The 286,268-nt window shown below is 41.4% G+C and overlaps 16 protein-coding genes, 2 long non-coding RNA genes and 1 other non-coding gene across 30 annotated transcripts in view; 8 read left to right on the forward strand and 11 right to left on the reverse strand.

The window, feature by feature from the left end:
• Positions 1-2,333: 2,333 nt before the first annotated feature.
• pomp (proteasome maturation protein) lies at positions 2,334-4,884 on the reverse strand. Its single transcript, XM_030397535.1, has 6 exons — positions 4,749-4,884; positions 4,337-4,434; positions 3,252-3,312; positions 2,987-3,088; positions 2,779-2,872; positions 2,334-2,684 (listed from the first exon to the last, which is right to left on the reverse strand). The coding sequence occupies exons 1-6, from the start codon at positions 4,824-4,826 to the stop codon at positions 2,617-2,619; spliced, it is 501 nt and encodes a 166-aa protein (XP_030253395.1). The 5' UTR covers positions 4,827-4,884; the 3' UTR covers positions 2,334-2,616.
• Positions 4,885-5,029: 145 nt separating this feature from the next.
• Positions 5,030-5,101, forward strand: trnac-gca (transfer RNA cysteine (anticodon GCA)). Its single transcript has one exon. It is a non-coding gene; the product is annotated as a tRNA-Cys (tRNA).
• Positions 5,102-5,756: 655 nt separating this feature from the next.
• On the reverse strand, positions 5,757-6,775 carry LOC115570471 (cytidine deaminase-like; the record flags this gene model as incomplete). Its single annotated transcript, XM_030399079.1, has 4 exons — positions 5,757-5,988; positions 6,106-6,163; positions 6,344-6,455; positions 6,676-6,775. Coding segments are annotated over 4 exons (405 nt in total), but the record flags the coding sequence as incomplete, so codon positions are not given.
• Positions 6,776-7,673: 898 nt separating this feature from the next.
• c19h11orf65 (chromosome 19 C11orf65 homolog) lies at positions 7,674-11,965 on the reverse strand. Of its 2 annotated transcripts, XM_030397818.1 has the most exons (9): positions 11,851-11,963; positions 11,025-11,085; positions 10,850-10,942; positions 10,696-10,749; positions 10,387-10,593; positions 10,049-10,179; positions 8,209-8,382; positions 8,040-8,095; positions 7,674-7,838 (listed from the first exon to the last, which is right to left on the reverse strand). In XM_030397818.1, the coding sequence occupies exons 1-9, from the start codon at positions 11,853-11,855 to the stop codon at positions 7,705-7,707; spliced, it is 915 nt and encodes a 304-aa protein (XP_030253678.1). In that variant the 5' UTR covers positions 11,856-11,963; the 3' UTR covers positions 7,674-7,704. The 2 variants fall into 2 exon arrangements, with proteins under 2 accessions (XP_030253678.1, XP_030253679.1); XM_030397819.1 differs by lacking the exons at positions 10,696-10,749; positions 10,850-10,942 and having other exon boundaries at positions 11,851-11,965.
• An 81,686-nt stretch (positions 11,966-93,651) lies between these two features.
• LOC115570383 (receptor activity-modifying protein 3) lies at positions 93,652-128,139 on the reverse strand. Its single transcript, XM_030398925.1, has 4 exons — positions 127,732-128,139; positions 105,160-105,189; positions 104,105-104,264; positions 93,652-95,542 (listed from the first exon to the last, which is right to left on the reverse strand). Exons 1-4 carry the CDS (start codon positions 127,781-127,783, stop codon positions 95,287-95,289), a joined length of 498 nt encoding a protein of 165 aa, XP_030254785.1. The 5' UTR covers positions 127,784-128,139; the 3' UTR covers positions 93,652-95,286.
• Positions 128,140-130,205: 2,066 nt separating this feature from the next.
• Positions 130,206-167,787, forward strand: LOC115569854 (mucin-17). Of its 3 annotated transcripts, XM_030398023.1 has the most exons (5): positions 130,206-130,552; positions 135,426-135,535; positions 135,642-135,807; positions 138,570-138,615; positions 139,262-145,431. In XM_030398023.1, exons 1-5 carry the CDS (start codon positions 130,446-130,448, stop codon positions 144,584-144,586), a joined length of 5,754 nt encoding a protein of 1,917 aa, XP_030253883.1. In that variant the 5' UTR covers positions 130,206-130,445; the 3' UTR covers positions 144,587-145,431. The 3 variants fall into 3 exon arrangements, with proteins under 3 accessions (XP_030253883.1, XP_030253885.1, XP_030253886.1); XM_030398025.1 differs by lacking the exons at positions 138,570-138,615; positions 139,262-145,431 and adding an exon at positions 165,679-165,767 and having other exon boundaries at positions 130,207-130,552; XM_030398026.1 differs by lacking the exons at positions 138,570-138,615; positions 139,262-145,431 and adding an exon at positions 166,573-167,787 and having other exon boundaries at positions 130,209-130,552.
• On the reverse strand, positions 147,818-160,044 carry LOC115569853 (myosin-6-like). Its single transcript, XM_030398022.1, has 37 exons — positions 159,844-160,044; positions 159,575-159,718; positions 159,337-159,493; positions 159,222-159,249; positions 159,016-159,121; positions 158,826-158,918; positions 158,683-158,746; positions 158,494-158,592; positions 158,305-158,408; positions 157,892-158,030; positions 157,651-157,769; positions 157,402-157,551; positions 156,453-156,623; positions 156,055-156,364; positions 155,876-155,952; positions 155,592-155,797; positions 154,664-154,787; positions 154,435-154,571; positions 154,083-154,338; positions 153,759-154,001; positions 153,184-153,360; positions 152,957-153,102; positions 152,773-152,863; positions 152,288-152,677; positions 151,350-151,476; positions 150,997-151,115; positions 150,714-150,910; positions 150,350-150,533; positions 150,077-150,242; positions 149,855-149,979; positions 149,431-149,739; positions 149,072-149,275; positions 148,676-148,972; positions 148,471-148,575; positions 148,290-148,385; positions 148,043-148,177; positions 147,818-147,947 (listed from the first exon to the last, which is right to left on the reverse strand). Exons 1-37 carry the CDS (start codon positions 160,042-160,044, stop codon positions 147,927-147,929), a joined length of 5,817 nt encoding a protein of 1,938 aa, XP_030253882.1. The 3' UTR covers positions 147,818-147,926.
• A 1,101-nt stretch (positions 167,788-168,888) lies between the features above and the next one.
• On the forward strand, positions 168,889-173,677 carry LOC115569856 (vascular cell adhesion protein 1-like). The gene is made up of 7 exons (XM_030398028.1): positions 168,889-170,354; positions 170,606-170,989; positions 171,457-171,762; positions 171,877-172,122; positions 172,507-172,585; positions 172,962-172,998; positions 173,280-173,677. The coding sequence occupies exons 2-7, from the start codon at positions 170,662-170,664 to the stop codon at positions 173,355-173,357; spliced, it is 1,074 nt and encodes a 357-aa protein (XP_030253888.1). The 5' UTR covers positions 168,889-170,354; positions 170,606-170,661; the 3' UTR covers positions 173,358-173,677.
• A 6,132-nt stretch (positions 173,678-179,809) lies between these two features.
• Positions 179,810-190,723, forward strand: LOC115569857 (vascular cell adhesion protein 1-like). Its single transcript, XM_030398029.1, has 10 exons — positions 179,810-179,832; positions 180,137-180,212; positions 180,375-180,758; positions 181,549-181,854; positions 181,969-182,208; positions 187,803-188,108; positions 188,223-188,468; positions 188,958-189,045; positions 189,488-189,524; positions 190,052-190,723. Exons 2-10 carry the CDS (start codon positions 180,137-180,139, stop codon positions 190,061-190,063), a joined length of 1,695 nt encoding a protein of 564 aa, XP_030253889.1. The 5' UTR covers positions 179,810-179,832; the 3' UTR covers positions 190,064-190,723.
• Positions 190,724-192,104: 1,381 nt separating this feature from the next.
• Positions 192,105-199,637, forward strand: LOC115569858 (uncharacterized). The gene is made up of 3 exons (XR_003981632.1): positions 192,105-192,137; positions 192,532-192,614; positions 199,504-199,637. It is a non-coding gene; the product is annotated as an uncharacterized LOC115569858 (long non-coding RNA).
• On the reverse strand, positions 193,137-204,725 carry LOC115569852 (myosin-6-like). The gene is made up of 37 exons (XM_030398021.1): positions 204,525-204,725; positions 204,261-204,404; positions 202,664-202,820; positions 202,549-202,576; positions 202,343-202,448; positions 202,158-202,250; positions 201,727-201,790; positions 201,542-201,640; positions 201,368-201,471; positions 201,122-201,260; positions 200,910-201,028; positions 200,636-200,785; positions 200,386-200,556; positions 199,988-200,297; positions 199,804-199,883; positions 199,492-199,697; positions 199,269-199,392; positions 199,059-199,195; positions 198,496-198,751; positions 198,169-198,411; positions 197,910-198,086; positions 197,677-197,822; positions 197,115-197,205; positions 196,631-197,020; positions 196,376-196,502; positions 196,179-196,297; positions 195,896-196,092; positions 195,532-195,715; positions 195,275-195,440; positions 195,045-195,169; positions 194,656-194,964; positions 194,357-194,560; positions 193,961-194,257; positions 193,783-193,887; positions 193,598-193,693; positions 193,379-193,513; positions 193,137-193,261 (listed from the first exon to the last, which is right to left on the reverse strand). Exons 1-37 carry the CDS (start codon positions 204,723-204,725, stop codon positions 193,241-193,243), a joined length of 5,820 nt encoding a protein of 1,939 aa, XP_030253881.1. The 3' UTR covers positions 193,137-193,240.
• Positions 204,726-209,321: 4,596 nt separating this feature from the next.
• On the reverse strand, positions 209,322-227,859 carry slc22a17 (solute carrier family 22 member 17). The gene is made up of 10 exons (XM_030398027.1): positions 227,286-227,859; positions 224,990-225,541; positions 218,985-219,088; positions 217,064-217,218; positions 216,164-216,329; positions 215,434-215,558; positions 213,989-214,094; positions 213,595-213,818; positions 212,772-212,883; positions 209,322-211,953 (listed from the first exon to the last, which is right to left on the reverse strand). Exons 2-10 carry the CDS (start codon positions 225,461-225,463, stop codon positions 211,677-211,679), a joined length of 1,743 nt encoding a protein of 580 aa, XP_030253887.1. The 5' UTR covers positions 225,464-225,541; positions 227,286-227,859; the 3' UTR covers positions 209,322-211,676.
• A 5,340-nt stretch (positions 227,860-233,199) lies between these two features.
• On the reverse strand, positions 233,200-237,318 carry cebp1 (CCAAT/enhancer binding protein (C/EBP) 1). The gene is made up of 3 exons (XM_030397840.1): positions 237,046-237,318; positions 235,476-235,775; positions 233,200-235,359 (listed from the first exon to the last, which is right to left on the reverse strand). Exons 1-3 carry the CDS (start codon positions 237,046-237,048, stop codon positions 235,054-235,056), a joined length of 609 nt encoding a protein of 202 aa, XP_030253700.1. The 5' UTR covers positions 237,049-237,318; the 3' UTR covers positions 233,200-235,053.
• Positions 237,319-237,379: 61 nt separating this feature from the next.
• On the forward strand, positions 237,380-242,352 carry ngdn (neuroguidin, EIF4E binding protein). 2 transcript variants are annotated; one of them, XM_030397839.1, is made up of 11 exons: positions 237,380-237,438; positions 237,715-237,774; positions 238,026-238,097; positions 239,460-239,597; positions 239,693-239,777; positions 239,953-240,005; positions 240,206-240,317; positions 240,563-240,737; positions 240,975-241,128; positions 241,765-241,825; positions 242,156-242,352. In XM_030397839.1, the coding sequence occupies exons 1-11, from the start codon at positions 237,418-237,420 to the stop codon at positions 242,173-242,175; spliced, it is 951 nt and encodes a 316-aa protein (XP_030253699.1). In that variant the 5' UTR covers positions 237,380-237,417; the 3' UTR covers positions 242,176-242,352. The 2 variants fall into 2 exon arrangements, with proteins under 2 accessions (XP_030253699.1, XP_030253698.1); XM_030397838.1 differs by lacking the exon at positions 237,380-237,438 and adding an exon at positions 237,548-237,601.
• A 965-nt stretch (positions 242,353-243,317) lies between these two features.
• On the reverse strand, positions 243,318-256,610 carry pabpn1 (poly(A) binding protein, nuclear 1). 3 transcript variants are annotated; one of them, XM_030397841.1, is made up of 7 exons: positions 256,118-256,610; positions 253,571-253,679; positions 252,866-252,933; positions 251,356-251,462; positions 250,652-250,739; positions 249,523-249,674; positions 243,318-243,987 (listed from the first exon to the last, which is right to left on the reverse strand). In XM_030397841.1, the coding sequence occupies exons 1-7, from the start codon at positions 256,250-256,252 to the stop codon at positions 243,792-243,794; spliced, it is 855 nt and encodes a 284-aa protein (XP_030253701.1). In that variant the 5' UTR covers positions 256,253-256,610; the 3' UTR covers positions 243,318-243,791. The 3 variants fall into 3 exon arrangements, with proteins under 3 accessions (XP_030253701.1, XP_030253704.1, XP_030253702.1); XM_030397844.1 differs by lacking the exon at positions 256,118-256,610 and adding an exon at positions 255,697-255,857; XM_030397842.1 differs by lacking the exon at positions 243,318-243,987 and adding an exon at positions 244,267-245,164.
• A 392-nt stretch (positions 256,611-257,002) lies between these two features.
• zfhx2 (zinc finger homeobox 2) lies at positions 257,003-271,586 on the reverse strand. Of its 6 annotated transcripts, none has more exons than XM_030397956.1 (5): positions 271,440-271,586; positions 269,137-269,304; positions 267,775-267,835; positions 261,371-265,596; positions 257,003-260,145 (listed from the first exon to the last, which is right to left on the reverse strand). In XM_030397956.1, the coding sequence occupies exons 1-5, from the start codon at positions 271,443-271,445 to the stop codon at positions 259,720-259,722; spliced, it is 4,887 nt and encodes a 1,628-aa protein (XP_030253816.1). In that variant the 5' UTR covers positions 271,446-271,586; the 3' UTR covers positions 257,003-259,719. The 6 variants fall into 6 exon arrangements, with proteins under 6 accessions (XP_030253816.1, XP_030253819.1, XP_030253815.1 ...); XM_030397959.1 differs by lacking the exon at positions 271,440-271,586 and adding an exon at positions 271,080-271,391; XM_030397955.1 differs by lacking the exon at positions 271,440-271,586 and adding an exon at positions 270,868-270,961 and having other exon boundaries at positions 269,146-269,304.
• A 581-nt stretch (positions 271,587-272,167) lies between these two features.
• thtpa (thiamine triphosphatase) lies at positions 272,168-275,243 on the forward strand. The gene is made up of 4 exons (XM_030397960.1): positions 272,168-272,324; positions 273,814-273,883; positions 274,192-274,683; positions 274,820-275,243. The coding sequence occupies exons 2-4, from the start codon at positions 273,814-273,816 to the stop codon at positions 274,918-274,920; spliced, it is 663 nt and encodes a 220-aa protein (XP_030253820.1). The 5' UTR covers positions 272,168-272,324; the 3' UTR covers positions 274,921-275,243.
• A 779-nt stretch (positions 275,244-276,022) lies between these two features.
• On the reverse strand, positions 276,023-280,419 carry LOC115569668 (uncharacterized). The gene is made up of 2 exons (XR_003981596.1): positions 280,246-280,419; positions 276,023-276,485 (listed from the first exon to the last, which is right to left on the reverse strand). It is a non-coding gene; the product is annotated as an uncharacterized LOC115569668 (long non-coding RNA).
• dcaf11 (ddb1 and cul4 associated factor 11) overlaps positions 279,942-286,268 on the forward strand; it is a 15,533-nt gene continuing 9,206 nt past the window's right edge. Inside the window, exons 1-7 of the mRNA XM_030397692.1 lie at positions 279,942-280,173; positions 280,576-280,819; positions 282,594-282,721; positions 283,928-284,046; positions 284,337-284,401; positions 284,621-284,721; positions 284,896-285,042. Coding sequence (XP_030253552.1) covers positions 280,590-280,819; positions 282,594-282,721; positions 283,928-284,046; positions 284,337-284,401; positions 284,621-284,721; positions 284,896-285,042 — 790 coding nt within the window. The 5' untranslated portion in view covers positions 279,942-280,173; positions 280,576-280,589. The remainder of the gene's footprint in view (positions 280,174-280,575; positions 280,820-282,593; positions 282,722-283,927; positions 284,047-284,336; positions 284,402-284,620; positions 284,722-284,895; positions 285,043-286,268) is intronic.

Genomic DNA, 286,268 nt, shown 5'->3' on the forward strand with positions numbered 1-286,268 from the left:
ACAACAGACCAGGCTCCTTACCTGTAATTGCTGAAGTCACATTGTGGCGCAACACAACAGAGTTGAGTTAAGAAAATACAATCTTAGGAACCCCTGACACTTTACACCCGTCACATAGTATGTGTATCTCCCCCAGGCTGTCGACTGACGTGATCAAAGTAGCTCTCAAGTGTAAGTTGTTTATGTTGATACACACTGATTCACCGTTTCCCAGAGTGTATTGTATGAATTTTGAATCACCGGGGAAGCTTCACATAATATTCCCCCGAAACGAGAAGCAAAACAAATCTAATCGCAGCGGTTGAAGCTCCCTTATAGACGTGCTATTTCATCAAATGTGGCAGAGCTGCATCAGAGTGCACTCTGTCCTGAAATACATCCGTTACTGCTTCATCATTAAAACCAAGCACTGGAGCCAAACTGTATCTGCTCTCTGTTATTGTATTTCAGTCTTACATTTTCTCTCTTCATTTTTGGCATTTCTTTAACTTTGAGTTGCCTCCTTCTTTGGAATATGATATATCCAAATTGACCCATGTCGCAGCAGGATAATAGGCGACATAAACATGACCTGTGGGGTTGCCAGCTGTATTAAATGAAAACAAATAAGACATAATCACCTCAATGAAGATAGTTGTTGTGATATTTTGTGTGAGAGAGAAAAATTCATAATTCATAAAAGCGACATTTGATTATTTGTCTGATTAAATGCTTCATGTAACATCGAAAAATGCAGAGGATTTTTAAATGGCCATTTATAAATGCAGCTTTAGAGCTCTTGCTTTATGTGTTTATAGTTGCAGTAAATTATTTTTGTCGTAACTAATTCTTTACAGCGAATGGGACACAACAAGTTCCGGTATAAACTCGATGCGTCGCGCATGCGTAAAATAGCTCGCCATGGTTTATAACCGAAGTGTGTTAGACGGATTTCTCTCTCGACACTCAAATCCTCTTTGGTCGCCACGGTCAGCCTCGGAATTGCTTCGTTATCGTCAAGTAGAGGCGACTCCCCGTAGTTTTTACATTTAGACCACAGTTTCGATGCGAGTGTGTTCATTTAATTGTGTTATAAATACCAAATACTTGCTGCTAATAAGTAGATACGCTTTGTTTAAACGTAACTACTTCCGCATGACGTATTTTCCCATCATGCTCTGCAGCCGAGGATGTGTTTTAAATTTGACGTATTCAGGCTTATAGCTAGCACCAAATCTGTTGTGTTGCTAGAAACATTACTTACAAATGTTTACATATTTCAAATTTGTTTGTAAGAAAACATGTGTTAAACATTCCACCATGTGCTAGAGAGATTTACGGTTGCATTGGTATAAATACAAGCTGGAAGCTTCAACTCCCTCGGTTGGTCCGATGGCGGTGAGATTTCAATTGATTGCTACAGTGAGTTACAGAACCTCTACGTTTCTTCTCTCCCCTCCCTCACCGCCGACCTTGACCAGCCTTTTGACCGTTTTATCTTCGGCTTTTAATGATTTTACCAGAAATTATGATGAAAATAATACGCGAAAAATACAATTTTAGCTTTGAATCCAAATGGCATTAATGCCAGTGTAAATCTTGGAACCCATCAGATTTCCTCTGATACTGATATCTGTTTCGAGATTATTGTAGTATACTGTAGTATATGTGATGCAGTATAGATTTATTCTCATTGCAACTCAAATTTCTTCACAGTAGCATCATTTTAAATACACTTATCAAACAATATAGTTGATTTACCAAGTTTATCACTCATAACAAATGATTGATTGACTGAATGATTGTTGGCAGAAAACTCCATTCTTGTCATTTTCTTTGCCTTCTAGCAGCTCCTTATTGCAGTAGTGCAAAAACTGAGTCACTTTTACTTCATCGCTTTCATGGAAGTAATCTGTTAAAGCATGATAGCCTATTACTGAATACAGATCTTAGTGTAACACACATTCCTATAATGCTACTCTTGGATTGTTGCAGTGAAGCATTAGTGGCATCAACACAGTAGAAGAGCTACATAAAAAAAACACCAAACTCTGACAAACATTAGCTCTATGAAGACATTACACCGAATTCTGTGACCTTATTAATCACTGCGCTTTAATGACACATAATTATTTAATATTAAATTAATTTCATTATTTTGAAATGAATGAAAATTAAACAAAATAATGAAATTAATATTAAATAATTATGTGGCATTAAAGTGCATTAAATAAGTATTTTGTCATGACTGAAATTGACAGCTATTCTTGATGCCATTTGACATGTTTTCTAATGCTAAACACATGAGGATAGGAGCAGCAGTACAATTAAATAAAGCATCAAATGAACACACATCATGAGGAAGGTTATGAAGTTTATTAGAAATACCAACCAGACTGGAATCATACAAAAGCAGCACTGATGCTCGTCTAAATGTCCATTTAACTCTCCAGATCTACGTCATTTACAGGGTAATCCCGCCCCACACGACCCCATCACTCCCGTCTTTCCCAAAACAAGTCTGACTTCCAATTTGATTTGATGATTTATGTTTTTAAGCCAATAAACACATGTAATTCAGACGAATAACAATTCTAAATCTATGAGTAGATGTGCATGTGTGTGTCCCATCTTCTTTCACAACATTCCCAGTTTGTACTCCACCATCATGTGTGGCTCGCCCATCATTTCACTCTGGGCTGGATCTGCAAGGTAACAGGACACAGACGTAGTGTGGCGGTTAGATATTACATTCAGACAGTTGTGACTGTGTAAAAGGTGAAGGGATTAAAGGCTTACCGTTGAGGATGTCGTCAAAGCCGATGGCCTCGTCGCTGCCTCGCAGAGTGTCCAGAGCCAGGTTTGAACTCTGTAAGAACGGCAGACGCTGGATCTGGAAGGAGGAGCGTCAGGAGTTAAGATAGAGAAACACGACTTGAAAATGAAGTGAAAAGGGTGAGAATGGTTATTGGGTGTGGGGATTTGGGTTAGAAAGACATGCAGTTACCTGTCTAGCTGCCCTGTACTCCATCTGCAGTTTGAGAGGAGCATGAAGACCCTGAATGTTTCTGAGAGTGGAGAAATTCATCTTGTCCTTGTTCAGCTGGAACTGCAAACCACAGAAACAGTAACGGGGACAAAAAGGATTATTTCCGCATATCCACACACTGTCCACTCTGATTTAGGTGGGGTTATGCAGAAACTAGGCTAATGATCTGCTTCAACCAAATATGGTTGAACTTGGTTCATCTCTTACAAATCAGATTACTCACATTTTTTTCTGACAGCTCCAGCGAGTGGCTTGGTAGGAGCTCATTCTTTACACTGGAAAAGCTGGTTGGGGACAGAAGAAATGCAACAAGGAGGTGAAAAGGAGCATCATTTACATCTGTAAAAATCTATGACAGGGGCTGTCCAAGTTTTCATGACTGAGGGCCAATTTAGAGAGCTAGATGGGCACTTAATATGAAGCATGCCTGTCTGAGGGAAACACTTGCCAGAAACGGCTGTCACACAAACTACACCGAGTCATTACAAGTAAACATTCAGGCTAATTAGTTGTGTCTGTAAAAATACTTTCTACATGTTGCTCTCTCTTATGCAGAGAGTCACTCTCAAACCAAATATTTAGTAGTTTTATTATTGACCAGGTAATTAGGAATTTGTAACATCGCACAGCATATACTGTGTGTAGTGTATATGTATACAGCATTGCCTGAACAATACATTTTCAGGCTGATAACTTTATAAACACTGATCAACCAAGAGATCTGAGGAGCCGTATATTTTGCAGATGATTTGAGACTTACCGTAAACATATTTATGTTTCTTTTTGTCCTGCAATTTCCTGGGAAGCAGTGGTATATATTTTCTATATGGATTGATTATACTTTATTTGTTAAAAAAGGAGCCCTGTATAGTTTTGGGGAAGAAATAAACAAACTCTATTTTTCTGACTTAATAAACAAACTGACCTTAAAAGACACTGTTTTACTGTGTTTATGTGTGGCGGACCCTGCCACCTTTCTAGCTCCAAACAGTGTTCTGGTGACCTTATTCTCCTCTGAGAACAGATTATTACAAATAAATATTATCTCATTAATAATGTAAATATTAAAAGTCTCAGTTTGAATGTCTAATCTTAAACTACCTAGTTCCTCCTTAAAAGTAATCCAAGTAACACTGAAAACAGATATTGAAATATAATTATTCATTAAATCATGTTGGGACTAGTGTATGTGCCAATTTACAACAAAAACCTTATAGTGATTTTTTTAGACAGACACAAAACTGTCTGTCAGAAATCTCATTGGTTACATATATATCGTTAATTCAGATTGATGTTTGTGCGTCTTACCCGCTACGCAGAGAGTCCTGCACTCCATAAGCTCCGTGTGGACACAAGCCTGCCACAGGGACACTGTCTTTGAGCTGAGAGCGGAGTCCTCGAGTATCCTGTGACAAACACAAACCACACACGTCCACCGTTTACAACTGCTGATATTTCGTTTACAGACGCAGAGAGCTTAAATAACCTCTTCAACCTTCTGCGAGCAAGTTTAGGAGCATCATGGCTAAGCGCTAACTAGCATTAGCTCGAGTGACTAATCAAATTCGCGACTACTGGATTTCCGAGGACATAAAGGCAAAAGACAAATGTACAAGGAAGTGAACTGACTTTGCGTTTAAATACAGGAAACACTGTCGTGCTCACCACTGTGGTTTGGACATGATAAATTGTAATAAAAAAGAGAAGACCGCTTCCATACCATATTGATTCCGTTTCTTGCACTTTCCTTTCGATACACTGCAACATCCGGTTGAGACGCGTTTTCATGACGACACATCCGGTGTAAACCGGTAATGTGTATAATTTGGTATTTAAAAACACGACACAGTGGCACACATCCGATCACTGTATGTGTGGTTGGTTCGATTTTTACAACTTTGTTGTGGACATCACAACGCCGACTGAACTTTCACGTTATAATAACACAAACTCTGGTCATGGTTAACTTTGTAGAGTGGACCTGCTGCGATGTTAACATATGGGGGTATAGCTCAGTGGTAGAGCATTTGACTGCAGATCAAGAGGTCCCCGGTTCAAATCCGGGTGCCCCCTCTTTTCAAGAATATGATGCAGAAGGTATATTGTATATTGACAAAACTTTAAATGCTTTAACGTCCAAATCTCCACGATTTTAGTATATTGTCTCATACAGCTCGCATGCTTGACAGTAGTTCTACATAGTTTTAAAACACAGACTCATGACCAACAATTTTAACATTTGTTTAAATGGTGAGATTTTCTTGTATAGAAATATATATAACTGTGTATATATATATATATATATATATGTATATATATATATATATATATATATATATATATATGTATATATATATATACACACACACACACACACACACACACACACACATACATATATATATATATATATATATATATATATATATATATATATATAGATATAGATATAAAACTATATGCGTGTGTGTGTTATATATGTTTGTGTAAATCCTCTTTTTTTAAAAGCATGGTTTCTTACTGGTTTAAATTATATTATAACCACTGGCAAGTGGCAATTCAGTTGTACTAGAGTGAGTTGGGCTAGTCTATGATCCCCCCACATATTTGTCAGCATGCAAATGTTGTTAAAACTTTCTAAATAAGAAACAGAAAATGGTTACACTTTTTTCAGGTTGGAATATATTTATTTTATTTAATGAGTATAATAATCCAACATAGTGTCATATACAACTTTTGAAGACACAAGCTTAAAACACAGGATTGAGAGAAAACACAGGCTGAAGTTATGAGTGAAATCAATCAATCAGATCCTTGTGTCCCGTTCAGTTTCTCTTTGGAGAGTCCATCTCCTGTTTCCTCAGGTACTCGGCACCCCATGAGAGAGGGAGCAGCTCCTCCAGTGTCATCATGGTGTAGGATCCATCCACCTTGGTCATGAAGACGGGGATATCTCCAAACTGAGAGGAGAGCAGTGATATTTCAAAGATTGAAAAAGAAATTGCTCTGCTATAAATTCAAAATAAGTCAGCTTTATGATTGCTTTTAATGCTGGATAACGTCTGGAGCTGCATGACCTCTCTGATGACCTGTCGGCAGGCTCCACAAGGAGGGATCACCCGGTCCTCAAGATCACTGCAGAGAGAAATTAGATGAATCAAAGTCTGGTCTCTCTCTCGGCAGCAAATGTCACATACATGCCGCTTTATTAAAGATGTCTCTGGGAAAGTAGAATTCAAATCAGACAAGTGCGAATCATCACAATCACAAAAACACATTAAGCCCAAAATAAAAACACGTATATATTAATAGTACCTGGAAACAGCAATAGCCTTTAATTTCCTGTGACCCTCAGAAACAGCCTTGTTTATAGCAGTCCTCTCTGCACACAGGCTGAGGTAGAAGCATGCATTCTCAACATTGCAACCTGTCAAGAAACAAAGAAACAAGGGTCACCTTTTACAGATTTCAACAGTCAACAGTTTGTTACGCTGGAATGCACAAAATCAACAAGACATCTGTCCACAAAAGCGACAACCCACACACAAAAGGGACATTTCTCACTTCTAAACATAACAAATACCTGCTGTAAATGTCGCTATCACTCATGCGACTTTTTCAAAATGGCAAAAAAGGTCATGTTGTACCTGAGAAGATCTGCCCATCCTCTGTCAGCAGGGCTGATCCCACCCTGAGCTCACTGTAAGGGCAAGAAGAGAACTCTTTGGCCTTGTGGGACTCCTGAATGAGAGATTCGAATCAGTCGTCTGCAGCTCCAGTCTTCAGGTTTGCCATTTCAGCCGCTTAGATTCAGTCCTGTAAAAAATCCACTACTCACTGTACAGTATGCTCAGGCAAAATCATTCACTTCTAATCAAATAGGTAAGTTGCTCAAGAAAATGTTATCTAGAGACAAAGACAGGTACAATCTAATAAACGTACTCTGACCTGTTTGGCTGTGGGAGGAGGGATGTCAGCTGTCGTTCCTCTGTGCTTTATGTTGAGATCCCTCTTCTTTAAGTAGCTCCCTTCCTCAAAATTACCGTCCGTTTGCATGAGGGATTTGGCTAACAGTCGTGCAAAAGATTCAAATTTCACCTGAAGCAAATTAATCTTTTTCTTTATTTTGCTTTTCAACTACAATGACCTCCCAGCCCCCTGAAGCAGGTCAAGCTAAGATGTAAACACATTTTAAACTGATGCTTCAAATTGAAATTGAAGCGTCGCCTGAGAAATGGGTGAACTGCTCCAGATGATGACACGGCCATTAAGTGTAATTTAGTCTGCAGGCATTCTGCACACGCTGCGACAGACGTCTGAAGCGTTTACATCTAGTTTACCTACCACATTTAAGGACACAGGCCCTTTTTTGAAAATCCATTTCGAATGCACACACGTTCCCTCTGCTCCGGTCTATGTATTTGGCTGGCAAATGGGCAGAACATTCAAATGACACCCTCTGATATTCACAGGAACTGTTTGAAATGTAAATCAGCTCTGTGGGTGCAGCCAGTTGTCTCCAGATATAACCAGCTGGATCAGGTTCATTGCCAAATAGATTCATTACTTAGATTATAGATTTTGTTTGACTTTGGGTAACAGAAGTTATTTCACTCAAAGACGAGATAAGACATTTGCACCGGGATGGTTTTAACATTAATTATTTTATTATGTTCTTAATAACTGTCTCCATCAGCAGCATCATCACAATCATCATCATCATCATCATCGGCAGCAGCAGCAGCAGCAGCAGCAGCAGCAGCAGCAGCATACTCATGTGGATCTAACACGGACGGATGTGAATGAACATCTGGAAGAGGAAGAGAGACGGACGAGAGAAAGTGAGGAAGAGAGGGACAGAGGGATAGGGCTGAAAACAGAATGCTCAACATTTTGTATCACAGCAGATGAGAAATACGCGGATGGGAACACAGCATTGTTGGTCCCAAAGCTGAACAGCAGATGGCGGCACAGCACACGCCATGAAGCAACGAACGGGGAGCATTCTCACCTATGCTCCTCTCAGAGGAGTGGCTGCACGCCAGACATCTCCACTCCTCCATGTAACTGCACAGGCAAAAGAGCAAAGTATAAACAAAACCCCAAATGACACACATTCAATTATTGTCACCCACATTGCAGCGTCATGAATCAGAATGTCTTGACTTTGTGGATCTTACTCCTCAAAGTTGAGAGTGTTGGTCCAGGCCAGGAGCTCTTCCAGCTCCCAGTCCTTCGGTGTCTCATCGTCTCCCTTCTCCTCAGTGACGCCCGTCCCTTCCTGTGCTGAGTTCTCCACCAGCGTCGCCATGTATCGGTGCTCTGGGTCAGTCTGCAGACGTCCCCGGTTATACCTGAATGTAAGGGACGGAGGGCATTTGGCCATGTCACAGAAAAGTATTTTCCACATTTTTTGATTGAAAAGAGCAGAAAGGGACTTTAATGTCCATGTGAAGGTTTGGCAGACTTGCAGTGTGTTAACAATTAAGCCTTTGTTTTTTCTCACAGAGTCTGCAGCGTCCACACTATTCCAATTCAAAGACGTGGCGCCACACCAGGCATGACTCATACAATCAACTGCTGTCAGGCTGTTTCGTCAGGTGTGTTCCGGAAAACCTGCAGCCACACGACCCTTTATTAGATAGTTTAGACAGGCCCGGGAGGCAAACTGGTGCTCTGAGTTACACCCTATATTAGTGCTAACACGCTAATGTGTTAAATCATCCGCCTGATTGAGTGCGTCATGGTTCGGGTTTTTTTGGTTTAGTCATTTCATGTTTTATTTTGGCGGTTCATCCTTTTGTTTTCATCTTCTGCTTCCACCCTTTTTTTTGACTGTCCCATTAGTTTCACCTGCCTCTCATTAGGCTCCCCTCCCTTGTGTGTTCCCCTCTGTGTAACTCCTCATGTTCTCTGGCCTCGTGCTTTTGGTTTCCTGCCTGTGTTCTCAGAGTTTCGGGGTTGTAATTGGTTTCGATTCTTTTTGGTATTGTCCCAGTCGGTTTTTGTTGCTTGGGTTTCGGGATTCTTGTGTCCAACCTTTCAAAAATTGTCCCGGTTGGGGGAAAGAAAGCAGATTTGTGCGCCAGTTTTCCAGCTGCATCTCATCTCTTTAACCAGGCTTCTAAAAACACTAAGCCCTGCAACTTCAGCTACCAGATACTGATGCAACACTTTGGCTCAATTTATTTCCAGTCTTGCTATTTTTGTTGTTGTTGTTGCCTGTTTTCCAGGACTCCTCCTATCCTCCGTTTCCCTAGTAGTCCCGTCTGTTCCAACTCCGGTCCCTCTTTCCTGCCCATCAATTGTTCCGACCTGATGATGGTGCTAGTTGAAAAGTTGGGGCGGATTATCGAACATGAACGTCTGCGCCAGAGTTCACGACGATCCATAGAATACTTGTTGAGATATTTCACTTGAGAACATCGTTTTCAGACTCAAACTGGCTCTAGAGGGAAGTCAGGGGATCTCGTGACGATCCATCCAGTAGCTGTGATATAACGGCCTGTCCAACATCCCTACGATCTAAAAACAACACTCACTGCATGATAAAAATGTTTTCAACCCATTCCCCAAGCTGTGATTTCTAATTTAGTAAAAGCTAGAATCCTAAATGAAACATGCCCTTGGTCATTTGTACAGTTGTGTCTATTAATCATAGTCCATTATTTGATATCTGCGTACTAAAGACGCAAGATTCTGAATTTCAAAGCTACGTCCCCTTGGGCCACAGGTATTAAGGACCTTTAATACACAATCAGAACAGCAGCGTGTTGTTAATCAACCTGCCGTTTTCTAAAGGTCAACAGGAGGCTTCCTTTCAGAGAGGCCGGCGCTTTTCGCACTGTGAATGGAGTTAAATAATAATACACGCTTGATTAGACACAAACGGGGTCTAGAATTTGCCGTTGCCCTCCGATGCTAATTTTAGGCCACAGTCGTCCAGCAGAAGACTAGTTTTCAGGGTCGGTCAAACACATGGCTCTCAATTTTGGGCCGCCCGTGCCTCCTCAAACTCACATCTGCGTCAGCCATTCCATTTTCCTCCTCTTCCTCCACTCGTCTACATCCCGTTGCCGCTGCAACGTGGAATAGTGGAAGTCTTTTTTCTTGTTGGCGCCGACCTCCGTGGGGTCAGCCGTGGGTACCACCTGTCAGAGAGAAGAAGAAGAAGAAGAAGAAGAAGAAGAAGAAGAAGAAGAAGAAGCGCATGAACAAAGACTTCATAACATCTGCGCGTGTCATCTGAATCGAATAAGGTGTCTGAGAGCATTACGTTTCAAAACAATGTGTTTAATGTGGCTGTTTTATCTGTTTAATATAAGGGCATCAGACTCTTAGGTGACAGGCTTCTTCACCTTGCAGCAAAAGAGCCTCCAGCTGTTGTTCTCCATACGCCGGTACCATCCTGATCGATCCTCCTGCCCAACAGGCAGGCCTCTTTTAGACTGCGGGGCTGCAGGCTTCTTCAGGCCTTTGGTGTAATTCCTTGGGCTGCTGGCACACACGTCAGTGATGGGCCGATGGGTGAAGATCTTGTAGTAAATGCTGGGCGGAAAAGTAATCTGAAGGCAAAGTTAAAGTTAAGATGTTCAGAGTTACATCTGCAGTATTATATGCGTGCAGTTGCTGGGTAAATTAGCGACGTTCCTCCGTTCGGCTCTCACCCCTCCAAGTCGAAACCTGATGAAAACCCCCGCAGCGGCATCCAGCAACTCTGCCTGGCGTGGGAAAATCAAATTTGACCATTTATTTCCCATCATACAGCATATTTACATGTATGTCTATTTCCTTTTTCAATGAGAGCATGGTTTCTGTCACCTCTCGGGGATTGACAGTTTTGAGAATCCTCTGTGGATCCTGCTGGTTGCAGTGGCTGATGCGATATTTTAAGTACTTGAAGACCTGTCTGTACTGCAGTTTGGGTAGAAAAATGGGTTTTTAGTCGATGCCCGTTTACTTTGAGTCATGTGTGTACAAGAGCTGCAGCGCTCACCACATATCTTATCCAGGCCCTCTGAATTCTTCTGGCTGCTATCTGCTGTTCGTCCTGCAGACTTGGAGGTGTGCGAGGAAACGAGAGGAGGGGAGAAGGTAACAGTTACTTACTTGAGATAATAATACACATTAATGCACCAATTTGTGCGCGCCACTCATTGCTTATCATTGCTTAGGTGCAATATATATGATTTTTAGTTAGTTACATTCAAAAATGAACGGACATTGCCGACAGAATGTGAATAAGTCAAAGTTTTGACGTTATGTCAAAGACTGTGAATTTTGTTGAGGAGATATCTGCTGAAGTTAGCATGCTAACCAGCTAGCCCCCAGTCCTGAGCACCTCTGTTACTCCCAGCAATGGCTGCTGCGACATTCTCAAATGATGCACGTTTCGGTGTGTGCACTCTCGCTGACGTGAGTTCAGTGTGTTGGTCTTTTCGTAGTGTGACGTCAGTTTACAGGTCAGTGCGTCACACCTTACAAATCACACCACCCTCGTGGCTCCAGCTCGCCACACGTTGATGTAGAATTGGTGTACAGGTGTATTCAACGGGCCGCCACCTCGACCTCGTCTCGCTGAAGTTGCCAAATGGTGGGGCCGAATTCGGCAAATGCTATCCTCCTCACACCCTCCCAACCCACACTCACTCACTCACCAGGCAGTTTTCACACTCAAAATCATTCGCTTTACTTTTCAAGTTACTGGCCTTCTCATAATGCATCCGTAGAAAATGCATTTTTAAATTCAAACTTTCATCTGGCTCTGCCTTCAGCTGAGTCTGTGTGTCCATAATCCGGCAGTTGCATAAACAATACATTACCTCATAACGTCCTCTGTCTGTAAATGTAGGGTTAATCTAACGTTAACTGTCAGATTGTCCTTTTTTCTTCGGTAACCTGGCAACAAAGCACGCCTTATCTGTTACTTTCAAAACAAAAGTGATCACCGACAACGGTGGTCAAGTTCATAAAATGTGTGTACAGTTCAGTGTGAAAAGTGAACAAAAGAAACAAGACAGAAACAAATAAAATTCTTTACTCACCTCGTGATATTCATGTCAATATCTGCATGTCTCAGCAGGCTGTACATAATGATAGGTCCAAAAGTGTGCTTTTATTTTGAAGACAAAACTAGTAGTAGATTCAGACCTTACACACTGAACTCTGCTGGCACAAACCAATGCAAAACAACAAAATTAATCATATTAAGCAGTTATTTAATAAGAAAAATTGAAGGGAAGGCATGCCTGCTTTATATTCAGTGCAGGTCAGGATGAATGTGAAGACATTTTACCCATCGGCCTTTAGATGGAGCTCTTTCACAAGTAAACGCAGCTTTTCTTTTGTCTCTCCACCACTCACACTTTACACTACTCTTGAGCATGCCCATGCATGCACCACACACCCCAAATCACTATGATCTTTGTAAATCTGTAATGAATAATGTTTTTCCCTTTAAACGCCCTGAGTTGAGCAGCCAGGCCTTCTGTCCCCCAATCCACGGTAAATTACTCTGTCGGACAGTGTCATCAGCAGGGTGTGTGAGGCCTCTCTCTGGGCATGAGCAAAGGCAGCAAATCCGACAGGTTGATGTGGTTAAAGCATCTGACTGTAGTTAAAAATATATATATACACTTGAGGAGTAAGAAAACACTCAAAAGCACATGATAACATATGTGCACAGGTACACAGCGACCTGAAGCCTGTGATTACAAACATGAGCCACAGTCATGGTTTAGTATTCACAATTTTAATGTAGCGAAAATGAACTAATTGTACAATCATTTCAGCACACAGTGGCTCTTATAGTAGAGGAAATAAAGACCAATCTATGCCAGATCTGCAGTGTTTCTTGGCATTGTTAAGCCTATACTTTTTTATAAGGCCAGTCATGAACTTGTCACCATTTAAGCATGAGCCAATCCGGCTTCAGCTGAATCCAATCATGCTCAAAAACAAAACATTCCCTTCCAATTTCTGCCCTCTCAGCTGTGACAGTTTCAGACTGAACATTTAATTCAAAGGCAGAGTGAACCCGCAATAAGAGTTAAGCAAACTCTCTGTATTTCTTAAGCCGCTAAATGCAAAAACATACATCGAAGTGGCTCACAGGTAGCCCGGCCGATCATCCTGTTTGCGCTCCAGGCAAGCCGTGCTCGTAATCCTGGACCGAAACAGTTACTGATATGACTTGCTAACAAGACTGATGTCCATTATGCAAATATCCACAGAATGCATTTCCTCTCTAAAGCCTACGGGCATCTAACAGAAATCAATTCCCATTTATTCAAAGCTGAAATCTCCTCCTCTTCCAGTCTGTTTATTTTTCTCCGAGGGGAGGGCTCTGTCTTCTTGACTCCTAACAAGGACAGCCTGGTTTCCACACTTCTAGCACACAGAGAAAAATATATATGGGCTCGTACTCCTGATACACAGCTTTTGGACATTACTGTAAATGTATTTAGATTTTTGAATATTTTGCAGATATTTGGCTACACCATCTGGTTAAAGGTGCATTATGTAGCATTAATTTAATTAAATCAAGTTTTATCCAATATCAGACTCTAGCCCAGTATCACCACAGCTGCTTCACAGTCACACACCAGGGCAAGACAATGATGTAGATGGAATAATAATCTCCACTTCGCTGTGTAAGAATAATAGATTTTTTTAAGATTTGCATCAAATTGCATACCAGCCACCTCAATATGGCTGTTGTTGTTTTTTCATCAAGATCATGTGTTATTTTATAAGAAAATAATAATAATAATTAAAAAAAAGTTCCCTCTCACTTTGTTAAAGAAAGTAAGAAAAAAATCCTGGAACTGTCCCTTTATCTGGATACACACCAAAAGTTAATGGGGTCTGTTCTGGGCCAAGACCTGTTCTCTGTCCAAGTAGAAAACCATCTGGTAGTTTGTACGTAATCCTGCTGACAAACCAACAAACAATTTGACAATTACCCAGAATTATTATTGTCATTATATTAAAGATGTTGTTGTATTGTGTTTATAACATTTTATTAATTCAAATTATTAATTATATTATTAGATATTTACTGAAGTTAGCATGCTAACCAGCTAGCCCCAGGTCTGTAAACCTCTTTCTCCAAAGCTCCTGTGCTAGCGGTGTACACCACCAACACTCATCTGGTTTTCCGGCTAGTGGCATGGCTAACTGAGCTAACAAGCTAACAGCAGCTTAAATCATGAATGTATAAATGGAATATGGTTCGCAGCAGTTAGCAGTTTCTCTTGTGAAGTGCTGCTCAGGTTTGTTGAGAGCATGAATTCAACAGGTGACCAATTCTCATCTATTGCACCCTTTTAATACAGGTTTTGACTGATGATTTCTGAAGTGAAGACGGGGAAAAGACAAAAGAGCCCACAAAATAATCCTTTTTCCGAATGTGAGATTCGAATCAGTTTCATTAAATGAGCCTGGGAGCTTGGTTTGGCATCGCAGGGTTTCCTGTTGATACAGCTGACATTTCTGTGCGAATTGCCTGCGTGATTATCACAAAACTAATTTGCTGACGGCTTTGTATTTTCATCAGTTTGGAGTTTGGCTTCCGAAAGGCGACAGTGAGCCAGACGACAAACATCCAGCGCTGAAGGAGCACATGGGTGCGAGTCACAGATCCCCCTCGAAAAGAAAAAGATGATATACGAGCGGATGGGGGAGGAGGTGTCTTGCGGTCTGCACACACTGAATCCAAAGTGCTGCTTGATCCATCTCAGTGCCTCATTGTTGGCTCGTCGCAGAATGAAAATGTATGCGAGGAATGAAAAAATCAGAGATTCGTATGGATTTACAGCTGAACCTTACCTGTCACACTCGCTAATGAGAAGACAGGAGAATGTGTGGCGTCCTTGTACAACAAGACACAAGGACATGTTATATATTCACACCATCACCATGGATGTTCCCATTGTCACATCAACCCTGCATTTTAACTAGGTGTGTCCAATTTAGACCTGCCTGTGCGTCAGCGAGTGAATTCTCTCCTTCTCGCTCCTCGTCAGCCACACACTGGAGCTGTGTGATTTCCTCCATTAGTTTCTGATTGTCATGAGCAATTATGTGCAGGTGTAAATGGCTTTTACCGCAGGGGCCGGGGGAGAGAAGGCAGACGTGTTGATGTTCTCCTTCAAATGGAAATGATTTGTCTTTCCAGACACTCATCAATATGGGAACAACAAAAAGAAAATACAATCAACATCTTTCTTTTTACAGAGCGCACACAGTCCACAGAGAACTGAATTCTTTCACAGATATCGCAGAATGTGCTTCAACAGTATTCCTCTTCCAGGGGCAGTCCTCGGGGCAGATTGTTCCTCCTGCAGGGCATCTCGGGAATGTTCCATTCACAAAGAGGGGTTGAACCGCCTTGAACTGCAGGAGGCAGTAAAAGACTGATGCAACGCAAAGCCAGAGTTTGAAAACATCTGGGGAAACGCAACAGTATTACAGGGCGATTTCAAATCATATAGACTAAAAGCACTGGTCAATCAGGGTACAGTGTGTGGACAATAATGCCATGATGCACCCATTTAATCTAGCAGCACCCATTTTCTTTCATTCTTATGTTATTGGTGATCTATGTGGACAGTAACACCAAAAAGCAAAGGCAGAGAGATAGCGGTGCTGATCTAGGAGATCACGTTCGTGGTTCGAGTCCCATTCACGAAGTTAAGGATTCACGATGATAGTGAAATGAATGAGGAGGTCGTATCAAAAGAAATGTAGCTTTTATTGTAACATGAAATGGATCAGTCCCTCCCAGCCAGCAGTATGTGGAGGTTGTGGTTGTCAGGGGTTGTGTGGAAATCTCACGTAAATCAAACATCAAAATTGTGATTTGGTAAAACTGTACTCATCCATATTTGTATTAAGAAGGAAAAAAAAACAACAAGAAACATAATCAGTGGTGTGAGGCTGATATTTAGCGTACTTATCACTAAAAAAATAACAGTTAAATTGGGAGGCTGGTGTACAGATCATGAAGCTGCTTGAGGAGATAGTACGAGTGCAGACTTGGGCAAACCATCATTAAAACAATAAAATAAAAACAGAGACTAACCCTGAAGGCCCAGACACACCACACATTTGCCAAAGAACTGGTGGCGACATCGACAATTCCAGGATGACTACGGCCTTGGTCAAACTTCCTGCCCGACTCCGTTTTTTTGGCATATCCAGCAGCGATGGGAATTCCAGCTCTTTCGAGGGAGCCAGATCATTTGGCTCGAGCTCAGCAATATAAGCCAGCTCTCTCAGCTCCCCAACGGCCCTTCATTTGATTTCCTTTCATAATTCAGCCAAATGCTTTGACCTGTGATTGGAATGTGTGCACATATTGTGGTGTTACTGGCAGTAAAGTGCTTACAATCCATCCCCAAGCTACATAAAAATATAAACATGTACATCTAGAGGGGACGCCCAGTGTCAGCTGCTTGGACAACAAACAAATGCCTCTTCAGGGAAAATCAAAAAATGCCTCTGCAGGGGATACTCAGACTGAAATGTGCTTCTGCAAGCTCTCAGGTCCCCAGTGGAATCAAATCAGAATGACTTAAATTATTCAGTTAAATCAGACTAAACCGTCTAATTTTCGTGGCGCAAATAATGATGTAAAATCATCTACACAAAGGCAGCAAATCAGAAATCACGTCTGCACATATGTGCTGGAGGTGTCATTTATATTGAACATGTTCTATATGTTTGTGATAGGCGCGATAAATAAATAAAACTGAAAAGCAATTGCGCATAGAAATTTCCAAAGTCCTGTATCCTGGCTTCCAGAAAAAAAATGAAGGAGCCGGCTCATATTGCCAACTCATTGATAACTGACATGTCACCAATATTCAGACAGAAACGCGTAGTAGATACAGAGATTGACTGGCGTGACGGAGGAGACTTGACATTGTTTGATCGCTCTCCATTTCTCTTGCTTCTGTCCACAGCATACCACAGCAATCCGTGCTGATAGGCTGGTAATATCTGGTCCCACAAGTCCAACAGTCCGTCTTAGAGATCTGAAACAATCTCCAGTTTATATCCAGTAACATCAAGCTTGAAACCCATTCATACTGTATATATTAGGGACTTGACAGTGGTGTGTGAGCTCATCTGATAGGACCGGGTTATGTCAGACATAAAAGGTTGGATTGTGGAGCCTCGAAGTAAATCAATAAAGGTACTTAAATATCATCCTTCATACATCTTGTTATTCACTCTGTGTCATACTCAGTCGGTTATTGATTTTATCTAGAGTGGCTGCAGGACTGATCTGATCACCCAGCTTACCTACTTCATTCATGCAGACAAATTCGCAAAGGAGGCTCAGACAGAGTAGCCGGGTTGGCCTTCGAATGTTCAGCTGAGCGTCTCGTTTTTCACAAGCAGGATCCAAAGTCAAAATCATGAGCAGCACACTCACTGTGGGTACAAGCAGCGTGTCAATACAGCGGAGCGCTCTGACTCAGTGCCCCGCGCAGCTGGTGATGGAGCTGTGACGTACAGTGTGAGTAATTCTACCGCTGTTTCATCAGCCCCGAAGTGTGAGAGAAATCCACAATGGCTGCGCCGGTATTGAACCATGACACTTCACGGGGCTTATACATGGGGATATATCTACGAGGCATACCCATACAAACAAACCTCACACAAACGGACATGAGACACCGCTGGTCCACCTCCTCCAAGATCATGGAGGAGGTTGGAGGTTTATTTATTATTGAAGTGTCCAGAGCAAAGCCTGCAGTCAGCTCTGAATTACAAACCGACTAGAAAAAGCAGTTACTCCCTTAACGCCACAATGGCAGAATTCACACTTCCTCCAGGCCTGTCGTACAAGTCGTATACAGACAGTCTGCCTCCTTCGCAGGGGAAAAAGCATTAATTTGTCTCAAAATCGTAATATCTTAATCTGATAATCTGATTATCTTAATCTTATTTATTTCAGCTTGTCCGCCAACTGCCTCAGGGTCTGTTTATCAGTATCATCTCTGCACACAACAGTGTGACCCTGTGGTTCTTTTTCTGGAATGCCCCCAAAACCCCCATATGTCTCAATCATTACCAATGCCAGAGGAATTGCAGGGAAACACTGTTAGCAGCGTACCTGAGAACAAGAAGATCACCACTGATGCATTAAGGATGAGGAGTGCATCAACACATGTGTCTGTACTGGGCTCGGTGGGATTAACTGTGGGCAGGCATGTTCAGATGACACCTTCATGAATTAACAATGGACATTTTGAATATGTATTATGAATCCGTGTGTGTGTGGTTGTACAGTGCATGTACCGTACATAAGCATAACACAGATAGCTTGTTCCAAACGTACTGTGTCGCCCTGTTGTAAAGCTCTGGATCAGCATCAGCATGACAACATCCAACTCTTCGTCACTCATCGACTGTTTTGGTTGGTAAAAATGCTAAAGTGACCTATTGTACTTGATAACTGATTATGTCTGCTTTTGCACATATATGCAATAAATAGATGTTTAAAGGGTAACCTGCATGCTTTGGGCTGAGCAGCAGTTTTCTTCAGTCTAATGCATTAATGTTAATGTCTAATGTCATAATGTAACCATCTATCTTCTCATGCTTTTTGTATGGTCAAGACTAAGACACTTGGCTTGGCTCAGGGGTAGAGGTCGCCGGTTCGGTTCCCCTTGTCTGCATGTTGAAGTGTCCTTGGGCAAGATACTAAACCCCATATTGCCTCTGATGTGCTGGTCGGAACCTTGCATGGCAGCCACCACCATCAGTGTATGAATGCACGTATGAATTACTGTAAGTGGTTTTGGAAAAAAGCGTCTGCCCTAAAAAATATTGAAATAAAAATGAATTGTGCTCACTGGCTCCAGGGATTTGCAGGAGAGTTTGGTTTAAACGTTGGTATATCCAGCAAAAAAAAAAAAAAAAAAAGGGAAGTGCAGTCAACGATCCGGCGCCTGTAAAGGACCACTACCTAAGACATGCTTGTCTCGTGCCGGTCCAAACCCTGAAGCCCGGACCGGCCTCTGCGCTCTGCACAAAGCACTTTGCTGCGTGTCATCCCCTCTCTCTCCCTCTCTTTGGCTGCACTTTCAAATGGAGGCTAAATTTGTTTTTGAAAACAAATCTCAAACTTGTCTCGTTAATATGTCTATATTTTATTCATTTATCTAATCATCATCTGATCTCCATGTCCCTGCTGCGCTGCGACAACAATAGACGCTATGTCGGATGCCTAATCAGAAAACAAAGACTGCACTTCAAATTGAAAAGTGCTGCTGGAGAAATGGAGAGATTTTTGAATGAGGTACTTGACGCGAATCTTCAAATGCTTATGACATGGATTTATTTGATGACCGGCACATTGCACAGTTCAGATGATCTTTGGTGAGGGTATTTTTGCATCGGTGCAGAACGATTAATGAAATGAATTACAGGCCGCGACTACGGTCTGAAATCACTGATGTAATCACTCCGCTATCCCTCACCCATCTTCCAAAAGGTGAGATCTCTGATACTTACCAGAAATCCAAAGGAGAATACGCAAATGAGGTTCATTCATTAATTTCACAAATTTGCAATTTGGTATTCCAAACACGCGATCTCTCTTACTAAACTAACTCAAAAAAGAGCATATGCCATTCATATTCTGGACTTGGTGACCAAGATCCAACTTAATGAGCTGGTTCAGAGTTTAAAATCACATTCCAGAAAGTGTGCTTTCAGTCACAGATAACATCGAATTACAATAATACAATATTGCACATGATTCACTAATGACTCCAAGTTTGATACCCATGGTAATATATTCCAGAGGCTGGATGGAAGTCCCCTAGTCCTTCCGGATGAAGCATCCATATTACTATCAATTCCAAATAGTTCATTTAAATCTCCAATACTTCTGAGAAATGTGTCGATAGCCTGTTTAAATGTTTTGCCCTTTGTGTCTGTCTTGTGGATTGTCTGCATGGACTGTAGAGACACATACATTCACATTCTCTATACAAATCCTCTTCACTACCTGTAGTACTTAATTGTCGTAGTGTAATAATTTTAATTCATGTGGGTTTAATTGTCTTTCACGGCATTCAAATTCTTGTTCTCTCAATCCGAACCAGGCCCTCTCCTCACCACAGCAAAACTCCTTCTCCATAGCTCCAACAAACTCCAACCACACCCGGGTTTATGGTATATTTTCTCAAATATCCATTGCTTTATTATGATACCAAATGACCAATTAAATAGAAACAGAGAGACCAATCCTATGGAACACACTTGATATTGATTTTTTCTGATCTCTAAATTAGCAAAATAACTGGAGAAACTATTCATAGATCCACTGCAGTTACGACCACTATTAAGCTCATGTCGAATAAATGCACAATATGAAGGGGATAGTGTGTAACACTAAAGCTCAGGTATGTGATTTGTACAGGGTAAAAATCTACAGAGCAACAACATACACACAGTGCTGACATTTCATTCTTTTATCAGAAAGTTTGCTTTACAGTGCTTATCTAGGATCTGTGCTTAATTATTTATTTCTAGCCTGTTGTGATGGAGATGAAAACCCCTGCCATGCTGGGCCGACGTGCCGGGTCAAACCGAGCCAACACGTGTTTGAAAAAGCCCCATCACTTTTCAGCTTCCGCACCTAGATGATGTAATGTTGCATTAACAGAGACTTTCAATTTCTCCTCTGTGGTAGTAAACGATCAATACGGTTGTCTGCTGCTCAGTTCTTGTATGTGGTTATGGCTTGTATTCTCTTTGAGTTGAGTTGGAAGTTTATTTAAACTTTCCAAATATTGAAAGTTACATTTGTCCAATTTGCATCAAATTCGGCACAGCGCCTCCTTGGGTCCCCAACAATGAACTCATGAAGTATGACGTAAATCAAACGAACCATTTATTGATGTATGATTAACAAACAGAGAGAAGGAAAGAAAGACAGACAGACAGAGACTTCATGCTAAAACTAAAGAGATGTTCGGTCAGGTGCTTATTCCACTTGTTATGGACAAATCAGAGATTCCCAAAGGTCCTGGTGTGATCAGGGATTTCTCAGGGTCCAGGTCACAGATCATCAGAAGCTATTGGGTGCACCTGTGGTGCTGACTGGCTGCAATCAGTCAGCTGGGAGACTATATAAAGGGGCTGCAGTTCCCCTGATCAGTTGGTTGTGTGTTTTCAGGGACTCAACACCAGCAGTTGGCCCGCTGCGTGCTCTGTTTGGGTGAAGATCTGGGACGAGTGTGTTTGACATTTCTTTCTTTTGGCCAGTTTCTATACGTTTAGTTTCCCACCTGATCAGTGACTCCCGCTTCACCTCTGATTTTTGGGTCCAAAAAGAGACCAGTCTGCCGTCTGAAGTGCCACTCCAATGAGGCTGTCTTGGACTTTAACTTAGTATTTTAAGATTCTAACCCTAACCCATGGAAGGACAGCGCTCATGCCGTTGCTGACAGCTGTAACAAAAACCGACACGGAAAACAGGAAAACGGCGATGACACAGACAATGATCCATCAGATATCTCAGAATAAGAGGAACAAAGACAGTGAGCAGGCTTCGGATAAGAGTTGAAAGAGCACAGGAGGCAGGAAGAAACCTGCCCTTCACAAAGTACTGAGGGGCATTTCCAAGAAAAAAGAAAGTCTGCTGTAATTGAAGAAGTCCGATAAAGATTCGAATGTACAGTCACAAAGAGGATGAAAACAGTCCTTTTAACAAGGACTCCTCAGAGGATGACACATAATAACAAAGAGCGGCACGAAAAAAGAGACAAAGAGAGCGACGGGAAGGCGGAAATGTCAGAAGATGAAGACGGCAAAAGTGCAGCAAGACAGTAAAATGAAGAGGCAGAAGGGCAACAAAAAGAAAATGGGAAAGAAAAGAAGGCAGAAAGAAAGCAAGAGGAAGCCCAAAGTCAGGACAGTTAGTTTTTAGTGATTGGTTTGTTGGTGAGTGAGTTATTTAGTGCTGGGAAAGCTATGGACAGTAAAGAAGAGGGGGGAGACATTCAATTTGACCTGTACGCCTAGGAGGAGGACAGGAAATGACACCAGAAAAGAGAGAAAGTATCACGTTACATGCAAAATTTTGCTAGCATGCAGTTGCCTGTGGCTGCGTGCCAACAGAAGGTAGACCTACAGTTGTGTCAGTGCACATGTGTAGCTAGCTAATTCAGTATAGCGAGATAGCAGAGAGGACAGCGTTAACCACATGGAAATATTCCCATTATTTTGTGCGCCCGGTGGAAATAAGTATTTGTCAGCAAGCGCTCTGAGAGCCTGTGTTTTGTTTTTATTTAAACAGCTGTACGCCTGACATCACCAGCCTCGATCCTCCAGCAGCAGAAACAATATGTGTATCTCTCGCTTTTAAAATGTGCATTTGCGCACGAGGAACTGCAGATGTAGATGTTAATTAATGATCTGTGTCAGTCTGCACATCAAAAGTTCACACACTCTGATGTCAAGATTATATGATCAGAGTGTGCGCGTGTGACCACTTATTTGTTGGTCTATGGTGCACTCGCTTTCTGCTGCCCTCAAAATAGCAGTGCACCATCAATGTGCCTGACCACCCCTCATTTAAAGACCACCCGGCCCAGGGGGGCACTGGTGGGCGCAAGTACATTGGAATTTTAATTAGGGAGAAGGAATAGGTGTCATTCTAATCATAATAATGTGGTAATTATAATTTTTTTCCTCTGCTAAAACCATGACAGACACACATTAGAGATTTGTTTTGGTATGCCTTCATAAATGTGTCGATAGGCTCGTTTAATATGAGTAATACTGCTATATTACAGGAGCTTTAAGGAAATCCGTTTCAGGCGCAGTAAATATACTCCAGATTTTCATATTTATGTGCTTTCCTATTTTCAGTGGCACATGTTCAATCAAACCTGCCAGGAGCAGCTGGTACAAGGTGTTTGTGGGATAAGCACAGGTTGTTTTTTTTTTGCATGGAGAAGTAATGCATGCATTAAATATAGGACTGTGACAATTACAGCGAAGCCATAGGTTGACATTTTCTTTAAGAATGGAGGTTCAGCAACGCCACCGTTAAGTTTGCAGACGACACCACAGTAGTGGGACTCAATTCTGAGGGGGATGAGTCTGCCTACAGGGCTGAGGTGGAGCAGCTGACTGGGTGGTGCAGGGACAATACCTTTTTTTAAATTTTTTATCTATGCTGTAATAATAATATGGCATTTCCAAGGAGCAACCCTAGTTTCGCGCCTCCTTCTGATCTTTACAGGAAAGAAATGTACCATTCTACGAAAGGAAACAAAAACCGTATGTAGAGCGTCGACAGCGTGCACGTTTGTTTTACATTACCATTCTTCATACTTTCAAAAGTTACGTGACTTTCAACTTGAACCTCGTACATCAACCTACACACATTAAAAGAAGTATGCGTGTTCACAAAGGCAGAGAGGATCACACACACAGGCGCACAGTGAGAAGTCATTGAGGAGATGCGGACTAAATTGACTTTCATCGATTCGGTGACCCACCGTGACGCTCGGCTCCAGATGCTGCGGGCGATAGAGGGATTGCTTTTTGCGCCGTGTGTTGAATCATCATTACACACCAGCAGTGAATGAGCTCAGCTCGTGTCGGACCTGGTAAGTCTTGATCTTGTACTTACAGTTGCACTAGATCTTTTTTTCTTTTTCTTTAAGAAATGTAAAAAATGACAATGTTTGTAGCTGACGTCATCATCCAATTAACCCGAGAGGCCCAAGGTTTGGGATTGCAGGGGACTCCCTCAGTGGCAGGCTGTACATCACAGTGACAAGAACGTGATGAGTAGCCGCTGTGGTACTGACCTTTAAGAACGTAGCAGAGATGCAGAGAATGGACGCTATGAGTGCACCTAAATCAATAAGTGGGACAATAGACAAAGCTCCTTCCAATAAAGCTAATAATAGACGCGGGGGGGCGGAGGACATGGTGTTGGTGAGCTCATATTTTGTTTGCTCTTTTTATCTTGTGTTTGCTCTTCGTCTTTATCTTTTCCGCTGCTCCTCTGATATCTCTCAAACTTTGCTCATCGCTCCACTTCCTTGTTTGTCTTCATCCTCCTGACTTACTCATCGCCTGAAAGAAGCCGCGCCGGGTGGCTCTGTGGGTGTGAGGCAGTATGCAGCTCTTTCTTTGTCTCCCTTTCTTTCAATTACCTTTTTCTTTTCTCTTCATCGTTTTCAAAGAATATGATTCCACAGGTCCTCTTAAGTGTCTGTCAATCTGTATCCACTGTACCTACGCTTCCCCCATCTGCCCGTGAGCTCCCTGCCGGGTTGTTATCTCTCTCCTTTGCCTGTTATCCAGCTCAGTGTCGGCCTATTTCCCGTCTCTCTCTGTCTCTCTCTGACCCGCCTGGTGACCCAATCATCCTGGTTTTCATCGCAGATGGGTTTCCATTTGCTGAAAAGGAGAATGTGCCGTTCCGCAGTGACCCGCGCTCCTCGAGAATGACGACGATTATCCTCCGAGACCCGCAAGGAAAACCACTGGAAGCAGGACGGACGGTGGTTTAAAGCCACTGAGAAATTCTTTTGTTTTTTTTTAATCCATATTTTCACTCTTCTGACGTACAGTAATTTAGCTCGGGATGAATAAAGTCCCATCTTATCTCATCCTATCTGCTGGGTGCACATTTAGCATGTATATAGAGTTTGCAAAAATTGGTGGATAAAACACAAGAGTGTGTGCGTGTGTGAGAACATTCTCATCAGGCAGAGGTGTGTGCAATCAGGAAGAACGAAGTTTGAAAATTCCCCACGTGAACACCGACTAGGGGCTGATTGCACGACCGCGTAGTCGAACGCTCGCACTCGTGCGCACAAAAGCGAACATCATCACAACGAGAGACGGAGACTGCTGCCTTTTTTCTGTCTCGTTATTTTAATTCGTTTAAGCCGAAGCCCAACAGGATTTGAAAGGCTTCATTAGGCAGAAACCTTCCTGTTTTCCAGCAGGATGTAATTGAATGTAAACAAATATCCGGCCGTAAACGAAGCAGTCGCCAGGGTTCTTCGTTACCACTTCCCTTAATAGTTACAGCAATTCATTATGTTATTGAATGACTCACTGCTCGTATGAAAGGAGTTATATGTTGAGGTGAAACGCTGATTCAGTTTAATGTGAAATGGGACTCTTTAATATCCCTTTATTTTAGTGGTTTCAACACTATGAAGAAGCAGGATTATTGTCATTGCCAGCAGGCATGGACTGGCCATCTGGCGTACCGGGCAATGACCGGTGGGCCGACGCACATTTTTGGGCCAGGCTGTCATAATTTAATCAAAATGTTTTATTATAAATCAATTTTATTGACTGCGACGGCCCACTGGTTGATTTTCTAGAAGGAAATTGGGCTAATCCAATGAAATCTCCTCAGCCCTCCTCTTTTTTTTTCTAAGTGCACAATTTAGAGGGGGCGGCCCATTGGTCCATCTTTAATATAGACAGTGGACTGTCAGGATCAGGATATAGTACGACAGCGGCCCCAGCCCTCCCTGCGCTGTCTCCTGTAACTTCTGCTAGTTTCAAAGTGTTGAGCGCGAGGACTGACAACATGGAGCAATTAAAGAGAAAGAAAAGTTGCGTGCTAAGAGAAGAATCTCACTGTAGATGCTGCAAAATGTGCTAAAATCACAGACTTGTTCACTAGAGGAGCTGCTGTAGCCTCCACGTCCTCTGAGACAGCAGTGAACCAGTAACAGCAGGTTGAAGGTGAAGACAGCAGCAGCGGACAGCAGAGGAGCAGCCAGAGATGCTGACTGACAGGGACAGTGTAGTACAGCCGGTAAGCAGGTAGTAACGTTAATACAGGGACTGTGAGGTGATGGAGGTAACGGTAGCTCTATTACATGTAGAGTTCTCAACGGGTCGGGCTGGCCCGACAAACCCGACCGGACCCGCGAGCTCAGGTCCGGTCGAATTAACGTGGGGGGGGGGGGGGGGGGTGGCTGACAATTCATGCCGGTGTGTCGTGCTGCGTCGGGTTCGGGCTTAAAAACACTCGGGTTGTAATTCAGACCCGTTGAGAACTCTAATTACATGAGAATGATGAGCAATGGCGATTGATAAGTATCATTATTAATTGGTGTTGCATAATTCCCAAAATCTTGCAGCCACGGCAACTTATTCTGATAAAATAGCAAACAGTCAAGGCTGAGAAGTGTTGATGAGCAGCAAGTGTCCATTTTAGGCTACATCATGGCATTTTAGATATTTGGGTTAAAGGTGTGTTGAAAGGCTGCATAGTAATGTTGCAACCCTCTACTCTGTGGTTAAACATGTTTTAAAAAACAGATTTTAACTGCTAAATGAGAAGTAAAAGCTTTGAAATTTGAGCACAGAAGTAAGTGTAAAGCATGTATAAAAGTATTATTAGCAAAAGGTATGCCCACATTAAATAAGAATAAGACAGTGTCAAATGCTTTTAAGACATAGTTGCTTTGCATGATTTCATAAAGCAGCCCTGTTTTTAGCCTGATATAACAATGTTATAGCTCTTTAAACGAGGGAGCTCCTTTTAACCTGAAGAATTAGAATTGAGCTGCTATATCAGGGCAATACAGAAAATACATATTAGAGATGATTTCAATAAAAAGGATAAAATAATCAATTGAACTACATAGAGCAGACAAAAGTGGTGGAGTTAACACTAAACCTATGAGATTTTGGATGTTGATGATACATTATGCATGAAATAGAGAAGGAGGAGGTAGAACTATGTGTTGAGTAAATTTACTTATTTGCTTTCAACAATGGTTATTTGATAGACTTCTAAAGTAATGATAAACTGTACATTTCTAATAAGCCTAAAGGCAAAAAGTTAGGTTTTTTTTCCCGCTTGTGCTCCGCTAATTATGAGAGGCCGGTCTAAGCCAAAAATGCCAGGGCCGATTTTTTTGTCCCAGTCCACCCCTGATTGCCAGTGTCTGTTTTAATGAGCTGTTATGTACATTATTAGCTCCGTGTGTACAGCGTTCAGTACGGTTTCAGTACAGTTTCCCTCCCTTCCCCTCCCACCACAAAGTCAGTCGAAGCAGCAAACAAGCAATAAACAAACTCACACTGGCCCAAGAATAGCAGGTTGCAGATGCTTTGACTGGATGTCGACAGGGCGAGTGTTTGTTGGCTGAGCCTGAGCGTCAGATTTGTGCTTATTCTTTAAGATGGGTGGAAATTTGTTTCCTTCAGGGCCAGCACAAAGGAAGCCAATCCCAAGCTTGAGGATGAATAATAACGGTGTGTTTTATTGCGGCCCCCGAAAAAGGAAACGGAGAGATCACAGCATCATTAGCTGCAGAACAGCATTTCCCAGGCTGGAGGAGATTTACTTGCTTGCTGTCGAGGACTGGAGCTTTAACAAATATTTGAGCGAAAAACCTTCAAGTGGCTGGAAGACAGCGAGCTGATTTCCCCAGGTCACCCGAAGACTACCGAGAGGCTGCTGTCACAACAGCTTCACAGTTTCCTCTAATGAACACATTTCTCCCCCAAATCTGAAAGCTTCCTAAACAGAACTGTGCTCATGGCAGCGGCAGACCGAACAGAACAGAATTTGCAGGAAGTTGCTGAAAACCGACAGAGCACAGTGAATTGGAGCAGTAGCTAAATAACTGACTGCGCCCCTCTGTGAGTGTGTGCTTGTCACCCCTGACACCATGCCATGCTGATTATGTTCACACAAACGTGTGCAAATTTATTGGAAACCCAGTAAATTTGAACTGAATTGAAATTTGAGCGGCTTTATATCAAACAAAATTGCTCTGTGACATCTGTGAGTAAAAAGTCAGAAAGCATTATTCTACCTTTTGTGAGCCATCCTCAGTTTATCAGTCTCTTGTTGGTTTATCTCAACCAGAAGAAGGTTCCCACTCAGGTATGTTAGGGCATTAATTTCTCTGCCATCTGAAACACGATTCTCTGCCATCTGTTAAAGCCAATTTTGCATCGTTTGGTGTTCATCAACTATGAATTAGCGCAACATTTTGTACAAATATTCATGGTCCTCAGAGGATGAATGTCTAAATACTCTGCTTTTTTTTCTTGAGCACCACCTTGGTATTGGAGATGTGAGTAAAATGTCTTTTGCGAATTGCAAAGGCTGAATGGAATTGCAATTCAATTTGTTTCTGACTTCCATGGTCCTCTGAGGACGGATTTAAATCAGTGCAGAGATCCATTAAACACAGTATGTAATTTCCTCTGCTAGGGCTCTCACAATGAAAAGGAAAGAAAAGAAGCAAGAAGTGTGGCATTGTTAAACAACCACCATGCTAATGAAAATCTATCAGACATCTTAACAGATAGTCAATATATTGTTTTTTTTGTTGTTTTTTTCACTGACTTCTCCTCACCTCATCACTCTCTGAACTTCTTCCACACGTTATAGTAACCAGTGAACAAATGAAACATTTGAACATTGTTCAATGGGATAACACAAAGTGTATAGGTTGTATTATATGTATATCATTTATCAATAGTTAAAAACACAAAAGGCATTACTTTAGTTTGCCTTTCATATGTATTTTGTGATTTATGCCAAGCATAGCAATAGGTTCATGTGAGTACACTATGGAGAGCTAAAGTCCTTCCGGTGGACCTCATGGGACCTTATTTTGAAAAAGAATTGAACAGTAGTCAATGGAGAGAGACAAGTACATAATAAAGATAAAAATATCATATCGTGTAGTTTTATGTTAAACCGCTCAGTGAACTACATCGTCTCGCTCTGTTGCCTTTCAAATTAGGTATTTTCACAGTCTTATATTTCATGACAAACCACGACTTTACTGACGTGGAAAATCGTCTTTTAAATTGACACACATCTTGTGTGTACCTCGTTCCGTGACTTCAGCACTATCACCTGTATCTGTGTACTTGGGATGGGCGGGGCTTAAACCAGGGGTGGGTGGGGCTTACCAAGATTTGGGTGGACTGGAAGATGCCATGTTTATTATTCATTAGAAAGCCATGTACATACAGTAACAGCCTCAGAATTGTCTTGATCACAACAGTAAGATAACTTTTTAAAACGTATAGTAACAAAGTACAAATACTGACACATTATACTTGTAAAACTTGAAACTTGTAGAAAAGGAAATAATTTGTACCGCATACTTGTTTCAGCTACTTGCTCAATACCATTTAGCATGCTTACTCATAAAACAAAGATGGTGAACACGGCACCTTTTGGCACTAATTGTGAGCATGTTAGCATGCTGTTGTTAGCAGTCTGCTCAAAGTACAGCTGCGCCTCAGTACAGCCTCACGGAGCAACGAACACGGCTGTAGACTTTTAACCTCACAACACTGGACCCATTGTGTGTGTGTGTGTGTGTGTGTGTGTGTGTGTGTGTGTGTGTGTGTGTGTGTGTGTTTGGGTGTTTGGGTTTGTATGAGCCATGAGAGAGAAAACAGGTGCTTCCTCCTTTTGCAGATTTTCTCCACTGACCTTTCCCCCTTAAGAAAATGACTTCACATGTACGTGATATCAATAGCACATATTTTTTTCTTCTTATCATTAATTTTAGAAGCTCATGGCTTCCCCCATTGTTCGTGTTTGACACACTTGTTCACAGCTGGTCATGAGAGGTTTGATAATGCCTGAAAAAGCAGAGGCAGCATCAGTCGGTGTTATTCTTGGGTTGTTTTGTGCTATTTTAACATGGCCTTAACTGGGACAATAAGCAATGTTTTGTTTCCCTCTGTGGTCGTTACGAAGGTTTGAATAGAGACGCTGATTGTATCGCACTTTTCCCACTGTGATAATTGTTGAATCAGTGCAAGTAGCAACATAAGCGGCGGCTTGTGGTGTTCAGGACAAACAGGAATGATCCTTCATCACATGCAATCAGCAGAAACACCTGCACACCCTTCATTTGAGATAAATAACACTAGTCTAAATTGGATCCTGTGTACAAGACTGGTGTATCCGTCCTCCTGTAAAGATCAATAACACCTCTGTAACATCTTCTAGATTAGCTTTGGACTGATCTGTCCCATTAGAACGGCTCTATCGGCTTAAATAAATGTTAGAAAGCAAGAAAAGTGCACATTATTATTTCAGAAAATGAAGAATCTGGAGCTGGACTGCGGCATGGGTCATCATGGACGTTGAGCTCTCCTCCCTGCAGCCATCACTCTTGACACAGATACAGCAGGAGTTTCCACAGGATGGGTGACTCAGTGGTGGCACGTGCAGGACTGCCGTATTTGGAAAGCCTGTTAATGGCTTTTCCAGTCTGCCCAGAACTTCCCAAAGAGTTCCAGCCAGTGCAGAGAGGTTTGCTCAGGCTGTAGATGAAGGCAGGAAGACGGGTCTGAGCTGCAGAAGCCTGTATTAAAGGAAACAGGAACAAATCTGTGTACAGCTCCAGGTGCTGCTGCCACGATAATATGTTATAGTCGGTAGTCTGACTAACTTTTCTCCTAACAAAGTTCACAGACTGAGCCATATCCGCTATATGAAGGAAGAGGAAACTTTTTAAGTGGTAGTAAGCAATTTATGACCTCTATAGGATCCAGCAGGATGACAAATAACTTTAATGGATTCATAAACAATGCAAATAAATGATAAATGCTGTGTTGTCGCCATGAGTCAGAGGCGTATGCAGTCCTATACAATTAAATGGGATGATAGATTTTTAGTTCAAATCCATCTAGATATATCACAAGTTTTTAACCAAATTCTGAGGAAATCTACCAAAAAAAATGCAAATTATTGCTTATTTCAATTCACTCTGAGGGGATTTGTGACTATGAGTGGCACAACATTTGATCCATTGTTAATCTAGTAACATCGGCCCCAGCTGAGAACAGCTTTAAGTATTGGAAAGTCAGTGATTATTAGGTCATGGCCCCCCTGATGATAATGTTGGCTCTATGGTAATGACTACCCCTCCTACTTGCTAACACCCACTGCCACATCGCGAATGCCCCGCCCCCTTGGTGAGTGTCGGCCCTCCCTTCATGAGTCGCATATAATGCCTGTGAGTAAACAGTACTGTACGCATAATATTCCTGAATCTGATATATTACATTAACAAAATTATTATTTACTGTTAATCAAAAATGAATATAAGATGAAAAATAAGAAATGCAAAGCCAGCCAGCCTCCAAGACCGTCCCCGCCTCTTGGTGGCCACCCCAAGATCTTCTGTTCCCCCCTGTGAAAAAGAAAGAAATAATAGAAAAAGTATGGAAAGCTCAAGGAAGAATTTCAAGAAAGGGTTGAGGAAATGTGAATTCTCAGGTTGATGTAGCCTCATTAAACTGGGGCAGGACTAATAAATGATTTCTCTCAGAACTTCAAAGAGACTCGGAGAGGTCTTTATTAAGCTACCTGTACGTGAGGCGGGCCTCCTCATCCTGCAAACACTCACAGAACTCAGAATACGCAAAGTTAACTTTAGCAGTTAATCACCAGGGAGTCAAAAGATTAATTCTTCATGCATCCCTCCAAGGTGGATTTGTAATACTTGAATCGAGTGCTTGAATAGCTGATTTCACTTGAAAGTGAACCTCGTAGTGGTAAGTACAATCAGGCTGGGATGGTGCTGTCATTAGTCCTGTTATTTTGACAGAGAGAATCCATTAGCAAGGCGTTTGTTTGATGGTTAGCAGACAGCGAACAATGGACTTCACAGGAAAATATTCACAGCTTGGATTCATTTTATGAAAATTTTATGATTCCTTTCATCAGTGGATTCTTATGGAGTATAAATTAACGAAGCATGGACAATGAGGAAGTCATCAAGTTTTTCTGTCTCTTTTGATTATCATGCGGGCAAATCGGACTGAATTACTCTTCAGCTCTTCTGCTCTCCTGACCACAAATCCTATTAGAAATTGATTATTTACTTTGTTGCTGCTTTAAACAGTATATTACTGCTAACTAGCACTAAACAATTCATCCTCTGGTAACCATGAATGTTTGTAACAAATGTTGTGCCAATCCATTTAGTAGATGTGGTGGTGTTTCATAGGATAAATGAAAACCTGACCGGCAGGTGGCACCACTGACATCATTGTGACAAATCCTCTGGGGGGCATGCGTATCTGAGCCAGATTTAACCCTCCTATGATGTTCCGGTCAAATCTGACCGATTTACAACTTCATAATATCCTAAACCTTTTATTTTTCTTCTGATTCTCTCGAGGCTTTATGATATCCTCCACACTAGGCATTTGAACATATAAAATTTCTGATCAGCACTTTCAACTAATTTTGAGTCATCTAATCAATTTTGTAACACCCATGGTGTTCCCGGTCAAAATTGACCGGCATATGAAATGAATGGGTAATACTAGATTATGTTCATTCCTTAGATGGAAAACATCCCCATGTACACCCACACATCTACATCCACAACCACAAACATCGTCCCACCCTCACACACACACACACACACACACACACACACACACACACACACACACAGACACATATACAGTATATATTCCCCCACGTGTACCACACATTCCAGACTGAAGAATTAGATGTCATTTATGGGAAACTGTCTCTTTCTCGCGCTTATATGCCCACCTGGGAGCCACACACACTCTCCAGACCTAACAATGTATCATACCTGTTCAAAGGCCCAATATATACCGATTTACACATTTCAAACTCAACAATTAGGTGTTTGTTATTGGAAACGATCTCTTTCCCATGCTTATGTGCCCATCCCTACACGTGAACCACACTTTACAGAATAGACTATCTTCTCATAGACAACCTATATAAAACTTTATTCGTGCCTTTCTGTCATTTCACTCTGTGACCACTATGAGTAGGAAATGTACTGTAATAGAGGCTCTGGACTGATTTTTTGAATCAGATGAAGACGAGATCGAAGTTTTACTGGATATAGAGGAAGATGTCTCAGTAATGGAAGACAACATCCATCCTGATTTTGATCCAGACCTTTATGAGACTGACCAGTCAACAGATGAAGAGGCTCCAGAGGAAGAGGCACATGGAGAAGAGGCACAAGAAGAAGAGGCACCTGAGGTGACATTACAGTCCAAGGGTGGCAACTTGCTCTGGTATTCTTCCTCCCAGGACAGAGGAGGCAGAGCAAGAGTGGAAAACATTGTAAGGATGACGTCATGGTCAACATGATACGTAATATCTCGTGTGGATGACATCAAGTCCAGCTTCCAACTCTTTTTACCAGAGTCCATGGAGGGAATTGTACTGGACATGACAAACCTGGGGGGGGAAGTGTGTGTTTGGGGACTCATGGAGAGAGTTGGACCAGGTAGACCTCCAAGAGAGTATAAATAAAACAAGTTAGCTACAAATGTGATGCCTATGTTTGCAAGGCACACTCCAACCTGATTGTACAATGCCACTCCTGTGTCCTATTCCAAGGCTGGTGAGCGTTCCTCCAGTTTATGTTTTCAATTTCGAGGGCTAGACAATGGGTGGGGGTATTTCACACTGAGAAAAACAGCTATTGATGGATTTACAAAAGAAGACGGAAATGTTATCAAAATGCACCCAGAAGCATACATTTTGGGTTGAGACAGAGGCGCGCACACACACACACACACACACACACACACACACACAGATGACTATTCATGTTGATTTTCTGATGTTCTGAGAATTTGGTCTTCGTTTTGATTATTATTATAATTTTCAGTGTCTATTCTTTATATATTTACTGCAGTTATGCATGTTCACAACTAGTTGGAAACATTGTTTACAGCATTAAAGGGTGTTAAATAACATTTGGTAAATGATTATGTTCTAATTATGTTTTTTGTGGTAATTTAAGAGCAGTTAAACCTGACCGGTCAAATTTGACCGGGAACACCAAAGTAAGGGGGGAGAAACGAACATAATACAAGGGTTAATTGCAATCCATTCAAAAGTTGTTCAGATACTGACGATGCTATCCCCGGAGTTTAAAATGCCAGTAGCCACTGAGAAAGTAAAGAAATAAAAACCGGTTCAAAGTGAACTGTACTGTAGCAATTCTGTCGGGAATAAAAGGGAAGAAGGAGGACACTCAAATGAGGTTATAACTGCTAATTAGTTCCTCATAAATCTATGTGTCCATGTGTGTTTGCCCTGTGATTGCACATCTATCTGCTCCTTCGTTCATATCAGCCAATATAATGAGAGTAACTGGAGATGAAATAGACAATCGATGTGTGGAGGCACATTCCAATCTGTCTGCACATCCATTTTAGTTGAAAACTATAAGGGCAGCCTTGAAGGAAGTGCATCTTTTTCACCCTGTAGTTCGTTATCTCTATAGACCATGGACTTAACCTTTCGTTAAAGTGTGGAGGCAGAAGTGCTGCAGAGTTAGAAACAGACGCCTCTGCCAATAAACTTGTCAGCATAAATATTCTTCCTTCTCTCAAGTCCTCATACTGAATATGACCTTCTGATCTCCATCCAGGAATGCATCAGTGTATAGCCATGGATGGCCTCTCAGTATATTGTTCTTGTTTCATGCTCCTCTGTCGGATACATTTTACTCGTTTTTAACACAATTCATGCACTGAAATATCACTAACAGCTATACTGTTAACACTTGGTTTGTCTGCACACTTTGTGATCCACAATTGCAAACAGTTGTATAATATGTTTAAGGTCAGGTTAGAAAAGTGCAGAATAAAAGTATGTATATTCCTTAAAAACACCATTATGGTAGCATTCACACTAGCCTTAGCTGTGATAATGTTAGTTAGCTTTAGCAACATTGGCTAGTGCAACAAACCGTCAACCGCTTGAAGATCAGCAGATGATTCGAACAACAGTGGTGTTCTTACCTGAATGCAACTGTAGGAGGGAGTTATGCCAGATTAATTGGCTGTTATCAAAAACACCTCTGAGGGTATGGATCAGAGAGTAAAGAAAATGGGTGGAAAGATAGATGGAGTATATTAAAGTCACATATATTACCACATTTGTGATAATTCATCACAAAAAAAACCTCATCGCTGTTAAAAATGACAAATAGTTAAAACCAGCCTACCATCTCTATGGCCGACCTTTCCTCAGCAAACCTTTTCTCTGCCTGATGCTTTGGAAACAACACAAAAACAAATAGTATGCTGCCGAGGCTTTAGTCAATAGTAAATTCATCTATTCTGCTCTGCTGTAAATATGGTTCAGAGATACAGCAGGTGAGGGTAGTGGGATTATTGATGTCTGTCCTGCTGAAGAGGCTCCTGCAGACCTCAGGTTGAAAATGTGGACTGCAGTCGAATCAGAAGAGGAAGAAGGTGCAGGCAGCAGTGCTACTGTTAATAGACCTAATACTTGTGAGACTCAGTTGACTGAAGACAGAAATTCACAAACACAGCTATTAATAACAGTAGAGTATAATACTGACTGCAATGTCATAAAACAATGTGATTTTGAGAAGAATTGAGTTACTAAATTTTGTGCAATTGGAAAGATCGTCACCTATGATGTTACCGATCATGCACAAAAATAATATGTTTGGTATTTACATGGTTAATATTTTCATATATATTTAATTTTGATACATTTGGAGCGAACATCACTTTGTCCATTTGCTAGGGCACAATCCCTCTCTCGTGATCTCATGGGGAAGCAGACGTAAACAAAATGGAGATTGCAATGGAGAACAACTTGCTTTCGTAACGCTTTGTGGTGAGAAAACAAACAAAACAAAGCAGAGCATTAAACAAGTCAGGATGAGTGGGGAGAACTGGCGACGAGATTTTTAGTTTCTGTCAGCAGTAGTGGCCTCTTGGGCTACAGTGTTTACCTTTGCTTGGCAGCACAGTCAGCTGCTCAGGGATGCTTCCCTCAGTAGTTGTTGTGCAGTTCAGGAGGCTTAAGACTGGATCTGTAGAACCCTCACGGTACCAAATGATTTTTTCTAAACAGCATGTTTTGAACAGGCGATGCACTAGTCGGGCCAATGAGAAACATAGTAGCGTAGTTCATCCTTTGCCCTCCAGTGTAGAGTAAATCATTGGAATTAAGACGATTCATGTTATCACAAGGAAGACTGACCTTTCAGAAATATAAATTTTAAATCATAATGGCCTGAATCTTACAAAAAACCCCATTCAGTTCAATCCCAAAATTGATCCCTTTGACAGTCAGTGCCATGGTACTGCAGTTTGCTACCTATCCACACCAAACATTATGTTAGTGTATACTGTCTGCAATCTTGGCTTAAGTTACCATTAAAACTTGATCGATACATGCTAATGTGGATATTATACATATACATGATGTTGTCTTCAATGAATCTGTCTCCCCGCTGTACTGCCATACTCGAGTCAGTGTATTTCTGAACAACTGGGGAAATGCATTAGCTTGCTCTCTCACATCCTTCCTCGACATCAAACACAGCTCTCCTGTCCTCCTCCCTTGTATTGATTTCAAAGTTATATTGTCTGGTAGCTGGAACGTGTTCACCGATGTACACAGTTCGACGCGGGCTTCCCAAGTGTGCTACTCAATTACCTTCAGCAGCCGCGTTATGAATCCTTTATGAGAATCTCTCTTCAATGACGCACGACAGAAATACCTGTTTTCTGCAATCCACATCAGCAGGTAGGAGGGAGAATTACCTGTCACACTTGACCAGTATAAAACGATAAGGCCTCATCAAATCCCCTATAAGTCCTAGCCCTCTAGTGCAACAGATCATTTGTGCAGAGAGGTCTCCTCTCTTTGATGGGTTTTCAATCCACTAGATTCATGCCAAAATAATCCTGTATAGACCAAAAAAAACCAAACCTATCTGCAGATATTTGTTATCCCTAGCCAGGAGTCATAGAACAGTCTACCATCTGTACGATAAAGAGCTTTGTAAATGTCAGTTTTTTCCAGGCATATTAGTTGAATGTGTAGCAGGTGGTCGAATGTGTCACTTGTTCACCACCTTTACATCGTCGCTGAAATCAGTGACAGCTGGACGTGACCTGTGTGGAGTATGAAGATTTAAAAATTACACAGGTGGGCTTATCATGCTTAACACACGCAGAATAAATGTATTTCTGACAGCTAGAGGACAGTACATTGAGCTACTAATACACACAACAACACTAACCTGCCGTGCAGGCGTAACACCTTCATGGGTATGAGGATCTTACACATTCTCACACCCAGACAACTGAATACGTCGATTCTAGGTGACTCCAAACATGGCATGACTGTTGCTGCGTAGTTTGGTGAGGTTATAGAATATCTATGATCCTTATGTAAGTTCAGTTGCGTTAGGCATGTGACATGCCTTAAATCTAATTAAAATAACTTAATATTTCACTTTTGCGCTGGACATGAACACTAGTCTCCTGGGTGAAAGTCCAGTTCTTGACTTCCACCCTATGTGAACTTCACCCTACTACTTCACCTGAGATCCTCCTTTGCTGCTGTAGTAATTTGTACGGCCAGCAGAGGTCGCTGCTTAAGAACAAACAAAAATATTGGTTGTTATAAGCTGCATATACAGTTGAACTATATTGTCGTTTTTTCCTGATGAGGACATTCTGTCTGTGTAAACGTTGACACATAAATTAGATTCAATGGAATTGCAGCCAATATCAAATTGTCTCGTAAAAGAAAAGATATATCTGTGCGGTATAAGTTAACTCCATCCTGCTAACTGATAGTTAGCTAGCTTTAGTGCTCTTCAATGAATCTATATTGTATAACTATATTGTATATCTCGTGAATAATACATCAGGTAGGATTAAAAGGCCTTGAGAAAACAGAATCAGAGCTTTGAGAGCCGCTGTGCATGCTAGCACTAGCAGGTTCCGGGCTTGGTAGCATGATTAACCACTGGCTTGAAAGGTATCGCAGTGTAGCAGGTATAGCAGCAGCAAAGACGCATAGATGAATTTTGTTACAACACTCTGGTGTGACAGAGCCTTTACAGTCATAGCTGCCAGTCAATAATTCTTCTATTATATCAGACCCTGCACTACCCTTTAGACTTCGCCTATTTGCGTCCTTGCTTCTATTCCTGCATCTGACCAAATAAACAATGCTCGCTCTACTGGCGAGTTCTGCGTCTGAGCCGGCACCAATTTGTCACACACATTACAGAGCCTGTAAATGAATCCCCCCCCCTGGCTAAACCACCCCCCCTTTTCTCCATCCCTCTCTCCAAAGATTTGGCAAGTCTTGAAAAACACCCACCAAAAATATGAGCTTGTGTGTGCATTTGTGATTTGAGACTGACTGCCAAAGAATTAGAATGAGAAAGACTAAGAAATAAGCACCACATCTTTTGAAGTTATGTTCTAATTATCAGTTCTTTTGATTTTTGATTCTTGCTTATGAATGCGAGGAAGCCAACTTAAGGACACAGAAATTAATGGTCTTTCACCAAGACTGTCTAACTTTTCTAAAAAAAAAAACTAAATGTATGCCATCAGGATAACTTGAAAGATGCTCTAATCATTTCGCTTAAATCATGGTATTTTTTCAGTTGACATAAAGCAGTCTCCCGTTCAGACAAGGGAAGGATCGTTGTCAGTGTGGATGAATTTAGCTATAAATTGTCCTCTCTGCAGCATGTCAGCTCAGTAAACGTCTAAATCATTGATTATTTGTCTCAGAGGATAAAAAAGAAAATCGATCTATCTTGAGAGCTAATCGATAATAACTGCTGTAATTAAATTCAAAGCCATTTGAGTGGACAACTTTCCTGGGGGGCAAACATGGAATCTGCTGAACACCAGAAGCTTGTTTTAAAAAACTAAAAACATTTGTAAATGTAATGGAGGAGTGGAGTTATAAAGGCGTATTGGTGGACATCCTCCATCCAGTTGACATCTTGTAACCACTCGGATTTGGATTTGGATGCCACGTGCCCCGGTTTGTTTGTCTAAAATCTCAAGCTTTGAAAATTGGAAATGACAAGGGAGCAGTCTTGTACGACTGCAGTCCAGACAGCAGGGAAATGGCTGTCATCACTCATAACCAGAAGGAGAGGAAGCTATTGACTAACTGTGTCAATAGAGAATAACTGCCGTTGGAAAGATGGGATGAAAAATAAGGAGTGACAGTACTTTCCTGTTCACTGTGCATACAAACAAGCTACTATTACAGAACATTAATGTATGTACTACAAGACAAAGTGCATAGAAACAAAAAAATCTCCTCCATTTTCCTCTGACATCCACTCAAGGTGGGAGGGTTGAATTCTGGGATGTTATGATGTTGTATTTCAGGTTAGAAGTCATCATCATCAGGGAATCTGACATATCTTTATCATTTCACCACTTCACGAGTAATCAGCAACTGAAAAGATTAAAGATGGTGAAATCTCGATGGACATCAGGCCATATTTCAAGGTGAGACACAACATATTTGATAATCCATCAGCTAACATTAGCATTCAAGCACTTCCGAGCTAACTTAGCGTTTAATTAGATCCCGGTGTTTTCATATCCAGACTTCAATAAATGTGTCAAAGCAGTGTGGGGATATTTTATAACAAATTATTGTATCGTGTTGCCCTATCACACAGTAACGTTAGCTAGTGGTTAGCAGTGGTTGACTGCTAACGTTAGCTGGTGTCTTACAGGAGCTAATGGCTTATCAAATAAATATGTCGCCTATAAACAAGGAAGCGGTGAACATTTGAGCTTCCCACCCTGAGTGTGAGGTCAAAGAAAAATGGGCCGCCATGTGAATATGGTCTATGTTTATCCACAGACAGCTCAAGACAGTTTTTCTCCATGAACAGACACTCTACATGTCGTTCTGCCATCAGCCTGGAAGTGTGACCTAAGACAGCATCTTGGCGAGTTGTAATTTTACTGTCAACCATGCAGGGCTGAGCTGTTGTACAGCTGCAGCTGTTTGGGTTTGAAATTATTATGTTCAGTTGGCTTTTCACATGTTGACACCGGTGCATGCATGTTCTCTGCATCATACGACAAGGCATTGTATACAATCTGCTGATGTAGCCAATGTATAATTCCTGTTCTGTCTAGAAAAGGGAGGACATTTTGTGATGCGTTTCACCAGGTTATTTCATGCCAGAGAAGTTTCATCAATAATGAATGGCTGTGTCTGTAGAGTGTGATATGATTATATGAAATCGTCGTTGTGATTAAGTTCCGCAGGCTACTCGTCAACCTAAACATTAATGCATTCAAGATGATGATGATTCAGGATGATTAATGTGGGCAAAACAGACAGCTGAGCATTCAAATCTCCATTTTATTTTCCCCAAACTGCTGATCCAGCTCTTTTATAACAGGGCTGTGGTGGATAATGCATGCCGGGAGCTACTGTGTTATCTTGGGCATCTGAAATAACCTGGTTTCCCATCAACCTGCCCTCTGCGCATGAGGGCTGAAGACCTCTGGTTTGTTGGTTGATTGGTTGGTCGATACACTAAATTCTCATCAGCTGGACAATCACTGTTGTTACTTATATCAGGAGAAAATGAACTATCCATCAGCTCTGCTTGTTCAGCTTCAGTGTTACTTTTGACAGGTCACCAATCAGACAGTGCTGTGGGCAAGACACTGAGCAGGACTGCAGAGTGGAGATTATAGAAAGGAGGCATTTTCTAATATGTATTCATCAAGATATTGTCCATCGAGCTACTGATTACCTGACCAAGATTGTCTTTGGCTGAATACAGCAATACTGCAGATTAATTTGAATAATTGACGGTGGCATATAAAGGAGCAAACTAAAACAAAAAGTATCCTAGTATCCTAATATATTATTGCTCTGTCACACCATAGGAAATTAAAGACCTTAGGTGAAGCTGAAGACAAAGATAACAGGAAGTCCTATTGTGCAGAGTTTAGATGTTCTTAATTGTTCACAGTATTGTGGAATGTTATGTTAATTGGTGCAGTTCCCCTTTAAATGGGCGGCATCTCCATGTGGGATTGGGCGGGCCGACACTTTTATGGTTCAAGGTTGACCTTAAGTCTGAACATTGTTCTCTTACTGACGAGCCGCTGCAGACCAAATGATAGAAGATCACAGTTGATAAAGACGTTGAAAGACTCATGTGAGCCGCCTTTAGTTATGACTGTGCACGTGAAAGCAATGACCTTAAAGCTGCTGTGAGATTTTTTTTTATCAGAATAAATGATAAATAGCTCTGTAGAGTGTTTGGTCAGTAACCCATGTCTCTCCTCCCCTTGCTAATACAGTAGAAGATGAAATAAATGTTACGGTATCCCTTCCTACTTTATCCAATCAGGACAGAGAACTCCATAAAGAGGCGTTCCTGTCTGCTTGTCAACCCGTGGAGTAGGATCGTCTGGTTATGTCTGGCAGTTGTATGACGTAGAGAGTAAGAGCAAGTTCTTTACAGACTGTTTCTGCCCCTGGTGTTGTCTGATGAAGGTTCTGGGCTTCACTTAACATTTAAATGTTTGCCATTGTTAGAGATGGCACCATAACCAACATTATCTGGAGACCTTCCAAATAGATAGCACATACACTGCGCTGACTCCGTTTTCTTTTTTGGTGATTCAAAATGAAGAGGCAAAAAAACCCACTTTTCTCTTTACTGCAGTCGTCAGCAGTACTCATCACATTCACGTTTAAGTTAGCCAAGAGGCCGAATGTTATCAGTGCATAACGCTGCACCGTATCATCATCTGCTCGAGCCACTTTGCATCGCGGAGAGCTCATTTTGAATGATGCACATCGATCATGTGGAGTGAGCCCATCCACTGTCTGCACCCTCTCTCTCTCTCTCTCTCATGTCTGTCCCTCCCCCCACGGTCCCCCCTCTCATTCCAGTAATTACCTTTCCACCCACTCTTCTATTCCCCTCTCAGTCCTCCCCTTTGTCTTCGTGTCTTTCATGGATTTGTGGCGCATCAGTCCTCTGATCTCCCCCGCTGCTTCCACCACCTTACCTCTTATTTCCTCCTGTACTTCTTCCATGTCTCCTCTCGGCTTCCCATGTCCCTGATCCCTCCCCTCCGAGGCTTCGTGTTATTGACTGAGTAATGTGCAGCAGCAGTTGCGATGGATCCAGCAAGAATCCCTTTAATCCAATTACTTCTCCACACAATATTCTCTGAGGACAACACCATCAGATCTATCAGTGGGAAATAACGCGAATGCAGATGGGCAGCAATGCAGGCCGTTTTGAGATAACCTGACATGACCTGTTACAGTGGTTGCTGGAGAGAATGGTATGTATACACTAGTTTCCCTGCAGACAAATGGTGCTGTAGTTACACAACGCACGGGAGGTGAAATAAAAAATGATTCCCATCGCGATAAGCATCATTGTTGATGCCTCTGGGCAGCCCGCGTGCATTAATCACCAGACATTTGCATTGTGTTCCAGAGCCGAGGTGGTTCGAGGCTGCCTGCTGCATAATAGTTTAGATTGCCAGGCATCTGTCATAATAATGTGGAACTTCGGTGAATGTCAAACTCCCACAGGTGATTGCTCTCCAGGGGCTGGTGTGCGTTGCCGCGCTTCAGTCACACAAAGGAGGTGATTATAATAAAACTAGCATTTTCTCACTGCCAGCTGTCAAATGCTGCTGCCTGGTCAGTGTTAAGCTTCAAGCCACAACGCTCTGCCTCCCCCTCTGGCATCAGTTTTACACGTGAAGAAGTCTGTGGGAAAGTTAGCAATAGTGAATACGTATGCAACATCTGGACTTTCAAAATATAGCTTGCTGACAAAACGGTTCACATAAACTGAACCTCTTTTAGGACTGTAATCAACGTTATCCAATAGCTGTGGTTTAGTTAGGTTCAGGCTCCAAAATGACTTTTTTCGTTTGGGCACAAAAACTACTTGGTTTAATGCTAGCATGGCCACGAACTCCTGTACTGTTACAAACTAAAGTTAATTCCAACATCCACATTTTTATAATCAAAATTATTTCTGGCTCCCGCTTTAAGGAAAAAGCAATGCAAATTATTTTTCATGTCTGCAAATGCTGAGTTGTCAGGCTGTATCACTGTTTATATATGCAATACATTCATCATTATTCCACAACAGCATTGTATTCCTGTTGAGGCACATTACTGTGCGAGCACAAGATGAAGCAGTGGCGATTGTTAAAGCTGTGGTAAATGAGAGACGTAACACATCCGAGAGCAGCCGACACATGGGCTTACTGCGAAAGGTTTCTGTAAGAGAGCTAATTAGCATATACCTCTAACTTAACTTGATGGACAAGGTAGAAAATAGGCAAATATGCATGAGTAGGGACAACAAATGTAGCTGGTTGGTTTTGTCTTTATCATTTTTAAATTGTGATTGCCGTGCGGCTTCATGTTTTCAAGCGGTATGTGCAATGCATACATTTGTCTTTGTTTTTCAGACCCTATATTCTTGTTATGACCAGTGTAACTACAGCATCATTAACAGGTGTTATGATGAAAAGGCTGATCAGGTACTGGAAGCTCAGTGTGAGGGCAGCACCCTGACCGAGAGACATGTTGTGGAACATGTGCTGCTCATAAACATGCGTGACCTTCCGTGTCTTTTTCCTGCTCCAGAATGAACACTGCCACAGCTCCACACATCTCTGCTTATTATCACGTCCAGCTGGACATAATTGCATTACGGTTTTTCTCGAGCAGGGTGATGTGAGGCGGGCGGCTTCGACTGACCTCTTTCAATCTCCCCCGACATATTGAACCCACCTGCACCTGTGGCCAGCTTGTTATCCACCTGAGCAGCGTGAAGATGATGGATTTCAAGCTTTGCCTAATCCTGAGTGATGGGCATGGCCGGAAAAGAGAGAACATTAGGAGACGAAAATAACATCCGAGGAAGACGGGTTTCTTAGGACTGGGCCTGAGATTTGTGCGGCGGCCAGCAAAATAAATTAAACAGATCGATGGTCAGCAGGATGAATGAGAACACGGACTTGGCTGCAGGTCCCACAGATCTCCCACCCTCTTGTTGTCTGTCAGCTGACATGTTATTATTTCGCAACTGTATGATCAGTGTTGATAAATGAGATGACATTGTGACTGTAGTTTCCCCACCAGTAAACACACCGACGCCTGAGTATTACAGTGCAGTGTCTCTTGGCGCAATAGGTGAAGCAGACCTGCCAGACAGTGGAGCAGGGGGAGCCGGCCTGTTTGCTCCTCTAAAGAGCCTAGAGACAGTCTTGTAGTGACGAGCAACAGAAGATTGGGAGAGCGTGTGTTGATAGGTGTGTTAGGTGTCAAACACAGTCAAAAATCACATTACTGTTGTATAATGTATGGATATACGATAATTATATATTTATCTGTTGTAATTTTTTTACAGCCAGAGTGATTTGTTGTTAGGAGGAAAGGCCTCTGAAAAACAGCAGAAACAGCTCCCCATGGGAGGTTTGAAAATCCTTTGATAGTCACACTAATGAAATTAATCAAAGTCGGTGAGGAGCTCCCTGAGGCAGGGTGAGGCATCACAGGTTTAATAGACTGTTGATTAACATGTTCCCACACCACAACGGCTAGATCTTTTTTTTTTCTTTTTTTTTTACCAGGTTGTGAAATACAACTGGACAATCTTATATAATCTATGTGTATCATACATCCAACTTTGAAAGCTTTATTATACTCAGTTTTTGTCCAGCCCCATTTATGACAAGGTCATTTATGCAAATAGAGAACATAAATGTGTTGGTTTAAGGTCAGTTAAGCAGTTAAGCATCATCATGTGTAAATTCTCTTATCTTATCATATGTTTTTTTGTTGATAATGATTTCAGTGAAACAACAAATACATGTAACTGACATGCCCTGTTATTATATGAAAACACAATTACTGTAATTGGTCTCACACAGAGCACAGGGTCAGTGTGTGCTGGTTCAATGAAGTATAGATTGGGAACACGTGTTTCTTCCTGTTGCATAGTCTCAGCTGCTTCCTTGTGTAGTCGGGGCTTTTTAATAGGCTCCTTATGACAGTTTCCACAAAGCCCAGGTTGCAGTTTGTTTCAAATTTATTATTTCTTCAAAGCCTTTGGGAGCTTTTTTAGCTGGTTTCCAGATTTAATTTTATCGAGGCTGTAATAGTACTCCGAATGTTCCCTAAGGCAAGACAAGGCTGCGCTGAGGTTGAATCACATTAAAGGTCCAATTTGTAATAAAGTTGATTTTTGAGTCTCATTCCCAACTCCTCAAACACTGATGCTTTTGGATGGTAGATTGGGTCGACTGCCATCCCAAAGCTGCAGTTTGTGACAAGTTGGGAATTCTTCTTACGAATTGGACCTTTAACAACATCTCTCTAATGTGATACTGTCATCAAAGTACTCCCTTTGGGAATTTTCACTGATTGTCAAAACACAGTAGTGACTTCCAGTGAACAAAATGGTCTGGATTTGCTGTCAACATAACAAAATTTGTTTCCATTCATACGCTTGTGTCAACTTACCAGCGTGCCAAATGGGGTCAGGTGTGCGTAGAGATGCAGTGGGGAGAGGCAGGACTGATAACAACTCACCTGTCTGTTCAGACTACATTAACAGAATTTAGTATGACCTCTGCAATCCAAATGCTCAATTTGATTTTCTTGGTGACAGAATGGGTACCCTAAAAAAGGCAGAGCAGCTTATTAACAGCTGCTACAAAGCAGCAATTTAATCACATGCTAGGTCGTGACAAATACAACATTTCAACAATCATTAATTTATCATTTTTCAACACAGCATTGTATAAGAAAATTATTGTTGTAGTCCCTAAATGCCACAAAAAAAAAAATATGTAAATGGATGAATAAAAAAGATGTATCTTTTAGATGCTCTGTAGTCCGGTGGTATGGCAGCAAATACTTCCTGTGCGTGGTGTGGTTGGTAGATGACCGATGCTCAGTACACCTTCATGGACCACTTTGGCTGCATATTGGTAAAAAAAAAAAAAAACTCAGAAGAGATAAGACGTAACAAAAAGGTTATTATGAGAATCAGCGAAATGAAGTTTGCACAGGGTGCTTCAAAGAAGACTGGATGCACTATGCCATTCTGCTGTCTGACTTTTTGCAAAGCTTGCGAAGCATAACAGCTTTGCACATTGCTAATAAACCATTCAGGCTAACACAGCCTGTTATGACACCCCAACCTAATGATGTCTAACAATAGAGCTGATCTGTTCGCCTTGTACAAAGACTGAGGGGAAAATAACTGAACCTTTTAGGACCGGACAGTGTTTTAGCCTTTGTATTATCACTCGAACAAAAGGAGCAATTATTTCACAGTGAATGGTTCAGGAAAATAGCGCAAAAGAAACTCAAAGAACAGCACAGAGAATTAAAGTGTTATCTAACAATTCTGACTCAAGGCAGTGAAAGGAAGTGACATCAGTTGTTATGTTAAGATAAACACTGACTGCCTCCAACTACATTTTAAAGGCCTTTCTAATGAGGATGACATATGAAGGCACTATGACAAATAAGCTTGATTGTTTCCTCGGCATTTTAGTAATGGGGCTAAAATAGAGCTGGAGATGAGTAGATGTGAGAGGAAAAAAACAAGGACTGGCAAACGTTATGCTGTTGTAGGAGATCATTCTGAGTAGAATATGCATTTTCTATCCCTTGGAAAATTTAATCTATAGTGGCGGTCCTAGCTTGCATGATGCCCTATGCAAACCTCATCTTCAATATCACTGGAGTAACTGCTAACTGCTGCTGATTGTAGCTGAACTTCACGAGTTTGGTTAGCTGTGCCGCTAGTGGTCCAGACCAGGAGCTCACGGTGGTAGTATGAGCAAAGAAGCGCTGGGGCTAGCTTTGTTGGCATGCTAACTTCAGTAGATGTGTCTGCAGCACGATTTGTAGACGTCTTTGACATTACAATAAAAACTCCTATTTCTTCACATTCTGTTTTGTTTAAGAATAAAAAAAACTGTGTTTTTTAAAATGGCTAAAAATATGACTATTTTTTTTAAACAGTAAACACATGCAGTGTTTCTGTACAATTTGTCAGTCTCCATTCATATCATTACTATTAAATTATCATTTATAAGAGCTTCAGGACGTTTAGAAGATTTGTAGATGTTAAGAAAAGGACAAAGAGTCAGCGAGGAGGAATTAAGGATGACAGAGAGGCCTTGCACAGCTAGCAGCATTGTCGGCTTGTCAAAACTCTGCACATCACACTTCTCTGTGCATAACAGAGACTGCTGCACTCCCCCCATTAAGAGATTGCAATAGTCTCCACTAAGAGCGTGTGGACGATTTGACTTCATTTTACTCCTTGTCAAAGGAGAAAGATAAAAGCTGAAGATAATCACAGTCCAATTAAAGAAAGCAAACTTACACGAGATAAAAAGGATGGGAAGGAGAACTAACACTGCCTTGAAATGATATCGATCCAAAACCGAACATGTTTGTCAGTGAGGTGATATTTTACAGCATTATTTAAAAGGCGCTCTAGTTTATGTTCGTCTGAATGCATACAATCAAAATCGACTTCTCTCAGTCTGACATTGGGTACCTTAATGTACCTCAATGTACTTACCTAACCAACGCCATTGTAGGTTCTCAGAATCCATCTTGCTGAACACCCTTGGGTACATGTTGGATCATTTGTCACAGCGGGATTCATAAATCCTACTCTGCTGGGGGTTAATAGATGAATAATGCAAGCTGTGTTGAGAAAAATGTTATAGGCGGTGTACAGGAGGATGAATGGGTATTGGAAAACTGATGGAGAAAGGTTGGTTTGATGGCAGCCTTTATGTCATCGCACCACTGCCCCTCCTGCTGCTCACACTTTCTGTGCTCCTTCTAGCTCTCAATTTTCCTTTCACAATTTATCTCTGGAACATATTTTCCTCAGAACTTTATTTCCTATTGCCTGCCTCACATTTTTCTCTTTTTTCCGTGTTTGTTTTCATCTTTTGCCTCACCTGGTAACTTTCTGTGAAGCACAAAACAGCTTGCACCATGTCAGCACGGACGAGGTTCCAGTGCATGTTTTAATTGTCTCTAATCTGCAGTCTCTCAAACGTACAATGTCAAACTTCTGACTTCTGATCTTTATCTTCACTCCTGTTCATCAACCTGACTGCAACAGTGATCCATGACTCACTGTTACCTCGAGCAAACGTGGATTTCCCTGGGTTTGAACATTTTTGGAAACATTTGGGAGAATGAAAGTACACAACTCAACAAAATATATGACAAAGGTTCCTACATATTATATCTCTAAAAATCAAATACTGCATCCAAGAAACAAACTGCTCCTTGTGTTGCAGAAGTTGGTCAATTACTGTGTGGAATAAACTACTCTGGAAATGTCAGAACACAGTGACGCAACATCGATACACTACATTTTGTCAAAGTGTGCTCTTTATTGTCTATGAAATATACGTGCATGGGAAACAAATAGATGCATTTCTTTTCCATCACCCATTGCAAACATGCGTAGACAGGTTTCATGAATGTAGGCTGAAAACATTGGTGGTAATCAACCTAAACGGTGTCTCGGTCCCTCTCTGCAGGCACATTCCCACTTCCTCGAACCCCATTCATTGCCATTCTCTTTGCATCCAGATGCCCTCAGACTTTTCTCCATTCTCCCATCTGTCCTGCAATCACCTCAGTCTTCTCATCTAAGCTCCACCACTCATCCACCCACCTGCACCTTAATGCCTTATCAGCCTCTTGCCGCATATACAGGCTCAGATCCATTACTCCTCTCCTTGATTGTTAAAGTCGGCTTGTCACCCATGCCTTAGCTTTCTGTTGTGTGGCGCCCCTTGACCCTGCATCCCGATTCCTGTTTACCTGCCAGCTTTAAACCTCAACCTGATCTTTTGGGACTTTTAATTTTCTGCCTGCTCTGCTGGATTTGTTTGCCTGTTTGGGCTGCCTTTGTGGCTCTGACCCTCTCTGACTATTCCTTAAACCTTTGGACTGCTATCCATAAATCCCTAAACTGTATTGGTCTGCCCTGTTGTCTGGCGTTTGGGTCTTTTTCTCTGTTTCCCTGCTCACAGCAGCCGTGACAAATTGCTTCAATGCCCTCAAAATGAGTTCAACTTTGAGGGCAACAGATTTTTCAGGCCAAGAGCAAAACACAATACAAGAAGTTCAAAAGACACGGGTCAAGCACTGCACTACACAGCACAAAAGGACAATACAAAAAAGTGGAAAAAGACAGTCACTGGACTGTGCAGAGGACAATGCAAGGTTGAACAGACATTGTCAAACACATTTCAAAGTCCATTGTAGTCTAGCGCCATGATTTTTTTGCAAGGCCCGCCTTTTGTAGATGACAATATTTTCAGCACAACAGCATTCACTGCTTTCAAGAGGTTTTTGTAAAAAAAAAAAATGCCTCTCTGCACAAAAACAACAATTTTACCAGCTCCCTGGGAAAACAGAAAAGGAAAGCAAAACGGATCTTGCAAGACACACAAGGTCACAGCTGATGCTCGACTTTTTCGTTGCTAGAGAAATTTAGCCGTTAATATGGCATGTTTTAATGATTTAAAGGGCAATAAAACACAACACAAACAGCTGTGATCAGCCATGATTTGTCCTTCCTGCCCTCTTACATTTGGTGCAGGAAATTATATCTATTTCTTCCACCATTCGGTGCTCCTAACGGTGTGCGTCTGTGGAGCCGGGCTGCGTGCCTGGGGCCAAGTGTGACATTGACGAGTGGTTGTGACTCTGTGACATGCGCTGAACGTTTGGGAATGTTTGAACTTTAATGTGCACCCAAAACTGCCAGAATAAACACCAAGAGACTGATCCAAGAGACGGGTGCATGCGCATAGTGACGTGTCTCAGTGTTTTTCTGGGTCTTTATTAAAAATGTTGATAATGTAAATGATTTCTTAGGTGATTTAAAATGCACAGATTTACACTGCAGTCGGAAAGTGTTTTGCTGGAGGGGCATGCTCCCACCATATGTTGCAAGGATGGCTGTTTTTCTTTTTTTTATTCTAAGAGGAGATAGATGCTTATTTTTGTGGTGCTGCTGGCCTCAGCTGCAGGACATGTCCACCATCACTATTTTCTATTAACCTGGCGCAGGGATGTCTGCTTCGTCTTTAACATCTTGGACTTCCATTAACTGCTGTCAAGCCAAAGCGAGGGCTGTTGCTGGAGTACGGTACTTTTAAATCCCTAGCCACATATATTCTCTTATTCCTTGCAGAAATGTCACTTTGGAGTCCTGTCAGTCCATGCTGAATCATGCCTCATTCATTTAGCTTTGGATGACAGCGTTACACTTATGTTTAGTTTAAGATATGACTACTTCCTGAGTATTGTTTGTAGTTAGCAGCTATGTTACATACAACAAATTACAGAAAGCTGGGATTTGTATTTACAACTGGCGTTGCACTAAATTGTATAAAATGCATAGAAATTGCATAAAATGCCAATATCTACATAATGTTGCTTTTATTATTTTAATACAAAAGGGTCTCCTTGTGGCAATTTGTTGCACTTTAAATGCATTATTCACTTTTATTGGACACGTGTGCAGATTGTAAAGTGACGTGATAAATGAGACCTTCACCGTCTCTCTGGGTTGCCTACAAGCCTGTGGACCATTTGTTGATGTTTTTTTATTTTTTATTATTTAGTGATGCGAGACATAACAATCGGGACAAGACAGGACACAACAGGGCCGATTAAGAGGCGTGACAAGCACATTATGTGAGGACATACGAACACTGAGGACAGAGAGGGGTGAAATAGAAAAAAGTGCGTGTGTGTGTGTGAAGAGGTGTGTGTGTGTGTGTTGGGGAGAATTTAGAGGCAGCTGGGAAGTGAATATAGGAAAGCAATAGATACATAATAAATAAATACAATAAATACATAATATGTAATAAAAGAGAGAGATTTTAAAATAAAATGCTTTCTTTTTTCCTGTCCCCCCATTTTTTTTTATCTCTGCTCCAGGATGTGACTTTATTCATGTTCTAGAAGGCCTCATCTCAGTGTCTCTCTCCGCTATGCTAACAGAGATCTACAGTGGTAAACAATCGTGTAGAAATGGAGTCTGCTAACAGTATGACCGGCTTCAGACTCCCTGAAGACAAGTCAACATCCTTTTCTGCCCTAACTGAAAACATGTTTCACTAAAGTTAAATTAGCTGCAGAGTAATGAGGGGTAATGTTAGTGGAGCGTGACGTAACAGTAGGGGGGTATAAATACATGACTGTAATGAATGAATGAAGACATACACATGCTCCTTTCCGCTTCACATTCAGCCATGCGTATCACTTCCACGACATGTGTGTGTTTGGTCACGCGTGTCACGGGGTCAATCCAAAAGCCGGCAGGTGCATCAGCAGAGGTAAACTTTGACTCATTAGTTTACCTCCCTCCACACACAAACACACACACACACACACACACACACAAACACACACACACACACACACACATGCTATGCCTTTAACAGCGGAAGCTGGGGCCGCGGTCGCTGCCAGTATAAACTAAGACTCATTACTGTACCTTCCCATCAGCACACGTCTGACCGGAGATGAATGAGAGAGGTCGGTCCGGTGCAAGGAAGCCATTTACAGTTACACACAGGTCAGCGGGTTTCTGACCCCGTCCGTCTGCGCCACCGCACGAGAGCTGTGACGCGACAAGACGCCGCCTTGATGGAGCCGTCAAAGTGGGTAGGGACTTAAGGAAGGATTCCGTGTTTGGCTTTGCGTGACGCTTTCTTGAGGACTTTGCCTCAGCAGGACAATGGAGAGTAACAAAGAAGAAGCAGAAAGCTTTCAGCAGTGGAGAAGACTGAAAGAGGCGCACTGGTCCCGCTATTATTTAAATCAAAATCTATACAGGAAATGATTTGTTCAAGAGTTTCCCATGTGAACGCTCGCAGCATCTAGTTGCATTTCAAGTAAAATAGGTTTGAAGATTTTTCTATTTCATTTTGTTACCTTGTTGGACCAAGTCGTGGGCTGGGGCTAACAGTTTAGCATGCTAACTTCAGCGGACGTCTCCGCAACACAGCTGTTTCTTCACACTGTTGATAATGTAATGTATTCCCACCATATCTTACATATTGCCCCTTTAAATAATTTCTTTAGAAGCAACGAGGAGGAAGCTGGTCAGGTCAGAGACTACAAGGAATTGCTACCGTGGCTTCTATACCTCCTTTAAGGACAAGAGAAGGCTGTTTGACAGGATGGCACTGACCTGCTCTGAGGAATCACTGGGCTCTGATGGCATTTGATCCTCCCACCCACACACACACACAGTGTAGGCTGAGGCCACAGGTGTTAGCTGCTCATAAAAAGACTCGGAGCACAACCCTATGTGTAATGTCACTGAGCTGGTGGATACGTAATTGCACAATGAAAAATGGTGGCCCACACAGACGCAGGCTCGCTGCCATTTGAGGTGAGGCGTTCAGACGGAGCAGCCAGGGAGACAAGGCGATAAGTCAGACGAAGAGACCGTACACACAGGAGGTTAGAAAAGTCTTTGACTGGTATCTACACCTGTCTGCCATCTTCTGCCTCTCTCCTCACTCTGTGTATCCAGCACATCTTGCCAGGAGGCAAGAAAAGCACAGAAAGAAAAACGGGGTCAACAAACTCGGCCTGTCACATCGGCCGCGCTGTGATGGAGAACAGCAATTTGAGTCGCCGCATAAATGTGAGAATTAGCATCTCGAACTCAAAGGCTTTTCTGTCTCCTCAAGGCCTCCATTACTCCTCTCTGTATTGAAATAAAACAAACCCACAGATTTACACTGCAGAGATGTATGTCTCTCATAACGCACGGCGCAGACACAACGATGACAAATATCACAGCACCGCCGCCGCAATCCGCACGTCTGCAGCGGCGTCCATTAGGCAGCATTCTGTAATCTATCTCTTCCACTAAAGCTACAGTGTGTTTCAGTAATCAGGGGACGTGTCTGGCTGTCGGGGAGCAGCGGAGCATCACGTCACTTGTCAAAGGAAAATTCTCCTTATTTATTTTTTTTTTTTTTACGCCGCACAAACGCAAACACAGACACAAACTCCACGTCTGGTCCTCCAGCGAGAGGCAGCGAGCAGGAGATTGCTGTCGTTTGTTTTGTTTTCTCCCCGTAGAGCGCCGCTAGCAGCGAGGTTGTCCGGAGGGAGAACATTTAATTAGAACAAGAGTTTTTCACATGAGATCAAAGGAGTAGACAGATGTTTGGATTTGTCCTTTTTTTAACCGCGATGTTTAGATCTAAATAAGTTTGTCGCCGTGTTGTTCCTGCGTGGTGACTTGACATTTTTGAATATAGTCGATATTTACATTATATTTCACATTTGGTATTAAGTACTGCCTTCTAATACGTACTGGTACCTTATTGTCTGGTGATTTTGTAGCTTTCATTAGGCAAACGACCAAAAGGAGATAAACTACGGTAGCTACAGAGATCTCAGTGACGCTTATTGCTACCGTTAGATCTACATGTTGGTTCGTGAAGATCGATCTACCTGCGATTGGAACGATACAGTTCCAATCGGTATAACGGTATAGTTTCAGTTTCTCTTGTCTACACTGGGCCCAGACATTTGTATTTCATCAACGAGTAGCGCTGTCTAAACACGTTCTACTAGGCTCTCTCCTGGCTTCTCCACTGCTGTTTTCCTGTTTTCCTGTTCCTGTTGTGCACCCCATCCGCTAGTGTAATCCGACACACGCCGGTGATGGCTGAACGAAAGAGGAGCATCATTTGACCCTGTCTTACAGCACCACATACTTGTTTAAAAAAAAAAAAAAAAAAAAGCAAGAAAAAGAGAGCTCTACTGCAGCAAAGAAGGGAGGAGGAGGAGGAGGAGGAGGAGGGAAATACCTCATCAGTGCTCAGAGCCCCCAGACAGTCTTTTCAGAGGCAAGGAATACCCAGGCATATACAGTGAAATGAATATCTTAGTCAAACTCATTAAATACGGCACACTATATTCAGACATCCACATAAAATATTCAGCCCGTTGTAACTTGTTTTCTAAATGAATTCCAGTATGTTAATCAATCTGAAAAAAAAACCATATACCTTAAACCTGAAACATGCCTATAGGAATTCTTTACGCTACATGTAGACTATCATAGGCTAGAGACCTGATTAGATTGCTATATCACCTAGGTGATTCCCCAAGAGGCTTTACTTTTGCCATTTGCCTTTAATTAATTTCTCCTGCATTTTCAAAGCATCATCATCGCAAATCATTTGTGAGTGACTGCTCTCGGGCCACACTTATGCTTATCACCAATAGTTTACGACACGATTACTTGACAGAACATTAAAGAATTTCTCAGTCATACTTTGGACCCCCAAACTGCATCAGTCCTCACCAGAGTTTAATCACTATCGTTAAGCGTGCACACAACTCCTCACACATAAATAGCTACATTTATAAAGGAACAAACAACAACAACACAAATGTATGTTTATTATTACTGTTATAGTTTGTATTAAGATGCTTTGGCAAGGTTGTATTGTATGCAGTCATGCCAGTAAAGCCACTTGAACTGAATTAAAGGAACAGCTTTCCGGTCAAAGCTTCGGCTACTGCTGTGTTTCCCAGCAATAACAACAATGAACACCATTAATCATAATGAGCACTCCATTTTACAGTAATTCACATTTGAACATTGTAATTTCCTGAGGGTTATTATGAAATTTTACTAAATGGCAATTAATGTTACAGCAATATTGGCACTGATACCCCATTGAACCCACTTTACTCTCCTGTTATGTTAATCAAAAACAAAAATAAAAACATATCCCCCTTATTTGTTATTTGATTTATCTTACTTTCTGGGTCTAAAGATACCTACTGTTTCTGACAACACACACCTATACGTGACACACGCATGCAGCCACGCATACACATAAAACACAACTCCTGGGAACCTCAACCAGTGGCTTCCAGTCAACTTCCTGTTTCCCAAGAGATGGAACAGGCAAACAAACTGTGTGTGTATATTGTGCTAATGTGTATATTTGGTTCTTTTTCTGTGTGTGTGTGTGTGCGTGTGTGTTTTCATGATGCAGGCCAATGCTCTTTTGTCAGAGGCTGAGTTAGTTCAGGGTAGGTTTGGGGGAAACAGAGCAGATGACTGCAATGCTGAGTGAAGGCAGATATAGAAAAGGAAAGCGGGAAGTTAATTAGAATGTTTTGTAAATTTCATCTTGACGCGTCTAATAAAGCTGAGAACGGAGGCCAGTTCGTCCTATCTGCCCAAAAAAGATAACCCATAATGAGTCTGCGGAATTGTTATTTGTCGCAAAGAATGAGGCAGCAGATCGTCCTTTCCTCTCCTCGCTCTTCAAGAAGCTCACTGCAGAGTGCTTTAAAATAACCAGTAGAAGTGCCTCTTGGTGCGTTTACACAAAAATGACACTGATATAAAGCTGCATGGCTGCAGAAACCATGAAGCAGGGGTTGCGGACCAAAACAGTGCACCACCCTCTTTGAGACCCTGTAAATCCACCGCTGAAGCTGGCATGTATAGTTCTCCAAACACAGGAAGTGTGACATTGAAAAACGTAAACACATCACTTTGAAAGCATTGCTTCAGTAGAGAAAATGTCACTTTATGTAACTCCTGCATAATGACGTACTTAAAGCTTCTGTGAGAATGTAATTTACGGGCAGAGGTGAAATGAATAAACCTGACATGGAAAAACATATGTGAAGTCAATGCTCACAACCCGGTCATCAGAATAAACGTCGGCAGTGTACATTTCTGCAAACCACACATGAAACTGTGAAACATTGTGCTTATTGTCTGGTTACCTTGCACAGTCGCCTCAAACACGGCTGAAAAAATAAGTCAAGTCATTAGACATATCCAGTGGTTTCGTTCAAACCTGCTGCCTCTGATCCTTCTTGCGATCCAAAGCTCCGATGCTCCAGATTGCTAATGCTAGCAGCAGTTAGCGGCTACTTTTGTGATACGTTGCCCCCAGTATGAATTTGACACGTGGCCAATACTGTATCTTTAAAGTTGACAACATGTAAACGATGTCACATTTGAAAGTAAAAAGTGTGTGTAACTTAAAATTGCACCTAGTTACTTTCTACCACTGGCTATATTATTTGCCCATGTTGTGGGAAATTGCTTTGGCCGCTGTCCTGTAAGACGCTTGATTTGAAAACTTTTTTTTTTTTTGGAAGATCTTCCAATGACTATGAATTTCTTGACTGACTTTTATAACTTCTAAGACGTTCACACCAAAGTGTCATATGAACTCCAGCATTTAAATTCCTCACCACGGGGCGTTCTCAGTGGCTATGCATGCGACGGTGCATACCAGCTACTAATGTCACCGTGAATTTAAAAATCTGATCTACTTTGTTAAAACTCGTCCTTCCTTTAATACTTTCCCAGAACTCTCTCCGTTTTCTCAGTGAGTGATGTCTCACTAAACAAGAATGCGGTGTATAATCCGAGCGGAGGATTTGTTTAATACGAAACATGTTTGACGCTCGTCCTTGTCATAACACTCGAGTCCCTCGACCAGGAAACAGTTAATATCGAGTAGCAACGCGCAGTACATTGGCTCTGAGAGAGTTCAGTGATCTGGAGGAACTCAGTGATGGAGTGTGTGGGGTAGTGTGTGTGAGACCTTTGGGGTTTCACTGTCTTCAGTATAATGACATGCAAGACTGTGAAGCCTCTGTACGTGTGTGCTTCTTGCCTCAGCACTAACAACAGATCTCACAGCAGCAGTATTATTTATCACCCTTTATTAATACAGTCAGACCTGCCACTGTTCAGTGTGTTTAATACATTTTTCATCAACATGTCTCGCTGAAGGAAAGTACATTAGGTTCAGAATGACAGATAGTCAGCGTGACTCAGCCGAACCTCAAGCTCCAGCCACCTCTCTCATTAATCTGTGTTTTACATTTGGAACCCCTAAATATGAAACGTACAGAGGTGTGATGAGGATGGTGGCTTTATCTAAGTTGAAGGTTGGAACCTGACTGGCTGAACTTCTAAAAACAGATAACAACATTTGGGTGGTAGAGTTTATCAACTAATGAATAAAAATGAACAGTCCATGAAATCAGAATGACCTTCCCACACTCACAAAACAAAGGAGAAGCTGTGTGTGGCAGTGACAAACACATTTATCACATCAGAGCAAAAACTTTCTTTTGACAACTTATTTTTTTATCCATCATACAAGACATAACATAAGCGATTTTTTCCAGCGAAGGTCATAGATGAGTATCAACAAAAGTACAAAAGCATCTCTAATAGTATGTTCCTTGAGTTAGGAGTTAATTACACATTTGTCCTTCTCATACTGAGAATGTCAGGACCAGCTAGCACTGGAATAAAAGAACGTTGCCGTGTCTTTGTCTTCATGCCTCCTACATGTGGATCTACAGAAGCTGTGAATGGCCGTGTTTGCAATTACCTTTCAGTGCAGTTGAGTTTAGTTCAAAAGTTTAATGGTTTTGTTGATCTCCAAATGAATGAGGAGATTATCAAGCCTTGATTAGGAGACAATAGGCCATTTCCCTTCATCAGATGTGATGTTTATCAGAGATAAGCAGTGTCATGCCAGCAGGCACGGAGGACGTCTTGACTACTAGAGCAATTGATTTGGCAGAATGAGCAGTAACCATTAAGAATAAACAGATGTGACTGTACCTTAATCTCCTTCTATTTTTTTTTTTTTGGGGGGGGCCTTTTCATGAATTTTCATGTCTCGCAGCGAAGGGGCCACAGGTCACATTTGAACCCCGGGCTGCTACAGCGAGGACACAGCCTGTGTACATGAGCACATGCTCTACCATCGAGAATTATTTTTCTTGTAGCCTGCTAATCAGAAACACATTTGCTTTGAGCTGACCACTGCATGTAAGCCTATCCCTGACAATAACTCATTGTAACGTAAATATCCTCATATCAGATCACTCGAGGTAACATTCTTGAAACAAATGGTAAGAATTCATAAGATAATCATATGGTTTGCTTTGATAGACTTCTCGTGATAAATTATTGTGGTAAAACAGTAAAACAGGCTGTTTTGTCAAGGTTAATGTTAAATGACCTGTTATAAGAAGAAAACAGCTTTGTTATGAAAAACTAAAATATGATTAAAAAAATCAAATTTAATAAGATAAATAGAAATAAAATATCCGACAAAATGATTAACTGGTGATCTCAAGACGATGGCATTTGAAAAATAACTGCTAGCACGGCCGATCTTGGCTGCCATATGAACCATCAGCTGGTGAGGATGGGGACTTTATACCATGTGACGGGCAGCTTCAGCCTCAATGTTAATGTATGTAGCTATCAAAAGCAACCTTGAGACCTCTTTACATACTTTTCTTATTGGAACATGACAGCTAAGAAAACATTACAGTCAGCCGGAGACAGCATTTTCAACCAGATCATGAAGCTAGCGTTAGCGTCACCCTCTTCGTTGCTGAGTCTTTTCATTATATGAAAAAACATCCAATCCTTCCGATAACAGTAGTAGACAGAGTCCTCAGTCTTACAAGTGACAATGTGCTGTTATCTTTCATTCTCTACATGTCAACATTGCTGTGACCTTTTATGCTTATGCAAACGCGTCTACTGGATGATAAATGTCACCAGCCGGTGGTGCAGATTTACGGACACGTCATCGGTTCTGGTGCTGCTGGCAGATCAGCTTCACCGTCGAGCTTGCTTGTTATTAAACTTTTCTACCATAAGTTCACTCAAGATTAATTGGAAAATCATTTGCATATCAAGGAGACAGACTTTACAGGGCTGAAAGAGAAGGACAACTTTCTCAGATAGGAAAATGGTGACGGTGTCGGATGTGGCAGCTACTATCTCCTCCCTGTGGCTCTGCTTATTATATTATACTACAGTGAATTCATTATGATGAGATGATAATGAGCTAATATAGATTCCAGCTCCCTGTGTATATATATAAAACTGATGGATGGGCTAATGACTGACATCATCGGCAGTCAAACTGATTAATGTTGTAAAATTATGGCTCCAGATCATTTCTACATTAGTGCTGTAGGTGAATTATTATGTGAAAAGTTGATGCTAAAGCAGTATGCGTTCCTGGTACACCAGTGGCTTGAACACCATCGACACCCTCGATTTTCACTAAAGCATGAGCTCAAGAGCACGAGTCATGTTTCATGTATTTCCAGTCCATCACACAGCTAAGACCACATTTATTTCCAGGTAAATCTGCCTTTAATGTCTAGGAAACTCTACTGAGTCCAACATGGTGCTTGATAATAAAGATAATCCTGATAATGAAGAGAGTCCTGAAAAACAATGTAATCAGACAGACCTACTGTCTATTGCAGTGTTGTACGTGTGTTATGATGATCATGATCGTTTCACACTTTAGAGCATCTTTAACATTGGCAAATGTCTTTTTTAAACCATAGGCTACGGACTGACAGTAGATTCTTTGTGACTTAGACTTAAGCGCTGGGCTGAAGAGTGATGACAAGCGACTCATAAATATGTATGTGCCGTGAGTGTGATCGCAGCATGTAATATTTCCTGAGAGTCCACATGGCCTGCATTTGACCCGTTCGTTAATTGCATCCACAACGACTGCAGATGTTTTTAGATACTCGTTCATTGACAGCCACGCGACTAAGGGTAAACCCAGTATGTCAGCAGTTCAACATGAAGCACACACTAACCAATCAGCCTGATGAGACTGTCATTGTGTGACCGTTTCATGTACATTCCACAGTGGTTCGGTGTAGTCTCCTGCTCACTTGAACAAAAGTGTTGTTTTTGTGTGGGCTGCTACAATTAAGGGTGTTCGTCTGGGGGTTATGAGTGCTGATCCTCACTCCCTTTGTCTTCTCGGGGTTAAACTACGGTCAGTGCGGTTAATAGCACTGCAGCTATGATGTAGTTGCACTTTTCAAGTGTTAAGTTGCTACAGCGGAGAGCTCCTGAAAGCGCTGTTGACTGGCACAGTTTCATACTTTCACAATAGAGTTAGAGGAGCACAATAGACCAGCGTCAGACTGGTAACTGTCTTAAGGTCATATGCAGTATCAAGCAGTCAGTTTGATTATGTATGATATTATAGGAGACACTTTAATCAGAAGGGAAAGATCTTCATTGGTTAATTTCATAGTTATTTTTAAAGTTATTAAAGGATAATTAGAGTAAGAGTTTGTATTATCAAAATTATGAGTTTTAATTCTTTTCTCCAAAACTACATAGTGCCCCTTTAAAGTCTTAGAGGAGAATTTGGAATACATCAAGAATCTGCAGTTAACATACAATACTGCATACAAACAATACATGCACAGACTGTCACTAGTCCACATGCACACAATACCTACAGTACATACCAACCCGATCACCAGAGTGAATGTTTGTCACGTACGCTTCTATAAACCAAGGAAAAGTTGAAACTTCACATTTCTGTATGTTCTAACTTTACATTTCTTCAGGCTCTAATGATAAGTCACTGGTGAGTCTTGTGATGATGCTGTGCTTATGCTCTGGTTTGGTAAAAGGTGCATGTAGTTTTGGGAAATAATTTTAATCAGCAGATAAAATCTCCATCTTTTTTATACCTATACAAACTAAATAAACAAACTCTCTTTGTTTTCATGAAACATGTTGGCTTTTTTAAATGATTTTTTTGACTCATCCAATAAATTGAGAACTTTTTAAAATAATTTCTTTCCTTGTTGGATACTTTTTCTGGTAATTTGAGTGCCATGATACACTTGCTGGCTTGGAGTGTATTTCCACTTCTTTATAGCTCTTTATTGAGTATTATTGTATAAAATTCTGAAAGACAAATGTACTTACAGAGACAATGCAATGAAGAGATCTTGTGATTGACTAGTCTTGCATGTTCATGGCTCGTGTTAGTCATTAGCTCATACGCTAGTACTTTAAGTAAGTTTGGTGCTGAAACTATCATCAGCCACAGCAAGTAGGTGCGATACCAAGTTTCAGAACCCATTATGTAAACTTTTTGTCTTGCTCCACAGTGTTTTATTTTATCCACTATAATAAAACATGCTGATACATTTTCCGCTCTCTTTTTCTAACATTGGTAAAAATATCCAATATGATCAATCCAACAGACCGTCACACTGCAGCAGTGTCCAGACAGCGGGACAGTGGGTTCAGCTCTGACTCAGTAGGGAAACTACAGAAACTGGTGGGATGGTAAATGCATCAAAGACAGACTCTCGCAGACAGTGGATAGGGATTAAAACAGGATGTCATAGTCATCTTCAGTGTTGGTCACGTTAATTTTAAATAGTAATTAGTTATAGTTATTAGTTACTTCTCCCAAAAAGTAACTGAGTTAGTAACGGAATTACTCCAATATAAAAGTAATTATTTACCAGGAAAAGTAACTCTTGCGTTACTTTCTTTTCTTCCCCTTTTGAGCTCGGCATTGATTTTAATGTAATCTGCATCTATGTATTTAGAAAATGTCTTTCTGCATGGCGGACCGGCACCTGCTCTCCCTGGTCTGGGTCAGCTGTTGATAACGGGAGCATGTTCTCAACAACATACCTGTCTATCATTGCATTCAGTTCAGTTTGTGTCGCAAGTTTTAGTGAAGCTGGAGCAGAAACATCCAGCTTTAGCTGCTCGGACAGCTCCGTGTCCTTCTGTGTTAGCGGAGCTCACGTTAGCCACACCTGCTATCATCATCAACAGTGTCAACAACAGAGTTTTTGGCCACTAGTGTTGTAGAAGCGCGTGCAGTTGAGTGATGCTTCATTAGATTAGAGTTGCTTAAACCGGACGTGGACAAAAGAGGTTAAAGTAGTGTCTGTACTTCTACTTTGAAAACGTAAACTTTCCCTCTGGACTCGCCATTTCTGCAGCTCACCTCTGCTAGTTTGTGTGTGCGAGGCTGTGTGGATTGTGTGTAAACCGAACACAGCCTCTGATTGGCTTACGAACTCTCACTTTACCTTAGAGAGCCAATCATCACCTCTGCCCCGCCCCTCCCTCCTGCCTCCCCAGAGAAAAATAAAGCAGCCCTGCTGCTCCGGTGGCTGAGAGCCGAGTCGGATGACAACAGCTTCAATGAGAAACTTTAATTTGTAACGCGCCACATTTTATAGTCGGTAACGGTAACAGCGTTGTAACAACTGGAAAAGTAATTCATTAGATTACTCCGTTACTAAAAAAATTACGCCATAAGTAACGCCGTTATACTTAAATGCTGTTACTCCCAACACTGGTCATCTTTTACAAATAAGTTCCATGTAGACATCAGCATGTTAACCAGTGACTACTAATAGTCATTTTGAAAAACATATTTATGACAAGTTATAACATGCAAAACTTCTTTATGTTGCATTTGAACATTTCTATAGGTTCAATATTTAACTTGACATTGTGACAATGCACTTCATATCGGCTAGGTTTACCAACACCTCTTGGTTAGGGTTAGGAAAAGATCATGTTTTGCCTTAAAACAGCCATTTTGGTCACAACAAGTGCAGCTGGAGATGTCATAGCTTGTTGTTGTAAATATCTGGTTTTGTCAGAGTATAGGCTGTTATTGCCCTGAGGTCTCCTTAAGAATATCCGGTGGTTCCACAATTACAAACTGTGATCACTGGCTTGGCAGCTTTCTCTCCAGTAGCAAAACCATCATGGCCTTCACCTCGCAATATCAAAGTCCTATCATAAACATGAAATGTGAATATGATATCCCTCTCAGTAACTCCTGCTCCTCCACAGCCTTGGTCAACCAAAGCGTGCCTCAAGGCTCTGTGCTTGGACCCATCCTTTTTGTCATCTACATGCTTGTTCAGAACATCTGCCAACATGGTCTTAGTTTCCACTCCTCCGCCAATGACACAGCTCTATCTCAGCACCAGACCATCCGCTCTCTGACTCCATGGCAGAAACCCCATCCAAGCTTTCATAACATCCCGTTTGGACTCCAATAAGTCCAAACATCAGCCGCCAGGGTTCTCATTTGCACCCTGGCAGCACATCACCCCAACCCTCCTCCACCTTCACTTGCTCCAAATTAAGTTCCATATCAACTACAAAATCCTTCTCCTCATCTACAAATCCCTTCATGCCCTCACTCCTCAGTACCCTTTCCGACCTCCTTCACCTATACACCCCATCATGGAACCTCCTCAGACACTGGCCCGTTCTCAATTCCCCTCACCAGACCCCATACCTTCAGAGACAGAACCTTTTATTGTCGCAGCCCCAATGCTCTGGAATGCTCTCCCTGCTGATCTGAAACACCTCAAACACCATCTGTTCACTACAGCTTACAACTATTCCTAATTCTGCATCCTCAGCAGACACTTATCTTGTTTCCTATCTCAATTTGTTTGGTTTGTTTGTCTGTTTGTGTAGTGTTCATTCGACTGTGTAAAGCATCCTTGAACCTTATGAAAGGCGCTATATAAATCAAAGATATGTCATTATTATCGTTGGCCATCGACCACCATCCACTTCGCTGTGAGCGTGCTGGCCTTGTGTCTCCTCCTTCCACAATCTACATACTTCTTGTGAATCCAGTTTATTTGCATTAGCCGGCCACTGGCAGACATTACTCTCTGATATCTAAATCAATAAACAGCTCTAGAACAGAAGTATTCAGTGGGTCAGAGCAGAACCATTACTCACATTTACAAGTATATGCACGCAGAAACACACAGAAATACACTTTGTTTTCTGTCTTTCCATGAGGGCTGGAGACCCCGCTGTGTTGTTTGGAGCAGGAACACATCTGCTGGTTTGGTGCTGAAACTATCTTCAGCCACAACAAGTTGAACAAACAGTACAAAGGTTCTCCGCACCGCAGGCCGAGTGCGTGAGAGAACGCGTAGTCCCACATGCCCGGAAACTATCCATCTCTCTATCTGTAGTAGACAATATAATCAAGAGAAGGGGGGAGTTCAAATGGTAAACGTGTCGTGTCCTAGATATAAGCAGCTGCTGAGCCCTTTAAAGGTCAGATTTTCCTTTTAGCCTTTAAGGACAAAGAAAATAGAGCATATGCAATTTCTACTGTACTACTCGTTATACCGTGAAAGGCATAATCAATCTATAGCCTGAGTTTTTTTAACCAAATGTGTATGCAGCCCCATTTGTCAGATGCAGCAGAAAGGATACTACTTGTGCTCTGCTTTGCTTTTGAGATAAACTATCCATTTTTTGCTTTTGTCTTTAATTCAACAGAGCAAATGAAATGCCTTATCATCCTCCTTTAGGTGACCTTCAGTCCCTCCCAGTTATTTCCTTCTGAGTGTGAGTAAAATCCTAACAAAGAATCAAACCCAGTGGGACACAAAGTCTTTCCAACAATACACCTGGCTCACATCCCAACATTAGGAAGCAGACGATATACCCTTCCAAGAAAAAGTCAATGCATTATTGATGTTCAGTGAATATCAACCAAAATGCAACAACATCCTGAGTAATATGAGTGAAAGTCTTTTGTTTTCCAAAACGAGAGCTCCGCAGGTCAGACCGTAGAACAATGTACTGTTCATTTGAAAAGTAATCAGCAACAAATAATTAATATCTAGCCCAAGGGACGGATACAAATATATATACCAGGACTAAGTACAAAGAGGCAACCTGAACAAGGATCTTATTAGAATACAGCTGGCATGATTAGGTTGTTGTTTTTTCTTTTATGTGGCAACAAGAAAAAACAAGACTCGCAAAAGTGTCTGAAAGCTCATGTAATTAGCTCCCCAGTTGTCTGGCCCAATTAAATCAACCTGGGCTGACTCACACACGGGCAGACACACACACAAACACACACACACAATACGGATACACTATGGCAGTTTATTGATATTGACCAACTGGTGTGTCTGGTTATTATGTCTCACACACTGTGGCAGCTGACAGCAGCTCAGTGAGTAAACAGTATCTTAATGCAGTAGCACTAAAAGCTCATGTAACTCCAGTCACCTTGTGGACATAGTGTTTGGTGAAGATTGGCAGTGTTTGACGTGTTTGTCAGCTCTTGAAAAATCATCTCATGAAAAAACTTTGCTGTCAGTCAACAAGAAAACTTGTTTATGCATCAGCTTAGGCTGAATATTAGGTACATGGTTCTGGTTTTCAGTTTAGATGTTTCCTGTTTTATTTTGTAGGGTTCCTCCTCATGTGTCTTGTTGCAATGTACACTTCCTGTCTTAATGTATTTTCTCGCCTCTTTTAACTGCCCTATTAGTTTCACCTGTCCCTTATTAGTCTTCCCTCTTCATTGCATTTAAGTCTGTCTTTTTTCCCTCCATCTTTGTCAGATTGTCTGTTGTGTTACCTGGGTGTCCCTGTGTTTGTTCCAGGTGCTTTTTGTTATTCTGCCTGTGTCCCCCTGAGCTTCATGCTGGTTTGTACTTCATTAAGTTTGGTGTTTTGTCACAGCTTGTTTTTGTCAGTTTTGTTTCTGGCCCTTGATTTTTTTCTGACTTGGGTTATCAAACCTTGCCTTTTGCTTCTGTCTTGCTGCATTTGTGTCCTTTTTGCAGAAACACACAAGACAAACAAAGCAATGGTATTGGATCCATCTTCAGTATCGGCACATACCCAAGCCAAATTAGGAGGGAAAAGATTGCAATCTTACTGTGTCTACTCACACCAAATGTATAATGCAAATAAGCAATACCATGGAAAATGAAGAACCTGTGACTTGACATTGCTGCAGTCAAACTGCAATCAGAAAACAAAAGGTATGTGAGTATGGGGACATGAAATTGTCATGAAAAACACATTAAACCCAACTGGTGCTTCAATAACACCTTGGTATAAATCAGTGAAAACAAACAAAGTCTATTAAAATGAACCAAAAAAAAGAGGACGGACACGATTTGTATGTTTTTAGTGTTTATCTGCTAAGACACAGTTGTAATCCAGGGTGAGCATTCTCACAGATACCAATTTTGTCAAACTAAATGATGAACGACTCTCAGGCAGCAGTGGAGGACATCTGCTGTCACAGAGCTACAGCAGCATTAGACTGATAGCACTGCTCCCATCTAATCTAAATGCTACACAGCTGACAGCATAAGAGTGTTTCTGGGGTTATCGAGTGGTTTCCTCCCATCGCTACTGGTCACTTGACACGCCAGGAACACTTGACTTGAGTGATATCTTGTCGAACAAAATAACTGCGGCTCTCTAGGCCAAATATGGCTGGCGTCGCTTGCACTCCCCTGAACCTGGACCTTTCCCCTAGTTTGTCACGTTCTCAGCAACCCTCACAACTGATTAAAGCTGAGCTGACAGCTTTTACTACACAGTGGTTGAGAACTTAAAAGGACCATCGACCAGTAAGCTTCCTCTCCACTTCACAATCATAGCAGCACCCGGTTCAGCTCTCCAAATTCTTTTCTCTTTTGTCTTTTTCTGGACCAATGCATCCTCTTTTTTGGTGAGAGGCAGACAAAAGCAGCAATTTAGAGTTATGACTGTGATTTCTTTGACAAAATAACAACAATAGTGGAGTTTACTATGTTAGAGCAGACCAACACTGTAACCCTCCAACCTCTGTCATCCTGAGCAGGAACACGTGAATTTCCGCAGAACGATTCCTTTTTTACTGCAGGTGAAAAATGAGATAATTAATCGTACAATGTGTTTGTGGGTTGGGAAAATTTCAGCAAACCTCTTGAGGATAATTTTTTTGTCATATCATTTGAGCTGACTTTCTCTTTAATTATCTTGAGAATTGTGCAATAAAGTAAGTCTCATTTTGTCATGGTTGGAGTGATGCAAAACTGACAGGACAAACATGGAAATGGACAGGAAATTATGAATGGCATAATTTTAACTGCCGTTCATATATTTATACATATTTGGCTATGTCACATTCAACCAAGATTTCAAAGAGTCATGATATGTTGACATGACAATTGCAATGTCTCAAACTATTGCTGCAATCCACATCTTTGATCCTCTTTGGCAGCTGGACCGGCGGCGTTTGCAAATGAATTGTGTATAACTTTCTGAGCCGTCTTGGAGTGCCAGCTGGAAAGAGTTAGGTCAGACGCAATTAAAACTGCAGCAGTGGAATGTGCAAATAGTAAGAGAAGCCGAAGAGCACAGGGGAGAAAAAAACTCTCAGGTCCAGGAGAAGACACACCAGGAAGACGTGGAAAACAACTCCAAGGAGGTCGAACACTTCATTTGCTTTCCAGCTCCCTTCCTCCAAAGAAAACATAAGCTGTGCGCTGAGGTAAGTGGATCTAAGGGGAGAGTCAACTTGGAGATCCATGAGGAGAGACTGACTTTTATACTCACTCAGTTCCAAGAAAAAAAAAGTCTCACCAATAGAGCCATGAGAGAGAGCTGATGGAGAGGGAGATATGTTCCCCCCACAGCTGGTCGATGCTCAGGCCATCGTCGACTCTTCAGTGAAGGAGGTTGAGGATTTGAACTCACAGCTCATGATGTTCAATGAGACACTGTGCAAATCTGACCTTGAGCGGCAAACTTCCATCAGCCACGACCTTCAAGTCAAATTGGACAAAGAGAAGGCAGAGAGCGAGGATCTGAAGTCACAGCTCCCAAGCAGAGACTGAGGCGATGGCATCTCCCTGAAAAAAAGCCAGAAGATCTGCTGGAGACTGAGCCCTCCGCTGGAATCAGGAGAAATCCCCCCTGCTGAGGGAGATTGGAAAAATCCAGAGCTTCCTTTGTGGCTCAGCTGGAGTAGCAGCAACAAGAGAATAACACTCTCGTGACCGCTCTGAACCAGGCTGAGCCAACGCGATGAGTGGCAGGAGGTAAAGTCATCCATCCTCCAGGCCACAGAGGGTCTCCAGAAGACTCTGGAGGAAAAGAGGCAGGAGTGGGAGGAGAGAGAGCATCATGGAGTCCCAGCTGGAGGATCTTGAGAGCCAGATAAAAAAAAAAAGAAAGAAAGAAAATGTGGTACAAAAATCTTTTCTAGTCCCAGATCCACCCTCAGGAACAGAGAACAGAGAACAAAAACATGCATTTGGTCTCATGTTCTTGTGAGGATCACTCAGATCAAACAGTCTGGATCAGGCAGCTGTTTGAGGGTCAGGACTACTTTTCACCTGGGAAGTGAAGCCAAAGTGTTTCCACTGTGTTTCCTGTGTAAAGAAGTGAGACTAGGGATGTCACGATTACAGTTTTCCTTAGTACGATAATTGTCAGAGAATTTATCACGATATTACGATAATCACGATTATTATGTGTTGATTGATTTTACAACTCTATTCATATGTAAAATCACATGAACACTCCTTGAAGGTCTTAAAGTTTCCTTTATTGCTATCTTTTGATGCCAACATCACAATAATATATAGCAACAAAGTCAAGTAACCAATATTTGTATTTGTATATTTAAGTATCTTTTTATATAGGACCAATCATTAATCCCCCAGGAGAATTGTTTAAATTATTAAAGTCATCGATTGTCATCTATACCAGATGTTTACGTTTATTTTTAATTGTTTTAATCATTTGTCTAATTTTATGTGGCCACATATGAAACTTATCTATTATTTATGTTAATTTATTTTATGTTTAAATCACAACGACATAAACAAATTAGTAAAACATGAAACGGACTGGAAGCACAAGTGTACAACCACTGGATCAAGCTGGAAGCACAAGCCCAACGTTTATGCACAGATGGGAGAAAGCAAAAGGAGGTAAGCTAAATGTTCACTGACTGAGTGAGGACCTTGACGACATGGCGTTTTCGTCTACACGTCACTGCACACTGACAGTGAGACTGTCCGACAAAAAAACAAAAAGCGATCGACCTCACGCTGCACTGAAAGGCGAACCCGTGTCGCACAATTAATTGCAAATGACACGTTAACATTTAATTTCCTACTTATTCAATGCAACGTTAGGAAAACATTGACGTATTTTAATGTTACTGTGTATTTACCTTTATTTTGGCATACAAAGTCGGGTGGTTGTCCCGCAGGTGGTGAATCATATTAGATGTGTTTCCTCCTGTGACTGCAATGATTTACATGCTGGCAAGCCGTCCTCTTAAACAACACCCTGATCGTTCTTCCTGTATCCAAAATATTCCCACACGGCTGATTTAACACGCTTGGTCGGGGGGAATAACTCTTCTGCCATTTTCCCCACAGGTACGCTTCTCTTCTGCAACTTGCAGGGACCAAAACAAAGCAACACACGTGGGCAACCGGCGGCAACACTTCGGTGTTGCGTAACTTTGTTTTTGTTCCGTTTGAGTTGCCCTTAACTATGGTTCCGGCATAATATTTTCTGACGGTATTCAGTAAACATTACGATCAATTAATCGTAGCGCTTAATACCGCAATTAATTGTGAAATCGAGTAATCGTGACATCCCTAAGTGAGACTTGTCCTCACAAATACATAAATACAAATGCATGAACGGAGTCTAGCTCAATAAACATGCATTTGTTTTTATATACTCGTGACGATCGCTCAGATCGAACAGTGTGAGCATTGAAAATAAAATAATAGCATAGCTTTTCATAGTTTTTCATTCAGTTGTAGCTGTGAATTTAAAGTTTGCTGTAAAGCCTTAACTACACAGAGCCAATGATTTTACTTTTGATACCTGAAGTACATTAAGCAGATAATACCCTATCATTTTTGTAAGGTTGGGAATGCAGGACTTTTACTTGTAATGAAGTGCTATATTGTTGTATTAGTACTCAGCCTAGATAAATAAAGGATCTGAGTACTTGTTCCACCACTGATCTACTGATGCATCAACTAATGAAAATCATTTATTATTTTAAAGGCATCACAAATATATGAAAAGCAAACATGGTTAATGTGATTTTCTAAACACTAATTACCATAATTATGTTTGTTCTTTCACATGATTTGCATATATTTAATGGCATTTATTAATGCTTCAGATTACATGTTGTACGTACTGGGTACCTATAGGCAAACTTGCATCTTGGTGGGACCTAGAACTTAATTACTCTGTAAGTACTTTTTCATAATTGCCCTGTTGGCCAATGTGTTGACAAACACACTGCATTTTTTGTTTTGGAAAGTCAAAAAAGATGGCACGACACTCCAATCTATGTGCAGTACAACACAACTGCCTTGCCGTTGCCTGCTTAGCTGTGATTGGTCAATTGCTGCTGCGGTAGAAGGTTTTGGCGGACAGTCAGCAGCATTAATCATTATGACTGATCCACAAAATCACATTTTCTCATATAATCAAGCCCCTGCTTTTGTTTAAACCACGGATAAATCACTCATTAACAGTGTCGCACCTCCTGAAACGTTCCCAACACTTTCACAATGGAACATCACTTCACTGTCATCAATTGCAGCATGTTCAACCGCAGGCACTAACAGCTCAAAAGATCACTCACACATGCACACACACTCACACACACACACACACACATTCTGAGACCCCTGTGATAGACTGGTGACCTGTCCAGGCTGTAAATCCGTCTCGCCCAAAGCATGCTGGGATTGACTTCAGCTTTCCGTGACCCTGAGCAGGATAAGCGGATATAGAAAATGGATGGATAGTTGAAGAGAATATAAACATAGCAGCCGTCGTTATATACAGCGCGCGCACACACACACACATACATATGCACACACTGCTCCATCATAAAATAAAGAAGGCTTCGGGCATTTCTGGACTGAAAATGGAATCAGGTTAAGTGGTGCTTGGCCCAACATGACAACTGAGACTATTCAGGATTTGAGGCTTTGCTCTGTGTGTGTGTGTGTGTGTGTGTGTGTGTGTGTGTGTGTGTGTGTGTGTGTGTGTGTGTGTATTCGACTATGTAGCATACTGTGCAGACTTATATGTTCTACTCCAATCCCACATACAAGCGCAAATTGTTCTGTTTGTTTATCTCCTTGGTCTGCTGAAACGGAAATCTTACTGTATACCTATTGATCTCCTCTCTGAGTATTTCATCAGCCTGGTGTTTGTTGTCAAGTCTCAAGGGTGTCTTCAGTCGTCCGTACTCCCCCACATAAGTGCTTCTTCGCTGGCAACATTTCCAAGGAAGCCGCTTTAAAAGGTTTGGGAACCACAAAGGCACACAAACATGGTGTAATGGTTGATCAGGAAGTAAATATACAGTACAGGATCATAATAACACACACAGACACAAGAATGCATCATGTTTATTTATTCATTATCTTTGTTTGAATTACACATGGTGTGCGGAACCTGTGTATCTAAAAAACAATTCAAAGGAAGTCAGTAATATTTCTTGCACTCAATATTAAAGAAGCCCTCTGATGTCTGTTTTTTATTTTGGATGGAGGTTGTTATAAAATTTGAATCTCTTTCATATCCTGGATGGGTCACCTCCTATTTTTGCATTGAAGCCATGGCTTGTATTGCATTGAAATGTAGATATACTGCATGCAGCAGTGCCTATTAAAGAATATAAGCTTTGGCACATGTTGATATGTGATATGAAAGGTGAGAGGTAAAGAGTGGGGCTGATTTTATTTAAGTTTGGGAAAATGTACCTTTTTTGTTAAGTTTAGCGATAAACCAATATTGAATGTGGGTATATAAGATGGTTATGCCATCCTTATCATAAAAACACACATTTTGACGTGAAAAACATGGTTGACGTGAAAGCAGCATAATCATGTCACATAGTTATTATAAGCTAAACCGCAATGTTTTCCTAAACCTAAGCATGTAGTTCTATTGCCTACACTTCAACTATGCTCCAACAGTCGTGTAGTTTCGGAAACGGTGATGCACTGTTTGTTGCTTAGGGAGTCGCTGGCAATCGACTTGTTCGGTCATTGAGGTATGAGGATATGTTGACATTTGTTGATTTGGCTGATAAGGGCTAATAAATTATGTACAATCAAGGCCACCACAGATTCGGCAGATCTAGAAGAAGAGCTGTAATGCTCAGTTCCACGTTCCACCTGACACAAATGCTAAATGGTTGCAAGCACACAAAGTAAGATGGAAATTGACATTTTTGAAGGCAGGCAGGGATTTTGAACCACCAAGGAACCACACAGGCAGAGGAAGAGTTCTGACACAGATTTCCTTGCAGTGACAGACTTGTCATAACTCATTAGTTGATCATGGTGACCAAGGCCAGGGGCACATCAACCTGAATGAGGGAGCTCATGTAAATGGTTGTGGTGCAAAAGGGACCTCTAAAAGGTAATCCTGAGTGACTTCAGCCAGTGGAAAATCCTGAAAAACTGGGTGACATGAGATGTTTTTGGCTGGCTGATGACCAGACATGCAGCTGCGTTTTGGCTAGTTTTCAGAGTCTTTAACTGGCAGCCTTGCCAAAAGGGCGCCATCTGTGGCAGCCGAAGAAGTTCAACCTGGCAAAGACGATGATGGTGCACTTCTACACTGCCATCATCAAGTCCATCCTCACCTCCTCCATCACCGTCTGGTACGCTGCTGCCACTGCGAAGGATAAGAGCAGACTGCAGCGTGTCATAACTTCTGCTGGGAAGGTGATTGGCTGCAACCTTCCATCCCTTCAGGACCTACACAGCTCCAGGGCTCTGAGGCGTGAAGGTAGGATTGTGACCCCTCCCATCCTGGTCACAGACTTTTTAACACTCTCCCCTCCCCTCTCATCAGGACCAAAACCTTTTCGGCAATAAATCTGTTTCTGATTCTGATTCTGATTCTGATTCTGATCGTGGTCAGGGCATGAGACTGCAAGTGATGATACAAGGAGTTGAGGCGGGCAATACTTGATCTTGCTTTGTCTTACCGCCTTCATTAGGTATACATCTGTCATCAAAAGGAACCAGACAGTCTGAAGATGTTCACATTCAAGAATAGTAGTCATCTCGAGCCATGATCGATGGGTCCAAGGAACAGGGCTGGAGAACATTGTTACATTATTATAGGAACTTCATTTATTTCTAAAGAGTAAGCAGCTCCATGCCTCTTAGAGTCACTCTTAAATCTAAAGTTCTGACAGACTGTGACAGGTTTTTAGACTCTAATTCCTGAGAAAGACCACCTACTGTATATAAAAAGGTCCCAGGCAATTTTGTACCATGAAACCATCACAATAATAGACTCTGACTCCCAGTGATTGAGGACATCGGTCAAAGCTATTTCTTCTCAGAGCTCAAAGGGCAACTAGGGACCTTCATCTTCAGTTCAGGAGGCAAAACAATACCATGCAAGGGGGCTGTTAAACCACTTATTCCGAAAATACATTTCCAACATGCTGCTGAGAGCCACTCGCTCTGTAGAGTTCTCATTTATGATTGAGTACAAAACCAATCTCCACCTAGTAATCGCCTCTCAAGTTTCAATATGTCCTGAACACACAGCTGCCATTAATCACACACACACACCTCTGAGCTCTCATTCAAACCTAATTCCAACAGAGTTAAAGGTCTTATAGATCATTGTTCGGGTGCTGGGGGGTACAGAGAAAACATTTGGCAATCACAGGAAAAGAGAACTTCAGAGAAAAGAAGAGAAAAGTTGAGAAGAAGACAAAAGAGAAAAAAGTAAGACTGAAAAAAGTCTGTGGTCATTTCAACAAGCTGCTGCTGATACAACTGAGCAGGTTGATTATTATGTAGGGGTCTTCGCAGGTGAATCTTGAAACCTTGATGATGTGTCATACTGTTGGCATGACATGCACATGCAAAAGCTCTGATGAGATACATCTGTTTCCAGTCTTACGTGTAGAAGTAAAAGTGTAACGTTCAATCTGACGTCGCTCTCATTGTCAGACTGTTGCATTTTGCCTCCTCCGAGCCCCTCAACCTGAAAAACATGTTAATAACATTGAACACTGACAAAGAAACAAAAAAGTTTGGTAACAGACCTGCTTAAAGAATCAGACTAGGCTAAGGCTGATACTCAAAGGCTACTCTATAGCTATGGCAATGGCGGTGCATGAAGATGCAGTGGTCTGTAGCTCCTCCAAATATGCTAATTGTTTTCTTTTTTTTCCTGTCATTTGTGGGTGTTTTGGAAAAGAGTAGCAGACTTTACTTAACGTAAATTTATAGCAATAATCTAAAGTTGTAGCTAGGTTATATAATCGTAGGTTCAGCCACCCAGAAGTATATACAGTTATTAAAATAAGTTCTTCCTTTACCTGCTGCAGTCCTGAAGTTATGAGCACATTACTGAATCAATAGTTTTGATTTGAGAATATACGATATCCTGCTTTTTCCTTCCTGTTCAATCATTGATTCTCCGGCCATATTACTTAACAGGTCCGAGCACGGACCGGTCACGGAGCTGTTAGGGCCCCGTCATGAAAGAACAGGAAGTTTTAAGAGGCTTCATCTGTACCATCATGAATAGTTGTTTGATTTATAACGATTGCTAGCCTGTTAATTATAACATATTTTTTGATACATCATTACATTGCTACAACATGAAATGAACATGCATAAACCCAGCTGCATGAGAAATCTAGATTAGGGAAGCACCAGACAGGCGCTGTGAACCCCCAAGGACGACCCATGGGGGTCCATTGTCTTCCTCTAATTTAGTCAGCGACAGGCAGGATGCAGGCCAGTGGTCAACCCAAACTGCATTATCTGTGTGTATACACAACAAATCTCCACAGGACCTTTAGCCCAAACACAAGATAAATCCAAACATCCTTCCCGAGAACTGCGATACAGTAAAAAGAGAGAGAGGCTTGAAGCTGAGAAAGGAGCTATGAGTCCTGCACATGCCTGTGCATGTTACCTAAAACTGTAATAATCAGAAATAGTGGAGTGTGTGGTGCATAGCTGTACATAGCTGGGATAATGACACTGTCAGTCTCTCTTTCATTCTTTTAGTGAGGCTGTATAACATTATGCTGGCAGAGCGTCAGTGCAAGGCCATGTGAGAATTCAAATCTCACTGATTAAAGTGACGAAGAGGGCAAGATGTAGTGGCTTCCTGTTGAGTACCTTTCACTTAGTCTACTTCAGTTCAGTCAGACTGAGCTTAGGGAAAGTGAGGTTGACCTACTATTCAAGGAGTAAGTGACAAGTTACATAATAGGAGGGATCCACATTGAATACAGCATCCGGTAACATAGCCTCAAAGCAATCTGTAGGCTATTTTCTATCATATCTGTTCCCACTGTTGAAGTAGAATCAGACTATATGAAACATCAGGTAATACAGTTTCTTTGTTACTGCAGATAAGTAGTGTGCCAGCTGGATAGCTGAACAAGGTAACCAGAGAGCCAGTTTGGGTGATAAGTCCCTGCATCCACATTCAGCTCTTGTGATCTTTGACCCAGGAATTTGTGGCTTTGACTAATATCAAGCCTTGACGGCGATGACCTTTGGGGGAACAGAGAGTCCTAAATAGAGGAAGCTGTCACACCATCTTATCCACCCAGTTTCATTGACCTTCCTCTGTCGGAGTGTTTACCGCTCCACAACAGAGACATGGTTTACACGCTGCACTCCGAGACTAAAACTCCATTATACAAATACTTATTTCAATAACCTGCGGGAACTTCTTTTACTGTTAGTGACCAAGCTAAGCTAATGAGCTAATGAGTTTGCAAACTGGCTATCAGCAAACCTGCGCCATTTTCCATCATTTTATTAAATGAATGGGTGTACAACAAATCTCAGAGCATAGTAAACAGTACAGGGAAAAAATTGGACAGTTTGCTGTAATTGAAAAGTGCTAGCTAGCATGTTAGTGGTTAGCCTGAGAGCAATATTGTGAAGATGCACTTTATTCCACTGTTCCGATCTCTGGTGGATGAAACAAAAACAAAACTGCTTAAATATGTTGGTAAGTGATCATCTTTTCGTTTTTGGGATGCTTTTGTTAGCTCGCTAGCTGCGTTAGCTCCAGCAGCTCATACATTGTCCAAGACCAAACTGGCTGAGGCTACTTCCAGTCCTGCCTGCATTTTCCACATCATGCAAGCACATTCTGCTTGGCCAATTTTAGTGTGACGGAAGCATCAGGAGCAGAAAAAAAGCAAGTGGCTCCAAAGAAAGTATGACAGGGAGGGACATGGTATTAGCTTACTGATTGAAGAGGAACAAATAATGAGTTTCCCTTTGTGTTTCTCACGGAGGGAAGCATGAACATTTATGAAAGGACAAGAGTCAAGGAGTAGCATGAAGGAGGAAAAAAATAATTCATTGGCCTCTCTTTTTTTGTACTAGCTTTACCAAACTTCCTGCCTGCCAAAAATGGTCACTGGTGTTTCCTAAAATTCCATGTAAGATTAATGATGAAGTTGACATAATCACGTGTCAGCTCTTCAGAACAATAGTTTTAACTGTGTTTTAAACCCGAGCATTGAGCATCCCAGAATAAAAGTCCACCTCCGCAGCAGGCAAAGTCGTCATTTTTAATAAGAAACATCCTGGTGAAGAAAAGCTTTGGGATGTTTGTCAGGACAAGCATAAAAAGTTAGTAATAATATTTGTGTGACCTTGTACTAAAGACAGAGAAAAGACAACTCCAGCAGTGTGAACTCAGAGTGTTTACCATTCACTCTGAGCTTGTTGAGTTTAAAATGATAAATGAACATTAAAGCCACGATAAAAGATGAACACGACTGTGTCACAGACACAAGGTCAGTAGCAGTTTTGACCCTCAGGCCGGAGAATCTGCGTCATGCCTTGTGACAATCGTTACTCACTTGGATGAAGGAAGCCAATCAACATGCTGGCAGACAGGAGCTGTGTTTATCTTATTGCAGTATATTGTTGGCCCCCAGCTGTATTTTTCCACTCTTATTTCCTGTTCCCAACAACAAGATAATGAGGATTTTATGTTGCGCAGTCTGCAGTGACTGAGGTCTATTATGATGTGGAAGGCGAAGCAAGGTCAAGACAAATCTTTCCATCTTGTGTCGCTGAAAACAGTTGTCAGGCCGCTGTCATGGAGTTAAGCCAATACCATACGCACAAATTATGGCGCTTATAGACAGATATTTCTAAGTTTCTCAGAAACAAACTTTTCAGCTCTGTGCAGCTGGCTTTGCAGCATCAAACGCGTCTGCAAGTCACAGCTCATTGTTTATACATGTCCGCAAATTTAAATTTTTAAAAGAAGCTAAAAACTGCTCCACAGCGGCATGAAAGACAAGATAAGAAAGATTAAAGGAGCTTCTGAGAGCTGATAAATCGTTCTGTTGGCAGCAGAAAGTGGATTCCTGGAAGCATGCGGTGATGCCATCACACTTCCTGAAGCTCGGGACATTTGAGATTGTTTAGAAGCGCTGGAACGTGACATTAGTGTTCACACCTCACAACCACCTCTCAGATGCTAAAATGTGACTCATAAAAAGGATTTTATGTTGTTATTTATGACACTGATGTATTCATATTCTAGACGTCAATCACACTATCACAGTAACACAAACCACAAGACTGAGTAAGTCTAACAGCACCAGCTGTTGCGGAAGGAGACATTAACAGAGTCCATTTATATAATTTGCCATTTTTCACTCTTCTGGTTTATCTGAATGTGACCGGCTAAAAATGCTTTCCTTTGACCAAATAGCAGAATATTTAAACAGTGTTCATATTTCAACAGTTTTCTATTTACACATTGGTTTATATCTTGTATTGTAGTTATTGTAAGATGTACCAGTGGCTTCTGTTTATGAAGCTCGGTGTACAGAAGGAATCTGGAGGCACAGAAAGGTTGTGGTGCAATCAAGATTAAAACTTGTATCTGAGAATAATTAATTCTGCAGATGGGTGGGTGGCAGTTATTCCAGGACAGTGGTGGTAGCTACAGAAGTTACAGATATCACGATTCCATCCTTTAAACCATTATTTCTTTCCAGTCTGCGGTCTTGTTACACTGCCTCAAACTGTGTTGGCTCAATAATTCAAACTGCTGGCCTGTTTTCACACTCTGTCAGAGGGAAATGTAGTAGTGGTGTTTCTTTGCCATGAGCACTTCTAAGCCATTTAGCTTTCAGGAAATAGAAAATGGGGACACGGCATCCTGATTTCGAATTGGGGATTTCTTTGTCAAGTATCAGCCGGTTATGATTGAGACTGAAGCAATGGTGAGCTGTGACACGTGGATGAATTAGGTTACTTTACACGGAAGAGTCTTAAACGTGTAGTGGACTGCATTGCATGTATACATATATACAGTATATGCAACTTGTCGCGTCAGTTTTGCACATGAATGGTTACACATACAAACAGCTCACATAATATATTTTGACTTTTGGCCTGCTACTGATGTTGTGAAATGGTTGTGGTTTTGTTAGGTTTAGGCACAAATGATTTGGTTGGGTGGAGAATGAAGGTGTAAAGACAGAGGATGTTGTCCACTGTACAGATGGCAGAGCCCACAGAGGCGACGTGATCGTGATTTTGGACTATGTAAATAAAATTGATTTGATTTGATCTGAACAGTTTTGGCACAAATCTACTTGGTTAGGTTGAGAAAATGTCATACAGGCTATATATATATGTGGCATTGGGAGTGATATATGAGCATGTGGTGAAAAGTCTGATTCCTGCAACTCCACACACATTAACACACACACTGTGACCATGGCAGCGTCTCTCTCCCGTGGGTTCACGATGCTCCCAGCCTCATGACAGATTCTTTCAGTATCACATCAAAATGTTTCCTCTCTCCGCTGGATCTTGTGCAAAAACCACACAGCCCACCTCCTTGTGTCCCGCGTTTCGCTGATTCCATTGGGATGGCGGGCAGTCACCATGGCAACTTAAAGCACACAGTGATTACTGACTGGCTGACCCATTTCTGTCTGGGGTGAGCGGTCTCAGCCACCGGTGTAACCCCCAGTGCTCGATTGCACCACGTAAAATGCACCATTTAAGATTTCTATTCAGGTGCGGGTGCTCAAAATGTTAAAATGATTTAAATGGAATAAAAAAGAGATTTATAAGGAGTATTCAGGAGTGCTGCACGTCCTTCGTGAGAAAAAATGTATAACTTCAGCTGCTCGCTTGCTTTACAGTGTGTTCTTCCGGAATTAAGGTACTCCTTTTTGTTTTCAGTCTAATTCATAATAATGAACTCCTGACCTTTACAAAATACATGTGATCCCAGTTCCATTTTATGTTCAGTTTGATTTGATAATAATGAACTCCTGATCTTTACAAAATGCATGTGATCCCCCTTCAACCATAATATCACATCTGTTTTAAAAAATAAAATAAAATCTAGTATAATAAATGATTAGACATCTGCTTATTCATTTCAACCACTACTTACAGATATGGAGGGTTAAAGCTATAGTGCATTCAGACGTGTTCTAATAAAAGCCCCACTGAAATATAAAACTGACACAGCCTGTAAGAAACACACACTTTAAAATCACATTAGCAGTAGTTTTATGCATACAGAAACAGAGGCACAACATCTCAGTGTTTTTCCATGCAAACACAACAACATCATGCAACATGAAAACAGATCCTGTGGAAATGTACCGAGTTTGTACTGGTCTTTGAGACACCCTCAAGGGACAGTTTCACCTTCCACTGCTTCACCTTCCGTGACACTCGGCTGTATCGCCTCTCCTCTGTGTTGATGGTTCAATATAAAGACTTGACAGCTATGAGGGCATGCTGCCTGGGGGAGGCGAAGGGGTCTGCAGGTACAAACGAACACCAGTGCATACTTCAGCCGACAGCCTACCTGCTCCCATGTGCATTCATGGCACGTTGTTTTCACCAAGTAGACTTTCTGTTTTTGTGTGTGTGTCTGTGAGCTGTAGCAGGTCAGCACAACCTATCCTGTGTATGTAACACATTGTGTGCATAGCAGACTGACTGCCAGAGCAGCCCTGAAAGCCTTTAAAGGATACTAGATGAAAAACCCACAGGCAGCTGCTGACATGTTGATTCTGACTCATGGTGGCATTAATATGTGCAAACACACAAACACACACTTTGCATCAAGCCTTTTAAAGTGGTGTGTGCACACCACTTTGTTACAGAGGCAATGTACAGTACTGGCTGACAATGGCAACCAGACCTATGTTATAAAATGTGTTGAATAGTGTAGTTACATTATTCCAAAAGTTTCAATAAGTTGCAATATTCAAACCCGAAAACTCCAGAACTTTAGTGGAAGTACCGGCGCTTTTTATTTGGTCGCCTGTCACTATAACTTCCAGGAGAGAGTCAGAGAGTGAGGACGAACACATGAAGGCCGTTTAAGTTAGAAACGATATGTTACATGAAACTTCCAGTTAGACTTTAAAAATAAAGGTCTCTGACAAACAGTTCACATTATGAAGTACTTTTGAAGTACAGTGAAGTAACGTTGTGAAAATGGCACGGTTTGGTTAGGTTCATGAAGACATGATATATTGGGATAAAATAACTACATTCAGTCTCATAACTCAGGTCACATAATGTAAGTGACATAAGTACGCCATTGACGTAACACGTTTTATGTAATTCATGGCGTTAACTTATGTAACATAACTTCAAAGGAATTCATTCTTGACTGTTGGTCGCAAATGGGAGATGAAACCAGCGATGACCCATCTAACCACAAGGTGCCGTATTTATCCACGTTGGGAGAGAGAAAATAAATGCGTACTGTGTATTTAGAGTCAAATCCCTCGTATCCTTGTACTTTTATATTCATATGTTTGTCTGTTTATCTTTTTAAATACTAACAAGCTAACTAAAGGGCAGTTTTTCATTTGATATGAACATTTTGCATACTGTTCCTACGGTAGATGGAAACAGCTTTCAAGTAGTGGAGGGAAATCGCTGGTTCAATTTTGTTATTCATTTCTAGATTACTGTATAATATTTATTATTACATATTTAAAGAAATAAAAAATAAGACCGATAAAACACTTTTTTTTTAATTAAATGTTATTCTTTATTTATTTGACTGTTTTTTTTCGGTGATGTGTTAAAATCTATTTCAAATCGTCCAACAATCCTGACAGGAGGGCAACAGGAGTCGGAACTGCATGTGTTTGCATGTGTTGACTGATATGCAGGTCTACAAATTGCTACGTGTATGTGGATGGACGGTTAATTTGCACTGCATTGATTTAGACCCACGTTCACATTGAACTGTTCTGTTTATGAATTGTATTTGTTATTTTTTTAGGTAAATTCTACATGCTACATCATGTTTTGAATAGATCTAAAATGTTGAGTCCTAACTAAATGATAAATATGACAGCTTTAGTAGCTTTACAGGCTGCAGGCTATTAAACTAAATAAACCTGTATATACTGTGTGATAATGTCTGTTTCAAGACCTTCAAGGGCCCACTCACACACACTTAGTGGTATCATATAGTGACCATTTAGCACCATACAAGCTCTGGTTGCTTGGTAACAGCCTTTTAATGAGGCTTTTATTGGAGGGTAAAAAGACAGGCGGCACCTGAAGTGACAGTTGGACATCTTATTTCTCACCTGAACTCCACTGAGATACAATGACGATGTTTACCTCTCGGCAGACTTCATTTGTTGACTGATCTACTTTATGGTTCATGTGAATCACAAGGGTAATAGCTTTCATGGCGCTTTTAAATGCGGCGCAAATCACTTGTGCAACTCTGAACATTTATTCGTTTTCCAATAAGTAAAGTAATAAAAGACTAGTTTTGTATGTTTGTGATTTCACAAAAGGAGTCAATTTGTAAGTACTTTATAAAAGCGTTTAGATTTCTAAAGTGCACAGTGTCGGACTGACTCGTTGCAGGGAGGGTTTCAACTGTAAAAAGAAAGATACATCTCTAGCAGCAGAAGCAGTTTGTTGGAAACATAAAAGACTTGGGCCAAAGAGAAAGACTTAAAGGACAAAGAGAAACTCTTTGTCCTTTAAGTCTTGAATTGGTCAGTCAGTCTATCATCTACCATCACCGAACCTTCATTGTACAGCCACATTTTGGTTATGTTTTAAGCAATGAAACGACTTGGGTAGGTTAAGACATTTATACCAATTGGTTAGGTTCCAGCAAAAAATTAATTTGTTAGGTATAGTCACTAAAACTACTTAGTTAGATTTCAGCACTTAAGCTACTTGGTTAGGTATAGGCACTAAAACTAATTGGTATAACATAGTGGTCTGGGTTTGAATAACTTTGTTACTTCTGTAACACATGACGCAACTTAATTAAGTTTGTAAGTTAAAACAGCTATCGGTTAACTTCTGGTTTCACATTGGACATAAACAGAGGTCTCCTGAATAAAAGTCCTGTGCTTGTTTAACGCGACCATCCATCCCTGTCCTCCTCCTTACATGGACTATTCACTCTTTACACTACTTCTGACATCCTTCTTGCAGCTGTAATAACAGCAGCTAGAGGTTGCTGCTTAACAAGGAACTTTAATACGGGTCCTAATAAACTAATTTCATACCTATATTCAACCTATATAGCATGGGTAAGGAAAGTGACTTAGGTGCCCCTGAGCAAGACCCTTGATCCCGACTGCTCCAGTGGAGCTGCTCAGCAGCCAACAGATCAGACTGTGTTTGTACTGCGTAGCACCTGGGTGTTAACGTGTAACCGTGTGAAAGTGATCAGTACGTTCCTGATATGAACCCTGAATACGAAACGGTTGGGAAAAAAGTAAAACAGAAAAATGCACACTAATGATCCACTAAGACAAAATAACTTCTCAATAAAAAGCTGATATGCAGGCATGTTTTAATATGTGTAACAGATTGATAACACGTACAAGCAGTTGTGCAAGAACTGCACTTTTTCAAATATATGTGTCCGTCCCCGCCTTTCTTCTGCTGGAGAGAGATCCGAATACATTTGAAGAAACGCACTTCAGTGCTGTAAAGAAAAAAAGAGAACATCGACAGACTTGTTAAAAGGGATTCTTCACGGTTTTTATTCTCAGCCTGTCTCGACTTATTTTTACCTGCCCAGCCACATCCATCACGGTGATGTTACGTAACAACGAGTGAAGCAGATTCCTTAAAGTAGAGTTTCTCTCTTCCCCCACCAAAAAAAAACCTCCTTATAGCTTCAAGCAACCTCCTGATAAAGTGTGATGGGATTATTTTCTGGGGTTCAGCATGACTCATCTGAATCCCTGTCCTCCCTCGGTGACTGTTCCTGTCTCCTCGCTTCTGATCCAGCCGGTGAGCCTCCTTGTCGACGGGAAGTTAAGTTTGTGATATGAATGAATTACTCACTCGGTGACGTGTTCATAAATCAAACTACCCCCTGCATACCACTGTGAGTTTGTTTTCATTCTTTGGCCTGGATGTACATTTAAAAAAAGCTCTGGGAGATACTGTACTGGGGGCTGATGATGTCACGGGAAATCCTGTTTAGAGACAGTTCAGCTGGTTTACTGGTGCATTGTGGGAGGTCACACGGTAAGCGAAAACACGAGGAAGAGCATAATGATAATATGCGGCACGAAATATTTACACGAGAGAGAATAATAAATCTGCTGCTCAGGTGTGTGTGTGTTTGTGTCGGCCCGCAACTGCGAGTGTGTGCATGGATGGAATATGCATTTTATTTAAATACATGTCAGCAAGAATGAGTTTCAAACTGATTATTAGCATGTGTGTGTGTGTGTGTGTGTGTGGGTGTGTGTGTGTGTGTATATGTGTGTGTGTGCATGTGTGTGTCTGTTTGTGCGTGTGTGAATGTGTGAGAATGGGTGTAAACAGGAAGACTAAGCTGGAGGGAGCTCTGCTTTTAGAAAATAGGCTCTTTTGAATCCACTTTTGTACTCGCAGCGGCAGGATGCAACACCCAGAATTCAACAAGGCACAAACACGTCACCGGAAAAGTGAAACCAACTTCTGAGGCTATGAATACCACCGAGATGCACTTATGTGTGTCTCCATAAAGAACATAAAACACTTCCCGCTGACATATTTTATGTCATTCATGAACTTGTTTACATATTTCTCGTTCTAGGCTTTTAACTTAGAATACGGAGCATAATCTTTGGATATTAACTCGGATTCCAGGCCAAAAAAAGAATTAGAGGGAATAGCTTCAACATTTTTGGAAATGCTTTAACCTGTTTCCTTCCTTGGATGAGAAGACTGAGAACACTCTCAATACAAAATTAATTTCCCCGAGAAGTTTTTTGTCGACCTGCCATCCAGGTGAATATCTTAAGATCGTGCTCTTAATGCTCCGTTAAAAGTAAAAACATGATCCCCTCGAAAAAGCGTGAAGGATCAGTGACTCAGCACGAGGGTCCCCGGTCTGATTCCCGGCTGGTGCAGAGCCTTTTGGTCTGGAGCCGCCATCAGAACATCCGGTTGATTTCCCTGTCAGGGCCCCTGACCGAGACACTGGTGTAGCGCTTGAGCCGGTCCCCAGGGGCTGTACGGTGGCTGCCCACGGCTCCCCGGGGATCAGTCTGACTCAGCGGATGCAGACTGTGGGTATAAGCCTATTTAAGGTTGCGTTCTCCTCCTTTCCAATATCTGCGCGTTGCTGTTTTCAAAATCCCTGTTGCTACGGGAACGACAGCAACCTCCGAGCCAGCAACCTACACGGAAAAAATTACCCTAACAGTACCTGGTCACTTATTCAGATCACCCAGAGAACTATAATGAAAATGATTTTAGGCTCTGGAAAAAGGGCTCCCCCAAGTCTATGGGATTTATTGTACGGATAATACACAGGGATGGGTTTAAAGCAGGTAACACTTGTGCTCAGTTTGATTGTATGTGACAATTAAATGTCTTCTTCTTCTTCTTCTTCTTCTTCTTCTTCTTCTTCTTCTTCTTCTTCTTCTTCTTCTTCCTGTTCATCGGTCACCCGAGCCAAGCATCAACACCTCACACAGGGGGAAACAGCTGGCCTGACTCCGTCTCCATCTGAATACTGTAACTGGAAAAAAGTCATGGGTTCGCTGCCAAGTGATCCTGCAAAACAAAATCCTGTCTCACATTTCAGTGAGCTGGCCCCCCTCCATGAAAATTTGACAGAACGTTACGAGTTACTAAATTAAATGCAGCAAACGGTGACCATGCATGGCGCTGCCTCTGCCATGCAAATTCACTGAGTCATGTGATGAGCCGCCGCCGATTATTTTGCCGCAGTTTCATCTCATTCCCAGGAGCCGCAGGATTTTTCCTCTTCAGAGAGTCCCCCTGGGATCTGTGAAAGCTCCCACTAACAGGATATATCGTCGGCTGATTATTACTCTGTCCATTCACAGTGGCGAAGAAGTAACGAGATGAAACTTATCCACGCTGGTGGAAGCAAGCAAACATCTGGCACCTGTGTAAATCTGTCAGATAAGAAGATTTCTCTCAATGAGGCAGGAAGTCAGCGGAAGCCTGTGTATTTATCTTCTCTCTGATGTTTTCCTAAAGTCCTAAATCGAACACTAACTGCAGCAATGACCCAGTTTTTAAATAGAAAAATCATTAAAATTTCATCTCATCTTTCATCTTGTGGAGTTTTACAGATTAAGAGTCGGGCATTTCTACATCTACATGCACGTGGATTTACCCTCCAGTTGTAAGCGGATGGAGATTTCGTGTCTAATCGTGCATTAATCATTTTTCATGGGGTTACTGCAGGGGACGGGGTCACAGTGTCAAACTGATTCAGCATCCCTCCAGTCGCCATCTTATCAGTGAGAACGATGAAAAAAGCAAACCTGGGAACAGAAGACACTAAAACCCGTCCGACACACAGAAGGAGCAGCATACTCAAAGACGGGATTGAAAAAACACATTGAATCTGAGACAGGGCCATGAATCCCCTGACCATAATATAGTGTTATTGGAAAAAATGATGCAAGATGTTGCAAAAGTTAGATCCTTAAAGTAGCCCCCAGCCGGCGGATTTGGACACACGCAGACGCGCTATTGCAAAATTTTCAGCGCTTATCATGTGGCACAAATTAATTTAGTAATGGCACTGAGCAGTCTGTTCCAGCCAACTATGTGTGTGTGAGTGTGTGTGTGTGTGTGTGTGTGTACATGCTTGCTTTTGTGTGTGTGTGTGTGTGTGTGTGTGTGTGTGTGTGCGTGTGCGTGCGTGTGTGTGCGTTTGTGTGACGGAGTCCAGCTGTGTCGTGACCCGGCCAGCAACGGGGGAGTCGAACTGAGGAGGGCAAAGGGATCACTGGGGAAGAGGCGAGAGGAGGCGGGGGGGAGGAGGAGAAGACAAATATGAGAAAGGTGAAAGCAGGAGAGGGTGATGAAAAAAAATGTCAACACCGGGTGACGAGGAACACGCACCGAAGGATGGTGAAACACAGACGGAGGATCAGGAAAGGAGGCTGCGGTAGCCCAAAATGTCGGAGGAGTTGTTTGTTTTTTGAGGTCATGAGTCTTTGAAATGTAGCTGTTGCATTACACAGACCAAAACCCACGACTGTGTAAGAAAACACGTCAGATGGTGTTATGAAAGCAGATATTTCTTGGGCTTTTGGGGTTTTATGGCACTTGCCAGTACCACTTTACTAGATCGAATCGATCAATCGAATTGCTGCACCTACTTGATGAATACGGTCCTCGACATAATGCAGAGCACAGTAATCAGGCTCTGTCACAGCGTTTACCTCGTGATAATCTGTACATCTTGCAGACTTACATTTTTCAGTGAGCAAACAGGGTGCAGAGAGGTGCTTATCAAGCACCTACTTAACTTCCTGATCCGTTATCTTCAGCCTCTGTTCAGAGACTCCGTAGAATCTTTGATGAATTGGCTTTGCATCACCAATGTCAATATCAAGTTTCATGAGCTTTGTTTTTGAAGACGTGCAACAAGAGAGCCAACAGACATCCGGATGTACCTACTCCACTTGTGTTATGTAAGTGAGTACTCTTATTCTAACCATAAGTATGCATACTTTTCCTAGATCTAACCAAGTAGTTTTTTGGGCCTCAAGCTAACCAAACCGCAGCCATTTCACAATGTTAGCAAAAGTCTTTGTGTCACAGTATACCTGTTTGTCAGCAAGATTTATTTTTGGCAGTACGGGTTTTGTACGTCTCGCCTCCACGACTGGAAAAAAAAATGGATATTATTCAAGCAGCAGCCGTGTATTTTTTGCCATTTCGTTGGAAAGTCTCTGAGGTAAATGAAAGGTTGGCAGCGTTGTTCAGCAGAGATGACTCAACTGTTGTTTTATCAGATGTTGTTTCATTTCCGTCACTCCTAAACACTGTTGCCCTCCACAGAAAATACAAGATATTTGAAGAAAACAGCATGCATTCTAATTACAGCGTTTTCCATCAGTTGCCTCATCCTCTGTTGACAAAATCTGACTTTTTTCTCTACCATCCAAGCCACTGAAGCTGAAAGGGCAGGGAAAAAAGACGTCAGTAGCCGAGGGGAAAGTTCTGTATTTGCTAATCTGCGCTGGAGGAACTACTGCTGAGGTGACGTTAACAGAGTGGGCTCATTTAACATAGATTCAAAAAAAAAAAATGTTAAGAAAAACCGGGAAAGAGTGGTTTATGGGGGTGGAGGGGGAGAGTGGGAACTTAAAAGGGTGAGGATGTCCTGTTTGGGTCATGTGCTTTGGAGCTTTTTACTGTGGGAAACTGTGCGTGTGTGTGTGTGTGTGTGTGTGTGTGTGGTCTGGTCTCGCTACTTCTGAGAACTGACATTTGAATGCCCGCTGGTCTTGTAAGGACATACATATCCCATCGTCATCGGTGGTTTTTACTCATTGGTCGGGGTTGGCCATGCCGTGTCCTCACGTGTGTAGAGGGCCAACACTTGTGTACGTTTGTATTGTTTGTGCGTGGCGGAAGGCGCTCTTCTCCCTGCTCTTGGGCCCTCTCTACACAAACACATACATGCGCAAGAATTTCACCATTAATTACACAAGCAAAACATAGCACTTGACCCCTGCAGCGATCACTCACACGGCGTACATTACGTCGAAAATAGAACCATTTGAAAACACGTGTGAACGCTGGGTTCAAGACCGGAAAACAGAGGGGGGAACTCACGGAGGAAACGGAGAAAACAGTGGCAGCCATTAAAACATATATGAGTGTGTGTGTTTGCCTCCAGACATTGTGTCCTACTGGGACAGGAAGCTTAACATTTCGCTAGAATATATCCAAGGTTAATATTAAATGTTGTTTTGTGTGGAGAATTGTTTATTCTCCAATGGATGAGGTAATACATTTTTATGAGCCTCAATCAAAGGCATTTTTTGACGTGTCCTGGTTGAAAAGTACGGATGTGACCGATTATATAAATGACGAATCAGTTTTTTTTCCCCCCCAAGTGTCCCACAGGTGAAATTTATTTGCACGGTGTGGCAAAAAGCCAGCAAGACAGGAAATAGCAGGGGAGGATTGTAAACACAAACTGCAGCAGCTAGCACGGCTAATGGGCTAACAACAGCAGTCCACACACATGCACGTTACACAGCGTTTATCAAGCATTTTCTGTTCTTGCACTCACTCCACCCAGGCTTTCTGAAAGCTGAGTCGACTGGTCCATCGGCAGTTTGAGGCGAATGCGTCTCGGCCTGTTCCTTAAAAAACAGCCTGCGCCCGTATCCATGACAGTGTGACAGTGGCGTGTTTAGGTGAACAAAGTTCTTTTATTCCAATTGAAGATTTTGGCCAACTGTTTACATGGGAAACGAATTATTAGATCTGGTCTTTTACGAGCAACAACAAATTTAATCAGCTGTGTGACGTGCGCAAAAGTGGCGTTTTTGTATTCCTCGCCCTCGTTAGATATTTTATCTCTTTTGGCGCGTCTTAGTTCAGCTCCTTGTGCCGAAGATTGGATATCTATCATCATCTATGTTGAGTTCCCCGAGAGTTTGAATTAAACAAGAAGCTCAGCGGTAGAGCAGTTTGCCTGAGGAGCCGCCGTCGGACATCACTATGCATTTACATTAAGATGGTGTAGATGCAATATTCTATTGTTTACATGGGACAGTTTTTATTGTGATCGGTTTATGAAAATTTTTAATCTGTTTGGGCTTTTAATCACAACTTTAGACTCCATGTAGACGCAGCTAATGAACCACAATGCACCCTGAAAGTAACACAGCTAAATGGAATTTAGCCATCATTCATTTCACACCTACTGTGTCATGTCAAAATGGCAAAATAAATGTTATCTATGTCAGTCTAAAGAGGTTAATATTTGTCAGCAGATCCTTTGTAATGTTCATGGTGGGGAGTCAATGCTGCACAGACACAGTGGAAAGACCAGTATTGAATATGTTCATTTCTTTTGAGCAATTTACGAGCAAAGGGGTTTGTTTTAGGATTACATATGACAGCAAATGTTAATTTTCTGGGCTGATGGAGTTTGCAAAGAATAACTCATAAGCCTACATGAATGCCTGTCATCAGTCTGACATTATGAAGCTGTTATGCCCACACTATAAACAGCTGCTTGGGATAATTATGTTCTTTTTAGTCATAACATTATATTGTTTTCTAATGTTATCGACAAATAAATGAATGAAAACGCATTTAATGTGAGCTATTAAAGTAAAAACGTACCCCCCTTTCTCCAATGAGTCTCCAGTAGTTTACCCTTCATTTCTCATACACATGCTGTTGTGTTACATATGTGCACATATCCACCTGTATTTGTGTGTTTCAGTATATATAAGGCAGTTTTGATATTAACCATGTCTGACATAATGAAGGCTCCTCCTTGCCTGCAGCAAGTTAACTCATTCTTACGCAGGATTTGAATCCCTTTTCATAAAGCAAGGATGGGGAACAATGTGCCACAGAGGGTCAAAAGTGTGCAGTTTAACATTCCACCTGCTGATTTTGGCTGATTACCGCTCTTTCATGTGGAAAAGCGGAACTCATCAGTGAAATCACCTGCTGAGGTGATTAGCAGCGTGAGCCTCCGCGGCATGTGTGGATACTTTGGAAAGAAAAGCACATTAGGCTCGAATTCAATAGTTTCGGTGTTACAATGCTCGCGAAAAATAACCGTAACACAATGACAGAGATTGACATCGACCTTGAGAAGCCGCAGCTGACTCACAGCGCTTTGTGCCTTGCCAGCAGATCAGCCGCCACAACAGTGCGGCTCTGTGTGGAAGCATGGCACTCTCGCACTTCCTGCTCTGCTTTTGCTCAAAACCACTGGATCAACCCACTTCCCTGTATTCTTCTGTCAACTCTGGGAAAAAGCTTTAATATCCTTCCTGCCTCCAAGACGCTGGCCGTGGAAGCGCTGTGAAAAGCCATCCTCGAGGGCAACTGCGCTGCGATGCGTCCCCTCGCTGCTCAGTGAACTCTTGTCCCCTCTGTTTAAACCCTGTTGTTTTGCCTCTCCGAAGAAACAGAAAACTCCTGTGTGGTTTCCTGGACACTTTCAGATGGGATAAATATTGCCTGATATCTTGCCATTTGTTTGTTTAGGCGGAGCCAGTAATGAAACTGTAATTGTTTTGTGGCCGTCGGGTTTGTTGCTTCCAGCTTTGTGCCTCGCGGTCCAGCCCGATGAAGATAAGACTGAGTGTCGACTGCAATGTCAACATCATTGATAATAACCCACTGACAGCGATGAGTGCATTGTTTGACTCCGAGTTTATTTACGCGATGCAACGATAAGATTTTAAACTGCACGGCTCGGTTGTTGTGCATTGTTTCAGAGGTTTACACAGACACATAGCAGAACTGCTGAGGATTCAGCTGTCTGGCTGTTTGTATAGATCCAGATAATACTGTTGTCTTCATAAAAGAATGATGTCTCGGTCGGGTAAGCACGTACACATGAATTTGCCTGAGTAAACTCTCCCAGGGTCTCAGGCGAAGCATTTACTGAAAGCACATTTTCTCTGTGAAAGATGTCTTACGCTCTCTCTCTGTTCGACGCGTCGTTTAAGGACAGGACAAAAGCAAGAGACATTTAGAAAGACGTAAACACAAAGAGTCAACATAAACTTTAAGTTTAGGTGTCAGAGTATTGGATTCAACTCAGGTTCCAGAAACCGAGCAGCAACAATATATATATTGTTGCTGCTCGGTTTCTGGACTTACTTACTTAGTTGTAGCATTATAAATACTGTGAAGGCCCTGCAGTAGAACTACACCTGTTTTCACTTTATGTGTCTGATTAGGCATCTGGTCAGGACTGAGTAAGTGTGTGGCACTTTGCCTAATTAACATCACATTATCTTGTTTATGCTGTCTGGAGTGGACGGTAAAATTAGGAAAAGACGACGGCTGTTTTTCTCTTTATCTCTGCTCAACACTCATACGAAGTTACTTGGTGGCGAAGCTTGACCTTTCTCTTCTTCAAGTCAAATTGATTTCAATGCACCAGTGAGCCCAGTTATGTATCTAAAAAACTGTTCTCATGGATACGATCATTTCCCCCACAATACAATAATCTTTAGCCCCTGGTGCATTAATTCATCATCATTCGCTGTCTGTTTCTTCCTCACGATAAGTTCAATGTAAAAGACTTGGTGAGGCAATGAATAGGATTTAATTATTTCGACAAGCTAGCATGCTAGGGAGCAGGAAACATGCTAGCGCTAGTTAACCACAATCGTTTTTTTTAAAGCTTCCTGCTATTTTTTCAGCACATTTTGCTAATTATTGGCTCACAAACGATTTAGCTCAGTTGCTAAGGGGCAGTAACTTCACAGGTTTACATGAAACTACTGTCTCTTTACACTTTTTTGCAGCAGTTTTAACCTGGTGGCGGGTTGAATAGAAAAGGGTAGGTAACGAAGAAAGTAAGAGTGAAAAGAAAAAAGTCCATTACAGAGCTAATAAATGACATAGTCTTTTATGATGTGGCCTCACCGGCTTTCAACTGGGTTTATATGCAAACAGCATGAAATGATAATAAATCCAGTTATATCTCCAATTGGTTCATTTAGTTTGATGGCCTCACACATAATTCTGATCAAAATAACTGCAGTTGTTATTAGAGCTTTAGAAATGTGTGACTTCAATATTCGCACTTTAACACAAAATGATCATCTTGTAGCCATTTTGTCATTTCAAATGTGAGTCTGTCACCTTTTCTCATGGTAATGTTGTCAAAAAGGAAAATACGTTTCGCTAAATAAAGTTGAGAAAAGATCAATTTCACGCTCCTATGGCACCAGTCAGACGGGCCAGATCAGAACCCAGATGTGTCTGATTCTTTGGGTATTGTGCTTGTTTTCTGTCGTGGAGTCTTTTTCTCCGGATCGCTGCAGAAATCAGTGCAACCGCAGTGAGAAACAGTCGACCGGAGCAGCAAGCACAGTTCTAGCTTTGAGTTTTATTGTGACCTTAAAAAAGAATCCAAAGTGAATAATTCAGAGAGCAGATTTTCGAATAATAAATTGACCACGCCCCCTTCAGGATCTGACAGTGCACGCCTGTAATGGCAGCATTCTCTTTGGACAGTGATGAATGCTTGGCCTAACACATGCACACACTGACTCACTTCTCAGATGACACATGACATGAATCAAGAGGAGAGGCGGTGCAGGAGGGTGGAGCAGCTTCAGAGGCAGATTTGTTTCATGGAGGAAACACCTTTAGACCTTGTGATGAATCATGACACTTGAATCTTCAGCATGCAAGCAGGGGTTTTTTTTTGTATTATTCTTGCTCCACCTTATGACCAATGTAGGGCTGAAGCTCTGGAGTTTTCACAAGTAGGTTTCACAAAAAACAATGCTTCTAAGAACTCCCCAGAGGCAAATCTAAAAGTGGTCTTCAGTGGAAAATGATTGGGAAGACTTAGTCATGATTTGTGTAATTTATCAGAAATGGCCAATTCAAAGGAAGTGCAACTTACATCTGTTTCTCGCAATGCTCTTTGCTGTAGCTTTCTTTGGCTGTAGCAACTAGCTGCTCCGAGCTAATTTGATCAGTTAGCCACGGAGCAGGCGATGGGGCTGAGCTCAACACGGCCGAGACGGGCCAGCGCTAACTGGTTAGCATGCTATCTTCAATAGAACAAGCTACATAGAGGAACCCAACGTCAATACTGGTTTTGTTTCTTCAAACTCTGTTAATTTTGAAGCTTTTAACTAAAATGCTAGCCATAAACTAAATATGGCCCCTTTAAAGAAGCTGGGAGTCGCAATATATGTAAAATATGAAATATTTGTAATTACGAGTTTGATATCTTGCGCGGTTCTGTACTGGAAACAGCTGACACCAAAGCTGACTTATGGCAGTCTGTACAGGTATGGAGGACTCTGCAACTAACAATGAAAATGGTTTTATATTTCAGAATACAATTACATATTAAAAAAGGTAAAAATGGTAACCATTAGTGGTGTTATCAAAGGATCTTAAGGATGATAACTGTATGGTTAGGACCTGATCCTCTCACTGATTCCAGCTGAGATGAGAGACATAACACTTCCACTTCCAGAAGAATCTATTTAGTTCTTTCTTCTCTTGAAGATGATTCATTCTCCAGTTTTACTGTAATTGGTGTGTCATGAATTGTTGTTAATTGTTAAGTACTGCCCATAAAGCCGCATGACATTATTGTAGTGCAGCATTTCAAAGTAAATGTCACGATGATTTAATCCCTCGAAACCGTGTGATTTTGAAATGATGTAGAAAGCATTTGAAATAAGAGTTTTGAGGGGTTAAGATTTCTTACAATCTGTCATATTCTCACTGGTGTTATGGTGCAATGTGTTGCCAATGTTGTCATTTTATTAAATAAAAAAATACACCTTTTGTTACATCGGTCATGAAAGAAAATGCTAAACATCCATTTACACTGACTCATGGATATGAGCTAAAGTAGAAGAACTGAGTGTCTGTGTTTACTTTGTGTGTACATGCTTTGTTCATGAAAAAAAGGAGAGCAACCTTTTATTTTAAGAGAGATTTAATCAACGTACTTTTGCTGACGAGTTTCCATGACAAAAGTGTGCAGGTGGGAGCTGACAAACAGACTTTGATGCCTTATGCTTTGGAAGGAAAATAAAAAAAGCAGTGCTTGGTTTAGTTTGCCTTGTGGCTGGTGAGGACTGCGGTTCAAAGAACCAATGAAGTGCGTACATTAAATCAAGCCTTTCCCCAAAGGAATTCACTTCAAAGCATCAGTGTCTGGTAATACTGGAGAGGCGATGCAGATACAGTAGACGGCACGGACAGAGAGCATAACTGTACATGTCTGAGGTCTCAATGTCAGTTCATATTCTTTGATTCCATTGAGATCCCCCTCTTTGTGAGTATTAACAACATTTTATCCAACAGTATCTGATAAGTTACACTGTTATAAAACAGTCCGTTGAGGCTCAGGTAGTCACACAAGAAACTCAAGTCCAGAAATATATGAATCATAGTGTTGCTTTGTCTTTGGGTTGCACACCAGTGTATCCTTTCCAGTGGTGACAGTCCATTGAGTGACTCAACAGTAAAAGAAAACTCACAGAATTAATAATGGGTCCACATTTGGCTTCTTTTTGTATCCATGCCTTCATACAGTGTCATGTTAAAGTATCTGAAACATGGTGTCACATTCCCACCAGTTAAGCGTTCAGTAACTGCCTCCGATGCTCGGTGGGCACTTTGGCCTTCAGCAACAATACAGTGCTCCGACAAGAATCTCAGAGTTCAACGGTTCAGGATCCATGAGCTTTGAAGAATGCAGTGAGATTTGGTCAATTGTCCCGCTGGTCAAGTTACCCAATAAGCTTTGACGTCAAGTAATAACTAAAATCTTCTGTGTCTTGAGGGAATAGTTTGACAATTAATGAAATGTGCTTATATGCTTTCTTTAGTTAAATGGGAAGCTAAGCGTAGCTTAGCTTAAACATGGGGAACAAGGGTAAACAGTTAGCATGGATTTGTCCAAACATAACAAAGTCCACTGAGGCCTGCTAGCAACTATAGCTCATCAATGACACCAACTGTGTGTTTATTTAGTAGAAGAACCAAAGTGTCAAAGCAACACGTTTACAGGAAGTTAGGTGTCATACTATTTCTGGGTCAGGTCCAGTTACTTCCTTAATGTCTCCAGGAAGTACTGCACATAACTACTGGTCCACAACTTGGTTTTACACTTGGAAGGAGCCAGGTTAGTTGTTTCCCCACGTTTCCGGTCTTAATGCTAGGCTAAGCTTAACATCGTCTGACTCCAGCTTCATATTAACTGTGCAAGAAAGCAAATACGCATTAGCACACGGTCAAATTCTCTTCTAAAAAAAAAGACAATTTTAGGAGTTGAAAATGTTGAATGATAGTAGGTCAGTGTCAGAAATATGAAAAATGATAATAATATGTTAAAATATTAAAGAAAGTACAACTTTGTACAACCAGGCACTACTTTCCACACATCCACAGGAGGTTTATGTGGTTTGCAGCACCGCTTGTGGGGTAAATCTGACCAACTGAAGCAACCTCCAAAAGCCTCTGAGCAGTCTTTTGTACAGTATAGTTTGGGATCTTAAACTCAGTCCTCCTTATGCTCTTCTCCATCCTATTCCATCTCCCTCCACTGCTAAGCCAGGATATCGCTCCTCTTGCTGCACCAAACCACCAGGGCTATCATGGCCAGTGTGAGGAAAACAGGGATGAGGATAAGGATGGTTAGCGTGTCGTCCGGCGGGTCCACCCATACCACTTGCTCGATGGTGCAGTTGGAGAAAAAGTGCTTGTGTATGCGGATGATGTAACTCTCCACCAGCGGGTTGGGCCAGTAGCAGTGCACGATTTGGGACTTTGCCTCTGTGCAGAGTGTGAAGATGTGGTACTCACTGAGGAGAGAAGAAGAGAAAGGTTAAATAAAAATCCCAGGGGGTCAAGTGTGTAGATCTCTGACTTTTGATCTCATCAGTTTTGTACTTAAATTGCTTTTTTAAGCATACCATAGCAAAAATGGACACAGTTCAAGGTATGAAATGCATGTAGTAGTGCAGGTGGACAGTTTCCATGTATTAAAACTCAAAATGACCTATTAATACACCAGGTTCTCTGAAGGGCACGAAAACCATTAATACCCCACTACAGTTAATATAGTATTAATCAAAGCATCAGAGGTTTGGAAAGTAATCCATCATTGTGACTGGGGATATACCTCCTTTTCCTTTTTGGCCCACTACTCTCGTCTCTTTCAAGAGGCGTTCACTGCTGTTCAGGTCCTTCACAGAGCTTTCCAGGCTTAGAGCTTTGCTTTGATCAACTCATTCAGCCAGCCCTAATCCCTCTTTCTCCATCCTGAATTCTCAATCCTCCACGTCCAGATTTTTCCCCATGACACTGAGGAGTCATTGATATTCACCAGCAGAACTGTGAAATGAGCAGTTGTCATATTGTCTCTATTTACGCTCTCATCGGCTCCAAATATAATGAGGAAATGTATGTATATCTGATATATACTGCCTACAACATATGCAGGAAAAACATCTGCAAATGTAATGTTATGTATCCATACTGTAATTACATCACAACTCATCAAATCTACCTATCACATCGGCTGACTTTTTATTTTTACATTATCTTTTGAGTCCCTACCACTTTCAACACTAACTGGCGTCCTTGTTTATAACCATCTGAGTTTTAAATATAGTAATAATGACAAACATTTCTCATAATGATAATCACAACAATAACTGTAGTTTTTAAGACAATAAAGACTTGATGTAAGGTACTGTTGTATTTGCGTTGTATTTGTAAGGCACTGTCATATACTACCTTACTTTGAATATGTAATTCTAGTTTCAAGATGCAATATCTAACAGTTTTAGTTCAAAGACATTCATGTGGTGTGTAAGACATGTCTAAGTTAGCATGCTAACCAGCTAGCCTGGCCTAAAAGACTCTTTCTCCCAGGGGTTCAAAGCACCTGTGCTAGCAATGCAATACACCAACACTCCCCCCTGGTAGACGAGCCAACAGTAGCTACAGTCATGGATTTTTAAAAAGAATGGACTTAGCAACAGTTTGCAGATATTGTGGTGATACGCTGCCCCTAGCTTTTGGGAGTATAAATTCAAGGTGGCCAAATCTTACGTATTGCACCTTTAAGTTTTTATACTTACACGCACAAACAAAATTATGATCAATTAAGTTACCACCTACAAAACATCCACTAATCAGACGGTAAGGCTGTATTGCTTTATTGCTGCTTTGTTTTATGACTTATATAAAACGAACATGTTAACATCAGTTTTGACATCAGTCTCTAACTTCGAATAGAAAACAGAAACCGACATCTCATACATTAACTGAGGCTCTGACGTCAAGCTGCAGCCATTGTCTTGAAGCCCTATGCCAAAGTGCTGCAACTCATATAAACCATGCTGATTGTAGGGGATATATATTTATATCTATATTGTGTGGATGCTGTATATAGAGATATAGTGCTGGGAATAGAGGCAACACCCCAGTGATAAGAAAAGTGTTTTGCTGAGGAAAGCTTCCTGTCGAATCTGAACCCGGCAGTAGTTTATTATAAAAACCAGCAGAAGCTCATATTCACGTGGAAACTGAATGACTCTTGAGAAAGTTTAGCACTATTTAGATGAATGGGTTAAGATGTAGGGAATATGAGAAAGCAATCTTAATATAGGCCATCGACTTCATATTTTAAGGGCTCCAAGTTAATGGCGTTTTCCATCAAACAAAATCGTAAGCTGAGTAAGGATCTTTCAGTGCCGACAGATCAAACGCTATATGCCGCTGCTGAAATGAGAAAACGGCAGCAGAGAGAATACTGAGGAATATGAAAGGACGGAAGGGGGAATAAAAAATATATGTGACTGAGCTTTCGGGCAGAAGCGATCAAAACATAGCATGCAGGACTGGAGGGAATAAAAGAATAAAGTTATTTTCCAGATGTAAAACACCACAGCTTACAGGTTTTCAAACTGCCACCCACACAATAATCAGAGGATAACTCAGAGGATAAAAAAAAGTTTGACCATGTTCACAGTTGAACATAAAGTAACCACACTCACAAACTCATATACAGCACATATATGATGCATACAAAGAGCAGATTTGCACACGTAATAGGGGTTTTGGATATACAGATAGCTTTGCACTAACGCTCATCTTCTGAGCCAGTGTTTAGTATCTCATTTGAGCATTTTAATGCCGACAAGAAGAAAATGTTTTTCCTCAGAATGATTTTCCATAACTCAGACCCCCGAGACGTGGAAGCTTCCACTGAAACCCACACTGATGGAACTGATCTGGGGTTTGCAGCTCTGAAGACAACATAACACAGACGACACATCCGTTTAATGGCTGGAAAACTGTTCGCCTAAAGATTGGGGTTATCTGACGCAGCTCCAGTTAAACCTTTTATAGAAGATGGATACCAAGACTGGTGCATATTTAAATGGCATCTATTCTACATCTGCAGCACACAAGAGACGCACAACGTATGAAAGGCTGTTTGTTGTTTGTTTGTCTCCTGGGTCTAACGACTCTGCCAAAGAGTAAATCTGATTTTTTTTCCCCCTTTTCGTACACTTTGTTTCATATGAGCAAGACTAAATATGAATGTTAAGCGAGAACTTATAATGGTTCAACATTTTCAGAAATACAGTTATTCACTTTCCCGCTGAGACGTAAATGTGAAGCCTCTAATGAGTCTCGTGCTCCCGGCAAAGAAATAGTTCAAGCGTGCAACACCAGAAATTGTCATTTTGACATTTCGGCTTTTGTGCAGATTAAACAAGCCATATATTCCATGTTAATTAGTGAGCTATTGAAGGTGCTAGGTGGCAGATTTAATTCTCTTTAAACAGAGCACGGCACTCTGACTTGCCCTTTATAAGCCATCCAGCGGCTGTCTGTTCAAACAGGAGACTTGTATCATTCTTTAACTCTAAGCAAGAAAGCAAAAGTCTATTTTCCAAACTGTTTCACTTTAGCCTGAAACCTAATGGGAGAAAACACTGGAATTATGCTGCTTCTGTTAATCAATACTATACACACTGTAATACTCATGTTCTCCTCGTGTTTTTCATTGAGTAACTGCACTGATGCTGGAAGTTGGAACTTAATATTGATGCTGCTGACTCTCTCTTTTTTCTCTTTCTCTTCTCTCTGCATTTTCTGCTGTCCTCCAAAGTATTTTTAAGTCACTACAGAGACTTGAGTCTGACTCTGTGTTGTTGCAGAGAACGTGAGCCCATTTTTAGAGGTGGCATGACTGCAAACAAAGCCAGGGTGATGCAGGATTAGATGTGAAATTTAATGCATTGCAGTTTTCCACTCGGCCAAATGTAAGAACTCATTTGTGACTTTTCCTGTTCTTTGGCATAACTTCAACGTACACAAGCAGACAGCTGGATGCAAAAGCACCTTTTGTTCCAACTTGTATCTCAGGCGTTATAAATCCGCCACATAAACGGACGGACCTGAGCGAAAAATACGCAAAGAACTGGAGTTACTGGTGAGTTCTGTGATCAGTCAGAGGCTGAGCTGAAAACACACACGGAAACACTCCCACTGACTTGGAAAGTTTGTTTGTTGCTAGCTAGCTTACAGCTAATGTCTAGCTGCTACACTGCTTCACATTTGTAGATGTGCCATATTGACACATCTACAAAACGTGTTGTATCTTGTTGACATTAGATGTTTCTGCCCTGACTCGGACCGTGTGGAAGGCTGCCATGCCAATGACCGCTGTTCAAGACTGTGTTTCAACATCTGTTGGCTTGGAACCACGAGAGACCTCAGGACAATTTCCAGCCATGTTTGTATCAGAATCAGAATCAGAATCAGAAATACTTTAATAATCCCAGGGGGAAATTATTTAATATTATGTAGTGACCAAACCAGATATTTAAGACAAAATATTATCTTTTTCTCACTCTAACTAAGCCATTTATGTGCGTAAGCCTAACCAGGCAATATGCACAGCACTGTCAAGTCAAGTTATTTAAACCATTAGCCATCCTCTCCCTCCATGGCTGCCTGGCTCGCAGTCTCCTGCCAGTTGCGTGGACTACATAATGCACTGAAAATGGTGCTTGCTCATCTAAATTGCCCATTAGTTGTCATTAGCAGCAGTAGGGAAAAGCTCTGATGACTTTAGAGCAGCACCTGGTCCGTACAGGGACTCACTGTAATTCCAGACAGCGAATTTTAAATGTTCAAGACAGACCAACACAACTGTCCTGTTTCTGTGTGATAACATTAAGGTGCTGCTCCTGGAGCTGTAAACCGCTCAGGGCAGAAAACCATAATGCTATTAAAGGTAAATGACTGAATGAAGTGTAAATTCACACACACACACACACACACACACACACACACACAGTGTCTTAGTGGTGTCTCTTTACCCTTTATTATGTGTACCAACAAGCTCCAACAGACTCATTTCGAACAATAACAGTCCCGCTGGCCGGGTGTTTGGCCAGCAGCTATCACTGCAGAGAGGCACGGCTCATTTGTCAAATGGAGGAAGCTTTGCAGGGGTCACTGCTTGTTTAAACACGAGGCCCCTCGCCTCTACGAGCTAGAGCCCTCTCACCACTCTCTGGCTCTTTCCCTTCCTCTCCCTCTCGCCTCCTTATCACCTTCTCCCAGGCTCCAGAGTAAACCACTGCTGAGAAAGTCCTGTGCACTGGATAAAATGCCACTTCAAAATTAAGTTTTAGAAATGATGAAAACGAGGTGTTGTCTGCTTGTAATAAGTGCAAAAAAATTATAAAATTGCCACTGAAATGCTATTTTTTCAACTGATTATGTCTTATATTAAACGTAGATAGATATTTAATTATAATTTAGACGAGTATACTTAGTAAGATTTTGAGTTTTTGCAGTGTATTATCCACACTTGCTGCATGTAAATCAATTTTGAACACCCACGGGAATCATTTCTCTCATGAAAATGTGGCCTGGTGCTGGCAGAGTTCTTTATAAGCAAGTCACGCTGTAAGTGCCACTACATGAAACACTCTTTATTCTTGTGTCTCTTCTGATCTTTCATCTGTCAGTCACGTTTGTTTTGTCAGGCATCACTGGCGGATCAGATTTTCATTAAGATCCTTTAAAAAAATCCCCCCTCTCCATATCCTTCCGTTTTAAATGAGTCGTGCTGCTAATGCAGGAGCAGTAGTATGAACAAAATGTGGAAAACAGAGTCCGGACACTACACCACCCTTCCTGCTCTTCAGGTAGACCAAAACAGCACTTGAAAGGATCAAACTATTTATAGGCCTGGTGGGACAGTCTTGTGTTATGCTGTTTCCTTCAAAGCAGCGGGAAAGAAAAAAGAAGACACGACTCTGCGCTTCTCAAAGTGAAAGTCCAACATCACAGCGGCTGAGAAGCACGCGATCGAACCGCCTGAAACGGTTTCACCTATCTTCACTTTATTATCATCTATCTATCTATCTATCAGGATCATTCTAGTTCATTTTCATTTTTATTTTCATTTCGGCAGGTTTGAATACATTTCCCTAGTAGGAAATGAACTGTGAAATCCACTCATCCCACAGGGTTGTGACACGTAGTGCAGCCAGCAGAACTGTTCGACATCATTTGGACCCCAGTCGGATTAATCTTGACATGAGCCAAATAACTTCAGACCCAGTGAGTCAAAAATCAGAAAAGACCTTGGATTTTTTTTTTTAATGAATTTTAACACAAATGGCTCGTGACTTCAGCTCTATAGTGTAAACGCCTGACACACTTCTATACAGCCACGGTGGAAGAACCACTGTTGAACCAGCTACATATAAATTTCTGTTCTCAGAGAGAGAACATAAATTCAGGTCAGTGTTTAATGTGTAATTGAAAATCCCTGGCAGCTGTTCTGATGTGCTTCTGAAGGACTTATTTATTTTGGCTGCCTCTGTGTTCTGTTACGAGAGAAAAGAACTGAAAGAGAGGGATGGCTGAAAGTAGTAAGAGAACTGGCAATCTTTTTTTCATACCTCCTTTCTCACAGAGCTTTAAAAAATTCCATTCATATTTCATTTTTTGTAGCTAAATCTGCATTTAACTGTTTGATGGGCCACTCCGGGGAACTAGACTCTAGCTTTAACACACCACTCATTTGGAGTGTGTCCAACTGATGAATGTTGGTCCAAAATTTACTCTTTTAGCTCCGTTTTTGGTCTCCACCATCTCCTGTTGGATATGTCAAGTTCTTTAGCGCCTGAATCTTCCACTATGTCAACCAGCTTGTCCCCAAATCTGGTAAAATTTGGTTATGTTGCGATTCCAACAATCAGAAACAATGAGCTGAAAGATGCTAAAATGCTGAATAAAGCTAAATGGAAACTGCAATGGGATGATAACTGTCTAGATGGGTTAATTCTTTCTGAAAGGCGTCAATTAAGCTTACATTTCACCTTTCTCATAATCACCGAAATAAATCTGTTTGTGAGTGTGCAAAACTGTTTATGTGTAAAACACTGTTACTGGAAAACAGCATGAAGCTCTGACAGACTTTCCTGGAAAGAAACATTAGTAAAAAAGAATTGATGGATGAAGCTGTTGGTTCTCAGAATCTCTGAATTCTTTCCAAAAATCTGTGACTCAATCACTATTTTGACGTCGATTTGACTCTCCCGTGAGAACGTTATTGCACAAGACACCAGTCTCCCGGCTCCTTCCCCCCTCGCCTTCTGGCTGCGCTCTTAAAGAAAAAAACCGTGAGAGGCCAAAGGTGAGTGGACGGAATGAGATGAAAATCTGGATAAAGACAGAAAGAGATGGGTGGTCAGGGCTCCGACACAGCTCTGGTTTTGAGAAGCAAACCTCCAACTGTGTCCATCCACCCAGCTGCAGGAGGCTGAGATGGATTACAGTCTTCATAGCGATCTATGTGAAGGACTGACAACTTGTAAAACTACAAATATAGAGCACTCAGACAGGAAGACAACTATACTTGAGAGAAGAGGAGTATTAAAGATAACAAAGCCAGACGTCCAGATGTCTTCTATCCTTCACGCCTTTCTTCTGGTCGTACAAAATGACAAATCTTGTCTGCACTTCCTCGTAAAAGCGGCCTCCAGCGTAGTTCCCTGATTACCTAATTTATGAGCTCCCTCTGAAGGGGAAAGGATGCTTCTCTCTGTTGGAGTCTGAATAATAAGGAAACCATTTAATGGTGCAGAACAAAATTTGAAAAACCAGCCAAACAGTACTTGCTGTTGTTGAAATACCCTCAAGGACACAAAGAAGAATGTATGATGCTGCTGATAATCCGTTTGGAGAACATAGAAAATCAGGTTAGGCACTGATAAATGCCTCAGAATGCAATTACAGCTGAACTGATGCTGTGTGTGGGTGTGTGTGTCTGAATGAATGCCTCTGCTACATGTTATGTAGATAAATGCATACCTATGCAGGATGTAGTAGGGGTATAAATGAATTTAAAGACATTTTTCAAATACTAACACATCTTATGCTCCGAACAGATACCTACACTCGTTATGCACCCACTGATTTGTCTCCGACGTATAACTTTGGAGCATCAGACTTTTTGTTTGGGATCAACAGTGAACCAGGTGAGGCTGTCTGCAGAGCTCAAACAGGAACCATACAGGTAAACAACAAGGCTTAAAACACTAAGCTGTGAATAATTGTATCTTTATATCCAGAAGGTTCATCTGCATGTATTTCCATCAGTTTTTCAACAGATTTATTGTGCCGTGCAACATAAAGCCTGACAGGTGTTGCACAGTTTTATTATTGCCTCATGATTATGTAAGCACCACCTGGACCACCTTATGTGGCTTTACAGAAAACAAGTGGAGAAGACATGAGCATCTCAGACCAACTATTATTTTCAATTCATTGTACACTCAACCTTTAAAAACTAAATACCGTGCAATATACGGCCCAATGAGCTGTCATGGCCGACAACAGATCATCCTTAACAGAAAACAACCCTATAGGTCGACCCGCAAGCAGTTTATTATGGCCCATGGTCAGTTTATTATACTACGACAGCAAATGAGGAAGTCAGGCAGAGTAGTATATGAGCGACAAAGTCCGCGTAGGAAGACGCACGGGCTAAATGGATGGGTAAAACAAACAGCACTTTCACCCAGGACAACGTTGTTCATGTCCCGTGTGAAGCTCTAAATCAACTGAGGACTTCCTAAGGAAGCGTACTTATTTTAACCCAAACCACAATGTTTTGTGTACATAACCAAGTCGTCTTGTCACCTAAAACAAACCAAGATGTTTCATTGTCAAGCAGCATGTCCCACTGCAGTTCTATCTGAATGTTCCTGTTAAAACCTCCTGATCTATCTCCACCAGTCCTGTTCCTTCCCCCTGGATCTTTAACATTTACAAAGCTGTTATTTAGACACAGTTTATATAGGGTTCTGTGGTCATACCTTATAAAGTGTGTGAGGTTACACCAGTTCTGTGGATCTATGTGACCCATGTCCCGCTTGAAGTCCTCTCCACAGACCTCCACCTCCCACTGCAGACGGGACTCATTGCAGGGTTTCTTGGGCTGGGGGGGAGTGGGCTCTATGTTGAAACTGTCAGCGGCTGAGGGGACACGCAGAGGAAAAGAGCACAGCATTTATAGGTCATGTACCCTGCGTCGTGTGTGTTGCCTCTGATATAGTGACCCGAATGAAACATGACAAAGATGGATGTTCCTGGTTGTTTGGTTTGTGTTCTTGTATTATTTATGAGCTGTTTAAGCTTACCGCACGCAATACTTTGACATTTGACTTTTTTTCATTATGCTCTGTCATAAAGCCGTAATATATATCTTTTTTCTCTTTTTTTTTCATACTTACCATCAAGAGTTTCATTTTTACCCACCATGTTATTGGAACAGTCTAAATGTCAGTTTCAATATGTCTCAATACCACAATCTTCCCTTTCTCTGCTGTTTCTTGTTGTAGCTATTTCTCTGCAATAATGAGTTTTCCTCAGAGACTGATTCGGTTTCATCTTATTAGATGTTGAATGGATGGATGGATGGATGGATGGGTGGGTGGATGGGTGGATGGATGGATGGATGGATGGATGGATGGATGGGTGGATGGATGGGTGGATGGATGGATGGATGGATGGATGGGTGGGTGGATGGATGGATGGATGCATGGATGGATGGATGGGTGGGTGGGTGGATGGGTGGATGGATGGATGGATGGATGGATGGGTGGATGGATGGGTGGATGGATGGATGGGTGGGTGGGTGGATGGGTGGATGGATGGATGGATGGATGGATGGATGGATGGATGGATGGATGGATGGGTGGATGGATGGATGGATGGATGGGTGGATGGATGGATGGATGGATGGATGGATGGATGGATGGATGGATGGATGGATGGATGGATGGATGGATGGATGGGTGGATGGATGGATGGATGGATGGGTGGGTGGATGGATGGATAGATGGATGGATGGATCGACGTATGGGCTTACCTGACAACCCTCTCATTATCCAGACATTGACTGTAAAGAGACAACAGAAGAAAAACGTTAGAGCGAACTGACAAGTTACATATGTTCAATAAGAAAATTGTTAACATTTCTTTCTTTACATTTTTGGTACGCAAACAAACATCAGCGCTTTTGTTTGTGACCGTTGGATCTCTCAGTGGTCACAGGAGTCACGTTCGTCTATGATGGTCTGTGCCCTGACTAAATGCTTGAACCTTCTAAATTTGCAGAAGCAAAGGTTGACTGATCGAGATTTACTTCAGACTCTGGAGAGTTAAAAACAGATTTCAGTGAAAACCTCCCCGGGAGTATAATCTGAACTGCGATCTGCTGTGTTAAATTGCTGCTAATTCCAATTTCCCGTCGATCTTGTTTCACATTTAAAGCCTTTAATGGGCATATCACATGGAGAACACGGCCACTGCAGATACTGCTCTGTACGTCTCGACTTAAAATATGAATTGCTTCCATTCACAGCGATCAGTCAGATGAGGAGTTGCAAACAACGGGTTTCTTTGTCGTTGTTCATATTCACTACAGCAGATAAAAAAATGTGCGGGCTACTATTCTTTTATGGGGCTCATTGTTAGCGACACATCAGAGGTAAGCAGGATAATCTCTGCAACGTGTATATAATCCATTTGTGTGAACATTTTCGTGATTGAATGAATCCATTATTTGCGACACACACTGTGTTTTCAATTTTCTCCTTTTTGTCCTTTCACTCCGCATATTTTGAGTTCTGTGGTGAATCTCCAGCAGAGGTGAAGAATGCTGGAAGGAGAAACCCCAGAGAGGGAGTGAGGATCCTCTGAGGTCTCTGATCCAAACTCCTGCACATGGCAGCGCATTGTTACTGCAGCGGGTGTTATGAATGACCAAAGCAAGATGTGCCGCTGCACAGGAAGGTGTATCTCCCTTTGAAGCAGGGACGCTCACAAAGCGAAGAATCGGTTTGAAAGACGCCCCGCAGCAGGACACAGACTGTTACCAAGTTAGCCTGCTAAATATAGAGACTTCCCCGTTTGAGCATGTAGGGAGTGTTTGTGATGGGATAAAAAGGTCTTTCTCCATGTTAGAACTAATATATGAGAAGATTGTGGCCTGGTTTCGTTTTAGGTGTTGATGATTTCACCCTGACAAGACTCAAATAAAAATGGAAGGAACGCAGAAGGTTGTCATTTTGCAAAATACGCTTAAGAGTTTGATAAGAACATTGATACCACTCTCATCTCTCACACACAGACACAGCAGCCTGGTCAGCGGCCCTGCACTTCAAATTTCATATTGTAGATATGGCTGTAGTGTTACTTCTTGAAGCAGCCCCTCTCAGCCACAGTAATACAAAGAGCAAGACGAGAATGAGCCGGGGATGGCCAGAGTGGTTGGATGGGTCAGACACTGGACCTTACCTCCAGAGACACATCCTGTGTGTGACCAGGAGTCAAGAAGTGACATAATATGAGTTATGTCACTGATGTCATTCACATTACTGTAAGAAGATATGGAAACAAGGGAAAGCTATACATCCTAAAAGAACATTTGCTACTTTATCTGTTAGACAAGCTAGCTGGCTAGTGTTTTTTTTTTTTTTTTTTTTTCAAATTTAAGGGGGAAGCTTTACTGGCATTGGAAATGGGCGTGGATCAGATGTTAAATGTGGAGGGTGACAAATCTTGATGAATTATATCTGTAATTTGGGTCACTTAACTGTGCTTGTCCCTTGGCTTTTCTTTTTCCAAGTTGAGCAGAGTGCAGTCCAAATGCGGTGTTTTATGGCAGAGCTGAACATTTCAGCCAGGTCGCAGATGAGCTGCGACGACCTGAATAAAAATGAATATGGCTACCTCTTGGGACTCATTATGCAAACTGTAATTTAAAGATTTGTGTCAGAGGCACACTTCTTTTAAATTAACCAAAGTCTGCAAAATACTGGAGAATGGTGTCCTGAAAACAGCCTCGAATATATACTGTTCAGTTAGCTTCATATTTTAATAGAAAGCTTCCCCCTTCTTTCCAACAACCAGCTGTCCCTTCTACTGCTACTCCAGTTAGGGATTTACGTTCCCAGTGAAACCCTTTGGAAAACTGAACTGAACATTCTGCTTTATACTATTTATAACAAAAAGAAAAAGCCCGCTAAGAGCAAGAATGAACAGAATCTTTGTCAGCGATGGGTTTCGGCAGAAAAGAGAAGACTAGTAAAAGCTTTTGGAGACCTTAAAGGGTAACAGGGACTCAGAACAAGAGGGGTTCTGAAGGTGACAGCCGGGTCACCCTCAGCTGCACTGGATGGGACAGAGAGCCTGCCGAGGGCTTTGCCTGAGAATCCCCGAGCTAGTGAGAAGTCACAAAGTCAAATCCATCACATATCTCAAGAAATGAAATCCAGTTTCCTGCCCTTCTTCATAAGGGAATTTTAAAAGACTCACAGACAGACAGAAAATCATTTCTCAGGTATTCTTAGATGCTCTGAACTTGACGTCCGTCTTTGTATCTGCTAATCAACACATCAAATCAAATGACGGGGAACACTGCACTCTAAAAATTGCACTCTTTGAAATATCTCATCAGCGACTTCAGAACTTGGCTTCCAGCCCTCTGGTTCCCACAGGTCTCCTATTGCATTTCATTTCTCCCGACAATAAGCCTCATGCAGGCGAGTCCAAAAATAACACATCTTGTGTAACATCCAATATAAAGACATCTTTGAGCACATAAGCTCCTGTGCGGCAGGAATCAGCAAAAACAAATACCCCACCTGCGCTCTTTAATAACAAGCCACTTACGGCAGCATGAGCTCGTGAGTATAACATTAAACCAAAGATTATGTCGCAGGTTATTATGAGATGTGGGTGCAGCATTTACTGATGTGTTACTTTATTTAAAAACTGAGGGGCAGAAATGAAGAAGCTGCGCTATATTGAAAGTTGAACATTTGCATATCAAAGGTCCCCAAATGGTCGTTCAGTTTTCACCATTTCAGCCGAGATCTTTGCGCCGTTACAAAAGCTTTCAAATTAGCATCTCTATTGAGACCGCTAATAATAATTTCCACAGTGAAGATAAATCATGATCAAACTCATTAAGGCAGTGCAGATTAAGAGCTACCTTTGTAGCTGTAGGTTTAGACTACAAATGAATGGTAGTACTTGATATCACCCACGTAAATAAAATAAATGAATATATTTGGATTGTATTGTATTAATTATCTATGTCTGGACTGTAAAGTGCGCAATTAGATTATCAGTTGCTTGAAACAAAATATTGTAAATCTGCCACTGTCACTAAATGATTTATTTAGCCATGGTTTTGGTGTTTGCAATAAAATCATAACTAAAAACTAAAACTATTTTGTCTTCTGGATATGTGCCCTGACATGCTATTTTGGAGTTTATATTTTATTCAAGGACACAAAGTGCTAAGTTAAGACACTAATACTATCTAAAATATCCAAGCAGATTAAATATAAGTTAAGTACATAGAAATGAAACCATCAAATTGATCTGAATGTACATTATTGATTCTACTATACTGAATTTAAAAACACTGAAAAAATGCTACTCAAATACTAGATTATAGGAGCTCTATGCAACATGTGACCATGTGTGTTGTGAAGTGAAAAATGAGACTTTTAACTCCCTCTCAGTTGTCTTTAAGAGCCTGCGGATGATTTCTTTGTTAAGGACTCTTATCGAGTTTTCAGCGGCATTCTGATGGTCGCGACTTTGTGCATGCTCTCGAGTGCCTCGTCTCAGGGCCTCTCTCCGCTCTGCTAACAGAGAGCAACAGTGGCTAACATTAGTTTAAAGTTCCACAGAGCCCCTTTTAAGAATAAATTAAGTCCACCTGAAATTACTGAGAAATGGTAAGTACACAAAAGTACAAAAAAATAAAAGGACATTCAGCTTGGAATATATATCTGGTTTTAGATCAATTTATTCCATGCTGTTCCATGAACTGATAAAAAAACACACAAAATGTACAAGTAATTAGCCCTGGTTAGAAGACTTAAGTGAACTACTGGTCATACGAAGACGGATCAGCTCAGAAATAGCCTGACCATGCAGGCCAATGTAAAGAACGTGAAGTCAGAGTGATGTGAGTCATCCTGCTGGGTCTGTTCAACAGCATTAAAAAGCCGTCAGCAAAGAATACATTGCTTGTTCCAGTATTCTCAGTAAGCGCGTTAAAATAATTAAAAGCTGCAATGATAAATACTATATATAATGTGCTTTCTGTTCGGAAAAAAACAGCCTTTTGTGCTGAGGAGAAATGCCAGCATGGAACAAATGAGTGTTGTTTTGCTGTGTGGCGCAGATGATTTGACCACCTGCGGATTCGTCACCCTAAATTAACTGATGACAGCCGATTCTGCTTCTTTGTCACCGCTGTGACAAGCTCGTTCACGCTTTCATCCGGCTCTTATTCCTGCTCGAAAAAATTCTCATACGCTCTTGACAAATTTAGACCCTCCGAGGAGACTTGGTAGCGACTGTTTGTCTCCTACGTTATTAATAAACGCAAGCAGGATGGAGGAACTGATGAAAATAACCTGTAGCAACAATCTAGCAGCAGGATTCCCTTCAGCGGGAGCCCTGCGCAACTGCGGGGGGAAGTTTGGCACTAAATCTACTATGCCAGCTTAATGAAGTGATGGAACACGGGCAGATCTGCAGTGAGTGAGTGTGTGTGAGAGAGAGATTTGGTTGATATATAGAGTAATTCGTGCCAGAGGATGAATTAAAGCAGCTTGGTGCCTCTCTCACCTCGGTGTGTGACAGTTTGCCAGATCAGAAGTGCTCTGGATTTAGAAAGCAGGGAAAATATCGGTAAACTTTTTTAATGCCGCTTGGAGGCAGGAGAACAAGCTGTAAACACAACGCTGACATTATCAACGTGTTAGCAGAGAATAGACCCGACAGATAAGCGGCATCATCATTCATGCAGAGTGGTTTGGCCACCCGATGAATTTAAAGTCATTAATAAATAGTTTCCACGATATGCTTATTCACATATTTCTTGCTAAGATGCATCGCTCATATTTTTCAGCTAACTATGAAGCTGCAGCCAGCATCCGTTTAGCTAAACTTATTCGTCCCAAAAGATAAAGAATCCAATCTGGTTTGACTTTCAAAATAAAGCGTGCTGACAAACACGTTATGACATGGTCACAGTTTGGTTAGGATTAGGGACTAAAACTATTTGGTTAGGTTAAGGCACTTAAAGCCTTCTTGCGTAGCCTTCTTGCGTAGCCTTCTTTCGTATTTGCCAAACACTCACAGACTTTGTTTCCTGCATTCTGGTGACTTTAAAGAACGACAAAGGAATATGCGCATTTTACATGTTATATAATTAGGAAGCTGCACACTGTCCACTTCACTTGCAATGAAGTTTAATCACAACGACGATTTGGTTATATAATATAATATAATCTCTCTGATAATATAATATAATATTTTTTTCTTTTCATTCTCAAGAATCATGCAGGATAATTTGCCCCACTGGTGTGAACTTAAAGTGAATCTCTAGAATAAAGCGAGGTTCTTCACTTTCATTCATACTTTCAGAGAGGGTGATGATTGACGCGGCGGGACTCCAGCCTGCTGCTTTTCCTCCTGCGCGTCGTGGCGGTTCAAACTCTTAACATGCATCAATTAACCCTGACGTGAAAGATCACAACAGCTGGCACACGTGGCCAACGAGAAGAGAACGAAGCCGTGAAGCGTTCTGATGAATGACTGAGAGAAAAAACGAAACAAAAAAAAACCTGCTCTATTTTCAGTGTACAAGCTGCGACACATTATCGAAAAATGCAGGCGTGTATGTCTTTTTTTCTATGTGCACCTCTCACTCGATGGCGGGGAAGAGGCTCAACAGAACAGTGGATTACGTGGTTTACAGTGCCAGAAAAAGGAATAAGTCACAAATGTGGAGAAATAAGCAAAGGTCCTGCATATGACCCACTGTTACCCCATTGTACTGCACTAGGAGGGAGCATCCAGAAATGATGCAGGGGGCTAACTACAGTGTAGGGCAGCTGACCAGGCTTCTGTATTTGAGGCGTTGGGTGTGAGAATGGTCCTTTCATATTACAAGTAGGCATTCACGTATTCGTTAAGGTTTGCATACAGCTTATATACCTGTATGTTATCCTACTTACGGCCTAGAAAAAGCATCGAGCTCTTCAACCGTAGCACAGCAGAACAGCTGGGACTATAACCAACAAATTGCCCATAAGAGCCTTCCAGCTGCATCTCCACCCATCCCTCTGCAGAGAGGATGAATGGCAGCGATGCATTTCATCTGCAGCCGACTTACAGGCTGCGAGCTGTAGATTGTAGCAATGGCTTTTCAATTTACAGAGACCACGGGTGTCCATTTGCGGTAGCTCTGCGTGTCAGGTGTTTCTGAACGACTCGAGCTGAGCTAACGACGTCACATGTTCGTCATATTTCACTGCTTGGAAAGAGTTAATTAAACATTTCAAAAAGTGATCAGTTTGACATTCATGCTCTCATCCATTCATTCACAGCTTCTCATTAGAAACGGTAATTTAATCTCGGGGTCCTATAAGCGACTGAATCGTTAAATCTCCCATCAGTCAGACGTGGACGGATGGTTTTCATATGTGTTCGTTCACTGCGCCGCCCGGCCCCCCAATATTCTCACACCATTTATCAGGCCGTCAGATGCCTCCTCACTGAGGTTCACGGGGCTGTGACCACTGCTGCTGCCGACAGCTGGCCAGGCGTCTGAGCAGCGACAAGTCACACTCACGCAGAGCTTCATGCTAATGAAGCCTTTCCTGCCACTGTGGACGGTGCTGTGGCCATGGATCAAGCCCGGCTCTTCACAACATAATCAGATCACTTGTGATTATGGAAAAGGAAAGTGACTGCGTGTCAACATCAAAGTTTTTTTCAACGCCACAGTGCATGCAGAGTATCATGCTGGCAAATTAACATTTTAATAGCATATTCAAAGAGCTCTCTGGCTTTGGATAAAACTGTGCATGTCTCTTGCCTTATCAGAGGGGCGCTTTCATTTGAAATTACACTACAAAAGCTATTTATAGAGTAATAACAGACTCTTGAAAAGCAAGGAGAAAATAAATTTTTTTTTAAAAAGCCGAGATAATTAAGTCTTATTTTGGTCCTTGATGTATTGTATAAAAGAAGGAGGTACCCGTTACTGCAGGATACTCATTAGATTCTCTGCAAGTGGGGGTTTAAAATTAGCAAAACACCAACAGGCTGTAATTATTGCCTCTTATATCAAATCCACAGAAAACAACTTCCATTTGAGGAGGGTGTTTGTACCTATAAACAAGAATCTTAACGATTATTGCTACTACTTTTCGATGAGGGCAAACAATTTCTGAACCCAGCCAGAACTCCTGAGTCACCTAAAATGCAGTCCCGGCGCTACATTAGAAACAGCATTAAACTTGTGTAAATTATGCAGGTAAAGCAGAGCTATTTTAAACCCGGAGCGGATTAGATCAAGGTGTATGTAGGTGTTACACACATTCTGACAGCATGCCAGTCGAGTATCCGCTCGGCTGGCGCGCTGTCACGCTGTCATCCACTGCCTGCTAGCTTGGCAAGATAAATATAGATGAGAGGAAAATAGGAGATGAAAGAAAGTAGATCAACCGCCAGCGCTGTCCAAACAGATTCGGATCACAGGCACGAGTGGCAGGGCCTGTTTAACTACCTCCACCTTGTTTCAGGTCTCCCTCATCGTCATCATCGCCACAACGGGAAGTTGTTAGTTAAAATAACGGTCAGATTAAATTGGGGAGGAGAAGTCTTTGCATGTGGCTGCGCTTTTTCTGCAAATGGAGCTTTTGATTTAATGACATTAGCTGAAACACATGGAGGGGTTGAATAATGCATGCTGAGCAGGATATGAAGAAGGTCTTATCCGACTCTGTATCTCTGCCCACAGCAATAACGTGTCCTCTGTTTAACATCTAATCTGAGACATTAAAAAGGGAAATAATTCAGGTGCCCCCTTGTCTCCTTCTCTTCCTGCTGCACCATCTGGCTTTTCATCTCTCTGCACAGACAGACGGGCTGAAGTCATGGAAATCCAGCCGAGGTTTCTACAGGCAGAGAGAAGTGCGCGGCGTCAAACTCTTCCTACTCGTGGTCTCGTTTGCCTTTAATCAGACGAAGACAACCGTCATACATTTCAAAATATTATTTAAAAAAGATCTAGTTAAGATGGGTAAGCAGGGATGAGATTCCATTTTTTAAGATGGTTAAAAAACGGATTTAGAGGTCAATACATTGATCAATAGTCCAACATCCAGATCCTTTGGAATGTATGTAAATGTGAAATCAATTCTGACGATTTCAAGTCCCTCTGTATTGTTGACATAGAAAACAGTATCCCCAATACTAAAATACACTACTTTGCATTTAGTGAGTGGCACAAAGATAATATACTTATATTGAAAATTGTAATGGACCTGGTATAGAACCCTGGGGCTCACTTTAACAAAATGAGGAATGAAGAGGAAGAGTCAGCAGCCCCACACTCATTAACTCATACTGCAGAGTCAGATGAGTTGACATGGTAAACTGTGTCAAAATCCTTTCAGCACCTAGAAAGGCAGTCAGTAGAGTGCATACCTCCCCTAAGGCCCATTAGTCCCCATTCATTTTGATCAAGCCTCAACTGCTTAACCATAATTTAAGTTTGCCAGATCTAGGATCCATCTCGCAATTTTATAGAAAGTGAGCAAAAATCCCTGGATCTTTCCCTTTATCCTGATCCACACCAAAAAGGAGGATCTATTCTTGGTTGAGATCCATCCATCTAAGTTTTTTTCATTTCCTTACAGTAGTTTTTGTTTAATTGTGAGTTAGTCAATGACAAGAGTCTCAGTGTATTTTTGCAGGTGCCCCAATTATGTCATTTACCGAATTAAAGGTCATATATTATCCTGATTTTCAGGTTCATACTTTTATTTACTAGAAAATATTAACATGCTTTAATGTTCAAAAAACACATTATTGGTTATCTCTCACAGGCCTAAGCAAACACCATCCACCTTGTCTATGCATTAGCTCGGCCTATGTTTTTGCAACCACAACAGTGCTGGGGGGGCGTGGCCGAGGGTGGTGACTATACGGTTGTGACATCACCGTCACCGTCCTGACAGCTCGATTGAAGGCACCGCTTCTGAATAAAGGTTCTGTGTATTCCATAGTGAATTGTGTTTCTGATACGTTCACTGTCAAATATTCATATAGCGGTTAATCCTGCTGCATAAATGAAAATAAATATAAGTCTCACCTTCTACAATTAGTGACCTTAAAGAGCAGTAGTGACAGTGCTGTGGTGTCGTACACACCGCAGCAGCAGTGAAGACCGCTTTAGTGTTTTTGAACAAACCGCGGAAACAAGTGAGGTGAATCAAACAACAACTCTGCATGTCCGAACAAATTTGAAGCTCATTCTCATCTGCGTGCGGCATTCATGAATAAAGCCCTGACCGCCCCCCTCCTCTCTGATCTCTGGAGATGCTTTGAAGATCATTGAGTTCTTGGCTTTCAAGCTGACCACCACCCGTGTTCACCATCTGCACAGAAAAAAAAAAAAGCAAGCAAAGCTAGATCAATGAGAACACGAGCCTTTGAAGGAAAATGTTTGTTTTGTTTGTCTTGCAGATGCCATCTGAGCAGGGGAAGCGAGGGAACAGAATGGATACCTTATTTTAGAGAAGAGGTCAAATGAGGTGTTTGTGATGCACTGACAAGCAGACGCTTTTTGAACAAGAGCTTGACAATGATAAAACAACTTAAAGGAGCTGCAAGGACCTGAAATAATGGATTTTATGTTACACAGAAAAACATTCCTGTTCACCTTGTCTTCAGCGAGATAAAACATTTAGAAAAATGTCTGCTTTCACGAGGAGATGAAAGTTGCTCCTTTCTCCTCTGTTATTCCATCTCCTCTCGGATCCAGGGGAATTCACAGCCCCTCAAACAATGACGGAGGTTATCAGACTGAGGTCACCGAGGCAGACAGCTACAGGGAGCCTGCTTTTAACCGAAGATTTCGCTCCCCCGACAGATGAATAAAAAACCTTTTAACTACGGAGGACAGAAGCAGAGCTAAAGTAAATGTCAGGTGTTGCGGAGTGTGACGTGGGCACACAGGGAGCAAGCAGATGTAACGCAATTTGACATCTGGAAAACTCTTCAAATAACACGTGAATCCATCATTTCTATTGTTATATGACATTTTAGGACTTAGTTTAATTACTTTAATGAAATTAAGCACGATGAACAAACAGAATCTGATGATAAGTATCCTCACAGATACGGTGGCTCAAGTGTTTCCCAGATTCTTCCTGCCACAGGGAGGAAGTTGCGACTCATCTCCCCTCTTCCTCCTTGAGTTTATTTTTCCTGTGGCCATAAAGGACGCCAACATGTAGGTGAGGATTTTCCATCGGTGCTGTGCTCTGACACCATGTATAATTCCAAATGCTGCCAGGTCTTTCTACTCTGGTTCGACTGCCTTCAGAATTAGCAGGTCCACAGAGGATGCCCTATCTACTGCCCTCCACTCAGTCCTCAGACTCCTTAACAAACAGCTCCATCAGAACGCTGTTTGTCGACTTCACTCGACTCGAATAAATGTAACCTTATAATAATGACGCTGATGTCTCAAAACTGATATGTTGATATGTGATTAATGTTGGCAAAAGATACGCAGCAGCTTTCAAATTAAAGCTGGACAGAGATGAACCAAACTGAAGGCAGAAGCTAGAGCGCTGTTTCCCCCGAGCGTCCGTTCAGTTTGACCTTCCGGCAGTTCCAACCCTTGACAGGCAGTGACAGACTGTCGGTCAGCCCTGTTATCAGCAGAGTTCTCCGACAGGGGAGCGAACGACCTTGTAGTAGACCTCTGCCACAAGAGGCCGTCGCGGTGACCTCATTTGACAAAACAACAAGGAGAGGATGTTGCTGTGATAGAAACGCTGACCTGCTCTGGGCTAACTGGGCCGCAGAAAGTCACTGCAAATTGTTGTTGGTTTATGAAAGCAGATCTTTGCTTGACCAAGTTTAATAAAAGAGGCAACTGGGTAAGAATATGGTGTTAACCAGATCCTTCCTCATGTTGTTATAAACCGCAGTTTCATGTACAACAACAAATAAAACGAAATCTTGCAAAGTTGCAAAGGTTTGCTCAGTCTGAGAAATTGGTCTGTGTTTCAGCCAATAGAAAGATATTACAGTAGATGTAATGTATTTATCGTCCCAGCACCAACTCATTTATATCTATTAGGGTTTGATCGAAGCACCAATATTTTTGTACTGAAATGGCTGGTTAATATCACTGTTATCCCCCCAAAAAAGGCTCCATCATTCATCATCCCCCAAAAGGCTTTTTCCGGTCAAGGTTGGAATGCTTCTGAGGTAGCATTTAGGCTATCATGCATGGGCAATGTAGCACTTCACAGAACAGTGGTCATGAAGGACCCTCCTTCACACTGAAGGTCAATCCGAGCTGGCCGATATCAGATATTAATGGGACCGTTTTCAACATTTTCTATTCACAGTAGTGAGTGTGGTCCACAGTGATGATTGTGGATTATGTTTTTGCAGTGGCTGCTGTAAAAAAAAAACATTGACATGATAAAGGAGAAATACTGCATCATTTTCAGGGTTCATCATTTATTTTGGTTGCTACTAGAATACGTTCATGTGCTTTAATGCTCAGAGGACACATCAGTTTTCTCATACTGTCCAGTGCTGCAGCAGCGTATTCCCTATATGTCTGAAACACCCTTTTTAAGCTCCTGTCTCTTTAAGCCCCTCCTCCCAAATACCCAGTCTGCTCTGACTGGTCAGTTTACGCATGCCTGAGCCAGCGCTGTTCAACGTGTCTCTAGTCAGCTCTGTTTTTGCTGACATGGTGTCGTAGGATTATGTCATGGAGTTAATGGCGGGACAACTGATGAGGCGTTTGAGGCAGTGTTTTCTGTGGGAGATGTGAGTTGAATTTAGTCTTTTTAACTTTCAAGGCCTTTGATACGCACAAGAATCTATATAACACACTGAAGGAAAGGAGAAAATCAAAAAAGCATAATAGTCCTACATTAAGTCGATGTGGCTAACAACATTAGGACGCATTTGGAGTCAATGGTGTGATAAACTGTTGTTTTCTGTTAGAAAAACTAAATCTTGCACTGACTTGGGTAACATTTTTGCTAAGTCTGAGAGCTTGTATTTTCTCTATTGTTACCCAAAAATGCTACATCATCATCCCACAAATTGCATTTCCTTCTCCGGGCTGAAAATGTTCTGCGGAAGCATTAAAGCTATTACGGGTAAATAACTCTTCACTGGCACACACTAATCACTTATGAGAGCGAGATTCATTTTAAAACGGATTTTCTGTAGCTGTGGTCAGGAAGGAACCTCCTCCACTGAAAGTCGAGCTTGGCTGGCTGATATCAGATATTACAGTGACGTTAAAGAACGTTTACAAAGAAAATATAGATTACCATAACTTTAACTTTTAGTTATTATGATGGGTCATTCAATCCATTGTAAGGTACATACTGTACGTTATACCATCTGCAAGAACGGACAAAACTGTTTCATGTCTATAAATATTTATGTATTTGTTTTTCGTGATTTTGTATCGTCCTGATTTGCAATACATTCAATGTCTTCTTTTTATGTTTTGTGTTGTTTATGTGGCCTTATTTCCAGCAAAGGTGACAGAAAGGTTTCATGGCAGTGAGGACACAGCTGCTTTTTCCTCTAAATCCTCTTCGTCTGTTGCTCTATCTATTCCAGCTGTTTCTGAGTCAACAGCCGTCAGGATTCCAACCGTCATACTAATTAAAAACACCTTCCAGTGTTTGATATGAAGGGGAATTCCAATATTTTCACAGCACCACAATCTGTGGAAACAACCTGTCTGATTGGCACTGCTAGTTGTTAACATGTTTGCCAGTTCATATCCTACAAATTAAAGAACATCATATCACATTTCTGAAAAATGCCCACAGCCTCCGGAGAAACAAACCTGGCAGGCACACAATTTGACTTATTTAAATGCCCTCAGCCCAGTTTGACGTTATTTTGCTCACGGACAAACGCAATCACTTTCTTACAAAATCCGGTCTGTGGGACTCTCAGCAAAGACGGTCCTCAGTGATTGACTGCCGGATGATTATTATTCACCTCCCGGCTGATGTGGCAGGTGAGGCGGACAAAAATTTATTCAGATGGAGACTGGATAAGGGAGGCGATGGGAGAAAAGGCCCCTGTGAGAGTGGAAGAAGTAGAAAGGGGGTACATCTAGAGGGCGATTTGTGCACCGAAGGCAAAATATAGTGTACTTATGGTTTAGCACATGTTGCCACAGGTTTGATTTTGATCCAAAACTGGACCCGGATGGATAAAACAAACCACATTGAAGATGAGTATCACTTCTTGGCTTGGCCAGCCCAGAGGACTTTTCCTTCCGTCAGCCCACGGCAGAAGTGTCCAGGCTGTGTCTGTCAGAGTGGACTCTAATAGGGGTCAAGGAGAAGGGAGAGGAAGAGGAGACTGGATAGTGACACAGATGTGCAAGACAGGAGAGGGGGGCTCTGGGTACTTGGCAAACAAAAGCAGGAAGACGGGAAGGAGGAGGAGGAGGAGGAGGAGGAGAGGTGGGACACTGGACGACATTGAAGGAGAAAGACAGAAATAAAATGCCAGCGGTGGAGAAGAGAGAATCAATTATGGGGGACTTTCCGGAGAGAAATGCTCTTTTTTAACCTGTTACACTGTTTGCATGCGTGTTGGGAACCAGTTGATAAGGTGGTGCAGCAGGTCGGCTTATGATTGCAGGGTTGGCGATCGACAGTGCGAGGCGGGTGAATGTGAGGCTCCATGAAGGGCTTTTGGGATGACGGCTCTATATAAATGCAGTCCATTTACCATGTGGAGAGGAAAATTACAGCCAAGCTTGAGCGGAATAGGCCCCCGTGGAGAAAATCCATCTGTCTACGAGCTCTCATGGCCTGTTTGAGCTGCTGCACCAAGCATCTCGTCAACATTTAGTCAGCACTGGAGCATCTAAAACGGAACAGCGTCATGAAAAATGATTCTTTTTCAGCATTTGTCTTGTGTAAAAGTGTATTCATACGAGCGTTAACAATTTCAGATGCAGAGAGCAGGCTGCTGGTGATAGATAAGGGGCACGGACACAGTGAATTGGCAGAATCAGCCCATTTTATGAATTCCCAGTCGTTCTTCTCTAACATGGATAATTAACCGGAAAAACAGCATTAGACAGTCTACGCAATCCAGGCTTTCATCAGTATTCCCCAATGCATTCTTCAACTCTAGACAAGTGTTTAATTTTAAAACATAAAAGCCAAAAGATGGCCTAAGGCCACTCTGTATCATCCCCTCTCTGACAAACCACAAAGACAAGCTGGAACACTTGCATCCAACAAAAGGCAAACATTTGTTGTTTGGAATCACATCATGGCAGGCATTGATTATCTTCTTTATGTAGGCTTTTAGAAAAACACCAAATTCTTCGAGGAGGACTAACAGTCGCATGGCTACACGGACAAGACGATGCTATAAATTTAGACATCAGTTCGAAATGGGCTGCTTTCTCCTCTCAGACAAATGAGCTGTTTATATTCAGGCTCGGCACAACGATTCAAAGTTCTCAACCAAGCCCCTCCGCCCGATCATTGTGCCTCGATTTTCTGCCTCCTTAAGTCAAAATGGTCGACAGAATTGATGCACTTTTCCTTAAAGGTGAACTATGTAGTTTTGGGGAAGATATTTGGCGGACCCTGCCACCTTTCTACCTCCAAACAGTGTTCTGGGCACCTTATTTTCATCTGAGAACAGCTTATTTATTCCCTTAAGGAAAAATATATATATATTTCTGAACTTGCATTATCACCTCATTAATATCATATCACAAGTCTGTGTTTGAATTTGTTCTCCAAATCGACATTTTGCCCCTTTCAGTGGCCAAACTTGTTGAGACACAGCAGCAGTAAACACTTTATGCACAATAGTAATGCAGACCTCCACACAGCTGATCGGTAATAAAGGTGTCAACTTGTTTCTGGGCATGAATCACTCTCCCCTGCCACAATCTGTGTGATAAAAGCCAGAGCACAGCAGAGGAATGCATTATCGCTCAGATACAGCTGATGGATAGACAGACGCACTGACGTCTGATCAGAACACGAATATGTATACAGGGAAGGTCACATCCCTCCACACCTATTACCTCAATTAATCAGTGTGATTTAGAAAACACAGTCGCTTCGAGGTGACATCTACCAACCTCCCTGTTTTTGTCAAAATCCATTAAGCAGCTATCTAATATAACCAGTTTCCTGCATGTAAAGAAACTGAGCAAAAAGGCCTTATTTCTGTCAGCGGTCCGACCAGCCATGCCAAGGACCTCTGCCTCGGAGCCAGACAGGACAGTGCCAACAAGCTGTTCATCATCCTGTCTGAGAGACAAAAGGGCGAGAGAGAAAAGACAGCAGAGGAGGCAGGGAGGAGGACTGACTGAGATCACTTCAGATTGCCACACCAAGTCGGACACCGTGAGTACAGACTGGGATGTTTTAAGGTTATTAACGAACCTAAAACCTTCACTGACATCTTCGTTAGGGTCCAATACCAGGGAGAGCTTCAGCAACAAGTGTCTCTCTCTGCTGTCCAGTGAGTTAATTAAAAATGAATAAAATCTAATTGTGACTCTAATCCGGCTTCTGCTTGAATAAACACTCTGTCTGACTTGTGCAGCTGTGTTTCTTATGGAGCCAATTGGCGCTAAAACAAATGAACCATGAAAGTATTGGCAATTTGAAAAAATGTACTCAATTAGGCCCTTTTATTACATACTGCTCTGTGTAAAAACTTTACAAATCCATCAGCGGCAAAGAGCAATTAGTTAATTTCCATTACTCTGCACAACTCTGTCAGAGCTGCCTCCACACACACACACACACCAAAAAGTAAAGACAAAGTTTATCCTGCAGTCAGCCTAAAGTTTTAGAGGTGTTTACCCAACATAGACAGCCAGCGTAACGTTAGCCTCGGTGTTAGCCCTCCAGATGTGCTGTCATCACAGTGAAGCCTTGAAACCCAAAACCATCCTGGAATGTCGGGTTATCAGGGGGGAGATGACGTTAGCACGAGCTCACAACATAGCTCCAAGATAGCATGTGCCAGATCAGAACACCAAGAGACCAAACTGACCAGACTCTCTTTAAGACAGCTAGCGATCTGTCCAAGTAACAGAGTGTTATGTAATGAGTAACTGTGATCTATCACTGAAGATCAAATTGTAATCCCTTACACAACTTGTAATTATATAGACTTACTAAGGGAATATGGAAATTACTAGGACCCTAACCCTAAGAGATATGATTCAACCACATCCTCCCAATGGCTTTTAGTAGGCCTAACTATGCTGACGCCATGAAATTGGTACAATTCATGTAGCCACTAATAACCAAAAATAAAAGCAAGGGAAAGAAAATGTAAACCTTAAAGATTAAAAGAGGGCTATAAAATTGCTGGACACACAATGCACAGTTTTAGACATGAAGGATCAAAACTGATAGTGTCTGTACATTGTTTTCCACTCTCGATTCTTCCTTGTGAAAATCTGGTGCCGACATTGCCCACAGCGCAACTCGACTGCCGACACCTTGGTCCGATCTTTGTGTGTGTTATTCTTGTATCCGCTAATGTGGCCTCGAGCAGAGATGAACACAAAACTCCATCACCAACCACCAACACCCCTTGAGGTGACTCATCAGACATTAATTCTACATACAACCTTTTCCATATATGCAGTATAGCGCTCCCCAGGTCCTGTAAGCACACATCGATGTGTACAATCTGATGAGTCCCCCGTTATCAGACTGATGATTCCACAGAGCCACCAAACAAACCTTTTTTTTCATACAGTTCCTTAGTAATGCATTTCTGCAGACACTAAATGCTGACGGTTGTTCGCCTTCATTAAGAACTGCTGCAGACTTCTTCTGTGGTGAGGAAATGTTAACAGATTGCTTTCCTCAGAGCACTTGAACATGAGTCAGGGTCTGGGTGTTAATGAAATGTCAATCTTAGCTTCAGAATATTGACCAACAACCGACTCCCACAGGGAGCAGCAGATTGCTGCCTAACAGGCTGGTAAACTGAGACAGAAACGGAAGAGTTGAGTATTTCCTCATTCAGTTCGTCTGACGGCTTCCACTCATTACATCATGTCTGCTGTTGTCATTTGAACTTGATGTAATCTCAGTTTAAAGAAATTACTTTCGGCTCGCACGTCAGTAAAATTGCATGCGATTATGCGTGGCCCTCTCCTGTTATCATTAACTCATTTCAGTCTATTACCTGTCATTAATTCCAGTCGTCATTTTTGAGTAACACATCCAATACTCAGTTTTAATGGTGCTCATTACAACCTTTTCTTTTCTGCAATTGGAAATCTGACAGGCCTCTGACAGAAAACCACCTCTCTGTCAGCTCTCTCATATTCTGACATAAAGAGACAACTAATGACCATTTGGCTCCACCTTTGCCCTCGTGCTTCATCTTCAAGCAGACAGTGCCAGGAAAGAGACCAGATAATGAGGTTGCGCTCTCACTGCTTACTCGGTCTATCACTTATTATAAGACATTCTCGTTTGGACAATTTGACATAGCGCGGCTAATAACTAGAGTTTGGATAGTGGATTCATTTGCTGATTATTTAATTGGGTAATCAACTGATTGTTTAGATCAGAGGTGTCCAAACGTTTTGTCTTCGGGGGGCCGAAACTGAAATCACATGACGGACCGTTGTGGATTCTTGTTGTACATACTAAAGCCCAGAGAGGCAAGTGACTTCTCTCATGTTCATGACTTAAAGGGATATTCCGGTGTAAGTTTAATCCATGGTCTAACACACCGTGAAACTGTGTTAGACTCCCTCTCGAGAGATAAAGTTTTCAGACCGCTAGCTAACGTAGTTTTAGCATCCTCAGAAACGACCGCACGACAACATTACATTGCAGTAAATGGGTCCAAATATAAAACGGCCATCAAAAAGCCACAAATAATGCTCAAAACAGCACCAAACTTCAGCAATATTAGAAATAGGGTCCCAGCACATATTTCGAGGCATCAAACATTCCGACAGTCCAATCGAAAACAGCACCAACACTCCCCCGGTGCTCTGAGCTCCCAGTCCGGGCAGAGCCAGCTAACACGACTGCTACCTGCACGGCTAACTGAGCTTACTAGCTAACAGCAGCTACAGTTAGCATAAGTTGGTGGTCACTCTGGTGATATGCTGTCCCCTACTTGTCTGAAGAGGTGGAGACTTGGAGAAGTCACCAGTTCTTACATATTGAACCTTTATGATCAGTTGAAAAAAAGATTTGCCAGAATAACCTTTCCAAGTTCCTTAATTTCTATTTTTCATTTGCCTCTTTGGGCTTCCATAGTAGGATCCCAAGTTCCCTTTATTGACTGACTTTCAGCACCAATTGTCTCAAATTTTGAAAAAAGTCAAATAAGGTTTGTGGATCCTACACGGCCTATTTAACTCACAACAAATAAAACAGCACAAGCAGCGGTTCTTTTTTTTTTATAGGAACATCTGCCGGACCATATCAAACTTTATGGCGGGCTCCACTCTGGACGGCCCTGGTTAGGATGAGAACTCGTCTACAGTATAGCGATAACAATCTGATCACATATCAAGTAGTCTAAGCAGACTTCTTTAAATAGTGACTGAATGTTTGGCATTTTTGCTTTGACTTAACAAAACAAAGATGACTTGAATGAATTAATTAGTTTGGTTAATTGACTAACACCATTATTTGCCTTGTGTTCTACGCAGTTTTTTTTACCCAAACTTCTTCACTCAGCGGTGTTTGGGTGCACCAGTCTAAACTGATGATAGGTCCATCTTTAAAGTGTAGAAGGCCTCTGCAATCTGCTGACCACATGGCGCTCAGTTAGAAAAAACACCCTCTGTTTCATGGAGTCAGCCTGACCTCGGCATTAGACTGTGATATCAGCAGGTTGAGTGTGGAGACAAAGTTCAAGCCCCTCCTGGTGCATGAATCTTTAACAGGCAGCTGAAAGATGAATAATGCTCTTAACATGCTTGCACTGCAGTCTAACTATGAAGGAAGCTCAAATGTGACGTCTGTGAATCAGCACAGAGTTTTAACTGTACATCTATAGGCTTAAAGTTTTGCACTGGTTGAAACGGCAAATATTCCCTCTCAAAGGCAGGTAGGTGGTCGTCCGTGTTTCAGGTCAGCAGGCCGAGCATGGTAGAATAGATTATGTCCTGGATAATCTTTAGCTCTTCATGCAGTTGTGTAGCAAACACCAGAGGCCTCACAAGGTGCTTTTGTTGAAGTTTTCTGTCAAGGTTGGATGGCAGACTTTCTAAACTCTGACTGAACATCCTTCCTCTCAGTCCATCGAACTTCTGTAGTTGAAACATGGGCTGAAAATATCCTTTTTCATTTCTCGATTTTCACCATTAAAGCACACTTTTGCTTTAAAGATAGGCATGAGCTCCGCGTCGTCTGTTTGCGCGCTGAGTCTCACGTTGCATTATTTACGATACGTCGCCTAAATCCATGTGAGGTCATTCGACCAATAAGCGAAGCCACTGTTAGCCCCGTCACTCTGTTGGTTTGTTAACAAAGCGTGGAATTGCTAGTTAATAAGGTTTTGTGAAGTCTGGAAACAAAAGTAGGGGACATTAAATTCCGCGATAATGGACGCCTTGGAGATTGATCTCAGTCAAAAACCATCAGATTGTCTCTCCCTATCTCTCCACCTCCTGACAGGACAGGTCATAAACATGTGTTGTGAACGTGATTTAACATTTATTGGAGAAATAAAATTATGGTACATGTGACAACATTTTATCATGGCGACTGGGCGTCAACGCCTCAGATTTCTTCACTTCAGAAATAATTTGCCCTTAAATGACTAAACTTGAAAGCATTTCAGGCCCAGAATATGCAGGTGATAAAAAAAAAAAAAAAAAAAAAAAAACACCGCGTATAACAACATCCACGTGTAAGGAAACATATGGACGTTAGACACATGCTCTGAAATGAGCTCAACACACTGAAATCCCCTCACCGGTCTATGAATAGTACTTTCAAAAAACATTTTCTTCACAACAATGTTTTTGTCAGATGGCAGTGGAAGAGAAGCACCCCAAGGCATTTTCCCTCGCTGTGAGAGAGTATGAATAGCTGTTTATTGGGGTAAGCAGATGCTCCGCAGTCAGTGGGAATCACTCGATGCAGATGGGGACCTTGCACTCTACATTTCTGCTGCATCCACCACTCTGGCCTCAGACTGAGAGCAACCATCAGAATGCCTCAATCTGAGTCTACGAGTCATGTTCTGGTTTTCTTAGAACACAATGGAATCCATCTCCCTTCTTCCCAGTGGGGGTTCTTGATGGGAAACTCTTTTAGTCTAGACAAGAGCTATCACAGGAAACTACTGCTACTCTTGACAGCATGGGAATATAACCTCCCATTGCTTTGATAGCAGCAGCTGCTGTGAAATCGCCCCATTTGTCATTTTTGGACACTCGAAAACGCGAATGAAAGTCGGCTTGATCACACATAAATCTTTTTTTTTTCTCTGCTGCCTTCCATTACACTGGAATCGGCATTTTGAAAGACACGCTTCAAGTCAGAGAAGGACCGTCTGAGCTAGTTCTCCACTTGGCCTTACAGCGCCGTGGGGCCACAGCTGTTACGTGGCAGGGATCCAGCGGAGTCCAAGCTGGAGGTCTTGGCAGGACACAAAAACCACGTCTTCTTGTCTCTATACACTTGAGCTGCAATCTTTGGATTCAGTCAATTAATGGGTTAGTTGATCTGAAAATCGTTTCAGTCTTTTTTCAAGCTAAAATGTCAAACATTTCCTGGTTCCAGCTTCTTAAATGTGAGCATTCGTTGCTTTTCTTTGTCATTCGTGACAGTAAATGAAGACAGTTTGGGTTTTGGACCACTGGTTGGACAGAAAGTAGCAATTTGAAGACTGTGGGAAATGTTGTGGACTAAACCAGGGGGTGCCAAAACTGAGGCTGAATGGTGGACAGCAGCCAAAAGCAAACACCTGCTGTGTAAATATGCTAAATGGTACCACGCTGTAAATAGAAGTGCTGAGAAGCACGTGAGGAAAAAATAATCGTGTTTGTTTAGGCATGAAAATCGATTAATGAAATGATGAAAAGCTAAAACCCTGTATCACCGGTTTCAGACATTTTTCAAGACATTCGCTGGTTCCCGCTTCTCAAATGTAAGAATTTCACGCTTTCCTTTAACATTTAGGATATCAAATGAAGAGTCTTTGGGTTTTGGACTGTTGTTTGGACAGAAGAAACAATCTGAAGATGTCCCTTTGGGCTCTTTTGGGATATCTTTTTAAATTTTACAGACCAATCGATCTAGTTGCAGCCCTACTACACGCTTAGCTCTTTTTAAAAAAGCCAAAGAACTTCCAAAAGTCTGTTGGATCGTTGCTTACGTCGTTTATCCACCCTCAGGTTAAACGCTCTGGAGCCTCAACTGTTCTCTACAGCCACCACAGATAAGAGTCTGAGGTTTTTTTTTGAAGTCCTGGATCCCCTGACTCATATGTCCACATGGGAGCAGGTCATTTAAATCAGTGTCAGACTAAACATCAGCTCAACAGCTGCTCCCTCAGAGCACTCGGCTTGCTTCAGCGGCTCCTGGAGAGACTCTGTGCTGCAAACCAGCTCAGTATCCGAACTCCTCGTCACCACTGAGTCACAGCGCTGCTTCTACTCTGCTGATCCTGCTACCGCCACACTCCTGGGTTCCACCGCAGATTATGCTCTCTGACTCTTCTCAATCAAGCGTCCCCTCAGGCGCCGAGCAGGACAGAGCAGCAAACACCTGAGCCCCAACAACAAGTTGGAGCCATGTGCATGCCTCAGCGAGAGGGCTCACATGTAGCATCATTTCATACATGATTTCATCCCTGTGCCACCAGTTAATGAGCCAGATCCACAAATTCCCATTGGCCACGATATAGGTCAGGTCTGTCCATTGGGGCGTGATGCCACGGCACATCACTGTATGTCCTCCTCTCACAGCACGCCCTGAGAGATGGGATTGATGTTCCTGATACTGCTTAGCAATACTAATTATGTGCACTTTGCAACCTGACAGGCAGCGCTCAGGGAGAAATAATGTGATGGATGGAGGCATGTGCAGCCACAGCAACACACTGGATCCAGTGTGTGATAGCATGGAGTCATTAACTGTTAGATATTAAAAAATGGGACTGGTGGGCAAAAGTGGAGCAAAAGAAACTGCACACAGCAGGGCTTTTGTGCAGCGTGACATTTCTGCCTGTAATAACACTATCCATCAGTGTTTGGGTGAGTTATGCGGGGATGGTTTCGGTCGCTCTCACATGTGCTCTGCAAATGAAAGAAACGGTGTAATGGAGCCATACTCACCTAAAATCCCAACAACAAAAAGTTTCAGCACCGCGAACTCATTTGTATCCATCACGCTGTGGGAATCCAGGATCACTCTGAATGAAACCTCAGCTGCAGCTCCGTGGGAATGAACATTTGTAGCGGACCATTATTGACCAAAAAAAAAGAAATTAAAAAAAAAAAAAGAATTATCCCAAATGTGCAGGTCCGACTCCCATCATGCTGTCATGGGTCGACAGGAATGTGGATGAAGGATCTGGAAGAAAGGAGGTGGGGGGAAAAAGTGGAAGAAGAAGATGCGAGAGAAAATCGGATCCCAGAGCGTGGTGTGTGACTCGGGATGGTCGCGACCACTTCTCCTGTGAGGAGTCACAGCTCAGGACCAGTCCCGCTGTCCTGCATCCTCCGTGGGAGGAGGAGGGGGAGGAGGAGGAGGGAGGAGGAGAGGGGAGGAGGGAGGAGGTCTACTGAGTTACTGTGCACTTAGTCCCTCTCATTCTCCCGTTCATTTCCATTTAAATGTGAGATAACATACAGAGCTTTACGCACAGAAGCATTAGGAATCCAGTAAATGCGCCAATAAAATGGTCACAAGGCACAGTTTTTTTTATTATTATTATAACAGACATCTGAACACACACACACACACACACACACAATTACATTTAATGGAGCTGTCGTGTCAAGCGTGCCCTGTAACAATTTTCATCAAGTCATGCCGTGATCGAAAATAACACGTCATAACTCTAATATGATTGATACGTGATTACGATCATCTAACGTTTAATCTCTCTTTAATCAGGCTGCATCCCTGAAACAACTGTCAGAGTCAGACGAACCTTTATTTTTTTTTTTTCTGTGCAGCAACACTGACCTCTGCTGGTGGCTGGCGAAATTGCACCCCGATCAGACATTTAGTCCAGACTGCCCGGATTCACTCAAAAGAACAAACAAAACCAACAAACAATTCTAAATTCAGTGTAATTGGTCATATTTAAAGGTGCATTCTGTAGTTTTGGAGAATACATTAATGCCTAAACAAACAAAATACATTAACTGTGACGGAGACTTTGTTTATTAAGTTTATTCAGGCATTAAAAAATCAGTCAGTGAAGATCTTTCGCTTCTGGTTAACTTATTTCCCCAAAACTGCGTAGTCCACCTTTAAGTAGAAACTGAGCCAAGAGTTGCTGGTAGGTGATGGAGAGTGTTGAAGTCTGAAAGACGTTTGTTCTGTTTTGTTTTGTCAGTCTGGAGGAACACAGACTCTCACAGACAGTTATGAACCACTTATCATCAATAAGCTCCTCACAGGTAAAATAAACATGTCTGCCAAAATATGCTCCACTATTGCCACACTGCTTTTAAATGGCCCACAGCACAAAAGCCATCATAATAAAGTCTATGCACCACTAATTTGGGGCTTGAGGGATGATGAATAGTTGGAATCAGTTGTTCTAAATGATCTTAAATCACCAGAGGCCGTATTTGAGGTTTTTATTTTTCTTCTTTTTTATGATGATTGTTGTATGATTGATTTTAGTGCCTAATGTGCCTGAGAACAGAGTATTAATGAGTTTGGGTCATTGCGACATTAGTCGCGTTGTATTTTCTGAATTAGCACACATGATCATGTGGTTTAGCTTTAAATTAGCTTTTATTTAAGGATTTTCACAAACCAAATCCGTGAATACATATAGATTTCTGGCAATAATTTAGCAAACTTAGTGTCTTTGTAGCTGATCAAAATGTTTGATAATGAGCCAACACATGAAAATGATTATGCCTCCAGTTTTTATCTATATCAAATTTTAGAAGACATCGTCACCACAATTGGTCTGTTATATGATGTCTGGCTCCTGACCAATCAGTGCTCAGAGGGATAATCTGACATATTTGGTTACTAGTTGTTTTACAGATTTAGATTTTTTCACACATAGCAGTTGTACAATGTTTGGACTCTTGGCTGGACAAACCAAGAACTGTGAAGGCGTCACTTTGGGTTCCGGGCAGTGGAGGAAAGAGGACAGAAAATCTGTTAACAAATATGAACACAGTTACATTACTCAGAGTTTTGGTTACTTTTTAACTGTCAATAACAAGGTTTTTGTTTTTCTCAATCTTCAATCTAAATTACTGTCTACTCCTGCTTTATTCTGCTCAGTGGATATTTTTACAAACCAAACAGCCAATAAATGAATGGAGAAAATAATTAGTAGATTAATGAAAGTTGCAGTTCAATACAAAATCGCTCAACCAACTGAGTGTGAGGATGATGCTTTCACAATAATGTAAGAGTGATGATAATGCAATCATATAATATAGGCCTATAACAGTCAGAGAGGACATTTTACTGTTACTTTGAATACTTTTAAGTATTAAATATTAACTGGACGACATTGTTTTACTTATGCAACATTTTAAATGCAGTAATGTCACTTGTCGCACAGTGTGATATCTGTACTTTCACTTGAGTACGGGATCTGAATAGTGCCTCCAGGAGAAGGAAATGGCCGAAGGGGGCACTTTTCAGGAAAGGGACGCAGCCGCCAGTAATCAGCTGTCTGTCTGCCAGGAGGTGTTGAACTTTCACCTCCACATTGACGATGATGATGGTGATGATGGTGAGTGGCACCGAGTGGACACCTGGCGTGCTCGCTGTGAATTCCTCTCCACATTTCTAAGATGCGCCGGTGTGACCGCTGAATGCTGACCGAACCGGTTAAAATAGGATGTCAACAAGTGACGCAGGAGAGTCGGAGCTCAGAGTTGTTGTAGGAGGAGAGACAGCTACGCCTCAGTACGGGACAGCACGAGCAACACGGTGTACAGCCGCCAGGTACGTCCACACGGCTCCAAACTACCCTTTAACAGCGATTTTAATCTTTGCTTTGTGTGCGCTGCTCTTCCTTTCAGCCCGCTTCATGTCGCCGAGCACTTTCTGTGACTCTGTTTTAGCGTGCTGGAGACTTCTGAGCCGGGGCTCGAGCGCTGTTCTGCGAGCCCTCGCCGAACTCCGTGTGCAAATCTGCATGTTTAACGTTGCAACGCGTGTCCGGACGAATTTCACGACTCTCACAGCCCAGCGAAGACGTCTCACGGTTCAAGGCTTGGTTCGAGCGAATTCGGCGCTAAGCTGCTCCAGCGATATGACATTTTATACCCGGTTCTCAGCTCGGAACTGCCCTCACGTTACTGTGTTTGGCAGATGGATGCGCGAATAACTTGAGAAGAAAGTCGAATGTTTTTCACTACAGAGTGTTTTGTGTGCTACTTTGTGTACAAGCAGCTGTGCTGTTGATCAGAAGTGGCTGCTCACGAGTCGTGTGCTCCTTGGTGTTGGTGTACGGAAGTTGCCAGATTTTTGACGGAGGTTCGGTGGGACACGCTCCTCTTCTGACTTATGAAGCGTGACGTATCTGGCTACACTTGCAGAGGTTGAATGTAGGAGATATGTAAGCAGGTTTTTGGAGTGAATGCTGTAGTGTATGAACTCATCTTAGTCTGGTTATGCAGCTTACATGCCGCCCAAGACTAGATTTGTATGGGTGTATTCAGTAATCCACATAGGCCTACTGCAAACCAGCATCATTTGGCTGATGTATTATGGAGCAGTTCAGCTTTGGTGGCTTAGCAGGCGAGCTCATACATGCACATCCAGGCTCGCAGTATCTCAAAGATCCCGGCATGGATGCAAAGTGCAGCTGCCTGTGCACGTCCAGAGCCTTACCACTGTAACTCATCTGCACATCCTTCTGCTAATTCCCTCTAAACCTCTCTACTGTATACCCATCCATAGGCTCAAAGGTAAACAGCTCTGCTGGAAGCCTGACAGACGCTGAAGGTGCGGCAGCAAACAGGGCAGGTCTTACTTTGTCCTGCCAACTTTTTGTTGCCACTCATCTAGTCAGTACAAAGTCATTAAGATCTCCTTGGATGAGTCTCAAGAAGTTTAGGGTGTAAAATAATTTGCAGTAGTTTTGAACATTGCTTGTATCGAGTACACACCCACACTTCGGTTCAGGCTGGATCTTAGTGGTTATGTAAGTGTTAGCTGGCAGATAGAGCGGGCACACACCCACAGCGAGGCTGACCTCAAGTGAAGAATACACCGACATACTTGTATGAGACACACACTGCACATAATGGTTGCAGCCCAAATAGCCTCTCAGAGGATAACAATTAGTCATCAGCTCGCAGAGCATGAAAACAAACTGAGGGGAGGTTCACACAGTGCTGATAACTGATGTATGTCACATGGCTGCAGCAGCCCTGACTGGTGGTTACAGGTTGTTTCATTTTGTCAACACCGGATTAGAGGTCACTAATGCCTGAGATTAATTTTAGGGATTTTACTCTTAAAATGGGATATACTATAAACTTAAAAAACATTCAATTAAATCCATAGAAAATAAGGGTGTCCTTTTACCCTGATGCATTAGAAAAAGTCAGGTTGCACCCAACAGTTACTGTCTTTGTCAAATAATCTCTTAATTATTTTTTAAAGCGCTTGTTTTGCTTATGTAAAGCTAGAAAATAGAGACGTTTTAAAATCCTCTGCTTGACTGACTTGTGATCTGTAAAGTCAAACAGAGACAAGTTAAAAAGAGAAAACTGAGAAAAACAGAAAATCCTGACATCTGAGCAGTTTGAACTAGAGTATGTTTGTCTTTTTTTTTCTTTTTGCTCATCACAATTAACTATCAACTAATATGGTAATTCCCAGTTGGGAATACTTGGACTGCCAGACTTTCTGTGGCATTGACGAGGAGCTCCCTGGAAAGATTATTTTCACTGTTAATTTGTCGTGGATTTTTTGCAATTGATACTGATGACTGATGATTACCCACGTTTATGCACACATGAAATGGAGAAAGGCCAAAATGAAATGAGCAAAGATTAATTGATTAATTAATCAACTAAGTAATTAATATGACCTTCTTCTTGTTTCTTGGTTGGTCACAAACCAACTTTCAAGCTGCAAACAGCCACCTGCTGAATCGGAGTTTGTAAATGCTGCATCTGGTTTCATCTCAATGTTTTTATTCGTAGACTACAATTTCACAGATACAGATAAATAGCTGATAACATGAAATGTCACGCATTGGGCTGATAAATGTCATGCATCACTAACATGTATTCATTCAAAGCTGCAGCCACTGATCTGCTACGGGCAGTGTGGCTTATCTGCGATGATCAAAGGTCGAAACAACAGGAATGTAAACGGCAGCAATTTTAAAAATAGATGAATGGTTCAAGCCATTTTTCAAGCCAAAACAGTATTTGCTCATTCCAGCTTTTACAAATGTCAGGAGTTGATTCTTTTCTTTGCCATATAGGACAGCAAGCTGAGTCTGAAGTCTTTGGGTTTGGAACTATTGATTGGACAACATAAACAAACTGAATATGTCAACTTTGGTTCTAGAGAATTATGATGGGCATTTTCTGACATAATATGGACGAAACCATTAATCATAAAAATGATCAAATAATAATCCACAGATTCAACAACTATAGTTAAACTGCTGCCTTCCTACTTCCTATCAATCATAGCACTGATATTGCTGTGATATGATCCGCTTTCTTCTGTTGCCTGCAGGAGAGGTGGGATTAAAAACACTCCGTACCATCAATATGGAAGGCGTGTTGGCTTTGGCACGGAGCTAGCTGTTGAAGATCTCCCTCCCGCCAATCCTCCCTGCTCATTTTTCTCTGTGTCTCTCTCATGTCATGTCACGTCAGGCTTTTTTACAAGCTTAACAGATATTAAGCTCTAATGGGGCCCATGAGTCGTCCCTGAAGGCAAGGTGGATAGGGATAGGTGGAGACGTTCAGTGGTATTAAGGAAGGTCAAGAGAGACAAACCAAAGGGCTTCACTCTTTGATCACACAAAGCACTGCGGTTTACACAAAGACTATTGATCCTAGGTAGCAATTTCCATCCACTTATAAACCTCTGAACTGAGAGAGGGAGAGAGAGGGATCCTGGAATGTCCTGTGACAGATAACTGCTTTGGTTTATTTGTTATGTTTCACGTACAAAGGTTGCGGTGACACGTACATCCATTTTTAGATAACTGCCTCATCCACGTTGTGGTGTGATCGTCGTGCTCGGCAGTTGGAACACTAGCGTGGGTTCAGCGTTGGGTTGCAGCAGTAAATGTGCATATGCATGTTTTAGTGACTGTGTGAGTGGGTGTGTTAGCTCTGCGCTCTGGTTGTAAGAGAGAAAGTGTGGTGCGAGCAGAGTCGAAAATTGTTATATAACCGCAGCTTATCAGTCGAGCACTGCCCCGCTGATAATATGAGGGAAGCATGACCGGTTGAGCTTCATTCCGTGAACCTTTAGCACTAATTACATTTTTATACAAATCAGATTACGAGAAAGGGAGAATGGTGTATGTACATCGTCAGCTTATCATTCAAACAGTCATATTTAAGGCAAAAACACCACATTTTTTTTTTGTATATGTACAAATGTGAGGCTATATAGCCCTGTTCACCCACGATGAGCATTACCTGTGAACCTCTCGTAATGTAATTGCAGATTAGACTGTGATCCCAATCCCATGCAAATCTGCTGTGTCTGTCATTTGTAAAGTGAAAAATTCTGCCGCATATTTCCCCCCATATTTTGCCAAACAAAGAGTTTCTGTGATAATATCTGTCTTGTTTGGTCAGACAACTGAACTGAGACATCTGATCACAGCTCATAATCAACAGCTGTGCTATGAGGATGGCTATATTGGCATTTAAGGGTGATGGCAAAGAATGTTAGGAACATATTCAAGTACAGCCACAAGGCATATTTTACTTCATTAAAGAAAAAGAAGCATAATTGTATTCATGCTTGTAACAAATGTAGAAAGTAGGCAAATTAAATCTCAATTATTTGATGGCTATAAAATATGCTTGTCTTCTGAAAATAGACGTCACACAGACATATCATATCCATGAGATAATGTCAGGAAATCCAACAGACTTTGCTTATCCTCCTGCTAATGAACCACACAAACACAATCGTTTGGTGGTACTTTCTAGATTACAAGAGGTGTACTGCTAAAACTAGAGCCGTGCAAAAAGGACTTGTAACAGTAAACAGAATGTCTTTTGGTTTTGGACTGTTTGGTTGAACAACAACATGTTATCTTGGGCTGAAGCAATATTAGACAGACACTTTAAAAAACAAAACAATGAGCCAAGAAAATATTCACCAATTTTATGCTGGGCCAGAAATGGGATGCTTCATATTTAAGCTTGATTAATGTCTGTGGATTAAATGGTATGTGCACAGCCACTGAAAATATGCCAATGTGACTACATGTTGGGGCTACGGAGATACCAAATGAGGACTACAGGAACAGTTTCTAATGCAAGTAGATATTGGCACTGTGGGGAATATGATTAAGTCACAATTATGTACAATACATGTGTAGTGTTGTGGTGGTGCTGTAGACAGGTGACAGCTATGAAACAAAACATAAGATGCAGGTACAGTATCTACAGTAGGACTATGATTACGTCCTTGTGTTGACCTAATTTTGAACTGTCCCTCAGCAAGAAGCACTGTCTGTCTCTGTGCTTCACTGTGGGGCTGCACAGTCAGCTGCAGGATACGAACTTGAGCCACTCTAAAAAATCCTATGCATTAGAAAAAGTCTTAAATCATTTTAGTAATGGTAACTTTTTTGCCCTTTTTTTTTCTTTTTCAGAGAACAGCAAAATGAAACATTCAGTGAAAGGTTCAGGAACCATTTTGATGAAACCGCAACTAGACAGCAGTGTCACCCATCAGCCATCAGACAAGAAGAAACTCAGAAAGGTGACACACAAAAATCACATGCACATGAGGCACATATTATCTCTGTCAAATGTTTGAATTTACATAAGTGAGCAGAACATAATCCCCTATTCTGAATCTATTACAGCACTAACACAGGAAGCAGCTGCCCGTTGTGGTGATTCACAGGTCCAGACCCAGAAGCCAACTGGACCCAGATTCACCTCCTGCCTCTCCATCAGATGCTCCAGGAAGCTAGGCCCTGACAACCCAGAGCTAAGAATCAAGAAGAATTTAGACCCCTGTCTACACAGGTAAACAAGAAATACATATACCCTGTGACAAATGTTAATGAAATTGAGCACTGACCATGAATGCAGAAATGATTTCCCTCCGAGTCACAGTTCAAGGAGTAACATGACTTCACTCTTCAGTTAAGACATGGGTGTAGATAAATACTTCAAGCATTCATCAGGGTCCTTAGGCCATTAAATATTTCAGACCAGGAAGAGAAGCACCTGGCCCATGACAATGTTTTCTGCAATATATGCATTCAAAATGACCCCTTGTGTGCCACTGAAACCCTAGAGTACACAGCAATCAAGTCTAAATGTTCCGACCTGAGCAGAAAAATAAGATTTAATGACACAATGAAGCTGGTAAATCTGCGAAGACTGGGAAGTGATGGGGAGGTGCGGGACAATCATATTATTACTTAATATCTGTTAAGCTATTATATCATAAAAAGACAGCAGCAAGGTGATAGGCTAACAGTGAAAGAGTGTCGCTGCGCTATTGGATAGATGTGTCCGGGTGATGTTAGCAGCTGAAATCAATTGACGGCCCCAAATAATGACAGGCCAGTAAGAGTGAGTATAAGTGAGAGGGGTGAATGAAAGGGACGGTATGAGACTTTGGCGAGAGCTTAATTTTACAAGAGATTTATTAGTTGCTTGTTACTGCAGGTTGGTGAAAAATAGATTTTTAGAAGCTTCACTATTCTTTCGTGAAAAATTGTATCTTGAAGATGAAATGTCATTAATCGGAAATGTAAAAGTTCTCGACTAGGGATGGGGCAATATAAGATTTCATTGCAGATCACGATAAAAAGAAATACGTTTATCGTGATGTAATTCCATTGTTTGGATAATCATAAATCAGAATGATTGTAAACATTTTCACGTCAGTGATTTGAAAAATCTGTCTAGTTTGACAACCTACATATTGACTTTCTAATTTATTTTCAAATGCTGACGGCAAACTTCCCACAAAAAAACAGTTAAATCTGATGTGTTGAAATGGATTTGCAACAAAAGTAGGACAGGAAAATGAGGTACCCACCTGCTGAACCCACCCAATCAAGGTGTGCCTAGAGTTTTCCACCCCTGTTTGTTATCTTAAAACAGGTCTTAACCATTCCCTCAACTTTCCGAACAATGAGGTGTTTCAATCATGATTTGGAAGTTGCACAAGCCAACATCCCAGGAGTGGTTTCTGTGGTCTGGAATAGGTACACCTGGCACTAATGGTTGTATCACAAGTCATCTCCAACATTTAGTCAAACAGTAACTGAACCACTGAACCCTGTCTGCATACTGTAGCCTGTGACACACTAACTAGAGCAGTCAGCCCTTTGTATAAATAAGGAGGTGCAGATTATTATGTGACCCCTAAAAGTAGGTTGGACATGATTGTGTTTATGTGTGTTTTCATGAGTTGACCGTATGTTTGTATTGGTCTGCATTTGAACGTCACACTTCATGCCCCGATAGCCAGTGTAGGAAGATAAAAAGCTCTTACCGCCCTTTCAGCAGCCCAGCTTTACAGTCTTTACCCAACTTATCACAAATAATTTACCTGCAAGCTGTTTCTTTGCCTGACAGTACTCCCTGTAGTCAGCAGTACAAGAAAAAATTGGAGTCCTATTAGGTTAGACTTGTTGCTTTTTTGGTTGCATAATTGCTTTAGAAATTGTGTGTAATGAAAAAAGAAGGTATATGCCGAATATTTTCCTGAAGCATACTGGAATACACGTGATGCAATGCCAAAGATTATATTGGCCTTGTGACTAGAGGTCAATGATATAACTGGCTTTATATGCTCAAGGGAGAACACACCCATTTTTCCTGCCAGCTAGCCACCTGCATTCTTTCATGCCATCCATGTCCTTATATAGACATGTGTTGAGTGTGTGTGATCATGTGTGGTCCATGTGCTGCATGCACCTGAAAATACCATGCAAGTGCTGTCATAATTTCGTTAAAAGGTGTGACTTTAGTGCACCTGTGACAGTGGGAAAACTGTTAAGTAAAGAGAGAGAGAGGGAGGAGGAAAGGAATGCTGACCATCCTGTTGATCAACATTGCAGTGGCAAAATGATCTCCATGTGATCCTTCAGTGTTTCACAAAAACATTACAGTAGAGCACAGGAAACTCTAGGTGACCAAAATGAAGGTGATTTTTTTTTTTATTTAAAAGCAGCAACAGTTTATTTTCACTGCCTTATCATGAACATACTGGTCTGATCTAGCTGTTCCTAGTGCTTATGTCTTAAGTCTTGTCAGTCACCTTTCTCAGTATCAAACATTTCACAGTTCATTATTGTATGAGTTCCAGACAGGTGTCTATTACATGTCTATTACATATGTATGTGTATATATACATCACAGTAAGCACATAAACACATAGAGTACAGCTTACATGATGAACTTAAAACTCAAGTGACCTAGATTATTAAATGCTGTGTCATGTTTATTCTGTACTACAGTCATTTTTAATGTGCATATCACATCCAGCAATAACAAAATTAAAGTCATATTTATTGATTGATTTATTTACTTACTTACTTATTTATTTAAAGGAAATCCAACAAAAACAGCTGCCCAGTATGTAAGAAAATATGTGATATATTGGTCTAACTTGAGTCAGTGTTGCTCTCATAGCTCATATTTAGGGGATACCTAATGTTTTGTGCAAACTGTACATTATGTACAATCTACAGTTACAGTAGGTGACAAGTCTAATCGCAGATGGTATTCCTAATGGGTTTCATGACTTCTGTCTCCTGTTTTACCAGTTTAACTGAAACACAGAGGACTGAGACTGAGATCAGCAGCTGTCAGGTAAGAATTAGCCACAATCTTGAGCATTACTAATGAATGAATGTTGTCAAGTGACAAGTTCATAGCCTCTGATATTCTTTGAAAACCACATGAAGCAGTTTTCTGTGAAATCATCAAAACATAATAAGTGACATTGTGTACTCTTGAGAACATGAGTCTGGTTATCATTTCAAGAGTTAGAAAAGACAGGGTGTGTGTGCTTTTGTGTGTGTGTCCTTGGAAATCGTTCATGTCTTTCTAAATAACCTGTTTGTCAGGGCCTGAATCTCTTAAATAGCTACACCATGGGAACAGACACTAAGCAAAGCTCTGGCGTCTGCAAGCACACAATTTGAATATGAGATAGGCCACTGTTGCATACAGTAATTTGCAGAAAGCATTTTACTTTAGTGTGCCACTAATTTGCATAGGTATGTTCAGATAAGGTCAAGTTGACAAATGAAAAGAGTTAGGCTTTAATGATACAGCTAGACATATCTAATAAGTGGTAACAGTAAAGAAATATAATGTGGAATGTTGTGTACTCATGTGAATTGTTTGCGCAAAAATAATTTAATTCAATTAATTTATAATGAAGATTCTAGTTTGGTAAAACAAAAAAAGGTTGACATCTGGTCAATTGCAATAATTGGTCTTCTCTTTACAGGTTAATGGACAAAGATCACCAACAGACATCTCTATAAAAGCAGTCGGTGACTCTACATTATATGAAAGGATCCCAGCCAAGAAGAAAGAAGTCACAGTTGTTTGCAATGAACTGGGGATTTCCCGGGACTTGACTGTAACTCACAGTTCCTCAAATGGGGAAGTTCGACCATATAAGTGTAATGGCTTGCGCACACTTGATTGTGGATCACAACCAAGGACTTGCACTAGATCAGTTGAGTTAGAGGAAGAACATACAAAGTTTGAGAAACAAACTGATCCTGTGGAACTATCCAACCCGACTAGAACCATGCTGTCTTCCACTGTGGTAACAGTTCTTGCCCCACACTTGAGTGGCCGACCAAGACGGCTCAAAAGGTTTGACGGAACTAGCAGTTCAGAAGCCCAGGGGAATTTACAAGATGTGACCAACACTATGGAAAACCATACACAAGAACGCTTTCAGGGGCCTATGGACAGGTTATTGACAGAAAGATCGCAAGCCCAATCAAGGTTGCCATTTCCAGGTACCAGAAGCAATACAGTGGGCTGGTCAACTAATAGTGGTCCTGCAAGTTTGGACTATGAATCCAAGAGGAGAATGATTCAGACTGTCTCTTTGGATGTTAACACTGGAAGAATGGGCAGTAGGAATAGAGATGCAGGTGCTTTAAACCCTGTAGCCACAAATGAAACACCTGTGTCTCCCTTCTCCCCTGGCTCAAATGAACAACGGAGGAATCCACAAACAGGACATCAAGGTGAGCTGTCATCTTTAAACTCAAAACCAACAACCAGCAGTCTACTTCTGTATTTGAGAGAAGAGTTAAGAGTTAACTCCAATGGCAAGAACTCTAATGCAGCCTCCACACTTTCTCAGATAAACCTCTCACCTCTGAGCGGTTCGCCAACTGATCGAGATGGAAAAGTATTCACACCATACCTGTCTCAAATCGTTAACAACAATAATGTACAGGAGAGGTCAAAGTCCCTCCTCTCCCCGTCGTCTTATTCTTATAAGACAACTGAAACTGGGTCCACCCTTTCCCCATCATCTTCCAATGGAAGAGGATGGACCACACTTGAATCACGGTTCTTTCCAGCATCACCTACAAACAAAGATGCACAAGATGCACCATTTACCCAACAACCTCAAACAACATATAGGACCCAAACCGATCTTTCTTGTTCCAAACAGGCATTTCTAAGTGGTGGAGCATCAGAAATGCAACAAAGTTGCAGGGGCTCGGACATAAGTAAAGACTTGTTCGCAGATAGCTCAGTCTCCTCAACCAGACATACCACATATGACCTCTCTGCCCTCCAAAAAACACACTCCCTCCCTAGAAGGACCACCCTGACATCCACTTCCTGGTGGAAACAAGTTACCCAGGAATCTGGTCCCCCCCTAAAGCCCAATGAAGCAACCTACATCAAAGACAAGCCGAACACACCCGTTGTTTCACCCTGTAATGATAAATATGACTTGGCTTCTCCAAGTCCAGTTGACAACAAAATATTTAGCAGTTCAATCCTCAGAGACAACAACAACACAGCGGAGTCAGTTTACAAAGGTAACATGAACCTTTGTATGAAGACACAGGGCGGAACTCACAACCTCAAACAAAGAAATGCTGAGGACTCACGTGACCATGAATCAGACAGGCTTGTCAAACAGCTTCATGGCTCCAATTTAAATATCAGGGAACCACAAAAGCCTCACAGTGTGCCTGATGTTCTGTCCGGTTCTAAAATTAGCAGAGCTACAGCTCAAACAATACTGAGTCACACAGAAGATCTCACCAAGCATGACGCAAGTAATAGTGCATTAACAGCGATTGTAACTGTATTACCACCTACTTTGCTAAATCCCAAAAGCCTAGAAACACCCACTGAGAGCAACAGCAAATACAAAAACAATCATTGTACATCCAATACCAACACAGCCCCCGCATCTCCTCACACCAGGAACCCTCAAAGGTTTTCCAAACCATCTCTTTCTCTTCCTACCACCACTCTCACTAGTCAAGCTCTTACCTCTAAAACTGCCTCTGGTCTCCCCCTAACTGGAAACACTAAAACTAGTTCCTCCTTTTACTCTAATCCAGTTGCTTCACAGAGCAATATTCATGCTTCATCATATACCAGCTCTTCTTCCCAAACACCCAAGTTCACCAAATCAGGTAATGTCACACCTCTTGGCTTTGAAAGATCCTATGCTTCAGTTCCAAAGCCTTTTCACCCTAAAACTGTGTCCAGCCCTATTCCCACAGCCAGTGCTTTGACTAAAACAAACTATAGTCCTGTACAGTCTACTGTGTCCACCATCTATTCATCTCCATCTGCCAGCCATCCGTCAGCCACAACTGTCCCCAGCCAATCCCTTCTTACTCCTCCTCTCACTCCTGCCCTTTCATCTTCTCCCACCACGTCTCTCTTAACCCCCCCTTCCACGCCAGTCATTACCAGCCCCACCTACTCAGACAGATCCAACCCTAAGGAAGGGAGGACATTTTCAAGCAGCCAAGAAGGAGGCGCAAAGAAACTGCGCCCCAATGGGGAGGCAAAGAGGGTCAGACGAGTGACATGGGAGGACTCGGTGGATCTGCAGCATTCTGAGCCCGTCAAAGTTGAGAAGCCAGAGCCATCTCATGTCCCAACAAGCTCCCCATCTCCGTCCAGGTCCTCACAAAGCATGAGAGCGCAATCCATCTTTTCCTTTCTAAGATCAAGCAGTCCAACCACAGGTACAAATCCTCTTTGCTCTACTACCCCTAAGACCTCCAGCATACCGGTGGTGAAAGCAGGGCAGTATCGATCCTTATCATCTGACTCTGCTGATTTAGTATCCAGAGAGCGTGAGAGATCTAAGCAAAGACCTAGTGACACTATGATCTCTGACCATGGAGGAAGGGACACACCCAGACAGGAGAGGACGCCATCAGTGGAGTCTGGCACAGTTCAGTGCCGTGCCTCTGCTCCTCTCTCTCTCCCTCCAGACTTTTCAAGTGGTTATAAGCTACGATATAGCTCCCCACCATATTCTGCTCTCATGTCTTCCAGGTCATCAAAGGGCGAAACTAAGACAGTTACCTCCAGATCACCCCTTTTCCAACAACCCTCACAGTTGAATTATACCCCACATCTTTCCACACATACTGACCCAGTTGCAGTCAACACCTTACTTATGTCCAAACCCCCTCTGTCACCCATCAGTCTGCCAAGGCCCCTATTGTTGCCATCCCAAAACAAAACTGCCACCAGAGAAAGCTTAAAGTGCGGTGTTTCAGAAAATGATCAACTCAACAATAATCTGTGCAGCAACAGCCAAGATCGCCATAATGACCAGATATTACTTGTCAACAACAGAGTTAATATCAGCTCACAGTCTCTGCCAGGAGATAGGGCACACAGCTCCTCTACATTTGTAACTGAGACCCTGGTTTACAGGTTGAAATCTGAAGTAGATACAGCTACAGTTGCCCCAAAGGACACCACACCTCTGCAACATATTGCAAACGCACCAATTTCTATGGAGACAAATTTAAGTCAGCAGTCACACAGGCTGCTGAGTAAAGAAGTAGCAGGTAAACCACATAGTTCTTCAGATCAAGGATCCAGTGGAAGCAGCTCAACAGGGAGTCAGCCCCGTGATGGTGATAGCTCCAACAGAAGAATGAAGGAGAGTGTACTCGGTAAAAGCAGATTTTTTTCAATGGAGAGCAACAATGAACAAAGCCCGAAGAGAAGCCGATTTGTACTGAAGAAAAGTGTGAGCACACCAAACACCAATCTATCAAGATCAGAGTCAGACAGGGCCAGTAAGACTAATAACAAAATGGACCAGGTCCTTAACAAACTGAGACAAACATTCAGCACTAGACGGTCTGATGATGACTCGTCGTTCCCATGGAAGTGGAAGCGAGCCTCTCAAACACCTTCTGTAAGTGGATCGAGTGACATCAGCAATGTCAGTGATGCCACTGATGACAATTCCAAAACTCCAGAGAAGCGAGAGCAGGAGAGAGGGGTGATGCTGAAGGACAATGAAAAGGTAACTGATATTACGAACAGATGGGCACAAAACAGATACACTCTCACATCACCCTCTGCTTCCGGGAGCACAATGACAGGAGATAAGTTTTACATTTGGTCAGAGAGATCAACTACAGAAACTGACCAAGACGAGCAACATACTTGTGCAGATCACAAGTCTGAAAGTAAAATCAAACCTCATTTGACAATCCACAGCCCAACAACTGACCAGTTTGACTTTTTCAAAGACAACAGGACAGATTATCAACCAGCAAACCAGTTCCTGTCTTGTAGAGACCCCAGTCCCGGAAGGAGCTCTAATCTCTCTTCTGCTTGTCCAACTCAGTTGGGGAAGTCTGCATCCAGCCCCAGGAGCCCCTTCTCACCCTTCTCCTCTCTTTCCCCTGTCTCATTTCCTTCACCTGATAATACAGATGACAGTGTCTTCTACAGTCCAAAGCTACAGCGTCGCAGAGAATCCTCCTCACCATGTGAGCCAGCAGAGGGGATAAGCCTGGGGGGTTCTAGAAGAAGCCGGGCATCCACTGGTCCTCCAAGTGCAAGTCTAGGACATGACAAGGAAAGCTTGGCATCCTCCTATGCAGACTTAAAGTACGGCATTGAGCCTGGGAGGTCATTTTCTGTGAGTTCGGTTTCGTCAAGTCGACCATCAGGGCCTGGTCGCATCTCCACTGGATCCAGGTTCATGAGTGTGGGTGACCTCTCTCAATCTGGCTTGACTTGTGGAGGCACAAGCAAGGATCTAGATCACTGGTCTGTTACTTCTGATTGGACCACACAATATGATTGCCAGCCCAGTAAGGACGGTCGAATTTCATATTTCCCCAGTGACCCTGGTAAAATGAGATCGAGATCTCTTCCTCGATCACTGACGAGGTGCCTGTCAAACTGGAGCTCCGGGGTCTCTGCTTCTCCACCTGTAAATACCACAACCTCAAAGCCAGCACGCCTTTGGAGCCCAAACATGAACATTTGTCACTTTGCATGGGATACAGAAGGCCCCCCGACCCCTCCTCCAACCCCCCCTCTGTCACCAGCATCCAGGCGAATGTCCCAACCTCCCAGCCTGTCCTCCCCTACCTTTCCAAGCTCATCAGGAGCACAACAGCCAGCGGACAGCCAGTCCTCTAGAGGACGTTTGCCCTCCAGAGGATATATATCCAGCCTTAGCACTTTTGAGGAGTCTTCAGACAGTGGCTCAGACACAACAACAGATGATGAATATTACTTAGAAACAGCTGAAGGAGAAGAAAAAGAGACAGAATTGTGAAAGCAGAATCATTTCTTTAAATCCTCCTTGCTGTCAAGTCTCTGTGTTCCTGGACTTCATTATCTACAAAGAGGAGAGGGACATGAGAACTAAACATCCACAAGAAGACAAATGGGCTTACATGTAATGTAAAGTGACCTCTTCCTGGCTCTCGTTTTTTTTGTTTTTTATGTTTACTCTCTCATTGCCACAATGCGGACGTGAGGACATTTTGTTGCCTGCATGATTTGCTTTTCTAGAGTAGTGGTTGCTGTCCTGTCAAAAAGACACTAAATGAGCAAGCATGATTTTATCAGCATAGGTTTAAAGATGTGTGTATGTACAGTGAAGTAAATATGATTTGTTTGAGACTTGTTTAACTTTTACAGGTAGAACAGTTGCATGGCACGATTGTAGAAATGTACATCTGTTTAGTTGTTTTAATGATCCAACTACTGTGTAAGGTGAGAATTTTGACATAAGGCTTCTCTTTAGGTTTCCATTTCATCCTGCTTCTTAGTAAGTGCCGAGGTAATGTGGATTAATGTGGTATCATATGATATTTCATCTGTTTTTCTTCTGTTGTTTGAAGATTGAAATTAATCATGGTAAATGTTTTAAGTATAAAGCAGATCCAATTTATTTTCTTTGACACATATTTTTAAATGGGCAGAGTGTAAAAAGTTTTGTTGAAGAGGTTTTTTAAATTCTGCAATTAAATATAATCACACTGTATGTCAAGAAATAACATTTGTTATCAGATATTATAAAAGTACTTTATACAGTGCTTGCCCCTATTTGCACACTGACAAATTTCAAAGTCTTAATATATGTTTTATAAATAAATGTAATATTTCCAACAAGAACTCCTAATTTTGGATTTATGTTTGTGTTAAATGTGTGTTTTTGCTTTACAAGTCGGAGACACTCTTCCTGCTACTTGATGAGCAGCTTTAACCAGATTGAATTCTCACCTTTTTCCCATCCCGCATGCCAAAATAAGTGAAAAGGTACACAGAGTATTGGCATGACAAACAGATGATTCAGCGCCCAGGGCTACATTCAAGTCTGCAGGGGATGCTATTAATCACAATGCTGTGCTGGGTGCTATCTACTTTAAATGGTGTCCGCCATGGGTGGGGCTGTTTTAACAGTTTCACATTATTGAAATGGGTGTTCCCTTTGTTCTTGGCTGTGGCAGCACATAAACTGTTATGGTGATGGCTAGATAAAGCGTCCATTAGACTGGGTGGATTGAGTTAAGTTATTGCATGCATGTACTTTGTGTCATTACTTTCTCTTCTCCGTATGATTTTCACTGGAGAGACAGTCACACTGACACAATACAATCTGCTTCGTATTATTAGCCGTGGCATCATCAGGGAAAGGCATGGCTGCTTCACATCATGTGTCACAGCCTTCAGAGCAGTGATTTTGGATCCGTTTTTCCATCTTACGTCATCATAACAACAGCACAGCTCTGGTGACATGGCAACGGTGTAACACCTCTTCAGCCAGTAGCCTCATTCAGAGCCCTAGTTTGTCCTGCTAAAGACTCGGAAAAGGCACTGAGTCTATGGGGGGCTGATAAAGGAGACTGACAGGGTGTATCTTGTATTTTGTGCTGGATTGGACCACAAGCAGCGATATTTAAGGCTCACCATAGGCTATTTGCTTGGTCTATAGGAATGTACTTGGATTGTATAAGCCAACAGAAACGTATTTTTCTTGTGTAAAAGTTACTTGAGTTAAATAAACTTGCTTTCGATAATTAATATTTTCTTTCACTTTCAGATTCTTTAAAACTGTTTTTTCACTCTGCATCACATAATATGAAGTCTGTTAAGCTGCAGGCTCTGCAGTGTAAAGGTTTAACGTGCACACGACAGCAGTATCAGCTTTCAACCAACAATAAACAGCCTCGTGGGAAGTTGCAGCTGTTTGCATGGTCATACCAGAGGATTGTGTGTGTGTGTGCCCGCGCGCATGTGCGCAACTGTGCAGAGAGTTTAGCAGGTGCAGTTGTCCAAAATCAACAAAAGACGTTACCAAACCAGGGGAACTGCTTTGAACACCGATATAAAGGAGACCAACCATTTTTTTCCTTTTCTTCAGTGTGTTGCATAGATTCATGTACATGTAAAAGGTCTGAAAAGTTAAAAAAGCCCCAAGTCTGTGCCAATGGGAGCTCTCCTCTCCCACAGAAAACAAAGTCCCTGAAATGTCTCGTCAGTAGTCCTGCCTTTGATTCCATGACTGGTTGACATCTCACTCCGTCACCATGTCACACATCTCCATAATTTAGGCCCTATATCCACAGTAGAAGTGTATCCAAATACACTTAATTCATCCACTTCAGCCTTATTCCATGGTATTACTACGTTATTACATCGTAATACTCCGTGATGTCTTTGAGCCAAATCCTTTAAGTACTGTATTTGTTTAACAGATGCATTTATTTATTTTTTCCTCATTAACCACGACACTGGACTGACCCGCTGAAAATACAATAAGACAAAATGACTATTATGTAACATTTGATGTATTCAAGCATTTAGAAATATTTTAACTGTTCCTTTTTCTGTTATTACGGAGAAAGCAACTGTCATAGTGAAGCTCTTTGACCATCTAGTGGTGACTGAGCGTAGTTCACTTCAACTGCTTCATGACGTTGACTTGACGACACTCCAGTGTCTGCTACCCCATCCACCCCCCCCCCCTTTTTTTTTTTAAATGTAAAAAAGTATTTTCTTATAATAAATAAAAAAAAACATGTACAGTATAGGGCTTTATCTCATTTGTTTCCAGGTTTTGCACCATGAGTAACAATTTCAATTGAAAAACTCCCCACCTGGAATCACTTAAAGACGATTTGAGTCATTGAGTCATGCGATTGGTGGTCTCATCCGTCAGCAGGTGTTTTGAGTTCACTCGTGCTTTGTTCTGGCTCATTCCCTGCTGTACCGCCTGTTGCTCAAGCTACCAGCCTGGCAGTGCAGGCTATTGTCTTATTAGTACAGGGAGCAATGGTTTGCACTCTTCCACTCTTGTCATGTCGAAACATGAAAAGCAGCTCTGTTTTCATTTTGTGGTTTGGATTCTGTCGTTGGGAGTTGCCGCGTTAGTTTTCATTATTATTATCTCACCGTGCAGGCCACTATGTTTTTTTTATTTTTTATTTGTCTAATGGTGATCCACTTTCTAAGTCATTTCTTTTTTAACTTTTTCAAATACAGTAAAAAAAACAAAGAGGTGCTTTAAAGCTGTATTTATTCTGTTATCCGCTCATGTTGCATGGAGAATAAAGAAACTAAAACACTACCACAACTAAACAATGTCCTTGAAGATCCTGTTAAAGGCTTCACTCTTCTTCATGACCTTTCTGCAAAAAGAAAAAAATGCAATCAGAACTTTATATCCCTGACAAATTATTAGTGTTACTTACTGTGCATGGCATCATTCTGTATGTTCACTGACCTTAGCACCAGAGTCACGGCTCTTTGCTCTCAGCTTGTTGACCTGACTCTCTGCGATGTCGGCTCTCTCCTCAGCTTCCTCGAGCTCATGCTGTAACTTGCGCAGCTTGCCCAGGTTTGTATTGGACTGTTCCTCCTAAAAAAGAATCAACATCAGAGAATGGGGAAAGAGCTGCTGCAGCACGGTTACTGATAAAAAGGCAAATGGAGTATATTCTATTAAATGAAGGTGCAGTGTTTTGGCTTACAGCCTCCTCTGCTGTACGCTTGTAGGATTTAACTTTCAGTTGCAGCTTGTCCACCAGGTCCTGCAGACGGCTCAGATTCTTTCTATCCTCCTCCGTCTGTTAAATTCGAAAAATATTGCTTGTTAAGGCATAACTTTTTTATCATATGGTGAATGTTCGTGACAGAGTCTGTAGAGTATACCTGGTAGGTGAGCTCTTTGATGCGCCTCTCATACTTGCGCACACCTTTCACTGCGTCACTGCTTCTCTTTTGCTCCAGATCCACCTCATTCTCCAACTCTCTCACCTTGAAAAGAACAGTTATGGACACAGCTTCTGTTAATGCCATAGGAACCTGTATTGTGCAATATACTGCCAGGCACAGAGTGGAAGTTAGAAATTCTCACCCTGGCCTCCAGCTTCTGGATCTGCTTCTTGCCACCTTTCATGGCTATTTGCTCAGCTTCATCCAGACGGTGCTGCAGGTCTTTGATGGTTTGTTCCATGTTTTTCTTCATACGCTCCAGGTGAGCGCTGGTGTCCTGCTCCTTCTTCAGCTCCTCTGCCATCATGGCAGCATCAGTAATGGCCTTCTTCGCTTTCTCCTCAGCGTTTCTGCACTCCTGCACCGCCTCCTCCACCTCGTTCTGAAGCTGAGCTGTGTCGCTTTCAAGCTTCTTCTTCTGGTTCAGCAGGCTGGTGTTCTGCACAGAATTGTTTTACAGTGAACACATAAATAACTTGGACATATTTGCATATCATCATACTGTACTAATGTACAGTGATTAAAGATTTGGACATACCTGAGAGTGAAGCAGCTGAACTCTCTCGCTGACATCCAGCAGTTCCTGCTCCGCCAGTTTACGAGCTCTCTCGGTCTGCTCCACCACAGACCTCAGCTCATCAAGTTCAGCCTGAAGCAGGTTGTTACGTCTCTCCACAATGGCAATGTTCTCCTTCAGATCATCATTGGCACGGAGAGTATCATCCAGCTGCAGCTGAGCGTCCTGTCAAGGAAGATTTTTATTTTTATTCAGCTTATCTAAAGTTAATGTGCTGTTTACATTAACCATATTAAATTCCGTATACTGTCAAATTCTGAATTGTAGTGTATAGTATATTTATGTATGCAAACTTAATCATTGGTCAGAATTAGGCCTACCTTCAGATGAGCATGGACTCCCTTGAGCTGCTTCTGAGCCTCTGCTGCCTGCCTGTTGGCCTGGCTCAGCTGGATCTCCATCTCATTGAGATCTCCCTCCATCTTCTTCTTCACTCTGTAAGCCTCGTTTCTGCTGCGAGTCTCAGCCTCCAGGGAGCTCTGCAGAGTGTCCGTCACCCTCTGATGGTTACGCTTGGCCTGCTCCATCTCCTCGTCTTTCTCAGCCAGCTTCCTCTCAATCTCAGCTTTCACCTGGTTGAACTCAAGCTGGACTCGGAGGATCTTACCCTCTTCGTGCTCCAGAGAGCCCTGTAAAGCAACAGAGATCAGTGTATATCTTTCACGGTATCGGAAAGGTTAATTCCAGGATAATGATCAATGAAACAATGGCACGTTCAATAGACGACATTCGATTTTTTGTCACCTCAGCTTCCTCCAGAGCAGACTGTATCTCAGCTTTCTCCTGCTCCAGCTGTTTACGGATCTTCTCCAGCTCATGGATGCTCTTTCCTCCCTCACCAAGTTGCTCAGTCAGGTCAGAAATTTCCTCTGTTTGGTAACATGAATTTGATTGATGTTTTCCCAACCTCACAATTGTATTCAGTATATATTAAAAGATACATTAGGTGTCATAATATCTTCCTACCTTGGAGATTCTTATTTTCTCGTTTCATGGTCTCCAGATGTTCCAGAGATTCTTCATAGGAGTTCTTCAGTTTGAAGAGCTCAGTGCTGAGGGAACGAGCCTCTTTCTGGGCACCTTCCAGCTCAGTCTGGGACTCCTCATACTTCTGCTTCCACTCAGCAAGGATCTGGTTTAATAACATATTCAGTGGTATATCATTAAATATCATTAGATCGGGTTATTAATTCATCAATTCACTTCTTCCCTCAAGTGCTGTTTTCTCTCTCCCATTACCTTGTCAAAGTTTCTTTGTTTCTTGTCCAGAGCTGCAGCAGCAGCATTCGATCTCTCCACATCCACCATGAGATCTTCAATCTCACCCTGAAGCCTGTGTTTGGTTTTCTCCAGGGAGGAACATTTAGCATTAGCCGCTTCAACAGCTTCTTCTGCATCCTGTAAGCGCTGAGCAAGCTTTTTCCTAGTAGCAAAAATGAAAGTATCAAAGTATCAAAGTTACCTCACAGATAAAATGGGCATATCGTGGTAATATTAACAAACTGTCTAGTGATGGTTCCTGTCTTCAGTGTTGATATAACTTGACTAAATGCTGGAAAGATTAGAGGCAGAGGCCTCTCAGTATAATTTATTGAATCCTTACTTTGCTTCCTCCAGCTCCTCTGTCCTTTGGATGGCGTCAGTTTCATACTTGGTTCTCCACTGAGCCACCTCAGAGTTGGCCTTGGACATGCTGCGTTGGAGCTCAGCTTTGGCCTCTTGTTCCTCCTCAAACTGCTCCCTCAACAAATCACAGTCATGGCGTGAAGACTGCACTGCATGGGCAAGTGCATTCTTGGCCTGGAAGGAGATAGTATAAGCTTTGATAAAGTAATGTTTAAAGTAAGTATTCATCTGGAAACTTCATTCATTATAATGTGAGATACCTTGACTTCCTCCTCTAGTTGTCTCTTGAGGTCTTCAATCTGCTGAATGTAGGACTGCTTCCCTCTGGTCAGCTGAGAGACCAAGGAGTCCTTCTCCTCCAGCTGCCTGGAAAACTCACCTTTGAAAAATAAACGTTTGTAAGGCCCCATGTCCAGCTTAAATTGGTGTTATATGTCAGTTTGCACCTTGTATTAGTAGATTGTATATATTATTTATATTTTATATATTTAAATATGCCTTTCTTCGACTCCATGGATTAATCTTCTGGAGCGTGATGCTAAAAGTCACATATTCAATATCCGTAGCAGCATAAAACACTCACTAAAATGTGAGTATATGTTAAACTGCTTACCATTTTCAGTTTGAAGCTTTGCTTTCTGCATTGTGAAGTCATTGATGGTACGCTGGCCCTCCTCGGATTTCGCCTTGTATTCAGTCATTTGATCCTCCAGTGTGCGGCACATTTTCTCCAGATTGCCCTGAGTTAAATTACATTTTCATATTGACATTAGTCATAGAATCTATATGACCAAAGCAGTATTTTCTTTATGTTATCATTTATTAAATAGCATAGTGTTTCAGGACACACATTTATTAGCCCTCCATTTGTAGAGTTACAGCAACATTATGTAGGAATTGGTATTTTGAGTGCACTGGCATGTATATGGCAGTTACATGCAAATACAAGCAGTTGGGGTGCAGAGCAAGACTGACGGACACCATTCTCCCTATGACAAGACTGTGTACCATCAAATAATTTTCAAGCTGTTATTTTAAAGGTAAAATAGCTGCATAATGTTGCTTAACATGTACATGAGAAGATTAATACCATTTTTATGTCTCTGTGTTAATGTATGTATGTATTTTGCGTTTTCTATGTGTTACATATTCAACAGATATGTAAAATAAGAGTTTGTGGTTTTACAGCAGGTTACATGCTGTTCTATTTCTTGGCAGAAAGCAGCGGGCCAGTGACTCCCTGTATTGTTGTCATCTCTGTTGCTAGAAGCTAATGCCAGCAAACACTCACCTAAATTAAGCGCAAATACAGGAAACAGGAGCTTGGCTCCAGTGTGGCTCCAGCGTGGCTCCCGCCAAACAAAGTCTGCATACCTGCGCAAATTTGTGCTAAGCTACGAGACGCTGACAGTAAGACTACTTCATATTTACCATGCAGACATGTAGCAATCTGCTCATCTACCTCTTTGCAAGAAAACAAATACAGCATATTTCATAAAATTCTAAATAGTTACATATGCATTCAATGAAGACTGGTTTTGTTTGTCTTACTTTAAGTTTGGCGATCTGCTCCATGTTGGAGACCACATCGTCCAGCTCCAGTCTGAGCTCGCTCTTCTCTTTCTCCAGCTTCTGTTTGACTCTTTGTAGGTTGTCAATCTGCTCTCCCAAGTCAGCCACACTATCTGCGTTCTTCTTTCTCAGGGTAGCAGCGGTGGCTTCATGCTGCAGAGTGGCCTCTTCAAGGTCTCTACGCATCTTCTGAAACTCAGCCTCCCTCTTCTTGTTCATCTCAATCTGGGCAGCAGTGGCTCCACCGGCCTCCTCCAGCCTCTCGCTGATCTCCTCCAGCTCTCTGGCCAAGTCGGCCCTCTGCTTCTCCACCTTGGCTCGGGCAGCTCGCTCCGCTTCCAGTTCTTCCTCCAGCTCTTCAATACGAGCCTTGATGACATTTATTAGATGATCATACATTGTGAGGAGGAATTCCCATAATGAAAAGATGATAACACAACAAATGAAACCTGTTAACCATTTACCTGTAACTCCTTCAGTTTCTTTTGGAGTTGAGAACTTATGGCTTGTTCGTCCTCAATCTTACTCAGCTGCTGGCTGATTTCAAAGTCTTTCCTACAATAAATGGCAAAACGATTTGCATTAGTAATCAGCTTTTTGTAGCATAATGGGCCATTGTGTTTGTTTGAAAAAAAAAATCTTTTTTACTTTTTGAGTTTTTCCTCCAGCTGCTGCTTGTCATTCTCCAAGTCCATCAAACTTTCTTGGGTTAACTTTAAGTCCCCCTCCAATTTTCTCTTGGCTCTTTCCAGATCCATCCTTACTTTCTTCTCTTGCTCCAGTGATCCTTCGAGCTAATAGACAAAACATCCCAACATTTGCTCTCTGCGTTGTGTTTCCAGAAGGTGAGATTTAGACTTAAATACTTTACTCACATCATCAACTTGCTGTTCCAGCTTAGCTTTGGCCTTGGTCAGAGTGTTGACTTTGTCCTCCTCACTCTGCAGGTCGTCCAGTGTTTGCTGATGAGCCTCCTGAAGAGCTTTCTTCTCTTTGGTCAGCTTAGCAATGATTTCATCCAAAGCTGCCATCTCTTCAGTCAGGTTTTTAACCTTAGCAAGCAGATCACAGTTGGTGTGAAGTCAGGTATTTAGAAGCATTCTTCATGAATACATGTAACAGGGTTTTTGAACTTGCAATAACTGTTTTTTTGGCAACCTGTTAGCAGCTGTGATCAAGACATTGAAATACCATTACCTTTTAGGTTGACATGGCAAACTTGTCAGCATAGAGTTGCAGGCATAAAGCACCATTAACACTCATTTTGAGTCACGTTTTGGCAACCTGTCAAACTCTCAGTTTTACCAGAGAGTGGCAAACTGCCTTTATGTTAACGATGCTAAAATGTTCCTGACAACTGCATGGTCAGGAGATAATTCTCTATGGGTTTGGTGTACTAAGAACAATCTCTCTAACCCCTGAACATTAGTATCATAGGTGCATTCATTACCTTGTTTTCTGTGGCATGCTTTTCCTTTTCCACTTTAGCCAGAGTCAGCTCCAGATCATCAATGTCCTTCTTGAGTTCTGAACATTCGTCCTCCAGCTTCCTCTTCTTGGCAGTCAGCTCTGCATTCATCTCCTCTTCATCTTCCAACCTCTCTGTCAGCTCTTTGGATTTGGCCTCAAGCTGGATCTTACTCTTGATCAGACCCTCACAGCGCTCCTCAGCATCTGTGAGATTGTCTTGTTCCTGCAGACAGAACATTGTGTTATCACATTTTTACAAGTGTACATTTCTTCAGTTTGAGGTACAACAAATGACAGATCTTACAGATTGGACTTGAAGCTGCAGGTCGTTCTTCTCTTGGAGAAGACTGACCATCTTTTCCTCCAGCTCTTTCCTGCGTGCTTCAGATTTAGCATAAGCCTCTTTCAGCCTTGTGAACTCCTCCTTCATGTTTGCCATCTCCTTCTCAGTCTCAGCTGATTTCAGCAGAGGTTTTATCTTGAAGTACATCTTCATCCAGGGCCAATTCTTGACACCCATGAAGGCACGGATGTTCCACTGGATCACCAGTAAGGAATCCCTGTAGATAAAATCAGTGATCTTGAATCCTTTTTTTTTTTTTACTTTTTTTTTTTTTTTTTTTTTTTACAACAAATGTTAAAAGTAATGCTCTAACCTGCGCTCAACAATTTTCTGGAACTCAATCCTGGCAATTAGTCCTCTGGATCTCGCTTGAATTCCAGTGATGATGAGAGCGAGACGATCGTCTCTCATCTCCTCAAGAACACCCAGTAGACCAGCTTTGAAGAACACCTGAAATTGAAAGAAAGTTTTTCTTAATCTCACCTCAGGGCAGTTATTGATTTCAAAATTGAACCCTTCTTCTTTGCAGAAAAAGAACCAACCTTTGTGTGACCAAGTCTATACTGCTCATGGTCAATATCCAAAGAGCCCAACAGTTTTTCTGCTGCTTTCTTGTTGTCAATGAACTGTCCCTCTGGGATAGCATTAGGATTCAGGATGCGATATCTGAAATGATACAACATTAAAAATGACTTTGGATATATACCCGAAGAACATATCATGGGCCAAGCCACTACGGATCCTACGACATCCTCCCTCACCCGTCCAGCCCTTTCTGTTACCATCTGGCAGACACAACAGCATTCCCCGGTAAAGGGGATAGCTGGAGGATCTCATGAGTTGCTGTGCTAAGGTCCTGGCACTACTGGTGGTGAGGACAATAGCAGATGCCACCAGCACAGGGATTACCACCAGCAACAACTTCATCCAACAAGAAAGGACACCAGCTTTGTTAAAGAAAGGACAAACCTTCTTGGAAGGTAGCTGTAGTTTCCAAATACCATCTTAAAGACTACATTGAGGCTAGACATGGTCCTTATTCCCCAAACAGCAAGGCAGGTTATCCTGCTGGAATTGACTGTAATCTAGGAAGACTGGATAACAGACTGGGGAGGTTTGGTTTGGTTATTGGCCAGGGAGCTACCTTCATAGAAACTGGCTGAAGAAGCCTTTGCAGCCAACTTGCCAAATTGGCACATTTGGGACACCATCCTTGGCTTTTGCACACAGGACCACTCTCAACAGCCATAAGAAACATCACTGATAATACATTGTTTTTCATCATTTGGGAAGTGGAGAAGCACCCCTTTATAAACTATGGTTCATAAGAGGTCAGCGATGGACCACAGACATAACTTGGACACAAGTTGGGTCCTGATCAATCTTTGCCAGACAAGATAACATCACTGATCACTGTGAGTGCATTGAATGATTTATAAATAAGCAATAAAAAAACATCACTTGACTTGCCTTTGTTTGAAGTCTCCATACTGGATCCTGTTCGGGAATCCCTTCCTGCAGATCCTGATGCCCTCCAGCACACCGTTACAGCGCAGCTGGTGCATGACCAGAGGATTCTCCATCGCCCCAGGAGTCTTGGTCTCATTAGGGATGATGCAGCGCACAAAGTGGGGATGAGTTGACCTGAGGTTGGTCATCAGCTTGTTCAAGTTCTCCTGTAAATCAAGACTATAAATATCACCAGGTTCCATATACCAAACTTTGGACATATACTCAAATTAAGACATATTTACCCTGTGCAGTGCTGACACAGTCTGGAAGGAAGAACCTTTCTTCTTTCCTCCCTTTCCTCCCTTGCCGCCTGAATCAGCTGTGTGGAAGATATACATATATAACTTTAATTGTTTTTTTTTTTTCTTGTTATCCAGCATAATTTACGGATGAATAATCAGTATGGTCAAAGACCAGTTACCTGATTCTGCACCAGCATATCCAGCAAACAGGGTAGCCAGTAACTTGAGGTTGGACTTCTGATACAGTCCAACTACTGTCTCATTCAGTGGGTCCTTGTTCTTCACAAGCCAGTTACCAATGTTGTAGTCAACAATACCAGCATAATGGGCCAGGGAGAAATGAGCTTCTGGTCTTCCCTTAATAATCCTAGGCTTTTGGAAGTTGGGGCTTTTACCCAGATGGTTGTCATACAGTTTGGCTTTAAATGTTGCATCGCTGGCTTTTGGGAACATGCACTCCTCTTCAAGGATGGACATGATGCCCATGGGCTGAAGGAAGGAATTGACTAGAATTAATTACAGGTAAACATGCCAGTTTCTCACAATAATTGTGAAATCTGATAAACTCAGTACTAACCTTCTCAATGAGTTCAATACAGGCTGCCAAGTCCATGCCAAAGTCAATGAACTCCCAGACAATGCCCTCTTTCTTGTACTCTTCTTGTTCCAGCACAAACATGTGGTGGTTGAAGAACTGCTGCAGCTTCTCATTAGTGTAGTTGATGCACAGTTGCTCAAAGGTGTTAAACTAGGAAGGTCATTCAATGAGAGAAGTTAGTTTAAGGCCTGATTTCTACCCCAACCCCACATTTTCAAGTGCCTCCTTGCCGCTTAGAACAGAGGTTCTACAAGACAAGAGGTAACAGTTGAAAGGGACCCTTCAACACCGGCGTATGTCATCCAGCATGTCATCTTCAGCTGTGGTGACTTGTCATGCATTACAATGATAATCCTGGTTTTATCACAACGCCATTTGCCATTCATCTGGTGCAGATAGTAAAGCATGGATGCTTGCAATTCATTAAAAAAACTCCACACTATCAATCAAGTCAGTTAATCAAATTAAAAAGGACGCTGCCTCATTACCTGGCCAACCCCTATTCCTACACTGCCAGACTACACTGATGTTTGAGGAGCGGTACCAAGTACAGCAATTTAGCAACTAGACTTCAGTTAAGGTTCAAAGGATGGGAGTCATATCATTGTCCGTAACCGCTTTATCCCTTTTATTTTTTTTAATGGTGTTGCAGGGTTTTGTTGCTGGAGCTAATCCCAGCTGTCTGCGGGCGAGGGCAGGGTACTCCCTGGACAAGTCGCCAGCTCATCGCAGGGCAAGGATGGGAGTGCCACTTTGAAATATGACATGACGTGAGCAAGCTAGTAGCATTTGTTTTATGCCCACCCCTCTAGCCCAGCAAGAACCGGGACACCTTATGCCAAAACGTAGGTGTTGAACTAAGTCATAGGAGCAAGGGTGTATATCATATATTTTATAGTCACATGTCACTAAAATCTTTCATACTCACATCAAAGATCTCAAATCCAGCAATGTCCAGCACACCAATGAAGTACTGGCGGGGTTGCTTGGTTGCCAGAGATTGGTTGATTCTCACCACCATCCACAAGAACATTTTCTCATACACTGACTTAGACAGTGCACCAACAGAGTAGTAGACCTAGAAAATTGCAGAAAATCAATGATATTAAACATTAACTGAATTAATTCTTCAAACCCCCCAATGGATTTCAGTGCACTGCCTCCATTTTCAACTTACTTGCTGCACATTCTGACCTTTGGTGACCCACTCGTTGCCTACTTTCACTCTCGGGTGACACAGGCCCTTGATGAGGTCAGCAGAGTTCAAGCCCATCAGATATGCAACTTTGTCTGTATCTGTACATGGATTATGAGTAGGGGAAGCATTTATTAAGTTATTTCTGTCAAAAAGTTTCAGATTCAGGATGCAGTTACACTCTTGTTTACATCTGTTATTTATTATCCTGATAATGTTTTACCCTCTGTGCCATCAGGCTCTGCTTGCTCTTCCCTCTGCTTCTGTTTGAACTTCATGTTTCCATGATGCATAATGGCACCAGTCAGCTTGTAAATGCCATTCTTCTCCTCTTGGGTGAAGCCCAGGACATCAAAAGCATCCTTAAACATTGAAATTAAATTTATTTGAGTTAGTTGTGAAGTATGTGTGTTTGTTTTAAAGTTGCAATATGTAAAAATTGGCCACTTGTCTAAAAAGAAAAACCCACCTCAGTGTGTTTGGACTGATGGCAGACTGTCTACATTGACTCACTGTACACGATACTATATAGATGTCTGTGCCATAACATCAAGATGGTTATTTCTTCAGATTCTGTTGATAACTGATTTATTAACTCAAATATTGCTTCTTCAACAAGCTGCCTGTTTCACTTACATCAGTAGCCATCAGCTCTTCTGCATCATTGATGGAAGCTACAGTTGTCTCTCCTTGGGAGATGAAGGCGTAATCAAAGGGGTTGTTGGTGATGAGCAGCATTTCTGTTAAAGAAAGACAAATTTCAGTCTGTTTGTACAGGACATGTCTTAAGGCTGAAATATATTCTATGTTTCATCCAGCGCTCACCCAGCAGTTCTGGTTTCTGTTGGGACAGAATCTGGTAGAAGATGTGGTAGTCTCTCTCCGCCTTGAGCTGATAGGTGACACGGGATTTCTCCAGCAGATCTGACAAAATATAACATTGGTGTTAAAGTTTACTTCTGACCTGTGAGAACTATTTTCCTACCTTAAATTATTTATATATTGTGAACTTACAGGTTTCAATATCAGCTGAAGACAGTTTCCCACTGATTCCAAAATGGATTCGAATGAATTTACCCTGTGATGAGAAAATGTTGTTTGTACAGTCCATGTAACACAGTCACATCTACACATGTACTCCTTGTAACCAAACTTACAAATCTGGAGGAGTTGTCATTTCTAATGGTCTTGGCGTTTCCAAAGGCCTCCAGGGCAGGATTGGCCTGGATGATTTGATCCTCCAGGGTGCCCTGCAGGTTTAACAGGTGCCAAAATTTAGGTCACAGAAGTACATTCATTATGTTTATTATAATTCACTCAAAGAAAAGAAAAATGAGTGAAACCAACCTTTCTCTCTTGAGCAGCATCCTTCTTGCCAGAAACAGCTGCGATGCTGGCAAAGTACTGGATGACTCTCTTGGTGTTCACAGTCTTTCCTGCACCAGATTCTCCACTGAGAGTGAAAACAATCATGAACTGAACACGTCATGAAGACAAAACATAAACTCTTCTTGTCCAACAAGATTCAAATATAACTTCTATGAATTACTTACGTGATAAGAATTGACTGATTTTCTCTGTCTGTAATAGTAAAGACAATGTTCAGTATGAGGATATTTTCCCTTCAATTTCTGAATCAAGTCAACGTTTACAAAGAGCTGAACTCACCTGACAGCATGTACTGATAGGCATTGTCAGAGATGGAGAAGATGTGAGGAGGAGCTTCACTCCTCTTCTTTCCTCTGTAGGCATTGACAACCGCCTTATCGTACACTGGCAGCCACTTGTAGGGGTTGACAGTCACACAGAACAGCCCTGAGTAGGTCTGTGGACAAAGACACATGAAACATAAAAAACATCAACTAAAGATTTCTCACAGTGAAGAGATGAGTAGATTTTAACTCACGTAGATCATCCACGCTGCGTAACGCTCTTTGAGGTTAAACAGCACAGCTGGTTCATGGAGGAAGGTGAACATCGCCATGTCCTCAATTTTATCAAACTTTGGCGGGTTCTGAGGGTGGACATCAACCTCCTTATGGACGACAGTCTGAAACGATTTACCACAGAGAGTATCTCAATATAAATTGTTGCAAAGGTCATCAAAGCTGTTAGTTTGACTGCTGTGTCACAACCACTGTCCTACTTCCATTAGTCAGTGTAAATCTGACTTACTTTTCCGTCTGCAGTTTCAGCGGTGACTTTGTCGCCATCTCTGCTGGTGATTTTGGCTTTAATGTACTCCACCTCAGGGTCGGGCACAAAACACTCCTTCTTCATGTCAAAGGGGCGAGTCTGGGCCTCTAAACGTTCCCTGTCCGACTTTCTCAGGAAGGGTGCAGCAGTCCCAAAATCTGCCATGAGGGCGTCACCCATCTTGAAAGCTGTCAACCAGGAAACTTGGTTTGAAAGCATTCTAATACATGGCCCCTGGAGTAGCACTGATTCATTGTAAGTTTATGATTTAATACATTTTTGCAGTATGCACAGAAAAATGTACTGAAAATCACAGGAATTATTGTAGTTAAGAAATTTAAGTAGAAAAGAAGCTTCTGAAATTAAATAACCAACATTTTACAATGCAAATATATCAGCTGTCTTTTTTTTTATGTATTTGGAAAAAAAAGTTATCTTGATGACTAATTCACAGAGGGTTTACAAACTAACCAGGTAATGATTTTAGTGTATTAATCATCATACATTCATTTTATTTCGATAAACAAAGAGCATGGAGCTACTTACTTGTTTCCTATCCGCCTCGATAGATCTGGTTTGGTGGATCTTTAGAAAGAAATAACAAAAAAAGTATTTTATTTTCTATTCAGTGAGTGACTTTGTCAAGTCATGTGTAAAATATATGTATATTTACCTAGGTGCTGTGTTCCTGTCTCCCCTCCTCATCCTGAACCCCTCTTTATATACTGTTCATCCGGGAGGCAGAACACAGCCGCCCTATAAGGTATTAGCGAAAAAACAAAGGACACCCATCAGAAAAGGAGGATCTGTATTTGGAGATAAAGGAGTGGACAACAATAACTCTCATGTCATCATTGGTTAGTCTATTAAAACTTATAATCTGGTCTTGGATCAGCATCTATTTTTGTTTTGTCCTTCAAGTGACAGCAAAAAAATCTATATCCTTTTATCTATATGATTTTATTTGGTATTATTTGATGTTTATTCTGACATAAAGGGATGTCTGTTGTTTTTCACATATAACATATATACAACACATTTCCTGGCCAGGATATTTCCTCAAAAGAAAAATATGGTTTTTTTTGTGGTTATATTACTGATATAAGTCTATATATAGTCTGAATTTCATCTGAATTTCAATCTTTTCCTTAAATTCATTTCAACTAAGGACCCCACTGCACCTGTTGGTCTGTCACTCCCACATTAAGCACCCTCTGGGTGTCTACAAACAACAGTATTGTCTGTCTTCTATTGTCCTGGAGGATAAAGATAAACTTGTGAAGTTCCTTATCCTCGTCCTTGTTTGTCTGTCAGTGGACCTCAGCTGACGCTCTAACCATCTATAATAAAAGATTTGGTATGACAGCTGCCTGCTTTCAAATGTTTCATCACTCAAACTGTAAATAAATACCTTTGGGTCATACAGAACACTTATCACCTTCCCCCATGTACACATTATTAACGACAACAGGTCAATGCTTGAAATAACTGTTGTGCTAATGGAGGAGATCCTTAAATCATGTGTTTATTGAGTGGACCACCTGGAGACCTCCTCAAGAAGCCCTTTTGACTTTAACAACTTCACACCTCAGGGTTTCACCATGACCTTGTAGGTCTTGACAGTTGGTTGTCTGCACCCGTTGTACCATTCCTAAGCACATCAAGGGCAGCTCTGAGGCTGCCATTCCCAGCTGCCTTGTGTCCTTCTGCAGTCAACACTCATGAGTGCCAATAGCCTTCCTATATGTGTCTGTTGGTACACAGGACTTGGAAAGATATGGCAGGTGGTAATATTCAGGGTCTTCCCTTTCGTATTGCTGTGTTGGTTAACTATCTTTGCAAGGTTTAAAGAAATAATATTAGATGAGAGGTCAATATTGTTTTTGAATTGGTTTGAGGGTCACTCCACCACTTTTATACATGAAGTTCAGTTTGTGCCATTGTTTTGGCTTTTTGCTCCAGTCATTTCCTCTTTCATTTTGTAGGTTTCGTCCTTGTGTGTCATGTTTTCCTTCACACTTCCTATCTTTGTCTTTTTCCTGCTTGTTTTCTGTGCTCAATGGTATTTTGTTAGTTGATCGGCCCCAGTGTATTCAGTCAGACCCTTTTTCAGTCTTCAGGTCGTCGACTCCCCCAGCACTGCACTTAGTCCCTGTGTCTCTTCAGTGTTCCTGCTTTTGTTCCCCTTGCCTTTCTAATGCGTTCTTAATGTTTTGTATTTCTCTTCAGGTTTTTGTAGTTGCCCCAGCTTCTATTGAGAAATCATTAACTATCCATTCTAAAGTGGACTATATAATGAGTTTGCCATTTTCCTGTTTCCAGTCCATTGTGCTAAGCTAAGCTAAGTGGATGCTGGCTGTAGCTTCTTATTGTACAGACTAGAGAGAGGATAGACATGGGTTACTGACCAACAGTGATTCTTGTTTGAATAAAATGAAATAAAAAATCACTACTAGCTAATAGAGGAGCACAAGAATGTTATATATGGATTCCCTGTGATCTCTCTTCTATTCACAGACTCCAGAGCCCTGTGTAATGTGGGTCAACTGGTTTCCTATTCAATGTCTTGAAAAGTGACCACAGTGGACTGAGAGGTGTTTCTGGCACATTGTTCGCTTTCCTTTGTCCTTGAGCTCGGAGATCACCACATGACATTCATACAGCCACAACAAATGCCTTTGGCACCTCGAGGCAGATTGCAAAGGCTCAGTGACATATTATATCAAACTTAGACTCACACCCGCACACTTATTGGCTCTTTCTCAAATGTACACCACAGAGCACACCAAATATGAAGCTGCTATTAAAAGACAACGCTGCGTCTTCACTAGAAGCATCCTACGCGAGTCAGTCATCAGTTTCCTCTCAGCAGCAGCTTTGGTGGTGGGCAGTTCTGGCCAAAAGAGAAGAGCTGTTAGGCGATCAGCCAGTGAAAATGACTTCCTTCTGTTGCCACCTTGTTTTTCCAACAATCGAGTATATTTCTCAACAATTTCTCCACCTTTAACAGGGCAATCTAGAATCAGTCTAACTGTAACATTTATTACATTTATTTAACCAAAATAACAAAAAATCTATTTAGGCCCTAATACTAAAACAGTAAATTACTGAAAGCTGGGGTTGGTAAGTTATTTTAGAAACCAATAAATAAAATATTCTGTCAACAAAAAATATAATAATCCAGTGATTGTGGCTGTTACTTATTCACATCAGTGAATAAAATAATTTAACATTTTGTTTTTGGACAGTAATTCATGAAATACTGTACTCCAGCGGCGTCTGTCTGACATGAAATTGGAGCTCTGTGCCGCTTGCCCGCCGCTCAAAGTTGAAGATTGATTGACAGGTGGATGGCACGATATTATTGGTTCAAATCAGTTAGTACCAGCTTACGTAAGCTCACGTGATGTTGAGTTTTACAGGAAGAAATAGAGGATTCTATTTGTAACATTTATTTTCTTTTTATTCAGAGAGATGAAGTCATAAAAGATGAAGAGAGTCATTCAGTGTGTCATTAGAAAACCCCGATAGAATCATCAATGTAAAAAAATTTTTTTTTTAATTGATTCATCCTAGTAATGGTATTTAGAGAACATCTGCCTTCTTACTTTGATAATAACTGAATTGTATGCTTTATAAAACATGTAAGCTCTTTTTAAATACTTAAATTTGCTTGTTCTTTCAGCTGCTTGTGCCACTGAGAAGATATAACAATGAAAGTTTGAACATTGTCATAGTTGCAGCTGTTGTAGAAAACTAGGCCGGGTTGTCACCCTGTCTACGGCATTAAGTTCTAGTTCATACTGTAACATCACACTCCTTGTTGGCCTGACATTGTCTCCTTCTATCTACCCTTGAGGACAAAGATAACCCTGTGAAATCGTTTTGGAATTCCTTCTACTGACCTTAAGTGAAAGCCCTGTCACGTGTCACTGTGGTAAGTTTACCATTGTGTGTGTGTGTGTGTGTGTGTGTGTGTGTGTGTGTGTGTGTGCGTGTGTGGGTGTGTGTGTGTGCTCTTAAACTGAGGAGGAAAAGTGGTGTTTTCAGCCTCTGGTTGAGTTTCATATCATACGACTAAAATACTTAAAGTAAGCCATCACAGAATTGTGTTCATCAAGATGCACTATTGAGGTACTCTTCCAAGTAGTATCCCTACTGTTGACAATGTAAGCCAACATCCTGCGCTCCAAAACAAAACAACTTCTTCTTTAAATATTTGGAGTCTTTTGGGAAGTGAGAAAAGTCTTTGGATTCACAAGTATCTACACTAACCGCCGGTGTGAAACCAGCTATTTCTGCGCCATGCGAAGTGTTAAGCTGTCCACAACGTGATAATTTGTCTCAGACATAGTTGGAGAAGAAATTTCCTCCTCCAAGACCTCTGCATTGCATAACAAGACCCTTTCAGCACTCAAACTCCTACCCCTGAGTGCTCTAATTAGCTTTCACAGCTTCCCCTGTCTGCGGTTCCATTCTCAGCTGTTGTGAAGTAGTTGGCCTCTGACATCGTCTTGTTCTCCTGTTGTTCTTCATGTCACCCACCTGATGTGTCTGTCTGCAACAAGTTAGCAACCTGTTTCCAGACTTCCTCTTCAGCACAAGAAGACCAAGTCCTGTCTGATTGATTTAATGGTTTATGGGCAGTTGTATAAGCAAGGTGTTGATTGGTTGAATCAGGAATAAGAAGAGAAGAGATGGGTGGTCTTGGATAGAGGTTTCTCTGGAGAAGGCCTTTACTGCAGTGGCCGTAGCCCCTCAAAATTTTGCTACATTTTTGTTTTTCTAAGCAGTCATTTTTTTCAGTTTTGTTGTTGAAACTGTAAACTCATTGGGAAAATACTTACTGTAGTAATAAATCAAGTTAGAAGTAGGGTAATTTTCTCATAAGCTTACATACAATCAAACCTCTTATTGTAACCAGTGGAGCCGCACCCTGCTGGTTTTGAGGCAGGGGCAATGTTTCAGCTTCTGTTTGTAACTTGCTCACGTAGTAGGTTAGAGTAAGAGCGCACACATTAAACTCACGCAGCATATTTTAAGCCAGCCTCTGAATTCTAGCAACCTGTCATGACTCAAACAAGTAAAGGTCAAGTGAGCCTCAGGGAAAGTGTGCAGTCTCTTTACAATGTGATAACGTGTTCCTGTATGACTGGAGGAAGTATGGCGACCTATACTCCGTCTTGCCCTGCACTCCTCATCACTCAGCTTTCACAGCTTCACACCTCATGTTCAAAGGGCCGCTCTAACCTTGAGGGCATTGTTTTGCTACCAGGGTGGAACATACCAGCCTGTGTTAAGGTTCTCATTCTCAGCTGTCTGAACCCGCAGACACAGAGAGACACAATGAGTATCTTCTGTCTCAGCACTGAAGGGTATGGAATCTGAAAATGCAAGGTGGATTGTGGGGAGACTAAATAAATCTCCCTCTATAGACATGACAACACCAGCCTTCATGTTGTTGTTGCAGATCCCGATGTTATGCATTTTATGTTGTTAGTTTAGTCTTTGGTCATTATAGAAATAATACATTTTCACCAGTTTGTTAGTGCTTAGATGCTGCATACATAAGCAGAATATCCTGTATGAAGAGCATCGTTGTAACATTAATTAAAGCGTGAGTCGTATTAGAAATAACAGAATCAGTCATTTGTAAAAGTAGCTGAGAAAGACTGCCTGTGTTCATATTCCTAGTGTGATGTTGATAATGATTCCTCATTCATGGCCCTTAAAACAAAGTGCAGTTACTGTGATAAGCAGTGCAGCCTACAGTGTGTTTACTGTTGTGATGTCGCCATCTTGTGGTTCCAACAGGTGCAGTCCTCAGCTGACAGTGGAAATCTCACCCACTACATTAATATTACTGTCAGTAATAGGCACCCTGGTCATGACTGTTGTTTAAGGTATGGATGACAGTAAGCTCCTTCACCACCTTTAACTGGTTGAATCGTTACCATGATTATTTATATATTTTATTATATACTTTTTATTATTTTTATTTTTATTTGCTGGTGGTTTGCTGTTCTGTCTGGATATCAGAGGGCCGGGACACCTCACCTTAACAACTGTGACAGATTTACACACTGTGACTTCAACAGTTTTAACCTTATAGCCCTCCTGTGTGTCATAATTTTATTGCATCTTATAGTATTTTATTGCATCTTATTGCACTTTTATCGTAATTTATAATATTTTATTGTATTTTATTGTATTTTATTGTATTCTCTTGCACATGGGAGCTGCAAAGCCAATTTCATTGAACATGTTCAGTGACAATAAAGACAATTTTAATCTTAATCTTAATCTTAATAATGAGACTAATTTATAACTATTATTGAGACTTCCTTTTTTTTATTCTTTATTTCATTTTAAATGTAATTTCAACTGTGAAATAAAATGGAAGCTATTTCACTGCTCTTGTTATTGAGGGCAACTTTCATCTTAATGGTTTCTCTAATCTGAGTCTGAGAGGTTTTGGCTGAGAGGAGTGTTGGTAGCTATTTTCTGCTCAGTGTCACTGAATAAACTCTGACCTGCTGTTTCTGTCACAATGTTTGATTCCGTATTTTAAAAATATACATATTTCTGTTCCTGTTTTTATTTTTATTCTCAAGAATTCTGATTCTTATCAATAGTTCTTTTATGCCCCTGCTGAAGTTATTAACTGTTTTTTTTCCACGTATCTGTTCTTTGTCTTTTTGATAGAAGAAGTGGCACAAGGAAGAAAGTACAAAAATAGACAGGATGCACTGTGACGCCTCTAACTCAAAAAGATAAGTCTATGTTTACTCTACGGTGTTTAATTCTATTCTATGTCGTTGCTGAACTCAACACTTAAATAAACTAATAATCTCTCTTATCTGCCCCCCGTTATCTCCCCTCTTACCCTCCTGTTTCAAAAGATAAATATGAATTTAATAAATCCTTCATGTGCTCACCTTGTTGCTGAAGTTATCAACTGTTCTTCACTCTTGTTTGACTTTATCACGTTCCAGATGTTTACCTCTGTGCAGCAGCATCACAGACACTTTGTTGTCCTGAACACCATCCTGTCTGTCATTACACACATCCAGTCGGACTATACAAACTTTGCAAAGTGGCGACTGCTACGTTTCTTTACAGGTCATTTTCTGTCGTCCTTTAAGAGTTCTTTGAACCACTTTGGGTTTTTTTCAGGCCCTTAATAGATAATAGTTTCATAAATGTTTTTTTAATGATCATCAAGACGATTAAGGTATTCTTCTGGTATGCACTGTCTGTGTAATCACATGATAAACATCCTTTACATTTGTGACAAAACAGCTTTTTGTCTTTAGTGAGTCAGTGTTCACTGAACACAAAAAGACATCTCAAAAGACATCAGTTCACGTTGAAAAGACTTCCACTAGAGAGCTATGATGAAAGTCTTTTTGGCATTCTTAGAGATTCTTTGAGAGGTTTCATCAGTAAATGTCCAGAGCTCTGTTGAATGAACAATAAATGAACTTGTCAGTTAAACTACATTAAAAAATCATAAAGAACTGAAAATTCTTCTAACCAAATAGTTTTAATTTCTGATAATGAAATAATATAAATGATTGTGATATTATTTGTTTTTTTTAACGTGAGCCTCACGCTTATTCTATCATGTGGTTTACGTGTGCAGACGACCGCTGAATTAAAAGCAGTCATAGAATTTTGTGGTTGATGAATTAAAGCTATTAAAGTGTGCTGGACAGTAAACTGATGATGTCATGAACAGGGTGCTGAGAAAACGCTGAGAACTTTTAGTAAACAGGAAGTTGATCATTTCACTGTCAGTAAGGACATGGATTAATCATTAAAGTATAACTGTAGATCTATGTAGCTTCAAAATGATAACTTCATTGTAAAATAGGTTATATATACATATATATATACAATATTGCTTAAAGTATTCTCTCACCTGCCTTGACTCGCATATGAATTTAAGTGACATCCCATTCTTAATCCATTGGGTTTTATATGACGTTGGTCCACCCTTTGCAGCTATAACAGCTTCATCTCTTCTGGGAAGGCTTTCCACAAGATTTAGGAGTGTGTTTATGGGAAGCGCCAGAAGCGCATTTGTGAGGTCACACACTGACGTTGGACGGGAAGGCCTGGCTCTCAGTCTGCGCTCTAATTCACCCTAAAGGTGTTCTATCGGGTTGAGGTCAGGACTCTGTGCAGACCAGTCAAGTTCATCCACACCAAACTCTCTCATCCATGTCTTTGTGCACTGGTGCACAGTCATGTTGGAACAGGAAGGGGCCGTCCCCCAAACTGTTCCCACAAAGTTGGGAGCATGGAATTGTCCAACCTCTCTTGGTATGCTGAAGCATTCAGAGTTCCTTTCACTGAAACTAAGGGGCCAAGCCCAGCTCCTGAAAAACAACCCCACACCATAATCCCCCCTCCACCAAACTTTACACTCGGCACAGTGCAGTCAGACAAGTACCGTTCTCCTGGCAACCGCCAAACCCAGACTCGTCCATCAGATTCCCAGAAGGAGAAGCACTCTACTCACTCTACTAATCTGCAGGCCACATGAAGTTTGGAGGTCTGTAGCAATTGACTCTGCAGAAAGTTGGTAACCTCTTAGCACTATGCGCCTCAGCATCTACTGACCCCGCTCCGTCATTTTACGTGGCCTACCACTTAGTGGCTGAGTTGCTGTCGTTCCCAATCTCTTTCACTTTGTTATAATACCACTGACAATTGACTGTGGAATCTTTAGGAGCGAGGAAATTTCACGACTGGACTTTGCACAGGTGGCATCCTATCACAGTACCACGCTGGAATTTACTGAGCTCCTGAGAGCGACCCATTTTTTCACAAATGTTTGTAGAAACATCTCTGCAAATAGTGATGTCTGCTCTGCATGCCTAGGTGCTTGCTGACACCAGGTTTCAATTATTTGGATAGGTGAGTAAATACTTTTGCCAATATACTGTGTATATATATATATATATATATATATATACATATATATATACATATATATAGTGAGAATGCTAAAGAAGAAGTGGATGGCTGTAACACGATAAAGTCATAAACAGAACTGAGAACTTGAAGGTCAGGGAAACAAGAAGTTAGTTTGCTGCTTCTTGTCAACAAGTCCTCTACACAGCTCTCTGCAATGTCTTCATCACAAGCTCCTGTTCATTTATTGACTATTTATTTGTTGACTGTTTTCCTTCCTGTTTATTTGCTAATAAGAAGAAGAAGTGAAAAAACACACTTATCACAACTTTTTCAAATATAAATTCTGATGGACACAAAACAAATTTTCGTTCTCTGATCCAGCAAAATGAGCCTCACCATGAAGTGAACTGGATGAACTATATAGTTGCATATAAAAATATATATAATCACGATCTTTTTCTCTTGTAATTTAGTACAAGGTGAGATTTCAGCTGTATGAAGAGCAGCTCCACATAAAGTCCCATTTTAAAACCTCTCATCTGATGGAAAGCTGTGAACAACACGCAGATTCTAAATCTTTCCCGGCTAGAGCGGTCAGTCTTACAACAGCAACAAAGTAAAGGAGCAGCTCTACCCTTATATTAACTCTTATTATTGTAGATTTCCTCCAGAAGAAACTGCTGCTTGTTATGTGACAACCAAACTGCCAGAGTTAATGTTAGCAATGTACATTTTTATAAACCTCAGAACAAAAGCTGAAACTTAAGGGTTAGGATAAGATCGTGTTTTAACTTTCCTGGTTCTGTTAGCTGGAAAATGTCCCAAACTCCTGACATTGAAAGTCAGCCCATATATATAAAATGTAGTATGATACGTAATGTTGCATTGTCAATGTGGCACAACGTCACCTACCATGGCTTGCTGTAACTTAAAATGTCAACGTTTCTGGCTATCTTTGTGCAGTTAACTTTTTATTGTTTGCTAAAAATCTCATCATTGATCGTATGTAATATGTGTTGCAGAACAAGATAACACATACAGGCTCCACTGAGTCCCGTGATAAAAATGACATTTAAAGAATGACTCATTTACCTTCTGATGACCTGATGACTTCCTCACTCACAGGGGGTGAACGGGAAGAATGGAGACTCTTATAGATACAGTATTTTCTGAGTCTCTTTCCTTTTAAATCAAAACGTCTGAGCAGGGACGTCCGTTACTGGCTCTGATGCAGTTCTGTTGCAACTAAGTGTTTCTCCGTTTTAGCTGCAGGCTCGTTTGGTAAGGTCAAATGTTGCTGCTTGTTATGTATGACCTTTTTAAACTGTTAGGTTTTTATTTGGCAGCTTTTAATGCAAGAAATTACACATTTTATTTGTTGGTTTAGCAATAATGAGCCTACAAAGTGATGAGACACTGCTTGAGCAACATTTTAGTTGATCTATAATGACCTAATCTATGCACTCGATTTTTCTCAATTAGTTTCCAGGTGATGAGTGTCATGTCAGTCCTGTGTGTGAATCTGGTGGCAGCCAACATGTTGCTGAGCCTCTTCTTTCTCTCAGGTGAGCTGTTTGTTCACTCACTTAGTTTGGAAGACATTGATTATTTACGGTTTGGACTTTATTTAGAAACAAAGCAGAGAGAGCAGACAGAGTTACTTTATCCCACTGTTCACTTCCTGACTGCAAAGTGAAATGTTTTCTACTGACATTATTAACAGAAGAGGGGAAAAGACGAGCAAACAACCTACTGCTGCTTTGTTTATCATCAACTTTACATTACAAATTGTGTTAATCATGGGTTTGATTTACAGGTGCTTTGGCCGATTGTACTACGTATGCAGCCCTCTTCATTACTGCACCATAGACGATGGAAGCACTGAGTGGATCTTGTTTGCAAATCCCATGTAACTTTAGTGCTAAAACGGGGCGAGAGTTCAACAGCAGCAGAGAAATCTTTGGAGTGTGGATTAAAAATGACCCCAACTTAAAAGACTATCCAAACAATTTGATTTTCAACAGCAGTAGAACAAATAACTTCTGTCCAATGAAGATAACTGGAAACCTGAGAGAGAGAAACTGCACCACTTTATTTTCCAGTTTAATCACTAATTACACAAACAGATACTACTTCAGGATTGAGACCGACTCATTCAAGGCAACAGCTGTTTGTGATCCTCTTCAAATAACAGTTGAAGGTAAGAAAGTTTAGTTTCTTTCAGTCAGTCTATAATGTTATTGTTTCATAAAAAGACATTCTTCACTTTACAGTGAATTTAAGTTTTGATGAATTTAACATTACAGTTACTAAAAGCAGAACAAACCTTTAATTTTACTTAATGAAGTTTCAATAAGGAAGTGTGAGATTCTGTGTGAGCTGTGTTTGGTGATGTGTTTTTGTAGGTAAGAAAGTTTAGTTTCTTTCAGTCAGTCTATAATGCTATTGTTCAGAATAAAATTTATTTTGCCACTTTGCAGTGAATTTAAGTTTTGATGAATTTGACATTAAAGCGACTAAAAGCAGAACACATTTTTATGTTTTACTTTCTGCAGTTTCAATAAAGAAGTGTGAGATTCTGTGTCAGCTGTGTTTGGTAATGTTTTTTATTATTACTATTTCTAATTTATTTTCAACGTAAAGAGTGTGTGTGATTTGAACCCACAGATTCTCCTCGTCGCCCCACAATTGAGATCTCAGGTGATCTGAAGGAGAAGGAGTCTGTCACTATAACCTGCTCAGCTTTCACTCCCTGTCCACACTCCCCTCCTAAACTCACCTGGAATCTCCAACAAGACTCTCACAACAAAATAGAGGAAAACACAGATGGAACCTTTACAACTAAAATCCAGGAGACCATCACTCTGTCAGACCAACATGATGGATACAACATCAGCTGTTCTGCCACATATCCTGTGAATGAAGGAAAACATGTCAAGACAGCAGAGGAGACAAAGACTCTCAGTGTTTCATGTAAGACAACCAGAGTTTGTTATTGGATCCTGTCAGCACATGATACAAATAAAGGATCGTATTCAGGCTCTGATGTTACTCTCATATCTCACATCTCTGTCACATTTTCCTCAGATGCTCCTAAAGACACCTCAGTGTCCATCAGTGCATCAGCAGGTAGCTGGGTGAACCTGACCTGCTCCAGCAGAGCCAAGCCTCCCGTCAGCTTCACCTGGTTCAGGAACAGCAAAGATGGACTGATGGATGTAGCTGAAGGACACTTTTACAGCCTCAACGTGAGAGATGGAGGATATTATTACTGTGTGGCCACAAATGATCTTGGGAGTCAGATGTCATCACAGATTTGTCTGACTGTTAAAGGTAAGCTAGTCAGCACAGTGTCCTCACTGATTACATTATTTTGTTGTCTGAAATGATGCTTCACAATTAAACTTGAAAAGAGCTGCTCAGCATCTCGTGGCGGCTGGAGAGCATTTATTGTTGAATAACGTTTGTTCTGTTAATGAAATTCAGCTTTGTAAGAACTCAGTCATGGAAAGATGCTCTGAAAACATTTCAGCTGAGTCACTTTGACTCTCAGTGTTTCATGTTAAACATTTTATTTTGGTTAATGAAGTGCTGAAGGTCGTGTTTTATGATGTACAAGTTTACATTTGAGGTAAACAGAAGGAATTAAAGTTCAGGATGTTTCAGAGTCATAACATTTTCCATTAAGGAGAAGCTGACCGTGCTGTCTTGTTACAGAGTTTGGGCTTTCTGTCTACATTACAGTGAAGATCCTGGGAGTCATCATGCTCTACAGTGCAATCGTCATCTTTGAGTGGTGAGACCAACTTTTCTATGATGTGATTATTTCCAGCTACATACTTATTTTTCTCTTTTTGTTCTGCCATAAGTGCACTGAATAGTGCTACTGAAGCATAGTTCTCACCACTTACCTTTGTCAAAAGGGCTATGTGCAATTTTTGAATGTGGATGTCTGTATGGGTGTGTCTCCTAAGTGTTTTTAGCATTAATATGCAGTTTTTATTTAAGTATTTATGTATGTATATACTACCTCAAATAGATGTTTTGCACTGAACAAGGACTGCACTTAATTTCATTGTATCTGTTACAATGACAATTAAGATATTCTATTCTATTCTTTAAAATGTTTCACTTGTATTCATGTTCATTTATTCCATCTCATTTTCCTTCAGGTGGTTCAGATCAAGATGCTGCAACAAACCAGTGAAGGTAAGCTGCTAGATGAGGACAGCTACATTATTCTGTCAACAGTCAGTTGTCTTCAATTCATTAAGGAGAGCTAATCTCACTTTATATCAGACTTTGATTTACCAAGACAAGCTCAAAGTGCTGCTGGCATTTCTCTTTGAGTTGCATTAAACTCACTGCAGAGAACCAACACCTCTGTATGTGTGTGTGTTTGTGTGTGTGTGTGTGTGTGTGTGTGTGTGTGTGTGTGTGTGTGTGTGTGTGTGTGTGTGTGTATGTGTGTGTGTGTGTGTGTCTCTTAGTTTCTCTGTCTGTCTCTCTCTCAGGACACAGACGAACCAGACTATGTCAACGGTGGGATTGAGTTTCAAGCATCATGAAGGAGAAGAGGAAGATGTCATGTTCACCATTTTAAAGCTTCTGAAACGTCTTTAGAGTAAACTGTCTTTTTGAGGGACAGAATTTATCATGAGGTTTTGCTGCTCACAAAGAATGATGCAAACAGCTTTTTTTTACTCCACTAAATTGATATGAGCTATACGCTGTAGTTGGTAGTTACATGTTGTTTGTGTGTTTGTCAGGATTTGATGATCTGATTTGAAGTAATTGGATCATTGTTAATGCAGATCAGTCAGTGCCATCTTTAAGTTTTATGCTTCTCTGTGCTGCAGGAATGACTTTAATAAAATATGAACTTCTGGCTCTGAGTCTCATGGCTCATACATCACCAACTGGTGGTGTTGACACTTTGAAATGCTCCTTTTCACAACTCCCCTTACCTGAATCAATCTCACAAACATGGAAGTGTTGTGTCAGATAAACAGTGATGGCCAGGGTTTTCCCTATTGTGTTCTTAGTTTTTGTTAAAATAATGTTATAATTAGGGTCTGGGCAGCTAAGCTGCCAGGACACTATTGTATTAGGAATTCTTTCTTTCTTTCTTTCTTCTTCTTCTTCTTTCTTCCAAGGAAGTCATACTTCCCAAGGGCGAAAACTCACCAAACTTTAAAGAAATGTCCGGCCCCACGCCAGATTTACTTAATTCCAAGGACATGTCAATATTCCTCCTGGGGGGGGGCACAATAAGCATTTAAATTTTAAAAACTTTAAAAAATACCTACAAAATCAACAGTACATGCTACAGTTTTGAAATTTTCACCAAACTGTAGCCCCAATACTGCTCAAACGTTAGTCCACTTAAACTCATTACAAATTATGAAGTCCATTACTCAGTTTTTTTCAAAACCTGTAAAACTTATAAAACCTATCTCCTCCCCCAACTTTTGCTCAATTGTCACCAAACTTGCTAGAGAGCATCTTCAGACCGCCCTCCACAAAACTTGTTTCTCAGATTTTTGATTTATCAAAAATTAAGCCTACAGTGCATCAAAATGTTTGACCGTAAACAGTACTGTAAACATATACTATCAAATTTTTGCTAAATACATTTTCAATCTGACTGAAAAAAATATATTATTTTGGAGTCATGGTTGATGAAGTTTGGCAAATATCAGAATTTTATCTCAAAAACTGAATTTTTGAGAACATTTTGAATTCTGCTCTCATGGGAACAACTGGGGTCAATGAAAGACTGGCATTTTTAAACATCAGATTTTCTCTTATGAAGCAAAACACTTAGAGTTAAAAACAAATCACTAACATTTCCATGCTGTCAAGATGCAATTTATGTATTATCAGATTGTTGTTCAGGTAACAGAATTTCTGACATTTTGACCATTTTTGAAATCTGCCTTGACAACAGCTGCCCGGACAGTGACTCCCTGAGTCGACAAAGAAAGTTACACAGCATGTATCACTTCCAGCTAATTAGCTCACTGAGTTAGGAGCTGGTTCTTGGTGCCAGGGGTTGTGGGATCGAGACCCAGCAAGGTTGATGATGTTGATGACAGATCAAAATGTCAGATGTTCTCAACATGAAACACAAGACAATTGTCCTGATGGTGGCATCACAGCAAGCCTCTAAATTAAATAAAAACAAATAGCTTGTACCAGACCATGGGTGAAAGCCAACCAAATTTTGCATAAAGGTCCAGTCTCATGCCAGATTACCTCAGCTGTAAACCCAAGCCAATAGTCCTGATGGTGGCGCTACAACAAGCATCTAAAGTTCAAAACATTGAAAATTCATAACAAATCAACCCACTAGAACTTCACACTTTCATCAAACTGTAGCCCCAATACTAAAGAAACTTCTGTACATTTAAACCTATTAAAAATTATGAAGTCCATCACTCTGTAAAACTTGTAAAAACCTATCTCCTCCCACAATTTTTGCCTACAGTGCATGAAAATGTTTGACTGTGAACACTACTGTAAACATATACCTGCAAATTGATAAATAAATCTTCAATGTTCATGGAAAAATTGAACATTTTTTAGATTCATGGTTGATGATGTTTGACAGCATTTTTAAACAGCAGTTATTCACTTATGGAGCAAATCAATCATTTTTTAAAACAAATCACCAACATCTCCATGCCGCAATATGTGTATTTTCAGATTTTTGACTTGATAACTGAATTTTTTACAGGGGTTTCAAATCTGCCTGCACAACAGTGAATGGCTTAATCAATATGTGAAGCCACTGTTATAATGCCACTTGCCAATTAGCTCAGAGCGATAGATGACAGGCTTTGGTTCCCGAAGTTGTGAGTTCAACCCTCAAGTGGTCCAAAATGTACATTGATGTCAACTGTCTTGTCTTCCTATTCTCCTGACCCATTGCTGCGCAGCAGCTATAATAATATTTGTTATCTGAAAAAGGCTGCATATATCAACATGATAACCAACATAAAGACAATGTTCATATCATTCATTAAAAAAAAAAGAAATAATGTGATTTGCATTAATCTTATAGAATCAGTAATTTGTAAACTTAGCCATTCAAATCTGCCCTTTTTATGTTCCTGTTATTATGTTGTGAATTATCCCTCAATCATGCTCCAGTGAACAAAGTGGAGTTACTCATTATACTGTTATATTGTCACCAGCTTGTGGTTCTAGCACAAACACTTGGTCATGTAACTTGGTCATCAGCATAATTCTACATACGGATGCCTAATAAACTTCTTCCCTCACTTTAATGGGTGTTGCTCGTATTAGTTTTTACTAATAAAAAAGCAAAAACTTGACTTCCTCTATTGATACATGTTGATTATCATGAGCAATTTCCTGCAATCTGAAGCAGGACTGAGTCTGTGTGGGAAACACAGGACACCAGCAGGCTGATACTCAGTTTATACAGTATTGTATTCTGCAGCAAAGTGCTGAGTAAGTTATCTTCATTGTGCACCTGAGTACTGACAGGGGCTGACTGAGGAACACATTTTAAACTGTTGAAAAGCTAAGAAAATATCTGTGTTGAACATCTGGAAATGATAAAGCAGCTGCAGTGAGGACAAAATGGCCTCCTCTGCTACACACGAGAAATACCTGCTGACTATCGGCATCCTCTGTTTGCTGGAAGACTGCTACGGTAAAACACAGCAGAGCACTGCTGACTGAAACATGGTCAACTTTTCAACATCAGAGAGTATAGGCTAATATAAGTCTAAACAGTAAAGTAAATAAAACATTTTCAAAAATTCAAGTATCAGTTTTTTCATGTTTATGGTCGAAAATACTTCCCTGGAGCGGCATCCGAATATGAAATATAATTTAACCTGTTATCTCAGTGTCTCACATATTTGTCTAATATAACTAGATTGCAGGGTGCACGGATCGCGAAGCCCTGTGTCTCTGCTCCCTGCAGACTACCAGCCCCTCACACTCTCTCCCACCGACGTGCATGCTGCACTGTGCAAGGTTAATGCATGGAAGGCTGATGGTCCTGATGGTGTCCCCGGATGCGTCCTCAGTGTAGCACTGCAGATATTAGCGGATAGCTAGGACTAGTTGATAGGCTCAGAAAAGCAGTTTTAAGACTAGCACTCAAGAATAACAGACCACAGACCATGAGGTAAGTTGGAACTGCCAGCAAATTTATATTATCCTCAAAAATAGCAGTAGACAATACACAAATAGAATATGGTACCAGACAACATATATGTGGACAGAGGAATCTTGTACTCAAATCCCTTAAAAAACAAAATAAAGCCTAACCTCAGGAAAATATTGTTTCTCCTTATTTTGTCCCCTTTTAAATTTATATCAACCCTATTTGAGTTGATAAATCAAGTTCAAGTGGGATCCTTTAAGTTGTTATCTTAATTCTAGTTTCTCGTTTCTTTGAGTCGACTCAGCTTTAGGTTCTCATGTTATTTCGGTTAGGCCTATTTTAGTCTTTCTACCTCTCAGTAGTTGATTTCACCAAATACCTCAATCTTTACAGCAACACAACAGTTTACATTACCAATTTAGCACAAAATAAATGAAAACATAAAATGAAACTTAACAAGACTAACTGAACTTTAACAGATTGACATCAATCAATAAACTCAAATTTCCGAAACTCTGTGCGTATACTCAGTCCTTTGATAGGTCCTTTAATAGAAAGAAAAAAATCCAAAAGAATCCACTGCCTCTTGCAGCACTCAACTGAGGGTTTAGTCCTACCAAAAGTCAGATGTATGAATCAGTGTCTTTAGCCCTCCAGTGTCGGTTGGTTCACAGGCAGACTCTCATCTGCTGGGTTTCTCCATTGGGTAGCTCGCCATCTTCTTTTCCACACTGCCTGTGGACAAACACCAAGCGATCCTCTCAGCTGGACATAAAACCTGGCCAAATCCTTGTTGGAAGAAAAATAAAACACAGCATCCAGCGATGCACACTGAAGGTGAACACAAAATAGGTAAAACCAAGCTTCACATTCCTCAAAAATTCACTTCTTTACACTTATTTTTTCCTCTCTCCTCACTCGGTCTGCTACTCCTCCGGTCGCTTGTCTGTAGCGATCTCAGGCTTTTTTCTCTCTATTTCTCCTCTCTCTCCAGTGTGTGGTGCTGCAGCTACCCGATTGGCTGTTACCGTACGCAAAGTGAAATAGCAGAACTGAACTATAAACTACTTTTTAATGAATGTAAATTGTAAATAAACTTTATTTGTATTTGTAATTTGTATTTAATAATCATGTAACCTGTCACTTATTTATTGGTTTAAGGATATATTAACCCTAGTTACATCAGGGCCTGTGCTGTTCAGCTGACTGAGGTCTGGACTGACATATTCAACCTGTCATTAGCCCAAGCAGCTGCCCTCGTGTGCTACAAAATCACCTCCATCGTGCCAGTGCCAAAATACTCCACTGCAGAGAGCCTTAATGACTTCCGTGCCAGATGCACTCACCCCCATCATTACAAAGTGCTGCGAGAGGCTGGTCCTGGCTCATCTCAGAATCAGTTTACCAAACACACCGGACCCCTTCCAATTTGCCTATTGCCAGAACATTAGTACAGAAGATGCCATCTCTACGGCACTTCACTCGGCCCTCTCCCACCTTGAAGACAGTAACACATGAGAATGCTGTTCATTGACATCAGTTCCGCATTCAACACCATCATTCCCTCAAAACTGGTCACCAAACACAGTGACCTCGGCATCAATACCTCCCTCTGCAACTGGATTCTGGACTTCCTAACCAACAGACCACAGTCAGATAATCACACCCCCTCAAATCTCACCCTGAGCACTGGCGTTCCACAAGGATGCGTGCTGAGCCCCCTCCTTTACTCCCTCTTCACCTACGACTGCATACCTGCACATGGTTCAAACGCCATTGTCAAGTTCACAGACGACACAATGGTGATTGGTCTCATGAGCAACAACGATGAGTCGGGCTACAGGGAGGAGGTCCAGCACCTAACAGAGTGGTTCGCCATCAACAGCTTGGCTGTCAACACCAAGAAGACCAAAGAGCTCATTGTGGACTACAGAAAGTAAAATGATGGCACACACACCCCTATCCGTATCAGCGGGACGGAGGTTGAGCGTGTCACCAGCTTCAAGTTTCTGGGTGTCCGCATCTTTGAGGACCTCTCTTGGACCCTCATCACCTCCACCCGGATCAAGAAGGCTCACCAGCCTCTCTTCTTCCTGAGGAGACTAAAGTCCATCTGCCTCCGCAGATTCTGGTGAACTTCTACCGCTGCACCATCGATAGCATCCTTATCAACTGTGTCACAGTATAGAATGGCAACTGCTCTGGGTCTGACTGGAAAGCACTGCAGAGGGTGGTGAAAACTGCCCAACGCATCACCAGTTCCGCACTTCCCTCCATCAAGGCTCTCCAGAGCAAGCGGTGACTGCGAAAGCCGCATAGCATAGTCAACGACTGTTCCCACCCCAACCACAGACTGTTCACCCTCCTATACTGTATATACTGCATCTCCATTTAGTACTGGCAGTAATATTTATATACTTTACATACTGTACCTAAACCTACTACAGTCTATTTATATATGGTACATACTATAATATCTGTCTTGCTGCACTATTCATACTGAACACACTGCACTTTACTGCTTTTTTTTTGTTATCTCTGTACTGTGCACAATGACATGATATATGAATTTAATATTTGTTAAACATGTTACTATTTTTGTTAACATGTACTACAAGAAGATACAAAAACGCTCCAGTGAGAGTCATGTGATCAAGTCATGTTTCAGAATAACTAGCGTGTATTCTGATGAGCTGATGACTTCCTCACTCAGAAGGTGTGAAAAGGAAGATGAAGACTTCTCTTATTTCTGAAACATCTTTGAAGCCTGTTTGCTTTTACATTACAAAGTCTGAGCAGGGACGTCTGTTACTGGGTCTGTTGCAGTGCCGCTTAGATTCACAGGCCTTTTTATTTTAGAACTGATTGTTTCTTGGTTTAACCTGGTGGATCATTTGGTAAGGTCAAATGTTACTGCTCATTATGTTTGAACTTTTTAACACAGGGAGATTTTTATTTAGCTGCTTCTCATGAAAAGACGAGATATTATTATTTTTAATTCATATTTAACATGTTTTCCGTTCAACTCCGCACATGTTGTGTTATCTGTTTGATTAAAATATGTTTTGGTTGATTTATTGGTAAGTAAAAAAAAATGTTTTTTTCTTTGTTTCAAATCCAATTACTCATCACCTGCATTTGAAAACTTATTAATTATTGATAAGTAACTTTTTTTATTTTTATTTTTTTTTACAAACCCAGATGATGAGTGTCCTGTCAGTCCTGTGTGTGAATCTGGTAACAGCCAACATGTTACTGAGTGTCTTCTTTGTTTCAGGTGAGCTGTTTGTTTACTCACTTTTATTTGGAGACATTGATTATTTACAGTTTGGACTTCGGAGAAATGTTTTACTCTGACATTGTTAGCAGCATACATCATGCTGTTGCTTGGTTTATCATCAACTTTACACATAATGTTTATCATGATTCTGGTTGACAGGTGTTTTGGCTGATTGTGCTGTATATTCAGACCTCTTCATTACTGCACCAAAGAAGATGGAAGCACTGAGTGGATCTTGTTTGCATATCCCATGTAACTTTAGAGTTAGAGATGTACGAGAGTTTGACAGCAGAAAAGAAATCTCTGTAGTGTGGATCAAAAATCAACACACAGTTAAAGATAATCCAAACAATGTGATTTTCCACAGCAGTGAGATAAATAACATCTATCCAATGAAGATAACTGGAAACCTGAGAGAGAAAAACTGCACCACTTTATTTTCCAGTTTAATCACTAGTTACACAAACACATACTACTTCAGGATTGAGAGCAAACTATTGATGGCAACAGCTTCTTGTGATCCTCTTCAAATAAACGTTGAAGGTAAGAAAGTTTAGTTTCTTTCAGTCAGTCTATAATGTTATTGTTTCATGAAAAGACATTCTTCACTTTGTAGCAAATTTAAGTTTTGATGAATTTGACATTACAGTTACTAAAAACAGAACAAACCTTTTAAAGGGACAGTGTGTAATATATCAAGTATTTAGCGCCATCTAGCTGTGAGGTTTTACATTGCAACACTCCTTTGCTCACCCCTCCCAGTCTGAAGATGTTGGAATAGTTCCGGAAGCTAAGGTGGCCCTGACGGACAAGAAACTCATTTTCAAAATATGGACTCTTTCCCAACAGCGTTGAGTATTTCTACTGATTCAAGTAATGAGGTAAAGATGTAGTTAGTTATTAAGGCTATAAAACTAGAGGTTCCCTCTCAGTTCCGCAGTCAAGCTGGCTCTGAGCGAAAACGCGTTTAGCCTTACTACGTAGAACTACGTAGTGCTTTGTGTCCCTCTCGGCAGTCCATAGTTTTTTTAAAACGGGAAAGACATGGCGGCCTCCATAGAGCTTGCCTGTGCTATGTATACTCAGATAGGTAATTCTTCGCTCAGGAGGATAAGTCAGATTGTTGGCAGAGGTAATTGTACACCAATGAGGACTTACTTATGAACGAAGACGTTGATTTGAGTTGATAAATTACTTAAATCATTACACACTGTCCCTTTAATTTTACTTGATGCAGTTTCAATAAGAAAGTGTGAGACTCTTTGTGAGCTGTGTTTGGTAATGTGTTTTTGTAATTTCTAGTGTAAAGTGTGTGTGTGATTTGAACCCACAGATTCTCCTCGTCGCCCCACAATTGAGATCTCAGGTGATCTGAAGGAGAAGGAGTCTGTCACTATAACCTGCTCAGCTTTCACTCCCTGTCCACACTCCCCTCCTAAACTCACCTGGAATCTCCAACAAGACTCTCACAACAAAATAGAGGAAAACACAGATGGAACCTTTACAACTAAAATCCAGGAGACCATCACTCTGTCAGACCAACATGATGGATACAACATCAGCTGTTCTGCCACATATCCTGTGAATGAAGGAAAACATGTCAAGACAGCAGAGGAGACAAAGACTCTCAGTGTTTCATGTAAGACAACCAGAGTTTGTTATTGGATCCTGTCAGCACATGATACAAATAAAGGATCTTATTCAGGCTCTGATGTTACTCTCATATCTCACATCTCTGTCACATTTTCCTCAGATGCTCCTAGAAACACCTCAGTGTCCATCAGTGCATCAGGTAGCTGGGTGAACCTGACCTGCTCCAGCAGAGCCAAGCCTCCCGTCAGCTTCACCTGGTTCAGGAACAGCAAAGAAGGACTCATGTTGGTGTCTGAAAAACACATTTACAGCTTTAAAGTGAAAGATGGAGATTATTACTGTGTGGCCAAAAATCATCTTGGTAGGCAGATGCCGTCAGGGATTCGTCTACATAGTTCAGGTAAATGTAGAACTGAAATGAATCTACTCAATTAATCAATTACTTTTTCTTTTTTTTTTCCTTCTTTTCTGTTCATGGATGGCTTGTTTGTGTGTTTTAGTATCCTGTGATTTTTTTTTTTGCTGCATTTTTATGAGTTTATTCTTTATTAAGAAACTCTCAATGAGCGAGAAAAAGAGCTGCTCAGCATCTCGTGGTGGCTGGAGAGCATTTATTGTTGAATAACGTTTGTTCTGTTAATGAAATTCAGCTTTGTGAGAACTCAGTCATGGAAAGATGCTCTGAAAACATTTCAGCTGAGTCACTTTGACTCTCAGTGTTTCATGTTAGACATTTTATTTTGGTTAATGAAGTGCTGAAGATCGTGTTTTATGATATACAAGTTTACATTTGAGGTTAACAGAAGGAATTAAAGTTCAGGATGTTTCAGAGTCGTAACATTTTCCATTAAGGGGAAGCTGACCGTGCTGTCTTGTTACAGATGATCAGGAGTTTGGGCTTTCTGTCTACGCTACAGTGAAGATCCTGGGAGTCATCATGCTCTACAGTACAATCGTCATCTTTGAGTGGTGAGACCAACTTTTCTATGATGTGATCATTTCCAGCTACATATTTATTGTTATCACTAAAATGTTTCACTTGTTTTCATGTTTATTTATTCCATCTTCTTTTCTTTCAGCTGCTTCAGATCAAGATGCTGCAACAAACCAGTGAAGGTAAGCTGCTAGATGAGGACAGCTACCTTATTCTGTCAACAGTCAATTGTAGTCTGGATCAGGAGAAGGCCTTTGACAGGGTGGACCATGGGTACCTGTTTAAGGCTTTACATGCTTTTGGAGTGGGGGAACATTTTGTCCATGTCGGGGCCTAGTGAGTAATGAAGGTAGCTTTGCAGCTGTGCAGACTGGTGCCTTTAGGAAGACCCCAATGTAGTCTAGATGTGTCGACGTGACGATGTGTCAATGCTGGTCAAAAATGATCAGGACCTGCAAGCAGTAGTGAGTGCACTTTAGATGTATTGAAAGGCTTTGTCTGCAAAAGTGAACTGGGGGAAGAGTGGGGCGCTGTTGTGTGGATGCTGGGAGGGCTGGGGCAGTAGGAACTGGGAGGGGATCCTCTCAGCCACAACCACCAGGCTGGAAAAGTGGAGGTGGATCCTCTCTCACGTCTCCTACAGAGGTCGCACTCTGATCATCAACAGTTTAATCCACCTGCTGGCCTGTTGGAGAGGATACAGAGGACTCTGAGGAGGCGGAGAGGGCAGGTGCTGAGCTCTCTGTCTCCATCAGTACTGGACTCCTTCAGTCAGGTGACGGGGGAGGAGCCTCCACTTGTCCCTGTGCTGTTGGTGGCAGGTCCAGAAGGTTAGCAGGAAGACAGACTGCTGTCCTTTGCCTCTCTGAGCCTGGGGTTTTCAGGGTGTAAAGGGGAAATATTTGTATGCAGCGTAGAACCTTTGCAGTATTGTAGGAGGTCAGGGAGCATCAGTGGCTGCGCTACCTTGAGAGACAGACGATGGCAGAGTTTAGGTTGATCGGGCTGTATAAGCTCCCTCTGCCTAAGAGGTCAGGGGATCTGCAGTGGAGGGTGTTACCTGGGGCACTGGCAACAAATGTGTTTTGGTCTAAAGTGCATCATAATGTGAGGGAGGGCTGTGTGTTCTGTAACATGCCTGAGTCTGTAAATCATGTGTTTGTTGAATGCCATCGTTTGCTGTCTTTCCTCTCTGCTGTCTGTGGGAAGATAGGAGCGGTGTTCTCTGAGGGGCTTTACATACTGGGGTCCAGGTATTCAGCTCAGACCAAGCACAGAGATCTCCTGATTCATTTTCTGTTTGGCCAGGCTGAACTGGCTACTTGGCTCACGAGGCGCAACCGGTTTGCAGGGTTCAGGGCTGGTGGACCCTGAGTTACTGTTCAAGGGGCTGGTGTCTGCACGTCTACGGGCTACAGAGTTTGAGTATTATTCTTTTGTTAATGACCCTGATGTGTTTCAGAAGGTGGTCTGTGTAGACAGGGCTGTTTGTAGCTTGAGGGAGACTGAACGGGTCATTTGTTTATGAGAAGGTTCTGTAACAGTTATTTTTTTGTTTTGTGCGTGCATGTGTGTGTGTGTGTAGGGGGATGTACACTGTCTTGTATAGTGTTGTGATGAATACATAGACATGTTTTAATAAAGATGGTTAAAAGTCAAAGTCTGTCTCTATCTCTCTTTCTCTCTCTCTCTGTCTCTCTCTCTGTCTGTCTCTCTGTCTCAGGACACAGATGAAGCAGACTGTGCCAACAGAGTGATCGAGATTCAAGCCTCATGAAGGAGAAGAGGAAGACGTCATGTTCACACGTCTTTAGAGTTAACATTCTTTGTGAGAGGTGTGAAAACCTCGTGAAAATTCCGTCCCTCAAAAAGACAGACACACTCTTTTTTACTCCAAAGACTGTATGTGAGAGCTTTGTTACCCTGTGTATTATAATGTAAATATAATGTCATCATGGTCTGATCTGTATTTGTGAAGAGATGAAGACGCTTTTCACTAATTCCTCAAGTACCCAGGACTGATATTGTGAAAACTTTAATCCTTAACTATCATGAGTTTGTGAGGCTTGTGAGAAATTTGGTTGTATTTTGAAAAAAGCACAACAGATTTGACGTGATCCAACAGGGGGAGCCTCACCAGCTGCAGTGATAATCGTCTCAGTCTTTATCCACTGCATGTCACTGTCCTGCTTTCAATAATTATTTGATTTATTTTACTATCGTAATATATATGGCTGAGAAACGAAAGAGGAGTGGTGGGTTGTGAACTGCTTAAGTCGCGAAGAGAGTTCTGAGAAAAACCTGAGAACTAAAAGGAAACATGGAAGTTGGTTTGCTGATTCTGTCAACAAGTCCTCCACACAGCTATCGTCAGCAAAATGACTTCATCATGTGCTCCACAACTGTATAGTAACAGCTGCTGGTTTGTTTCTACACTTTTTTAATGGCTGTATGTGAACGATTGTGACATAAAAAAAAAAATGACACCTTTCCTGTCTCTCTCTGTCGCCAAGTGAGTGATTTGTTTAAGTTGTTTAATGCCGGCTAACAGCAGCTAACATTAGTTTAGAAGTGGAGTCCGCTAACATAACCTAAGGACCGGCTTCAGGCACAACAAGAAAGTTCTGCAGAGTTGCATTAACTTGTATTATTGTAGATTTCCCATAGAGGAAACAGCTGGTTGTTGTGAGATAAATGAGTGTTTGGTGATACGATCTTACTATGGGGAAGTTTCTCACATGCTGTCTAATAAAACACTGCCTGTCTGTACTAATGGTCTCACATCATTCTCCTTTGTTATAACAAATGGGTTCCACATGAAGTAAACACTAGTAACTACACATGATCAATATATTAATCTAATATTTGTTTAACACTATTTTTGTTAACATGTACTACAAGAAGTTACATAAATGCTCCAGTGAGGCCTGTAATCAAGTCGTATTTCAGAATAACTAGTGTGTATTCTGATGAGCTGATGACTTCCTCAGTCCGAAGGTGTGAACAGGAAGGATGAAGACTTCTCTTATTTCTGCAACATCTTTGTCGCCTGTTTGCTTTTACATTACAAAGTCTGAGCAGGGACGTCTGTTACTGGGTCTTTTGCAGTGCCGCTTAGATTCACAGACCTTTTTATTTTAGAACTAATTGTTTCTTGGTTTAACCTGGTGGATCGTTTGGTAAGGTCAAATGTTACTGCTTATTATGTTTGAACTTTTTAACACAGGGAGGTTTTTATTTAGCTGCTTTTAATGAATTTAACAAGAATGAGCCTCAAAGAAAAAGAAAAAGTCTTGTTTTTAATTTATGTTTAAATTGTTTTCAGTTTAACTCTGCACATGTTGTGTTATCTGTTTGATTAAAGATGTTTTGGTTGAATTATTGAGAAGTATTTTTTTCCTTTTTTTCTTTTTTTTTTTACAAATCCAGGTGATGAGTGTCCTGTCAGTCCTGTGTGTGAATCTGGTGACAGCCAACATGTTGCTGAGCCTCTTCTTTCTCTCAGGTGAGCTGTTTGTTCACTCACTTTTATTTTGGAGACATTGATTATTTACAGTTTGGACTTCAGTGAAATGTTTTACACTGACATTGTTGACAGCATACATCATACTGTTGCTTGGTTTATCATCAACTTTACACATAATGTTTCTCATGATTCTGGTTAACAGGTGTTTTGGCTGCTTGTCGCTATAATTCAGGCATCTTCATCACTGCACCAAAGATTGAAGCACTGAGTGGATCTTGTTTGCAAATCCCATGTAAATTTAGAATTAGGTCTGATTCAGAAACAGAGTTTAACAGCAACAGAGAAATCTTTGGCGTGTGGATGAAAAGCAGTCCCTATATTGTAATGAGCGGAGCACAGTCCAGCAATGTGATTTGCAACAGTAGTGGCTCAGATAACATCTATCCAATGAAGATAACTGGAAACCTGAGAGAGAAAAACTGCACCACTTTATTTTCCAGTTTAATCAATAGTTACACAAACACATACTACTTCAGGATTGAGAGCGACTCATACAAGGCAACAGCTCTCTGTGATCCTCTTCAAATAAACGTTACAGGTAAGAGAGTTTAGTTTCTTTCAGTCAGTCTAAAATGTATAGAATAAAATTGGAGAATAAAATCACTTTTGTCACTTTGCAGTGAATTTAAAGGAGAACTTCGGTCGATTTAAACATGCAGCTTCATTGCTCAAGCTACCCTTGACTTGCCAGTACCGAAGACACAAACAAATTTGGTCCAGCCATTACAGAGCTCCGTGAACGGAGATGTAGCATTGAACGCTAACAGCATGGGGTCAGAACTTTACACTGTGTTTTAAGCGTCTTAACATGCTCCACATCTCACAACAAAAGTTATGCCACATCAGCAGACACCTTAGCACACAGCACTGTAGCGTGTATGACTCAAACTGAATAAAAAAGTAGTTAAAACAGTTTGTTTGTGCAAGGAGCTACTTACCTGTTTGTTGACATCCGTGTCTTCCGGTAGCTAGACCAAACTAGTCAATCCGTCGAGCGTGCACTTACTCCCTCACTGGCGGAGACGGAAACGTAATCCAGCATTTTCATGTTTATGTTCATAATGTACATGTCCATGTTACAGCCTGTCGTGAGCCATGAGCCTTACAATAGCCTGTTAAGCCTGTTAAGTGCACACACGATGGATATGCTAGTTCGGTCTAGCTACCGGAACACATGGATGTCAACAAACAGGTAAGTAGCTGCTTGCACAAACACACTATTTTAACTACTTTTTATTCATTTTGAGTCATACACGCTACAGTGCTGTGTGCTAAGGTGTCTGCTGATGTTGCATAACTTTTGGTGTGAGATGTGGAGCATGTTAAGACGCTTAAAACACAGTGTAAAGTTCTGACCCCATGCTGTTAGCGTTCAATGCTACATCTCCGTTCACGGAGCTCTGTAATGGCTGGACCAAATTTGTTCACGTCTTCGGTACTAGCAAGTCAAGGGTAGCTTGAGCAATGAAGCTGCATGTTTAAATCGACCGAAGTTCTCCTTTAAGTTTTGTATGTGTTTGATTTGAACCCACAGATTCTCCTGGTCGCCCCACAATTGAGATCTCAGGTGATCTGAAGGAGAAGGAGTCTGTCACTATAACCTGCTCAGCTTTCACTCCCTGTCCACACTCCCCTCCTAAACTCACCTGGAATCTCCAACAAGACTCTCACAACAAAATAGAGGAAAACACAGATGGAACCTTTACAACTAAAATCCAGGAGACCATCACTCTGTCAGACCAACATGATGGATACAACATCAGCTGTTCTGCCACATATCCTGTGAATGAAGGAAAACATGTCAAGACAGCAGAGGAGACAAAGACTCTCAGTGTCGAATGTACGACAACCAGAGTTTGTTATTGGATCCTGTCAGCACATGATACAAATAAAGGATCTTATTCAGGCTCTGATGTTACTCTCATATCTCACATCTCTGTCACATTTTCCTCAGATGCTCCTAGAAACACCTCAGTGTCCATCAGTGCATCAGCAGGTAGCTGGGTGAACCTGACCTGCTCCAGCAGAGCCAAGCCTCCTGTCAGCTTCACCTGGTTCAGGACCAGCAAAGATGGACTGATGGATGTAGCTGAAGGACACTTTTACAGCATTAATGTGACAGATGGAGGAGATTATTACTGTGTGGCCACAAATGATCTTGGGAGTCAGATGCCATCAGGGATTCGTCTACATAGTTCAGGTAAATGTAGAACTGAACTGAATCTACTCATTTTAATGTAATCCAATAAACCTGTTTTTCTTCTTTTCTGCTTCACCAACACTTTGTTTGCTTGCTTGTTTGTTTTAGTATCCTAAAAATCACTTTTTTTACTACATTTTTATGAAATGGTTCTAGATAAATAAACTCTTACTTGGAGAGAAAAGAGCTGCTCATCATCTCGTGGTGGCTGGAGAGCATTTGTTGTTGAATAAAGTTTGTTCTGTTAATGAAATTCAGCTTTGTGAGAACTCAGTCATGGAAAGATGCTCTGAAAACATTTCAGCTGAGTCACTTTGACTCTCAGTGTTTCATGTTAGACATTTTATTTTGGTTAATGAAGTGCTGAAGATCGTGTTTTATGATGTACAAGTTTACATTTGAGGTTAACAGAAGGAATTAAAGTTCAGGATGTTTCAGAGTCGTAACATTTTCCATTAAAGAGAAGCTGACCGTGCTGTCTTGTTACAGATGATCAGGAGTTTGGGCTTTCTGTCTACGTTACAGTGAAGATCCTGGGAGTCACAATCCTCTGCAGTGCAATTGTCATCTTTGAGTGGTGAGACCAACTTTTCTATGATGTGATCATATCAAGCTACATACTTATTGTTCTCTTTAAAATGTTTTACTTGTATTTATTTTTCGATTGCCGGTCCTACACTTTGGAACGCCCTCCCGCTCCATATCAGATAAGCCCCCTCACTGTCCATTTTTAAAACGCATCTTAAAACCCATTTTTATTACTCGGCTTTCAACCCAGCATGAGACTCTGCTCTTGTTTTAGTGTTTTAGTGTTTTTATTGTTTTTATTGTTTTAACATTTTTATTGTTTTATTGTTTTTATTTTTTCTTTGTTTCCTATGTTTTATGTTTCATGTTCTATTTCTTTTAATGTACAGCACTTTGTCCCAGCTATGGCTGCTTAAAGCGCTTTATAAATAAAGTTGAGTTGAGTTGAGTTAAGTATTCATGTTTATTTATTCCATCTCTTTTTCTTTCAGCTGCTTCAGATCAAGATGCTGCAACAAACCAGTGAAGGTAAGCTGCTAGATGAGGACAGCTACATTATTCTGTCAACAGTCAGTTGTCTTCATCTCATTAAGGAGAGCTAATCTCACTTTATATCAGACTTTTATTTACCAAGACAAGCTCAAGGTGCTGCTGGCATTTCTCTTTGAGCTGCATTAAACTCACTGCAGAGAACCAACACCTCTCTCTCTCTCTCTCTCTCTAACTTGTTCTCTCTCTCTCTAACCACATCTAGACAGGAGGGTTCAGCCACGTCTTCGGGCTGAGTTTGAGTATTATTCCCTTGTTAATGACCCTGGTGTGTTTTAGAAGGTGGGCTGTGTAGACAGGGCTGTTTGTAGCTTGAGGGAGACTGAACGGGTCATTTGTTTATGAGAAGGTTCTGTAACAGGGTTTTTTTATTTTGTGTGTGTGTGTGTGTGTGTGTGTGTGTGTGTGTACAGTTTAAGACATTTTTTGCTAAAGATGGTTAAGTCTCTTTCTCTAACTCTGTCCCTCCTTCTTTCTCTCTCTCTCTGTTGTTTTCATCTCCACAGAAAGCAGAGTGATTGAGATTCAAGTATCATGAAGGAGAAGACTAAGACAGTCACCATGTTCACCATTAAGGGAATATTTCTGTTGGACTTTTTTGCGTCAATGGTGTTTGTATGTAAAATATTGTATTCTAAATGAAAATAAGGACATTTATTAGCTTTTAAATTTGAGCTTTTTAGCTTTTTTAAAAAAGTCTCCTGCTTACAATGCTAACAAGAAATCATATTAATGATCAAATGTGTTCTTACTGCTATATAGTCAGGGCTGTAGCTGTCACAGAGGACACTGTCCTCAGTGTTTTTATGTCAAAATGTGTTGGTTGAAGTCCTCTGAAGATCAGTTTACCTTCTATAACTAAATACCTTGAAGTTTATCACGATCTGATCTGTATTGGAATTAGACAACCTCATCTCTTCATTATTAAAAATACAGATCAGATCGTGATAAACTTCAACGTATTTTTAATAATGAAGAGATGAGGTTGTCTAATTCCTCAAATATCCAAGACTGATATAATAATTACAGTAACTCTAAATTATCATCAGTTTGTCAGGAATGGAATATTTGATCTGGAATAATTGGAATACTGTTTCTGTATCAGTCAGTGCTGGTTTTAAGCTGTTATGTTTCTCTGTGCTGCAGGAATGACTTCAATAAAATATGAATTTCTGGCACTGAGTCTCTGTCTGGGCTGTGATGAGCAGTGAGTGTACGGCTGAATGTCTTTCTCTACTTGAAGTCCTGAGTGGTCCATACACCACCAGCTGGTGGTGCTGACACTTTGAACAGCTCCTGTTATCACACCTAAATTTATGGCCATGATCACAAACCATGAAGTGTTGTGTCCTGTAACGCTACCAGACTAAAGACAAATTTCATATCATTAATTTTAAAAAATACAATAAATAGTGTGATTTGTATTCATCTTATAGAATCAGTCATTTTTAAAAGTCGCTGAAAAGTATTCTCTTTTGTATGTTCCTTTAGTGATGTTGTGAATAATCCAACATTGATGTTACTGTGATGAAGCAGTGCAGCCTCCCGTTTGTTCCCTGTTGTAATGTCTCCATCTTGTGGTTCAGATGCAGTATCGATGAGGTGACCACAAAGCTGAAAAAGGAAATGTCACCAGCTGCAGTATTTTACGGAGCCCTGGAGGTGACATGGACGGGGTTTTTTTTATCTCGTGAGTGCGACTTAGTATCTCGCACGCGCCAGTTACTATCTCGCGCGCGACTTAGAATCTCGCACGTGCAAGATACAATAGTAGAACGTCTCTGTTCAAGCGCATTTTGACGTAATTAAACAGTGCCGTCGGTTAAATGCAGGCTTATTATCATGGATCGAGACCATCTCAGAATTTTAATTGATTCATTAATTAATTAAAGTTAATAAAGTGTCTTGTTATTGTGTAACGGTAAGAGGTACATGTAACAGGTATTTTGATGATCCACGATGAATGTCCAGGTGTTTTAATAGCTATTTTAATGGCTATTATGCTAGCCATGATGGAGGAGTTGTAAAGGTAATAGTAGTTTGGTTATAATTCATTTATGAAATAACGTTGCAGCAGTCACAACTGGCAATCAGGACAAACGATTAATGGATGCAGGTGCATATAGTAATTCATGTGAAAGTTGTGACAGAAAACCTACATTTACTAAAATACCTTCAATTTTCCACGACATTCACACAGACCACATTCTCTCGGCTTTCACAGTACAGTAAACACGTTTGCTGTCTTCTGTTATTATACAAAACAGATATACTATTGCTCTTTATACCACAAGGGGGCGCTGTTGTATAAGACAGGTCATAGTTAACACGCTGCACGTAGAGAGGTCAGAGTGCAACAGCATGGCGACTATGTACAATACGACGTTGCTACTGAGAACAATGTTACTGTATAAGTTCTTTAAGTAAATGGCACTTGTTCATGATTCCAGCGTCCCATCATTGTTGAGTTAACACCACAACGTTCATTCAATCATTTGAGCCAGAGTGCCACTGCATCTTACTTACTATCTCGCGAGTGCGAGTTATTATCTGGCACGCGCGAGAGATACAGCAAGTCGCACGTGCGTGATAGTAAGTCGCAGTCGCGAGATAGAAAAAAAACTATCCATGTCACCTCCAGGGTTCCTTACTTTCTTTACTGTAACAAGAGATTTTTTTTAAAAAAACTTTAACGTTACTATGAAATGACAGAGAGTCAAACAATTCGAAAACTGTAGTTAACTGTCATCTAGCTTGTTAGCTAACAACGTTTGCCCGGCTCCCATGTATATGTATGCCAGTTTACGTCAGCTAGCTACTGTTAGCTAAATGCTAACGTCTCCCGCTAACAGCAGTTGCCAATTATATTACAGAATATGTCAATTGGCGTTATATTCCAGTTAAACCCATTTGTTGCTCGATAGTTAACCTGCGTCCTCCTTCTCTCTCTCTCTCTCTCTCTCTCTCTCTCTCGGTGTTTGAGGAGAAGGTCAGCGTTTAGCACAACATGGCAGAGAAAAGGAAATGGCGGACGTCGGGATGATATTTTTGATGGCTCCAAAGTACTGTGTAAGTACCTGTAATATCAAAATACCAGTTGATAAAGTTTTCAGAGAAGGGCTAATGTTGAAATTACCTTTTAAGTGGAGCTGATAGTCTCACCATGCAGTTGGAGCGTTTTTTGGGTACTTTTATGTCCTCAAAGTGATTAATTTATATATATTTAAGCTACTATTACTGGCTGTGTCTGTTACATCAGATGCTATGCTATGGACATTATCGTGATGTCCCCTCCATAAAATACTACATGTTTGTGGTCCCACATTGAAAGTGCTAAATCATCATCAGCTAGCCTGCATGTTAGTCTGTCATGATGAGTGAGCGTTTTCACATGGGTTTATGATCCATTTGTAATATAACCCTTTTTGAGATCATAATAGCCTAAATTTAAAGGCTTGATCTTGGCTTTGACTGGTTTTTGGTGTATTTTTGCAGTCGTATGTATGTATTCTTGAAAGCACTGAATTCTCCAGGCGGTGGCTTTTACAAAACAGTAAAGTTGTGGAAAAGACTGAACAGGACACAGAGATGTAGATTTTTGATATGCTTCATTCTTTATTATGGTTAGTTATAGTTTTTAGTTATAGTTTTAAGGCACTTTAATGCAGAGTCCTGGAAGGTTCCAGCTGAGAGCTTCACTCTGCATCAGTTCCCTTCTGTGTGAGAGAGAATGAATACAAATAATTCGGGGGGGAAATCAGTTTAGCAACAGTATTCAGTGTGTAGACAAGCAACAGATATACTTTGATCATCAGCACTGTTGCGTCACTGACCTTGGATCCAGCCTCACGGCCCTTGGCTCTCATCTTGTTGACCTGCGACTCAGCAATGTCAGCCCTCTCCTCTGCCTCATCCAGTTCATGTTGCAGTTTACGGAGCTTGGTCAGATGGCTGTTAGCTTGTTCCTCCTGTCATAAATAGTTTTGGTTAGGTATTTAAATAGTATGGGAGCAGGATATCCGTCTGTAATATCACAATACACCTGTACGTACAGCCTCCTCTGCAGTCCTCTTGTAAGATTTGACCTTCAGCTGCAGTTTGTCTACCAGGTCCTGCAGACGGGCCAGATTCTTCCGGTCCTCTTCAGTCTGCATGGAGTTGAATAAGCAGAGTCATGGATTGTACAACTGACACAGGGAATCAATGGGAATGGATACAGAAAATAATTAGGATATACCTGATAGGTAAGCTCCTTGACTCGTCTCTCATATTTACGGACTCCTTTAACAGAGTCACTGCCCTTCCTCTGTTCAGCCTCCACCTCAGTTTCCAGTTCCCGTACCTATAAAATCATAAACAACGTGTCACAGAAGCCAAGCATCATGTCCACATCTGAACAGGTAAGTGTCACTCACCCTGGCCTCCAGCTTCTGGATCTGCTTCTTGCCACCTTTCATGGCTATTTGCTCAGCTTCATCCAGACGGTGCTGCAGGTCTTTGATGGTTTGTTCCATGTTTTTCTTCATACGCTCCAGGTGAGCGCTGGTGTCCTGCTCCTTCTTCAGCTCCTCTGCCATCATGGCAGCATCAGTAATGGCCTTCTTCGCTTTCTCCTCAGCGTTTCTGCACTCCTGCACCGCCTCCTCCACCTCGTTCTGAAGCTGAGCTGTGTCGCTTTCAAGCTTCTTCTTCTGGTTCAGCAGGCTGGTGTTCTGCACAGAATTGTTTTACAGTGAACACATAAATAACTTGGACATATTTGCATATCATCATACTGTACTAATGTACAGTGATTACAGATTTGGACATACCTGAGAGTGAAGCAGCTGAACTCTCTCGCTGACATCCAGCAGTTCCTGCTCCGCCAGTTTACGAGCTCTCTCGGTCTGCTCCACCACAGACCTCAGCTCATCAAGTTCAGCCTGGAACAGGTTGTTACGTCTCTCCACCATGGCAATGTTCTCCTTCAGATCATCATTGGCACGGAGAGTATCATCCAGCTGCAGCTGAGCGTCCTGTCGAGGAAGATGATAAAGTTCTTTCCATGAGAAAATGGACAAAGAAAATAATCCACAAAATATTCCCGTCATTGGTAGACTTAAAAACTCACCTTCAGATGAGCATGGACTCCCTTGAGCTGCTTCTGAGCCTCTGCTGCCTGCCTGTTGGCCTGGCTCAGCTGGATCTCCATCTCATTGAGATCTCCCTCCATCTTCTTCTTCACTCTGAGAGCCTCATTTCTGCTGCGAGTCTCAGCCTCCAGGGAGCTCTGCAGAGTGTCCGTCACCCTCTGATGGTTACGCTTGGCCTGCTCCATCTCCTCGTCTTTCTCAGCCAGCTTCCTCTCAATCTCAGCCTTCATCTGGTTGAACTCGAGCTGAACCCGAAGGATCTTACCCTCTTCATGCTCCAGAGAGCCCTGAAAGAAACGACTCTGCCATCAATTCGCATATCCTTTGAGGACAGGGTGAAAGCTTTAACAACATACTGTACTCTCACCTCAGCTTCCTCCAGAGCAGTTTGTATTTCAACCTTCTCCTGCTCCAGCTGTTTGCGCATCTTCTCAAGCTCATGGATGCTCTTTCCTCCCTCACCAAGTTGCTCAGTCAGGTCAGAAATTTCCCCTGTCATCAAAAGAACATTATATTCATTATACTGTATGAATAGTATTGCTTAGGGCCATAATAGACACAACAGGATCCACAGGAAGGATTATGTTTTTCTCAAACCTTGGAGATTCTTATTTTCTCGTTTCAGGGTCTCCAGATGATCCAGAGATTCTTCATAGGAGTTCTTCAGTTTGAAGAGCTCAGTGCTGAGGGAACGAGCCTCTTTCTGGGCACCTTCCAGCTCAGTCTGGGACTCCTCATACTTCTGCTTCCACTCAGCAAGGACCTGGTTTAATAATATCCAGTTTCAGATTACTTGGTATTATTTCATCAATTCACTTCTTCCCTCAATTGCTGTTTATTATCTCTCCCATTACCTTGTCAAAGTTTCTTTGTTTCTTGTCCAGAGTTGCAGCAGCAGCATTCGATCTCTCCACATCCACCATGAGATCTTCAATCTCACCCTGAAGCCTGTGTTTGGTTTTCTCCAGGGAGGAACATTTAGCATTAGCCGCTTCAACAGCTTCTTCTGCATCTTGCAGGCGCTGAGCAAGCTTTTTCCTAGTAGCAAAAATCAAAGTATCAAAGTATCAAAGTTACCTCACAGATAAAATGGGCATATCGTGGTAATATTAACAAACTGTCTAGTGATGGTTCCTGTCTTCAGTGTTGATATAACTTGACTAAATGCCAGAAAGATTAGAGGCAGGCCCTCTCTAGTATAATTTATTGAATCCTTACTTTGCTTCCTCCAGCTCCTCTGTCCTTTGGATGGCGTCAGTTTCATACTTGGTTCTCCACTGAGCCACCTCAGAGTTGGCCTTGGACATGCTGCGTTGGAGCTCAGCTTTGGCCTCTTGTTCCTCCTCAAACTGCTCCCTCAACAAATCACAGTCATGGCGTGAAGACTGCACTGCATGGGCAAGTGCATTCTTGGCCTGGAAGGAGATAGTATAAGCTTTGATAAAGTAATGTTTAAAGTAAGTATTCATCTGGAAACTTCATTCACTGTAATTTGAGATACCTTGACTTCCTCCTCTAGTTGTCTCTTGAGGTCTTCAATCTGCTGAATGTAGGACTGCTTCCCTCTGGTCAGCTGAGAGACCAAGGAGTCCTTCTCCTCCAGCTGCCTGGAAAACTCACCTTTTGATAAGGAAGAAAATTATCATCATGTCTTAAATGTCATGAATTCAATTTAAAAGATTTAATGAGTGTACTTACCATTCTCAGTTTGAAGCTTTGCTTTCTGCATGGTGAAATCATTGATGATGCGCTGGCTCTCATCAGTTTTAGACCTCAATTCACTTACTTGATCTTCAAAAGTGCGACACATTTTTTCTGAGTTTGACTGAAAATAAAACAAAAGTTGCTTTCATGTTTAGAGCTCCTTCATTCAGACGTCTCTTAATATGGGATGAAACTGGTACCAGGGTAGCATTATCTAGTTTCCTGGGGTAACTTGTTAGGTGTACTCACTTTGGATTTGACAATCTGCTCCATGTTGGAGACCACATCATCCAGCTCCAGTCTGAGCTCGCTCTTCTCTTTCTCTAGCTTCTGTTTGACTCTTTGTAGGTTGTCAATCTGCTCTCCCAAGTCAGCCACACTATCTGCGTTCTTCTTTCTCAGGGTTGCAGTGGTGGCTTCATGCTGCAGAGTGGCCTCTTCAAGGTCTCTACGCATCTTCTGAAACTCTGCCTCCCTCTTCTTGTTCATCTCAATCTGGGCAGCAGTGGCTCCTCCGGCCTCCTCCAGCCTCTCGCTGATCTCCTCCAGCTCTCTGGCCAGGTCGGCCCTCTGCTTCTCCACCTTGGCTCGGGCAGCTCGCTCTGCTTCGAGCTCTTCCTCCAGCTCTTCAATTCGGGCCTGAAAGGTACAGTTTCCATTAAGAATGCTAAGTAGAACAATGTATTTGCTCATTTGAATTTGCAAAATGGAGGCTGTGTTAATTTGAGCTGACCTGTAACTCCTTAAGTTTCTTCTGAAGTTGGGCTGCCAATGCTTGTTCATCCTCAATTTTGCTGAGAAGTTGGCTGATCTCAAAGTCCTTTCTGTTGAGACAAAATATATCTTAAGCAACCTGTACCTTGGTAAGTTTTTCCTTATCTTTGATTTGGCAACTATACCACGACACAAGAGCTTACATTAAGCTACTTTTGCTTCATACTGTGTCTGCACATGGCAACTATTGGATCATGATTGAGTTGAAAGAAAGATTGTGGTTGTGGCAAATAAACGATCTTTCTATCTTTCTATCTAACTATCCAAAAAAGATATCAGGAAGGAAAAGTGTGTTGTTAGGGTTGATAAAAAGATGAATATTAACAACTGGTCCAACTGTTGCATGAAAGTCAGATGTGCTACACATCCTTCCACCAACCCAACCTCACAATCTGCTTTGGAACATAAAGGGCACTCTACCTCCAGTGCATGTTAACATTAGATGTAAATTGGAGGTGGCGACTCATCCAGTATTGCGGTAATTGCTGGAATGCTGAATTGAATTGGGAGAGCAAACTAACTTCTTCAGCTTCTCTTCAAGTTGCTGCTTGTCATTCTCCAGGTCCATTAGGCTTTCCTGGGTCAACTTCAGATCTCCTTCCAACTTTCTCTTTGCTCTCTCAAGATCCATCCTGACCTTCTTCTCTTGTTCGAGAGAACCTTCAAGCTATTTCAAAGCATAGAAGAACATATTTATTACATATTATCCAATCAGGATTTTAAGTTTATATCCTAATGATTGTATGTAACTCACATCATCAACTTGCTGTTCCAGCTTAGCTTTGGCCTTGGTCAGAGTGTTGACTTTGTCCTCCTCACTCTGCAGGTCGTCCAGTGTTTGCTGATGAGCCTCCTGAAGAGCTTTCTTCTCTTTGGTCAGCTTAGCAATGATTTCATCCAAAGCTGCCATCTCTTCAGTCAGGTTTTTAACCTAAACAATTTGTTCTAAAAGTTAGAACACCTCATGTGGTGGAAAATGTGTTCTATCAACGCTGGTCAAAATACTTTGTTACCTTGTTTTCTGTGGCATGCTTTTCCTTTTCCACTTTAGCCAGAGTCAGCTCCAGATCATCAATGTCCTTCTTGAGTTCTGAACATTCGTCCTCCAGCTTCCTCTTCTTGGCAGTCAGCTCTGCATTCATCTCCTCTTCATCTTCCAACCTCTCTGTCAGCTCTTTGGTTTTGGCCTCAAGCTGGATCTTACTCTTGATCAGACCCTCACAGCGCTCCTCAGCATCTGTGAGATTGTCTTGTTCCTGCAGACAGAACATTGTGTTATTTATCACATTTTTACAATTATACATTTGTCAGTTTGAGGTAGAACAAATGACAGATCTTACAGATTGGACTTGAAGCTGCAGGTCGTTCTTCTCTTGGAGAAGGGTGACCATCTTTTCCTCCAGCTCTTTCCTGCGTGCCTCAGATTTAGCGTAAGTCTCTTTGAGCTTTGTGAACTCCTCCTTCATGTTTGCCATCTCCTTTTCAGTCTCAGCTGATTTCAGCAGAGGTTTTATCTTGAAGTACATCTTCATCCAGGGCCAATTCTTGACACCCATGAAGGCACGGATGTTCCACTGGATTACCAGTAAGGAATCCCTGTAGATAACGTAAATCCACTTGAATAAAATTTTCTGTACCTTTTGTAGTGCTCTTACTTTTTAATTATACTAGATGCACATCTTGAAGGGATGATAATGTCAGACGATCAAGAAAAATAACTTGGTAAGTATCATGACAGTGACACAGATTCATGATCACCAGAAGATAGATGTATTGACAGTGGTGCTCTGACTTTTCATCTACCACTATCAAGGGGTCAAATTTGAATTTGACAAATACTTATTGTAATTATTGTATAAGCAAATGCCTACAATACAGTAAATGTTAAAAGTAATGCAGCAACCTGCGCTCAACAATTTTCTGGAACTCAATCCTGGCCAGTAGTCCTCTGACTCTCGCTTGAATTCCGGTGATGATGAGCGCGAGACGATCGTCTCTCATCTCCTCAAGAACACCCAGCAGACCAGCTTTGAAGAACACCTGTAAAGATACAGGAAACATTAATGTGATTGCTTTTACATAAGTATTGTTTTTACTTAAATCAATGCTTCACCTTTGTGTGTCCCAGTTTATACTGCTCATGGTCGATGTCCAAAGAGCCCAGCAGTTTTTCGGCTCCTTTCTTGTTGTCAATGAACTGTCCCTCAGGGATAGCATTAGGGTTCAGGATACGGTATCTGAAATGTGGAGAAATATACAAAAACCATGAGAACATTTTGACCATTAATGTATTGTAGGTGTAGAACAATTTTTGTATTCATTTGTATTTATGGTACCGTTGTTTGAAGTCTCCATACTGGATCCTGTTCGGGAATCCCTTCCTGCAGATCCTGATGCCCTCCAGCACACCGTTACAGCGCAGCTGGTGCATGACCAGAGGATTCTCCATCGCCCCAGGAGTCTTGGTCTCATTGGGGATGAGGCAGCGTACAAAGTGAGGGTGAGTTGACCTGAGGTTGGTCATCAGCTTGTTCAAGTTTTCCTGTAATAGTCCAAAACATGCATGATGTGCAACTGTGTAGTGACAGTAGAGGTCATTTTTAAATTCAAAAGCAATAACAGATTTTAAATGTTTTAAGTTAATTCACCCTATGCAGTGCAGACACAGTCTGGAAGGAAGAACCTTTCTTCTTTCCACCCTTTCCTCCCTTGCCGCCTGAATCCTGGGCTGTAGAAAAAGTTTAAAATTCATCTTCACTATTTCCATATCCAGATATTTTAAGTGATTTTAGATTATTTTAGATTTTATAAATTGTCAGAGAAGAAATGTACCTGAATCTGCTCCAGCATAACCAATGAAAAGATTTGCCAACACTTTGAGGGTAGACTTCTGGAAGAGTCCCACCACAGTTTCATTCAGTGGGTCCTTGTTCTTCACAAGCCAGTTACCAATGTTGTAGTCAACAATACCAGCGTAATGGACCAGGGAGAAATGAGCCTCTGGTCTTCCCTTAATAATCCTAGGCTTCTGGAAGTTGGGGCTTTTGCCCAGATGGTTGTCATACAGTTTGGCTTTAAATGTTGCATCGCTGGCTTTTGGGAACATGCACTCCTCTTCAAGGATGGACATGATGCCCATGGGCTGAAGGAAGGAATTGACTAGAATTAATTACTGGTAAACATGCCAGTTTGTCACAATAATTCTGAAATTTGATTAACTCAGCACTAACCTTCTCAATGAGTTCAATACAGGCTGCCAAGTCCATGCCAAAGTCAATGAACTCCCATATGATGCCCTCTTTCTTGTACTCTTCTTGTTCCAGCACAAACATGTGGTGGTTGAAGAACTGCTGCAGCTTCTCATTAGTGTAGTTGATGCACAGTTGCTCAAAGGTGTTGAACTAGGAAGGTCATTCAATGAGAGAAGTTAGACAAAGTAAATTTCGTAGTTCGCCTGTCCATAAAATCTTACATACTCACATCAAAGATCTCGAATCCAGCAATGTCCAGCACACCAATGAAGTACTGGCGGGGTTGCTTGGTATCCAGAGATTGGTTGATTCTCACCACCATCCACAAGAACATCTTCTCGTACACTGACTTGGACAGTGCACCAATAGAGTAGTAGACCTGTTTTGATATATAAAAACAAAGAATTGATCATGTTGAAACTATATGTACTTACTATATGCAATATTTTAGTATTAGGATTTACTACATTACCAATGCTCCAACACTTTGTGTGGAGACTCACCTGCTGCACACTCTGACCTTTGGTGACCCACTCATTCCCAACCTTGACCCTTGGGTGGCACAGGCCCTTCAGCATGTCAGCAGAGTTTAAGCCCATCAGATACGCAACCTTGTCTAAATCTGCAACAGTGATAGTGTATCATTTATGTATGATAAAGATTTTATGTATTATACAGTCTCTCCATCAGTCTGCAATTTGGAAGCGGTATTTACCTTCAGTGCCATCAGCTTCTGCTTGCTCCTCTCTCTGCTTCTGCTTGAACTTCATGTTACCAAAGTGCATGATGGATCCCGTCAGCTTATAGATGCTGTTCTTCTCCTCTTGGGTGAAGCCCAGGACATCGAAAGCTTCCTTTAACAAAATAAAATTGTACGTCACTTTAATAAATTGAAATGAAAGCAATGTGGTAGGTCACCTCAGTGTTTGATGAATACAGCACTGTTCTATATATTACTTACATCTGTTGCCATTAGCTCATCAGAATCATTAATTGATGTGACAGTGATCTCTCCTTGGGAGATGAATGAATAATCGTAGGGGTTGCTTGTAATAAGCAGCATCTCTGAAAAAGAAAACAAATTTAGTCATATGTATGACTCATGCATCATTTGCATTTAACAACTGAATCTCACCCAGCAGTTCTGGTTTCTGTTGGGACAGAATCTGGTAGAAGATGTGGTAGTCTCTCTCAGCCTTGAGCTGATAGGTGACTCGAGATTTCTCCAGCAGATCTGACAACATGTAAGATTTTTGTTTTAAGATTTGTTCCTGAGAGCTATATTCATGCTTTAAAATGATAAATGCTTGCTGAACTTACAAGTTTCAATGTCCGCTGAAGACAGTTTCCCACTTACTCCGAAATGGATTCGAATGAATTTACCCTGTGATGAGAAAATGTGGTTTAGATGTTCTTCATGTAACGCAGTCACATCTTAATATGTACTGTTTAAAGGTCCAGTGTGGGATTTAGGGGCATCTATCGGCAGAAATGTAAATTTAAACGTAATTGGTAATTATCTTTTTATTACTGTATAATCTCCTGAAACTGAGAATTGTTATGTTTTAATTATAATTAGCTTCTAATATCTACAGAGGGAGCAGGTCCTCTTCCTTAGAGTCAGCCATGTTTCTACAATAGCCCAAAAAACTGGAGCCACTGAAGTCAGGGTAGGGTAAGTGGTATTGAGTTGGCTGCATCTGCAACCTTACTGCCAGATGCCACACTGAAGCTTTTAATGTCAAACTTACAAATCTGGAGGAGTTGTCATTTCTAATGGTCTTGGCGTTTCCAAAGGCCTCCAGGGCAGGATTGGCCTGGATGATTTGATCCTCCAGGGTGCCCTGCAGGTTTAACAGGTGCCAAAATTTAGGTCACAGAAATATATTTATTATATATTTTAAAATCCACTTGAAAGAAAATGAGTGAAACCAACCTTTTTCTCTTGAGCAGCATCCTTCTTGCCAGCAACAGCTGCGATGCTGGCAAAGTACTGGATGACTCTCTTGGTGTTCACAGTCTTTCCTGCACCAGATTCTCCACTGAGAGTGAAAACAATCGTGAACTGAACACGTCATAAAGACAAAACATAAACTCTGCTCTTCAAACTAGATTCAAATATAACTTCTATGAATTACTTACGTGATAAGAACAGACTGATTTTCTCTGTCTGTAATAGTAAAGACAATGTTCAGTATTAGGACAGTTTCCCTTCAATTTCTGAATCATGTCAACGTTTACAAAGAGCTGAACTCACCTGACAGCATGTACTGATAGGCATTGTCAGAGATGGAGTAGATGTGAGGAGGAGCTTCACTCCTCTTCTTTCCTCTGTAGGCATTGACTACCGCCTGATCGTACACTGGCAGCCACTTGTAGGGGTTGACAGTCACACAGAACAGCCCTGAGTAGGTCTGTGGATAAAGACACATGATACATAAAACACATTATTATGCAACACAGATGAGATCTATGATATGCTGGTGTAACCCATCATATGTTGCTCAATAGAAAGGCATTGAGGAGATTCTATCTTCCATTCCCATAATTTAGATAATAATCTAAAACGTCACATAAATACTATTGATAACCCATGGGTGAAATTTACTCTTAAAACATGGAAAACTATTATAAAAGAATGTAAACTAGAGGGATATATGGCAATCCTTAAATGGTGCGCGTCTGACTCAGACTTTACACCCAATAAATTGGATACTAGATTCAAGGACTGGACAGCTAAAGGAATAACAGCCGTATGTAATGTAATGAAAGAAAGAACACTGCTCAGTTTTGAAACCCTTGAAGGGAAACACTCAGTAGAAAAGCAAGACTTTTACTGGTATCTGCAGATGTGGCATTACATTTGTTTGAAGATGAAAAACGTGACTGAGACAAGTGTGTTTGATAGAGTTGTTTAGGAAAGCATATAGTTCAGATACTGGTGGAAAGATTGTCTCATGCTTGTATAAGGGTCTGTTAAATCTTAAAACACACTCAACCTTGTATATTAAAACAAAGTGGCAAAAGGAAGGAGGAACTACTATATCTGATGAAGATTGGACAACAATATGGAGATACCAATGGAAGTGCACCAGTTCACAGAAATGGAGGGAATTTGGTTGGAAAAATATATTTTATATTTTATTACACCCTCACACAAATCCCACTATAATAATAACCCCCCTGTTTGCTGGAGAAACTGTGGAAACCAAAACACGAACCATCATCACATCTTCTGGGAGTGCTCTGTTATTAAAGACTATTGGAGGGAGATACACAAGGCCCTAAAAGACATTTTAAATGTGAAATACCCTTTGAGAGTAAAACCATATATTTTGGATATATACCTCAAGACTGGTCAAAAGGAGATAAACTCCTAATGAATGCACTGCTGGTAGCTGGTTAAAAAAAACTCTCACCAGGAAATGGTTGGAAATGGACACTTTTAAAATGGAGAGGATAACAGCATTTGTCAACTATAAATCAGAACAATTTGCTTTCTGCTGGCAGAAATGGGTTTTCTGCTAAAAGCCTCTTAGGCCTGATTTTACTTTTACTAACCAATAATAAGGTTACCAAGAAAATATCACTCCCTAAAGGTTCATGGTTCTTTTCTCTGTTTGTTTGTTTGTTTGTTTGTTATGTGTATATACACAAACAAAAAGACTGACAATTGTAGCAAACATGAATATATGAAGAATGCATATGATATTTGAAATGCACTTTGTGAAGAAGCATGTCTTGATGATGAAAACCAATAGAATGTAAATTACAGAAAAAAGAATAAACATAAAACACGTCAGCTAAAGATTTCTCACAGTGAGGAGATAAGTAGATTTGTGATCTTTACTCACGTAGATCATCCACGCTGCGTAACGCTCTTTGAGGTTAAACAGCACAGCTGGTTCATGGAGGAAGGTGAACATCGCCATGTCCTCAATTTTATCAAACTTTGGCGGGTTCTGAGGGTGGATATCAGCCTCCTTATGGACGACAGTCTGAAACAATGTACCACAGATATATCTCAATATAAATTGTTGCAAAGGTCATGAAAGCTGTTTGACTGCTGTGTCACAATCACTGTCCTACTTTCATTAGTTAGTGGAAATCTGACTTACTTTTCCGTCTGCAGTTTCAACAGTGACTTTGTCGCCATCTCTGCTGGTGACTTTGGCTTTGATGTACTCCACCTCAGGGTCGGGCACAAAACACTCCCTTTTTATGTCAAAGGGGCGAGTCTGGGCCTCCAGACGTTCCTTGTCTGACTTTCTCAGGAAGGAAGCAGCAGTCCCAAACTCTGCCATGAGGGCGTCACCCATCTTAGGACCTGTGCAGTACAAATGATGACTTCACATAGACTTTACATTTGTACAAAACACAAATTGGTTATTGAACATTTGTCTAAATAAGCACTGAAATAAATTAAAAAATAATGATATAGGGTTAGATAAAGATCACTGTTATTGTTTTACCTTTGATTTACCCCCTTTTGCAAGATGATTTGTTGTATCTGTTGCAAATTATTACAGAAGAAAAAACAATTAGATCCTCCTAAAACCTTAAAACTGTTAAGAGTTGAACAAAGAAGATGTCATGAAGAATATTATTGTCCATTAAAAATCTCTTCCACAATACTCACTCTCTGTGGCTGTCTGGTAACTTGCCTCCTGCTGTCAGTCTTCTTTATAAAGGCTGCAGTCCAGCCATAAATGGCAGAGATTTAATTATTCAGATCTTCCATCAGATGATCATGATATCGAGGCTGGAGGTGTTCACCTATTTGACTTATAAGGCTCATTACCATTTGTTCTCACGCGCCCAATATGGAGACCCTGCTGGTGTGATGACATCAGGTCAACTATTGTAAATTTCACAGCCGTTGTTCTATTTTAGCGCCACCCTTCATATTATTTTTATGTCAGTATAGGAACATTGTTCACGTCACTGGATTGTCCACTCGGATGACTTATGTATCAAAACACATGTGACAGTGTTAAACATCCGTGCTGTTGACTACTTTTCAGAAAAAAAACATGCACAAATGCCTCAATTCATCCATGTGACTTAAGCACATCCACCTGTCTCCTGTTGACGAAAGCAAGGTCACAATGCTCCATTGTCACAAGTGAGAGTAGCAGCTACGCAGCTGGCCTTTCCTGTCAACTGTTCCTTCTCTTTATCCTTGAGAGCAAAGATAAACCTGTGAAATACTTCTTGGATTCTTTCTGACACTTGTGAGGGGGTTTGATTGCCAGACCTTGCCCTGTCTTTGTTCCGTGGCAGGTGCTTGTGTTTGTGTAGGTCCTGATGGACATAAATAACCTTAAACACTTAAAGGCCATACACAGAGGAGGCACTTTGCTGTCAAGTTATATAAAGGTTTATAGAAAAAATATGGTTGAAAGATTATACATTAAACATTTATTCCAGATCAGTAATATAAGGCGATATCAGTTAGGGAGTATGTTATGGTCGCACAGCCCATAGAACTGACTCAAACAGTTTTCACAAAAATCAGAGAGTATGATAACTAAAACAATCAGAAGAGAATCAAAAGAATATGAATGATTTATTAATAATCATAGAAATGATTGTAAGGGAAATGGCACTGAAACAGAGACATCAACCAGAGAGTGATTGAAAGAGGCCCGGAGGTTCAACAAACTGTTGAGACAAAAGGTTTTGATCCTGTTAACCCCTCCAGTGTCACCTTCCTTCAGGGTTAACATACCTGTCAGATGTTACTGTCCAAGAAAAGTGCAGAGTGACAAGGTGCTAACACGGCTAATAGTGAGTGGAGTTTTCATTCCTTAGCGGGACCTTAACATGTCACTTGTGAACCCTCTTCAGATGCCACCAATTTACACCTCGGATGTTGCTGTTAGCTCCTCGGACAGGAGGTCAAGTTCCAGACATGGCGAGGGTCCAGGTCTCAGCTGTCTGCTTGTCTCGCGGCAGTCAGTCTTAAACATGACAAGACAGGACTACTGGCTGTTGGAGAGAGGGCTGTCGATGGCCTTGGATGGGAACATTTGTCCTATGACAAACTCACTGTGGTCCATCCAAATCCAATATATTATTAAATAAAAATCTTGCTCACTTTATGTGGAAAATTGAAGAAGGGTGGTACTACTCTCATATCTGAGCAAGGAATAAGGCTAGGGACTGGAAACAGCAAACATGTAGCCTGGCTCCATACCAAGGTACAAAATTCAAGTGTATCCTTAAATCTTACTGTCTGCTCGTTCATGGTGTGTTTTTTGGAGACTAGTGCCGGGTCATCTGCAAAAACTCCTCGAGCTGAGTCAGCTAGGTCCGCTGGATTTCTGCCCAGTGGTTTTAAGTTATTCTCTTCAGTTCTCGTTGTCTCCCGAGACTACTCTTCTTGGGGTCTTCTGTGTTGATGCTTGCAGCTGTTGGTAGACATTTTACTGCATTTTTAAGTTTATTGGTTCATAGGTTGTGATATTTTGGCCCTTGGATGCAGATGTTGATGTGACGAAGCTTTCTGGAAATGGTTCCCACTCAAGAAGGCTTCCGCCAGCGACTTTGGAAAGAACTGAGCCAGCACCATACATGCACGTTTACATTCTTTACTCCTCTTTTAACTTTATAGTTTAATGAGTGGCCATTTTTTTATTGATTATTTGATTACTCATGAGCACCAGGACAGATTCTGATGGAAAAGTGTTCAATCCATGTTCACTGTACCATATTTAGTTTTTGGTAATTTCATGACTCTAATCAAGGCCCCATCTTGTGGATAGATCGTTTAAGGAATTTATTTTTTCACCCTGAAGACTTTCAATGCCCTCTAAGAGCTCAGCCTGACACACTTTGAGTCAGTTACCTTCAAACTATTTTTCATATTCCTACTATGCCATTATCAATTTTAATTCATGTTATTTTACTCATGTTTTCATTAAATGCAGAGCTCAATGTCACACACAGTGCTTCACAACACTTCTGTTCCAGGCCAGCATAAGTAACAGTTTCTGACCCTCTGTGATGAATAACAGTAAAATCTCAGCTGAGCCGTGTTCATGCAAGTCGGGATGGCAAATTAACTTGAACTTGATGTGCAGTACAGAGGGGCTGATCCTGTCCAGAAGTGTTGAGTGGACTGTGAGCTGTTTCCATCCTTCAGAGCGGCAATGAGGTGTAACCAGATCTGTCTCGGCCGTTGTCTCCTTCCTTTTGTCCTTCAGGACAAAGATAACTCGCTGTCATTAACTCTAAATGCCTGTGTTTGATTTAGGCAGACAGCTTGAGAGGTACATTTGGATCTGTGCATTTGTCTGTATGTTTCGTCACCACTAGCTAGATACTTATAGCATTTTACTGTCAAATACAGGTATAGACCTCTAGCTCGATACATTTCTCTTTCATTCTGTCTTTAATTTATACTATTTCTGAGGCAGTCCAAATATCCTTTGGAAGTAGTTCCTATAGTAAGGAGGGAATAAAATTGGGAGAGACAAATGACCTAACCCTAGGTAATAGTTTAAGCTTCGTGATATGTTTAAAGACTGCCCTTATTCACAGCTGTTCAGTCAACTTTATTTACTCCATCTTGTCGGCACATTTTGTTCTCTGTCCCTCTCTCTACTGTTTCTTGTTGAAACACAATGAGTTTGCCTTTTGTTTTTACTGAAACACTCTATACTTAACTACCAGCAACAGTTCCTGTGTGTATTCCTGTATGTATGTAACCTTACTTGTTGAAAGTTGTATTTTAGAGTGTTCATGTATCAGAAGTTCCTCTCAAGAAGTTAGGACTGTAGGCACATAGAGACTGTTATTTCTGATCAGGTAGTGATGGTGTGCGATGTTTAAATCTGCTAAAAGGATCTTTCATTTTTTTGTCAATTTTGGTGGCCCCTGTGGACAAAAGCGGCATGAGCACCCCGCCCTCTTCTGGTAAAAGTTTGGCTAGCTGAACATTTTCAAAAGAAAGATACAAGCAATGTTTAAATTTTTTATTTGCATGACGATGAGCTAATGTATCTTGTAGTTATCTAAGATCAATAACAGTGACATGATAAGGGTGAAACAAAGTAAAGATTTTGCCATACTGAGACTCTGCCAAAAAGTATATGTTTAATTTTATATGTCCAACCTGCGTAAGACGGACCCCAACCCGTTGACAGGTGTTAAGGGTAAATGTAACGTTATAAAAATAGCCAGTCATCTCGCTTATGGTCTTGTTGCTTGTGTAGGTCATATAGAGGAATCACTATTGAATAATTTTATTACCAGTTAAAAGTTCCTTGTAGTAAGTTTAAAGAAGATACAGTATGTAACATAATTACCTCCTAAAGGATACAAATGTACTTTTTTATATCTGTATTACTTGTACTGAACATTACAGACAGGCTAATGTAGACGGTGGTGGGAAAAGTACTCTGATCTTTTACTTAAGTAAAACTAGCAATACCACAGTCATGCATTGAATATTTTACTTAAGTAAAAGTATAAACATCAAAATATACTTACCTAAATATATTTAACTAAAAGTATTATTTAAGCAAAATGGCCCTTTTCAGGATAATGTGTATAATGTACATGAGGTGGACCTTATTTTATTTTATTCTACTGAATTTCACCAAGGGATTAATAAAGTTGTTATCCATAATAAATTATTATTTATTTGCCGGTTAAATTATTAAACATTATTAATCTCAATCCACAAAGTAACTGGTAACCAAAGTTATCAAATAAATGTAGTAATGTAAAAAGTTCAATAAATTCCTCTGAATGTAGTGGAGTATAAAGTACAAGAAAATGGAAATATAACATAATCAAATTACAAATACCTAAACTTACCCTGCCTTTTCAGAGGTAAAGTTTCACTCTGTAATCAAAGTTTCTTACTTGAGTGATCCAAATAATAACCAAAACTCATAAATGAATATTTTTTTCATTTGTATTCTTCTAATCTGAGCCAGTTACATTCACACATGCATGAAACATCTACTTCTTGTAATGACTCTTAAAAAATGCCCATATCATGTTTATTTAACCAGTTTTATTTTACATTAAATCAGGCTATAGAGTTAACTGCATCACACTCATCATTGAACAGCTCATCAGTGTTGTCAGATATAATAATACTCGAGTCAAGTTAATCATAGTGATAATAATCATCAGTGTATAAGTGCAACATACAGAGGAAAAAAACTACCAAAGGCTGACGGAGGAAGAAGCCATCAGCAAAGGTGAGCATCCTTCATAATTTCATCTACATCAGGTTCCAAATGAAACAACTCCTGTTTCCTCCTTATATCACGCACCCACAAACACTTGAGTATAAGAATTACCCGAGCACATTAATATATCAAGAATGTTTTCAAGCACTGAAACTGACATGCTTTGGTAATTCTCTATTATGGTTTAACTTGTGCCAAATGCAAAGTGGCATCAGCACTAAGGTTGTTGAAAGGAACGATACTTCTTTTGATACCATGTGTTTAAAACAATACATCTCTGTTTACTATACTTTCAATAGTATCGAAAGTACCTAAACTATTAAGAAAAAATAAATTCATTCATTAAAAAAACAGAGCCACGGTTACAAATGTGTTGGTATGTGTTCAGTGACTTTTTCTTTCCCACCACAGGTTGAAAGTAAAAAAAGGAAAATAATTATCCTGTTTTTTCTTTTCAGGATTTTTTTTTATTTATCTTTTTTTTTTTTGCTGTGGTATCAAAACAGGTGTCAAGTATCGTTTTTTTTTATGCTAGCACTGTATCGAAGTTTAAAATTCTCAGATTTTGACAACATCAGCCTCAAATTAATGAGGATGCTGTGAAGAAAAATGCATCCATGGTGCGTGCTTGAGCAGCCGGGGGTTCATTTGGAGCTCTTGGGCCCTCTTCAGCTCCCATTCAAACCTCACGGAGCATCGTCATTGGGCCCTTTTTCCAGCATCATGACACATTCAAGTACAGATGACCTTGTTCAAAAACCTCCACATTTAAGACCTGACAAAAAAATATATGTGCCTGGTTATACGACCTCTACGGTTGTTTGTTCGTACCCGTCTATTCTCTGGTCATCTAGAGAGGTATTGAGTAACTATAAGCTTCTGAGGAAATACAGAAAAAAACAAGCCCTTCAGTGCTTCCAAACATGCAGGAATGTTGTGACAGTTTAACAGCTTCACTGTTGTTTGATCAGAGACATCAGAAAATGGAAAGTTTATCCCATGCCATCCCAATTAAATTATATTTAGCTTAATATTTATAAAACACTAGGCCTCTGGATAATTTATTGATTATGCTTAATAACATAAATAAGACATAAATATAGCTGGCTCCAGGCCAGATTGAGTAACTGGATTCCCACAGTTTGAACATAAACTTCTTTCTGTTTAAAGGCCCCTTTTTGTTTTGAGCCTCTGATCCCAATATTGATAAACAGTTGATTTATGTTCATAAAACTGCCCTTTAAATTTGAAAAATCTGTCAAATGAATCTCCATCTTTAAAAAGAAAGTGCTCTGCATCGTCTCTCCACTGCATCGTCTCTCCACTGCATAGGGTACTGTACTGTACAGTTTCCAGCCACAGGGTCTGCTTTAACAAAACTCAGATGCCCCAAAAAGTTAAAGAAACTAAGTCTAGAGTATTTACAAGGCATTTTAACAACCATAACTCCATCGTGTCTTACAATGTTCGTCCGCCAGCTGTTTTACCACAAGTGTAACAGGAAAGTGTAAAAGACTGACTATGCTTTGCTTTTGCACACCTGCAAGCACTTACCGTGTTGTCTAACACCGCAAACACGACAAAAAAACGCTCTACGTGGGTTAAGAAAAATGCTAAGAATCACTTGCGACTACTCTCCGACCCCACGTCTGGTCTGGAGTGTCAGTAGAAAGCAGCTAACACCTCTACAACGGACACACTGGAGGACTGCGTGCAGCAGTGTATGCTGGTGTGTCACATGGTGGGGGGACCGCCCGCCCGCCTTCTGGTCAGGAACAGATGAAAGATGAAGACTTCCCTATACGTGTGTGCGTGGACATTGTGCGTCGGACCGACACACATGTGAATGGCAGGAGATGCAGAATGAAGAAACATGGCAACTCAACCCAACCGCCTGCGTTTGGAATGACTAGAGGATATGTCAGGAAGCTTAGAGTCTGATCACCATCACCTTCAGGTCTCTATATTGCTCTTAGTCCTCCCCTGCATGGACATGACAGATGTAAATGTTCTGAATGCAAAGTGAGTGATTTGAGCACAGTCCACTCTTTCAGGAGTCCCTTAGGTCTCTGGGTTGGGAGTGGCCAGCAGCGGCACATTGTCCCTCCTCCTCCTGCCCAGTGGGGGGCGTCTGTACTGCTCCCCATCGGCCAGCGTCTGGGGCAGCGGCTTCCTCTTGCTCTCGGGCAGCAGCAGGATGGACAGCACGGCCAGCAGTGCCAGAGAGGAGTAGACCACGTGGTGCAGGAAGTAACCGTAGTGGTTCCTCAGGTCCATGAGCGGGGAGCTGAGGCGGCCCACGCAGCCCAGCGCGAGCACTGCTCCTACACCAGTGCCCCTGTTGACACAAGACAACTTCAAATTCCATATATACACCACATTTTATATGCTGGAAAAGTGAGAAATGAAACTGTAGCATTCAAAATTGGTGTTGTCGGTGCTGTTGTGTGGAAGACTCTGATGCATCTTTTGAAGCTGTGGAAAATATTAACGACCAACGGTATAGACAATGGCCCCGTGAATAAAAATCTCAACATATGCTTCTGAACAATCATGTTTGCTTCACGTTGCACAATAACACCATATATTATGCTATTTAACAAACTAATTTTAGTTAGCCAGCTAGTTGGCTGACTAAAAATGTCTGTGCATGTTGCAGCGTAATGTTGTATAAATTAGCATTTATTTGAGAAAGATCGTTTCATACACAGCACTGGGTGACAGGAAATTCATTCAACTTGACATTTTATTCCTTCATTTTATTCCTTCATTTTATTCCTTCATTAAGCTAAAGTGTCATGTAATTGTTAAAGAGTAAATGAGGATTATTTTAGATGTCAGAAAGCTTCTCTTCATTACTAATAAATGTGGAACTAAATTTCCTCCTTCCTCCTTCCAATTGACTGCATATTTCATGTCCCGATTCAATTTGGCAGCACATTGGACGGAGCACCCTCTTCCTGACTAGTATAGTACTAACACATTTTATACCTAAAGGTGCACTTTGTATTTTTAGAAGAGAAAGATCTTTATTGACTGATATTGTTTATGCCTTAACAATACACAGTGCCCCTTTAATATTTTCAAAAAAAGAAAAGAACAAAGAACTGCTTAGACTTAAATTCCAACTGCAGGGTGTCGCTGTGTTGGTGTTACCTGATGATGGTGGGCATTATCTCTGCCGTGAAGAGGATGCAGAGGGAGGCTGTAGCCTGGGAGGAGAAGAGACCCAGCACTGAGAACACTGTGATGGCCGTCTCACTCAGATCTGAAGGGGAGGAGGGAGAGGCATCAGTAATTATGGATTACCTTGATAGTGCAGTTTTTGTATTTTTCATTTTCTGATGATATATCATGATGCCCCTTTGATTTGAACTGATTTTAATTCAAAAACTGTGAATCAGTCCACCTAATCTTTCCCGAAACTTTGCCAGACTTCTTTTATTAACAGAAGTCACAGACAGCAGTGTGAAGCCTCTGAGAGGAGGTCAGTGCTGCTGCCCCCTCAGCCTTTGATGCATGATTAAAGCACAGCGCCTGACACAGCTTTGACTTTGCTGCCACTGCAGTGTCCTACATAAAATGACTGTTATACTCATTATTAGCCACAAGGGGGAGACTGAGACTGGGGCAAAGGCAAGTGTGTTTCCATACCAGGCTGTGGCAAGACAAAGGCACGCAGCATGTACTTTTCCATTCTCAAAGCTGAACGGTTTGCTTTTCATGAAGCATGAAGCACATTTAAAATCAGTAGTGTATAGGTCTACAAATCTGAGCATTGACTAACTTTTATCTTCAGTCCAGGATTGTAGGATTTAATAAAGCAAGGCTTTTAATCCCAAAACGAGCCTCACATATTGGTTCTCCAACAACAGGGGGGGATTTAAGGAGAGGTTGGCTAAGACTACTAATCACTTTGTTTATCTGACTGTAGATTTACTTGAGAAAACAATCCTGCCGCCCACTAAAAACCGCTTACACTCCATGAGTCCCAGAAGGATCAAAGAGGCCAGCCCCGTCATCGTCATGGCGAGGAGCAGGATGCCACGGCGGCCGCACCTGTCTACTGTCGCCCAGAGCAACAGCCAGGCACCGCCCCCTGCACACACAGACAGCAGGTACGTCCAATAGAAGCTAGGGGCTGTGCCCCTGACGTCACCTCGGAAAGAGCTGTAACAGTGACTAATGCCATGAGAGATGAATCTGAGGGAGGAAGGGCAGGAAAACAAAGAGTAAGCACTCGTGTGTTTGCAAGCAGCTTTTAAATAGAAAAGTGGCTAAGTGTGGAAGAACTTCATGATGAAATATGAGAGCAGCTCCGATTCAAAGCTGCAGTGCTGCTTAATTAATGTCAAGAATGTGGGATGACTTACGAGGTGAAGCCGAGCACACACATGTTCTTCCAGATGTTCCTGCTGTGGAAGAGCTCCGGGAAGGAGAGGCGGGGGCGTGAGGAGGGGGCCGGCTCTGAATCCAGCTCTGCAGTAAGCAAAAGAGGACAGAACATGCTTTCTCTTTTTAATTCACAGTCCAGCAACACCTGACCTGGTTTCTCTTTCAATCAATAGTCAATTTATTTTTTCTGAGAAGTGACACGCACAGGAGTTAAATCAATGTTGGGACAATTCCTATTGGCTCAATAGAGACTGTTTAATAACCACTTAGAAAACTGAAGCTATAAAAATAGATTCTACAGTAAAACTTCATGTTGATCCCCTAATTTGACAGCAAATAAACGTGTTGTGGAAAATGATCAATACGCTACTACACTGGGTTGTAGTCGTAAGCAGATATAACACCGCAATTTGTTAAAGTATCATGCTCCAGACCTGACAGACGAGCACAACATCAGCAAATCATAAATGATTGACAATATGACACAGCTGTGATCTGAAATGTGAATAATTTTTATTATATCTGTATTATAACTGTATATTTGTATGCAAAATACATCTGGTCAAAATGTCAAACATTAAGTTTCTCGCACAAAAGTCTCAAATCATGGCATAAATCTAGCAATATCTGGTTCTGGAAGAAAACACACTGTTCTGTCAACCAAACAGCTCTCTGAAATCGCGCTCCCTGTGGAGTGCACGGTTTACTGGATCCAGTAATACAAGATGAGCCATGGTACATTTTCTAAAAACCTGCCGCAGATGTCTTTTATAGATCATAACACCGATTAGGCTGAATGTCTGTTTCTTTTTGGAGCATCTTTTAATCAAAGAAAATACAAAACAATACTGTATGTGGAAGATGAGATTGTTTAATGCATGTCGTGACGCTCGCAATGTTTCCCATTCTATACAGTATGTGCAAGTGTTGTGGCATAGAGAAGGATTCTTAATTCAACACTTTTTACATATTGGACTTAAATAATATCAAAGAAAAAGAAACATTTTTTGACTAAATGGCAATTGTCATCATTATTTTTACACCAACCAATGTTGATATCACCAAACGTGAGCAAACTCCACTTCCTGAAAAGCATATTTGCATATAAACTGGTGCAGAGCCCAGTGAATATCCAGCTCAGACTTTGTAGCTGCAGGTCATGATGCTCTATTGTAATTCCATTTTTGATACAGGAACCTCATGTCTTTAATAAATCATGAATTGAGCATCATTACCTGCTCTTGGTAGTGTTGTGTGATAGGTACCCATGTTTTGAAATGTAATACATTATAAAAAAAAAACATAAATAATGCAGGCTTCATTGACTGAATGTCCATTCAGTCCGGCAGTGATGAAAAAATGTAAGCAGCTCTAACTTCGAGGAAGAAAATAAAAATCGTAACCAATGTGTGTGCAGACTCACCTGTGAAGCTCTCGTCATCCCTCAAATCTCTGTTGGAGTTTCTTCTCTCACTGAAGGAGTTCATGTCTGCAGATCTCTCTGACAGAAGGAGCCATCGAGGAGACTCTGGAAACACTCCAGGAATCCTGCAGGAGAGTGAAGACAGAACATAAATCCACTCTTTGATCTCTGCTTACGTTTATCCAGCACCAAAACTATTCAGATGCATTTTGTTGCTGTAGCCCAGATTTGCTCCTTCGGCATGGAAACTAACCAATGTAGGTCACAGAGTGGCAAAATTCTTTAATTCTTAATCCAGCTTTTTTCCATTCTTATTAAAAACCTGCAGTAATCATCTGTTAATCTTTGTTAATTTGGTTTTGAAACTACAATGAAGGCTTATCTTGTAACAGAGGTCTTAGAGGGACTGGGGACCTTAAACAAAGTAGCTCTAATGCCTTCTGACATGAGCTAAAAGGCTCAGTGTGACGAGGCGATTGAGATCAATACAATTCAACAAGCTTTCAGCAAGTCAGAAGGCATCAAGACACTTTATCAAAAGACCATCAGGTCCCTTCATTCTCTTGTCACTGCAGTTTCTCCTTAAAACTGAACACCTGTCTGCTTACACAGTCAACCGATATCTAAATATGAAAAGAAAATGATGATGATGAAGTCCCAAAAATGGGAATAAACTAAAACTGAATCAAATAAAAATACGGAAAACAGTAAAAGTTATGCGTAATCGCACCCATAACTGAGGAACAGTGTTAGCGGGGCGGCGCCGGCTCCAAGCAGGCCCCTCCAGGACTGGCAGCCCAGGGCGACGGCTAGCAGCAGCAGCTCTCCGGCTACAGTCATCAGCCCGGCCAGCATGGTGGCCACCAGCCTCAGAGACGGTTCACACAGCTCTAGACCTGACAGACGAGCACAACATCAGCAAATCATGAATGATCGCATGAAGAGGTAAACCAAACCTAATTTATACTACATCCAACAGATTAATTTCTGGTGCCTATAGAGAATGTGTTTGTGATGGATGTAGAGGCAGTATTTTTAGCCAAGATAGCAGCACAGCTCTATGTATGACCATGTTGGTCTGTTGGTTGCCCACTTTTCCCCAGACTGAAATTCTCAACAGCTACAGTTTTAAATGGATTGATGTGAAATTAGATATACATGGTCTTTTGCATGGTAAATGGCTTTTCCTTTTGTGCCCCGTTTGTGCTTTTTAGTCAAATGTCTGCAACAGAGTTTGATAGATTGACATGAATGTGTTAACACACATTCATGTCCCTCTTAGGAAAACTCTGGCGAACCTCTGGCCTGTCATGTTGCACCATCATCACCTCAAAGTTTCAATTTGTTTAACCAAGAATCTGCAAAAATAATCAAATCGCCATTAGCCTTGGTTATTCTCTGTGTGGAGTGCTAATAAGTAAATGTTAGCATGCTAACAAGCTAAACTAAGATGGTGATCAAGGTAAATATTACACGTGCTTGACACCTGCATATATCACTGTAAGCATGCTGACGAGCTCACATTCTCACAGAGAAGCTACCATTCCAGTAAGCAATTAATCTTATGTGCTGATCTTTTTTACCGAAAGAAAACATAAAAAATCTGTCCTTCAAATGTGTAAATACTCACGAGTGATGTACAGAGTGAGGTAGACTCCTGCACTGGCTGCTGCCAAACAGAATCGCATGACGATGAAGATTGAGGGGTACGGAGAGACACACACTAGCACCCCAAACACCACCGACAGGGTCAGGGAGGTGAGAAGGGTCTTGGACCGGCCCAGCCTGCAGGAGAACAGAGATATGTACTGAAAACAACCTAAATGACACATCAGTGCACCTTTATTATAAGACAAGAAAATCACTTACACATAGGGTAATACAGTTCAGATATTGTTGATCTTCCATTCAGGTTATTATCAAAAGTCTCTTTAGTCAGATCACATAGAGATGCAGCTTGATTCCATTTAAGCATTAAAAAAAAAAAATCAACTTCAAATCAAGATAAAAGCATAAAAACAAAAGATGTACCACAGCAATACAAATATAGTGGAGGTGCTGATAATGCGATAATGCAAGAGCAAAAACACAACTTCACATGTTTAAATATTAACAGCTAGACAGTTAAAAACAGAAAATAGGACAATGGTCTACTGTGAAGGTGAGATTAAGGATACAATGGAGAATTCAAAACCTTTACAGCAGTATGAATCATTAATGTTGCCACCACATTCTTAGTTTCATGTCATTTATAAATAATTCAGACAAAATGACAAGAACTCATTATTTCAAATTGAACACAATTTTAAGAACCTTACACACCCTGTTCTAATCAGTTATTAGTGATCTCTAAATGTGATGATTAGCCAATTTTCAGCTGCATGCACGAGCAGCAGTTTCATTTCCAACCTGCAGATTAGCGATGTTCCCTTTTCTTCGGTGCTTGTTCCCGGGAGGCTGCATTAATTCACTAGTCTTAACAAACAGATGCCATGCTCAATTGGTCAGCAAATTAATGAAGGCTGTTAGCTGATTAAATCTGCATCATCTCCCTCGCAATTCCCCCAAAACTACATCTTCCCTGTGTTATTTTCAATCCAACCGGCTGGATCCATTATATCAATTATCTGAAGCTTCGGATGTGCCTCATGCAGACTGGCGAGCATCATGTTGTAAGATCGAGCCAAATAAAGCTTGCAAATGTTAATAGGCTTACATTCGTTTACATTAACTTGTATGCCATTGTTTGCTTCTGAGTAATAATCGTTTTGTGGCATATCATTTGTTTTTTCTGTAGCAAACAATATTTATTGCACAACATTTCTCAGTGACTGAAAGCTCTATAAAATGGCATTTGGGCTGCTTGACACTAAATCTCTCTTTCGGCTGGAGGCCACCGTCTACTGACTAATAGAAGAACAGGCATAGTAAATCTATAGCCAAATTCATGTGAACATTAACATCCAGGCGAGTTTTTGTGCTTTTTGTGCGTTCTTTGTGTGTTGTCTGATGGGCTAAGAGGTAGTAAAACTGCACAGTCAGCATGAGAGACTGAAGAATGAGGAATGGAGTCATTTGACTGCACAGATGGACAGAGTTGTATTGGAACATGTTAACATGCCAGTGTGAGTGTGTGTGTGTGTGTGTGTGTGTGTGTGTGTGTGTGTGTGTGTGTGAGTGTGAGTGTGTGTGTGTGTTTGGGGTAAAGACTTTTTTAAGGTTAAGGTTATAATAGGCATTTTGTCAGTTAATTACACTAAAAGCTTGAACTTGAAACTACAGGGGATTATCGCATTGGCGTCTCTTGCTAATACAAAGTGTGATTATGAGACAGGATGGGCTTGGGGCTAGCTGGTAAGCATGCCAACTTAAGTAGACATCTCTGCAACACAGTACATCTTTGACATAACGTCAACACTGTTGTTTCTTCACACTTAATAATGTTTTGGGTATCTGGTTTTTTTTTAACTAAATTCTGGTTATATCTTACCAATTGCTGCTTTTAGGTTATAAATTGTGTGCGTGTGTATGTGTGTGTGAGCATGTATTACCTGTCAGCAGCATAGCCCAGACCGAGACAGCCAGTCAGGACGCCCAGGATGAAACACACCTCCTCCACTGGGACCAGCCAGTACTGACCACACACCAGATCCCACTGGACAGAACACACACATAAGAGAGATCTGTCAGTTATTATCTGTTCAGGTCAGCACAGCAACATTCATGTTAGAGAACAGGTAGACGTCATCAACACACATCAGGAGTTGTTTGTAATGTTTCAATCATATTCCAACAAACCAAATATAACCCCTCTGCTGCAGTGGGTACCCAAATATCTGTTGGGCTGCAATAACAATTATTTTTAGTGCCAATTATTCTGACCACTGTTTTGATTAATTCAGTGTTTTTCAAATGTGAGAAAAGAGTGGGGGGAAAAAATAACTGAAATCTCCATTTACAAGGATAGGAAGCACACACACAACGTGAATCATTTTGTTTTAAGTAAGTAAGACCACCAACTGACTTTTTTACCTGATGTATAACTTCAAAACTTTACTTGATGGATTTCCTCATTGACTGGCTGCAATTCATTTTCTGTCAATCATTCACTCGCAATTCAAATTACTATTCCAGAGGCTTTCGGTTGAGTCACATAAAAATTACTACAAACTTTTAAATCACAAGTAACAAGTTACACATTATTATTATCATCATCACATCATCATCATCATCATCATCATCATCATCGTCATCATCTTCAAATGGAGACTGAATAGCAGAATATATCGTAAACTGATTAATTGTCAGTGAATTCATGGAGGACCTCCTTGTCATAGTATCTACACACAGTTTGTTTTTGAGGAGGATACAACATGCAGGCCATGCTTTCCTCAGCCATGGTGACAGGCTCAGGCAAATTAGAAATAACCCAATGTAAGACTGAGCATCAGCGAGCAAGACAGCTTATTCAAGTCACTCATGAGGGTATTCACAATTATCTTGTTTCACGATTATTTCAATAATGACAGTTAACCACAATCAACTTAGTGTTTTTCATTGTGGCCCGCCATGAAATCTTTCAGTCACATCCTTAGCCTCTACTTTTGATGTCAACATGAAGACAAATGGAGGCTATTTGCTCACAAAGACAGCTTTGCACTGAGGTTGAAATATGTTGCCTTCCTCCCTGCATGCTCTAAAGCCTGAAGCCAGAATGTATAACTCAGCTCACTGAGTGTTCACACTGATTGTCAGCTTGAGTTGCTCATAAAGAAATATGCTTTGAGCACATTAAATTACTTTCTTAATGAATTACTTTGATTCAAAAGGCAGCCCAGTTTTATTTATTATGTTTAAAAACAGTGAATCCAATCTACAGTGCAAATATAAAATAAAGTTTACAGCAGAAGTACTAAAATGTTATGTCTACTATACCTCTCATACTATTCTTACCAGAGATGGTTCAAGAAAATTAGTTACTGGTCTGTCTTGTGGCTTTGTGGATAATTATTATAGATAAATAATTATGTGTCCCAGGTGTCACAAGCTGAGAGAATGAGGCAGTAAAAAGCCTTCAGGATCCATTAGACTCCTAAAACAATCATAGGAAGATTGTAACATTACCGTCTATGTTGTTGTGATAGTCACAAGAAAGTTGATTTATTACTGTTATTGTTAATAAAATCGGTGGTAGTAGCAGTATAAGTAGTTTCACACCAAGAGGACAGTCTGGTCATATGCATTTACTTTCAAACAAACAACTGTGACTGTCCATGTAGATGCACCATGATGTACAGTTTGTACATCATGGTGCATCCACACAGAAAGTCAGCACATCTGTTTAGAACAAAAAAACTGCTATCTGCTCTCAGATCTGAGTTTTAATCACATTAAGCCGACCCACTGATTTGCATTAACAGCTGAGCTCTGCTAATGTCGCTCTCTGCCCGCCGAAAGCAAAATGATTTTAATGATCCAGAGAGGGAGACTGAGAGCACAAGGCCGGTGATAAAAAGGCCTTGCATAATTGGAGACCGCGCATGGAAACATAAAAGCCTGTCACATAATATCAGCTGTCCTGTTGCTGAGGCACAGAGCCGTGACAGTGCACACTGGTCGGGTAAAGGGCAGTGTCGCAACCCGGAGCACTCATACGGGTGGAATGCTTTGGACAACGAATGGGGAAATAATGTACACAAACCAGTTTGTAAACTGGTTTGGGAATGAGGCTCAGGCACCATTCAGGTATGTGCCTTTGGTAAGGACTGAAACCTGCCACCATTTCCCACTTTTACATTTCTTACTCAATCATGTTTATAAACTGTTTATTGATAAAATAATTACAGGTATATTTTTGGGGCTAATCTAGCTTATAAATTATCAGACAAACAAGGTTCTTTTTAATATTGATGCCAAAATCATATAAGGATGAAAACACTGCCATAAAGTAGATTGGGAGGAAATAACAGTTTTGACAAATGACGTCTGTGCGTTTTGTTGTATATACAGTATGTCTACTGAAGTTAGCATGTGAAGCTTCTGGTCCCAGCCCATCCCTGTCTTAAGTTTCTGTGTGAAGTATTAACACCGACACCCCTGTTTTGAGTATGAATTCAAAAGGTGTCCAGTTCTTCAATATTGCACTTTGCACTTGATTTACAGTACTGCCCCCGAGAGCCTAATATGCCCACATATATCTGGTGTAGCTACTTCTGTATAAATGCTATTACAACACTTTTCAAAGGTTGACAACTTAATGTAATCTCATGCTATGTCATCAAACTGCCCTATCCTAATGATGACGGAAAGAAAAACTAACAAGCCAATTTGTGTATTAGTCCATGGAACAAGAATAGAGATGTTAATATGTAATACGTCAAGTGTATTGATCAGGGGAGAAGCTGATCAGAAGCCTTCCTGCTTCCTGCTCACCAGACCGCCAGCTCAGCAAAGCAAAGCAGCACTGGAGTGACATCATCATGACTTTCTGAGCTCAATCTTATTTGCGAGCTCAAATATGTCAGTCTCCTTCTCTGCCCACGTCACTCTCAGTACGTAAATGTAAATCAGGGATGGCGGAAGCTGCGTGAATAAAACTTGCTCTTTAAGAATGCACTTGCAAGCAGGCTGCTATTAAATGCCTCCCTTGGCTGCGTTTATGGATCCCCAGCTCGCTGCAGTGGTGTGGGTGGATTACCGGCGAACTGCCCTAATACCACCGCCTAAAGGGCTGGGTGTGGTTCCCACATCAGTAGGCACAGCAATGCAAACAGACTCACAGGCCAGAGCGACCAGCCTGAATGGAAAACTTTAAGCAGCAGGCTTGGCTTTGGTAAAGACATTAACGGGCGCAATTCATGGCTTTTAATATGAAATACAGCTCTGACACAGAAAATGCGTGTTTTTCGGTCACTCAAAAGTTCAAGCCAACCACAAGTCATGTGCAAAGTGACACATTATATGCCAACACAGCATTTATCTGCTGCACGTATCACAATTCAAGCAGAAGAAGGAGACACTGATGCTGTTACTAATATGAGCATGACAGACCCAGAAGCAGTTTTGTTCCTACAGCTACAAATCTGGTGTAATCCTCTAAGAAAACACTGATTGTGTAGTTATGAGCATCAGAGGAAAATAAACTCCTGCAAATTGTTGGTACAGGATGATTTTTCAAACCTCTCAACATTCCTTTAAACAAGATATTGCCACTTCCACTGTAGCTTATCTCAACCTGCCTGTCTGCTGTTCAAATACAACGATCAAGGCAAGAAGTATATTACAGTTAAAATGTTAGAGATGCAAAGCTGTGGCCAGCTGTGGCAGGAACATGTTAATGACGTGCCCACATGAGCAATGCAGCATCCTATCTATGTGCAAATGACTGCCAATCATATTCTAAACTATTAAGACTATTATTAATAGTGAGATATTTAGAACCTTTGTCCATTAATTTTTTATCAATCAACTGTAATTTGGTTGTGAGCTGGGATTGTCCTTCCTTCGTGATGACATTTCAGACACGTATCAAATCTATTTCAGTTCCAACCAGTGACGTAGGTAAAAACACACATTTCTGAGTCACCTGCGTTATTCAGCCTGGCTTCACAGCCCTCTTCTCATGGTTGAATGGAACTTTTCAAAGTATTTAACAGTATCAAAAGTCATGCAGCAGACCCCGAGATCACGGATGTCATGATTCTACAAATCCATGATTCCATTTCACTTACAATGTAAACAGTATTTTCCAGAACTGAAGGCTTTGACATTGTTAGATCTATCAGATATGGATTTGTACAGATCAACAGATCACTGTTTTTAATGCAACTTTCTTTAACATTTAAAAAAAATAATAATAATAATTAAATATTTTGTGAAACTACTTTAATATTTTAGACTTTATTCTAGTGGCATTTTGCAGGTTTGGGGTAGAAAAGTTGAAATAATATTAATCAAAAATAAAGACTTGAGAGTTCAACAAAAAATTCATCCCTTTAGGTATTCAACTAGTAATGAGGAAAGAGAGAGATTCTGTTTGTTACAAAGTTTGGTTTCTCATATCCTTCCAAAGGAAACCCTCTACTAAACATACCAATGAAGGTTCTCTGAAAGAGTAAATAAACCTGTCATCTCTGGGTTACCTCTGGTACCAGTCAGCCGAATGTCTTCATGCACATAGTATCAGTGTCTGGAAGTGAAGCTGCAGGCCAGTAAGCATGCTATGAGATTTTAAATAAGGGAGGCACGATAATTATCAGATAAATTATGGTACTGATATTGGTCCCAAGAAGAAGTCTGGTAACCTCTATTCTTTCTCCACATCCCCAGATTTCTTTCATTTTTCTCATTAGTTCAGTCCCAGCCACAGTCAGGGCAGTTCATCAGACTCTGAGCAGCCCCCCTGGAGCCACATAGGGCTTTATACAACTATTTGAAATATACAGTAGTACCTGCAAACAGACTGGGATGTATACCCCCAAAAAGGATTTGCAGGTCCATTTCTGAATGGGTCCATGTGCATCCCCCAACCACTGTCACAACCCCCCTCCCTAGTATGGTGGAGTACAAACTGTGCTCACAAATCTTAACAAAGCAAAAATGCATTTCTACTAGACCTGTGCTTAATACACAGAGTGAGTGAGTGCATGAGAGACATTGTACCTAAACACAACAACATGTGTGTTTCATGTAATCATGTGTAAGTGTGAGGAAGTCCTGTTGCGTGCATGGAACTACAGCATTAGAGTGAAAATGCTTCCGACATCAGTCACATATGAGTACGGCAAACATAGGCGCTACGCACATTCACTCAAACATTCATTATCTACATCAAACAGGAGGTTTGTGTTGGAAAATGGTATCAGGGATCTCCTTAATCTCTAATGCTGGAGTTATCTTAAAAGCACCAGCCAGGAAAAGTTTTCACAACAGCTCCTTTCTCCACACAACCGTAACAAAACATAACTTTAAGCATAACATCTATTAAAAAGGTCCAGCGTCTAGGATTTAGGGTCAAAATCAAAATAATATATTCACTATGAATGAGCCTTTTATTTCTACAGTGGGAGCAGGTTCTCTACCACAAAGTCTGCTATGTAGCACGGCCATGATTCTACAGTATTCCAGAACAGACAAACCAAACGCATCACATTTTTAGCTGCCATCCTTTGGGAGGCTGAGACAAGAGGTGTTCAGTTGTTGCAATCTGAAACTTCACCATGAAATCCTACACACTGGACCCGGAAATGCTATAATGGATAACGAACCAGGAAGATTCAAGGCTCTACAAGCCACCATTAGACGACTTTTTTGTCAGACTCAGAGGGACAAATATGTGCATCTGTGTTAAGGTTTAGCAGGCATTGCAGAAATTGAGGCTGCATGCTCAGCAAGACCCTCCAGCAGATAAATACAGGACAAAAAGGAAACAAACTTTTCAGCATTTCAGGACTAAATCCATACATAAACAATAGGCAGCCTTCCCACAGAAAGCCTAAACAGTGAACAAGGCCGGGACCATAATTAGAGAACTAAGAAGGATCTCAGGCTGCTTTACCTCTGTAACGATGTTGTTCCTCAGCCCTTCTGTCACGTTGTAGTCCCAGCCGTCCTCGCAGTCCACCACAGCCGACTGGCTGCCGTTGCTGTACTGCCTACACTGGGACAGGCCTCCTCTGTCCCCAGGCCTCTCTCCCTTGTCCCACGGCAAGGAGGCGTTCAGCACCTCGGGCGACGGCAAGGGTCCCGGCAGGTGGCAGTGGTGCGGCGGGGAGAGGGTGATAAGGGGGTCGGAGGAGAGCAGGAAGGCCAGGAAGAGGTTGGGCAGGATGGAGAGAGCGATCAGCACCCTCTGCTTCTTCCTGCCCAGAGCCAGCACCATCACCTCCCCCGTGGGAGGCAGCGAGGGCGGAGCAGGGAGGGAGGAGGAGGATGGGGCTGGGGACGAGGGCACCGGGGAGGAGGGGAGGGACGGAGGGGGAGCAGGGCACGGGGAAGGGGAGACCAGCGGGGGAGAGTCCGGGGATGTCATTATTAGGAAGAGTTAGAGGTGGGGAGAGGTTGTCGTGATGTTTGGTCCCCAGGTGGGGGGACGAGATGTGGGAGAGCTCTGTGGAAGACAAGAGTTACACTGCATTATTACAACATTCATTTATTTATTTATTTATTTATTTATTTGTGTTTATTCATTTTTATAGTTTAAACTGCCAACACAGGATGGAAATAATACACCTTTTGACATGTCACAGTGGGAAAACGCGTGTAAACACTTTAGTTTCAGAGTCCTGGTATTGTGAACATTATAATCAAAGTTTAAATGTGTGTGTGTGTGTGTGTGTGTGTGTGTGTGTGTGTGCGTGCGCGTGTATATATATGGAAATGACTGTTATCAGTTCAGGCTGTATTAACCAGGTTAAAATGAACCTCTGTTTCATTTCATATGCAGATGAAACCACATGGTAACAGCTTGTTAGCAAAATATTCTAAAATTCCATAGATTTTCCCTTTTGTGGAAACTTTTTGGAAATCTACCGACCCTTTGCAACCCATGTTGTTTATGCCCTTGAGTTTATCTCCTGCTGGATCACATGTGGCATGTGAAATAGCACTTACGTGAAATTTCACAGTAACAGTGGATTTTGTCCAGAGGGGCACACTGGGTCGTTTCACAGTCAGACTACAGTGTTTTAAACACTGAGCAAAAACCTGTCCTGATATTCTGACTGAAATAAATAAATCTGTCCCACACAGGAGCAGATTATTTACAGATTCTGTCCATCCACACCACACTGGAAGAGAAGAGTTCTGTTTATGTGATCACACCTGCAGGCTATACTTCAGGACAGACGTAGAAAATGTGAACCAATTCTGACTGGATGAAAAGAGCTGAAATGATTCTGTAACAGAAAAATAAATCAGCTACTATTTAGATCATTTCTAAAGCAATAACACCAAACTTTCCCTGGTTTCAGGCTCTCGAATGCTCTTGAATGCTTTTCTTTGCCTTGCGCGACAGTATCCTGAACATCCAGTTTTGGTCGGACTAAACAATCGACGGTGATCATTAGTTAGTTAGTTGTAGCCCTCAATCAGGCCCAGTGATCCTCTTTTATAAAACACTGCATATTGCTTACAGGCCTAACATGGAGCTTATAGGCTTTGTCATGACAAAACCCTCAAGTTGTTACACAACAAGAGACTCAGCGAGGGGTTTTTGTGTGTACGGGTGTCAGTTGCCTTTACAGGGACATGAAGACACAGAAAACGTATAAATAACAGTAAACGTCTGAATGATGGCACCTTAAACCCAGACGTGGATTAAAACCCTGACATAAAGCAGCATAAAGACGGTCTTTCCAGAGCAGAGGGAGCCCGTCCTTCCCTGCTCTGTCTCTCAGGCTGTGCTCCTAGTTGAGGGCAGGAATGTGAACAGCCTGTGCTTTCCTCAGCAGCCTCCTCTGTCTGTCGGTGCACATGGTGCCCCTCCAGCAGCCAGTGCTGCTGTGTTTTCCTTGCACAGGGCCAGGAAGTCTTGCAACAAAAAAAAAGAAAAAAGAAAAATAGGAATCCCACAGGGTTACATAAGAGCCTGTACACGAGGGGAGGGAAAGGGGACGTGGAGGGAATTTAACACACGGGAGCTGTCCGGCCTGTGTGGATGAAGAGCAGTGAAATAAAGAGAGCAGCGGAGTGTGAGGGGAATGAAATGACAGCGTTGGAGAGGAGAGGGGAGTGAAGCTGCTGGGCCGGGTTGACAAGACTCGTACCTGCCCCAGCAGACTGGTCACACACACACACACACACACACACACCGTCTGTAAGGCTTCCGAAACCACATGTATACTGAGACTTACCCCTTCAAAATGATGCTCAATGTGAGGCTAAATCCTACTGCGCGCTGTCAAACATCCGAAGCATCGTGGGGTGACAGGGGAGCACAGAGTACTTTCACCGCATTCACCGCGTCTCCTCCGCGCCTCGAAGCCAGCCTGCTTTGTCCGTCATGTGAAAAGACATGTCTGTCCCCGAGAAGAAGAGCGAGTGTCGTGCCCTCTCAGAAAACGCCACCGCTGCCCAGGGACACGAGCAAGGACGCCGGGCTGGTGTCGGTCCGGAGGCTCGGCTAACCCTCCGCTACTTTGAGATGAGGTGATGCCCGCCGGGGATGCTACACTCCTCTCCTAGCGCCGCTGCCTTTCAACGTTACGGTCGAGTCCAAGTTTCTGCCTGCCGACATTACACAAAATAATTAAATAAGGCATGTGTGTGTCCGACATCCTCTTAAAGGGGAAACGCGTCGTCGGTCGCTCGGCCGCGGACAAAGAGCGGGTGGAAAACTGCGTCGGGAGAAGCCTGTTTATAGGGGAGAGCTGCTCCGCCGGCGGCGGCACACTTCGGGAACAGTCGGCTGAGATCGTCACAGCGACGTCCCCTCGTCTCACTGCGGGCGAAGATCGTATGTGATGAGAAGGTGCGTCACTCCAAAATCAAAATCAGGACTTCTGCCATTTACTTTATCCACATAGGAGGAATTCACAGTGTTACATTAGTGCATAACATCAAAGGGGCACTATGGAGTTTTGAAATTCAAACTCAGAGGTTTAATATTTACAATATTAGTGGTATTGATAATGCAAACTCATAAATATTTATGTTGCTAGAAAGGTGGCGGGGTCCGCCAAATGTAAACAAAGTACAACAGTATGAAATTGTGTTGTCCTTTAAGGTCCGTTTGTTAATTCAGTATATTCATTCATTGAAGATCTTTCCCTGTGTTCCCCAAAACTACACAATGTACCTTTAAACATAGTGTGTCTGAAAGGACAAAGGCGCGCTGCATAAGTCAAAAGACATACTCTATATGAATATGTATAATATGTTATACTGTTTATCTGTACTGATACAGTACAAAGATGTTGCACCTTTAAAAAAAAAAGTATATTCAAAGTACTTTACATTATCTCATAAGCTGTTGCAAATTTTGGACGTTCATTAAAAAAACCTACATTATTTAATTTACATTTCTCTCGTTAAGGAGAGCAGACAGATGAAGTAGAGCTCTTACTAAGCTCATAGTTATGGCTTTAATTGTAGAAAGCTTCTTATTCTCACACCTTTTGATATGTAAAATCATAAAGATGTGTATTATGTTTTAAACACCTTCAATGTTGCTTGAGCATTTGATTTGCTGTTTATGACGTGTTTCTTATACTATTTTTTATCAGGAACTAAAAGTCAGTGTAAATCAGGAGCTATAGACAATGTCATTTGTTTAATTGATGTTCTTTTTATTCAGAAGCATGGATGGCAGGGAAGATATTTAGAAAGGAAAATGTTTATTTCATATAGGCTAGAGTACCTGGTCAGTGTGGCTATTGTACAGCTTCAGAAAAACTCTCCAGGAAAATGTGTTTTTCAAAACTTCTCAATGATATATTTGATTTATAATTGTGATTCATTTCCTTAAAAAACAATAGGGTCAAATGTGCTCAGAAATAGGAACTTGCACTTCTCCAAAGTACAGCAAACATGGTGATGATTTGGACAGCAGAATCAGTGAGAGAGTGAGCCACCTGTTCTTTGTTGACTATCTGTACAGAAGGCCTACATGTAGCTGTGCCGCATGGTGGAGCCATAAATCATAAACCAGCACCAGTGACAGGTCTAATGCAAGACTGTGCCTCCATGGTCCAGGCTGATGTGGGCTTGTTTCTTCTCATGAATATGTAATTATCCATGATGATAACATGTTATAATGTTGTTATTATAGAAAATAACTGTTACATGTTTCCTTATTTTTCTGCAGTCAGATGTATGACTTTACTGCATTCTGCGGTTGAATCAAGTAGTATTGTCGATATCATGTCATTGTGCATTTCATTCACTCTATTCACCATGAACAACATGTTCATAGGTGGAAATAGTGCAAGATTTTCATTAGCTGGAGGGTACAGAGAAAGCAGTCTATAGGGTTGAAAACCAAGCCACAGGAATTATATGCACCATCTTTTCTAGATTTTTTATTTATTTATTTTTTTAGACATATTTTTAGTGGTACTGGAAAGATTACATGCTGTTGTTAATATGGTAACACCTGACAATAGGGTACACACATTGTGAGTTGCAAAGGAGTGAGTTAGAATGAATAAGTAACTTGATAGTTAATTCATTGTTGATTAGTAATTCCTGAATAACTGTCATTAAAGTACCGTTGACTCGTTAACTGTTAATTACTTAATCATTAGTTATTCTTGTTGTAACCCCTAGAGTAAGTAACCTGATGAATATGACAATTAGCTGTTTATTTTTAAGGCATCAGCACCACTGATGCTACATAATATGACTTCAATGTGAATGTTAATGTAAATATGGTGTGAATATGATCATTAATTAGTTAATTGTCATAATCATGCATTAATGAGGGACTACTTGGTAACTACTCAGTATTATGTTCAACTTTACTTGAAAGTACACAAAGCAGCTGGTTACTAGTTGACCGGGAACACTTCATGAAGAAAGTGTTCAGATATTTAGGAACTGATATTTCCTCATAATGTAAACAATAATTCAATATAGTATCTCCCACTCTGTGCTGTAGGAAGTCATTATTAGCTCCTTACAGCCCTCAAATCACAGTGATTCAGGAGTTACTCATTAACAATTCATTATATTAAGTAATTCCTGATTCTACTCACATTTTTGTGAACCTTATTGTAAAGTTTTCCATTAATACTGTTCTTACTTCATCTGTTATCAAATTCATAATGTACCCAATTGTCTCACGGACAAAAGCCATTGTTTCAGCTTAACATGGTAATGACTGCTTGGCTACACTTGGTGGCACTAACACAGTTTGTTCCACTGGTGTTGCAGCGGCCAGTAGTGGAAGACTTTGTCTCAGACGGACAACACAGACGATGCTGTTAATTTGAGTGTGTGCCATCAGTCTAATTGTAGTGTCGTTTACACAGTCACACAGGGTGACTGAACTCTTTTGTTCTGACGAGTGCCATTCATTGTAACATTTCACATTTTGTATTTCCGGTCATTGTCTTCTGTCCTGACACTGTTGTGTACCAAGATAACATATATATATCACAGAAAATGTACATTTGTGGTGAATTACTTAAACAGACAGTTGGATGCTTATGATAACAACTTGGCACACTTTTATTCAACCGATGATTGGCCTTTAATTAATCAAACATGCCATGAAAAGCACTTTGCACCACTGCAGAGTCTTCACTTTTTGAGTATCTTTGCAGCATCAGTGCAAACTTTCTGAAGGTGTGGTGGGAACTTGGAGCTAAGCAAGCCAAGCGTTTCACCGCAGAGTTGTAATGGTAAATCGAAGGGCGGAAGTGCCGAAATAGAGGTAGAAAGTTAATGTCGCCCATGTTTGGACCTACTGAAATATATATCTTTTTTTAAAATATAATCCAAAGACAACAATTCAGCTAGTTTGTTCTATTACTGCCATGAAAATACGTTTAATGAACAGGAGTCATAAGATTGGAGCTGCTTCACTCTAGCTGTGGTGGGGTTCATATGGTCTGCCGCTGTTGAGTAACTTGGTAGGGACTAGGTGAAATACACTCTTTCTTCACTCCGCTGAGATGTTGCAGTCCTGGGACCACAGATTGCCCCACACGACGCTGTGGGACATTTCAACAGACACGGACGAACAAGAAGTCATTATGTGCCGCTCAGTGCTTGACAGGCTGGGAGTAACCTGCGCTACACTTTCACTCTCCTTCTGGAAGAGAGGGTTTGTGATTAACATGACAAAGAATATATCTAATAATCATGAAAACAGGTTACAAAGGAGTTTGTTTTAAAACCTGTCATTGTATTTTTTGACGACCAATGTTTCACTGATATTAATTTGAGATCAGTTGTACATGTACGCATGTACATGTACAACACCCATATTGAGATGTCTATGACAATGACATTTGTATTGACTTTAAGGTCAAAGTTCACCCGAAACATGAAAATTCTTTCATTATCTGCTCACCTCCTTGCCAAGTGAAAGTCAGGTAAAGCTTTGTACTCCACAAAACATTTCTGGAGCTTCGCAGCAAAACTAAATTGCAGCATTCTCTTAAGCAACTGAGGTAGACTGGGACTTGTTTTGAAAACAACCAAGAATGTAGGTGTAATCCGAGTCTCCAGAACGATTTTGGCTTTAAAAAGGGTGCAAATAACATCTTCTCCCTGGGTGAGCTGTATGGAGCTATTTTAATGTTTCGGAGGAGGAGGAGGAAGGGGGGTTACGCTTTTAAAACAAGTCCCCATTTAATCCAGTTGTTTAAGAGATATACTGCCAAACCATCCTGCTATGAGACTTCACCTGACTTTCCACCGGCACGGGGGTGAGTAGATAATGACTATTATTTGGGTGAACTTATCCTTTAATCGCATCGCGTGTTTGTTTGTTTTTTTACATAATTATTGTATTCCAGTTATTCATGCTGTTGCTGTACATGTAGATGACAAAACGATCCCAGTCCTCAACATACACAACCATAAATATGGATTGATTCTCCGCTGTATTGTTCTGGCTCATCCTCCCATCATAACACTGTTACAGTTTGATTTGGCAGGCCTGGGGTCTGTTCTGGTGTTTAAGTTCACGAAGACTGTTTTTTTTTTAATGTTTGTAACATTACAGATAGTGATCATCTGTGCAGAACTGCACTCTAATAAAATCTAATGAAGCACTCCGACTCAGTAACCGGATGTGATAAGTTTTAGTGCCCACACGAGGAATCAAACTGCTCAGTGATCAGTGCGTGCTGATTAGAGCAGTGGTGCAGTTATCATAGTTTAGTCGGTTGTAAAATTGCATACTGACACCGTTGATATCATTTTGCTCCGAGTTTAAGCCTGTAATAATGATGACGAATGTTTTCATTTAGCATTTGTGTTTGTGAGAAGTGAGCGTCTGCATCCATGTTGGCTCATTCGATCTTTTTTTTGCCATACCTACAATAAAGCAGAGCCAGGATTAGGCCCCACGAAAGAGTCTTTTAACGTATTAATTTGTGAAATTTTAAACATTGTGTGAATGTGCGCTTTCTTTACTTTGACTACCATACTGACAGTGATAAGTCCTCTGATCCCTTGAGCTTGGGAACCAGATGCAATGAATGCCCCACTGTTGGTTATCTAATAGTGTTGAACATATTTGACCATAGTCACCACAATAGTCACAAGATGTTGTAACAATTATTTTTGGCAGAGATAGAAAAAAAAAAAGAAAAACATGTCTGGCTTCTTGCCCCACTCCCTCCTCTCTGTCTCCTATCTCTATGTCCCTTCACTACCATGACAGCCACAGGAAGGCCCTGGCAGCCCGAAACACTGATACTATCTCTGCGCTCCTCATCTCTGTCCTCCGCTGTGTCGAAATCTTGCCCATCCCACAAAGGGAAACCGCTGGTGCACAACCGTCCATGGCGTGACGTCCGTTTCTGTGGGTAGACAAGTTACGATGAATAATGTGGCAGGTGCGTGCTATGTTCCCTGACGAGGGATGCTTGAACGTAGAGACTGAGGTTATATCACACCATTTTTGTGTGTGAGAAAATGTATTTTCAGTCAACTGTAATCAAAGCTTAGTGGCTTTGCATCTGTAAAAGCTGTCTCAGGAAGTACCGAAGCTTCTTTAGTTTCCAAATGTGTGTTTAAATATCCCTTTTTACGTTGAATCTGAATCCGCGGTCACAAAACTTTAACTGGCAGATATAAAAGACGAGCGTTTCATCCGAGCACAAGCAATAATTTGTTTATTTAAGAGTTCTTTGGACAAAGTTTTGCTTTAACAGTGTATCACAAATGTATAAAAGACATTCAACATTAACATCATCGTATATTGACATTATTTCAAGTAATCCCACACTCATTTAGTGACAAAAGATAGAGTATCTGACGGAGAGGGACACTTAGATTTCCCCTTCAAACCCCTACAAACCGCAGGTTGTGGTGTAACTTTGTTGGGCAACAACACTTACAATCAGCCCTGACAATGACAAGAAGTGTCAGGTAGACGATTAAGCAATGTCTGTTAAATCAGATCTCATGACAAGCCAAGCTAATGCAAAGAGGGGTCTTCTTTTTAAAGGGTCTGTGAGGATTATGCATGAATGTACAGAGGCATACAGGAAAGTTCATTTGGAATTAGTTACATTCAACTTTATGCAGCTTTAGACCTTCAGTTCGGTTCGTCTCTGGGCCCATTAGTGCAGTTTTTTGGATTTTGATATCTGTTTTCTTCCATAAAATCCTTGTTTTGCATCTCACGAAGCTGCTTTACGTATCTTTATGTGCAACTCGACATGCTCACAGGAGGTTTCTGTGCATGGTGCAGTCTCAGTTCAGAACATATAATGAATTAAAAGCATCTACATTCAAACCCACTACACGTCTTCCTGCAGAGACTTTATGGGCCATCCTTCAAAATGTTATGTTGTACTATTTAATGAATCAAATGCGCTGGTGTGCAGGGCCATAGCCACAATCTCAGAAATACTGAAGCTGCCCTCTCTAACCCAGAAAATAAGCCTCAAATGTTAATTTATTTGTTTTACATACATTTGATCTATTTAGGTAAATATTACTGCATATTGTCTGTAAACTAAAAAAACTAATTAATTTAATTAACTTTTTATTAAACCCCCACACAGCGATCCTCCAACATAGCTTAGCAGCCACAACTACATATGGTTGGCAGGTCAGCTTCTCCACATGATGAAGGTGTGCATTTGGGAATAGCAATACACATTATGTATGGAATGTATTAAGAGTTTGTACAGGGGTGTTTTGTTACTGTTATTTTTGTATTTTGCTTTTTTCTTACCTTTTTCAAAACCGAAATCACAAGAGTGTAAGCTGCAAATGTTAGCATGTTCAGCTGACTAGCATAACAGGCTACTAAACGCTGCATTTTATTCAAAGGGGCGGGGCCAACTACATCATTTAATCCTGTCACAATCTGTTACGAACGTCCACCTCTTTTAAAAAGCGTCACCTGCAAAAATTAAAAGGTCATCCTCAGATGGTCACGGGGGATTTTAGCTGTAGCATTAGCATACACTGGCTAGCTCCAACTGATGCAATCTGTTTAAGAAGCTGCTTTTTTTTCCCGTTTGAAGACCCGCTGTTTCAGAAAATACAGAACATGCTGAGCGCTAAATTTGCCAGTGTTACCAATGTATCCTGAATGTGTACTGTGTTGCAGGCAAAGAGAGCTCAACAGGCATAGAGACAGTTAACAGGTCTGAAGGCAACGTAAACGTCCCCTTGGTTGCTTCTATAACCGTATCATTTCCAGAAAAAGGAGAGGGGACATGGCACGAGTGTCTCAAGACCTGCCAGCGTGTTCTGCTTCCTTTCTTCATGATTTTTAGAAAACTTTATAACAAGGTCCTTAAAAGTTCAATATGTAAGATTTGGACTGGCTGGTTAACAGTCTAACTTCTTTAGATATCTATGCGAGCTCTTTGAAGCAACATCAAAAGCGTTTCTTCTTCACATACTGCTGATAATTTTGGTTAGTTTTTGACTGCTTTAAACTGAAAGACTTACACATTGCACCTTTAATACATGACAATGATGAATCTAGATGTTGGACTCTCCTGCTGCTCCCTCCTCGGCTCCGTGCAGGTGCCGCTGTGACAGGATGTGTTTGAGAGTGTCCAGCTCCTGTGTCAGCTGCCCTATCCTCATCTGCAGCTTCTGGTTTTCCTCCTGCAGCTGCTGGGCCCTCTGCTGGGTCAGCAGGATCCTCCTGCGGGCCTTGTCCCGGCTCTTCCTCACAGCGATGTTGTTCCTCTCGCGTCGCAGTCGGTACTCTGTGCTGTCCTTGCTGATGCTCCTCTTGTTGACCGGGGCCCGCAGAGCTGGCAGGAGGAAGGAGGAGAAGTCCTGGAGGCCAGAAACACAAAATGTGTAGAGCTGTGTTGGATGATTTTCACAGTCAGAAAGAAAACATTTTTAAACCTATTATCCACATATGAATAATCACGCTCACAAACACACACCTGCTGAGTGTTGACGTGGCTCTGGCTGTGGTTTGTGCTCCCCGCGCTCGAGGTGTTGCTGAGACAGGGAGTGGTGTACGGCAGGTAGGACAGTCCCATCATCTGCTCAGCCACTCTGTCATCGCTGCCCCCTCTCACCAGCCCCTGAGACTGGCTGTACGATATCATGTCCATGTGGGTCAGCTGATTGGTCGATCCGGCGTGGTTGGAAGTTGTAGGGTTCAGGCTCTGGGTGTGTGGGTGGACCTGGCCTGGGTATGCCCACTCCTGGATGACAGAGGACACCCTGGAATCAGACATCTGGAGGGATCAGACAGAGGAAAAGATTAGGTTTATCTTTTATTAAGTTGCTACTTTGTTCGTCTACGTCACTACATGTGAGGGACATTTTACTCCATTACATCTATCTGACAACTGTAGTTAGTAGTCACTTAGCACATTAAGATTTAACATGCAAAACTTGCTTTGTAATGATAAAAACACATCATTTTATTATCTCCAGTTCAACCAACCACAATAAAAGGCTGCTTATGTGTTATTGTCCTGGTTATAATAATCAAAACGTATATATCTCCTAATTTAAGTCCCTGAAAGTCCCAATATTTAAGTAAAATATCTTGATATTTCCTTTTCTTTTTCATAGTTCTTCTTTTCAGATGAAAGCAGTTATGTCAGATGTTAATAAGTCTGTCAGAAGTTTCGGTTGTAGGCAAGAAAATAACGTTACCTTGACAATTTAACCAAAAAAATATTAGTATTTTTTTTCCAGTGTAATAATTAGATTTTTGATAATAAAAGTTACAAATGACATATTCACACTTGGAAACAAAAATACAGTGACAACTTAGAAGTTAGGAGTATCGTAACACTGTCAGAGCAGAAACAGTTGCTCAATTTATTTAACAGTCTTCTGACAGATATCTCATCAGGAACAATTCCAATAATCAATTAATTATCTCTTATTATCTCTCAAGTCTTTTTATTAGCTAATACTATTATTGAAAACTTTGTGCCTCAAGGTTTTGGACTTTTGTCATGATTCTGACTTTTGTAGACTGAACAATCAATCAATAAACAGAGAGAATAACCGGCAGATTAACTGACCATTAAATTAATTGTTTCATGCTTCCCAACAATAATCAAAAACTTATCAACGTAAAGACTAAACTGCAAAGTAAAAACTAAGCTTGCTCATAACATTTGACAGAAACGCTGTCAGTATGAATATAGTTGTAACCTATGATTATTGCCGTTCCCTCTTTATTCTTCATGTCCTCTTTTTAAACTGATCTGCACAGTTTTAAATAGAAAATAGAGACTTTATATTAAAACCTATTTAACCTGATCTAAATGAATCCTTCTTTTGCTTCGCTGCTTTATGTTCAGAGAGACGTACTCAGTGGAACTCAGTGACCGGTCACATCATAACTATCAGAGTAAAATCCAACCACCTCTGCTTTTAATTCTTCCAATGTTTTTTTTTTTACTCAAATGGTCATTGGATGAATTCCATTGATCTAAAGTCTGAATGGATTTCTACATGCTCTAGGAAAGTTATGATCTGACTTACCATGACTTAGCTCTCTCTGAATATTCTTCAAGTTTCTCTGACAGTCTGACTGGAACTGGTTTGAACAGCAAGGAGACAGAGACAGGTACCCCTGAGATTATCTCACCATCACTTCCTCTCTCCCTCTCTCTCTCTCTCTCTCTCTCTTCCTCTCTTCCTCTCTCTCAGCTACAGGTCAATTTATATGATTTATTAATGAATAAGGCATTTTATTGAAGGGCTTTCCGTTCTTTCCCCCCACTACCACACACTTGTTTACTTGTCACAGTGCGATATGATCTCTAATATTTTAACAGTGCGAAACTGGTTCCAGCAAAACCAAACGCCAGGCTGCTGTCACTCAGCGGCTTCCGTAGTTACACCCAAATCAAAATGGCTGCCCCTGTTGACAACGTGAGTTTATCTTAGCTAGCTTCTCGTTTAGAAAACACGTATTGTCTTTGTCTTTGTACAGTCTATGTAAACACAGTAGTCCGTTTTGATGATGTGATTTGTATTCTGAAACTGTCTTTGGCAGATGAAAGCGAGTGATAATAGTTGTTCTGTGTTGAATAACGTAAGCTAGCCGGCTAGCCACTGGCTAAGTTTTTAGCAGCCTTCCGACTACATTTCCCACATTTAGCAAGTGTTGCAGGGCAGTTTTGACATGTAATTTTACTTTTTTGACAGGATTTAATTGAAAGTGATTTGCCCAAAGCTGTGCAGCTGCTGCATAGTCTCACAGAACAGGTAAGAACGAGCTGTCTGTAATATTGTTGTAATAATAGTGTTTGTTAATAGAGAGTTAGTGAGTTCTTCTGAAAGTAATTGAAACTATAAGAACGCATTAATATGCATACTTTGTTCTCATAGTTCTTGTGTTATGTTACTTGAGTTAAGGGACCATGAAGTGATGTTGTGTCTCTCTCACTGTGGTTTCACATCCCAGACTGCTTGTTGTGTACATGTGATTCCTCACCGTGGCTCCTTTTCCTCATCAGGTGGCCTCAGTCACCAGTCATGTCCGTGAGCTGCTTAACCAAGTCAAAGATGGAGCATTTAAGACCTCAAAGGTGAGCAGGGACTAAATCAGAACCAGGGTAGTTTATCATACCTTGTACATTTGTTGCCACAGTGTTGTTTCATTTCAAGTTTCCATTAGGTTTCATGTGTGTCAGGACCGTATGTTTGTTAAATAGTCAGATTGACCGTCACAAAAAGTTCATCATAGTCAATTTCCATTGTTAGGAAATCATGAATTGAGATAATCGTGAATGCGAATGACTAAGGAAAGCTGTCTCGCTCACTGACATACAGTCCTACAGTGTCCCCTGGTTTATTTTGTATTGCCTGAAAGTTAAATCGGATGTATGCAAAGGCTTACAGCATCCAAACTGAGGTGTAGAGGTCCTCTTTATGTGTGCAGGGGGACCTTTTTCTTTATGATTCATGATTACTTTATATAAGATTATATGATTGTATTTTCACTAGAATAATCTGTATCTGTGAAGCAATAATATGAAGGTTAAAGTAGATCAAGTGTGTTTAAGTGCAATTTCAGTCTTGCTTTTCAGGTATTAAGAATGCTGTGATGATTACCAGGTTAATATTGTGAATCACAACTATGTTGGAAGGGAATTGTGACATGAAATGTTCAAATCCTCCTGTGCTTACAAGCAACAACAACAAATGGCTTCCTTCATTCTAACTACTATTACAAGCTCTTTTTTTGTTTTTTGTTTTTGTGTCATGCATATACAGTGCCCTATCCTCGCGGGTTTGCAAGACACCAAAAATACAGTTGCAAGAGTTTTTTACATTTCATTACAAAATTACGCTTATTTTGCCGATTGGTCTTAAACAGAACATTTTCCACCTTCCCTCCCTTGCTTGGCAAAGAAAATCTGCCACAAAAAGGCTCCCTTCATGAAGCACGCCTCAAGTGTTTCATAATCATCCAACCAAAACAAATCAGAATAGATTGAGGACATTTTTAGTAAAAGGTGGCTCTTACATTGACATAGGCAGAACAACAAGACAAGCAATTTACCTCATTGTCAATTTTAAATATCACACAACAAAGTCTGTTCTCTTTGTTAAGAGAACTTTCATCACTTCAGTAAGTCAACTAAGGCATTTTCCTATTTTCCTTGCACGGATTTGTATTATTTGTCCAAGTTAGGACTTACCCTTAAACATTCAAAGTGTTTGGACAGTGTGGGTCTGGTGTTTGACACATGGATACAGTCCAATGTGCTAGCTTGTTTTGACCATGCTTCTTTGTAATGTAGGTTGTGACCATGCGCATTCATATTCCTGAAAAGCGTTGTGTTGTCTGACATGTACGTGAAATAAATGGTTTTCTAATACTCTCTGACCCAGGTCGGCCTCCACGCAGCCCTCTCTGACTCCCTGTCCGTCCTCTCTCCCTGCAGGGTTTGTCTTTCTTGGACCTTCGCTACCACCTGCTGCTCTTCTACCTTCAAGACCTCACTCACCTGATCGGCATCAAAACAGAGGGAGGCAAAATAAAAGACAGCGAAGCCTTGAACAGAGTGGTCACCATCAGAACGGTGAGATGATTGTGGAGACTGACCACTTGGTAATACATTTAGTTTGTTCTCGTCCGTCCAGCTGACGCGCTGCTTTTCCATCCTGGTTTTTAAAGGTGCTGGAGAAGATGCGACCGCTAGACCACAAACTCAAGTACCAGATTGACAAACTATTGCGCACAGCTGTCACCGGCAGTTTAGGTGAGGCTGGTTTTGTGCTGGTTGCAGTGAATGCATCCAACAATGATCTGATTTTTTAACCTTGCTTTAACTTAAAAGATATGATTTGCAGGACAAATATTAGACTTCGGTTTCACACCTTCATGTTTCACAGGCTTCAGTAGATATATGTTGATTCTTGTTTTGATGATTTCAGCTGAAAATGATCCGCTGCAGCTGCGACCTAATCCTGAGAATCTCATCAGCAAAGTAAGTGCCGAAGATTGTGATTATTTTCAATTTTATGTTTTTATTTGGCTGGCACACTTCATAATACATGTATTTATTTATCGACTGTATTGAATGAATCTGCTAAAAAATAAAATTGTAAGAATATTGTGTTGTCTTAAAGCTTTCAACACATTTAACTGTTACCATGACTGACTTTCCTCATGTGCTTAATCAACTAGTTGAGTGAATCTGAGGAGTCTGAAGGTGAAGACGAGAGTAAGACGGAGAAGAAAGCAGCCCACTCTAGTGGCAGGAAATATGTACCACCAAAGATTGCTGCAGTGCATTATGGTAATGTCCTGTCTTCTTTGTTCTTAATTCTGACTTTAGCTGATGATTGAGAATTATAGTTTCTTCTTTGGTTGAGTGTTTCTGTGGAAGTTAAGTACACTGTTTGGACTGAAGTACGACACTTAGCAGCTGCCGTGTTGATCTCGGTCATTGAGAAGGCACTAAGCTGTGCTGTCTTCTACTGCTGCTCTAATGTATCAAAATAAAGACCAACACAAATTCCCTTCTCATGCCGTTCCCTTCAGACGGCGACATGACTGAGGCGGACAGGAAGAAGGCTCAGGCAGAGCGTCAGAAGCGGGCGGCCCTCAGAAGCAATGTCATCCAGGAGCTGAGGCAGCAGTACAGCGACGCTCCAGAGGAGATCAGGGATAGGCGAGACTTCCAGAGCGAGCGGGAGAGCCGCGATGAGCTCCACAGGTGTTTATTTATCTACTGTATTTAAGCAGGCGGACGCATGGCGTTGAAAGCATGCGTGGGTAAACGATGTAAGGCAGGCCAAATCAACCACTTTGTCAGAGTTACAACAACTAACAACTATTTAGGAATCACCAGTATAAGAGTAATTACACATTTTATGTGCCTAGCAACCGACATAGCTTTGTACATGTGCGTTTACAATTTCCCATCACCATTTTTTTTTTTTTTTTCCCCCAGGAAAAAATATGAGGAGTCGATGATGGTGCGTCTCAACATGCCCAAAAAACAGAAGAACAGCAAAAAGAGAGGCGTGATGTCCATGTCGGGCATGCTGAGCGGTATCACACACTTCGGTGACATCTCAGCACTGACAGGAGGCGAGGGCGGGCAGGTGAGCTTGCAGCGACATCACCAAGGAGTCTTATTTCACTTACTGAGCTAGGTTGAAACACTGCTGATGGGGAAACATTTGGATATATCAATTGAAATCCATGTTCAGGGTGGGTGTGGAGAGATATTTAATGGGAGTTTCGCTCAGGTGGAGGAAGGCTCTGGTCAAAGAGTCGAGGCTGACCTGATTACTTGCTCTGATTATTAAGCCACTTGGGCAGCCACCAGCAGACAGCAAGTGTTGGACAGAACTTATCTGGTGATTTTGAGCTGGCAGAGCTTTACTCTGTGCCTACACAGCTTTGAAATCCCTCTCGATACCGTTTCCTGTCTCAATTAACCGTCTGCTGTTATAACAAGTTCTAATGAGTTGGAGTAATTACTGGCTAACCTCATGCAGATTGTTTGTCCACTGTCGGCACATGTGGAAAAGTCATTTAGCTTAAATGCATTAAAGAGGACTCGGAAAGTCCGTGTGCTATGTTTAGAATTTGTACTGAACATGAGAAGCCATGAAAGGATGTTTCTAACAGGCCCATCTCCGTTTGGTATGAATGGGAGCATTGTGGTCTGTTTTTATTTAGATCACATTCTTAAAGTAGCTGCTGGTTCTGACACATTGTGTTTGTCGGTGCAGGATGGGGAAAGTCGGCCCAAGAAAAAGAAGAAACTGATGAAGAAGAAGACCAAAAGACGAGGTGAGGACATTCAGATGAAACAGATACATTTGTTTTCTGCAATTTACAACACATTTTTAAGTGAACTCTTCGTTTTTTAACTCTGCTGTTGAATTGTCCAACTACTCATTTGTCTCTTAGGTCTGCATTTAGTGTAACACCAGAGCTAATTATGATGTTACGTCATTTTTCAGAACTCCTTTCTTCCAACCAAATGTTCAGGAAATATTAATGTGGTTTTTGTTTCCATATTGTTTTGAGCGTCATTTCTATACATTGTTGAAAAATGGAATAAGGCAATGGTCATTGCTTTTTTCTGCATTAAACTTGTTTCATGTCTTTTCTCTGCAGCTTTTAAAAAGCACAGATAGACCTGAAACATGACGTCCAAATGATGAGGATTTCTTACCAGTGGCCATCATCTTTTTCTTCAGACATGGGGATTTTATTACCAGTAACTGAGTTGTATTACAATAATAAGCTCCCCACCAGCCCTGCATGTTGTACGACTTTGTCATTTAGTTTGTAAAATAAACATTTGCTGTTGACTCTTGGTGTTTGTTTTATTTATCTCCATTAGAGGGCAGTCAAACAGCTGTCAATTAGGACAAAAAACATGGACTTCCCAGCTAATTTCAACATAGCTTCCATTTTTAAAAAATCATCAAATCAAGCCACTGCTAATGTAAAGAGCATTTTAGGACACAGTCATCAAAAATATTGATAGACTTGCAGAGAATCCCATTCAGCTGTTTGACTGCCACACATTTGCTTGAGAAGCAGCCAGATGCTGACGCAAGGCCTAATCACAACCCGGTGCAGCAGGCTCACCAGCCAACTGAGCAGAATGCAAATTTTTCGAGGACACGTGTCACTGGGATGGATACAGTATGATGCAAATAAGTTAACCCTGCTGGTTTGTGTCATTTGTTCATGCAGTTACATCAATGACCTTGTTTACAAAAGACATGTCACAGTAGGAAAAACAAAAGAGTAAGATTCAAGGCTGAACTGTGTCTCAGAGTCCTGGTATTGTGAGCGTCTGTCACGTCTTACTGGGGCATTTCAATAGAACAGCACCATCATTAATATTAGTAACAAGCTTTTCCTGGAATCATCAATGTCTGCTCGGAAAAAAGGCTAATTAGGGAGCTTAAAAGCAACACAATCATTACCTCCCACATTAAAATATCCCTTCATAAAAATGCATCTCAGATTTCAGATATATACAGTAACGTGTGTAGTTAATCATACATTATGTGCCATCAAGTGTTATATAAGTTAACTTCTCAAATATTTAAGAGTTTGCCAGATTAATACATCTTGCTCCAGAGCACTTATTCCATTATACTAATCAATATTATTATTGTTGGGGGACCAATGAAACTGATCAACTTAGAATCAGAGCAACAGTCAGGACAAACTCACCCAGACACAGTCTCATTTTTACACAATGTCTTTATTTTTTTTTTTTCCTAATTACAGACTCATGGGTTAAAAATAAAAATAAAAAAAAGCAAAACATTTGTTCAAACCCACTCCCCCTTTTCAAAAAAAGAAAAAGTCTCCACACAAACCCCACCCATAACTTTCCCCCGCCCTAAAATAACAGCTCCGGCCCACTCCATTTATTAAATTAATAATCAATGCCATTAGCTCGTCAGCCTTCCTCAGACAAGCCGTGACTGCACTGCGCGTCGTCAGAGAAAGGGGGCGCCTTAAGGTCCGCACTGTACACCCCAAAAAACACCCTCGTCTCTGGTCCTGCCTTCCTCACTCTCACGCAAACTTGCCTGCCTGCCACTCAGCTATGTTGGCTTCAGCTCTCTGTATATAAATCATGTGTTGGGTTGGCTGCCTGTTAAGTGCTGCCTGCAGTGTGCTGTGGTGTGTGTTGAACAGGTGTGTGTGTGTCTGCTTGTCTTCCATGTGTATGTGTGTGTGTGTGTGTCATGGGTTGAAGTGTGAAAAGGGACTAAAAGCATCATCAGCGTTTGCTGTTGTAGTAAATGCCCCCTGCGGCGGGCCTGTGGTCGCCCTGCCCCCCTCCCCCGCCCCCCCACACGGACAGGATGGGGTGAGTGTGCATAGCGGGAGCAGAGAGAGAGAGAGACGCTGCGGAGACAGTGGGGGGGGCCGGCGCCACCTGGGGAGGGGTCGTCAGCCTCCACTGGTCCTGAAACCTGAAACGACAAGAAGTGGTCTAATATACAGAGAGAGGAGGGGGGAGGGAGGGGGGAGGAGGAGAGGGAGCACAGAGGGGGACAGGGGGAAAACGGGAAGGGGGGGTGCAGGGATTGCACGAAATAAAAACATTGATGCCTGTCAAAAGAATAAAAGGAGCTTGGGCCATGCCTGAGGTGGAGATGACAGGTATGGACGAGCAGGGGAGGGGTGGCAGCACGACAAAGAGCCCCGCCCATGAGGGAAAGGGGGAAAAAATAAACAAACAAAAAAAAAAACATCTATGTATGTACGATCCCACTGAACACTGAAGGTCCATCTCTGCCCAGAGAGCAGAGAGAAACACAATCCATGGTTTGATGAGGAAGAGAGGGAAGGGGGAAGAAAGCATGAGTTATAAAATGCAGAGGGGGTGAGAGGGGAAGAGAACGGCAGACACAAAGAGGGTTGAGGGGGAGGGTGGGGTGGGTAGGTAATGATATACTCCAAACCACAAACTTAAAACACAACACATACTCTGGCTAGTGGAAGCTTCACATATGTACGATACATTAAAAACAAACAAAAAAATGAATACAGTATCTTTTCTTGTTGCCGTTTCCCCCCACGTTGTTTTTTTTCTTTTCTTTTCTTTTTTTTTTTCCTTGTTGTGGTGGTGGTGGAGGGTGAGTGGGTGGGCCGTGTTGGTGATGGTGTGAAAGCAGGAGGTCACAGCCAGACCAAAGGAGACACATCTGCAGCCTGAGATACCATCATCTTCTCTTTCTTTTTTTCCCCCCCACCTCCCCACCACCCCCCCAAAAAACCAACAGAAAACAAGTAGAGATATCTGCCACCGTATTCTTTCCCCAATGGCCAACTTATACCTTACCAGGGGTGACCGCATCAACCTCCGCACACGCACGCTCACACACAATCGCACACTGCGGCCAGTCAGTCTCTCTGTCCAGGAGTTTTTTTTTTTTTCCTTTTTTGTCTTTTTTTCTCTCTTCTGGGATTCTCTTCTTTTATTGTTGGGGAGGGGGAGGACTTTTTTTCACTGTGTGGTTTTTTTTTTTCTTTTTTCTTTTTTCTTTAAATGGGAACAGAGGGGGAGAGGGTTGATAGTAAGGGAGTGTTGGGGAGGGAGGGGGTGTTTAGTAAGGGGAATACCACGATGTTGTTCGCCCTCGGCCCCTGGAAAAGAGAGAGAAAAAGAGGGTGAGTTTTTTTCTGGTTGGCTTAAGAAGACGGACACCAATTTCCTGGTGTGATAGTAGTATAATAGATAATGTGTATGTGTGTGACTGTGGGCACAGAAAGGGTCTGCTGAAACTTCAGTCCAAGAAGTAAACTGAAGGGGGAAAGCATATATTTATAGATATCAAAACGAATGACAGAATGTTTAGGACATATTCACAAATCACTAAATAGACATGTATACCATCTTAACGGTATTGTGCCTTTGAGCTTACGAGGTGTTTGCGTTACAACAAATCAATCTGGAAAGATAGGCTACAGTGCTGGAAGAAGCTGAAAGCAGCTTTGTCAAGAGAGGAAAAGTTTGATTTCCAGATAGGAGAATAATGATTAGTGTGTGGGTGTGAGGGGACAGCAAAGGCACTCTCTCTCCCTCTTTCTCTCTCTCTGTCTCTCTCTGCGAGAGCCACCTCTGGGGTCACTGTGGGGAAAGACCTGGAGGACAAACAGCACCACACATATACCCCCAGCAGGACATGGTGCACACATATACACACACACACACACACACACACACACACACACACACACACGACAAGTGGGGGGACAACACTACATCATCGTTATACACTCAAAACATTCTGCAACCTCTCCTCCATCTCATACACGCACATCATCATTCAGTGGCAACAGAACACAAAAAGGTCACACTGGGACTGAAACCAGTGGTTATTCGTCTAGATGCTGAGGTCAGGCTGCAGTAATGAACCCTCGTTTCTGGGAGTGAACGCTGGAAAGGTTGGATTTTTGTTCTGTTTGTGTGTGTGTTGTGTGTCTGTGGGGGTTCCTGTACATGCAAGGACATACACTCAACATAAGCACAGAAATCCCAACAGGGTTTTTCCACATCACATGTGTGTCTTCTGGCTCACATAAAAATCTTTGCTTCGACCACGCCAACTTGGGAAGATGATGAGAACAATGATACTGAATGGTTGTTATATTAGAGGAAATACTTTTTGTAATCAGAGGCCAAACATAAAGGACTTCCTTTGTTCTCTGGCTTTCAGTCAGGGTGTGAGGATTAGAGGTGCAAGACAAACGCCGATACTTGGCTCCGTTGTCTTTTAATCTCATTAAATTCTGACAGATCAGGCTCCACTCCAACACCTACTGAGGCCTTGTTCAATCTTAAACTTCTTATAAACAGAGCCAATCAACACTTTTAATAAAACATATTCCTTGGACTGTGAATGCAGGGCCACAGCCAGACACGTCTTCCCAAGCACACGACGGGTCAATGCAAAGATTCTGAACTGAACCCACCATGTGTTTCTCGTCACCATGGATGTGTTCCCGCAACAAGAGAAGGCACCGGTGGAAAAAAAAAAGTGTTATGTGGTTCAGATCTGAGCCTGATTCTGCTCAACTGCAGCACTTAAGTAGACTAATGATGAATTCCTGACACAGCAACTAAACAGCACTTCTACTCTCCTCTGCAAGAAGTGATCAAGGCCAGTTCAAGTGGAACAACTCTGCTTCTCTGCATGCTACTCCCTGTGGGTGACTATTACATTTTAAGTGATGCTGTGAGATAATGGGAAGATACACTATGCAGTTATCAGTAATACTCTTGAGGGCGTTTTCCATGATTCTTTGACAGTTTTTCTACAGTAAGGTTAATATTGGCAACACCACAAATTCCATTCACCCTGGCTCACTCTGTATCTGTTAACTTCTGAGTGTGTTTTTAAAAGCCTGGTGGATGGGATGTCAAATTGTGCCCAAGTATCCTTAAATAACTGCAAATAAGTCAAACAAAACTTTAAAGTTCAATAGTCCCAATACGTGAAACCTTTACATTCAAATCAACTTGAAGCCTTTAAAGTTAGACGTGACAAGGTCTTCCAGATAATTAACTACTCATAGACAGCAGGACTTTCATATTCTGGAGACTTAATTTAATATAAAACCTTCTCAGCTCTCCCCCTTCTCCACATGTCTGTGTGTGCCTTGTCCTGCAGCTCAGGCCAAATCCCAGTGAGTAAACTGGCAGGGTTAGGGTTTCTTGGTATGTGTGGGAGTGGCTGGAGTAAGTACACAGAGCGATTAGAGAGATTCTGACCTTGAATTTCAGACACTTTCTCACACAAAGGAATGAATAGAGATGTAACCCTTTCTTGTGTGTGTGTGTGTGTGGTTTTTTTTATTAAGGCAGCCTCGCTGAAATGGGAGTTTATTGCACAAATATTTAAGTCAAGAGAAAGGGCGAAAATGAACCAAGAGAAACACAGGAGATAACATGGGCTAAAAGGGGGCTTGTTGGAAGAACTTGGCAAAGTGTTAAATCACTGAAAGAAAAGACCTCTGCATGAAGGTCTTTAGGATTGTTTCAAAATAGGGGCTAGCTGTTCTTGTAAATGGTCTTTGTTGAACATTATGTAATAAGTTACAGTCTTAAGGTTTCAGATGCTTTGCAGGGTGACCAAATCAGAATCTCTCTGTCTCACAGCTCAGTGCATGTGTGGAGAAGTTGGCATGCTGATCAGCGTGTTTGGCAACACATCTCCTTTCTCTGTCTCAACGGAAAAATAAACAAGATGGCCCCACAGATAGAGCTCAGTGGGGTTTATATGGAGTTTACGGTGTAGCCTTGATTTCTCGCTGCCGTCAGGGGATAGCCACAGTTTACACAAATGAGCACTAGGTTATGTACTTCACTTGCACTCACAACAGCCTCTCAGATTATTTCTGTATCATCTCATTTATAGAAACGGCGCAGCTCGAGTTATCTGCCAAGTGTTTTAATCACATGCTGTAAACACGCAAAGTTTTCAGTGACAAACCCCATGTGGCCTTGCAGTGAGACTAGACTACACAGACTCACAGAGCCCCACTGCAGAGCTCTGATGTGAAGACCATTGAACAGTGTAGGTAGAAGGCCACTAGAAACCCAGTGCACAAGACTCTGATCAACACCAGGCCTTTTCTGTCCAATGTGTATCACAATGACGAGCAGCTAACAGGTCTATAAAAACAAAAACACTCCAAGCACCACTGTGAAAGTTTCCCACTGCAACAGCTTTTGAACATAAAAGTGATGAGACGGAGCATCGAACATAACTGCCAAAATGCTGCAGGTCAATGTACTGATCATCACAGAGCCAGAACCTCTTGTTTAAATGCTCCCTCCTGCCATAAAATTACAATTGACATCCCAATATCTCCACAAGAAATGAGAAGCATTCAGTGCAGCCACCAGAGCTTTGCACCAGTAACTTTCTGTTATCATTAAGTTGCAGGAGATCGCACTGGCACTAACCCAAACGTTGTGTATGAACAGCCTGGGAAGAACAAACTGATGTGCACCGAGTCTGTTTGCCTCTCCTGAAATGTGGCATGCAGTGAGCCCCTCCGTCCCAGAACTGGTGCGATTTCTAAACTGACTACATTGCACATTAGTGCTCCAGTGTTTCTATTTTGGTGTCTAATCCAATCCATCTCTCAATAAAGTCAATACCATGATGACATATGGTTGATGTTCTAACACATCTGAGACTTACTGTAGCATTTACACACTGCACACAGAATTCAGATCTAAGAATAAATGTGTAAAGACCTTTGGAAATGTTACCTCCTCTTCAATGACGATGCTCAGATTGATTTTTCTGGCACGTCTGTACCTACCTTCTCTATTCTGCCCTATCAGTAAGGAATTTTGCTCTTCCATCTCAGTTCTCAGCTTATTTTCTTGCCCTGTTTTAAATGTGACCAACAACCTTTCTTACAGGATTCTATCCATCCAATTACATCTTGAGTGAAAACACAGAACCTGGACAACAATGTGCACCAAGAAAGATGACAAATGTCATCCACTGGACAAATTGAGCCATCCTCAATCAGTGTATTGGCCAAAAATATTTGTCATCTAATTAAAAAGCTTCACAGTCAGGCTCGTTGCTGTGAGCAGGCTCAGCAGAAAGTCGTAGACAGACTCATTTTCTCCAGTGGGAGAGAGCATGGTGCAACCATACTGGTCACAGAGTTTCTGATTAATGAACCCCATCCTTATTTCCATGCAAGTTTTCCTATTAAATATATGAAATTGATGTAATCAGTTATTCCTCCAATCGAACAATCAGCTTCCACATCCTCTTCTTGTGGTAAAATATGAGAAGAGGTCAGTGTAAACCCCGACTATAACAGAGGGCCAAAGCGGTGAATATTCTAATGATGATGTACTGCCTCATTTGTCCTGTCCTTTCTCTTCAGTGTAAACCTTTGAGTGAGGTGCAGTGCATGCAGGTGTAGTGTTCTCCCAGTGTCGAAAGTGAGGCTTCTCGGCGTCAGCTCACCTGAAGGCCCGTCCTCTGCCTCTGGGTGGTGTGTAGCCGCTGTAGTAGCGTGCACGCGACGAGAAGCTTCCTCCCCGTGACCTGAACCGAGCCCGTGGGAAGCCGCGGTCTGTGGTGCTGATGCCTGGTCTGTTTGTTCTCTTGGCGCCCACCTGGGGAGCAACAATCAAGCAAAGCAGTGTTAAACATCAAGTATTGCGATGTTGGCTTTTGTGTTTTTAGATTTTATAGGAAGTGCTAATACATTTGAATACATTTCATAAAATAAAATATTACTTCAAACTTGGAAATATCAGATCTACATACAGCCAATACAAACAACCCCCATTTTTTCTGGCGGGACCTTTGGACAAAAAAAACCAAAAAACAAACAAACTCTTGTTTGCTTATGTAGGTCATATCGAGGGATTGGTATTAAATTAAGTGTTTCCTAACCAGTTAAGAGTTCCTTGTAGTTTATGTTTTGTTAAGAGATTTTATATCAGTGGTTAAAAAATCAAGTGCAAAAGTGACAAAAGTTTATGAAACCATTTCATTCAAACCAAACTGCACATCAGTAAGTGTCAATACTGCAAAAACTTCATAATCAAAAGAGTCATCATTAACAAAAGCTAACAGAGAGCTCGTTAATAAACAAACCTTCTATTCTGTTAGTGTGAAACAAGAATGTAGATTTTGAACATGTGACGAAATTTCTGTAAGTACAAAGGAGACTGTACCCTCTCAGCCAATCAACAACGCACCAAACCTACCAGAGCTGGCAGAGTGATCAAAGTAGTGTTTGTCACTGTCACTCCAAGCTGCAGTATCAGCTAAATTTAGCCAACAGTCTCTATTCTGCAATGGTGTTGTTGCAGCAGCAGTCATTGTAATTAATCTGTATCATTTTTCCATTTATTCAAAAGTATTTTGGGTTTGACAGCTCACAATGATGAAGTCATAGTTTCTGAGGACTAGAGGGAGAGAATGCTTGTTTGTGCTTCTTGCTAAGAGAAAGTGAAATTGTCATGTTGCTCTTTCCTCATTTCCTCTCACAACAGTGTCACTTTTCTTTTCATTCTGACATGTTAATTACCTAAATTTTACTGAGGACCTTTCAGTATGAAGCTGAAATGTGAAAATGTCTCACCTTTATCTGTCTTCCTCTGAAAAGGGACTCGTCCAAAGCCATGGCTGTCCTAACAGACTCTTTGTCTGCAAACTCAATATAGGCAAACCTGAAGAAGGAGAAATAATCAGTCAGCTACAAAAGTGTATTTAAATGCAAATAATAATGCTATTAATATAATTAATAACAACAACAACGGCAACTTCAAATATGACAGCTGCAGTATTTTTATTTATTACAGACAAACAATATTCTTGTATTTACAAAAAACATCTAAATTGGTGATGGAAAACATTCTTCGTATGATGATCAACAGTCTATATGACGTTACAAGCTAGCCCTGGTGGGATTCGATGTGACTTATTTATTATACAGAAGAAGGTTTGCTGACTGCAACAGCTTTCTTTAATATCTTTATTTAAATTACGAGAAAGATGCCACCAGAACTCACAAAATGTTTGTGGTTCAAATCTGGTCCCGGCCAACTGTTACTGTTGAGCCCAAGCTTTATTTTGACAAAAGCAAATTCAACCACCCAGCTCTGGTGAAACTACATAATCTGTATTGATGCATCACACAAAGCTGTCCACCCACAGCAGGGTTTTGTATTGTTTCTCTGCAAACAGTGTGACTTTCATATATTTGCAACACACGACTGATAACCACCCCTCCACTGATTCATGCAGTGGATAAGGAAAAGGTACAGTTAAGTGACAGTGTATTACCCCTTGGGATGCCCTGTGTATTTGTCACATAGGATGGTGACTCTGTTTACTGAACCACAGCCATGAAAATGAGCCTCGAGCTCTTCTGCCGTGGCACCATAGTCAACCTGAGGAAAGAGATGATGAAGGTAAACACGAGGAGAGCTAGTCAACCTTAAAATCAATATTTCAATTATTTTTCATCAGCTTAAGCTTTAATATTTACATCGATGTATATCTATGAGGAGACACAAGGTGGACAAAGAGTCAAATGTTTTATATTAGACAGGCTGTTCAAAACTTTGTCAAGGAATGAGGCAATAAAAGACAAATAACTATAGAGACAGACAGCAATGAAAATGCAACTGTCAAGTACAGTCTTGATAGGAAGCATTTCCCGCTTGGAGTTTCCATTGCATGAAATCACAGTACATTGAATATTTTACAGTAAATTAGGTCAGAAGTCCTTGACAAACCAAACAAAACTCTTTCTAAAAAAACACTCTAAATAACACCAAAAGTTTAAACAAACCCACTGTTTTTTTAACAATTCAGCCCATTTATTTTACAGGTGTTGGCAGTGTTACCGAGTCAGTTGTAAATAAAGTGAGATCACCTTTGTGTAATCACAGTGGGACAAGTGATCACAGGTCAATTGTACCCACTTCTGTAAGCTCAAACTGCTGTTTGGTAAATTTCCTAAAATGAAATCTTAATTGGAAAAATAAGGGCAAAAAAAAAATGTGATAATAACTCTGCCAGCAGGAGGCTGGCCTAAAAAAAGTGTCAATGTGAAGCTACTGAAAGGCAACTCTGAGGAAGCAACAGGGCTCCATGCCTGAGACTGGAGACACTGTGCAGTGTTCATAAAGGAACTGTTGGGTTTTTCAGGTGATTTAGCAGTTACAGCTTTATGGCAGAGTAGCCAAGATAAAGCTATTGTTTGCTAAAAGACGCACAGCAGACTGAAACTTCACTGGAATAGAGTTCCATGTTCTTTTTGTGATCAGCTCTGTGGTAATCGTACTCCATGCCATTTTGGCTCAACCAAATTGGTGCACTTAGGACTCATTTGCCAGCCTACCACACAGCCATTTAAATATAACACAGATTTAGAATGCATCTTGAATGTGCTCTGAATACTTAAAATCATCTATATACAGTCCTGGAGTAACCACAACTGTAATCAAATCAAGCATTTGTTGCAGGATTTCAAGATTGTTTTCCACTTAGTTCAAGTTGCCATGTTATTTCAGAGCTTGAGTGGTTTTGCAGAGAAAAAAAAATTAGGAAAAACTTCAGAGTCCAGATGCAGAAAGTTGATACCAATCTTCAGACTCACAAACAAACTGTTCAATCTTTCAAACCACTAAAACCATGCCAAAGTTAGAATGGTTTTTTTTTGTAGGGACTTTTTCTTAAAGAATTACATTTTTGCTCTTAGTCGTCATCCCAAGAATTGTTAAAGGAAACATGACAATGTGGCCAAAATAGCAACTATGTATGAGACAACAGAGAGACAGTTACTCACATTTCCGACATAAATAGATCTGCCATCTGCTTCCATCTTTTCCTCGATGGACATGATGACGGGGCCGACTGCATAGAAGGGGAGAAAATACAAAATCTACATGAGCATGTTGTGTAAAATTTAATAAAAACTCAAACATTCAGTTATTCAAAAAATTTGATTCAATTGACAAGAATGAACATTGTATTTCTTGTATGAGGTCAGAGCTGAGAGATGCCGGCAGGTTTTTGTAATATCCAAAATTGGTGTACAGTTACAAAGGCTCTTAAATTAAAAATCAAAACTAAAGGTTGCAGTGTTTTAGACTAACTCTTAAGTACTGCATGAGTCCATTATTCTGTTTCTTGTATTTTTGTTTTCAAAACTTGCTTACTAAACCATGACTTTATATTTATTTCAGTATTAGTATTATTTCAAGCCTGAAATGATATTGAAATTTCTTTTTAAAAAAAACAAACACAAAAGGTAAAATATTTTTGAAAGGTAAAACTGAGTTTGGTAACAAGTGGCTGCAGTAATGAATTTGTGGTGTGAGATATTTTTTTTTAAGTATGCACAAAAGCCAACAATATGATTATTTCAAGATTCTGGTATTCTTCCTCCATTGGAAAATTTGACTGTAGAGAGAAAGAGAGAGATAGGAAATGTGGACAGATGTGAAGAAAGACGAGGTCTTTGTCTCTCAAAAAACAAACAAAAACACACCTGGTGGGGGGCTGAGATTCATCTGTTTCTCCACCTCGTTCTGTAGCTCCTTCAGCTTCTCTGCCTCTTCCTCCATCTCTCTCACCCGGGCTTTGATTGCCTCCAGCTCCTGGAACACAAAGACGAATTCCATTGCAGCCGTGAGTCCATCATAAGCACACTACAACCATACAATGTGGATGACTGCTATGCACCACTCACAGTCTCAATCTAAATAGAAGGAAGTCTGTGTGTGGTTCTGTCCAAGTCGAAACATTGAGACAACTTTCATCTAAAAGTGTCCTTTCTGACTGGTCCATCGCCCTCACTAGAATGGTGATGTTTCTGTCCCTTCGTGTTTTTACAGTGCTTTCTGTATCCATCAAGCTTAAATTTGGCAGCAATTGCTTCATACAACTTGAAAGTGTACCTTAAAAGCATTTAAAGACGGATTTCTGACAAGAAATTAAAGAGATGTATATAAAATCCTGCTAGAAACTGATACTGTAATAATGGTAATTTACGTAAAATATGTATATATGCTGGGTCATCACATCCATTGGTTGGTAGTTAAAATATTTTTATAGGCTACATTCTTTAAACAGACCAGCTACATTTATTTGCCCAATGAAAATATTTAGTTGCATTTGACAAAATTTAGGCTCATTTGGCCCAAAAAGATGCAGCAAGGAAACAAAAGTATAAACATATGTAAACATAAAGGTAATCAATACAGTTTTACACATGTTCATTGTTTCAAGTGGTTTGCCATGCAAAAATACAAATACTGAGAATATCTACCTATATTTCTGTTATCGATATTTCTTCCTAATATCGCTTTAGGCTCATGCACCTGAGGATGATAATTTGCCATGATTTGTTTTACACTATTCATGTCAATCAATGACTGCTACGGTTTTAATATAATTAATATCTAATTGAGAGCCATTTTGGGGCATGTATTTGGGCTGTGATTATGGTCAGGTCTGAGGCCAGAAGTTGAACTGAACGAAACAATCGCTGCCAAAAAAATTCAATATTCCTGTGGTGAATACAGAGATGGCTGTGTCCTCACGTGGGAGCGGACCCTCCTGTCTGACTGTGGTGCACTGCAGCACAGTGGGAGTCATTCCAGCTCCATCCAGGGCTGTTGCCTGTGCTGACAGGATTTGTAATGTAAAGGCTCTTTGTGCGACTGGGTGCACTGACACAGACAGCCCATATTAAATGCAGGTCTTCTAACCAGAACCAGAGGAGAGTAACAACTGCACCGTGTCATACCGCACGAGATAATAATGGCACCATCCTTTCCCTCAGTCCTATTATATATTATCATTATTATTAGCAGTATCATATGTCAACAACCTTAAGCTTCATGCATTATAGTCCTGAGAATGATCCGCATTCACACAAACACTGTTAAAATAAGCCCTCTGACACCGACACGTTGGAGCTCCATTTTTGTCGCATATTCAGTGCAAGCTCTTTCACTCCCCTCCCTTCTCTCGTTCTCCTTGCCCTAGCAAAAACACTGAAGGATGCAAACCCAGCCCCTCAAATACCGCAACCCCCTGTTTCTGCGTTGTATGCCGCGCTCTCGCTACCCGACACACAGCACTACAGCCCACCTGGACATGCTGCATAGGCATTCCCAGGGAAAAATGCGCTTGTGTGCAGGTGGTGTCAGAATTTTTTTAATTATGCCGACAAACGCCGATTGTGCATCTTGAACCATTACACAGGGCACAGCAAATCCTGTGTGCCACCGATGCGCGACACCAAATGTCGTCCAAAATAAATGACAAAGATGGTCAGGTGCATGTCTGCCATCTCCACCCTAGCTTTGTTAAATTCAGCTAGCTTGCTAGCCAGTCAGAATCCTATTATCGCATTGTAACAAATCTAGCAGACAGGCTAATAGTAATTGGTCCCAGCAGCTTAAGGTGCAAAGTCCGCATTATATCTCGTGACTAGTCATTACGGTTGACAGGTCCTCTGGTCATCTTGATGCTGCTGCTCGCGATAAGCTAATGTTAGCCTGCTGTCGGTCGGTCATTTGCATGTGCACACACCGGTGCTTGAAATGCAGCAGCAGCAGCCAGCATAATGGTGAAGTCAAATGGAATTTTTTAAAAAAATGTCATTACCGTAAGCAGGTCGCCTTCTAAAGCGGGTAGACTCGCACAGCGGCGGCTAATGGCGGCGGCCTGTCCCACCCTCGCCCCTAACTGTCTCCTGCATCTCCGTCTCGCATTTTTTTGCGACGAGGATTCACCCCCCAACGGCTCGAACTGCTCCCTGGCGCAGAGAAACTGGCACCGCTGTTGCGCCAAGATGGCTGCCGACATCACGCATGTCACCACCCATTTCTACTGCACTGCGTGAACCACAATGGCGGTTGATATTGCCCTGGCGATAGCAGCAACGCACACGGCATGTGACTCAAGATTTGTGGAAAATATAACACCAAATCGGTTGCCTGTATACATTTACTATTCCAAATGGGACGTAACGTGTGTCCTGGTGCTCATGTGGGCTCCAACAGCCGAAACAATGCCCTTCACTTACCGGGTCTTCAATTGCGGCCTCTCCCTCTTCTAACCCCGGTTCCTCGTCACCGACACCCGGGTCTTCCAGCTCGGGATGTCCGGGGTCTGAATCTAGTAGAGATTCCTCCGCCAGTCCGTTACCGAACTCCGCCATCGCCCTGTTCCAACTGTGAAGTTACCAACACGCCTCGTGGCCAAACCAACGTTGCAGGCCCCTACTCACACACAAGGGGGTAGAGTGAGCGGGGCGGCGAAAAGAAAAAAACGGCGGAAAACGCCGCTTAGTAAAGTTAAAATGGGGAATAAAATGCTAGCTACAGTCCCAGCCAGTACTCAAACTGCATGCCACGATTACTACGGACTCCGGTTTCACTCACTACCTTTACGCAACGGTCCTAAATTACGACAGAGAACCTAGTTTATTTACTTAAATGAGTGTATAAAAAAGGCGAGGACTCTACGCGAGCGCGGCGGCGTCCCTTCAGTTCAGAAATGGAAGCCGGGGGCGGAGTCATGTATCACTGCGGGCGTAAAACTCTCAATCCTATTCGTCGGCGTATCATTCCAGACAAGCCTCTTTGGTGTCTGCCACGTTCCTATTGGATGATCGCGCAAGACTTTCCGGTTCCCAAATCGCATGTGTGCTTTTAATTGGATTACGTTTCTGTCGATCATATCTCTGTCAGTCTTAAGTAGAATAGCGAAGCCAATTGTTCGGCAAATTAATTCCAGGCACATTGAACGTCCCATATACATCGTCTCCCTCAGTGTGACCTTAGTGACCTCTGTTTAAATATGCCACACAGATAAAATCTCAGATTACACAGTGTTTATCAGAATTAAAAACCTTGTCACACACGAACACATAATAAGTGCCTCATTAGCTCTACAATCAGACAGAGGCTTTGTTGTTCAACTGATTTTATTTCTTTTTCTGTATATCAAAGAAAGCATAATGGAGACCAAACACAAAAAAGGCAGGTACAAGTGAGGAGGAAAAAATAAGCTTAATCAAAAATCTAACAATTCATAACAACACTGCCACTATTATTGTTCAATATTCATAGGAATACCATACTGTTTTTGAGCAGAGAGGTGGCAATTAAAACCATTATGGATCAATAATAATCAAAAACAGTGATGAGTAGTAATGATAAATCGTATAAGTAGTAGTACAGTTATAACAATAGTGATAATCAAAGTGACAATGAAACATAAGGGAATAAAAAGCAGATCTCCATAAAAACCTATCTAGTTTGGACAGTGCAACACCGTGTGTGTGTGTGCGCGTGTGTAATCCCAGTCTTGAAGTTAAAGCACTCCAGTCCTTGCTTTACACACAAGATACAGTTTCCAACAGGAGTACAAATTATTACTCATGAAAAGGACATTGTAACCCTCCTCGTTTCAAAAACCACACCAAGTGACTCTTCTTGTTGTGTTAATGGCTGTGTTCATTTGAAATGTCTGTAGCTTGTGCAAAAATTGTGGACTAGTGCAAGTGTCAAGCCGTGGGATGTCCTTTACAGTTTGCATTTACGAACACCTCTCCTGCTCTCTGTCGACCTCAAGATTGCTTTTTGGTTTTTGAATGACAGAAAGCAAAGGGAGGATTACTTTGGAATATCAGTTATTTTTTTTAATATATTTCTTTACAAAAGTTCATGTTTTAGTTTTGCATTTTGTTAAAACTATCAATAGTAACATTATTATACAACTTAAATTGAAGGAAAACATCTTTAGTATGTTATGTGTCCTTCAACACAGCACCATCTTATTAGCTCTCAGTCAACACATTTAATGTTTCCCAATTGGCTTCCAAGATTTGAGTATCCATTAGTCCCTTGAGGATACTGGTAATAACCAACTTTCTCCCTTGTCATAGTTTCCAGACATTAGATCTCATTTCACAGCACATACATTACCAGAATTAGTAACTCTGTATCAAAACTGAACAAAACGAGGGGGGAAAGTACAGGAAACAGCCCATTTCAAGCCCTGTTCTCTTCATATTTCTAGAGGCTTTTCTTTTGACCTAAATAAACATCTGTTAGACCAGTTTTTAATTGCTTCTATTGTCATTTGTATAAATATTGAAGTAAATAAAACTGAGTACTTAACTTTCTTGTCTTATGCACAGTATTTGTGGCAAAGGAAACTGTAGGTTTTAAAAAAGAAAAAAGAAAAAAAGAAAAGACTAAAATAAAATTCACTCTGACCCTCTGTGCCAGGCGAGGATGAAATCAATACACTCACAATACAGGAGGATCACCTGGGCTTAAATTTATATACCTGGTGGTGTTTCTTCTTATTAAGGCTGTCATATTTCTTACACACCTCCAGAGAGACAACTTTTATCCTCCGACAGGTTTGAAGAGCCACTTTTCAAAATGAGTTATACACCATTTGGAGGGAAAGTGAAATCCACAGGATAAAAGAAATGCATTTTAAAAACTGTGATAGTTGACAATTATAGTCCTTGGCCAAGAGATTGCTGAAATCTTTACAGAAAGGATTTGCTAAAATCTAGATACAGAATATGACATTCAGATATTTCCCCCAAAGATGGCTATAACAGCATTTTGTAACAGAGCTCTTCTTCATTTATATACCCCGGTCTGCTTGTTGCACAATATTATGCTCACACCTAAAGCATGTTTCAATAGACTAGCAAAAATCAATTTATTTCACGTGATTTATATTAAGGCATCCAACATGCATTTCATGTATCTTTCCATAAAGACACTTGCATTAGAATGCTTAAAAACATTTCAAACAATGTAAAATGTGTCAAAGTGCGGTATGCCAAGATCAGACTTTCCTAAGCCTCTCTTTTTGCCCTGTCTATTTGGATTGTCATGAAAACTATGAGCATGTAAATGGGGACAATTCAACAGCCCTATCCTCTCAAAAGTACCTCTTTTTATATCCCAAATGAGTGGACACAACACTCTTCAGATCACACTCCCATAGCAAATAAAAAGGTGACAGTCAATAGCAGTTCTTCCTCTCCCAATGGTTCAGTCCAGTTATCTTTTATCCAAGCAATCTTTGCCCTAAAAGTGAAAGTAGGCATGAGAAAAAACAATTCCACAGGAGCAAACTGAGAGATACCAATGTGAGCATTGTATGTTATTATCCCAAAAAGGGTTTCCGGGTCTACCGTCAAACGGCCACTTCCAAAGAGGAAACACTTTTGCATCAGTCTTTAGGGTAGAACAGTTCAAGCATGGCAAGTTGAGTGCCTTTACAAATTATAGGAAGGTCATTGTAGTAAGTTAATATATAACCACAGGCTTAGGACCAAAAATGTTTGGGTAAAGTGTGTAAGGATTGAGGGAGACTTGAGATGTGTTCATCACTTATCAAACAGCAACTGAAAAAGTGTGAAGCAGCATGGAAATAGTCTGCTGTTGTTTTGGAATCCAGGGGAACTCTATAGTTTAACGGATTTCGAGTCAGTGGAAGTTGAGCAAAGGATTGCGGGTGCAGGGGGAGCCAACTTCAAAAACTAAAGAATATTAGCTTTTGAGGGTTAGTGCTCAAATTTGTTTATTAAAATCTGAGGAGCCCAAATGGGTCCAAGATAGTCAGTGTGCAGACCAATCCTGATCTGAGTCTTTAACTGTTGCTGATGGCCGTCGTTGGAGGCGACTCAATCTCCCCTCCAGACCCAGAACTGGTTACCGGAGTAGAATGAGGGACCTGTGAGGCTGGCACGACACTGCCAGGGCCGCTGTTACCGGTTCCATTCTTGTTGACGAGCGTCGTCGGTTGGCCAAAGTTAGTGGTTCTCAGGGTTGCCAGATGACGCGGGGAGAAGACATGGGCCCTCGCCGCAGCCCGGGATTCAAAGGAGACATTGCAGGCATCACAGCGGCCTGTCAGGGTCTCCTTCGGCACTGGCTGGCCGGCTACTGGGGAAGCTGGAGGTTCAGTAACTGTCAGTTGAACAGGTTTGGGCAAGATAGGCCGATTAGCTTTGAGAGCGTTGTACTGCAGGTAGGTTCCTGAGCTCATGTCCACCTTCCCATCTGACAAAGGATACTGGAAATGGGAAGGTGGGGTGGATAGCAAGGGCAAGAGAAAGAGATAGAGAATGGGTTTAATGTCATAGAATTTTAAGTCTAAATTTAGTTAAATTTTAGTGAACCATCGGACTAATAAGCAATCCCTCTATATGATTGCTATATGCACAATGTTTTAATTATACTTGTTAACTATACTTAAATAGAGCAAAATAAGAAACACTGACTATTGAATATGGATCAATACCAGTACTCCAAATAATCAATTTATACTGTCACAGCGATGCCAAACACTATGGTATCAGTGTATTCAGGGCAGAGACACATTTAGCTTTCAAAGGAATAAGAATAACTTGAATGCAGCAGTGCTGAGCACTACAGCTGAAATCAATTTCAAAGCATTAAAAGGAATTTTTGTTACAGACTGGCAAATGCATGCAAAGTTCCATCTGAAAATGAACTCTGCTCCTTTGCTAAGGACTATATCAGGAAAAAAAAAATCATCAAATTAATAACCTTCAGTGATTTTTGATCTTTGCTTGAAATCACTTTTCACTTCCTCCACAATACTACATTGAAAGTCAATACACAACATTGAATTATCACACAGCTCTAGAATGAAGGTGACCACAACCACAACAAATGAAGGTTCCTCTTCTCAGTAACCTACCTGGCCTGATCTTGACCTGCTTGTTACTGTATATACAGTCATTTCATTTATACCAGAATTTTCAAGGAATTCTGTAGTAGAGCCCGACCGATTTATCGGCAGGTCGATGTTATCGGCCGATATTATGCATTTTTCCAAACTACTGGTATTTATAATGGTTGATAACTGAATATTTAAAAAATGCAATAAAAAAACGGACGAAACACCCTTCAACCATGTTATGAGTGTTGGCGTTGCATAGTTTGTCCAGAGGGCACTCAACGTCCCTGTTGGCAAGATTTGTTGTGACAATAAAACCAACAAGTTTATTTTTAAACTGCATTATCATATTATTTCAGTGAGGACTCATAAGTAACTACAAATAACTTATATTACGGAAATCTGTTTATGTTTTGTTATGTGTTTGTGCATATAGATAGATAGATAGATATAGAAACGCGTAACAAAACATAAACGATCAATATATTGAAATATCAGATTTTTTAAATCACCAAATATGTTTATCAGTATCGGCCCTAAAAATCCTTTATCGTTCGGGCTCTGTTGTGTAGAGAAGGTCTTCTAGCCAGCTTACCATTTTCTCTTGCTGCAGCCTCCAGCGTTTCTCCTTGGCTCTGGTGTTTTGGAACCAGATCTGCACCACCTTGAGCGGCAGGTTGAGCTCGGTGCCAATTGCCTCGCACTCCATGGCGTTAGGGTGGGCACAGGTCTCATAACAGGACTGCAGAATGGACAGCTGTAGGCAGGACAAGTGCGTGCGTGGCCTGCGACTTGATGAGTGGGGCAAGAAACTGCTTTCTGTTGGGCTTGATTTAGCTACGACCGGGGTGGAGGGGCTGGCCACTTTGGCAGAGCTTGGGGTGTTTGGGCTGACTGGCGCAATGCTTGGTGTTGGAGGAGGGGGGATGGTACGAGGAGGTGCGTGTGTGGGTAAAGCCAGTTGTTCTCTTGATAGGGTGTTTATCTTAATGGGGACTTTGGGGGTCCAGTAGTTGAGCCCATTCTGTTTTTGTGGCAGCACTGTTGTGGCAGGAGGCCTGTTATTAATGGGAGTCGTGGGTAGCTTGGGCACCATGCGGTTAGTGGTCCCTGGTCCAGAACCCACCTCATTTTCATTGTCTTTCTCCTCATCAGTCTTTTCTTCCTCGCTCTCCTCTTCTAACTTCCGTTTCTGGGCCGGTCGGGGGGCAATGGGGATTGGTTCCTTGGGTGGTGCTAAGAGGACAGGTGTGTTGACTTTGGGTGCAACTTTGACCATAGTGACGTTGCTGGTGGTTTCGACCTTGGTCTTTGGCACTGCAGAAGCACTGCTGCTCACAGTAGAGACAGCAGTTGATGAAACGACCTCCTTGGGCTTGATCGGAACTGGGGTAATTTTTTTCACCAAAGCAGGTTTGCCCAGCTCCTTGACAGGCTCTCTCTCTGTCTTAATGAGGGTGCGCACAATAGGAGTAGTTGTGATGCACCCAGTATTATTCGTTGGAGGCTTGTTGGAGAATATGGGTTTGGAAAGAGGCCAGGTAAATTTGATGAGAGGTTTGCCAACGGCTGCCAGGGTCCCGTCACTGATGAATCGGACCTCACCCTTCCGTTCCCTCGCCCTCATGTTCTGGAACCAAATCTGAACAACTTTCTTTGGAAGGTGGACCCACTCCGATATCTGTTCAAACTCGTGTTTCCCAGGGTTTGGGTCTTTGAAATAGCAGCCATATAGAATGTCAAGTTGTTCAGCTTGAATGATGGTCCTTGAACGCCGCATATCCCGATATCTTTTTCCTTTGGACTTCCTCTGATGCTGCTCCTGCTCCTTTTCCTTCTCTCTCTCCTTCTCTCGCTCCCTTTCCAATAGTGTGGCATTCATTTTCTCTGCCGCCCTCATGTATATACTCGACTTTGTCATGTTATTGCAGTTGACCAGACTCATACTGCTGTTGGAAGAGGACATGGAAGTAACAGGCTCAGGCTTCACTTGGACAACTACAAGACCTTTAGATGTGGGCCTCAGGCCAAGCCCATCCAGCAGCTGTCCCTTCTGTGCTGCAATTTTATCAGCCAGAGATGATGACGATGAAGTAGCAGATTTTGAATTATTTTTCCCCATGCTGAGATCTAGAGCAGACTCGCAGTCACCCCCATTTGACAGGTAATGAGAAATTTGGTTGTGGGAGGAGAGAGACTGCGAGAGAAGAGAGCTGGAGAAGCGCGTGATAGTTGGTGGATTAGGAAAAACTGGTAACTTGCTCCCATCTCCAATTACTGACGGAGTAAGGGAGAGGACATAGGGACTGAGGAACTGAGTAGAAAAGGGAGCAATGGACAGGGGAAGTGAGTGGAGGGCACTGGTTGGAATCTCATGATGGTCCAAAACATGGGACAGTGAGCTTGGAGGATCCCCTTGAGCCTCCAACTCTAGATCCACATCTGGGTCCTGTCTCTCCTTCTTCACCTCCACCTCATCCCGCTCAAACTCGCCCTTTCGTTTTTTCCTCTTTGCCCTCTGACCTCCTCCGCCCTCCTCATCCTCATACTCATCCTCTGCATCAGATAGAAACACAGTTGTGGAGCGCAAGACCTTTCCTCCAATTGACCCCTTATCACCATGGACCTCCCACTGTGCCTCATCTTTTGCAGGACTCTCAGGACTACCCCTCAATGACCCGTTCTGACTTTCCTCATCAGAAACAATGACAGAGGTGTACACCTCATTTTCTGAGTCAGAAGTAAGACAGGAATCTCCCTGCCCCTCCCTTCCCAAATCTCTCTGTCTGTGTTTCCCTCTCGTACTGGACAAATCTATTGCCTGACTACCTGAAGCTTCAGCATCATCCTCACCTTCTGCTATAATTAGTGAGCTTTCCTCATCATCATAGTCATTGTCAGAACCTTGGGCATGCCTTGGAAATCCTACCAAGCCTTGCAGATGATCCAACTCTGTTGCCCTCTGCCTCTGTTTTGCATGTCTGGCTTGACTCAACCATCTACGTACCTCTTCCTCAGAAAGCCCCACCTCTCTGCCCAGCGCCTCACAGTCCTCATGGGGAGGACTTGCAGCATCAGCCTCACTACGAGACTCAAAGAACGCCCAGAGAACCTCCGACTGGAACTCTGACAGAACTGGAAGGTCTGGGTGAATAGATCCCATTGAAGTACAATGGGATCGAGTTTGGTTGTTAGTTAAGGCATTTGTACTCGGGCTGGATTTTGGGGTGCCAAGAGAGCCACAAGGGCTCATGCCCGTTTGTGATTTTTGAGGGGTAGAATCAGGGCTAAGTGTAAGGTTTAAATTTACAGGGCTGAGGCTCGCATTGCTTGGAACAGATGCAGAAGGCGAGAGGTTCTTATTGCGGAGGCTCTTCTCTGTGCCCGCTGGGGAGAGATTGAGGCTAGCTGCTTTATCACCTTCCAGGTCCAACTGATTAGTCGAGCTTTCTCCATCTGTTGTGCTATCTTTATGTGCCTTCTCATTGTCTTCGTTATTCCCAACCTTCACTTTGCTTTCTATATTAGGACACTGTGAAGATTCTTTACTGTTCTCTTCCTTAATTTTCTCTGTTTTAATGTTCTCTGTAGAACAGTTGTTCCTGTCATTATTCTGATCCGAGACCTTCTCTGTAACTGCCTCTTCACTGTCCTGCTTTTCTTTATCGCTCCAACCCTTTATAGCCTGTGTTTGCTCTTCCGTGCAGGGCTGCACATTTGTTGAAACACCTGCAGAGGGCCACTGGCTCTGTAGGCTGTTTAGTCTTTGGGTTAGGAGGGCTTGCTGGGCTGTGGTGAGACCTACAAATGGCACACACTGGGTAAGGAGCTGGCCTTGCTGGTTCTCTTGGTGCTGCTGGGTTTGGGCTTGGAGCCCATTCAAGATCAAGGGCATGACCATTTGAGGCTGAGGCACGAGCTGAGGCACGGCAGCACCAGGAGCAGAACCGGCCGTGAATAAGGAGGGGAGGAGGGAGTGTGAGAGGGTGTTGGGACTAGAAGTTAGCAGGGTCAGAAAGGCTGAGACCGCCTGTGCTGAAGCCACAGGGGAGGTGAGGAGGGAAGGAGCCACTTGTGAAGTCTGAATCTGCTCTCCGTCTTTTGTAGTAGTCACCATCAATGTCCCCGGAGCAGCACAGTTGGTGGTGGTAACCAACTGGCTGGTCCCACTTCCAGATGTGGTCACCACAGTGTTCGAAACAGTGGCGGTGCTGCCTCCCAAACTTGCAGTGGCCACTGCACTGTTTGCAGCATTTGCAACAATTCCAGCATTTCTGCTGCGGGACTGGTGCAAGACAGATTTCATATGGCTCTCAAGGGTGATGGCATGATTGTAAGAGACTCGACATACAGCACACTGGTAGGGTTTGTTTGATATATATGGCCGAGACAGGACAGGAACTGAGGGAGTTTGGAGATCAGTTTCCCCCGCTTGTTTTGAAGAGCCTGTTGTCATCCTCTGAATATGGGATGCCGAGTTGTAATGAACGCTCAGGGCAGTTCTGCTAGGAAAAGTTTCCAGGCAGGCATTGCATTTGAACGACCGGGTGTTATTTTCAGCTGGCACACCATTTTTACCAACTGACTTTTCACTGGCGTCTGGGATTTCTGTGTTTTCAGTTGCATTTTGCTGTTTGGCTCCTGTGAGTTGATTTCCCTCCTTTTCTGGCTCTGGCTCAGCTTCACCTCCCTCCTGTTCCATTATGCTCTCTTCCTCCATCTCTTTGTCTCCAAGCGTCTGGGTAGCGTCTGAACTCTCTCTAGATTGGCAGGGGTCTGATCTGACGTCTTCAGTAGGCTTCAGTAGTGAAGATTCCGGATCTGATAAAATTAATACACATGTTTAACTTTTATGTTGTAATACAGGAAGAACAAACTGAGTATACATTTGCACATTCTACCAGTTTAACGGCTCCATCAACCATTGGCACCCATCCAACCCACATTAGTGGCAATTTTTTTAATTTCTTTGAATCCTCTTAAAAAAAAAACCTATGATTTTTGATTGACTTTTATAATGTGTGCAACACCATTTTAGTAAAATAAATCAAGTCTGGCTGGCTGAAAAAAAGGTCAGTAATTATACATTTAATAAATGTCACTACAAGATTGAAGAACAATGTGTGTTTAAATTAGGGCTGAGCGATATGGCCTTTTACCAATATCCTGATATTTTTAGGCCATGTCACGATACACAATATACAATATACATCAATATAGATCTCGATATTTTCCCTTAGCCTTGAATTAACACTTTGATGCATACAATCATGCCAGTATGATGATTCTACGTGTCTACATAAAAACATTGTTCATACTGCATTAATATATGCTAATTTCATGGATTAAAGCAAAAAAAAATCTTTTGGCTGAAATGTTTTTTCGAGCCGTAGCCAAGTCATATTCCCAATTTGTAATTTGTGAAACATGTTACAGGGCACATTTCTTGACATGTGCTAAAAAAACAAGATAAGAGTTACAGCCTCACCACACACCATGTTCTCTAATGCAGACATCACGTTTACATATTTGACCAACAGTGTTTTACCGGAGGATGATCTGAACATCTGTTCTATTCACACTTTTAAAATGTTTTTTGTCTTTTCAATGTAATTTTCAATCTATGAAATCAAACTGTGCCTTTTTTTTGCCAAGCTTCTCTCAAGATTTACTCTTTCAAATAATCAACCATCTAGGGAACCTTATTAGTACACTATTTTTCTACTTCTTCTTCTCATCAATAATAATAATAATAATAATAATAATAATAATAATAATAATAATAATAATAATAATAATAATATTATTATTATTATTATTATTATTATTATTATTATTATTAATAATAATGTTTAAAGTGAACCTCTTATGGTTTAACATAAAAATACATCATACAAACAGCAACTTTTGCAGCCTTGTCAGTCTGATGGCGAGTTATAACCTTTCTGTCATCACTAACATACTGTTAATAATCAAAGAAGCTCTGAGGCTTTACATTTGTTCTATATGTTATAATACAAGATTTCAGCATTGAGTTACAATCAGGCTACATTCATGATTTTGTACAGTCAAACTAACCAAAAACTTCTTATTGATTATTATAAAGTTTCAGGGCGTTCCTGTAACCATGGTAACTCACGGTGCCAGAGGGGAGGGAGAGAAGCTGAAGCCGTTTACACAGATACAGTGCAGACAAAGTCCAGACCATAGTTGTTATTTCACACATGTAGCACACAACAGGAGACTCTCCGTGTCAGACGAGTTCTCACGTGTTGACTAAACTCAAAAACAAATTGATAACATAGCAGCGCAACGAGTCCTTGCTAGCTAAGCAGCGAAACGTTAGCGCCGCTCCGTGTTTAGATCCCGCCCTGTGTGGGTCACTACACTGTCATTGGTCAGGCGCGCACACGCTGTTAACGATACCATTGGCTGTAGAGTGTGACAATCTGTCAATAATATCAGCCAACACTTGTTCTCCTCCGATCTACATCGATCTCATAAGTCGCCTCTGTGAAGTTTGAATGACGGAAATCCGTCGTAGCAACAGAAAACTTTAATCCATGCATACTTTACGTCCTCCCTCTTGTACCCAAACCACCGCCAGACAATGGATCCTGCGTTGTTTTTCTTGGGAATTAATTCTCCCTCCATTTTTCATAGCACCTGCTGCTGCCACTACCTGAGATCTCTGCTGCTACATGCTGCCGGGCGTATGACGGGCACGCATGACAGAATGTGATGTACGTAACTAGGTGCTTTTATTTTATCTCTCTGTGCGGAGAGAAGAGAGAGAGTGAGAAAAACCTGTAGTTCAGTGTCCGCGACTAAAAGCAACTGCGTGACAATTGAATGTGTACTCGAATATTCACGATATAGTCATTTTCTACATCCCACAGAGAACAAGCCGCGATACATCGAGTATATTCGATATATCGCCCAGCCCTAGTTTATATACAGTGTTTTCAATTAAAATAAAAAAAAGATTTTCAAACTCACCTGCAGACTTTAGAGCACCTTTTTCCTGTTGCCCTGCAATGGCAGCCTGTTTTAGACCGGCCTGTTAAAAGAAATGAAAGGAGAAGTCAGATAAATTTCCATTGCAAACTAAACTCCCCAACAGTTCCTTTCAGATGAGCTGAATGCTGTGTCGCTTTGGAGCAGCACAACATTTGGGCGTGACACATAGATGTGTGGTTATATTACACATAGCAACCCAGGCTAGCCTTTAATTTGCAAATTACCCTGAAGGCATAAATTAAGCTATCTTTGATCAATTCATCCACCAATAAAATTCCCTCTTTCTTAACACTTTACATACTAAATTGTCACGGATCCATTACAAATGGTGTGTTCACTGAGTGGTCACTTTGATGTCTCCTCAGCAAATACTTGTATATCTACATATTTGTTAACAGGTTAATCCAAAACAATAAAAAATTCAAACTGCCCAAATCATGAACTACAATGCTATAGTGCTGGGTTAATTTCCACAAAAGTGATGAAAACAGAAAACATCCTGAACAGTCAACTGACTAATAAAACTAGTAATTACTAATGTAAACAATGTTATCCAGTAAATACTCTTCTAAAAAGGTGTTATTCTTTGGATAAGATTGTTATCAAGAAATGTATGAAACCATTTATGTTTACACAGGAGTGTTAACATTATTTCCTTATTGTATTAAGTAGTTACATATAAAACTGTCAAAGGATTAACATGTGTGTTTAATAAAACATCCCAAGGAATATACTGTGTGCAACCTGACTAACTTTTTATGCATAGGTGACCAAACCAGTGGATTGATAAAGTTATCCATCTCAGGGTTTCCCTTATACATACATACATACATACATACATACATACATACAACAGGTTGGACAAAGCAACAGAAACAACGTATAATACTATAACTAAGCAGTGAATGGTCATTGGGTGAAGCTTATATGGGCTTTCAAGTTATCATTAGTCGTAGTCTACTTGTGACCACTGTTCCTTTATACTAATGTGGTTGTCAACTTTCCACATTGCATAATTCTGTTTGTTAGCAATGCCCTAAAAGTTCAGGGATCCACTCTCAGGCCAGTCAAGTTGAACCAACATCTTAAAAGAGTCACAAGATTCAGCAAATTTATATTTACTGCAGAGATACTGCATTACAAGATGTTTGATGTAAGCCCAACCCCTGTATGTCAGCCAGCAACAAGTGGGCTCATTAAACATTATGCACATAATTGAAGTACCACCCAAAGTAATCGAATCATATCCTTAAGAGTGTTTAACCTGTGTGGGGAAAAACCCAATGCATGCTCGGACACAGATAATGACACTGACAATCTTCTTAAAAAAAAATGTTTTACCATACTTACGATGTCGAGCAGTTTGTCGACACAAGATGGAAGTACGCTGTGTTGCTCAGTGAGATGTAGAGACAGGGAGGATCTGTCACTTTGTCTTGTTTGGCACAGGGGGCACAGCCATTCTGCCACCCCATTGCTCTCACTGCTCACTGTCTCTCCAGACTCCTCCTAACGACACAAAGGGATGTTAGAGAATCCTACTCTCTGGAGCCGCAATTATTTATCACAAATTCTAAATAAAGCATTTCCTCGAAAGAGGAAGAATGGAAAATTGTGATGTAAACACTGGCACCCACCAATACAAAAGCATATTTTTACTTGTTGGTAATGCACCTTAGCTTGATAAATGGTGTTGCTGTATTTAACCATCTGAACTCAATCAGAGGCCAGTCACCATATTCTTCAATCAGCACATGGTGTCCTTATGATAGTAGTGCTTTGATAGTGAAACTAATCCTAGATTAGCATTTCATTCTTTGAAGATTAAAACGTGACATCTTTACTCCATCAACAGAGTTTTGTAGGGACGTTTCGAACATTTTGTTTTTAATGGCTGTATCAACTTACACAAAAATGCAATTGTTTAGATAACACCTTTGTAATGTAAATGATTATCCATCTAATGCTTTCATTACATTTTAAATTGCACTCTCCAAATGGGTTCTAGATAAAAGATCCATTGTTTCATACCACTTTGCATTCGAGCCAACTTTCAACAGACTGATCTGATATCACATGTGCACATTAAATATATTAAATGCATATTTACACCCAATTATAAATATGCACTGGTTAACAATTTACAATGACTGCATTGTCTCTGGAATCCACTGATTTCCCTCCAGTTTTGACCAACAGCAGAAACATTAAATATGATCTGAGCTCATACTGCATGTGCCCAAGACGCATGATCAAGTAACTATTAGTCCCATGTTTTCAGGAAGTCAAACAAAAGACCACTAGTCTGGATTTTATTTATTTAGCACGCAGCAGCAAGCACTCATAAACCAAGATGCGACCAGCACAGCAATCCATGCCCATGAGGAGAAATACCAACACAGCTACAATCCTCACTTCCTCGTCATGCCAATTAGCAAGCTAGCAGGGTAATATGACCAGATAATATTTCGACAAGTCTAAATCTGCACTGTATATCATGTTTAAAGCCTCCTCGTCATGAGTTTCATAATTAAGAGCCGAGACATGACTACATTGACGTTTCTCTACTCGTAGTTGGCTAATTAACGAGAGGTCTAATTAGCTATGCCGAGCAGAGATGAATCAATTAGCTAGCAAGCTAGGTTGAGAAGCCCCCCTGTAACGTCGCATTACAGTCGTGTTTCTGGAAATGCTGGTTAGCGGTTAGTTTGCTGAAAATAACCCCGCAGTGATAACTACTCACTTCTCTCAAACTGCAAAAGACAGGGCAGGCGTCAGCATAATCTCGTTGCTTGCTCTCGGTTACGGCTGGACGGTCATTACATTAATAAACAAAAAAAAGGGGGGCTGAGCTAATAACAGTCGTGTCACTTCGCTAGCTAGCCTGTTAGCAGGCAGAGATAATTAACCGCTCCTCAAACTGTCTCCAACTGGCACGTCTCCGCTCACCACAAACTCTGCCTGGTCCAGGTGGGAACTGCAGCTCCGATACACCGACCGAGTTCAGCCAGGATAGAAAACACACTCGCCAGGCTTCCGATCAAAAACCTCGGCCTCGAGTTATTTCCTTACCCCTCTGATTGTGGGCTGCCAATCGGGCATCTAGTGTTGCACCGCCCGCCGCCTGCTGCTCAACAGCGCAAATTGAGGCCTAGCCGGACTAAAGCCATTTAATTAATGAACGTGGGCTCCGTTTACAGATGTGTTAGAAAACACTCGCACCCCCTCCTCCCTCGCCGCCCAGCAGACCCCCTTTTGACGCGTCCTAGCGCTCAAATCCATACCTTAAACACTCACGGTGCAACACATGGCCATTTAAACTATCATTTTAACAGCTTCCAGCCGTAATTGGCGAAGGGATTAAACGCAAAAAAGCGACTTGAAGCGGAGTACGTGCGCCGCGGTCGCCTCGACGATGGGGGTGGTGTAGGGAGAGCAGGCGAGAGAGACGAGAGAGGCAGGAAAAAAAGTTTGGGATTTAATGTTGGATTTCTATAAAGGATCGGATTAGTATGTGGCACAATCCGTCGTTCGCTCGATCTTCTACCAGTCGCAGGCCACTCTCGCCGCTCAAATCGGCACAATTAACCGATCGCGGATGACGTTTAATTAAGTTCGGGAGCAATTAGCTAATGCGTTTTTACCTGCATGGTCGCCGCTCCAGCACGCACACACACACACGCTTCCTCCGTGGCTCCTCAGAAGTGAAAAGTTTTCTTGCCTGCCCTCCCTCGCTCTCTCTCTCTCTCTCTCTCTCTCTCTCCCTCCCTCTCTCTCTCTCTCCCCTCGCTCCTGTTCTCCCCCTCCCTTCATTCGCCCTATCCCTCTCTCCTTCCCCTCTTCCCTTCCCTCTAGTAAACAGACCACAGCTCCCCCCAAGGCTGATTGCTGACATTCAGAAGGGACGGACATGGCTATCAAATCCCTTATGTAACCCCGCACATATTAGACATTATTAATGTATTTCGCAACGCCGATTACTTATTGAGCGATATAGATGATGGGAGAGAGAGAGAGAGAATGGGGGAACAAAAAGGCACGACAGATGATGTTCTCAAAGAAGTATGCCGATGCCTGGATTACACGGAATCCCCTTTAATATGAAACCCTCCCTCGTTTTTCACATTAAAGGTGAATAAGAAATGAGTCCCCATTCTGCCAACTTGGATTGTCACAAAGAGTGTGACGAGTTAATTAAGGCTGAATGACAGCGATGCGAGCGCGGAGGCTCCGCTCAGCGCCGCCCGCGTTAGATTATGACATATTTTCAATCAGATGATAGGTGTGGCGCACATCAACAGTCGAGTATGTGGAATAAATATTTATGAAGCGGAGGGGATTAAAACTGCACCATCTGCATGCCCCTGCGTTCCTGGGACAGGAAGTGATGTCCCTGAATACACTCATAGGTGTCTGCGACCGCGCCTGTGCAAAATAAAACTTCGCTGACGTGTGGGGGCTGCCCGGTTTCATCTGTCGCCCGGTTTTTCACGCCGAATTGCTTGGATTGAAGGACTTGACATGCGAAGGTGTGTAAGAGTGCAGTTCGCTGCGTAGATGTAGTTTTTTGAAAGTCTTTGGGTCAGTTTGGGTTTTTTTTTAAATGAAGTTCGTGCAGCCCTTTGATTATGCAGCAGTAGCTAAGGGCTGAGTGGCTCGACTCTGATTTTAATGACACAGGTGCGGCTGGGAGAGCTACTGCTGTATTACTTCATAATAATAGAGTGAGCACAACAATAACAGTTCAGTTTTGAGCATTTAAAGACAGTATTCCTAAAAATGATGATAACACCAAACGGAATTACCATGAAATTTACTACCAGGCTGAAATTTTGAGAAGCCTGTGCAAGTAGGTTAAATGCAGCAGTGGGAAGAGTGAGCAGATTTGTACTACTACAGAGCACAAGTCATGCATTCAAGATTTTACTCCAGTAAATGTACAGAATAAGGTTACATTTTTGTAGTCATATAGTACATAATTATGATGGTGATAATAATGATTGTTGTTGTTGTTGTTGTTGTATAAGATCGTTATTTCCAGTGCACTACTGTGTAAACTGTCTTTGAACATAGCAGATTGATGTGAAGCTAATTAATTATAAGTGATGTGTATACCTTTTTTGAATAGTTTTAATAATATTGGATTTTACTTTGTATATTTAAATGTTTTATGATATACACTAAAGGGGCACTATGTCGTTTTTGGAGAAGAAATCCAAACAAAAATTTTTAGCATGCACAATGCTAATGAAGTAATAATACAAACTTTTTTTTCTTCTATAACTGAACAAAGAAGCTGTCCTCAGAGGAAAATAAGGTCCAAAGAACACTCTTGGAAGCTAGGAAGGGGGCAGGGTCCGCCACATCTAAACAAAGAAAATCAGTATGAAATTGTGTTGCCTTTTTAAGGTCATTTTGGGGTTTTTTGTTTATATAGTTGTGGAAACTAAGAGAATGTGTTTATTTAGCTTATGAAGGCATACATAAAAAAGTCAATGAGAATCTTTTTCTTCAAAATGTTTCCCCAAAACTACATAGTGCACATTTAATCTGCAGAGTAAGAATAACTAAAGCTGCTAGATAAATAAAAAGTACAATCTATATTTGTCTCTGAAATGCAAAACTAATGTATCATGAAATGGATGTACTGAAAATTACTTGTGCATGCTGTCTTCATACTTGTTTTAAGTGTGCTATGAACCTTCCTCTGTGTCCTTGATAAAGTTATTATTATCGTATCATATATTATCTTAAGTACAGGTGCTTAAAAACTTTATTCACTGTGCAGTACCTCAATAAATGTACTTAATTAATATCCAGCATTGGTTCATTGTAACGATTAAAAAGTCTATAATAAGAGCTTTTAACAATTGATTTGACGTTGGAGTGATCTTAATGATCAATGATAAATTCTGTGGGGTTTTTTTTTCAATTAACATCAAAATAAACCCTTTGAATGTAGCTGGATGAGTAAACATTCGGTATTGTTGGTGTTGATCTCTGTTGGTGTCATTTCAGATGAGTGTGGAGGTGGAAAGAAAGTTTTTATGCAGTGCCGACACTCTGAAAACACTGGAGGAGATTGGGGGTAAGTGCTTCATTTGCCTTCTACACATTCACGCATGGGTAAATTTAGAATTGAGACATTTAACTGATGCTGTGATCCGCGTCAGCTCACACAAATGGTCACTGAAGGACTTGTACAACATTTAATGACACTAATTGCTGCGGTTGGTTCTGTAACTGTAGTGACACTGGCCATCTGTCTCTTGTTAATAATGAAGTTAAATTATCTGTGTCAGCCTCGTTAGATTTTTATATTTATTTACCAATTTGTGAAATCATCCGTCTCTCTTTCTCCCACTTTTTCTTTTCCTTTTTTTTTTTACTTGGCAGCGTGTGTGGGCCAGCGTCAGTTTCATGACCAGTACTTTGACACCCCCAAGTTTGGCCTCACTTTGAGAGACATGTGGCTGCGTAAACGTAAAGGATGCTGGGAGCTCAAGTGCCCAACAACAGTGGACGGCTCAGAGGAGACGAGTGGAGAGAAATCTAAAGCAGCAGGGCTGTGCACTCGCTACAAGGAGATAACCAATCTGCCTGAAATCCAGCTGAGAGTGAAAGAGGTCATAAAAGACGTTTGTGAGGACAGCGAGACAGGCGCCTCAGAGGAGGAAGAGGAGTCTTGGCTGAGCAAAATGAATCTGGTGTGCTTTGCAGAGTTCACAACAGAGCGGCGGTCGTTCACTTTACAGGAGGAGGGGGTGCAGATCGATCTCGACCAAGCTGACTTTGGTTACCACGTGGGAGAGATAGAGGTCCTGGTTCCAGATGGAGGAGATGTGCAGTCCGCCTTGGAGAAGATTGAAAGGACGGCTCAAAAGCTGGGTGAGCTCAAAGCTGTCGAACCCCATTATATAAATATAGCTTTTACTATCATGTACTCATCAAGTAGGATGTCAACTTGCCATTTTTTGACATGCTTTCCTCAAAAGTCATAGATGTTTGTTGTTCTTCCACACAGGTCTGACTGGAGATCAGCGGGTTGAAGGGAAAATTAATGTTTACCTAAGAAGAAAACACCCAGAACACTATGCAAAACTACTGAGTGAACATGTCCTGTAACTAAGACATATTATAGACTACATGATCTTCAACAGTTTCAGCTCAGTAGTTTTCAAGATGTACATTTTATCTTTAAAACTGAGGCTTTATTTATTAGAAAGTCTAGCTCTATAAAAATATTTAACATTAACTAATTTTAAAGACCTGGCGCTCTCAAGAGATGAACAGTGGCCTGGTGCTCGACAGCTGTTTTCATCTTCACTTGAACTTTTAGTGTCTGATGAACCACATGCAATGTTTCCGACAATTTGTATTATGGAGAGTGTGAAATAACTGTGAATACTGGAAATAAATGGAGTGCGATACTGTCAGTTCAACATTAATTGTGACTGTTTTGCACTGTGTTATTAAACAGACATATTAGACAATCACAAATGATGAGCAAGCAACCTGAGCACAGAATGAAGGTCCTGTGTCCCAGACACACCAAAGCAACATCAAAGAACAAGTGGGGACAAAGACAGACTGTTGCATCGCCTCCCATCACGCGTGTCTTGGCCGAAAAGCTGCACTTGAACACAGACAGCCAACTATGAGTTTGACTTCTGAGAAACACTGTCAATCAACTTTGACTCTGTGTGAGCACCAAGCTCATGTTATGAACACAGAGTCCCCTTACATCGCCTCTGTCAGGTTAGAATGCGGTCAGTCTCTGATTTCACACTGTTTTGCCAGCCTGGGTGCCAGCAGAGCTAATGCAGAAACACAGTCGATGGTGCCTGCTCAGGCCTGTTGGAGCTGACCAATCAGAGCAGACTGGGCTTTTCAAGCAGGGGGCTCTTAAAGAGACAGGCACTGAAATGCATTCAAACAGGATGAATAAAGGTACTGCAACAATGGACAGTATGAGTAAAATAATGTTTTTTTCGAACATTGAGGCATGTAAACATTTTCTTGTAGACACCAAAATAAAAGTACATTATGAACCAGAAAAAGAGACTTTTAAATCCAGGTCAAAAAGTGATAGTGAGTGCTTCATCCCTCCATCCAACTGAAGCATCATAGGAGATTATAGAATGAGCTATACCATAAAAAATAAGGCACAATCTGGTATTACCAAAGAAAATCTAATTTTCTGTTTTCAAAACAAGAGATGTATGTGTTATCATGACAAAACATTTATTATGGCGTAGACATTGTCTTGTTAAAGTGACTTAACCTTTTTTTACAATAACAACAGATGTTTTCTCATCATAATGAGATAAGTTAAAAGCGATGTTAGAAAAGAAATAGATGAGCGAAAGCACTAAATGAACTCTTGAGCAATATACTTTTAATTAGTATGCAGACAATTGTCTGCTCTGCAACTTGCAGCACAAATTCTTCCTCCAACATTCCTGCAGTACTGTGGCGACAACAATGCTGAGGGAGAGACTTGAAACAAAGGATGAATCACCGCGGTCACGCATCCGTCTTCATCTTCAATTTCAGGCGGTGACCAATCAGTCGGAGGTGATGGAGGAGGCATCTGAGAGGTTGAAATCAGCCCTTCTTTGGACTGTTCTGCTGGTCTCGTCTCTACTGACCAACACCAGCACCTGTTGTGGGCGGCTTTTTCTGGACACCTGCGATCCACACACGGAACAACAGATTTTATTCAGTTTCAAAGAAAGTAATAGAAGGGTTAATATGTTCAAACAGAGAGGAATCAACAGTATTTTGAGAGAACACACACACCAAGGCTTCTCCTGTATATCAGTCTTCATTCTGACAGCTGGGTCCACACAGTCCTGGTCACAGGAAGACTACACTGACAAGCCACATCTGCTCTTTTTGAACATAATGCAGCTGCCCCCCTCAAAAATAGCACATTCATTAAAGTTACAACATGAAGCCTGAATGAATAGACCTATAGATGTTAAGAGTAGGATATTTCAACAACTTTAGCCTTTTGGGACCACATCATATGCACCTTTTATACCAAGCCTAGGTCTACCCTTTTAATATTTCATTATCACTGGATGCATGTCTAATATAGAAGGCAATACAATACAGCCTTCATATAGAACGCAAATAAAGACTAGATAAACTACTTACAAAAAGTTAACAGTGTCATTGGTTAAATTCAACCATCAATCTCCCCCCTTCCTTTGCATCTCTTTTCACACCACAGCTGTTCCAATCATCTGCACCCTCGAGTGGTTGCAAGTGTTGCACAACTTATGTTGCTAACGCTAGCAAGCTAAAGATAACATTTCTTATGCTAGCTAATGTTTCGTTGTTTAATGCCGGCTAACGCTAAGACAAAATTAACATATTGGCTTTCATAAATGGAATCACGATTAATGTACAAAAAAAAAACCTCTTTAATGTTAAAGTAATTAAAAATATATAATGTAAAATGAGTGATTGCATACATAACGATTAAGGGGCTGAATACTTTTTATAGGCACAGCGTGTATGGCAGTGCTCATCAATCTTGGTCCTGGGGGCTCCCTGCGATGCATGTTTTAGATCCAACCCTCGTGTTAGTGACATCATCTTGCTGAACGTTCACCTAAACCCTTAGCTTAAACATTGCAGAGGTGGTCCGGTATTAACAGTTCACAAAACTAACGACATATCCTTTCACATTACTGCAGTTGTCAATATGGCTGGATTTATTGTGATGTTCACCATTGTTGATACTTTTTCTGAGTCAAGGCGACGGTCATGTTGGTGTTGATGATAAATGCTGAGCCAGACGATGTAGTTCACACAAACAACATGAATGTGTGTCGGTACCTGTAGGGATGTGAGTACTACTTAGGCCTAAGCAGATGTTGACTCCAACAGCCTGTCTGCAAGCTGTTGTCAACTAACACTCTGAAAAGGCAACACACCTTCAGGCAGTGAGCTGCTGAGAGAACATTGTTTCTTCAGAAACTTCGGCCAATAAAATAAACACTTAGGTGCTTTAGCCCTGTTGGGTTCCCAGGATAAATGCATGACATTGCATCAGGCTTCAGAATCAACTTTTTGGCAAATCCCATGGACTGCTTGGCAGAAATCCACGAAACATTCCTTGCTAAAACGTTCACAGCAAATATGGACTCCCACTGCATTTGAGGGTCTGCTTAAGTGCTGTCTATATATAGAAAAAACAAAAGAAATAAAAGTCGATAGACTTTTATTTCTTGTTTTTTCTGTTTCAGCTCAGGATTCCTAGGCAAATAGTGCATGGAAGCTCCAGGCTTTGGTGTGCATCCAAAAACAGCACAGTCAGACATATTAACAGAAATGGACTCTCCACCACTCCTCCCACTGGAAATGCTTTCACTTTCATGCACCTTTTCTGTGCTGGAAGTCTCAGATTTTCACATTGACACTTGTTTAATATCCATGAACAATGATGCATACTGAGTCATGATTGGCTTCAGGTTTATGATGTCACAAACGTCTGCATGCGGACATCTCACCTTAATTTTCAACAACAGACAAACTCCTCCATGAGCAATGGTGTTGGTCTATTAATCTTAATAGTTAAGGGTTAGCGATGCTGGTTGTTTCATCAACACTGTTGAAAAGCTGTAATGGAACTAAACATGGGCTGATTTACAGCACTGACTTGTTGCGACTTGTACATGGTTGCGCTTTTCAATTGAAAATGTGTTACTGTACACAGAGGGGACCGCATCAGCTGTTAGTAAGAGAGAACAAAAGATCAAGGTTAAAAAAACCACAAAACCTATCCAACCGGTTTCTTATATGAACTGACGTGAAAATAACAGGGGATTTCTTTTTAGTAATTTATGTACTGGGTTTTGGAATGTAAAACTACAATTTCAAATAATCATTGCTTCTGTTTACAACAGGGCCATTGACACTGCAGAGTTGACCCTTTGATACCAGTCATACTAGCTCTTGGCTGAATATCAATATTGCTTCTACAATGCTATTTTAGCCCATTTTCAAACTGGTCCTATGTTTAGATCATTTTGTGGGAGATATCCCCACAAACTCTGGACTAACACTGCTCTGGAGCAGGGCCAGCTATCCCTTGGCTAAAATCGGAGTTAGGCCACTAAAGAATATACCAGGATTGTGCCAGTGTGACTGCTTTCTTAGGCCTGGACTAAGAAGGTTGTAAGAATGCTTATAGCCCAGAAGTAAGTGTGGTGTAAACCCAAACAGTTTGAGAAGTGAACCAAATTGCATTTAAAACGATAACAGGAGCAAGCGTCACTCTCTATGGGGTCCTGAAGCATTTGTGAAGAGGCCCCTCATATTTAATTTATTATTAAGCTGACATACAGTGTATTCCAAAGGATGGAGAGAGAAATTTAAAGTTCTTTAAATGACTTCAAATGGCACACATTGAATCTAGGGCTCAGGGCCCTGGAAATCCAGCCTGGTATGTCGGAGAAACTGTGGCTCATTAGATCGTTGTGTAGGAGCTAAAAAAATTGAGATATATGTCAAACATTTACAGATTATGAGATTATGGAACGCTGAGCACAGATCAAATGCCTCAAATGCCCCCGTCCCACAAAGCACAAGCCTTTACACATGAAGATAGCCTGATGTCTTTAACTTCTGGCATCCTCCAAGTAAAAAGGGGAAGGCTTTTCTAGTATCATCACTCAAACTTCTGCTCTGGGGGTTTATTTAGTAAACCACACATGATGCCAAATGATTACCAAGCACAATGATCTCTTAATACATACTGTCAAGTAAAGCGATGAGCTGGGCAGATGTTGTTTACAGAGTAATCAAAGATAATTAGCAAAACGAAGAGTTATAAACCCACCAAAATGCATTAATCTATTGGATGCACCATGGCATGTTTTCATCTCTTAAACTATAAACTTTCATTGACTTCTTAATATTGTAATGCTGCACATCCCGGATCATCGTCCTATGTCGGCTTCGATGGATTATTCCTCGTTTCTTTTTGTTTTGTTTTGGTTGATCTTCTTTTTCGGTTGATCTTCTTTTAGATTCAGTACTTTCTGTACTGGCTGTGTTAATGTAGGCTCCATGAGTTACTATCCTGGCTGCTGTCTGGAGGTGCTGATCACGTGACGGCGAAAGGGCAGGGGCACGCGCAGGGTTTTTTCACACTTTTGTAAACAACATGGCGATTCACGGACTGGCCCTGCTGCTAGCCGACTGAACAAACACTGTGCTGTCAAACCTTTTGCTTCTTTGTGCGGTGAACGTCACACGCTGGACCCAGTTGAAGTCACCCGTCGGGCAAATTGTTAACTTCGTGCCGACACGACAACGAGCTGGACTGACGAGCTGTCAAGAAGACCGTTTGACAGTCAAACGGTAAGTCGTTAGCATTTGCAGCTAGCTAGCTCAACAAAACCATCCTCTTTATCTTGATCACGATAAGCTTACCTATGGGGCAAACATGCTGTTCGGTTTCTGTGCCGACCACGTCATTTGTCAATCCGAGAAAGTGGAAGTACAGTGGCTAGAGCAAATAACTCGACATAATATCGGTTTAGCTAATGCAGGTGTGTGTTTTTAGCCATTGTTACCATACTTCTGTTTTCACATTTCCCCTCTAGATCACTTCACACACACACACACACACACACACACACACACACTCTCTCTCTCTCTCTTTCTCTCTCTCTCTCACGCACTGTATTTGTGTTCACCTGGTTTCCGCCAGGTGAACAAATCTAATACTGTCATTTAATGTCAAATTATTCTCCCTGCCAGGCCCTCTTCAGTCTATGGGCTCTCAGTCCAGTTCTGGGATGTCTGGTGGAAGGGGCTCTTCCAGTGGCAACCCAGCTGAGCAGTCTGATCCAGCAGAACCGAACCAGAGCAGCAGCAGCAGCAGCAGCAGCAGTAGTAGCAGCAGCCGAGGCCGCAGGACGGCTGACAGGCAGCAAGGAGACAGACAGCCGGCATCAGAGGAGGACGTTGACTTAGCTGAAGTGCTGGCTTACCTACTGAGGAGGTGAATGGAGAGTTTAAACTTGCACTGGCATTGATGTTAACACACCAACAACAACAACATGCGCACTCTGCACTTCTGAACCCAGTTTGGTGCAACCGAAAGGAGACGAAATCCAAATGTGTTGCACATCAAAGATTAACACCGTTTTTGCAGTGCAGTGCAATACAATAGCTGTATATCATCTTACAGAAATGTACTTTCATTTCAATGTTTCTGGTCATTTAGTTTATACGGTATGAATGTTGCGCTTGAGTGAGAGTCATTACACAAGGCATCTACACAGCATCAACTCATCACTTCAAATTTTATTAGGACGTAGTGCATTGATTGTATCCAATTGAGATTTTTACGTTAGACACCACCCCCTACACCCTGTACCACTACAAAACACGAAAAAATATGCCCCGGTTTTGCCAGTCAAACTCTTGAATGGGAGATGACAAGATTAACATGCAGCATTTAATCACACAAGGAATTAGAGTAATGTTTATTTGAATACATGCGTACAGGAAACAGCAGAACAACCAAGTGTGCGCCCTTGAACACGCTACAGATACAGTTGCGAAGAGAGGTATAATTGCAAGGTGTTTTAACTACTTAGTGAATGGATCAGACAAATGTTTTGTGTTTGTGTGTATGTGAGCAGCCTGTAACCAGAGACACAATGGAGAAATATGGGATGTGTGTGTGCTGTGCACAGTCAGCGACACAGCTGCTAAGTGTTTACTATGGGTCTACATCAGTCATCACTTCTGCATTACCAGATCTGATATTCAGCGATTTTCTGATTATTATTGTTTTTTTATTCAATTGCTGATAAAGTGAAATTCTTTGGCTCAGATGTAGCCTGCAATCTGCAAAGTAACTAGTTACCTAAGCTATCAAATACATAGTGGAAGTGGAAAAGTATCAAGACTTACTGCTGCCTTAAACTTCGATGACAGATGCTTCATTCAGCTGGGAGTGTGACTACAGAGTTAACTTCATGATGGCGTTGGACCATGGAGGCTCCAGTTTGCAAAAGACCCTCAGAAAAGAATCAACACTTGTCACATCTTTATTATGTGACAGTTTATTAGATACTCAAAGTAGAGGGATAGCTTACAGTGTTATTCCCTCCCTGCCAAGAGAGCAAATAAGTGAAACATCACATTACATTCCAGTCTTACTAGAGTGGGGGTTGGGAGTTTCCCATCCCTATTCCAGGTTGATTTTAATTCAGTTATAGTTGCTGGGAATTTTTCGAATAACACCAAAAAACCACAACTAACAGAATAGTTTTCAGCACTTGGATCTGATCCATGACAGTGGCTTCCAGCGATAACACAGCAAGAGGAGTCAGAAGTAGAAAGAACGAGGATCTGGAAGACTTGAAATGAATAAGTAGCACTCTCATTTCTCACTTCAGTTAACATTTAACCACTCTGGAGCAAGCTGCTGATCCCCCATCTGTTACAGTGGAGCCGCACCGTGAAAAAACAGAAGACTGTTGCTTTACCCGCAGCCCAATAGTCTTTGTGCAGGCAGGTGTCTCACCATTGGGCTATAGAGCTGCAGCTTTGTTTTCTGAATGAGTATTTCAAGTGTTATTACATTAAGATGTCTGTTCCACTGTTCCTTGTTATTCTGTTATTTTTTTTGTTTTAGCTACTTTTTGTTTTTTTGTTTTGTCTCTAGGTACAGTCTTTGCTGTAGAGGGTTGAATTGATTTGATCATGTTGTATTAACATTTAGACCAATTGGTCCTTGGGCTGATGTGAGTTTGTGTGTGCAGGGGCCAGGTCAGACTGGTCCATGGCAGTGGAGCCACAGGGCTGCAGCTGGTCCAGTCATACTCTGACTCTGATGAGGACAGCGACGGAGCCTGGGAGGGTCGGCTGGGCGACCGCTACAATCCACCAGGTAACCTCAACCCCAAACACTTTTCACTGCATATTATACTATATTATAACTATATTTTATCTCACTTTAAAGTATTATAGAGCCCCTCGCCATCACTCCTCTGCCTAAAACATACAGTTTTAACAGTCACACACATTTGAAAGCTTATGATGGTCAGTTTCAACTAAAACATTAACTTAAATGTAAAAGGGAGACATTTAAATATTTTGTACAACAAATTAAACTATAAAGCTCTCAAAAACTAAGTTAACAACTAACAGTTTGATTTTGATTGTGAGTTCTGTGTTTCTTGTCGTCCTCAGTATCATTTGATATCAGAAAACAAAGTTATGTTTGATGAGTGGTCATTCAAATATTAAAATTGACTACAATGACTGCATTTACATGCACACTAACATTCCTCTATTTTTACCAAACTTGATACGGCTCATGTCAGCCTGTTCCATTAAGATATACGAAATTAGCCCTTATTCCAAATCTAAAATTTTCCTATTAAGACGATAGATACGGGCGATATGCTGTTAGGAGCATTTTTTGGAAATGTATACACTAAAATTTGAATATGCATCTAAAATGGGGTTTTTACAGCAGTAAAAAGGAAACAGACACACTGTCTGTTTCCTGTTTACGGTCAGCTCTGTGTGTCGTCATGGATACTTTGGGATACACAAACCAATGAGTCAGCATTTTGCAAAGCTGGGGTAGAGGCACATGCCCCAAAGAAAAGCCCCCATTTCTGTTCTCAGGGAGAAACATACCCACTTCCACTTTTAAACATTATGAAAGACTTGGATATGATCAGGTTTTAGGCATGCACAAATATTGCAATGCTGATATTTTCGAGAAGATGTTGGAAGCAATGAAAAAAGAGAGGTTGTGCTCGCATGGTCAGTCAAGTCTGCCACCGGTGAAATACCAAGAAAATAATTTTATTTTGACTCAAAAGAATTTAAATGGTATAAATCGCTCCAGCTGTGAAATACCTACGACACCAGACATGACGTGTTATTGTACATTAATCGGAGTATGCGCAGCTGCACGTAAACAGGAATTTTAGAAGAATATTTATTTTATGAGCCATGTGAATGGTTTAGTAGGAATTGTAGAAAAGACCAACATTCTATTCCCATAAATATGACTGTTGAATCAGAATGAAATGTATATAACAAGGTGCAAAAGTTTGATTTGTGTGTGTTACCTTTCAAGTGGACACTCAACCCGACACGAATGAGGTGGACCGGAGTGAGATCAGGACTCAGATCCTTCTGGCCACGGCGTCCTCCGCACAGAAAGGCCGACACAGTTTCACCCACATGCTAACAGAGGTCAGACCACAGAGAAAGCATAAAACTGGTACCAGAGTCCATGCTTGAATGTAATTCGCAGATTTCCAAGATGATGATGATGATTTGTTTTCATTCGTTTCTTTCAGTTTTACAAGACAGTTTGAAACAATTAAGAGTGCTTCTTTAGCATAACAAGATTTCAACTCGATTTTTTTCCGTATTTTCTTGAGATGACTTAAGTAACTACTTTGTTTGTGATGGCTAGTTTAATTACTGATTGTTTCTCACCAGTTTGATGTCCCTTCTCTGATGAACTCTTCTCTGTTTAGAGGGAACAAGGCAGATGTAGAGGCTCCAGTTTTTCCCATGGAGAGTGCAGTCGTATCCGCACACAGTAAGTGTTCTTAAAACTCTACACATTTCCAATATTTCACTACAGCTACCACAAGGAGACACGGAGACTGAATGTGAATCAGTTAGATCACAAAAATGGCACATTATGATCTTTTTCATGTGACTGGGCTATACTTTTTGTTAAAATCTACAACGTGACAAGATGTTTACTCACACTGTCTGTAAGTGTCAAATGATATTCACCCTGGTTCCTTTGTAGTTTTCTGCCAAACCATGTATCCCACAAGGATACATACCTGCAGAAAGCCTTCTGTGGAGTGTACAGTGAGGAGGGCAACATGTTTCTCTCCGCCTGCCAAGGTAAATAACCCCAAGATCCAAGATGACAACCCAGAGGAATTGAATCAGATCTGATTAGTCTTATAGTCATATAGTCACAGATAGTTGTCATATTCATTTGTTTCAGGTATTTTAAAAAAATGAGTCCTTTTGATTATTTAAAAAAAACAAAACTTTTTCTGTTGTTCGCTTTAGATCAGAACATCCGCTTGTACGACACAACCAGGGGGCGCTTTCACCTACGGCGAACAGTGAAGGCTCGTGATGTGGGCTGGAGCGTGCTGGACGTTTGCTTCACCCCTGACGCACAACACGTGCTCTACTCCAGCTGGTCTGACTACAGTAAGGCTAGGGGACCTGTAAGATCATCATCAGTCGATGATGCTAATTAGTGACGTGTTTTGTTTGCAAGAGTCATGGCTTGGACAGCTAGTGATCCCCCAAGAAGCATCCATACCATCCATATGTGGCTTTTACTAGAGATGCACCGATCGATCGGCAACCGATTGCAATCGGCCGATATTGGTTTTGATCAGAGTTCTCAAAATACATAAAATCAGGCCGATCAGATGACGTTTCAATATAGAGACAGTGCATTGACTGCATGCAGGGAGGGAATTTCATGGCTGCCGTTGCCCCGCACTTTGCTGATGCCCCGTGAAAAAAAAACTCATCGTACAGCCACAGTGGCCTCTGTGCCCCTGGCCTGGTCAGCGTAGCGGGCTTGCCTTTAATTACAGCCACCTGAGTGCACAGTAGTCACTCACAGTAACTTCAGTGAGTTTGCGGTTTGCGCAGGTGGAGTCTCATCATCAAGATGATCTCACGTGAAAGCCTCTCAAACAGCAGCAGCGTCTCAAAACAGAAGAACGAAACTTAAAGTACAGTGAGCGAGTGCAGCCGGTTTTGACATGATACGTAACTGACTTATGTGGTAGGATTTAGTTTGGTAAAGTTGGAAATATATTCACAGATTCGAACTTCCCGGATCAATAACTCATAAGTGAAACCTTGTTAAAACACAAACCATGGCTCTTTTCTACCGTAGTAAGGAAGACAACAAGCTACAACCGTATGTTAATCAAAACGAGCGTCTGGGCATTAACTCTGGTCTGTATGGTCAGCCGGCTGTGAGATGAGGGCGCAGGGACCGTCTACAAAGTGCAGCACTGAAAAGAGAAACTACAAAAAATTCAATAACTTCACTATTATTCAGAGTGTAGTGTCGCCAAAATCACTCCACACATCAGTGGTCTCCTGCTGGTTATTCTACAATTTTTTGTTTGGAAAAAATGTGCTTTGCCATAATTTTGGGGAATTTCTATTGGGAGAAATATTCAATAACATTAATATTCAGTGTGGTGTCACAAAACTCACCTCTCCCTAACCCTACTTAACAAAAACTACTTTCCAATGTAACTTTAACTTGATTTTGGTATTAAATAAATGTTTTAATACGTAATCCATGTCTTATTATAAATTAGGATGTTATGGTATCAGTCTGAAAGGTAAATCAACACATTTTACTCAGTGGCCTTTGTGTCCTGTCATGTGGCCTTGGTGCCCCT

The sequence above is a fragment of the Sparus aurata genome, chromosome 19 (genome assembly GCF_900880675.1).
Source record: "Sparus aurata chromosome 19, fSpaAur1.1, whole genome shotgun sequence".
NCBI lineage: Eukaryota > Metazoa > Chordata > Actinopteri > Spariformes > Sparidae > Sparus > Sparus aurata.

Bases quoted from the DNA above. Each gene is read 5' to 3' on its own strand.
- pomp (XM_030397535.1), bottom strand. From the start codon at position 4,826: ATGTGTCGTCATGAAAACGCGTCTCAACCGGATGTTGCAGTGTATCGA. The intron at 4,435-4,748 runs GTATGGAAGCGG...TGTTTGTCACAG, and splicing joins CAAGAAACGGAATCAATATG to GATACTCGAGGACTCCGCTC. The intron at 2,873-2,986 runs GTAACTGCATGT...TCCTCCTTCCAG, and splicing joins AGTACAGGGCAGCTAGACAG to ATCCAGCGTCTGCCGTTCTT.
- c19h11orf65 (XM_030397818.1), bottom strand. The intron at 10,180-10,386 runs GTGAAGAAGCCT...TCTCTCTGACAG, and splicing joins GGAGGCTCTTTTGCTGCAAG to GTGGTACCCACGGCTGACCC. The intron at 8,096-8,208 runs GTAAGATCCACA...TTGCCTGTGCAG, and splicing joins AACACTCTCAACTTTGAGGA to TTACATGGAGGAGTGGAGAT.
- LOC115570383 (XM_030398925.1), bottom strand. From the start codon at position 127,783: ATGGATACAAATGAGTTCGCGGTGCTGAAACTTTTTGTTGTTGGGATT. The intron at 105,190-127,731 runs GTGAGTATGGCT...GTCTCTTTACAG, and splicing joins TTTTGTTGTTGGGATTTTAG to TCAATGTCTGGATAATGAGA. The intron at 104,265-105,159 runs GTAAGCCCATAC...GTGTCCCCTCAG, and splicing joins GATAATGAGAGGGTTGTCAG to CCGCTGACAGTTTCAACATA.
- LOC115569854 (XM_030398023.1), top strand. From the start codon at position 130,446: ATGTCAACAAGTGACGCAGGAGAGTCGGAGCTCAGAGTTGTTGTAGGA. The intron at 130,553-135,425 runs GTACGTCCACAC...TTTCTTTTTCAG, and splicing joins ACACGGTGTACAGCCGCCAG to AGAACAGCAAAATGAAACAT. The intron at 135,808-138,569 runs GTAAACAAGAAA...CTGTTTTACCAG, and splicing joins TTAGACCCCTGTCTACACAG to TTTAACTGAAACACAGAGGA.
- LOC115569853 (XM_030398022.1), bottom strand. From the start codon at position 160,044: ATGGGTGACGCCCTCATGGCAGATTTTGGGACTGCTGCACCCTTCCTG. The intron at 154,788-155,591 runs GCAAGTCAAGTG...GTATCATTTCAG, and splicing joins TATGGAGACTTCAAACAAAG to ATATCGCATCCTGAATCCTA. The intron at 148,178-148,289 runs GTAAGCCAAAAC...ATTCTTTTTTAG, and splicing joins AGCGTACAGCAGAGGAGGCT to GAGGAACAGTCCAATACAAA.
- LOC115569856 (XM_030398028.1), top strand. From the start codon at position 170,662: ATGGAAGCACTGAGTGGATCTTGTTTGCAAATCCCATGTAACTTTAGT. The intron at 171,763-171,876 runs GTAAGACAACCA...CATTTTCCTCAG, and splicing joins AAAGACTCTCAGTGTTTCAT to ATGCTCCTAAAGACACCTCA. The intron at 172,999-173,279 runs GTAAGCTGCTAG...TGTGTCTCTTAG, and splicing joins GCTGCAACAAACCAGTGAAG to TTTCTCTGTCTGTCTCTCTC.
- LOC115569857 (XM_030398029.1), top strand. From the start codon at position 180,137: ATGATGAGTGTCCTGTCAGTCCTGTGTGTGAATCTGGTAACAGCCAAC. The intron at 180,759-181,548 runs GTAAGAAAGTTT...TTGAACCCACAG, and splicing joins TCTTCAAATAAACGTTGAAG to ATTCTCCTCGTCGCCCCACA. The intron at 181,855-181,968 runs GTAAGACAACCA...CATTTTCCTCAG, and splicing joins AAAGACTCTCAGTGTTTCAT to ATGCTCCTAGAAACACCTCA.
- LOC115569852 (XM_030398021.1), bottom strand. From the start codon at position 204,725: ATGGGTGACGCCCTCATGGCAGAGTTTGGGACTGCTGCTTCCTTCCTG. The intron at 202,251-202,342 runs GTTGGTTTCACT...TTAAACCTGCAG, and splicing joins ATGCTGCTCAAGAGAAAAAG to GGCACCCTGGAGGATCAAAT. The intron at 199,196-199,268 runs GTGAAGCATTGA...GTATCTTTACAG, and splicing joins ATAAACTGGGACACACAAAG to GTGTTCTTCAAAGCTGGTCT.
- slc22a17 (XM_030398027.1), bottom strand. From the start codon at position 225,463: ATGACATCCCCGGACTCTCCCCCGCTGGTCTCCCCTTCCCCGTGCCCT. The intron at 214,095-215,433 runs GTGAGTCTGCAC...TGCTTACTGCAG, and splicing joins GGATGACGAGAGCTTCACAG to AGCTGGATTCAGAGCCGGCC. The intron at 212,884-213,594 runs GTAAGCGGTTTT...CCTCCCCTTCAG, and splicing joins CCTTCTGGGACTCATGGAGT to ATCTGAGTGAGACGGCCATC.
- cebp1 (XM_030397840.1), bottom strand. The intron at 235,360-235,475 runs GTGTGTGTTTGT...TCTGGCCTCCAG, and splicing joins GCCACGTCAACACTCAGCAG to GACTTCTCCTCCTTCCTCCT.
- ngdn (XM_030397838.1), top strand. From the start codon at position 237,563: ATGAAAGCGAGTGATAATAGTTGTTCTGTGTTGAATAAC. The intron at 237,602-237,714 runs GTAAGCTAGCCG...CTTTTTTGACAG, and splicing joins GTTGTTCTGTGTTGAATAAC to GATTTAATTGAAAGTGATTT. The intron at 240,006-240,205 runs GTAAGTGCCGAA...TTAATCAACTAG, and splicing joins CTGAGAATCTCATCAGCAAA to TTGAGTGAATCTGAGGAGTC.
- pabpn1 (XM_030397841.1), bottom strand. From the start codon at position 256,252: ATGGCGGAGTTCGGTAACGGACTGGCGGAGGAATCTCTACTAGATTCA. The intron at 253,680-256,117 runs GTAAGTGAAGGG...TTTGTGTTCCAG, and splicing joins AGGCCGCAATTGAAGACCCG to GAGCTGGAGGCAATCAAAGC. The intron at 249,675-250,651 runs GTGAGACATTTT...GTTGCTCCCCAG, and splicing joins TCAGAGGAAGACAGATAAAG to GTGGGCGCCAAGAGAACAAA.
- zfhx2 (XM_030397954.1), bottom strand. From the start codon at position 270,897: ATGCCCGATTGGCAGCCCACAATCAGAGGG. The intron at 269,305-270,867 runs GTAAGGAAATAA...TTGTGTCGTTAG, and splicing joins GGCAGCCCACAATCAGAGGG to GAGGAGTCTGGAGAGACAGT. The intron at 267,836-269,136 runs GTAAAACATTTT...TTCTTTTAACAG, and splicing joins TGCTCGACATCGTAAGTATG to GCCGGTCTAAAACAGGCTGC.
- thtpa (XM_030397960.1), top strand. From the start codon at position 273,814: ATGAGTGTGGAGGTGGAAAGAAAGTTTTTATGCAGTGCCGACACTCTG. The intron at 273,884-274,191 runs GTAAGTGCTTCA...TTTACTTGGCAG, and splicing joins AACACTGGAGGAGATTGGGG to CGTGTGTGGGCCAGCGTCAG. The intron at 274,684-274,819 runs GTGAGCTCAAAG...TCTTCCACACAG, and splicing joins AAGGACGGCTCAAAAGCTGG to GTCTGACTGGAGATCAGCGG.